We start from the raw sequence: 288,358 nt of genomic DNA, 5'->3' as shown, positions 1-288,358 counted from the left end.
AGATTTCTGAGAATGCCAAGAGTGTGCAAAGCTGTCATCAAGGCAAAGGGCGGCTACTTCGAAGAATCTAAAAAATCTAAAATATGTTTTGATTTTGTTATGAACGATTGAAGATGTTTCACTTCAAACTAAGTATTACAGGACACTACATACAGTGTCAATAAAAAGGTTAGTAACTTTCTGCTGATTTATGAAGATTCTCTCTCCTGATCCACAGGTTACTGGGTTGTGAGAGGTGTTTACATGGGTTGATGGACCTGCGAAGCTTGCATGTCTGTGTGTTTTTGTGTCTGTCTGTGTGTGTGTGGTTGTTTTTGTCTGTGTGTGTGTTTCTGTGTGTGTGTTTGTGTCTGTGCGTGTATGTGTGTGTGTGTGTGTGTCAACATGTTGTGGCTGATCTTTCAGCGGGGGAAGCGGGTGAATGTGCCAAAGACCTAACTGGGCCCAGCACCATGCGGTATGGCTCGTTATATTGTTGTGTGTGTGTGTTTTGTACTGAGAAACATGTATCTTGGTTCCAGAACAAAATGTCCTTGTGTTGGGGGATTTCATCAAGGTAAGTGTTTCTTGGTGTAGCACATATAATACTAGGATATCAACCATTCAAAGTTGGCCTTAGTGGGTGCGACCATGGAATTATATAGGAGTGACCTTATTGAGTAAAGTATTTGTCATCAGGCTATGTGCTTTGCTACCAAAAACATTACACTTTGGTAGTCGCTAGTTAACACATAAGTCATAATTATGGCTAAACCCTGCCAATTTTCCACAATTTAAATTTAACCTTAAACCTAACTTTCACCACACTGATAACCTTATGCCTAACCCCAACCTTAAATTAGGTCAAAAAATATTTTTGTTGTCAGGAATTTTTACAATATGGCCATTTTTTACTTTGTGTCTGTTCTATCTAGTGGAAACCATTTCCCCTGGCCTCAAGGGAGAAAAACAACAACAGATCCTACCTTCCAGCTAGCTAATTAACAACCTAAACCTATAGGGGAGGGTCTGGGTGGGCATCTGTCCGCGGTGGCGGCTCTGGCGCTGGACGTGGACCCCACTCCATCATTTTCTTAGTCCACCTCCTTAGCGTCCTTTGAGTGGCGACCCTCGCCGCCGACCTTGGCCTAGGAACCGTAACAAAGGGCCCCACTGGACTGAGGGGCTGCTCCGGACTGAGGGGCAGCTCGGGACTGACGTAGCTCAGGACTGAGGGGTAGCTTAGGACTGAAGGATAGCTCAGGACTGAAGGACTGAGGGTTAGCTCAGGCTGGTTGACGGCTCTGGCAGCTCCTGGCTGACTAACGGCTCTGGCAGCTCCTGGCTGACTGGCGGCTCTGGCTGCTCATGGCTGACTGGCGGCTCTGGCAGATCCTGGCTGACTGGCGGCTCTGGCAGATCCTGGCTGACTGGCGGCTCCATGCTGACTGGCGGCTCTGGCGGCTCCATGCTGACTGGCGGCTCTGGACAGACGGGAGACTCTAGCAGCTCTGGACAGACAGGAGACTCTAGCAGCTCTGGGCAGACGGGCAGCGCAGGTGGCGCTGGGCAGAAGGGCAGCTCAGGCGGCGCTGGGCAGAAGGGCAGCTCAGGCGGCGCTGGGCAGAAGGGCAGCTCAGGCGGCGCTGGGCAGAAGGGCAGCTCAGGCGGCGCTGGGCAGAAGGGCAGCTCAGACGGCGCTGGGCAGAAGGGCAGCTCAGACGGCGCTGGGCAGACGGGAGACTCCGGCAACGCTGGAGAGGAGGAAGGCTCTGGCAGCGCTGGACAGAGAAGCTCTGGCGCCTCTGGACTGAGGGGCTCTGGCGCCTCTGGACTGAGGGGTGGAAGCTCTGGCAGCGCCGGACAGGCGGGAGACTCCGGCTGCGCTGGAGAGGAGGTATTGATGGGACGGAAAGACAGCCTGGTGCGGGGTGCCGGCACTGTTGGTACCGGGCTGGGGACATGCACCTCAGGGTGAGTGCAAGGAACAGGACACACCGGGTTGTGAAGGTGTACTGGAGACCTGGTGTGTATAGCCGGCATCAAATCCTCCGGAACTCCAACCCAAGTTTCAGGCTGAGTACGAGGAACTGACACAGGTGGCATTGGACAGCTAACACACTCCTCAGGGTGAATGCCGTGCATACTATGCCAAACCAACAGCTCTCTCTCTACTCTGTCCAATACCTCCTCAACATACCCAGACGCACACCTCAACTTCGCCGACTGCTCTGATTCCATCCATGGCTCCTTACGGTAAACAGGGGGAGTTGGCTCAGGTCTGACTCCTGACTCTGCCACACTCTCCCTGTGCCCCCCTCCCCCCAAGACATTTTTGGGGCTGTCTCTCTGCCTTCCTACCGCGCCGCCGTGCTCGTTTCGCCAACCTCATTCTCCTGTAACCTTCCTCGCACTGCTCCATCGAATCCCAGGCGGGCTCCGGCACTCTCCCTGGGTCGACCGCCCACCTGTCTATCTCTTCCCAAGTTGTATAGTCGAGATTCTGCTCCCATGTCCAGAAATCCTGACATTGCTGCCTCTCCTGCTCCTCGAAATGTCGCCTCTCTGCTTTCGCTGCCTCCAGCTCTGCTTTGGGGCGGCGATATTCCCCTGGCTCTGCCCAGGGTCCTTTTCTGTCCAACTCGTCCTCCCATGTCCACGAGTCTTGTGATGCTGGCTGCTTCTCCTGCTGCACCTGATGCTTCTCCTGCTGCTGCTTTTGCTGCTGCTTCTGTTTACCACGCCGCTTGGTCCTTGGTTGGTGGGTGATTCTGTAACGGCTTTCTTCCTGGGAAAGAGAGGACCAAAGCGCAGCGTGGTGAGTGTTCATCTTCTTTAATACTAAATCCCAACTGAACACTTCAAATTACAAAACAACAAATGTGAAAACCGAAAAGAGAGGAAACAATCACCCACAAACCCCAACACAAAACAAGCTACCTAAATATGGTTCCCAATCAGAGACAATGACTAACACCTGCCTATGATTGAGAACCAAATCAGGCCAAACACAGAAACAGACAAACTAGACACACAACATAGCGTTGACCCACCCAGCTCACGTCCTGACCAACACTAAAACAAGGAAAACACACAAGAACTATGGTCAGAACGTGACAAGGAATGGGGGACCTTTTTGCCATCAAGGGCCATTTGGATATTTAAAGATTCATTCGGGGGCCATATTATTAAAATGAGCTATTTTCTGTTTTATTCATGTTTTAATGTGACTTTAATCACTGACGTTGGTTTTATAGTTTAAATATGCCTTTTATTATGTTTCTTGTGTCCTTGAGTATTTAGAAAAGTGCTAGTCCTATTTAAATACATATTAGTATTGTAGATAATGTTGTTGTTATTATTATGATTACTTGTTCAAACTCACCTCTAATGCGATGGCTGAAACTGCTTATCTTTGACGAGGCGTTTGATGTCAGCCAGCAGTGAAGATGACGATACTCGCAGCTGGTTTTCCAGGTTTGTGTCAGTCTTGAGCAGAATCGAGTCTTTACAAGAGTCAGTTTGGAAAATAACTACTCACAGCAGTAGGTCATCCCGAACACAGATGCAAATGTAAGTGCATGTCTCCTCAGAATGAGGAAAATGCTCAGCGCTAACGTATATTTTGTAGAACTCAAGGAGAGGGAGGTTGTTGTTCCTGGCTTTGAGCTCCTCATTGCTTTGCAGCTTAATGACTTCATGTTGTAGGCCATACAGGCACATCCGCTGGTTCAACGTTAAACGGGCTCACCGGCATATTCCCACGTAATCTCAGGCTCTTGTCCTTGCAGAGTAGGAAAATGCACTGTTACCCCTTTCTAGTTGGACTTGCCATAGCTTTAATTTCACTTCGAACAATTTTACATTTGACAGCAGATCGCTAAGTAGATGGTTTGGCTCTTGGAGCTTGACGTTTAAATCAGACAGATGCTTGGTTAAGTCCACCATGAAGGCCAAATAACACATCCACTTGTCATCACTCAGCTCACAGGTTGCCCCTTCACCTCCACCTCCGCGCGAGAGCATGTTTCCACGGCTCAACAGTGGTAAACCAGATCACCATACTCCGATTCAAGATCACTCAATAGCTCCTTAAACTGGCGGTTTGTTCAGCCCTTTGCTTTTGATCAAATTGATGGTCAACACTACAGTTTCCGCTACGTTGTTCGCCTTCAGGGACTGTGCACATAGACTGTCTTGATGTAAGATGCAGTTGCATACAATTAAATCACTTGGATCAAGACTCATTTATTTTTTTCACTAATGCGGTAAATCCCTTTTTCGAGCCAACCATGGCTGTTGTACTTGCAACTCATTCAGTTTAGCATGGTTCGAGCTGTAATGACGCTCCAAATGAGCCTTTTTCATTACTGCAAACTAGGCATACAGGTTTGCCTTTCACTTTAAAATGTTATGTTTGTGGAAAAACGACGTCAAGAGATTTATTTAAAAAATAAATGTATTTATGAATTGGCCCGGGGGCCTGATCAAACGGTCTCACAGGGCGTATACGGCCCGGGGGCCTGATCAAACGGTCTCACAGGGCGTATACGGCCCGGGGGCCTGATCAAACGCTCTCACAGGGCGTATACGGCCCGGGGGCCTGATCAAACGGTCTCACAGGGCGTATACGGCCCGGGGGCCTGATCAAACGGTCTCACAGGGCGTATACGGCCCGGGGGCCTGATCAAACGGTCTCACAGGGCGTATACGGCCCGGGGGCCTGATCAAACGGTCTCGCAGGGCGTATACGGCCCGGGGGCCTGATCAAACGGTCTCACAGGGCGTATACGGCCCGGGGGCCTGATCAAACGCTCTCACAGGGCGTATACGGCCCGGGGGCCGGACGTCCCCCACCCCTCTGCTTTAGAGCATGTGCCATCCTTGAGCACATGTCACCCTTCATAAAGCACATGTTTATATCATATGCGACATGGTGGGGTTATGTCATATTTGATATTGGTGATTATGTCACACAGTTATGCCACATTTATTAACCCTTTAGAAAGGAATTATGAAGGCATTATGAAGGCATTATGAAGGCATTATGAAGGCATTATGAAGACATTATGAAGGATTTATGAAGGCATTATGAAGGCACTATGAAGGATTTATGAAGGCATTATGAAGGCATTATGAAGGATTTATGAAGGCATTATGAAGGCATTATGAAGGCATTATGAAGGATTTATGAAGGCATTATGAAGGATTTATGAAGGCATTATGAAGGCATTATGAAGGCATTATGAAGGATTTATGAAGGATTTATGAAGGCATTATGAAGGATTTATGAAGGATTTATGAAGGCATTATGAAGGATTTATGAAGCCTTTATAAGCTGAACGTCATTTAAAGCAGGACCGAATTTTCAATGCAATTTCAACATATACATAGTGCTGATGATTATCTAGAGATTATATTGATGTAACAACCTGCTAGTCAGCTTAAATCAATGTACTTAAATAGCCATTTTAGCCTAATTTCAATCTTTACAACGCTGGTTGAAATTAGATGAAAACAGTACTGGTTGATTTGTTTTTGTTTGTTTGTTGTTGTTCAAATCCAATGTATTTTACACGTTGATTCCACATTACAATACATTGGTAAATAATGTTGAAACAACGTTGATTCCACATTACAATACATTGGTAAATAATGTTGAAACAACGTTGATTCCACATTACAATACATTGGTAAATAATGTTGAAACAACGTTGATTCCACATTACAATACATTGGTAAATAATGTTGAAACAACGTTGATTCAACATTACAATACATTGGTAAATAATGTTGAAACAACGTTGATTCAACATTACAATACATTGGTAAATAATGTTGAAACAACGTTGATTCAACATTACAATACATTGGTAAATAATGTTGAAACAACGTTGATTCAACATTACAATACATTGGTAAATAATGTTGAAACAACGTTGATTCAACCAGTGTGTGCCCAATGGGTATCCACTCATCCAGTAAGTCTTGAGGGGAAACCAGTGTAGCACTACTCTGCTCTTATTGTTTAAAATGGCAGAACACCACAGCCTCTCGATTCTACCACATCTGTAAGCAGAAGACAGCTAGCAATACGAACCACAAAATCAATGGACAGAGAGAGAATGTAGCCGTTAAAAGCATTAAACGGATACAACTGTCTGGAACACAAGTGGGCAGCGAGAATGTCAGGGGACTAGTTTAGCCTTTCAGGCCTTCTCTAAACTGCTTGTATCATCTCCATGGCTGCACAGTGCAGTGTTGTTTTAGAACACGGGGTCCTCAGTGCTGTTGCCAGGCGCAACGCTAAGGCTTTTAGAGGTGCGCCAATACACTGTGGCTGTCTGTGCACTTCCTATTTCATCTTTCCAGGCAGACCTTAACACCACTATTCAGGTCAGATCAGGGAAGCCACCGTGTGTCTGGAGGTGATTTGATTCTAAATTAAAATGGGTAGTTTAAATTAAATGAACGTTGAATGGCTTGCTTGGACCCTGGACAAACCTATACGCTATAAGCTGATGTTAATGGCAGACAATAACCTGCCATCGCCTGACGCTGACACATAGAGAATCCCCAACGCGCACAAATACACTGCCAGGAGGTTCGCGCCTGGAAAATTGAAAATGGTGCAAAGCAATGAGAAAAAGACAGATTAAAAGAGGAAATTAATGACAAATCATAATCAATATTGTATTGCATATATTACAAGATCCATTTTTGATTGTCTTTTCATTTTCCTCAGTTTTAATTTGATGTGGCACCAATCACCCATAGTTATGTAAACCTGTAACCTCTACAGGATCCGTGGGTCCCCCCGCGCGGGGCGGTTGAGCTAACGTAGGCTAATGCGATTAGCATGAGGTTGTAAGTAACAAGAACATTTCCCAGGACATAGACATATCTGATATTGACAGAAAGCTTACATTCTTGTTAATCTAACTGCACTGTCCAATCTACAGTAGCTATTACAGTGAAATAATAATCCATAGTGATTTAAAAATTTTAAACACGTTAATTATGCACACTTTGTAATTTTCTGTCAACCATTGTTCTATTTTCAATTTAATTGTGGTACAATTCATTCTCCGTAGCTATTGTTTCCAAAAGGGTGAAAGTGAAATCGTATGCTGATAATAATTGGTTTTAATGCAGAACCCACGTGAATTCCCTATTTCAGTGCTGTAATGGTATGTAGTGTTACATATTCCATCTTTGTGTTGTCTTTATATTTCAACCCAGTTAAACATTCCTTAAAGGGACTGATCATGCAATTTTGATTAGCTCACATGAGACCTCATTCAGTATTCTGCATGACTTTTTTTGTTTATCTCCCGCCCCCACTACCAACAGTATTAAGTAAACGCACAAATATGAACACATAAACATGGGCAAATAATTTTACAAAGTCACTCTCTGTCACAAACTTTAGGTCAAAGTCACTTTGTCAAAGTTTGAATTGACCGACAACATGTTTTCTCCCCTCTTGAAATGCCCAAAGTAAAATTAGTGGGATTTACGTGAAGAAAATATCTGATTTTAAAGAGCGACTTCCTTTAAAAAAAAAAAAAAATCCCTATGTGGCATCGATATGTGTCAGAAACAGTTATTCTAGCGTCAAAATTGACTACAAAGTTTAAACTGGATAATTTTTTGTCATAAAGTCAGTCTCGTCTAAAATAGAGTTTTGAATATCTGTGTGTCACAATGGGGAAATTAAGGTTGGGTTTTGATTTGATGATGTTTATTTGCCCACTAAAATGGAGTAAACAGCTGCGGTAATTGCTCTCTATCCAATAGCATAGATCAGGGGTTCCCTAACTTTTTTGGCCCACGACCCTATTTTGATATCTGAAAATTCTTGCGACCCCATGTGAAAAAAAAACTGTAATTAAACATGTCTAAAAACCTGTTTTTGCTTTGTCATTATTGATTATTGTGTGTAGATTGATGAGGGGGGGAATGATTTAATACATTTCAGAGTAAGGCTGTAACATAACAAAATGTGAAAAAGTCAAGGGGTCTGAATACTTTGTAAATGACATCAAAAAAATTGAAAACATCTTATTACATACAGTTGAAGTTGGAAGTTTATATACACTTAGGTTGGAATCATTAAACCTCGTTTTTCAACCACTCCACACATTTCTTGTTAACAAACAATAGTTTTGTTAAGTCAGTTAGGACATCTACAAGTCATTTTTCCAACAATTGTTTACAGACAGATTATTTCACTTATAATTCACTGTATCACAATTCCAGTGGGTCAGAAGTTTACATACATTAAGTTGACTGTGCCTTTAAACTTGGAAAATTCCCCAAAATTATGTCATGGCTTTAGAAGCTTCTGATAGGCTAATTGACATCATTTAAGTCAATTGGAGGTGTACCTTTATATGTGTTTCAAGGCCTACCTTCAAACTCAGTGCCTCTTGTCTTGACATCATGGGAAGATCTAAAGTCTGGTTCGTCCTTGGGAGCAATTTCCAAACACCTGAAGGTCCCACGTTCATCTGTACAAACAATAGTACGCAAGTATAAACACCATGGGACCACGCAGCCGTCATACCGCTCAGAAAGGAGACATGTTCTGTCTACTAGAGATAAACGTACTCTGGTAAAGTGCAAATCAAACCCAGAACAACAGCAAAGGACATTGTGAAGATGCTGGATGAAACAGGTGCAAACGTATCTATATCCACAGTTAAACGAGTCCTATATCGACATAACCTGAAAGTCCGCTCAGCAAGGAAGAAGCCACTGCTCCAAAACCGCCATAAAAAAAGCCAGACTACAGTTTGAAACTGGACATGGGGACAAAGATGGTACTTTTTGGAGAAATGTCCTCTGGTCTGATGAAACAAAAATAGAACTGTTTGGCCATAATGACCATCGTTATGTTTGGAGGAAAAAGGGGGAGGCTTGCAAGCAGAAGAACCCCATCCCAACTGTGAAGCACGGGGGTGATAGAATCATGTTGTTGGGGTGCTTTGCTGCAGGAGGGACTGGTGCACTTCACAAAATAGATGGCATTATGAGGGAGGAAAATTATGTGGATATATTGAAGCAACATCTCAAGACATCATTCAGGAAATTAAAGCTTGGTCGCAAATGGCTCTTCCAAATGGACAATGACCCCAAGCTTTCTTCCAAAGTTGTGTCAAAATGGCTTAAGAACAGCAAAGTCAAGGTATTGTGGCCATCACAAAGCCCTTACTTCAATCCTATAGAACATTTGTGGCAGAACTGAAAAAGCGTGTGCGAGCAAGGAGGCCTACAAACCTAACTCACCAGCTCTGTCAGGAGGAATGAGCCAACAAACACCCAACTTATTGTGGGAAGCTTGTGGAAGGCTACCCGAAACATTTGACCCAAGTTAAACAATTTAAAGGCAATGCTTCCAAATACTAATCGAGTGTATGTAAACTTCTGACCCACTGGGGATGTGATGAAAGAAATAAAAGCTGAAATAAATAATTCTCTCTACTATTATTCTGGCATTTCACATTCTTAAAATAAAGTGATGATCTTAACTGACCTAAGACAGGGAATTTTTACACAGATTGAATGTCAGGAATTGTGAAAAACTGAGTTTAAATGTATTTGGCTAAGGTGTATGTAAACTTCCGACTTCAACTGTACATATTCAGACCCTTTTGCTATGAGACATGAAATTGAGCCCGGTGCATCTTCTTTCCATTGATCATCCTTGAGATGTTTCTACAACTTGATTGGAGTCCACCGGTGGTAAATTCAGTTGATTGGACATGATTTGGAAAGGCACAAACCTGTCTATATAAGGTCCCACAGTTGGCAGTGTATGTCAGAGCAAAAACCAAGCCATGAGGTCGAAGGAAATGTCCGTAGAGCTCAAAGACAGGATTGTGTCGAGGCACAGAACTGGGGAAGGGTACCAACGACTTTCTGCAGCATTGAAGGTCCCCACGAGCACAGTGGCCTCCATCATTCTTAAATGGAAGAAGGTTTATAGCACCAAGACTCCTAGAGCTGGCCGTCCGGCAAAACTGAACAATCGGGGGAGAAGGGCCTTGGTAAGGGAGGTGTCCATGAAACTGATGGTCACTCTGACAGAGCTCCAGAGTTTCTCTTTGGAGATGGGAGAACTTACCAGAAGGACAACCATCTCTGCAGCACTTCACCAATCAGGCTTTTATGGTAGAGTGGCCAGACGGAAGCCATTCCTCAGGAAAAGGCACATGACAGCCCGCTTGGAGTTGGCCAAAAGGCACCTAAAGGACTCTCAGACCATGAGATAGAAGATTCTCTGGTCTGACAAAACCAAGACTGGGGCAACGGGACAACGACCCGAAGCACACAGCTAAGACAACGTAGGAGTGTCTTCGGGACAAGTCTCTGAATGTCCTGGAGTGGCCCAGCCAGAGCCCAGACTTGAACCCGATCGAACATCTCTGGAGAGACCTGAAAATAGCTGTGCATCCCTTCCAACATGACAAAGATTAAGAGGATCTGCAGAGACGAATGGAAGAAATTCCCCAAATACAGGTGTGCCAAGAGTGTAGCGTCATACCCAAGAAGACTCAAGGCTATAAGGTGCTTTAAGAAAGGACTGAGTAAAGGGTCTGAATACTTATCTAAATGTGATATTTCTGCTTTTTATTTGTAATAAATTTGTAATCAAAATCAAAAAAGCCTGTTTTTGGTTTGTCATTATGGGGTGTTGTGTGTAGATGGATGAGGGGGGAGGGAACAATGTAATCCATTTAGAATAAGGCTGTAACGTAACAAAATGTGGACAAAATCAAGGGGTCTGAATAGTTTCCGAATGCACTGTATCTCTAAGTTCTGTGCTCAGCTCTTTTGCCTCCAATTGCTCTCAGTGAATCATACAATGCGTCCACGTGGCAGAGGGAAACACACGTTCATAAGCAGAGGCCTGTGTGCTTTCCCATGATAGATAGCAAAAGCCCACCATTCGATCCCATATCTAATGTGTTTTTCATCAATGTAGCCAGGAAGCACAGTAAACATTCCATATGTTGTTTCATGCTTGGGAATCGTGAGACAGAACAATATGTCCTTGTAAATAGCATCCCCGACATGTATAGCTAACAAAAGCCAATGCATGGGCATCTCGGCCTTCACAGCTAACGCACATTTGGAGAGCATAATCTGGGGAGTTTGAGTCATTCAGTCAGTTTCCTCTTGATTGCTAGCAGTACCATAAATTCTTTGTTTAACTGTGTTATCTGACACAGTTATTGATGTGAGTTTCTGTTCCTTTGCCTCCCCACATATTGTTTTCACCAAATCAAAGTCTCTGCAACAGTGTGATTTCATAGCATAGAGAGCCTAGTCATTCACCATGGGAATGATTCATTAGTGTGTGGTTTCATAGTGGTAGAGGTCCTAGTTATTCACTATGGGAATGATTCAATAGTGTGGGGTTTCATAATGGTAGAGGGCCTAGTTATTCACCATGGGAATGATTCATTAGTGTGTGGTTTCATAGTGGTAGAGGTCCTAGTTATTCACTATGGGAATGATTCAATAGTGTGGGGTTTCATAATGGTAGAGGGCCTAGTTATTCACCATGGGAATGATTCATTAGTGTGTGGTTTCATAGTGGTAGAGGTCCTAGTCGTTCACCATGGGAATGAATCATTAGTGTGTGGTTTCATAGCGTAGAGGACCTAGTCGTTCACCATGGGAATGAATCATTAGTGTGTGGTTTCATAGCGTAGAGGACCTAGTCGTTCACCATGGGAATGAATCATTAGTGTGTGGTTTCATAGCGTAGAGGACCTAGTCGTTCACCATGGGAATGAATCATTAGTGTGTGGTTTCATAGCGTAGAGGACCTAGTCATTCACCATGGGAATGAATCATTAGTGTGTGGTTTCATAGCGTAGAGGACCTAGTCATTCACCATGGGAATTAATCATTAGTGTGTGGTTTCATAGCGTAGAGGACCTAGTCATTCACCATGGGAATGAATCATTAGTGTGTGGTTTCATAGCGTAGAGGACCTAGTCATTCACCATGGGAATGAATCATTAGTGTGTGGTTTCATAGCGTAGAGGACCTAGTCATTCACCAAGGGAATGATTCAGGTGCTGCCTTTTCCCATGATCTAAGGGCACTCTCTGGTTGAATTTGATCTTTTAGATGTGTGTTTTTTATTTGTATTTTATTTAAAAAATAATGTTTACCCTTTTTTAGTGGAATCCAATTGGTAGTTAGTCTTGTCCCATTGCTGCAACTCCCGTACGGACTCGGGAGAGGCGAAGGTTGAGAGCTGTGCATCCTCCGAAACACAACCCAACCAAGTGTTACTGCTTCTTGACACAATGCCCGCTTAACCCAGAAGCCAGCCTCACCAATGTGTCTGAGGAAACACGGTACACCTGGCGACCGTGTCAGCGTCCATTGCGTTCGGCCCGCCGCAGGGGTCACTATAGCCAAACCCTCCCCTAACCCGGACGATGCTGGGCCAATTGTGCGCCGGCTGTGAACCAGGATCTCTAGTGGCACAGCTAGCACTGCGATGCAGTGCCTTAGACCACTGCGCCTCTCGGGAGACCTTTCATTTAGATTTTTAAGGTTAACCACATTACAATGATTTTGAAATACTAATACGATATTATAATGTATGTATTTTTTTTCTCTCAGGATTTTGGAAATTCTCCAGTGACCCCATTCACATTTCAGGCAACCCCATATGGGGTCGCGACCCCTACTTTCGGTACTGCTGACATAGACATTTACATTTAAGTCATTTAGCAGACGCTCTTATCCAGAGCGACTTACAAATTGGTGCATTCACCTTATGACATCCAGTGGAGCAGCCACTTTACAATAGTGCATCTAAATCTTAAGGGGGGTGAGAAGGATTACTTTATCCTATCCTAGGTATTCCTTAAAGAGGTGGGGTTTCAGGTGTCTCCGGAAGGTGGTGATTGACTCCGCTGTCCTGGCGTCGTGAGGGAGTTTGTTCCACCATTGGGGGGCCAGAGCAGCGAACAGTTTTGACTGGGCTGAGCGGGAACTGTACTTCCTCAGTGGTAGGGAGGCGAGCAGGCCAGAGGTGGATGAACGCAGTGCCCTTGTTTGGGTGTAGGGCCTGATCAGAGCCTGGAGGTACTGAGGTGCCGTTCCCCTCACAGCTCCGTAGGCAAGCACCATGGTCTTGTAGCGGATGCGAGCTTCAACTGGAAGCCAGTGGAGAGAGCGGAGGAGCGGGGTGACGTGAGAGAACTTGGGAAGGTTGAACACCAGACGGGCTGCGGCGTTCTGGATGAGTTGTAGGGGTTTAATGGCACAGGCAGGGAGCCCAGCCAACAGCGAGTTGCAGTAATCCAGACGGGAGATGACAAGTGCCTGGATTAGGACCTGCGCCGCTTCCTGTGTGAGGCAGGGTCGTACTCTGCGGATGTTGTAGAGCATGAACCTACAGGAACGGGCCACCGCCTTGATGTTAGTTGAGAACGACAGGGTGTTGTCCAGGATCACGCCAAGGTTCTTAGCGCTCTGGGAGGAGGACACAGTGGAGTTGTCAACCGTGATGGCGAGATCATGGAACGGGCAGTCCTTCCCCGGGAGGAAGAGCAGCTCCGTCTTGCCGAGGTTCAGCTTGAGGTGGTGATCCGTCATCCACACTGATATGTCTGCCAGACATGCAGAGATGCGATTCGCCACCTGGTCATCAGAAGGGGGAAAGGAGAAGATTAATTGTGTATCGTCTGCATAGCAATGATAGGAGAGACCATGTGAGGTTATGACAGAGCCAAGTGACTTGGTGTATAGCGAGAATAGGAGAGGGCCTAGAACAGGTCCGTGTCCGTGTGTCTCATGGTGTCTACAGTGTCTCATGGTCCGTGTCTACAGTGTCTCATGGTCCGTGTCTACAGTGTCTCATGGTCCGTGTCTACAGTGTCTCATGGTCCGTGTCTGTCTCATGGTCAGTGTCTCATGGTCCGTGTCTACAGTGTCTCATGGTCCGTGTCTACAGTGTCTCATGGTCCGTGTCTACAGTGTCTCATGGTCTGTGTCTACAGTGTCTCATGGTGTCTACAGTGTCTCATGGTCCGTCTACAGTGTCTCATGGTCCGTGTCTACAGTGTCTCATGGTCCGTGTCTACAGTGTCTCATGGTCCGTGTCTACAGTGTCTCATGGTCCGTGTCTACAGTGTCTCATGGTCCGTCTACAGTGTCTCATGGTCCGTGTCTACAGTGTCTCATGGTCCGTGTCTACAGTGTCTCATGGTCCTCATGGTCCGTGTCTACAGTGTCTCATGGTCCGTGTCTACAGTGTCTACAGTGTCTCATGGTCCGTGTCTAGTGTTTCATGGTGTCTACAGTGTCTCATGGTCCGTGTCTCATGGTCCGTGTCTACAGTGTCTCATGGTCCGTGTCTACAGTGTCTCATGGTCCGTGTCTACAGTGTCTCATGGTCATGTCTCCAGTGTTTCATGGTCCGTGTCTACAGTGTCTCATGGTGTCTCATGTCCGTGTCTACAGTGTCTCATGGTCCGTGTCTAGTGTTTCACAGTGTCTCATGGTCCGTGTCCAGTGTCTCATGGTCCGTGTCTAGTGTTTCATGGTCCGTGTCTACAGTGTCTCATGGTCCGTCTCATGGTCAGTGTCTCATGTCTCATGGTCCGTGTCTACAGTGTCTCATGGTCCGTGTCTACAGTGTCTCATGGTCCGTGTCTACAGTGTCTGGTCCGTGTCTACAGTGTCTCATGGTCCGTGTCTACAGTGTCTCATGGTCCGTGTCTACAGTGTCTCATGGTGTCCAGTGTCTCATGGTGTCTGTGTCTCATGGTCCGTGTCTACAGTGTCTCATGGTCCGTGTCTACAGTGTCTCATGGTCCGTGTCTACAGTGTCTCATGGTCCGTGTCTACAGTGTCTGGTCTCATGGTCCGTGTCTACAGTGTCTCATCATGGTCCGTGTCTACAGTGTCTCATGGTCCGTGTCTCAGTGTCTCATGGTGTCTACAGTGTCTCATGGTCCGTGTCTACAGTGTCTCATGGTCCGTGTCTACAGTGTCTCATGGTCCGTGTCTACAGTGTCTCATGGTCCGTCATGTCTGTCTCATGTCCGTCTCAGTGTCCATGGTCCGTGTCTACAGTGTCTCATGGTCCTCATGTGTCTACAGTGTCTCATGGTCCGTGTCTACAGTGTCTCATGGTCCGTGTCTACAGTGTCTCATGGTGTGTCTACAGTGTCTCATGGTCCGTGTCTACAGTGTCTCATGGTCCGTGTCTCCAGTGTTTCATGGTCCGTGTCTACAGTGTCTCATGGTCCGTGGTCTGTCTACAGTGTCTCATGTTTCATGGTCCGTGTCTCCAGTGTTTCATGGTCCGTGTCTACAGTGTCTCATGGTCCATGTCTACAGTGTCTCATGGTCCGTGTCTACAGTGTCTACAGTGTTTCATGGTCCGTGTCTACAGTGTCTCATGGTCCGTGTCTACAGTGTCTCATGGTCCGTGTCTACAGTGTCTCATGGTCCGTGTCTACAGTGTCTCATGGTGTCCGTGTCTCATGGTCCGTGTCTACAGTGTCTCATGTCCGTGTCTACAGTGTCTCATGGTCCGTGTCTACAGTGTCTCATGGTCCGTGTCTACAGTGTCTCATGGTCCGTGTCTACAGTGTCTCATGGTCCGTGTCTACAGTGTCTCATGGTCCGTGTCTACAGTGTCTCATGGTCCGTGTCTACAGTGTTTCATGGTCCGTGTCTACAGTGTCTCATGGTCCATGTCTACAGTGTCTCATGGTCCGTGTCTACAGTGTCTCACAGTGTCTCATGTGTCCGTGTCTACAGTGTCTCATGGTCCGTGTCTGGTCAGTGTCTCATGGTCCGTGTCTACAGTGTCTCATGGTGTGTCTGTCTGGTCAGTGTCTCATGGTCCGTGTCTACAGTGTCTCATGGTCCGTGTCTGTCAGTGTCTCATGGTCCGTGTCTACAGTGTCTCATGGTCCGTGTCTACAGTGTCTCATGGTCCGTGTCTACAGTGTCCGTGTCTCAGTGTCTCATGGTCCGTGTCTACAGTGTCTCATGGTGTGTCTCATGGTCCGTGTCTACAGTGTCTCATGGTCCGTGTCTGTCTCATGGTCCGTGTCTACAGTGTCTCATGGTCCGTGTCTATGGTCCGTGTCTACAGTGTCTCATGGTCCGTGTCTACAGTGTCTCATGGTCCGTGTCTACAGTGTCTCATGGTCCGTGTCTACAGTGTCTCATGGTCCGTGTCTACAGTGTCTCATGGTCCGGTGTCCGTGTCTACAGTGTCTCATGGTCCGTGTCTACAGTGTCTCATGGTCCTCATGGTCCGTGTCTACAGTGTCTCATGGTCCGTGTCTGTCTCACAGTGTCTCATGGTCCGTGTCTACAGTGTCTCATGGTCCGTGTCTACAGTGTCTCATGGTCCGTGTCTACAGTGTCTCATGGTCCGTGTCTACAGTGTCTCATGGTCCGTGTCTACAGTGTCTCATGGTCCGTGTCTACAGTGTCTCATGGTCCGTGTCTACAGTGTCTCATGGTCCGTGTCTACAGTGTCTCATGGTCCGTGTCTACAGTGTCTCATGGTCCGTGTCTACAGTGTCTCATGGTCCGTGTCTACAGTGTCTCATGGTCCGTGTCTACAGTGTCTCATGGTCCGGTGTCTACAGTGTCTCATGGTCCGTGTCTACAGTGTCTCATGGTCCGTGTCTACAGTGTCTCATGGTCCGTGTCTACAGTGTCTCATGGTCCGTGTCTGGTCCGTGTCTACAGTGTCTACAGTGTGTCTACAGTGTCTCATGGTCCGTGTCTACAGTGTCTCATGGTCCGTGTCTACAGTGTCTCATGGTCCGTGTCTACAGTGTCTCATGGTCCGTGTCTACAGTGTCTCATGGTCCGTGTCTACAGTGTCTCATGGTCCGTGTCTACAGTGTCTCATGGTCCGTGTCTACAGTGTCTCATGGTCCGTGTCTACAGTGTCTCATGGTCCGTGTCTACAGTGTCTCATGGTCCGTGTCTACAGTGTCTCATGGTCCGTGTCTACAGTGTCTCATGGTCCGTGTCTATAGTGTCTCATGGTCCGTGTCTACAGTGTCTCATGGTCCGTGTCTACAGTGTCTCATGGTCCGTGTCATGGTGTCTCATGGTCCGTGTCTCATGGTCCGTGTCTACAGTGTCTCATGGTCCGTGTCTACAGTGTCTATGGTCCGTGTCTACAGTGTCTCATGGTGGTCTCATGTGTCTACAGTGTCTCATGGTCCGTGTCTACAGTGTCTCATGGTCCGTGTCTCATGGTCCGTGTCTACAGTGTCTCATGGTCCGTGTCTACTCATGGTCCGTCTACAGTGTCTCATGGTCCGTGTCTACAGTGTCTACAGTGTCTCATGGTCCGTGTCTACAGTGTCTCATGGTCCGTGTCTACAGTGTCTCATGGTCCGTGTCTACAGTGTCTCATGGTCGTGTCTACAGTGTCTCATGGTCCGTGTCTACAGTGTCTCATGGTCCGTGTCTACAGTGTCTCATGGTCCGTGTCTACAGTGTCTCATGGTCCGTGTCTACAGTGTCTCATGGTCCGTGTCTACAGTGTCTCATGGTCCGTGTCTACAGTGTCTCATGGTCCGTGTCTACAGTGTCTCATGGTCCGTGTCTACAGTGTCTCATGGTCCGTGTCTACAGTGTCTCATGGTCCGTGTCTACAGTGTCTCATGGTCCGTGTCTACAGTGTCTGTGTCTCATGGTCCGTGTCTACAGTGTCTCATGGTCCGTGTCTACAGTGTCTCATGGTGTGTCTCATGGTCCTCATGGTCCGTGTCTACAGTGTCTCATGGTCCGTGTCTCTGGTCCGTGTCTACAGTGTCTCATGGTCCGTGTCTGTCTCAGTGTCTACAGTGTCTCATGGTCCGTGTCTACAGTGTCTCATGGTCCGTGTCTACAGTGTCTCATGGTCCGTGTCTCATACAGTGTCTCATGGTCCGTGTCTACAGTGTCTCATGGTCTACAGTGTCTCATGTCTACAGTGTCTACAGTGTCTCATGGTCCGTGTCTACAGTGTCTGGTCCGTGTCTACAGTGTCTCATGGTCCGTGTCTACAGTGTCTCATGGTCCGTGTCTACAGTGTCTCATGGTCCGTGTCTACAGTGTCTCTCATGGTCCGTGTCTACAGTGTCTCATGGTCCGTGTCTACAGTGTCTCATGGTCCGTGTCTACAGTGTCTCATGGTCCGTGTCTACAGTGTCTCATGGTCCGTGTCTCCAGTGTTTCATGGTCCGTGTCTACAGTGTCTCATGGTCCGTGTCTACAGTGTCTCATGGTCCGTGTTTCATGGTCCGTGTCTACAGTGTCTCATGGTCCGTGTCTACAGTGTCTCATGGTCCGTGTCTACAGTGTCTCATGGTCCGTGTCTACAGTGTCTCATGGTCCGTGTCTACAGTGTCTCATGGTCCGTGTCTACAGTGTTTCATGGTGTCTCTCATGGTCCGTGTCTACAGTGTCTCATGGTCAGTGTCTCATGGTCCGTGTCTACAGTGTCTCATGGTCCGTGTCTACAGTGTCTCATGGTCCGTGTCTACAGTGTCTCATGGTCCGTGTCTACAGTGTCTCATGGTCCGTGTCTACAGTGTCTCATGGTCCGTGTCTACAGTGTCTCATGGTGTGTCCAGTGTCTCATGGTCCGTGTCTACAGTGTCTCATGGTCCGTGTCTACAGTGTCTCATGGTCCGTGTCTACAGTGTCTCATGGTCCGTGTCTACAGTGTCTCATGGTCCGTGTCTACAGTGTCTCAGTGTCTCATGGTCCGTGTCCGGTCCGTGTCTACAGTGTCTCATGGTCCGTGTCTACAGTGTCTCATGGTCCGTGTCTACAGTGTCTCATGGTCCGTGTCTACAGTGTCTCATGGTCCGTGTCTCAGTGTCTCATGGTCCGTGTCTCACAGTGTCTCATGGTCCGTGTCTACAGTGTCTCATGGTCCGTGTCTACAGTGTCTCATGGTCCGTGTCTACAGTGTCTCATGGTCCGTGTCTACAGTGTCTCATGGTCCGTGTCTACAGTGTCTCATGGTCCGTGTCTACAGTGTCTCATGGTCCGTGTCTACAGTGTCTCATGGTCCGTGTCTACAGTGTCTCATGGTCCGTGTCTACAGTGTCTCATGGTCCGTGTCTACAGTGTCTCATGGTCCGTGTCTACAGTGTCTCATGGTCCGTGTCTACAGTGTCTCATGGTCCGTGTCTACAGTGTCTCATGGTCCGTGTCTACAGTGTCTCATGGTCCGTGTCTACAGTGTCTCATGGTCCGTGTCTATGTGTCTCATGGTCCGTGTCTACAGTGTCTCATGGTCCGTGTCTACAGTGTGTCTCAGTGTCTCATGGTCCGTGTCTACAGTGTCTCATGGTCCGTCCTACAGTGTCTCATGGTCCGTGTCTACAGTGTCTCATGGTCCGTGTCTACAGTGTCTCATGGTCCGTGTCTACAGTGTCTCATGGTCCGTGTCTACAGTGTCTCATGGTCCGTGTCCACAGTGTCTCATGGTCCGTGTCTACAGTGTCTCATGGTCCGTGTCTACAGTGTCTCATGGTCCGTGTCTACAGTGTCTCATGGTCCGTGTCTACAGTGTCTCATGGTCCGTGTCTACAGTGTCTCATGGTCCGTGTCTACAGTGTCTCTGGTCCGTGTCTGGTCTCATGGTGTCTACAGTGTCTCATGGTCCGTGTCTACAGTGTCTCATGGTCCGTGTCTCATGGTCCGTGTCTCAGTGTCCATGGTCCGTCTACAGTGTCTCATGGTCCGTGTCTACAGTGTCTCATGGTCCGTGTCTACAGTGTCTCAGTGTCTCATGGTCCGTGTCTACAGTGTCTCATGGTCCGTGTCTACAGTGTCTCTCATGGTCCGTGTCTACAGTGTCTCATGGTCCGTGTCTACAGTGTCTCATGGTCCATGTCTACAGTGTCTCATCCGGTCCGTGTCTACAGTGTTTCATGGTCCGTGTCTACAGTGTCTCATGGTCCGTGTCTACAGTGTCTCATGGTCCGTGTCTACAGTGTCTCATGGTCCGTGTCTACAGTGTCTCATGGTCCGTGTCTACAGTGTCTCATGGTCCGTGTCTACAGTGTCTCATGGTCCGTGTCTACAGTGTCTCATGGTCCGTGTCTACAGTGTTTCATGGTCCGTGTCTACAGTGTCTCATGGTCCGTGTCTACAGTGTCTCATGGTCCGTGTCTACAGTGTCTCATGGTGTCTACAGTGTCTCATGGTCCGTGTCTACAGTGTCTCATGGTCCGTGTCTACAGTGTCTCATGGTCCGTGTCTACAGTGTCTGATGGTCCGTGTCTACAGTGTCTCATGGTCCGTGTCTACAGTGTCTCATGGTCCGTGTCTACAGTGTCTCATGGTCCGTGTCTACAGTGTCTCATGGTCCGTGTCTCACAGTGTCTCATGGTCCGTGTCTACAGTGTCTCATGGTCCGTGTCTACAGTGTCAGTGTCTCATGGTCCGTGTCTACAGTGTCTCATGGTCCGTGTCTACAGTGTCTCATGGTCCGTGTCTACAGTGTCTCATGGTCTACATGGTCCGTGTCTACAGTGTCTCAGTGGTCCGTGTCTACAGTGTCTCATGGTCCGTGTCTACAGTGTCTCATGGTCCGTGTCTACACAGTGTCTCATGGTCCGTGTCTACAGTGTCTCATGGTCCGTGTCTACAGTGTCTCATGGTCCGTGTCTATAGTGTCTCATGGTCCGTGTCTACAGTGTTTCATGGTCCGTGTCTACAGTGGCTCATGGTCCGTGTCTACAGTGTCTCATGGTGTCTACAGTGTCTCATGGTCCGTGTCTACAGTGTCTCAGTGTCTCATGGTCCGTGTCTACAGTGTCTCATGGTCCGTGGTCCGTGTCTACAGTGTCTCATGGTCCGTGTCCCTCAGTGTCTACAGTGTCTCATGGTCCGTGTCTACAGTGTCTCATGGTCCGTGTCTACAGTGTCTCATGGTCCGTCTACATGTCTCATGGTCCGTGTCTACAGTGTCTCATGGTCCGTGTCTACAGTGTCTCATGGTCCGTGTCTACAGTGTCTCATGGTCCGTGTCTACAGTGTCTCATGGTCCGTGTCTACAGTGTCTCATGGTCCGTGTCTACAGTGTCTCATGGTCCGTGTCTACAGTGTCTCATGGTCCGTGTCTACAGTGTCTCATGGTCCGTGTCTACAGTGTCTCATGGTCCGTGTCTACAGTGTCTCATGGTCCTACAGTGTCTCACAGTGTCTCATGGTGTCTACAGTGTCTCATGGTCCGTGTCTACAGTGTCTCATGGTCCGTGTCTACAGTGTCTCATGGTCCGTGTCTACAGTGTGTCTCATGGTGTGTCTACAGTGTCTCATGGTCCGTGTCTACAGTGTCTCATGGTCCGTGTCTACAGTGTCTCATGGTCCAGTGTCCGTGTCAGTGTGTCTCATGGTCCGTGTCTACAGTGTCTCATGGTCCGTGTCCACAGTGTCTACAGTGTCTCATGGTCCGTGTCTACAGTGTCTCATGGTCCGTGTCTACAGTGTCTCATGGTCCGTGTCTACAGTGTCTCATGGTCCGTGTCTACAGTGTCTCATGGTCCGTGTCTACAGTGTCTCATGGTCCGTGTCTACAGTGTCTCATGGTCCGTGTCTACAGTGTCTCATGGTCCGTGTCTACAGTGTCTCATGGTCCGTGTCTACAGTGTCTCATGGTCCGTGTCTCATGGTCCGTGTCTACAGTGTTTCATGGTCCGTGTCTACAGTGTTTCATGGTCAGTGTCTCATGGTCCGTGTCTACAGTGTCTCATGGTCCGTGTCTACAGTGTCTCATGGTCCGTGTCTCATGGTCCGTCTACAGTGTCTCATGGTCCGTGTCTACAGTGTCTCATGGTCCGTGTCTACAGTGTCTCATGGTCCGTGTCTACAGTGTCTCATGGTCCGTGTCTACAGTGTCTCAGTGTCTCATGGTCCGTGTCTATAGTGTCTCATGGTCCGTGTCTATAGTGTCTCATGGTCCGTGTCTACAGTGTCTCATGGTCCGTGTCTACAGTGTCTCATGGTCCGTGTCTACAGTGTCTCATGGTCCGTGTCTACAGTGTCTCATGGTCCGTGTCTACAGTGTCTCATGGTCCGTGTCTACAGTGTCTCATGGTCCGTGTCTACAGTGTCTCATGGTCCGTGTCTACAGTGTCTCATGGTCCGTGTCTACAGTGTCTCACAGTGTCTCATGGTCCGTGTCTACAGTGTCTACAGTGTCTCATGGTCCGTGTCTACAGTGTCTCAGGTCCGTGTCTCATGTCCGTGTCTACAGTGTCTCATGGTCCGTGTCTACAGTGTCTCATGGTCCGTGTCTACAGTGTTCATGGTCCGTGTCTACAGTGTCTCATGGTCCGTCTACAGTCTACAGTGTCTCATGGTCCGTGTCTACAGTGTCTCATGGTCCGTGTCTCCAGTGTCTCATGGTCCGTGTCTACAGTGTTTCATGGTCCGTGTCTACAGTGTCTCATGGTCCGTGTCTACAGTGTCTCATGGTCCGTGTCTACAGTGTCTCATGGTCGTGTCTACAGTGTCTCATGGTCCGTGTCTACAGTGTCTCATGGTCCGTGTCTATAGTGTCTCATGGTCCGTGTCTACAGTGTCTCATGGTCCGTGTCTACAGTGTCTCATGGTCCGTGTCTATAGTGTCTCATGGTGTCTACAGTGTCTCATGGTCCGTGTCTACAGTGTCTCATGGTCCGTGTCTACAGTGTCTCATGGTCCGTGTCTATAGTGTCTCATGGTCCGTGTCTACAGTGTTTCATGGTCCGTGTCTACAGTGGCTCATGGTGTCTACAGTGTCTCATGGTCCGTGTCTACAGTGTCTCATGGTCCATGTCTCACATTACATTTCATACATTTAAGTCATTTACAGTGTCTCAGACGCTCTTATCCAGAGTGTTTTTCATGCGACTTGTCAAATGGTCCATTCACCTTATGACATCCAGTGGAGCAGCCACCGTGTCTACAGTGTCTCATGGTCCGTGCATCTAAATCTTTTAAGGGGGTGTCTCATGGTGATAAGGTCTCATTACTTTATCCTATCCTAGGTATTCCTGTAAGTGTTTCAGAGGTGGGGTTTACAGTGTCTCCGGAAGGTGGTGATTGACTCCGCTGTCCTGGACATCCAGTGGAGCAGTGAGGGGGGTGAGTTTGTTCCACCAGGTGTCTCCGGATTGGGGGCCAGAGTTTGTTCCACCATTGCGAACAGTTTTGACTGGGCTGAGCGGGAACTGTACTTCCTCAGTGGTAGGGAGGCGAGCAGGCCAGAGGTGGATGAACGCAGTGCCCTTGTTTGGGTGTAGGGCCTGATCAGAGCCTGGAGGTACTGAGGTGCCGTTCCCCTCACAGCTCCATAGGCAAGCACCATGGTCTTGTAGCGGATGCGAGCTTCAACTGGAAGCCAGTGGAGAGAGCGGAGGAGCGGGGTGACGTGAGAGAACTTGGGAAGGTTGAACACCAGACGGGCTGCGGCGTTCTGGATGAGTTGTAGGGGTTTAATGGCACAGGCAGGGAGCCCAGCCAACAGCGAGTTGCAGTAATCCAGACGGGAGATGACAAGTGCCTGGATTAGGACCTGCGCCGCTTCCTGTGTGAGGCAGGGTCGTACTCTGCGGATGTTGTAGAGCATGAACCTACAGGAACGGGCCACCGCCTTGACGTTAGTTGAGAACGACAGGGTGTTGTCCAGGATCACGCCAAGGTTCTTAGCGCTCTGGGAGGAGGACACAGTGGAGTTGTCAACCGTGATGGCGAGATCATGTAACGGGCAGTCCTTCCCCGGGAGGAAGAGCAGCTCCGTCTTGCCGAGGTTCAGCTTGAGGTGGTGATCCGTCATCCACACTGATATGTCTGCCAGACATGCAGAGATGCGATTCGCCACCTGGTCATCAGAAGGAGGAAAGGAGAAGATTAATTGTGTATCGTCTGCATAGCAATGATAGGAGAGACCATGTGAGGTTATGACAGAGCCAAGTGACTTGGTGTATAGCGAGAATAGGAGAGGGCCTAGAACAGGTCCGTGTCCGTGTCTACAGTGTCTCATGGTGTCTACAGTGTCTCATGGTCCGTGTCTACAGTGTCTCATGGTCCGTGTCTACAGTGTCTCATGGTCCGTGTCTAAAGTGTCTCATGGTCCGTGTCTACAGTGTCTACAGTGTCTCATGGTCCGTGTCTACAGTGTCTCATGGTCCGTGTCTACAGTGTTTCATGGTCCGTGTCTACAGTGTTTCATGGCCCGTGTCTACAGTGTCTCATGGTCCGTGTCTACAGTGTCTCATGGTCCGTGTCTACAGTGTCTCATGGTGTCTACAGTGTCTCATGGTCCGTGTCTACAGTGTCTCATGGTCCGTGTCTACAGTGTCTCATGGTCCGTGTCTACAGTGTCTCATGGTCCGTGTCTACATTGTCTCATGGTCCGTGTCTACAGTGTTTCATGGTGTCTACAGTGTCTCATGGTCCGTGTCTCCAGTGTTTCATGGTCCGTGTCTACAGTGTCTCATGGTGTCTACAGTGTCTCATGGTCCGTGTCTACAGTGTCTCATTGTCCGTGTCTCCAGTGTTTCATGGTCCGTGTCTACAGTGTCTCATGGTCCATGTCTACAGTGTCTCATGGTCCGTGTCTACAGTGTCTACAGTGTTTCATGGTCCGTGTCTACAGTGTCTCATGGTCCGTGTCTACAGTGTCTCATGGTCCGTGTCTACAGTGTCTCATGGTCCGTGTCTACAGTGTCTCATGGTCCGTGTCTACAGTGTTTCATGGTGTCTACAGTGTCTCATGGTCCGTGTCTACAGTGTCTCATGGTCCGTGTCTCCAGTGTTTCATGGTCCGTGTCTACAGTGTCTCATGGTGTCTACAGTGTCTCATGGTCCGTGTCTACAGTGTCTCATTGTCCGTGTCTCCAGTGTTTCATGGTCCGTGTCTACAGTGTCTCATGGTCCATGTCTACAGTGTCTCATGGTCCGTGTCTACAGTGTCTCATGGTCCGTGTCTACAGTGTCTCATGGTCCGTGTCTACAGTGTTTCATGGTGTCTACAGTGTCTCATGGTCCGTGTCTACAGTGTCTCATGGTCCGTGTCTCCAGTGTTTCATGGTCCGTGTCTACAGTGTCTCATGGTGTCTACAGTGTCTCATGGTCCGTGTCTACAGTGTCTCATGGTGTCTACAGTGTCTCATGGTCCGTGTCTACAGTGTTTCATGGTCCGTGTCTACAGTGTCTCATGGTCCGTGTCTACAGTGTCTGATGGTCCGTGTCTACAGTGTCTCATGGTCCGTGTCTACAGTGTCTCATGGTCCGTGTCTACAGTGTCTCATGGTCCGTGGCTACAGTGTCTCATGGTCCGTGTCTACAGTGTCTCATGGTCCGTGTCTACAGTGTCTCATGGTCCGTGTCTACAGTGTCTCATGGTCCGTGTCTACAGTGTCTCATGGTCCGTGTCTACAGTGTCTCATGGTCCGTGTCCACTCATGTGTGTCTACAGTGTCTCATGGTCCGTGTCTACAGTGTCTCATGGTCCGTGTCTACAGTGTCTCATGGTCCGTGTCTACAGTGTCTCATGGTCCGTGTCTACAGTGTCTCATGGTCCGTGTCTATAGTGTCTCATGGTCCGTGTCTACAGTGTTTCATGGTCCGTGTCTACAGTGGCTCATGGTCCGTGTCTACAGTGTCTCATGGTGTCTACAGTGTCTCATGGTCCGTGTCTACAGTGTCTCATGGTCCGTGTCTACAGTGTCTCATGGTCCGTGTCTACAGTGTCTCATGGTCCGTGTCTACAGTGTCTACAGTGTCTCATGGTCCGTGTCTACAGTGTCTCATGGTCCGTGTCTACAGTGTCTCATGGTCCGTGTCTACAGTGTCTCATGGTCCGTGTCTACAGTGTCTCATGGTCCGTGTCTACAGTGTCTCATGGTCCGTGTCTACAGTGTCTCATGGTCCGTGTCTACAGTGTCTCATGGTGTCTACAGTGTCTCATGGTCCGTGTCTACAGTGTCTCATGGTCCGTGTCTATAGTGTCTCATGGTCCGTGTCTACAGTGTCTCATGGTCCGTGTCTATAGTGTCTCATGGTCCGTGTCTACAGTGTTTCATGGTCCGTGTCTACAGTGGCTCATGGTCCGTGTCTACAGTGTCTCATGGTGTCTACAGTGTCTCATGGTACGTGTCTACAGTGTCTCATGGTCCGTGTCTACAGTGTCTAATGGTCCGTGTCTACAGTGTCTCATGGTGTCTACAGTGTCTCATGGTCCGTGTCTACAGTGTCTCATGGTCCGTGTCTACAGTGTCTCATGGTCCGTGTCTACAGTGTCTCATGGTCCGTGTCTACAGTGTCTCATGGTCCGTGTCTACAGTGTCTCATGGTCCGTGTCTACAGTGTCTCATGGTCCGTGTCTACATTGTCTCATGGTCCGTGTCTACAGTGTCTCATGGTCCGTGTCTACAGTGTTTCATGGTCCGTGTCTACAGTGTCTCATGGTCCGTGTCTACAGTGTCTGATGGTCCGTGTCTACGGTGTCTCATGGTCCGTGTCTACAGTGTCTCATGGTCCGTGTCTACAGTGTCTCATGGTCCGTGTCTACAGTGTCTACAGTGTCTCATGGTCCGTGTCTACAGTGTTTCATGGTCCGTGTCTACAGTGTCTCATGGTCCGTGTCTACAGTGTCTCATGGTCCGTGTCTACAGTGTCTCATGGTCCGTGTCTACAGTGTCTCATGGTCCGTGTCTACAGTGTCTCATGGTCCGTGTCCGTCTACAGTGTCTCATGGTCCGTGTCTACAGTGTCTCATGGTCCGTGTCTACAGTGTCTCATGGTCCGTGTCTATAGTGTCTCATGGTCCGTGTCTACAGTGTCTCATGGTCCGTGTCTATAGTGTCTCATGGTCCGTGTCTACAGTGTTTCATGGTCCGTGTCTACAGTGGCTCATGGTCCGTGTCTACAGTGTCTCATGGTGTCTACAGTGTCTCATGGTCCGTGTCTACAGTGTCTCATGGTCCGTGTCTACAGTGTCTCATGGTCCGTGTCTACAGTGTCTCATGGTGTCTACAGTGTCTCATGGTCCGTGTCTACAGTGTCTCATGGTCCGTGTCTACAGTGTCTCATGGTCCTTGTCTACAGTGTCTCATGGTCCGTGTCTACAGTGTCTCATGGTCCGTGTCTACAGTGTCTCATGGTCCGTGTCTCATGGTGTCTACAGTGTCTCATGGTGTCTACAGTGTCTCATGGTCCGTGTCTACAGTGTCTCATGGTCCGTGTCTACAGTGTCTCATGGTCCGTGTCTACAGTGTCTCATGGTCCGTGTCTACAGTGTCTCATGGTCCGTGTCTACAGTGTCTCATGGTGTCTACAGTGTCTCATGGTCCGTGTCTACAGTGTCTCATGGTCCGTGTCTACAGTGTCTGATGGTCCGTGTCTACAGTGTCTCATGGTCCGTGTCTACAGTGTCTACAGTGTCTCATGGTCCGTGTCTACAGTGTCTACAGTGTCTCATGGTTCGTGTCTACAGTGTCTCATGGTCCGTGTCTACAGTGTCTCATGGTCCGTGTCTACAGTGTCTCATGGTCCGTGTCTACAGTGTCTCATGGTCCGTGTCTACAGTGTCTCATGGTCCGTGTCTACAGTGTCTACAGTGTCTCATGGTCCGTGTCTACAGTGTCTACAGTGTCTCATGGTCCGTGTCTACAGTGTCTCATGGTCTGTGTCTACAGTGTCTCATGGTCCGTGTCTACAGTGTCTCATGGTCCGTGTCTCCAGTGTTTCATGGTCCGTGTCTACAGTGTCTCATGGTGTCTACAGTGTCTCATGGTCCGTGTCTACAGTGTCTCATGGTCCGTGTCTCCAGTGTTTCATGGTCCGTGTCTACAGTGTCTGATGGTCCGTGTCTACAGTGTCTCATGGTCCGTGTCTACAGTGTCTCATGGTCCGTGTCTACAGTGTTTCATGGTCCGTGTCTACAGTGTTTCATGGCCCGTGTCTACAGTGTCTCATGGTCCGTGTCTACAGTGTCTCATGGTCCGTGTCTACAGTGTCTCATGGTCCGTGTCTACAGTGTCTCATGGTCCGTGTCTACAGTGTCTCATGGTCCGTGTCTACAGTGTCTCATGGTCCGTGTCTACAGTGTCTCATGGTCCGTGTCTACAGTGTTTCATGGTGTCTACAGTGTCTCATGGTCCGTGTCTACAGTGTCTCATGGTCCGTGTCTCCAGTGTTTCATGGTCCGTGTCTACAGTGTCTCATGGTGTCTACAGTGTCTCATGGTCCGTGTCTACAGTGTCTCATTGTCCGTGTCTCCAGTGTTTCATGGTCCGTGTCTACAGTGTCTCATGGTCCATGTCTACAGTGTCTCATGGTCCGTGTCTACAGTGTCTACAGTGTTTCATGGTCCGTGTCTACAGTGTCTCATGGTCCGTGTCTACAGTGTCTCATGGTCCGTGTCTACAGTGTCTCATGGTCCGTGTCTACAGTGTCTCATGGTCCGTGTCTACAGTGTTTCATGGTCCGTGTCTACAGTGGCTCATGGTCCGTGTCTACAGTGTCTCATGGTGTCTACAGTGTCTCATGGTACGTGTCTACAGTGTCTCATGGTCCGTGTCTACAGTGTCTAATGGTCCGTGTCTACAGTGTCTCATGGTGTCTACAGTGTCTCATGGTCCGTGTCTACAGTGTCTCATGGTCCGTGTCTACAGTGTCTCATGGTCCGTGTCTACAGTGTCTCATGGTCCGTGTCTACAGTGTCTCATGGTCCGTGTCCACAGTGTCTACAGTGTCTCATGGTCCGTGTCTACAGTGTCTCATGGTCCGTGTCTACAGTGTCTCATGGTCCGTGTCTACATTGTCTCATGGTCCGTGTCTACAGTGTCTCATGGTCCGTGTCTACAGTGTTTCATGGTCCGTGTCTACAGTGTCTCATGGTCCGTGTCTACAGTGTCTGATGGTCCGTGTCTACGGTGTCTCATGGTCCGTGTCTACAGTGTCTCATGGTCCGTGTCTACAGTGTCTCATGGTCCGTGTCTACAGTGTCTACAGTGTCTCATGGTCCGTGTCTACAGTGTTTCATGGTCCGTGTCTACAGTGTCTCATGGTCCGTGTCTACAGTGTCTCATGGTCCGTGTCTACAGTGTCTCATGGTCCGTGTCTACAGTGTCTCATGGTCCGTGTCTACAGTGTCTCATGGTCCGTGTCTACAGTGTCTCATGGTCCGTGTCTACAGTGTCTCATGGTCCGTGTCTACAGTGTCTCATGGTCCGTGTCTATAGTGTCTCATGGTCCGTGTCTACAGTGTCTCATGGTCCGTGTCTATAGTGTCTCATGGTCCGTGTCTACAGTGTTTCATGGTCCGTGTCTACAGTGGCTCATGGTCCGTGTCTACAGTGTCTCATGGTGTCTACAGTGTCTCATGGTCCGTGTCTACAGTGTCTCATGGTCCGTGTCTACAGTGTCTCATGGTCCGTGTCTACAGTGTCTCATGGTGTCTACAGTGTCTCATGGTCCGTGTCTACAGTGTCTCATGGTCCGTGTCTACAGTGTCTCATGGTCCTTGTCTACAGTGTCTCATGGTCCGTGTCTACAGTGTCTCATGGTCCGTGTCTACAGTGTCTCATGGTCCGTGTCTACATGGTGTCTACAGTGTCTCATGGTGTCTACAGTGTCTCATGGTCCGTGTCTACAGTGTCTCATGGTCCGTGTCTACAGTGTCTCATGGTCCGTGTCTACAGTGTCTCATGGTCCGTGTCTACAGTGTCTCATGGTGTCTACAGTCTCATGGTGTCTCATGGTCCGTGTCTACAGTGTCTCATGGTCCGTGTCTACAGTGTCTGATGGTCCGTGTCTACAGTGTCTCATGGTCCGTGTCTACAGTGTCTACAGTGTCTCATGGTCCGTGTCTACAGTGTCTACAGTGTCTCATGGTCCGTGTCTACAGTGTCTCATGGTCCGTGTCTACAGTGTCTCATGGTCCGTGTCTACAGTGTCTCATGGTCCGTGTCTACAGTGTCTCATGGTCCGTGTCTACAGTGTCTCATGGTCCGTGTCTACAGTGTCTACAGTGTCTCATGGTCCGTGTCTACAGTGTCTACAGTGTCTCATGGTCCGTGTCTACAGTGTCTCATGGTCTGTGTCTACAGTGTCTCATGGTCCGTGTCTACAGTGTCTCATGGTCCGTGTCTCCAGTGTTTCATGGTCCGTGTCTACAGTGTCTCATGGTGTCTACAGTGTCTCATGGTCCGTGTCTACAGTGTCTCATGGTCCGTGTCTCCAGTGTTTCATGGTCCGTGTCTACAGTGTCTGATGGTCCGTGTCTACAGTGTCTCATGGTCCGTGTCTGGTCCCGTGTCTACAGTGTCTCATGGTCCGTGTCTACAGTGTTTCATGGTCCGTGTCTACAGTGTTTCATGGCCCGTGTCTACAGTGTCTCATGGTCCGTGTCTACAGTGTCTCATGGTCCGTGTCTACAGTGTCTCATGGTGTCTACAGTGTCTCATGGTCCGTGTCTACAGTGTCTCATGGTCCGTGTCTACAGTGTCTCATGGTCCGTGTCTACAGTGTCTCATGGTCCGTGTCTACAGTGTCTCATGGTCCGTGTCTACAGTGTTTCATGGTGTCTACAGTGTCTCATGGTCCGTGTCTACAGTGTCTCATGGTCCGTGTCTCCAGTGTTTCATGGTCCGTGTCTACAGTGTCTCATGGTGTCTACAGTGTCTCATGGTCCGTGTCTACAGTGTCTCATTGTCCGTGTCTCCAGTGTTTCATGGTCCGTGTCTACAGTGTCTCATGGTCCATGTCTACAGTGTCTCATGGTCCGTCCGTGTCTACAGTGTCTACAGTGTTTCATGGTCCATGTGTCTACAGTGTCTCATGGTCCGTGTCTACAGTGTCTCATGGTCCGTGTCTACAGTGTCTCATGGTCCGTGTCTACAGTGTCTCATGGTCCGTGTCTACAGTGTTTCATGGTGTCTACAGTGTCTCATGGTCCGTGTCTACAGTGTCTCATGGTCCGTGTCTCCAGTGTTTCATGGTCCGTGTCTACAGTGTCTCATGGTGTCTACAGTGTCTCATGGTCCGTGTCTACAGTGTCTCATTGTCCGTGTCTCCAGTGTTTCATGGTCCGTGTCTACAGTGTCTCATGGTCCATGTCTACAGTGTCTCATGGTCCGTGTCTACAGTGTCTACAGTGTTTCATGGTCCGTGTCTACAGTGTCTCATGGTCCGTGTCTACAGTGTCTCATGGTCCTACAGTGTTTCATGGTGTCTACAGTGTCTCATGGTCCGTGTCTACAGTGTCTCATGGTCCGTGTCTACAGTGTCTCATGGTCCGTGTCTCCAGTGTCTCATGGTCCGTGTCTACAGTGTCTCATGGTGTCTACAGTGTCTCATGGTCCGTGTCTACAGTGTCTCATGGTGTCTACAGTGTCTCATGGTCCGTGTCTACAGTGTCTCATGGTCCGTGTCTACAGTGTCTCATGGTCCGTGTCTACAGTGTTTCATGGTCCGTGTCTACAGTGTCTCATGGTCCGTGTCTACAGTGTCTGATGGTCCGTGTCTACAGTGTCTCATGGTCCGTGTCTACAGTGTCTCATGGTCCGTGGCTACAGTGTCTCATGGTCCGTGTCTACAGTGTCTCATGGTCCGTGTCTACAGTGTCTCATGGTCCGTGTCTACAGTGTCTCATGGTCCGTGTCTACAGTGTCTCATGGTCCGTGTCCACAGTGTCTACAGTGTCTCATGGTCCGTGTCTACAGTGTCTCATGGTCCGTGTCTACAGTGTCTCATGGTCCGTGTCTACAGTGTCTCATGGTCCGTGTCTACAGTGTCTCATGGTCCGTGTCTATAGTGTCTCATGGTCCGTGTCTACAGTGTTTCATGGTCCGTGTCTACAGTGGCTCATGGTCCGTGTCTACAGTGTCTCATGGTGTCTACAGTGTCTCATGGTCCGTGGCTACAGTGTCTCATGGTCCGTGTCTACAGTGTCTCATGGTCCGTGTCTACAGTGTCTCATGGTCCGTGTCTACAGTGTCTACAGTGTCTCATGGTCCGTGTCTACAGTGTTTCATGGTCCGTGTCTACAGTGTCTCATGGTCCGTGTCTACAGTGTCTACAGTGTCTCATGGTCCGTGTCTACAGTGTTTCATGGTCCGTGTCTACAGTGTCTCATGGTCCGTGTCTACAGTGTCTCATGGTCCGTGTCTACAGTGTCTCATGGTCCGTGTCTACAGTGTCTCATGGTCCGTGTCTACAGTGTCTCATGGTCCGTGTCTACAGTGTCTCATGGTCCGTGTCTACAGTGTCTCATGGTCCGTGTCTATAGTGTCTCATGGTCCGTGTCTACAGTGTCTCATGGTCCGTGTCTATAGTGTCTCATGGTCCGTGTCTACAGTGTCTCATGGTGTCTACAGTGTCTCATGGTCCGTGTCTACAGTGTCTCATGGTCCGTGTCTACAGTGTCTGATGGTCCGTGTCTACAGTGTCTCATGGTCCGTGTCTACAGTGTCTCATGGTCCGTGTCTACAGTGTCTACAGTGTCTCATGGTCCGTGTCTACAGTGTCTACAGTGTCTCATGGTCCGTGTCTACAGTGTCTCATGGTCCGTGTCTACAGTGTCTCATGGTCCGTGTCTACAGTGTCTCATGGTCCGTGTCTCCAGTGTTTCATGGTCCGTGTCTACAGTGTCTGATGGTCCGTGTCTACAGTGTCTCATGGTCCGTGTCTACAGTGTCTCAAGGTCCGTGTCTACAGTGTCTCATGGTCCGTGTCTACAGTGTCTCATGGTCCGTGTCTACAGTGTCTCATGGTCCGTGTCTACAGTGTCTCATGGTCCGTGTCTATAGTGTCTCATGGTCCGTGTCTACAGTGTCTCATGGTCCGTGTCTACAGTGTCTCATGGTGTCTACAGTGTCTCATGGTCCGTGTCTACAGTGTCTCATGGTCCGTGTCTACAGTGTCTCATGGTCCGTGTCTATAGTGTCTCATGGTCCGTGTCTACAGTGTTTCATGGTCCATGTCTACAGTGGCTCATGGTGTCTACAGTGTCTCATGGTCCGTGTCTACAGTGTCTCATGGTCCGTGTCTACAGTGTCTCATGGTCCGTGTCTACAGTGTCTCATGGTCCGTGTCTACATTGTCTCATGGTCCGTGTCTACAGTGTTTCATGGTGTCTACAGTGTCTCATGGTCCGTGTCTCCAGTGTTTCATGGTCCGTGTCTACAGTGTCTCATGGTGTCTACAGTGTCTCATGGTCCGTGTCTACAGTGTCTCATTGTCCGTGTCTCCAGTGTTTCATGGTCCGTGTCTACAGTGTCTCATGGTCCATGTCTACAGTGTCTCATGGTCCGTGTCTACAGTGTCTACAGTGTTTCATGGTCCGTGTCTACAGTGTCTCATGGTCCGTGTCTACAGTGTCTCATGGTCCGTGTCTACAGTGTCTCATGGTCCGTGTCTACAGTGTCTCATGGTCCGTGTCTACAGTGTTTCATGGTGTCTACAGTGTCTCATGGTCCGTGTCTACAGTGTCTCATGGTCCGTGTCTCCAGTGTTTCATGGTCCGTGTCTACAGTGTCTCATGGTGTCTACAGTGTCTCATGGTCCGTGTCTACAGTGTCTCATTGTCCGTGTCTCCAGTGTTTCATGGTCCGTGTCTACAGTGTCTCATGGTCCATGTCTACAGTGTCTCATGGTCCGTGTCTACAGTGTCTCATGGTCCGTGTCTACAGTGTCTCATGGTCCGTGTCTACAGTGTTTCATGGTGTCTACAGTGTCTCATGGTCCGTGTCTACAGTGTCTCATGGTCCGTGTCTACAGTGTCTCATGGTCCGTGTCTCCAGTGTTTCATGGTCCGTGTCTACAGTGTCTCATGGTGTCTACAGTGTCTCATGGTCCGTGTCTACAGTGTCTCATGGTGTCTACAGTGTCTCATGGTCCGTGTCTACAGTGTCTCATGGTCCGTGTCTACAGTGTCTCATGGTCCGTGGCTACAGTGTCTCATGGTCCGTGTCTACAGTGTCTCATGGTCCGTGTCTACAGTGTCTCATGGTCCGTGTCTACAGTGTCTCATGGTCCGTGTCTACAGTGTCTCATGGTCCGTGTCTACAGTGTCTCATGGTCCGTGTCCACAGTGTCTACAGTGTCTCATGGTCCGTGTCTACAGTGTCTCATGGTCCGTGTCTACAGTGTCTCATGGTCCGTGTCTACAGTGTCTCATGGTCCGTGTCTACAGTGTCTCATGGTCCGTGTCTATAGTGTCTCATGGTCCGTGTCTACAGTGTTTCATGGTCCGTGTCTACAGTGGCTCATGGTCCGTGTCTACAGTGTCTCATGGTGTCTACAGTGTCTCATGGTCCGTGTCTACAGTGTCTCATGGTCCGTGTCTACAGTGTCTCATGGTCCGTGTCTACAGTGTCTCATGGTCCGTGTCTACAGTGTCTACAGTGTCTCATGGTCCGTGTCTACAGTGTTTCATGGTCCGTGTCTACAGTGTCTCATGGTCCGTGTCTACAGTGTCTCATGGTCCGTGTCTACAGTGTCTCATGGTCCGTGTCTACAGTGTCTCATGGTCCGTGTCTACAGTGTCTCATGGTCCGTGTCTACAGTGTCTCATGGTGTCTACAGTGTCTCATGGTCCGTGTCTACAGTGTCTCATGGTCCGTGTCTATAGTGTCTCATGGTCCGTGTCTACAGTGTCTCATGGTCCGTGTCTATAGTGTCTCATGGTCCGTGTCTACAGTGTTTCATGGTCCGTGTCTACAGTGGCTCATGGTCCGTGTCTACAGTGTCTCATGGTGTCTACAGTGTCTCATGGTACGTGTCTACAGTGTCTCATGGTCCGTGTCTACAGTGTCTAATGGTCCGTGTCTACAGTGTCTCATGGTGTCTACAGTGTCTCATGGTCCGTGTCTACAGTGTCTCATGGTCCGTGTCTACAGTGTCTCATGGTCCGTGTCTACAGTGTCTCATGGTCCGTGTCTACAGTGTCTCATGGTCCGTGTCCACAGTGTCTACAGTGTCTCATGGTCCGTGTCTACAGTGTCTCATGGTCCGTGTCTACAGTGTCTCATGGTCCGTGTCTACATTGTCTCATGGTCCGTGTCTACAGTGTCTCATGGTCCGTGTCTACAGTGTTTCATGGTCCGTGTCTACAGTGTCTCATGGTCCGTGTCTACAGTGTCTGATGGTCCGTGTCTACGGTGTCTCATGGTCCGTGTCTACAGTGTCTCATGGTCCGTGTCTACAGTGTCTCATGGTCCGTGTCTACAGTGTCTACAGTGTCTCATGGTCCGTGTCTACAGTGTTTCATGGTCCGTGTCTACAGTGTCTCATGGTCCGTGTCTACAGTGTCTCATGGTCCGTGTCTACAGTGTCTCATGGTCCGTGTCTACAGTGTCTCATGGTCCGTGTCTACAGTGTCTCATGGTCCGTGTCTACAGTGTCTCATGGTCCGTGTCTACAGTGTCTCATGGTCCGTGCTCCAGTGTCTACAGTGTCTCATGGTCCGTGTCTACAGTGTTTCATGGTCCGTGTCTACAGTGTCTCATGGTCCGTGTCTACAGTGTCTCATGGTCCGTGTCTACAGTGTCTCATGGTCCGTGTCTACAGTGTCTCATGGTCCGTGTCTACAGTGTCTCATGGTCCGTGTCTACAGTGTCTCATGGTCCGTGTCTACAGTGTCTCATGGTCCGTGTCTACAGTGTCTCATGGTCCGTGTCTATAGTGTCTCATGGTCCGTGTCTACAGTGTCTCATGGTCCGTGTCTATAGTGTCTCATGGTCCGTGTCTACAGTGTTTCATGGTCCGTGTCTACAGTGGCTCATGGTCCGTGTCTACAGTGTCTCATGGTGTGTCTACAGTGTCTCATGGTCCGTGTCTACAGTGTCTCATGGTCCGTGTCTACAGTGTCTCATGGTCCGTGTCTACAGTGTCTCATGGTGTCTACAGTGTCTCATGGTCCGTGTCTACAGTGTCTCATGGTCCGTGTCTACAGTGTCTCATGGTCCTTGTCTACAGTGTCTCATGGTCCGTGTCTACAGTGTCTCATGGTCCGTGTCTACAGTGTCTCATGGTCCGTGTCTCATGGTGTCTACAGTGTCTCATGGTGTCTACAGTGTCTCATGGTCCGTGTCTACAGTGTCTCATGGTCCGTGTCTACAGTGTCTCATGGTCCGTGTCTACAGTGTCTCATGGTCCGTGTCTACAGTGTCTCATGGTCCGTGTCTACAGTGTCTCATGGTGTCTACAGTGTCTCATGGTCCGTGTCTACAGTGTCTCATGGTCCGTGTCTACAGTGTCTGATGGTCCGTGTCTACAGTGTCTCATGGTCCGTGTCTACAGTGTCTACAGTGTCTCATGGTCCGTGTCTACAGTGTCTACAGTGTCTCATGGTCCGTGTCTACAGTGTCTCATGGTCCGTGTCTACAGTGTCTCATGGTCCGTGTCTACAGTGTCTCATGGTCCGTGTCTACAGTGTCTCATGGTCCGTGTCTACAGTGTCTCATGGTCCGTGTCTACAGTGTCTACAGTGTCTCATGGTCCGTGTCTACAGTGTCTACAGTGTCTCATGGTCCGTGTCTACAGTGTCTCATGGTCTGTGTCTACAGTGTCTCATGGTCCGTGTCTACAGTGTCTCATGGTCCGTGTCTCCAGTGTCTCATGGTCCGTGTCTACAGTGTCTCATGGTGTCTCCGTGTCTACAGTGTCTCATGGTCCGTGTCTACAGTGTCTCATGGTCCGTGTCTCCAGTGTTTCATGGTCCGTGTCTACAGTGTCTGATGGTCCGTGTCTACAGTGTCTCATGGTCCGTGTCTACAGTGTCTCATGGTCCGTGTCTACAGTGTTTCATGGTCTGTGTCTACAGTGTTTCATGGCCCGTGTCTACAGTGTCTCATGGTCCGTGTCTACAGTGTCTCATGGTCCGTGTCTACAGTGTCTCATGGTGTCTACAGTGTCTCATGGTCCGTGTCTACAGTGTCTCATGGTCCGTGTCTACAGTGTCTCATGGTCCGTGTCTACAGTGTCTCATGGTCCGTGTCTACAGTGTCTCATGGTCCGTGTCTACAGTGTTTCATGGTGTCTACAGTGTCTCATGGTCCGTGTCTACAGTGTCTCATGGTCCGTGTCTCCAGTGTTTCATGGTCCGTGTCTACAGTGTCTCATGGTGTCTACAGTGTCTCATGGTCCGTGTCTACAGTGTCTCATTGTCCGTGTCTCCAGTGTTTCATGGTCCGTGTCTACAGTGTCTCATGGTCCATGTCTACAGTGTCTCATGGTCCGTGTCTACAGTGTCTACAGTGTTTCATGGTCCGTGTCTACAGTGTCTCATGGTCCGTGTCTACAGTGTCTCATGGTCCGTGTCTACAGTGTCTCATGGTCCGTGTCTACAGTGTCTCATGGTCCGTGTCTACAGTGTTTCATGGTGTCTACAGTGTCTCATGGTCCGTGTCTACAGTGTCTCATGGTCCGTGTCTCCAGTGTTTCATGGTCCGTGTCTACAGTGTCTCATGGTGTCTACAGTGTCTCATGGTCCGTGTCTACAGTGTCTCATTGTCCGTGTCTCCAGTGTTTCATGGTCCGTGTCTACAGTGTCTCATGGTCCATGTCTACAGTGTCTCATGGTCCGTGTCTACAGTGTCTACAGTGTTTCATGGTCCGTGTCTACAGTGTCTCATGGTCCGTGTCTACAGTGTCTCATGGTCCGTGTCTACAGTGTTTCATGGTTTCTACAGTGTCTCATGGTCCGTGTCTACAGTGTCTCATGGTCCGTGTCTACAGTGTCTCATGGTCCGTGTCTCCAGTGTTTCATGGTCCGTGTCTACAGTGTCTCATGGTGTCTACAGTGTCTCATGGTCCGTGTCTACAGTGTCTCATGGTGTCTACAGTGTCTCATGGTCCGTGTCTACAGTGTTTCATGGTCCGTGTCTACAGTGTCTCATGGTCCGTGTCTACAGTGTCTGATGGTCCGTGTCTACAGTGTCTCATGGTCCGTGTCTACAGTGTCTCATGGTCCGTGGCTACAGTGTCTCATGGTCCGTGTCTACAGTGTCTCATGGTCCGTGTCTACAGTGTCTCATGGTCCGTGTCTACAGTGTCTCATGGTCCGTGTCTACAGGGTCTCATGGTCCGTGTCTACAGTGTCTCATGGTCCGTGTCTACAGTGTCTCATGGTCCGTGTCCACAGTGTCTACAGTGTCTGATGGTCCGTGTCTACAGTGTCTCATGGTCCGTGTCTACAGTGTGTCATGGTCCGTGTCTACAGTGTCTCATGGTCCGTGTCTACAGTGTCTCATGGTCCGTGTCTATAGTGTCTCATGGTCCGTGTCTACAGTGTTTCATGGTCCGTGTCTACAGTGGCTCATGGTCCGTGTCTACAGTGTCTACAGTGTCTCATGGTCCGTGTCTACAGTGTTTCATGGTCCGTGTCTACAGTGTCTCATGGTCCGTGTCTACAGTGTCTCATGGTCCGTGTCTACAGTGTCTCATGGTCCGTGTCTACAGTGTCTCATGGTCCGTGTCTACAGTGTCTCATGGTCCGTGTCTACAGTGTCTCATGGTCCGTGTCTACAGTGTCTCATGGTCCGTGTCTACAGTGTCTCATGGTGTCTACAGTGTCTCATGGTCCGTGTCTGCAGTGTCTCATGGTCCGTGTCTATAGTGTCTCATGGTCCGTGTCTACAGTGTCTCATGGTCCGTGTCTATAGTGTCTCATGGTCCGTGTCTACAGTGTTTCATGGTCCGTGTCTACAGTGGCTCATGGTCCGTGTCTACAGTGTCTCATGGTGTCTACAGTGTCTCATGGTACGTGTCTACAGTGTCTCATGGTCCGTGTCTACAGTGTCTAATGGTCCGTGTCTACAGTGTCTCATGGTGTCTACAGTGTCTCATGGTCCGTGTCTACAGTGTCTCATGGTCCGTGTCTACAGTGTCTCATGGTCCGTGTCTACAGTGTCTCATGGTCCGTGTCCACAGTGTCTACAGTGTCTCATGGTCCGTGTCTACAGTGTCTCATGGTCCGTGTCTACAGTGTCTCATGGTCCGTGTCTACATTGTCTCATGGTCCGTGTCTACAGTGTCTCATGGTCCGTGTCTACAGTGTTTCATGGTCCGTGTCTACAGTGTCTCATGGTCCGTGTCTACAGTGTCTGATGGTCCGTGTCTACAGTGTCTCATGGTCCGTGTCTACAGTGTCTCATGGTCCGTGTCTACAGTGTCTCATGGTCCGTGTCTACAGTGTCTACAGTGTCTCATGGTCCGTGTCTACAGTGTTTCATGGTCCGTGTCTACAGTGTCTCATGGTCCGTGTCTACAGTGTCTCATGGTCCGTGTCTACAGTGTCTCATGGTCCGTGTCTACAGTGTCTCATGGTCCGTGTCTACAGTGTCTCATGGTCCGTGTCTACAGTGTCTCATGGTCCGTGTCTACAGTGTCTCATGGTCCGTGTCTACAGTGTCTCATGGTCCGTGTCTATAGTGTCTCATGGTCCGTGTCTACAGTGTCTCATGGTCCGTGTCTATAGTGTCTCATGGTCCGTGTCTACAGTGTCTCATGGTGTCTACAGTGTCTCATGGTCCGTGTCTACAGTGTCTCATGGTCCGTGTCTACAGTGTCTGATGGTCCGTGTCTACAGTGTCTCATGGTCCGTGTCTACAGTGTCTCATGGTCCGTGTCTACAGTGTCTACAGTGTCTCATGGTCCGTGTCTACAGTGTCTCATGGTCCGTGTCTACAGTGTCTCATGGTCCGTGTCTACAGTGTCTCATGGTCCGTGTCTACAGTGTCTCATGGTCCGTGTCTCCAGTGTTTCATGGTCCGTGTCTCCAGTGTTTCATGGTCCGTGTCTACAGTGTCTCATGGTGTCTACAGTGTCTCATGGTCCGTGTCTACAGTGTCTCATGGTCCGTGTCTCCAGTGTTTCATGGTCCGTGTCTACAGTGTCTGATGGTCCGTGTCTACAGTGTCTCATGGTCCGTGTCTACAGTGTCTCAAGGTCCGTGTCTACAGTGTCTCATGGTCCGTGTCTACAGTGTCTCATGGTCCGTGTCTACAGTGTCTCATGGTCCGTGTCTACAGTGTCTCATGGTCCGTGTCTATAGTGTCTCATGGTCCGTGTCTACAGTGTCTCATGGTCCGTGTCTACAGTGTCTCATGGTGTCTACAGTGTCTCATGGTCCGTGTCTACAGTGTCTCATGGTCCGTGTCTACAGTGTCTCATGGTCCGTGTCTATAGTGTCTCATGGTCCGTGTCTACAGTGTTTCATGGTCCATGTCTACAGTGGCTCATGGTGTCTACAGTGTCTCATGGTCCGTGTCTACAGTGTCTCATGGTCCGTGTCTACAGTGTCCCATGGTCCATTACATTACATTTACATTTAAGTCATTTAGCAGACGCTCTTATCCAGAGCGACTTTCAAATTGGTGCATTCACCTTATGACATCCAGTGGAGCAGCCACTTACAATAGTGCATCTAAATCTTTTAAGGGGGGGGTGATAAGGATTACTTTATCCTATCCTAGGTATTCCTTAAAGAGGTGGGGTTTCAGGTGTCTCCGGAAGGTGGTGATTGACTCAGCTGTCCTGGCGTCGTGAGGGAGTTTGTTCCACCATTGGGGGGCCAGAGCAGCGAACAGTTTTGACTGGGCTGAGCGGGAACTGTACTTCCTCAGTGGTAGGGAGGCGAGCAGGCCAGAGGTGGATGAACGCAGTGCCCTTGTTTGGGTGTAGGGCCTGATCAGAGCCTGGAGGTACTGAGGTGCCGTTCCCCTCACAGCTCCATAGGCAAGCACCATGGTCTTGTAGCGGATGCGAGCTTCAACTGGAAGCCAGTGGAGAGAGCGGAGGAGCGGGGTGACGTGAGAGAACTTGGGAAGGTTGAACACCAGACGGGCTGCGTTCTGGATGAGTTGTAGGGTTTAATGGCACAGGCAGGGAGCCCAGCCAACAGCGAGTTGCAGTAATCCAGACGGGAGATGACAAGTGCCTGGATTAGGACCTGCGCCGCTTCCTGTGTGAGGCAGGGTCGTACTCTGCGGATGTTGTAGAGCATGAACCTACAGGAACGGGCCACCGCCTTGACGTTAGTTGAGAACGACAGGGTGTTGTCCAGGATCACGCCAAGGTTCTTAGCGCTCTGGGAGGAGGACACAGTGGAGTTGTCAACCGTGATGGCGAGATCATGTAACGGGCAGTCCTTCCCCGGGAGGAAGAGCAGCTCCGTCTTGCCGAGGTTCAGCTTGAGGTGGTGATCCGTCATCCACACTGATATGTCTGCCAGACATGCAGAGATGCGATTCGCCACCTGGTCATCAGAAGGAGGAAAGGAGAAGATTAATTGTGTATCGTCTGCATAGCAATGATAGGAGAGACCATGTGAGGTTATGACAGAGCCAAGTGACTTGGTGTATAGCGAGAATAGGAGAGGGCCTAGAACAGGTCCGTGTCCGTGTCTACAGTGTCTCATGGTGTCTACAGTGTCTCATGGTCCGTGTCTACAGTGTCTCATGGTCCGTGTCTACAGTGTCTCATGGTCCGTGTCTACAGTGTCTCATGGTCCGTGTCTACAGTGTCTCATGGTCCGTGTCTACAGTGTCTCATGGTCTGTGTCTACAGTGTCTCATGGTCTGTGTCTACAGTGTCTCATGGTGTCTACAGTGTCTCATGGTGTCTACAGTGTCTCATGGTCCGTGTCTACAGTGTCTCATGGTCCGTGTCTACAGTGTCTCATGGTCCGTGTCTACAGTGTCTCATGGTCCGTGTCTACAGTGTCTCATGGTGTCTACAGTGTCTCATGGTCCGTGTCTACAGTGTCACATGGTCCGTGTCTACAGTGTCTCATGGTCCGTGTCTACAGTGTCTACAGTGTCTCATGGTCCGTGTCTACAGTGTCTACAGTGTCTCATGGTCCGTGTCTACAGTGTCTCATGGTCCGTGTCTACAGTGTCTCATGGTCCGTGTCTACAGTGTTTCATGGTACGTGTCTCCAGTGTCTCATGGTCCGTGTCTACAGTGTCTCATGGTCCGTGTCTACAGTGTCTCATGGTCCGTGTCTCCAGTGTTTCATGGTCCGTGTCTACAGTGTCTCATGGTGTCTACAGTGTCTCATGGTCCGTGTCTACAGTGTCTCATGGTCCGTGTCTCCAGTGTTTCATGGTCCGTGTCTACAGTGTCTCATGGTCCGTGTCTACAGTGTCTCATGGTCCGTGTCTACAGTGTCTACAGTGTTTCATGGTCCGTGTCTACAGTGTCTCATGGTCCGTGTCTACAGTGTCTCATGGTCCGTGTCTACAGTGTCTCATGGTCCGTGTCTACAGTGTCTCACGGTCCGTGTCTCCAGTGTTTCATGGTCCGTGTCTACAGTGTCTCATGGTGTCTACAGTGTCTCATGGTCCGTGTCTACAGTGTCTCATGGTCCGTGTCTACAGTGTTTCATGGTCCGTGTCTACAGTGTCTCATGGTCCGTGTCTACAGTGTCTGATGGTCCGTGTCTACAGTGTCTCATGGTCCGTGTCTACAGTGTGTCATGGTCCGTGTCTAAAGTGTCTCATGGTCCGTGTCTACAGTGTCTACAGTGTCTCATGGTCCGTGTCTACAGTGTCTCATGGTCCGTGTCTACAGTGTTTCATGGTCCGTGTCTACAGTGTTTCATGGCCCGTGTCTACAGTGTCTCATGGTCCGTGTCTACAGTGTCTCATGGTCCGTGTCTACAGTGTCTCATGGTGTCTACAGTGTCTCATGGTCCGTGTCTACAGTGTCTCATGGTCCGTGTCTTCAGTGTCTCATGGTCCGTGTCTACAGTGTCTCATGGTCCGTGTCTACAGTGTCTCATGGTCCGTGTCTACAGTGTTTCATGGTGTCTACAGTGTCTCATGGTCCGTGTCTACAGTGTCTCATGGTCCGTGTCTCCAGTGTTTCATGGTCCGTGTCTACAGTGTCTCATGGTGTCTACAGTGTCTCATGGTCCGTGTCTACAGTGTCTCATTGTCCGTGTCTCCAGTGTTTCATGGTCCGTGTCTACAGTGTCTCATGGTCCATGTCTACAGTGTCTCATGGTCCGTGTCTACAGTGTCTACAGTGTTTCATGGTCCGTGTCTACAGTGTCTCATGGTCCGTGTCTACAGTGTCTCATGGTCCGTGTCTACAGTGTCTCATGGTCCGTGTCTACAGTGTCTCATGGTCCGTGTCTACAGTGTTTCATGGTGTCTACAGTGTCTCATGGTCCGTGTCTACAGTGTCTCATGGTCCGTGTCTCCAGTGTTTCATGGTCCGTGTCTACAGTGTCTCATGGTGTCTACAGTGTCTCATGGTCCGTGTCTACAGTGTCTCATTGTCCGTGTCTCCAGTGTTTCATGGTCCGTGTCTACAGTGTCTCATGTTCCATGTCTACAGTGTCTCATGGTCCGTGTCTACAGTGTCTACAGTGTTTCATGGTCCGTGTCTACAGTGTCTCATGGTCCGTGTCTACAGTGTCTCATGGTCCGTGTCTACAGTGTTTCATGGTGTCTACAGTGTCTCATGGTCCGTGTCTACAGTGTCTCATGGTCCGTGTCTACAGTGTCTCATGGTCCGTGTCTCCAGTGTTTCATGGTCCGTGTCTACAGTGTCTCATGGTGTCTACAGTGTCTCATGGTCCGTGTCTACAGTGTCTCATGGTGTCTACAGTGTCTCATGGTCCGTGTCTACAGTGTTTCATGGTCCGTGTCTACAGTGTCTCATGGTCCGTGTCTACAGTGTCTGATGGTCCGTGTCTACAGTGTCTCATGGTCCGTGTCTACAGTGTCTCATGGTCCGTGTCTACAGTGTCTCATGGTCCGTGGCTACAGTGTCTCATGGTCCGTGTCTACAGTGTCTCATGGTCCGTGTCTACAGTGTCTCATGGTCCGTGTCTACAGTGTCTCATGGTCCGTGTCTACAGTGTCTCATGGTCCGTGTCTACAGTGTCTCATGGTCCGTGTCTACAGTGTCTCATGGTCCGTGTCCACAGTGTCTACAGTGTCTCATGGTCCGTGTCTACAGTGTCTCATGGTCCGTGTCTACAGTGTCTCATGGTCCGTGTCTACAGTGTCTCATGGTCCGTGTCTACAGTGTCTCATGGTCCGTGTCTATAGTGTCTCATGGTCCGTGTCTACAGTGTTTCATGGTCCGTGTCTACAGTGGCTCATGGTCCGTGTCTACAGTGTCTCATGGTGTCTACAGTGTCTCATGGTCCGTGTCTACAGTGTCTCATGGTCCGTGTCTACAGTGTCTCATGGTCCGTGTCTACAGTGTCTCATGGTCCGTGTCTACAGTGTCTCATGGTCCGTGTCTACAGTGTCTCATGGTCCGTGTCTACAGTGTCTCATGGTCCGTGTCTACAGTGTCTCATGGTCCGTGTCTACAGTGTCTCATGGTCCGTGTCTACAGTGTCTCATGGTCCGTGTCTACAGTGTCTCATGGTCCGTGTCTACAGTGTCTCATGGTCCGTGTCTACAGTGTCTCATGGTGTCTACAGTGTCTCATGGTCCGTGTCTGCAGTGTCTCATGGTCCGTGTCTATAGTGTCTCATGGTCCGTGTCTACAGTGTCTCATGGTCCGTGTCTATAGTGTCTCATGGTCCGTGTCTACAGTGTTTCATGGTCCGTGTCTACAGTGGCTCATGGTCCGTGTCTACAGTGTCTCATGGTGTCTACAGTGTCTCATGGTCCGTGTCTACAGTGTCTCATGGTCCGTGTCTACAGTGTCTCATGGTCCGTGTCTACAGTGTCTCATGGTGTCTACAGTGTCTCATGGTCCGTGTCTACAGTGTCTCATGGTCCGTGTCTACAGTGTCTCATGGTCCGTGTCTACAGTGTCTCATGGTCCGTGTCCACAGTGTCTACAGTGTCTCATGGTCCGTGTCTACAGTGTCTCATGGTCCGTGTCTACAGTGTCTCATGGTCCGTGTCTACATTGTCTCATGGTCCGTGTCTACAGTGTCTCATGGTCCGTGTCTACAGTGTTTCATGGTCCGTGTCTACAGTGTCTCATGGTCCGTGTCTACAGTGTCTGATGGTCCGTGTCTACAGTGTCTCATGGTCCGTGTCTACAGTGTCTCATGGTCCGTGTCTACAGTGTCTCATGGTCCGTGTCTACAGTGTCTACAGTGTCTCATGGTCCGTGTCTACAGTGTTTCATGGTCCGTGTCTACAGTGTCTCATGGTCCGTGTCTACAGTGTCTCATGGTCCGTGTCTACAGTGTCTCATGATCCGTGTCTACAGTGTCTCATGGTCCGTGTCTACAGTGTCTCATGGTCCGTGTCTACAGTGTCTCATGGTCCGTGTCTACAGTGTCTCATGGTCCGTGTCTAAAGTGTCTCATGGTCCGTGTCTCAGTGTCTACAGTGTCTCATGGTCCGTGTCTACAGTGTCTCATGGTCCGTGTCTCATGGTCCGTGTCTACAGTGTTTCATGGTCCGTGTCTACAGTGTTTCATGGCCCGTGTCTACAGTGTCTCATGGTCCGTGTCTACAGTGTCTCATGGTCCGTGTCTACAGTGTCTCATGGTGTCTACAGTGTCTCATGGTCCGTGTCTACAGTGTCTCATGGTCCGTGTCTTCAGTGTCTCATGGTCCGTGTCTACAGTGTCTCATGGTCCGTGTCTACAGTGTCTCATGGTCCGTGTCTACAGTGTTTCATGGTGTCTACAGTGGCTCATGGTCCGTGTCTACAGTGTCTCATGGTGTCTACAGTGTCTCATGGTACGTGTCTACAGTGTCTCATGGTCCGTGTCTACAGTGTCTAATGGTCCGTGTCTACAGTGTCTCATGGTGTCTACAGTGTCTCATGGTCCGTGTCTACAGTGTCTCATGGTCCGTGTCTACAGTGTCTCATGGTCCGTGTCTACAGTGTCTCATGGTCCGTGTCCACAGTGTCTACAGTGTCTCATGGTCCGTGTCTACAGTGTCTCATGGTCCGTGTCTACAGTGTCTCATGGTCCGTGTCTACATTGTCTCATGGTCCGTGTCTACAGTGTCTCATGGTCCGTGTCTACAGTGTTTCATGGTCCGTGTCTACAGTGTCTCATGGTCCGTGTCTACAGTGTCTGATGGTCCGTGTCTACAGTGTCTCATGGTCCGTGTCTACAGTGTCTCATGGTCCGTGTCTACAGTGTCTCATGGTCCGTGTCTACAGTGTCTACAGTGTCTCATGGTCCGTGTCTACAGTGTTTCATGGTCCGTGTCTACAGTGTATCATGGTCCGTGTCTACAGTGTCTCATGGTCCGTGTCTACAGTGTCTCATGATCCGTGTCTACAGTGTCTCATGGTCCGTGTCTACAGTGTCTCATGGTCCGTGTCTACAGTGTCTCATGGTCCGTGTCTACAGTGTCTCATGGTCCGTGTCTAAAGTGTCTCATGGTCCGTGTCTACAGTGTCTACAGTGTCTCATGGTCCGTGTCTACAGTGTCTCATGGTCCGTGTCTACAGTGTTTCATGGTCCGTGTCTACAGTGTTTCATGGCCCGTGTCTACAGTGTCTCATGGTCCGTGTCTACAGTGTCTCATGGTCCGTGTCTACAGTGTCTCATGGTGTCTACAGTGTCTCATGGTCCGTGTCTACAGTGTCTCATGGTCCGTGTCTTCAGTGTCTCATGGTCCGTGTCTACAGTGTCTCATGGTCCGTGTCTACAGTGTCTCATGGTCCGTGTCTACAGTGTTTCATGGTGTCTACAGTGTCTCATGGTCCGTGTCTACAGTGTCTCATGGTCCGTGTCTCCAGTGTTTCATGGTCCGTGTCTACAGTGTCTCATGGTGTCTACAGTGTCTCATGGTCCGTGTCTACAGTGTCTCATTGTTCGTGTCTCCAGTGTTTCATGGTCCGTGTCTACAGTGTCTCATGGTGTGGTCCATGTCTACAGTGTCTCATGGTCCGTGTCTACAGTGTCTACAGTGTTTCATGGTCCGTGTCTACAGTGTCTCATGGTCCGTGTCTACAGTGTCTCATGGTCCGTGTCTACAGTGTCTCATGGTCCGTGTCTACAGTGTCTCATGGTCCGTGTCTACAGTGTTTCATGGTCCGTGTCTACAGTGTCTCATGGTCCGTGTCTACAGTGTCTCATTGTCCGTGTCTCCAGTGTTTCATGGTCCGTGTCTACAGTGTCTCATGGTCCATGTCTACAGTGTCTCATGGTCCGTGTCTACAGTGTCTACAGTGTTTCATGGTCCGTGTCTACAGTGTCTCATGGTCCGTGTCTACAGTGTCTCATGGTCCGTGTCTACAGTGTTTCATGGTGTCTACAGTGTCTCATGGTCCGTGTCTACAGTGTCTCATGGTCCGTGTCTACAGTGTCTCATGGTCCGTGTCTCCAGTGTTTCATGGTCCGTGTCTACAGTGTCTCATGGTGTCTACAGTGTCTCATGGTCCGTGTCTACAGTGTCTCATGGTGTCTACAGTGTCTCATGGTCCGTGTCTACAGTGTTTCATGGTCCGTGTCTACAGTGTCTCATGGTCCGTGTCTACAGTGTCTGATGGTCCGTGTCTACAGTGTCTCATGGTCCGTGTCTACAGTGTCTCATGGTCCGTGTCTACAGTGTCTCATGGTCCGTGGCTACAGTGTCTCATGGTCCGTGTCTACAGTGTCTCATGGTCCGTGTCTACAGTGTCTCATGGTCCGTGTCTACAGTGTCTCATGGTCCGTGTCTACAGTGTCTCATGGTCCGTGTCTACAGTGTCTCATGGTCCGTGTCTACAGTGTCTCATGGTCCGTGTCCACAGTGTCTACAGTGTCTCATGGTCCGTGTCTACAGTGTCTCATGGTCCGTGTCTACAGTGTCTCATGGTCCGTGTCTACAGTGTCTCATGGTCCGTGTCTACAGTGTCTCATGGTCCGTGTCTATAGTGTCTCATGGTCCGTGTCTACAGTGTTTCATGGTCCGTGTCTACAGTGGCTCATGGTCCGTGTCTACAGTGTCTCATGGTGTCTACAGTGTCTCATGGTCCGTGTCTACAGTGTCTCATGGTCCGTGTCTACAGTGTCTCATGGTCCGTGTCTACAGTGTCTCATGGTCCGTGTCTACAGTGTCTCATGGTCCGTGTCTACAGTGTCTCATGGTCCGTGTCTACAGTGTCTCATGGTCCGTGTCTACAGTGTCTCATGGTCCGTGTCTACAGTGTCTCATGGTCCGTGTCTACAGTGTCTCATGGTCCGTGTCTACAGTGTCTCATGGTCCGTGTCTACAGTGTCTCATGGTCCGTGTCTACAGTGTCTCATGGTCCGTGTCTACAGTGTCTCATGGTGTCTACAGTGTCTCATGGTCCGTGTCTGCAGTGTCTCATGGTCCGTGTCTATAGTGTCTCATGGTCCGTGTCTACAGTGTCTCATGGTCCGTGTCTATAGTGTCTCATGGTCCGTGTCTACAGTGTTTCATGGTCCGTGTCTACAGTGGCTCATGGTCCGTGTCTACAGTGTCTCATGGTGTCTACAGTGTCTCATGGTACGTGTCTACAGTGTCTCATGGTCCGTGTCTACAGTGTCTAATGGTCCGTGTCTACAGTGTCTCATGGTGTCTACAGTGTCTCATGGTCCGTGTCTACAGTGTCTCATGGTCCGTGTCTACAGTGTCTCATGGTCCGTGTCTACAGTGTCTCATGGTCCGTGTCCACAGTGTCTACAGTGTCTCATGGTCCGTGTCTACAGTGTCTCATGGTCCGTGTCTACAGTGTCTCATGGTCCGTGTCTACATTGTCTCATGGTCCGTGTCTACAGTGTCTCATGGTCCGTGTCTACAGTGTCTCATGGTCCGTGTCTACAGTGTCTCATGGTCCGTGTCTACAGTGTCTCATGGTCCGTGTCTACAGTGTCTCATGGTCCGTGTCTACAGTGTCTCATGGTCCGTGTCTACAGTGTCTCATGGTCCGTGTCTACAGTGTCTCATGGTCCGTGTCTACAGTGTCTCATGGTCCGTGTCTACAGTGTCTCATGGTCCGTGTCTACAGTGTCTCATGGTGTCTACAGTGTCTCATGGTCCGTGTCTGCAGTGTCTCATGGTCCGTGTCTATAGTGTCTCATGGTCCGTGTCTACAGTGTCTCATGGTCCGTGTCTATAGTGTCTCATGGTCCGTGTCTACAGTGTTTCATGGTCCGTGTCTACAGTGGCTCATGGTCCGTGTCTACAGTGTCTCATGGTGTCTACAGTGTCTCATGGTCCGTGTCTACAGTGTCTCATGGTCCGTGTCTACAGTGTCTCATGGTCCGTGTCTACAGTGTCTCATGGTCCGTGTCCACAGTGTCTACAGTGTCTCATGGTCCGTGTCTACAGTGTCTCATGGTCCGTGTCTACAGTGTCTCATGGTCCGTGTCTACATTGTCTCATGGTCCGTGTCTACAGTGTCTCATGGTCCGTGTCTACAGTGTTTCATGGTCCGTGTCTACAGTGTCTCATGGTCCGTGTCTACAGTGTCTGATGGTCCGTGTCTACAGTGTCTCATGGTCCGTGTCTACAGTGTCTCATGGTCCGTGTCTACAGTGTCTCATGGTCCGTGTCTACAGTGTCTACAGTGTCTCATGGTCCGTGTCTACAGTGTCTCATGGTCCGTGTCTACAGTGTCTCATGGTCCGTGTCTATAGTGTCTCATGGTCCGTGTCTACAGTGTCTCATGGTCCGTGTCTACAGTGTCTCATGGTGTCTACAGTGTCTCATGGTCCGTGTCTACAGTGTCTCATGGTCCGTGTCTACAGTGTCTCATGGTCCGTGTCTACAGTGTCTCATGGTCCGTGTCTACAGTGTCTCATGGTCCGTGTCTACAGTGTCTCATGGTCCGTGTCTACAGTGTCTCATGGTCCGTGTCCACAGTGTCTCATGGTCCGTGTCTACAGTGTCTCATGGTCCGTGTCTACAGTGTCTCATGGTCCGTGTCTACAGTGTTTCATGGTCCGTGTCTACAGTGTCTCATGGTCCGTGTCTACAGTGTCTCATGGTCCGTGTCTACAGTGTCTCATGGTCCGTGTCTACAGTGTCTCATGGTGTCTACAGTGTCTCATGGTCCGTGTCTACAGTGTCTCATGGTCCGTGTCTACAGTGTCTCATGGTCCGTGTCTACAGTGTCTCATGGTCCGTGTCTACAGTGTCTCATGGTCCGTGTCTACAGTGTCTCATGGTGTCTACAGTGTCTCATGGTGTCTACAGTGTCTCATGGTCCGTGTCTACAGTGTCTGATGGTCAGTGTCTACAGTGTCTCATGGTCCGTGTCTACAGTGTCTGATGGTCCGTGTCTACAGTGTCTCATGGTACGTGTCTACAGTGTCTCATGGTCCGTGTCTACAGTGTCTCATGGTCCGTGTCTACAGTGTCTCATGGTCCGTGTCCACAGTGTCTCATGGTCAGTGTCTACAGTGTCTCATGGTCAGTGTCTACAGTGTCTCATGGTCCGTGTCTACAGTGTCTCATGGTCCGTGTCTACAGTGTCTCATGGTGTCTACAGTGTCTCATGGTCCGTGTCTACAGTGTCTCATGGTCCGTGTCTACAGTGTCTCATGGTCCGTGTCTACAGTGTCTCATGGGGGACAAATGCGGTACCGGTCAGGAAAAATATATTCTAGACTAAAATCTTGTTTTTCTAATGAGCAACAGAAAAACACACATACCAATCGGCATTCAGTGGCTCCTTAAGGTTTCTTAACCTAATATTGAAAGCATCAGCAAAGAGAAAGTAGGGTAGTAGAAACAGCAAGGGCACCGAGCGTTGATAGCCAATTGTAGTTCTCCCCTCGCCTCCTTCAAAAATACACGAGAAGTTCTGCTCCCTATCCATTAAACATTAAGCACCAGGCACAAGCCGTTTACATCTTTAGATTTTCTCTTGTTTTCTCTCCACTGTTACGAGAGTAAAACCATGGTCATTACGTCCAGCTGGATATCTACAAAGACAAGACAGTCGACTGCTTAATTAGCTTTGGCTCTGGCAATTGGTTTCCTGTTCCTGAAATCATGGAGCCATCTGCAACTGCTGTCACAACTTCCCCCGAAGTCGGTCCCTCTACTTGTTTGGGAGGCGTTCGGCGGTCGACGTCACGGCTTTCTAGCCATCGCCGATCCACTTTTCATTTTCCATTTGTTTTGTCTTTGTTTTACACACCTGGTTTCAATTCCCCAATTACATGTTCATTATTTAACCCTCTGTTTTCCCCATGGGTTTTGTGCGTTATTGTTTTATGTATGTTCGGTCCGTTATTGTGGGCTCGGTATTACGACATGTTATTGGAATATTTAAGGAAAGTTACTTGTGTTACTCATCTCTGCTGTCCTGTGCCTGACTCCTCTGCACCAGCTACACCCAGACCATTACAACTGCATCCTTTCACATAATGAGTTAAAATTGAAAAGGAAGCAGCTTGTAAGGCTCATCCTCTATTCATCCTCTCTATCCTCTATTTGGCATTTCTGATGATTGAGCATTAGTGAGGGCTCCTGATTGGCACAGCGGGCTGAGGCCCTGCATCTCAGTGCAAGAGGCATCATTACAGTCCCTGGTTCGTATTCAGGCTGTATCACATCTGGCCGTGATTGGGAGTCCCATAGGGTGGCGTGCAATTGTCCCAGGTTTGGCTGAGGTAGGCTGCCATTGTAAATAAGAATTTGTTCTTAACTGACTTGCCTAGTTAAATAAAAAATAAAAAACATAGCTGGGTGATACTCCATTACATACCTGAAAAGTCAACGTCTCTACTAAACTGAATATTCCTACACATTTGGATGTTTTTTCTTGACACTGTACCACATTTATTGAACCTCTATGTTTTTATTTCGATACGTCAAGACAATCCTGCTTTCCTTATACTCATGTGTTTTCCAGTAGAACGTGAACAGCGGAATGACTTATTTGTTTATCGGCAACGGTTACCCCTGCAGTCTTCTGGAAAAGCTAGGATTCTTAAAACATTACAGCAAATGTATATTTTTATTTAGGCAAGATGGCAGCAATTACTTCCATTAGATTGTTATGCGTAAACAAGGTATAAATGCTCCTAAATATACTCAGTAAAATAGAAACCATCTCTGTAATGTCTGTTATCTTTGTAATCGCTATAATGTCTGTAATCTCTATAATGTATGTAATCTCTGTAATGCCTGTATTCTCTGTAATCTGTGTAATCTCTATAATGTCTGTAATCTCTATAATGTATGTAATCTCTATAATGTATGTAATCTCTGTAATCTCTGTAATGCCTGTATTCTCTGTAATCTCTGTAATCTCTGTAATCTCTGTCATGTCTGTAATCTCTATAATGTATGTAATCTCTGTAATCTCTGTAATGTCTGTAATCTCTATAATGTATGTAATCTCTATAATGTCTGTAATCTCTATAATGCCTGTAATCTCTATAATGTATGTAATCTCTGTAATCTCTATCATGTCTGTAATCTCTATAATGTCTGTAATCTCTATAATGTATGTAATCTCTGTAATCTCTGTAATGCCTGTATTCTCTGTAATCTCTGTAATCTCTATAATGTCTGTAATCTCTATAATGTCTGTAATCTGTGTAATCTCTATAATGTATGTAATGTCTGTAATGTATCTCTGTAATCTATGTAATCTCTGTAGTGTATGTAATGTCTGTAATGTCTGTAATCTCTGTAATGTCTGTAATCTCTGTAATGTATGTAATGTCTGTAATGTCTGTAATGTCTGTAATCTCTGTAATGTCTGTAATCACTGTAGTGTATGTAATGTATGTAATGTCTGTAATCTCTATAATGTCTGTAATCTCTATAATGTATGTAATCCCTGTAATGTATCTCTGTAATCTATGTAATCTCTGTAGTGTATGTAATGTATGTAATGTCTGTAATGTCTGTAATCTCTGTAATGTCTGTAATCACTGTAGTGTATGTAATGTCTGTAATCTCTGTAATCTCTGTAATGCCTGTATTCTCTGTAATCTGTGTAATCTCTATAATGTCTGTAATCTCTATAATGTATGTAATCTCTGTAATATCTGTAATGTCTGTTATCTCTATAATGTATGTAATCTCTGTAATGCCTGTATTCTCTGTAATCTCTGCCTAGAAGATGAACTCAGTAAACCCAGGATAGAAGTAGAAATCAATGTCATACAGGACATGGACAAGAACAGCAACTCTTCCAGGACATTGGTCTCTCAAGGGTTATTAAAGTGGATATACAGTATAAAATACAATGTAAAAAATCCAGAAGAAACGGTAACATCAGCCCATATTTAACCCATGAGAGACCCATGTCCTGGGAGAGTCATGTCAAATGAAATGACCTCACATTCACAGGTTCCTGTGTAAAGCACCACCCTGAACAAACGTCTGTGGTTACTGTGGGTGTCTTACTGTGTGTGTGTGTGTGCGTGTGCGTGTGCATGTGTGTGTGTGTAGATCAGTGGAGGTGCTGTCACAGGTGATGTATTGACACCTTCCAGGCTTTGATTATATTTAAACACGTGAGGGCCACAAGTCCTAAATCAGAGTTCTATTCACACTTACAAAAACATACACACACACACACACACACACACACACACACACACACACACACACACCATCTTCACTAATGTGCTAAAACCCGCTCCTCTTGTACATCAGCACTATAGTGTGTCTGAGGTTCCACAATACATGACATGTTATCCACCATAACAATACATGGTATCCACCCTAACAATACAATACATGTTATCCACCCTAACAATACATGTTATCCACCCTAACAATACATGTTATCCACCCTAACAATACATGTTATCCACCCTAACAATACATGTTATCCACCCTAACAATACATGTTATCCACCCTAACAACACATGTTATCCACCATAACAATACATGTTATCCACCCTAACAATACATGTTATCCACCCTAACAATACATGTTATCCACCCTAACAATACATGTTATCCACCCTAACAATACAAGACATGTTATCCACCCTAACAATACATGTTATCCACCCTAACAATACATGTTATCCACCCTAACAATACATGTTATCCACCTAACAATACATGTTATCCACCCTAACAATACATGTTATCCACGCTAACAATACATGTTATCCACAACAATACATGTTATCCACCCTAACAATACATGTTATCCACCCTAACAATACATGTTATCCACCCTAACAATACAATACATGTTATCCACCTAACAATATATGTTATCCACCCTAACGATACAATACATGTTAACCACCCTAACAATACATGTTATCCACCCTAACGATACAATACATGTTATCTACCCTAACAATACATGTTTTCCACCCTAACAATACATGTTATACATCCTAACAATACATGACATGTTATCTACCTAACAATACATGTTATCCACCTAACAAGACATGTTATCCACCCTAACAATACATGACATGTTATCTACCCTAACAATACATGTTATCCACCCTAACAATACATGTTATCCACCCTAACAATACATGTTATCCACCCTAACAATACATGACATGTTATCTACCCTAACAATACATGTTATCCACCCTAACAATACATGACATGTTATCCACCCTAACAATACAATACATGTTATCCACCCTAACAATACAATACATGTTATCCACCCTAACAATACATGTTATCCACCCTAACGATACATGTTATCCACCCTAACAATACATGTTATCCACCCTAACAACACAATACATGTTATCCACCCTAACAATACATGGTATCCACCCTAACAATACATGTTATCTACCCTAACAATACATGTTATCCACCCTAACAATACATGACATGTTATCCACCCTAACAATACAATACATGTTATCCACCCTAACAATACAATACATGTTATCCACCCTAACAATACATGTTATCCACCCTAACAACACAATACATGTTATCCACCCTAACAATACATGTTATCCACCCTAACAATACAATACATGTTATCCACCCTAACGATACAATACATGTTATCCACCCTAACGATACATTACATGTTATCCCCCCTAACGATACAATACATGTTATCTACCCTAACAATACATGTTATCCACCCTAACAATACATGTTATCCACCCTAACGATACAATACATGTTATCCACCCTAACAATACAATACATGTTATCTACCCTAACAATACATGTTATCCACCCTAACAATACATGTTATCCACCCTAACGATACAATACATGTTATCTACCCTAACGATACAATACATGTTATCCACCCTAACGATACATTACATGTTATCCACCCTAACGATACAATACATGTTATCCACCTAACAATACATGTTATCCACCCTAACAATACATGTTATCCACCCTAACAATACATGCCATGTTATCCACCCTAACATACATGTTATCCACCCTAACATACATGTTATCCACCCCTAACAATACATGTTATCCACCCTAACGATACAATACATGTTATCCACCCTAACAATACATGTTATCCACCCTAACGATACAATACATGTTATCTACCCTAACAATACATGTTATCCACCCTAACGATACAATACATGTTATCCACCCTAACGATACAATACATGTTATCTACCCTAACAATACATGTTATCCACCCTAACGATACAATACATGTTATCCACCCTAATGATACAATACATGTTATCTACCCTAACAATACATGTTATCCACCCTAACGATACAATACATGTTATCTACCCTAACAATACATGTTATCCACCCTAACAATACATGTTATCCACCCTAACAATACATGTTATCCACCCTAACAATACATGACATGTTATCCACCCTAACAATACATGCCATGTTATCCACCCTAACAATACAAGACATGTTATCCACCCTAACAATACATGTTATCCACCCTAACAATACAATACATGTTATCCACCCTAACAATACATGTTATCCACCCTAACAATACATGTTATCCACCCTAACAATACATGTTTTCCACCCTAACAATACATGTTATCCACCCTAACGATACAATACATGTTATCCACCCTAACAATACATGTTATCCACCCTAACGATACAATTCTTCTTCACTAATGTGCTAAAACCCGCTCCTCTTGTACATCAGCACTATAGTGTGTCTGAGGTTCCACAATACATGACATGTTATCCACCATAACAATACATGGTATCCACCCTAACAATACATGTTATCCACCCTAACAATACATGTTATCCACCCTAACAATACAATACATGTTATCCACCCTAACAATACATGTTATCCACCCTAACAATACATGTTATCCACCCTAACAATACATGTTATCCACCCTAACAATACATGTTATCCACCCTAACGATACAATACATGTTATCCACCCTAACAATACATGTTATCCACCCTAACGATACAATTCTTCTTCACTAATGTGCTAAAACCCGCTCCTCTTGTACATCAGCACTATAGTGTGTCTGAGGTTCCACAATACATGACATGTTATCCACCATAACAATACATGGTATCCACCCTAACAATACATGTTATCCACCCTAACAATACATGTTATCCACCCTAACGATACAATACATGTTATCTACCCTAACAATACATGTTATCCACCCTAACAATACATGTTATCCACCCTAACAATACAATACATGTTATCCACCCTAACAATACATGTTATCCACCCTAACGATCCAATACATGTTATCCACCCTAACAATACATGTTATCCACCCTAACAATACATGTTATCCACCCTAACAATACAATACATGTTATCCCCCCTAACAATACATGTTATCCACCCTAACAATACATGTTATCCACCCTAACAATACATGTTATCCACCCTAACAATACATGTTATCCACCCTAACAATACATGTTATCCACGCTAACAATACATGTTATCCACCCTAACAATACATGTTATCCACCCTAACAATACATGTTATCCACCCTAACAATACATGTTATCCACCCTAACAATACAATACATGTTATCCACCCTAACAATATATGTTATCCACCCTAACGATACAATACATGTTAACCACCCTAACAATACATGTTATCCACCCTAACGATACAATACATGTTATCTACCCTAACAATACATGTTTTCCACCCTAACAATACATGTTATACATCCTAACAATACATGACATGTTATCTACCCTAACAATACATGTTATCCACCCTAACAAGACATGTTATCCACCCTAACAATACATGACATGTTATCTACCCTAACAATACATGTTATCCACCCTAACAATACATGTTATCCACCCTAACAATACATGTTATCCACCCTAACAATACATGACATGTTATCTACCCTAACAATACATGTTATCCACCCTAACAATACATGACATGTTATCCACCCTAACAATACAATACATGTTATCCACCCTAACAATACAATACATGTTATCCACCCTAACAATACATGTTATCCACCCTAACGATACATGTTATCCACCCTAACAATACATGTTATCCACCCTAACAACACAATACATGTTATCCACCCTAACAATACATGGTATCCACCCTAACAATACATGTTATCTACCCTAACAATACATGTTATCCACCCTAACAATACATGACATGTTATCCACCCTAACAATACAATACATGTTATCCACCCTAACAATACAATACATGTTATCCACCCTAACAATACATGTTATCCACCCTAACAACACAATACATGTTATCCACCCTAACAATACATGTTATCCACCCTAACAATACAATACATGTTATCCACCCTAACGATACAATACATGTTATCCACCCTAACGATACATTACATGTTATCCCCCCTAACGATACAATACATGTTATCTACCCTAACAATACAATACATGTTATCTACCCTAACAATACATGTTATCCACCCTAACAATACATGTTATCCACCCTAACGATACAATACATGTTATCCACCCTAACAATACAATACATGTTATCTACCCTAACAATACATGTTATCCACCCTAACAATACATGTTATCCACCCTAACGATACAATACATGTTATCTACCCTAACGATACAATACATGTTATCCACCCTAACGATACATTACATGTTATCCACCCTAACGATACAATACATGTTATCCACTCCTAACAATACATGTTATCCACCCTAACAATACATGTTATCCACCCTAACAATACATGACATGTTATCCACCCTAACATACATGTTATCCACCCTAACATACATGTTATCCACCCTAACAATACATGTTATCCACCCTAACGATACAATACATGTTATCCACCCTAACAATACATGTTATCCACCCTAACGATACAATACATGTTATCTACCCTAACAATACATGTTATCCACCCTAACGATACAATACATGTTATCCACCCTAACGATACAATACATGTTATCTACCCTAACAATACATGTTATCCACCCTAACGATACAATACATGTTATCCACCCTAATGATACAATACATGTTATCTACCCTAACAATACATGTTATCCACCCTAACGATACAATACATGTTATCTACCCTAACAATACATGTTATCCACCCTAACAATACAATACATGTTATCCACCCTAACAATACATGTTATCCACCCTAACAATACATGTTATCCACCTAACAATAACATGTTATCCAATACATGTTATCCACCCTAACAATACATGTTATCCACCTAACAATACATGTTATCCACCCTAACAACACATGTTATCCACCCTAACGATACAATACATGTTATCCACCCTAACGATACAATACATGTTATCTACCCTAACAATACATGTTATCCACCATAACGATACAATACATGTTATCCACCCTAACAATACATGTTATCCACCCTAACAATACATGTTATCCACCCTAACGAATACATGTTATCTACCTAACAATACATGTTATCCACCCTAACAATACATGTTATCCACCCTAACAATACAATACATGTTATCCACCCTAACAATACATGTTATCCACCCTAACGATCAATACATGTTATCCACCCTAACAATACATGTTATCCACATACATGTTATCCACCCTAACAATACATGACATGTTATCCACCTAACAATACATGCCATGTTAACAATACAAGACATGTTATCCACCCTAACAATACATGTTATCCACCCTAACAATACAATACATGTTATCCACCCTAACAATACATGTTATCCACCCTAACAATACATGTTATCCACCCTAACAATACATGTTATCCACAACAATACATGTTATCCACCCTAACGATACAATACATGTTATCAAACAATACATGTTATCCACCCTAACGATACAATTCTTCTTCACAATGTGCTAAAACCCGCTCCTCTTGTACATCAGCACTAAGTGTGTCAATACATGGTTATCCACAACAATACATGACATGTTATCCACCATAACAATACATGTATCCACCCTAACAATACATGTTATCCACCCTAACAATACATGTTATCCACCCTAACAATACAATACATGTTATCCACCCTAACAATACATGTTATCCACCCTAACAATACATGTTATCCACCCTAACAATACATGTTATCCACCCTAACAATACATGTTATCCACATCCTAACAATACATGTTATCCACCCTAACAATACATGTTATCCACCCTAACGATACAATTCTTCACTAATGTGCTAAAACCCGTTATCACCCTAATACATGACATGTTATAACTAACAATACATGTTATCCACCCAACAATAATGTTATCCACCCTAACGAACAATACAATACATGTTATCACCCTAACAATACATGTTATCCACCCTAACGACCTAACAATACATGTTATCCACCCCTAACAATACATGTTATCCACAATACAATACATGTTATCCAACAATACATAACAATACATGTTATCCACCCTAACAATACATCCCCCTAACAATACATTATCCACCCTAACAATACATGTTATCCACGCTAACAATACATGTTATCCACCCTAACAATACATGTTATCCACCCTAACAATACATGTTATCCACGCTAACAATACATGTTATCCACCCTAACAATACAATACATGTTATCCACCCTAACAATACATGTTATCCACCCTAACGATACAATACATGTTATCCACCCTAACAATACATGTTATCCACCCTAACAATACAATACATGTTATCCACCCTAACAATACATGTTTTCCACCCTAACAATACATGTTATACATCCTAACAATACATGACATGTTATCCACCCTAACAATACATGTTATCCACCCTAACAAGACATGTTATCCACCCTAACAATACATGACATGTTATCCACCCTAACAATACATGTTATCCACCTAACAATACATGTTATCCACCCTAACAATACATGTTATCCACCCTAACAATACATGACATGTTATCTACCCTAACAATACATGTTATCCACTAACAATACATGACATGTTATCCACCCTAACAATACAATACATGTTATCCACCCTAACAATACAATATGTTATCCACCCTAACAATACATGTTATCCACCCTAACGATACATGTTATCCACCCTAACAATACATGTTATCCACCCTAACAACACAATACATGTTATCCACCCTAACAATACATGGTATCCACAAAAACAATACATGTTATCTACCCTAACAATACATGTTATCCACCCTAACAATACATGACATGTTATCCACCCTAACAATACAATACATGTTATCCACCTAACAATACAATACATGTTATCCACCCTAACAATACATGTTATCCACCCTAACAACACAATACATGTTATCTAACAATACATGTTATCCACCTAACAATACAATACATGTTATCCACCCTAACAATACATGTTATCCACCCTAACATACATTACATGTTATCCCCCCCTAACGATACAATACATGTTAACAATACAATACATGTTATCTACCCTAACAATACATGTTATCCACCCTAACAATACATGTTATCCACCCTAACAATACAATACATGTTATCCACCCTAACAATACAATACATGTTATCTACCCTAACAATACATGTTATCCACCCTAACAATACATGTTATCCACCCTAACAATACATGTTATCTACCCTAACGATACATGTTATCCACCCTAACAACATTACATGTTATCCACCTAACGATACAATACATGTTATCCACCCTAACAATACATGTTATCCACCTAACAATACATGTTATCCACCCTAACAATACATGACATGTTATCCACCCTAACAATACAACATACATGTTATCCACCCTAACAATACATGTTATCCACCCTAACGATACAATACATGTTATCCACCCTAACAATACATGTTATCCACCCTAACGATACAATACATGATCTACCCTAACAATACATGTTATCCACCCTAACGATACAATACATGTTATCCACCCTAACAATACAATACATGTTATCTACCCTAACAATACATGTTATCCACCTAACAAATACATGTTATCCACCATGTTATCTAACAATACATGTTATCCACCCTGTTATACATGTTATCTACCCTAACAATACATGTTATCCACCCTAACAATACATGTTATCCACCCTAACAATACATGTTATCCACCTAACAATACATGTTATCCACCCTAACAATACATGACATGTTATCCACCCTAACAATACATGTTATCCACCCTAACAATACATGACATGTTATCCACCCTAACAATACAATACATGTTATCCACCCTAACAATACAATACATGTTATCCACCCTAACAATACATGTTATCCACCCTAACGATACATGTTATCCACAACAATACATGTTATCCACCCTAACAACACAATACATGTTATCCACCCTAACAATACATGGTATCCACCTAACAATACATGTTATCTACCCTAACAATACATGTTATCCACCCTAACAATACATGACATGTTATCCACCCTAACAATACAATACATGTTATCCACCCTAACAATACAATACATGTTATCCACCCTAACAATACATGTTATCCACCCTAACAACACAATACATGTTATCCACCCTAACAATACATGTTATCCACCCTAACAATACAATACATGTTATCCACCCTAACGATACAATACATGTTATCCACCCTAACGATACATTACATGTTATCCCCCCTAACGATACAATACATGTTATCTACCCTAACAATACAATACATGTTATCTACCCTAACAATACATGTTATCCACCCTAACAATACATGTTATCCACCCTAACGATACAATACATGTTATCCACCCTAACAATACAATACATGTTATCTACCCTAACAATACATGTTATCCACCCTAACAATACATGTTATCCACCCTAACGATACAATACATGTTATCTACCCTAACGATACAATACATGTTATCCACCCTAACGATACATTACATGTTATCCACCCTAACGATACAATACATGTTATCCACCCTAACAATACATGTTATCCACCCTAACAATACATGTTATCCACCCTAACAATACATGACATGTTATCCACCCTAACATACATGTTATCCACCCTAACATACATGTTATCCACCCTAACAATACATGTTATCCACCCTAACGATACAATACATGTTATCCACCCTAACAATACATGTTATCCACCCTAACGATACAATACATGTTATCTACCCTAACAATACATGTTATCCACCCTAACGATACAATACATGTTATCCACCCTAACGATACAATACATGTTATCTACCCTAACAATACATGTTATCCACCCTAACGATACAATACATGTTATCCACCCTAATGATACAATACATGTTATCTACCCTAACAATACATGTTATCCACCCTAACGATACAATACATGTTATCTACCCTAACAATACATGTTATCCACCCTAACAATACAATACATGTTATCCACCCTAACAATACATGTTATCCACCCTAACAATACATGTTATCCACCCTAACAATACAATACATGTTATCCACCCTAACAATACATGTTATCCACCCTAACAATACATGTTATCCAACAATACCTAACAATACATGATACAATATGTTATCCACCTATACAATACATGTTATCCACCCTAACAATACATGTTATCCACCCTAACAACAATACATGTTATCCACCCTAATGATACAATACATGTTATCTACAATACATGTTATCCACCCTAACAATACATGTTATCCACCCTAACAATACATGTTATCCACCCTAACAATACATGTTATCCACCCTAACAATACAATACATGTTATCCACCCTAACAAATACATGTTATCCACCCTAACAATACATGTTATCCACCCTTTATCCACCCTAACAATAATGACATGTTATCCACTAACAATACATGCCATGTTATCCACCCTAACAATACAAGACATGTTATCCACCCTAACAATACATGTTATCCACCCTAACAATACATGTTATCCACCCTAACAATACATGTTATCCACCCTAACAATACATGTTATCCACCCTAACAATACATGTTATCCACCCTAACAATACATGTTATCCACCCTAACGATACAATACATGTTATCCACCCTAACAATACATGTTATCCACCCTAACGATAACAATACATCAGCACTATAGTGTGTCTGAGGTTCCACAATACATGACATGTTATCCACCCTAACAATACATGTTATCCACCCTAACAATACATGTTATCCACCCTAACAATACATGTTATCCACCCTAACAATACATGTTATCCACCCTAACAATACATGTTATCCACCTAACAATACATGTTATCATGTTATCCACCCTAACAATACATGTTATCCACCCTAACGATACAATACATGTTATCCACCCTAACAATACATGTTATCCATAACGTTATTCCACACTAATGTGCTAAAACCCGCTCCTCTTGTAATACATGTTATTCCACAATACATGACATGTTATCTAACAATACATGTTATCCACCCTAACAATACATGTTATCCACCCTAACAATACATGTTATCCACCCTAACGATACAATACATGTTATCTACCCTAACAATACATGTTATCCACCCTAACAATACATGTTATCCACCCTAACAATACAATACATGTTATCCACCCTAACAATACATGTTATCCACCTAACATCCAATACATGTTATCCACCCTAACAATACATGTTATCCACCCTAACAATACATGTTATCCACCTAACAATACAATACATGTTATCCCCCTAACAATACATGTTATCCACCCTAACAATACATGTTATCCACCCTAACAATACATGTTATCCACCCTAACAATACATGTTATCCACCCTAACAATACATGTTATCCACGCTAACAATACATGTTATCCACCCTAACAATACATGTTATCCACCCTAACAATACATGTTATCCACCCTAACAATACATGTTATCCACCCTAACAATACAATACATGTTATCCACCCTAACAATATATGTTATCCACCCTAACGATACAATACATGTTAACCACCCTAACAATACATGTTATCCACCCTAACGATACAATACATGTTATCTACCCTAACAATACATGTTTTCCACCCTAACAATACATGTTATACATCCTAACAATACATGACATGTTATCTACCCTAACAATACATGTTATCCACCCTAACAAGACATGTTATCCACCCTAACAATACATGACATGTTATCTACCCTAACAATACATGTTATCCACCCTAACAATACATGTTATCCACCCTAACAATACATGTTATCCACCCTAACAATACATGACATGTTATCTACCCTAACAATACATGTTATCCACCCTAACAATACATGACATGTTATCCACCCTAACAATACAATACATGTTATCCACCCTAACAATACAATACATGTTATCCACCCTAACAATACATGTTATCCACCCTAACGATACATGTTATCCACCCTAACAATACATGTTATCCACCTAACAACACAACATGTTATCCACCCTAACAATACATGGTATCCACCCTAACAATACATGTTATCTACCCTAACAATACATGTTATCCACCTAACAATACATGACATGTTATCCACCCTAACAATACAATACATGTTATCCACCCTAACAATACATGTTATCCACCCTAACAATACATGTTATCCACCCTAACAACACAATACATGTTATCCACCCTAACAATACATGTTATCCACCCTAACAATACAATACATGTTATCCACCTAACGATACAATACATATCCACAATACATTACATGTTATCCCCCCTAAATACAATACATGTTATCTACCCTAACAATACAATGTTATCTACCCTAACAATACATGTTATCCACCCTAACAATACATGTTATCCACCCTAACGATACATACATGTTATCCACCTAACAATACAATACATGTTATCTACCCTAACAATACATGTTATCCACCTAACAATATATGTTATCCACCTAACGATACAATACATGTTATCTACCCTAACGATACAATACATGTTATCCACAACGATACATTACATGTTATCCACCCTAACGATACAATACATGTTATCCACCCTAACAATACATGTTATCCACCCTAACAATACATGTTATCCACCCTAACAATACATGACATGTTATCCACCCTAACATACATGTTATCCACCCTAACATACATGTTATCCACCCTAACAATACATGTTATCCACCCTAACAATACAATACATGTTATCCACCCTAACAATACATGTTATCCACCCTAACGATACAATACATGTTATCTACCCTAACAATACATGTTATCCACCCTAACGATACAATACATGTTATCCACCCTAACGATACAATACATGTTATCTACCCTAACAATACATGTTATCCACCCTAACGATACAATACATGTTATCCACCCTAATGATACAATACATGTTATCTACCCTAACAATACATGTTATCCACCCTAACGATACAATACATGTTATCTACCCTAACAATACATGTTATCCACCCTAACAATACAATACATGTTATCCACCCTAACAATACATGTTATCCACCCTAACAATACATGTTATCCACCCTAACAATACAATACATGTTATCCACCCTAACAATACATGTTATCCACCCTAACAATACATGTTATCCACCCTAACAATACATGTTATCCACCCTAACAATACATGTTATCCACCCTAACAACACATGTTATCCACCCTAACGATACAATACATGTTATCCACCCTAACAATACATGGTATCCACCCTAACAATACATGTTATCCACCCTAACAATACATGTTATCCACCCAATACATGTTAACCCTAACAATACATGTTATCCACCCTAACAATACATGTTATCCAATACATGTTATCCACCTAACAATACATGTTATCCACCCTAACATACAATACATGTTATCCACCCTAACAATACATGTTATCCACCCTAACGATACAATACATGTTATCCACCCTAACAATACATGTTATCCACCCTAACAATACATGTTATCCACCCTAACAATACAATACATGTTATCCACCTAACAATACATGTTATCCACCCTAACAATACATGTTATCCACCCTAACAATACATGACATATTATCCACCCTAACGATACAATACATGTTATCCACCCTAACAATACATGTTATCCACCCTAACAATACAATACATGTTATCCACCCTAACAATACATGTTATCCACCCTAACAATACATGTTATCCACCCTAAAGATACAATACATGTTATCCCACCTAACAATACAATACATGTTATCCACCCTAACAATACATGGTATCCACCCTAACAATACATGACATGTTATCCACCCTAACAATACATGTTATCCATCCTAACAATACATGTTATCCACCATGGTATCTAACAATACATGTTATCCACCCTAACAATACATGGTATCCACCCTAACAAGACATGTTATCCAATTCTAACAATACATGTTATCCACCCTAACAATACAATACATGTTATCCACCCTAACAATACATGTTATCCACCCTAACAATACATACATACATGTTATCCAACAATACATGTTATCCTAACAATACATGTTATCCACCCTAACAAACAATACATGTTATCCACCCTAACAATACATGTTATCCACCCTAACAATACATGTTATCCACAATAACAATACATGTTATCCACCCTAACAATACATGTTATCCACCCTAACAATACATGTTATCCACAATACATGTTATCCTAACAATACATGTTATCCACCCTAACAATACATGTTATCCACCCTAACAATACATGTTATCCACATGTTATCCACCCTAACAATACATGTTATCCACCCTAACGATACAATACATGTTAACCACCCTAACAATACATGTTATCCACCCTAACGATACAATACATGTTATCTACCCTAACAATACATGTTTTCCACCCTAACAATACATGTTATACATCCTAACAATACATGACATGTTATCTACCCTAACAATACATGTTATCCACCCTAACAAGACATGTTATCCACCCTAACAATACATGACATGTTATCTACCCTAACAATACATGTTATCCACCCTAACAATACATGTTATCCACCCTAACAATACATGTTATCCACCCTAACAATACATGACATGTTATCTACCCTAACAATACATGTTATCCACCCTAACAATACATGACATGTTATCCACCCTAACAATACAATACATGTTATCCACCCTAACAATACAATACATGTTATCCACCCTAACAATACATGTTATCCACCCTAACGATACATGTTATCCACCCTAACAATACATGTTATCCACCCTAACAATACATGTTATCCACCTAACAATACATGGTATCCACCCTAACAATACATGTTATCTACCCTAACAATACATGTTATCCACCCTAACAATACATGACATGTTATCCACCCTAACAATACAATACATGTTATCCACCCTAACAATACAATACATGTTATCCACCCTAACAATACATGTTATCCACCCTAACAACACAATACATGTTATCCACACTAACAATACATGTTATCCACCCTAACAATACATACATGTTATCCACCCTAACAATACATGTTATCCACCTAACAACATTACATGTTATCCCCCTAACGAACAATACATGTTATCTACCCTAACAATACAATACATGTTATCTACCCTAACAATACATGTTATCCACCCTAACAATACATGTTATCCACCCTAACAATACAATACATGTTATCCACCCTAACAATACAATACATGTTATCTACCCTAACAATACATGTTATCCACCCTAACAATACATGTTATCCACCCTAACAATACATGTTATCCACCCTAACGATACAATACATGTTATCCACCCTAACGATACATTACATGTTATCCACCCTAACGATACAATACATGTTATCCACCCTAACAATACATGTTATCCACCCTAACAATACATGTTATCCACCCTAACAATACATGACATGTTATCCACCTAACATACATGTTATCCACCCTAACATACATGTTATCCACCCTAACAATACATGTTATCCACCCTAACGATACAATACATGTTATCCACCCTAACAATACATGTTATCCACCCTAACGATACAATACATGTTATCTACCCTAACAATACATGTTATCCACCCTAACGATACAATACATGTTATCCACCTAACGATACAATACATGTTATCTACCCTAACAATACATGTTATCCACCCTAACGATACAATACATGTTATCCACCCTAATGATACAATACATGTTATCTACCCTAACAATACATGTTATCCACCCTAACGATACAATACATGTTATCTACCCTAACAATACATGTTATCCACCCTAACAATACAATACATGTTATCCACCCTAACAATACATGTTATCCACCCTAACAATACATGTTATCCACCCTAACAATACATGTTATCCACCCTAACAATACATGTTATCCACCCTAACAATACATGTTATCCACCCTAACAATACATGTTATCCACCTAACAATACATGTTATCCACAACAACATGTTATCCACAACGATACAATACATGTTATCCACCTAACAATACATGGTATCCACCCTAACAATACATGTTATCCACCCTAACAATACATGGTATCCACCCTAACAATACATGTTATCCACCCTAACAATACATGACATGTTATCCACCCTAACAATACAATACATGTTATCCACCCTAACAATACAATAATGTTATCACCCTAACAATACATGTTATCCACCCTAACAACACAATACATGTTATCCACCCTAACAATACATGTTATCCACCTAACAATACAATACATGTTATCCACCCTAACGATACAATACATGTTATCCACCTAACGATACATTACATGTTATCCCCCTAACGATACAATACATGTTATCTACCCTAACAATACAATACATGTTATCTACCCTAACAATACATGTTATCCACCCTAACAATACATGTTATCCACCCTAACATACAATACATGTTATCCACCTAACAATACAATACATGTTATCTACCCTAACAATACATGTTATCCACCCTAACAATACATGTTATCCACCTAACGATACAATACATGTTATCTACCCTAACATACAATACATGTTATCCACCCTAACAATTACATGTTATCCACCCTAACGATACAATACATGTTATCCACCCTAACAATACATGTTATCCACCCTAACAATACATGTTATCCACCCTAACAATACATGTTATCCACCTAACATACATGTTATCCACCTAACATACATGTTATCCACCCTAACAATACATGTTATCCACCCTAACGATACAATACATGTTATCCACCCTAACAATACATGTTATCCACCCTAACATACAATACATGTTATCCACCTAACAATACATGTTATCCACCTAACAATACATGTTATCCACCCTAACAATACAATACATGTTATCTACCTAACAATACATGTTATCCACCTAATACAATACATGTTATCCACCTAACAATACATGTTATCTACCTAACAATACATGTTATCCACCTAACAATACAATACATGTTATCTACCCTAACAATACATGTTATCCACCCTAACAATACAATACATGTTATCATGTTACCTAACAATACATGTTATCCACCCTAACAATACATGTTATCCACCCTAACAATACATGTTATCCACCCTAACAATACATGTTATCCACCCTAACAATACATGTTATCCACCCTAACAATACATGTTATCCACCCTAACAACACATGTTATCCACCCTAACGATACAATACATGTTATCCACCCTAACAATACATGGTATCCACCCTAACAATACATGTTATCCACCCTAACAATACATGGTATCCACCCTAACAATACATGTTATCCACCCTAACAATACATGTTATCCACCCTAACAATACATGTTATCCACCCTAACAATACATGTTATCCACCCTAACAATACATGTTATCCACCTAACGATACAATACATGTTATCCACCCTAACAATACATGTTATCCACCCTAACGATACAATAACCATAACAATACATGTTATCCACCCTAACAACACATGTTATCCACCTAACAATACAATACATGTTATCCACCCTAACAATACATACATGTTATCCACCCTAACAATACATGTTATCCACCTAACAATACATGACATGTTATCCACCCTAACGAACAATACATGTTATCCACCCTAACAATACATGTTATCCACCCTAACAATACATGTTATCCACCCTAACAATACATGTTATCCACCCTAACAACACATGTTATCCACCCTAAAGATACAATACATGTTATCCACCCTAACAATACAATACATGTTATCCACCCTAACAATACATGGTATCCACCCTAACAATACATGACATGTTATCCACCCTAACAATACATGTTATCCACCCTAACAATACATGACATGTTATCCACCCTAACAACACATGTTATCTACCCTAACAATACATGTTATCCACCCTAACAATACATGGTATCCACCCTAACAATACATGTTATCCACCCTAACAATACATGGTATCCACCCTAACAAGACATGTTATCCACCCTAACAATACATGTTATCCACCCTAACAATACAATACATGTTATCCACCCTAACAATACATGTTATCCACCCTAACAATACATGTTATCTACCCTAACAATACATGTTATCCACCCTAACAATACATGTTATCCACCCTAACAATACATGTTATCCACCCTAACAATACATGTTATCCACCCTAACAATACATGTTATCCACCCTAACAATACATGTTATCCACCCTAACAATACATGTTATCCACCCTAACAATACATGGTATCCACCCTAACAATACATGTTATCCACCCTAACAATATATGTTATCCACCCTAACAACACATGTTATCCACCCTAACAATACATGTTATCCACCCTAACAATACATGACATGTTATCCACCCTAACAATACATGTTATCCACCCTAACCATACATGTTATCCACCCTAACAAAACATGTTATCCACCCTAACAATACATGGTATCCACCCTAACAATACATGTTATCCACCCTAACAATATATGTTATCCACCCTAACAACACATGTTATCCACCCTAACAATACATGTTATCCACCCTAACAATACATGTTATCCACCCTAACAATACATGTTATCCACCCTAACAATACATGACATGTTATCCACCCTAACAATACATGTTATCCACCCTAACAATACATGTTATCCACCCTAACAATACATGCCATGTTATCCACCCTAACAAACATGTTATAACAATACATGTTATCCACCCTAACAATACATGGTATCCACCCTAACAATACATGTTATCCACCCTAACAATACATGCCATGTTATCCACCCTAACAATACATGTTATCCACCCTAACAATACATGTTATCCACCCTAACAATACATGTTATCCACCCTAACAATACATGTTATCCACCCTAACAATACATGACATGTTATCCACCCTAACAATACATGTTATCCACCCTAACAATACATGTTATCCACCCTAACAATACATGACATGTTATCCACCCTAACAATACATGTTATCCACCCTAACAATACATGACATGTTATCCACCCTAACAATACAATACATGTTATACATCCTAACAATACATGCCTTTTATCCACCCTAACAATACATGTTATCCACCCTAACAATACATGCCATGTTATCCACCCTAACAATACATGGTATCCACCCTAACAATACATGCCATGTTATCCACCCTAACAATACATGTTATCCACCCTAACAATACATGTTATCCACCCTAACAATACATGTTATCCACCCTAACAATACATGTTATCCACCCTAACAATACATGTTATCCACCCTAACAATACATGTTATCCACCCTAACAATACATGTTATACATCCTAACAATACATGCCATGTTATCCACCCTAACAATACATGTTATCCACCCTAACAAGACATGTTATACATCCTAACAATACATGACATGTTATCCACCCTAACAATACATGTTATCCACCCTAACAATACATGTTATCCACCTAACAATACATGTTATCCAATACATGTTATCCCTAACAATACATGTTATCCACCCTAACAATACAATACATGTTATCCACCCTAACAATACATGTTATCCACCCTAACAATACATGACATGTTATCCACCCTAACAATACATGTTATCCACCTAACAATACATGACATTTATCCACCCTAACAATGTTACAATACATGTTATCCACCTAACAATACATGGTATCCACCTAACAATACATGTTATCCACCCTAACAATACATGGTATCCACCCTAACAAGACATGTTATCCACCCTAACAATACATGTTATCCACCCTAACAATACAATACATGTTATCCACCCTAACAATACATGTTATCCACCCTAACAATACATGTTATCTACCCTAACAATACATGTTATCCACCCTAACAATACATGTTATCCACCTAACAATACATGTTATCCACCTAACAATACATGTTATCCACCTAACAATACATATCCACCCTAACAATACATGTTATCCACCCTAACAATACATGTTATCCACCCTAACAATACATGGTATCCACCCTAACAATACATGTTATCCACCCTAACAATACATGTTATCCACCCTAACAATACATGTTATCCACCCTAACAATACATGTTATCCACCCTAACAATACATGTTATCCACCCTAACAATACATGTTATCCACCCTAACAATGTTATCCACCCTAACAAAACATGTTATCCACCTAACAATACATGGTATCCACCTAACAATACATGTTATCCACCCTAACAATATATGTTATCCACCCTAACAACACATGTTATCCACCCTAACAATACATGTTATCCACCCTAACAATACATGTTATCCACCCTAACAATACATGTTATCCACCCTAACAATACATGACATGTTATCCACCCTAACAATACATGTTATCCACCCTAACAATACATGTTATCCACCCTAACAATACATGCCATGTTATCCACCCTAACAATACATGTTATCCACCCTAACAATACATGTTATCCACCCTAACAATACATGGTATCCACCCTAACAATACATGTTATCCACCCTAACAATACATGCCATGTTATCCACCCTAACAATACATGTTATCCACCCTAACAATACATGTTATCCACCCTAACAATACATGTTATCCACCCTAACAATACATGTTATCCACCCTAACAATACATGACATGTTATCCACCCTAACAATACATGTTATCCACCCTAACAATACATGTTATCAACCCTAACAATACATGACATGTTATCCACCCTAACAATACATGTTATCCACCCTAACAATACATGACATGTTATCCACCCTAACAATACAATACATGTTATACATCCTAACAATACATGCCTTTTATCCACCCTAACAATACATGTTATCCACCCTAACAATACATGCCATGTTATCCACCCTAACAATACATGGTATCCACCCTAACAATACATGCCATGTTATCCACCCTAACAATACATGTTATCCACCTAACAATACATGTTATCCACCTAACAATACATGTTATCCACCTAACAATACATGTTATCCACCCTAACAATACATGTTATCCACCCTAACAATACATGTTATCCACCCTAACAATACATGTTATACATCCTAACAATACATGCCATGTTATCCACCCTAACAATACATGTTATCCACCCTAACAAGACATGTTATACATCCTAACAATACATGACATGTTATCCACCCTAACAATACATGTTATCCACCCTAACAATACATGTTATCCACCCTAACAATACATGTTATCCACCCTAACAATACATGTTATCCACCCTAACAATACATGTTATCCACCCTAACAATACATGCCATGTTATCCACCCTAACAATACATGTTATCCACCCTAACAATACATGACATGGTATCCACCCTAACAATATATGACATGTTATCCACCCTAACAATACATGTTATCCACCCTAACAATACATGTTATCCACCCTAACAATACATGTTATCCACCCTAACAATACATGACATGTTATCCACCCTAACAATACAATACATGTTATACATCCTAACAATACATGCCTTTTATCCACCCTAACAATACATGTTATCCACCCTAACAATACATGTTATCCACCCTAACAATACATGTTATCCACCCTAACAATACATGTTATCCACCCTAACAATACATGGTATCCACCCTAACAATACATGTTATCCACCCTAACAATACATGACATGTTATCCACCCTAACAATACATGTTATCCACCCTAAAAATACATGTTATCCACCCTAACAATACATGTTATCCACCCTAACAATACATGTTATACATCCTAACAATACATGCCATGTTATCCACCCTAACAATACATGTTATCCACCCTAACAAGACATGTTATACATCCTAACAATACATGACATGTTATCCACCCTAACAATACATGTTATCCACCCTAACAAGACATGTTATACATCCTAACAATACATGTTATAAGATAGGATAAAGTAATCCTTCTCCCCCTCCCCCCCCCCCTTAAAAGACCTAGATGCACTATTGTAAAGTGGCTGTTCCACTGGATGTCATAAGGTGAAAGCACCAATTTGTAAGTCGCTCTGGATAAGAGCGTCTGCTAAATGACTTAAATGTAAATGTAAAATGTTATCCACCCTAACAATACATGTTATCCACCCTAACAATACATGTTATCCACCCTAACAATACAATACATGTTATCCACCCTAACAATACAATACATGTTATCCACCCTAACAATACATGTTATCCACCCTAACAATACATGTTATCCACCCTAACAATATATGTTATCCACCCTAACAACACATGTTATCCACCCTAACAATACATGTTATCCACCCTAACAATACATGTTATCCACCCTAACAATACATGTTATCCACCCTAACAATACATGACATGTTATCCACCCTAACATACATGTTATCCACCCTAACATACATGTTATCCACCCTAACAATATATGTTATCCACCCTAACGATACAATACATGTTATCCACCCTAACAATACATGTTATCCACCCTAACGATACAATACATGTTATCTACCCTAACAATACATGTTATCCACCCTAACAATACATGTTATCCACCCTAACGATACAATACATGTTATCTACCCTAACAATACATGTTATCCACCCTAACAATACATGTTATCCACCCTAACAATACAATACATGTTATCCACCCTAACAATACAATACATGTTATCCACCCTAACAATACATGTTATCCACCCTAACAATACAATACATGTTATCCACCCTAACGATACAATACATGTTATCTACCCTAACAATACATGTTATCCACCCTAACAATACATGTTATCCACCCTAACAATACATGTTATCCACCCTAACAATACAATACATGTTATCCACCCTAACAATACATGTTATCCACCCTAACGATACAATACATGTTATCTACCCTAACAATACATGTTATCCACCCTAACGATACAATACATGTTATCTACCCTAACAATACATGTTATCCACCCTAACAATACATGTTATCCACCCTAACAATACAATACATGTTATCCACCCTAACAATACATGTTATCCACCCTAACGATGCAATACATGTTATCCACCCTAACAATATATGTTATCCACCCTAACAATACATGTTATCCACCCTAACAATACAATACATGTTATCCCCCCTAACAATACATGTTATCCACCCTAACAATACAATACATGTTATCCACCCTAACAATACATGTTATCCACCCTAACAATACATGTTATCCACCCTAACAATACAATACATGTTATCCACCCTAACAATACATGTTATCCACCCTAACAATACATGTTATCCACCCTAACAATACATGTTATCCACCCTAACAATACATGTTATCCACCCTAACAATACATGTTATCCACCCTAACAATACAATACATGTTATCCACCCTAACAATACATGTCATCCACCCTAACAATACAATACATGTTATCCACCCTAACAATACATGTTATCCACCCTAACAATACATGTTATCCACCCTAACAATACATGTTATCCACCCTAACAATACATGTTATCCACCCTAACGATACAATACATGTTATCCACCCTAACAATACATGTTATCCACCCTAACGATACAATACATGTTTTCCACCCTAACAATACATGTTATCCACCCTAACAATACATGTTATCCACCCTAACAACACATGTTATCCACCCTAGCAATACAATACATGTTATCCACCCTAACAATACAATACATGTTATCCACCCTAACGATACATGTTATCCACCCTAACAATACATGACATGTTATCCACCCTAACGATACAATACATGTTATCCACCCTAACAATACATGTTATCCACCCTAACAATACAATACATGTTTTCCACCCTAACAATACATGTTATCCACCCTAACAATACATGTTATCCACCCTAACAACACATGTTATCCACCCTAAAGATACAATACATGTTATCCACCCTAACGATACAATACATGTTATCCACCCTAACAATACATGGTATCCACCCTAACAATACATGACATGTTATCCACCCTAACAATACATGTTATCCACCCTAACAATACATGTTATCCACCCTAACAATACATGACATGTTATCCACCCTAACAATACATGCCATGTTATCCACCCTAACAAGACATGTTATCCACCCTAACAAGACATGTTATCCACCCTAACAAGACATGTTATCCACCCTAACAATACATGTTATCCACCCTAACAATACATGTTATCTACCCTAACAATACATGTTATCCACCCTAACAATACATGTTATCCACCCTAACAATACATGTTATCCACCCTAACAATACATGACATGTTATCCACCCTAACAACACATGTTATCCACCCTAACAATACATGTTATCCACCCTAACAATACATGTTATCCACCCTAACAATACATGTTATCCACCCTAACAATACATGGTATCCACCCTAACAATACATGCCATGTTATCCACCCTAACAATACATGTTATCCACCCTAACAATACATGTTATCCACCCTAACAATACATGTTATCCACCCTAACAATACATGTTATCCACCCTAACAATACATGCCATGTTATCCACCCTAACAATACATGTTATCCACCCTAACAATACATGTTATCCACCCTAACAATACATGTTTTCCACCCTAACAATACATGTTATCCACCCTAACAATACATGCCATGTTATCCACCCTAACAATACATGTTATCCACCCTAACAATACATGGTATCCACCCTAACAATACATGCCATGTTATCCACCCTAACAATACATGTTATCCACCCTAACAATACATGTTATCCACCCTAACAATACATGTTATCCACCCTAACAATACATGTTATCCACCCTAACAATACATGTTATCCACCCTAACAATACATGACATGTTATCCACCCTAACAATACATGTTATCCACCCTAACGATACATGTTATCCACCCTAACAATACATGTTATCCACCCTAACAATACATGTTATCCACCCTAACAATACATGTTATCCACCCTAACAATACATGTTATCCACCCTAACAATACATGTTATCCACCCTAACAATACATGTTATCCACCCTAACAATACATGCCATGTTATCCACCCTAACAATACATGTTATCCACCCTAACAATACATGCCATGTTATCCACCCTAACGATACATGTTATCCACCCTAACAATACATGACATGTTATACATCCTAACAATACATGTTATCCACCCTAACAATACAATACATGACATGTTATCCACCCTAACAATACATGACATGTTATACATCCTAACAATACATGTTATCCACCCTAACAATACAATACATGACATGTTATCCACCCTAACAATACATGACATGTTATACATCCTAACAATACATGTTATAGGATAGGATAAAGTAATCCTTCTCCCCCCCCCCCCCTTAAAAGACCTAGATGCACTATTGTAAAGTCGCTGTTCCACTGGATGTCATAAGGTGAAAGCACCAATTTGTAAGTCGCTCTGGATAAGAGCGTCTGCTAAATTACTTAAATGTAAATGTAAAATGTTATCCACCCTAACAATACATGTTATCCACCCTAACAATACATGTTATCCACCCTAACAATACAATACATGTTATCCACCCTAACAATACATGTTATCCACCCTAACAATACATGTTATCCACCCTAACAATATATGTTATCCACCCTAACAACACATGTTATCCACCCTAACAATACATGTTATCCACCCTAACAATACATGTTATCCACCCTAACAATACATGTTATACATCCTAACAATACATGTTATCCACCCTAACAAGACACCCTTCATGAAAGAGAGGTATCAGCCTTTTGTAACGCTGCAGGCTGTCAGACTGCCCCACCTCTAACTCACCCTGCCCTGGATACTTATCCCGCTACCCTGCTACATGTTGCCATAGCGATGATCAGCTGTAATTAGCAGGGACAGATCTAATTACAAACGGGTCTAAAAGCCTGTGATGTAATTTGGCGCGCTCCCTGACTCCCCAAGAGCAGGCAAAGGGCAGGGCTCCTCTCTAATGAGTTATTTAAAGATGATAAAAGCACATTTAGCCTCTGGAGGAAAGGCCAAGGGAGAAAGACTGCCAAACAGGCAGGATAACAATGGGATTACTCTCGGTCACAGAGTGTTAAAACGGAGTGTTACAACAGAGTGTCACAAGCCAAGGTACCGACAGATCCAGGTAGAGACAGATCCAGGTACAGACAGATCCAGGTAGAGACAGATCCAGGTACAGACAGATCCAGGTAGAGACAGATCCAGGTAGAGACAGATCCAGGTACAGACAGATCCAGGTAGAGACAGATCCAGGTACAGACAGATCCAGGTAGAGACAGATCCAGGTAGAGACAGATCCAGGTAGAGACAGATCCAGGTACAGACAGATCCAGGTAGAGACAGATCCAGGTACAGACAGATCCAGGTAGAGACAGATCCAGGTACAGACAGATCCAGGTAGAGACAGATCCAGGTACAGACAGATCCAGGTAGAGACAGATCCAGGTACAGACAGATCCAGGTACAGACAGATCCAGGTACAGACAGATCCAGGTACAGACAGATCCAGGTACCGATAGATCCAGGTAGAGACAGATCCAGGTAGAGACAGAATGCAGAATTTAAACGAGATCTGTGCAGTAACACATCATACTTACAGTACATTCAGAAAGTTTTCAGACCCCTTGACTTTCCACATTCTGTTACGTTACAGCCTTATTCTAAAATGTCCCGTCATCAATGTTAAATTATTACACGATTAAATTACTCATGTAACAATTAATTAAGTAGCAATCTGGGGCACCACGGAAAAAGTTATTTAACGAGTTACTATCTCCCGACTAAACTCTAAAGATATAAATATCTCTTACATCAGTCACAGTCAATTAATTAATTCTTATTGACCTTCAGTCTCATTCTGAATCTTGCAAAATTCTTGGATAGCTGCACGAACCCTAGTACTAATGATGAATCAGCGATATACAAATAATCACACAGAATTACATAAACACACAAAGAGAATAGCTTACACATTGATTACTACATAATGCAATGAAAAGTCCCTAGTGGACCAAACCCGATATGACGGCTTGGTAGACAATGGAAAGGGGTGGGGACAGATAAAGAGTGGGAAAGACAGAATGGATCCACTACATATATATATATTGTTATATATTGTTATATATATATTGTTAACTATGCTAATGGAAATGCTAATACTTTGCAAATTAAAGGCCGCTCATTTGAGAGAATTGCAATGTATATATTTACGTTGTGTATGTCTTTGTTGTCTCTCTTGAAATCGCCGGTCCGTCTGGGGAGTAATTTGAAAGAAAGACTCTGGTTTGTCCACCAGAGGTCAAAGTAGTTTCGTAACTGTAGTTCTGTTATATTGGTGTCACGTCCTGACCATAGAGAGCCTTTATTTTCTATGGTAGAGTAGGTCAGGGCGTGACTGGGGGGTTAGTCTAGTTTCTTATTTCTATGTGGGGTTCTAGATTTGTTTTTCTATGTTGGTGATTTTGTATGATTCCCAATTAGAGGCAGCTGGTAATCGTTGTCTCTAATTGGGGATCATATTTAAGTAGCATTTTCTCCACCTGTGGTTTATGGGATATTGTTTTGAGTTAGTGCACGTGTCACCTCTGTAGTCACGGTTCGTTGTTAGTTTATTGCTTATTGTTTTGTTAAGTTTCACTTTCTAATAAATTATGTGGAACTCAACATCCGCTGTGCCTTGGATCGATAATTATTCTAGCGAAAGTGACAATTGGATACGTCTGACGTACCTATGGTCATTTGATAGGGAAATGTTCTTTCGAGTGGATCTTTCAGAGTACTTAAACATCTGCAGACTGGATGTTCCTGTGCAGTCGTCATTTTCTTCACTCTAGACATTTTCAGAGTTTCTAACCATTTTTGTACCTTTCAGCTCACGTTGTCCGTGTACAGGGCTCGTGACTTCCGGTTCACAACGTCCGCCTGCTTGGTCTAATGTCGGGGGTGACCTGGATCCTGACCCGAAAGTGCAAGTCACAACAGTCCCCCTCTGGTGGTTTCAATCTGGTGATTATCCTGCAAACCAACTAAAGATGACCATGGGATGTCCTGGTTGTGGATCATCGTTGTGGTCCCCCTCTGGTGGGTAACCCGGGTAGGATTTCTGCAAATGGAACAGGCCGCCACAAGGATGGGCAGCGGATTGGGATCGCCGTTCCGGACCCGTCCGTCTGGTCGTCCAGGCTAGTAGATCTAGGATGGCAGAGAAGACTACAGGGATGACCTATGGACCATAGCAAAGGATCTGAATACATATGTAAATAAGGTATTTCTGTTCTTTTATTTGTTATTCTTTTGCAAACAAATAAAAAAAACAGTTTTTACTTTGTCATTATGGGGTATTGTGTGTAGATTGATTAGGAAATACATTTTAAAATAATGCTGTAACGTAACAAAATGTGGAAGAAGTCAAGGGGTCTGAATACTTTCTGAATGCACTGTGTCACCAATGTTATAACTTCTTGGTGAAAGGGGGGGGGGCAGTATTGAGTAGCTTGGATGAATAAGGTGCCCAGAGTAAACTGCCTACTACTTTGTCCCAGATGCTAATATATGCATATTATTAGTAGTATTGGATAGAAAACACTCTGAAGTTTCTAAAACTGTTTGAATGATGTCTGTGAGTATAACAGAACTCATATGGCAGGTGAAAACCTGAGAAAAATCCAACCAGGAAGTGGGAAATCTGAGGCCTGTAGTTTTTTTAAACTCAGCCCCTATTATAGATACAGTGGGATATTGGTTATGTGGCACTTCCTAAGGCTTCCACTAGATGTCAACAGTGTTTAGAACTTTGTTTGAGGCTTCTACTGTGAAGTGGGAACGAATGAGAGAGAAATTAGTCAGGTGTCTCAGGCTCGTATCGTGCGGTCACGAGAGAGTTAGCTCTCGTTCCATTGCTTTTCTACGGACATAGGAATTCTCCGGTTGGAACATTATTGAAGATTTATGATAAAAACATCCTAAAGATTGATTCTATACTTAGTTTGACAAGTTTCTACGGGCTGTAACGGAACTTTTTGAACTTTTCGTCCGACGTTCGGCTGGACCTGAACGCGCTTTTGGATTTGTTTACCAAACGCCCTAATAAAAGAAGCTATTTGGACATAAATTATGGACTTTATTGAACAAATCAAACATTTATGGTGGAACTGGGATTCCTGGGAGTGCATTCTGATGAAGATCATCAAAGGTAAGTGAATATTTATAATGCTATTTGTTGACTACCCAATATGGCGGATATTTTTGGGGCTGTTTTGTTGTCTGAACGCTGTACTCAGATTATTACATGGTTTGCTTTTTCCGTAAAGTATTTAAAAATTATCTGACACAGCTGTTGCATTAAGGAAAAGTATATGTCTAATTCCATGTATAACACTTGTATTTTCATCAAGATTTATGATGAGTATTTCTGTAAATTGATGTGGCTCTCTGCAAGATCACCGCATGTTTTAGAACTACTGAACGTAACGCGCCAATGTAAAATTAGATTTTTTTGCACATAAATATGTACTTTATCGAACAAAACATACATGTATTGTGTAACATGGAGTCCTATGAGTGTCATCTGATGAAGATCATCAAAGGTTAGTGATTCATTTTATCTCTATTTGTGTTTTTTGTGACTCCTCTCTTTGGCTGGAAAAATGGCTGTGTTTTCTGTGACTTGGTGGTGACCTAACATAATCGTTTGGGGTGCTTTCGCTGTAAAGCCTTTTTGAAATCCGACACTGTGGCTGGATTAATGAGAATTTCATCTGTAAAATGGTGTAAAATACTTGTATGCTTGAGGAATTTTAATTATGAGATTTTTGTTGTTTTGAATTTGGCGCCCTGCACTTTCACTGGCTGTTGGCGAGGTGGGACGCTACCGTCCCACATATCCCAGAGAGGATTTATAGGGCAGTTATTGCCTGTCATGTGGTGAAATGATGGTGATGTCTAATGCCAGTCATACAGTAATACTGTCCAAAGTAGCACAGGTAAAAGGGAATGGGTGTCACGTTCTGACCATAGTTCTTGTGTGTTTTCCTTGTTTTAGTGTTGGTCAGTATGTGAGCTGGGTGGGCATTCTATGTTGTGTGTCTAGTTTGTCTATTTCTATGTTTGGCCTGATATGGTTCTCAATCTGAGGCAGGTGTTAGTCATTGTCTCTGATTGGGAACCGTATTTAGGTAGCCTGTTTTGTGTTGGGATTTATGGGTAATCGTTTCCTGTCTTTGTGTTCTCTGCACCAAATAGGACTGTTTTTGGGGTTTGCCACGTTTATTGTTTTGTAGTGTGTTCATGTTGAGTTTCTGTCATCAAATAACCATGGACACTTACCACGCTGCACTTTGGTCCTCTCCTTCCCAGGACGAAAGCCGTTACAATGGGAGTTGATCATCTTGGCCTGGTTTGAAAGCGTGCCTTAATCAGGATATAAGTTCAATGTATTAAGACTGAGAGCGAAAGTAAAATATTTTATGCCCTCAATTATACACATAATTAGTTCCTAATTAGCCTTTTCATAGTCACAATAAAATGATCAATTATTCTTGGTTGATTAAATGGGATGGATCACCCGCTGTAGTTGTACTGTAGGCAAACTCTTACCGAAAAACCACATGCATTTCATGTGATCACATGGGAAGTGTTCCAAAAACACATCTTTATGTGAAGTTAATTCGATAACATGATCACATGTGAAGTGTTAAAAAATAATATGAAATTATGTGATTTTCCAGATTTGAAATCATGTCTTTTTCCAGACGTGAAATCACGTGGTTTTTCTGTAAGGGAAGAATTTTTCCACCTGTCTGTCAGTTCTACTGTATACCCCCCCCCCCCCACACATCTGTAATTCATGTGCTTTCTGAAAAGCTGTAAACATATTCCTAAGAGAGCCCTGAATGTAACACTGTCTCATGTACACCCCAGCGTTGGGTTTCATATTTGTGTATTAGTTAAGGTCTAGTGCTGGATCCTCTGTCGTCAGTTTGCTGAATATTTTAATTAAGCCATGTGTGTGTGTGTGTGTGTGTATATACGTGTGTGTGTGTGTGTTTGTGTATGCGTGTGTGTGTGTATGCGTGTGTGTGTATGCATGTGTGTATGCGTGTGTATGCGTGTGTATGCGTGTGTGTGTGTATATGCATGTGTGTGTGTGTGTATGCGTGTATGCGTGTGTGTGTGTGTGTGTGTGTGTATGCGTGTGTGTGTGTGTATATGCGCGTGTGTGTATGTATGCGCGTGTGTGTGTGTGCGTGCATGCGTGCGCGTGTGTGTATGTATGCGCGTGTGTGTGTGTGTGCGTGCGTGTGTGTGTATGTGCGTGTGTGTGTGTGTATGCGTGTGTGTATGCGTGTGTGTGTGTGTGTGTGTGTGTGTGTGTGTGTGTGTGTGTGTGTATGCGTGTGTGTGTGTGTGTGTATGCGCGCGCCAATATATCACGGCTAAGGGCTGTTCTTAGGTACAACGCATCGCAGAGTGCCTGGATACAGCCCTTAGCTGTGGTATATTGACCATATACCACAAACCCCCAAGGTGCCTTATTGCTGTTATAAACTGGTTACCAACGTAATTAGAGCAGTAAAAATAACTGTTTTGTGAAACCCGGTGGTATACGGTCTGATACACCACGGCTGTCAGCCAATCAGCATTCAGGACTCTAACCACCCAGTTTATAATACTATTTCCTTCACTCAACATGAGGAAAAGCAAGTGGCGCAAAAAGTCAAACTGTCACGTCTTGTTGTCACGTATAGTCCCTCTCCGGCCTCTAGGTCATCAGGCTGCTGATTATCCCACACACCTGTCACCATCGTCTCGCGCATCTGCTCCTCATGACAATCACCTGGACTCCATCCCCTCCTTGAATATCTTCCCTATATCTGTCACTCCCCTTGGTTCTTTCCTCAGGTGTTATTGACTCTGTTTTCATGTCGTTGTGTTGTTTGTGTTACGTGTTCATTGTTTATTTTATTTAATTAAACACGTTGGGCTCTCATGCCTCAAACAGATCACCAGGCTCCCTTGCCTCAGCCAGCTCGTTGGGCTCTCATGCCTCAAACAGATCACAGGGCTCCCCTGCCTCAGCCAGCTCGTTGGGCTCTCATGCCTCAAACAGATCACCAGGCTCCCCTGCCTCAGCCAGCTCGTTGGGCTCTCATGCCTCAAACAGATCACAGGGCTCCCCTGCCTCAGCCAGCTCGTTGGGCTCTCATGCCTCAAACAGATCACCAGGCTCCCCTGCCTCAGCCAGCTCGTTGGGCTCTCATGCCTCAAACAGATCACAGGGCTCCCCTGCCTCAGCCAGCTCGTTGGGCTCTCATGCCTCAAACAGATTACCAGGCTCCCCTGCCTCAGCCAGCTCGTTGGGCTCTCATGCCTCAAACAGATCACAGGGCTCCCCTGCCTCAGCCAGCTCGTTGGGCTCTCATGCCTCAAACAGATCACCAGGCTCCCCTGCCTCAGCCGGCTCGTTGGGCTCTCATGCCTCAAACAGATAGCCAGGCTCCCCTGCCTCAGCCAGGTCGCCAGGCTCCCCTGCCTCAACCGATCTGTCAGGTTCCCGCTCTCCAGCTGACTTGACAGGTTCCCATGCAGGGGTGACTGGTCCGCTCCTGATCCCCGGGTTTGTCCCCTTTGACAGCGTCCAGCGGCCAGAACCGCGCGTCAGGGAGGGGGTACTGTCACATAGACTCCCTCTACGGCCTCTAGGTCATCAGGCTGCTGAATATCCGACACACCTGTCACCATCATCAAGCGCACCTGAGCCCCATGACAATCACCTGGACTCGATCACCTCCTTGATTATCTTCCCTATATCTGTCTCTCACCTGGACTCCATCACCTCCTTGATTATCTTCCCTATATCTGTCTCTCACCTGGACTCCATCACCTCCTTGATTATCTTCCCTATATCTGTCTCTCACCTGGACTCCATCACCTCCTTGATTATCTTCCCTATATCTGTCTCTCACCTGGACTCCATCACCTCCTTGATTATCTTCCCTATATCTGTCTCTCACCTGGACTCCATCACCTCCTTGATTATCTTCTCTATATCTGTCTCTCACCTGGACTCCATCTTCTCCTTGATTATCTTCCCTATATCTGTCCCTCCCCTTGGCTCTTTCCTCAGGTGTTATTGACTGTTTTCATGTCGTTGTGTTGTTTATGTTTCATGTTTCTTTTACTTATTAAAACACTCAATCCCTGAGCTTGCTTCCCGACTCTCAGCGCACTTCATTACACAAACAGTTAAATTTGACTAGCATTATACATGCGTGTATGCAGATGTGTTTGTGTGTGTGTGTGTGTGTGTGTGTGTGTGTGTGTGTGTGTGTGTGTGTGTGTGTGTGTGTGTGTGTGTGTGTGTGTGTGTGTGTGTGTGTGTGTGTGTGTGTGTGTGTGTGTGTGTGTGTGTGTGTGTGTGTGTGTGTGTGTGTGTGTGTGTGTGTGTGTGTGTGTGTGTGCATGAATGCATGTCTATAGCCAAGTGTTTAGAATCCTTGGCAGCTTGTGACACCATCTCATCATAATTCATAAGAGTCGATCTTTTGGGAAACTGACTGCATTTTCCTAATTGTGCTCTCTGCTTGCCTTTGGCTTGTAACACATAGACACTTTCTCTCTGCTTCCACTGGCTAATTTGGGAGCAATTTGCCCTAATGCTTTCAATTATTGCTGTAAGTTGACCAAGTACGTTCTTTTTTTTTTACAAGCTAATGGACACAGACGTGGCTAGATTCACAGGGGAAAATAAACCTATGCCTTGCGGCAGGTGGAAATTGTATGTAATTGCATGGAAATGAACTGCCATCCACCATATGTGTGAATGTAAAATGAGGTTTGGTGTTTTGGCAGTCATCTATGGCAGTAATTTTCAGTTGATTACCACTATTTACCATGTGGGCTAATTGGGTTGTGTATGAGAAGATTTACCATGTGGGCTAATTTTTTTATTTTACTAGGCAAGTCAGTTAAGAACAAATTCTTATTTTCAATGACGGCCTAGAGGGTTAACTGCCTGTTCAGGGGCAGAATGACAGATTTGTACCTTGTCAGCTCGGGGGTTTGAACTTGCAACCTTCTGGTTACTAGTCCAACGCTCTAACCACTAGGCTACGCTGCCGATAATTGGGTTGTGTATGAGAAGATTTACCATGTGGGCTAATTGGGTTGTGTATGAGAAGATTTACCATGTGGGCTAATTGGGTTGTGTATGAGGAGATTTACCATGTGGGCTAATTGGGTTGTGTATGAGAAGATTTACCATGTGGGCTAATTGGGTTGTGTATGAGAAGATTTACCATGTGGGCTAATTGGGTTGTGTATGAGGAGATTTACCATGTGGGCTAATTGGGTTGTGTATGAGGAGATTTACCATGTGGGCTAATTGGGTTGTGTATGAGGAGATTTACCATGTGGGCTAATTGGGTTGTGTATGAGGAGATTTACCATGTGGGCTAATTGGGTTGTGTATGAGGAGATTTACCATGTGGGCTAATTGGGTTTTATGTGAGGAGGTTTTCTATGAACAGTATTGCGTAATGTTAATACGATTTATGTTGAAATTGTTTTGTTTCCTTTTTCTAATCCCCTGCTTCTTAGGAAATCCCCTCATAGGCCCATATAACACAAGTATTTAGATGAAACCAGAATAAACTAAGTAGATAAATTGAATTGAGAAATATTTTGGGATGCTTGTTTTGTGAAGAACTACATCTAGCTTCCGTTCCTCAACTGACGTAAGCTTTCTTGTGTTAAAAGGAATAGCACCACAAGCTGAAGGCATGCCACAGTTCCTCCTAGAGAGGTGAAATATATCAGGATTTTTTTTGGGGGGGATGAGCACCTCAATTAGTTACAAAGAATACACATTCCAAATTAGTTTCCTTGTTTTAGCAGTGACTTTCTGCAGGTAGGTGCAGTGAGGCACAGTGTCGTGACAGAAGAGGGTTTTTAGGGTTTAATGAAACCTTATCTCTCAGGATGGTATGCATTAAGACCAGTCTCAGCTATAGGCCTCATCTTTGATGGTTGTTGCTATGGTTACCACTTTTTCTGCAGGTTGTGTTGCTGCAGCGCGGATCCACAAAAATATTTACTTGGTCAACATTTCTCCAACTAACAACACTTTTGACAAAACGTACCCATAGATGCACTCACTGTAGTTCCCATTGACATCATGTAACAACAGACAGTGTAAAATAAATCATTAAATAAACAAACATAACTCATTATTACTTTTCATTGAGAAACCTTCCTTCCTTTACTGGCTAAATTGGTGGCATTAGCAGCGTCGCTGTGTGTATGTGTGGGTGTGTGTGTGTGTGTGTGTGTGTGTGTGTGTGTGTGTGTGTGTGTGTGTGTGTGTGTGTGTGTGTGTGTGTGTGTGTGTGTGTGTGTGTGTGTGTGTGTGTGTGTGTGGTACGTGTTGACTTCAGGACTAATTCAGACCACCTCTCTTATTTGCAGTACTTCAGAACTAACGCAGACCACCTCTCTTCTTTGCAGTACTTCAGGACTAATGCAGACCACCTCTCTTATTTGAGGTACTTCAGGACTAATGCAGAGCACCTCTCTTATTTTAGGTACTTCAGAACTAATGCAGACCACCTCTCTTCTTTGAGGTACTTCAGGACTAATGCAGACCACCTCTCTTCTTTGCAGTACTTCAGGACTAATGCAGACCACCTCTCTTCTTTGAGGTACTTCAGGACTAATGCAGACCACCTCTCTTCTTTGCAGTACTTCAGGACTAATGCAGACCACCTCTCTTATTTGCAGTACTTCAGGACTAACGCAGACCACCTCTCTTATTTGCAGTATTAGTATTAATTAAAGCTTCTCCACAGCACCCGATTCTTGTCAGCTTACTGTCTTTGGCAATCTCCATTCCTCTCCCAGCTAGGGAAGTGTTTCACCTTCTGTCAGGCTGCTATATATACAGTTTATACACTGAAACGTGACGCCCATAAGAATTATAAGTCAGTACAGGTGTAGTACATGCATTTATAATTCAGCCATCATTATATCTCATGCAGCCCACTGTGCAGTGGCCTGCCATGAATAAATGGTGTGATTTGCATAGAGGGGGTAGAAGGTATTCCGTCAACTCTTACATTATGTCGTTCTGCTGTGGTCCCTGGAGCATGAACTTCCTGTTAGCTAAGACTCCGCTGAGGATAGGGCTCCACTGAGGATAGGGCTCCACTGAGGATTGGACTCCACTGAGGATAGGGCTCCACTGAGGATAGGGCTCCACTGAGGATAGGGCTCCACTGAGGATAGGGCTCCACTGAGGATTGGACTCCACTGAGGATAGGGCTCCACTGAGGATAGGGCTCCACTGAGGATAGGGCTCCACTGAGGATAGGGCTCCACTGAGGATAGGGCTCCACTGAGGATAGGGCTCCACTGAGGATTGGGCTCCACTGAGGATTGGGACTCCACTGAGGAGGACTGAGGATAGGGCTCCACTGAGGATAGGGCTCCACTGAGGATAGGGCTCCACTGAGGATAGGGCTCCACTGAGGATAGGGCTCCACTGAGGATAGGGCTCCACTGAGGATAGGGCTCCACTGAGGATAGGGCTCCACTGAGGATAGGGCTCCACTGAGGGATAGGGGCTCCACTGGGCTCCAGGGATAGGGCTCCACTGAGGATAGGGCTCCACTGAGGATTGGGCTCCACTGAGGATAGGGCTCCACTGAGGATAGGAGGATAGGGCTCCACTCCCACTGAGGATAGGGCTCCACTGAGGATAGGGCTCCGCTGAGGATAGGCCTCCACAGAGGATTGGGCTCCACTGAGGATAGGGCTCCACTGAGGATAGGACTCCACTGAGGACAGGGCTCCACTGAGGATAGGACTCCACTGAGGATAGGGCTCCACTGAGGATAGGGCTCCACTGAGGATAGGACTCCACTGAGGATAGGGCTCCACTGAGGATTAGACTCCACTGAGGATAGGGCTCCACTGAGGATAGGGCTCCACTGAGGACAGGGCTCCACTGAGGATAGGGCTCCACTGAGGATAGGGCTCCACTGAGGATTGGGCTCCACTGAGGATAGGGCTCCACTGAGGATAGGGCTCCACTGAGGATAGGGCTCCACTGAGGATAGGGCTCCACTGAGGATAGGACTCCACTGAGGATTGGACTCCACTGAGGATAGGACTCCACTGAGGATAGGGCTCCACTGAGGATAGGGCTCCACTGAGGACAGGGCTCCACTGAGGATAGGACTCCACTGAAGATAGGACTCCACTGAGGATAGGACTCCACTGAGGATAGGGCTCCACTGAGGATAGGACTCCACTGAGGATAGGACTCCACTGAGGATTGGACTCCACTGAGGATAGGGCTCCACTGAGGATAGGTCTCCACTGTGGATAGGACTCCACTGAGGATAGGGCTCCACTGAGGATTGGGCTCCACTGAGGATAGGACTCCACTGAGGATAGGGCTCCACTGAGGATAGGGCTCCACTGAGGATAGGGCTCCACTGAGGATAGGGCTCCACTGAGGATTAGACTCCACTGAGGACAGGGCTCCACTGAGGATTAGACACCACTGAAGATTTGTATTGCCTGAGAAAACTTGATGCATGTGCATTATCCCTCCAGGTGGAATGTAAAAGAAATTGGATTTCAGAAACGTTGGCGCAAGCATTTCTCCAAACCAACGGGCGAAGTGCCACACCTGCAGGACTTTACGGTCAATTTAACCAAATAAGCCATGCACCATGCTAGGGGAGGAATGTCATGTTCTCTGAATAGGCAACATGTAGGAAAAGAGGCCATTGGTGGATAAGTTCTGGTCTCCCAGATTACTTTCAACTCCCACTGACAATCAACTTTGTACTTGACATTTCCATGACAAAGAGCATTTTAAAACCCCAAAGTGCTCCTTTAAATGTTTCATCGCCGACCGCCTGACAGCCAGTCAAACACAGTGAATATATAAGAAGAAGGCAAGTGTGTGCTGACAGGATGACACGTTTTCATCAACACCCCTCCCTGAACAGGAGACATAAAGAAGCCTTTATATGAACCTGCCTGGTTTGAGACAGAACCAAAAATCACGAACAGAGCTACAAATCTATATTTAACAAGTGGAATAGACAGAGGCAACTAACAGACATGGCAGACATATCCCATGTTTTTAATAGAGCCGATGACAACATCATTTCAGATGGTGGCGACTTCCTCTCATCCATCTGTCTGTAGATGAAGTAATGACACATCTTGCCTGGGTGAGTAATTATCCAGACACTTGGTTACCCTCCATATAGCTACAAGTTGTGAATCAATCGCCATTATTAGTAGACATTGGGATGTTGTAGCTCCAAGACGTCTTTTGTCTGTAATGTCTTTTTTGTTATGTGTCGGACCCCAGTAAGACTAGCTGTCGTCATTTGCGTCAGCTAACGGGGATCCTAATAAAAAAATATTAAAAAATTGTATCTTCAAGACATTAGGATGTTGTAGCTTCAAGACGTTAGGATGTTGTAGCTTCAAGACATTAGGATGTTGTAGCTTCAAGACATTAGGATGTAGAAAAAAAGGAGAGTCTATATACATTGTGTGCAAAAGGCATGAGGAGGTAGGCGAATAATTACAATTTTGCAGATTAACACTGGAGTGATAAATGATCAGATGGTCATGTACAGGTAGAGATATTGGTGTGCAAAAGAGCAGAAAATAAAATAAATAAAAACAGTATGGGGATGAGGTAGGTAAAAATGGGTGGGCTATTTACCGATAGACTATGTACAGCGGCAGCGATCGGTTAGCTGCAAGACATTAGGATGTTGTATCTTCAAGACATTAGGATGTTGTATCTTCAAGACATTAGGATGTTGTTGCTTCAAGATGTTAGGATGTTGTAGCTTCAAGACATTAGGATGTTGTAGCTTCAAGACGTTAGGATGTTGTAGCTTCAAGACATTAGGATGTTGTATCTTCAAGACATTAGGATGTTTTAGCTTCAAGACATTAGGATGTTGTAGCTTCAAGACATTAGGATGTTGTAGCTTCAAGGCATTAGGATGTTGTAGCTCCAAGACATTAGGATGTTGTAGCTTCAAGACATTAGGATGTTGTAGCTTCAAGACATTAGGATGTTGTAGCTTCAAGGCATTAGGATGTTGTAGCTCCAAGACATTAGGATGTTGTAGCTTCAAGACATTAGGATGTTGTAGCTTCAAGACATTAGGATGTTGTAGCTTCAAGACATTAGGATGTTGTAGCTTCAAGACATTAGGATGTTGTAGCTCCAAGACATTAGGATGTTGTAGCTTCAAGACATTAGGATGTTGTAGCTTCAAGACATTAGGATGTTGTAGCTTCAAGGCGTTAGGATGTTGTAGCTCCAAGCTGCCTTCTGCACAGCATCTCCTGACAATGAAGACTTTATTCATAGTGAGCCATTTGTGAGGCAGAGCACGTCATTGGAGCCCACTGGTGTTAGATCGTTGTGCTAAATGAGGCCCATACTTGTGCTGTATTTGTGACATGTAACACATGATCAGTCTCTGCAGGTAAGCCTATTTATTATAAACACCCACAACAAACACATTGATTCTTGCACCCTTCCTGAACACAATAACAAGCCACAATAAAAAAATCTCTTACAGCTTTTATCGTCCCTAATTTCTAGACAAGCTAAACGGAGACGTCTAAAATTTTAGCGCAGGTGAGCAAGTAAACATGTCCAGAACTAAATCCCAACGACATAAAACCATGAATCATGGTCTATTTCAGGGTCCTTTCTGTAGCCTGACTGCTCCTAAGATCGTACTTGGGTCAATAGAAGGCAGCGTCTGTGGCGGCAGCTTGCGTAAGTGTCACACGCTAGTCAGCTGACATTAAGCCCAGTTGGTTTCTGTGAGAGCCTTAGAGAAGAGAGCAGACAGGTGGGAGGAGCTGCACAGTGGTAGATGTCTCCAGTCAGGCAAAGACCCACCTGTGCTTGGGAAAAACTAGAGCAAGGTATGCAAATATCAAGTCATCCAGAGAGTCAAACGGTCCCAGAGGTTTAATTGCTTACGGCAGGGACAGGTAACTTTGATGGGGGTGGGGGCCACGAAAATGTGAACTCATCATGAGGGGCGACAGTTGCCCATGGGTCTGCGTACCCATTCCCATACCCCCCCCCCCCTCCACTTGAGAGTAGAGAGAACATTTTAAAGTTTCAGAGTTCATTTTGTGCAATTCTACACATTTTGCCATGAGGTTTAGAGAACATTTTGCAGTTTTAAAGCAAGTTTGTTGCAATTCTACACATTTTGTCATGAGGTTTAGAGAACATTTTGCAGTTTTAAAGCAAGTTTGTTGCAATTATACACATTTTGTCATGAGGTTTAGAGAACATTTTGCAGTTTTAAAGCAAGTTTGTTGCAATTATACACATTTTGTCATGAGGTTTAGAGAACATTTTGCAGTTTTAAAGCAAGTTTGTTGCAATTATACACATTTTGTCATGAGGTTTAGAGAACATTTTGCAGTTTTAAAGCAAGTTTGTTGCAATTATACAAATTTTTCCTTGTGGCGGAGAGAAGATTTTGCAATAGCAATAGTGTAACTATTAGTGTAACTAATTAGTGTAACTAATTTCATGCAATTCTACACATTTTGCCATTGGGTGGAGAGAAATTTGTGCAATTGTTTGAATATAATATTTGAGTGAGACTGACTTTCAAAATCATTGGTAATTCGCCCATGATATCAACTTTAGATAGCTTGCCACTAAAGTACTTAGCAATCAAAAACAATTAGCTGACACGGGCAACAATCATTGACTGACAATAACAAGAGAAAAACTGCTGATGCGCAACCAAATTACATACATTTTCACGGATGTTTAGGAAGCTTTCCTATAAAATCTGTCATTAATATTCCCATCAACAACAACAAAAAATCACAGATTCACTGTTTTTTATAAATGTGTCAGATTCACAGATTCACTAATTTCCTGCAAATGAACCTAAAAAGGTGCAACCTAGAACCTAAAAGGGTTCTTTGGCTGTCCCCATTGGAGAACCCTTTTTGGTTCCAGGTAGAACCTTTTTGTTTCCACAGAGAGTTCTACATGGAACCCAAAATAATTCTACCTGGAACAAAAAATGGTTCTTCAAAGCGTTATCCTACAGATGAGGTCAATCGAACTCGAACCAAAACAATGAAATTGCCATGGAAGTGCAATTGGGAGAAAGATCCCAAATCTCCCCATTGCCCCCCAGCAAAATTTGCCTACATTTAGTCAAGTCAAATCAAAAAATATATATATATTTGTCACATACACATGGTTAGCAGATGTTAATGCGAGTGTAGCGAAATGCTTGTGCTTCTAGTTCCGACAATGCAGTAGTAACCAACAAGTAATCTAGCTAACAATTCCAAAACTACTACCTTATACACACAAGTGTAAAGGGATAAAGAATATGTACATAAAGATATATGAATGAGTGATGGTACAGAACGGCATAGGCAAGATGCAGTAGATGGTATCGAGTACAGTATATACATATGCGATGAGTAATGTAGGGTATGTAAACAAAAGTGGCATTGTTTAAAGTGGCTAGTGATACATGTATTACATAAAGATGGAAAGATTCAGATGGTATAGAGTACAGTATATACATATGAGATGAGTAATGTAGGGTATGTAAACATTATATTAGGTGGCATTGTTTAAAGTGGCTAGTGATACATTTTTTACATCAATTTCCATTATTAAAGTGGCTGGAGTTGAGTCAGTATGTTGGCAGCAGTCACTCAATGTTTGTGGTGGCTGTTTAACAGTGTGATGGCCTTGAGATAGAAGCTGTTTTTCAGTCTCTCGGTCCCTGCTTTGATGCACCTGTACTGACCTCACCTTCTGGATGATAGCGGGGTGAACAGGCAGTGGCTCGGGTGGTTGTTGTCCTTGATGATCTTTATGGCCTTCCTGTGACATCGGGTGGTGTAGGTGTCCTGAAGGGCAGGTGATGCGTGGTGCAAACTTCACTACCCTCTGGAGAGCCTTACGGTTGTGGGTGGAGCGGTTGCCGTACCAGGCAGTGATACAGCCCAACAGGATGCTCTCGATTGTGCATCTGTAAAAGTTTGTGAGTGCTTTTGCTGACAAGCCGAATTTCTTCAGCCTCCTGCGCCTTCTTCACAACGCTGTCTGTGTGAATGGACCAATTCAGTTTGTCCGTGATGTGTACGCCGGGGAACTTAAAACTTACTACCTTCTCCACTACTGTCCCGTCGGTGTGGATAGGGGGCTGCTCCCTCTGCTGTTTCCTGAAGTCCACGATCATCTCCTTTGTTTTGTTGGCGTTGAGTGTGAGGTTATTTTCCTGACACAACACTCCGAGGGCCCTCACCTCCTCCCTCTAGGCCGTCTCGTCGTTGTTGGTGATCAAGCCTACCCCTGTAGTGTCGTCTGCAAACTTGATGATTGAGTTGGAGGCGTGCATGGCCACTCAGTCGTGGGTGAACAGGGAGTACAGGAGAGGGCTCAGAACGCACCCTTGTGGAGCCCCAGTGTTGAGGATCAGCGGGGTGGAGATGTTGTTACCTACTCTCACCACCTGGGGGCGGCCTGTCAGGAAGTCCAGTACCCAGTTGCACAGGGCGGGGTCGAGACCCAGGGTCTCGAACTTGATGACGAGTTTGGAGGGTACTATGGTGTTAAATGCTGAGCTGTAGTCGATGAACAGCATTCTCACATAGGTATTCCTCTTGTCCAGATGGGTTAGGGCAGTGTGTAGTGTGGTTGAGATTGCATCGTCTGTGGACCTATTTGGGCGGTAAGCAAATTGGAGTGGGTCTAGGGTGTCAGGTAGGGTGGAGGTGATATGGTCCTTGACTAGTCTCTCAAAGCACTTCATGATGACGGAAGTGAGTGCTTCGGGGCGGTAGTCGTTTAGCTCAGTTACCTTAGCTTTCTTGGGAACAGGAACAATGGTGGCCCTCTTGAAGCACGTGGGGACAGCAGACTGGGATAAGGTTTGATTGAATAGTAACCAAAATTTGAAATGCATTCCAGGTGACTGCCTCATGAAGCTGGTTGAGAGAATGCCAAGAGTGTGCAAAGCTGCCATCAAGGCAAAGGGTGGCCACTTTGAAGAATCTCAAATATAAAATATATTTAGATTTGTTTAACACTTTTTTTGGTTACTACATGATTCCATGTGTGTTATTTCATAGTTTTGATGTCTTCACTAATATTCTACAATGTAGAAAATAGTAAAAAATAAAGAAAACCCCTTGAATGAGTAGGTGTGTATTGTGTATATATAATTATTTAATCAGTTTGATTGCCTCTGTTTTATAGGCTTTTTAACAGCCTGAAACGTAGAAATGTATCTGCCAGACTCCCGGTTGCTGAGGGGAGGTTGGCTCATAATAATGGCTGGAATGGAATCAATGGAATGGTATCAAAGACATGAAAACCATGTGTTTGATTTGTTTGATAACATTCAATTTATTCCATTCCAGCCATTACTACGAGCCCGTTCTCCCCAATTAAGGTCCCACCAGCCACCTGTGGTGTAAATGGAGATGAAACAACTTTAAAACTTTGGAAACTTATGAGATTTAAAGAGTGCTGAGAGAGCAAGAGAGAGAGACAGAGAGAAAGACAGAGAGAGAGCAAGAGAGAGAGACAGAGACAGAGAGAAAGACAGAGAGAGAGACAGAGAGAGAGACAGAGGGAGACAGAGAGACAGAGAAAGAGAGAGAGAGAGAGAGGGGGAGAGAGGCAGAGAGAGAGACAGAGAGAGGCAGAGAGAGAGACAGAGAGAGGCAGAGAGAGAGAGAGAGAGAGAGAGAGAGAGAGAGGGGTAGAGGAGCAGAAAATGGATATCTCTTCCAGCCAAAACAGACCACATCGTTAGCATTTATTTGAACAGATTTATTCACTGCAATGCAGTTTTAATATCCCACTGCTCTGACAGAGATGGCCAAAAGCCAGGGGTTTGTGTCAGGATTTTTCATCCCCACCCTCTGAAGAAGTTTTGAGTTGAAAGAATAATGGCATAATTATGCATGTATTTGATCTGTGTTCACTCATTTTAATTTGTAAAAACCTCTCCGCTGAGTGGAGGAAGGTTGTAGCTGAGAACATGCCGACAGATACTTATCAGAGTTTGTTATTATTTATTTGACATTTATTTCTTATTCCTACTCTTTATTTAATGAATACTGTTATTGTAAACCTGACTGAGTCACATAAAGATATGGCTTGTTGTTGTTATTAGTTCCTGCCAAGGCAGCAGCTACTCTTCCTGGGGTTTATTATGGATCCCCATTAGTTTCTGCCAAGGCAGCAGCTACTCTTCCTGGGGTTTATTATGGATCCCCATTAGTTTCTGCCAAGGCAGCAGCTACTCTTCCTGGGGTTTATTATGGATCCCCATTAGTTTCTGCCAAGGCAGCAGCTACTCTTCCTGGGGTTTATTATGGATCCCCATTAGTTTCTGCCAAGGCAGCAGCTACTCTTCCTGGGGTTTATTATGGATCCCCATTAGTTTCTGCCAAGGCCGCAGCTACTCTTCCTGGGGTTTATTATGGATCCCCATTAGTTCCTGCCAAGGCAGCAGCTACTCTTCCTGGGGTTTATTATGGATCCCCATTAGTTTCTGCCAAGGCAGCAGCTACTCTTCCTGGGGTTTATTATGGATCCCCATTAGTTTCTGCCAAGGCAGCAGCTACTCTTCCTGGGGTTTATTATGGATCCCCATTAGTTTCTGCCAAGGCAGCAGCTACTCTTCCTGGGGTTTATTATGGATCCCCATTAGTTCCTGCCAAGGCAGCAGCTACTCTTCCTGGGGTTTATTATGGATCCCCATTAGTTTCTGCCAAGGCAGCAGCTACTCTTCCTGGGGTTTATTATGGATCCCCATTAGTTTCTGCCAAGGCAGCAGCTACTCTTCCTGGGGTTTATTATGGATCCCCATTAGTTTCTGCCAAGGCAGCAGCTACTCTTCCTGGGGTTTATTATGGATCCCCATTAGTTTCTGCCAAGGCAGCAGCTACTCTTCCTGGTGTTTATTATGGATCCCCATTAGTTCCTGCCAAGGCAGCAGCTACTCTTCCTGGGGTTTATTATAGATCCCCATTAGTTCCTGCCAAGGCAGAAGCTACTCTTCCTGGTGTTTATTATGGATCCCCGTTAGTTTCTGCCAATGCAGCAGCTATTCTTCCTGGGGTTTATTAAGGATCCCCGTTAGTTTCTGCCAAGGCAGCAGCTACTCTTCCTGGGGTTTATTAAGGATCCCCGTTAGTTTCTGCCAAGGCAGAAGCTACTCTTCCTGGTGTTTATTATGGATCCCCATTAGTTTCTGCCAAGGCAGCAGCTACTCTTCCTGGGGTTTATTAAGGATCCCCGTTAGTTTCTGCCAAGGCAGAAGCTACTCTTCCTGGTGTTTATTATGGATCCCCATTCGTTTCTGCCAAGGCAGCAGCTACTCTTCCTGGGGTTTATTAAGGATCCCCGTTAGTTTCTGCCAAGGCAGCAGCTACTCTTCCTGGGGTTTATTAAGGATCCCCGTTAGTTCCTGCCAAGGCAGCAGCTACTCTTCCTGGGGTTTATTAAGGATCCCCGTTAGTTTCTGCCAAGGCAGCAGCTACTCTTCCTGGGGTTTATTAAGGATCCCCGTTAGTTCCTGTCAAGGCAGCAGCTACTCTTCCTGGGGTCCAGCAACATTAAGGCAATTAAATCATTTTTAAAAAAACATTACAATACATTTACAACAGATTTCACGACACCTTAAGTGTTTGCCCTCAGGCCACTAATCTACTACCACATATCTACAACACAAAATCCATGTGTACGTGTGTGTATAGTGCGTATGTTATCGTATGTGTGTATGCGGCTGTGTTTGTGTCTCTTCACAGTCCCCGCAGTTCCATAAGGTTTATTTTTATCCGTTATTCAAATCTGATTCTACTGCTTCCATTAGTTTCCTGATGTGGAATAGAGTTCCATGTAGTCATGGCACCATGTTGTACTGTGGAATAGAGTTCCATGTAGTCATGGCACCATGTTGTACTGTGGAATAGAGTTCCATGTAGTCATGGCACCATGTTGTACTGTGGAATAGAGTTCCATGTAGTCATGGCACCATGTTGTACTGTGGAATAGAGTTCCATGTAGTCATGGCACCATGTTGTACTGTGGAATAGAGTTCCATGTAGTCATGGCACCATGTTGTACTGTGGAATAGAGTTCCATGTAGTCATGGCACCATGTTGTACTGTACGCCTCCCATAGTCTGTTCTGGACTTGGGGACTGTGACATGCCTTTGTGGGGTATGCATGGGTGTCTGAGCTGTGTGCTAGTCGTTTAGACAGACAGCTCAGTGTATTCAACATGTCAATACCTCTGACAAATACAAGTAGTGATGAAGTCAATCCCTCCTCTACTTTGAGCCATGAGAGATTGACATGCATATTATTAATGTTAGCTCTCTGTGTACATTTAAGGGTCAGCCGTGCTGCCCTGTTCTGAGCCAATTGTAATTTTCCTAAGTCCCTCTTTGTGGCACCTGACCACATGACTGAACAGTAGTCCAGGTGTGACAAAACTAGGGCCTGTAGGACCTGCCTTGTTGATAGTGTTGTTGAGAAGGCAGAGCAGTGCTTTATTATAGACAGACTTCTCCCTCAATCTTCTTGACACTAACCAGCCACTCAACCGAGACTGCTCCCTTCTGTGTCTTCGCACTGCCATAGCTAACTCTCTCTCCTCTGTTCTCATCTTCCTAGATCTATCCACTACCTTTGACACTGTGAACCATCAGATCCCATCTCCACAGTCTCAGGACTGAGTGTGTCAGACTCTGCACACTCTTGGGTTGCATCCTACCTGGCAGACTCACGTGGAGAGGATCTGTGTCTGCACCACGTACTCTCACTACTGGTGTCCCCCAGGGCTCGGTTCTAGGCCCTTCTCTCTATACACCAAGTCACTCGACTCCGTCATATCATTCACATGGTCTCTCCTATCATTCACATGGTCTCTCCTATTATTCACATGGTCTCTCCTATCATTCACATGGTATCTCCTATCATTCACATGGTCTCCCCTATCATTCACATGGTCTCTCCTATCATTCACATGGTCTCTCCTATCATTCACATGGTCTCTCCTATCATTCACATGGTCTCTCCTATCATTCACATGGTCTCCCCTATCATTGCTATGACGATGACTCAACTACCTTTCTCTACGCATCTCTGGGTGCCTGGCAGATATCTCAGCTTGGATGTCAAGTCTACGTGCCTGGCAGATATCTCAGCTTGGATGTCAAGTCTACATGCCTGGCAGATATCTCAGCTTGGATGTCAAGTCTACGTGCCTGGCAGATATCTCAGCTTGGATGTCATCTCTGGTGCCTGGCAGATATCTCAGCTTGGATGTCAAGTCTACGTGCCTGGCAGATATCTCAGCTTGGATGTCAAGTCTACATGCCTGGCAGATATCTCAGCTTGGATGTCAAGTCTACGTGCCTGGCAGATATCTCAGCTTGGATGTCATCTCTGGTGCCTGGCAGATATCTCAGCTTGGATGTCAAGTCTACGTGCCTGGCAGATATCTCAGCTTGGATGTCATCTCTGGTGCCTGGCAGATATCTCAGCTTGGATGTCAAGTCTACGTGCCTGGCAGATATCTCAGCTTGGATGTCATCTCTGGTGCCTGGCAGATATCTCAGCTTGGATGTCAAGTCTACGTGCCTGGCAGATATCTCAGCTTGGATGTCATCTCTGGGTGCCTGGCAGATATCTCAGCTTGGATGTCATCTCTGGGTGCCTGGCAGATATCTCAGCTTGGATGTCATGAAGAGGGTACGAAAAAGCCTTTCCCCCCTCAGGAAACTGAAAAGATTTGGCATGGGTCCTCAGATCCTCAAAAGGTTCTACAGCTGCAACATCGAGAGCATCCTGACTTGTTGCATCTCTGCCTGGTACGGCAATTGCTCGGCCTCCGACCGCAAGGCACCTCAGAGGATAGTGCGTATGGCCCAGTACGTCACTGAGGCTAAGCTGCCTGCCATCCAGGACTTCTACACCAGGCGGTGTCAGAGGAAGGCCCTAAACATTGTTAAAGACCGCAGCCACCCCAGTCATAGACTGTTCACTCTAGTACCGCATGGCAAGCAGTACCAGAGCGTCAAGTCTAGGACCAAAATGCTTCTCAACAGATTTTACCCCCAAGCCATAAGACTCCTGAACAGGTAATCAAATGGCTATCCCCCCAACCCCGCTTTTACGCTGCTGCTACTCTCTGTTTATCATAAATGCATAGTCACTTTAACTATACCTACATGTACATACTACCTCAATCAGCCCGACTTACTGTATATAGCCTCGCTACTGTTATTTTTCACTGTATTTTTTACTGTTGTTTTTATTTCTTTACTTATCTATTGTTTACCTAATACTTTTTTTTAACTTAAAAATTGCACTGTTGGTTAGAGCCTGTAAGTACGCATTTCACTGTAAGGTCGTACACCTGTTGTATTCGGTGCACGAGACAAATACACTTTGATTTGATCTCTTGGTGCCTGGCAGATATCTCCGTTTTGGATGTCATCTCTGGGTGCCTGGCAAATATCTCAGCTTGAATGTTGACCCACCACCTCAAGCTCAACCTCGACAAGACAGAGCTGCTCTTCCTCTCAGGGAAGGCCTGCCCATTCCAAGATCTTTCCATCATGGTTGACAACTCCACAGTGTCACCCTCCTGGAATGAAAAGAACCTTGACATTACTCTGGACAACACCCTGCAGGTTCAAACTCTACAACATCTTTAGACTGCAAGCATTTCGCTACACTCGCAATAACATCCGCTAACCATGTGTATGTGACCGATACAATTTGATTTGATTTGAGACTACGACCTTACCTCAGACAGGAAACGATGCAGGTTCTAATCCAAGCGCTTGTCACCTCCCGTCTAGACTACTGCAGCTCTCTGTAGGCTGGGCACCCTGCTTGTGCCATCATACCCCTGCAACTTATACTGAACGCCGCAGCCCGCCTGGTGTTCAACATTCCCAAGTTGTCCCATGTCACCCTGCTCCTCCGCACACTCCACTGGCTTCCAGTCGAAACTCGGATCCACTACAAGACCGTGGTGCTTTCCTTAGGAGCAGCAAGAGGAACTGCCCCTCCCTACCTTCAGGCTATGCTTACACCCCAACCCGTCTACTCTGTTCTGCAACCTTTGGTCTCTTACCCCTCCCACCTCTACGGGAGGGCAGCTCCCCGCCCAGTCTAAGCTCTTCTCTGTCCTGAAACCCCAGTTGTGGAACCAACTTCCCCCTGACGCTAGGACAGAAAATTCCCTGCCCATCTTCTTAAAAAAAACATCTGAAACCCTACCTCTTCCAAGTGTATCTTAAATAATCCCACAGCACCCCCCCCCACCCCACCAGAAGCAGATCTCATCTAAACCCTCCAGTGAGTGAACTCATCCTCAGTTTCAAGCCAAAGACCAGCTGCAGTGTTCATGTTAGTCAGCCTATAGAGGGACTCGATTCTGCTCCTTCTTCACTCGACAACACGATGCAGAATTTACAGTAAATAACATCAAAAAAGAACAAGTGTTCTTTAATCTTGTTTTGGGTCACCATGACAACTAGTCTTCTTGGGCTCCGTTTGATTGGTTGTAATGGTTGATGACGAAGCCACATTGTGTTGTTTGCACCTCACCATTACCACTCTTGTTGAATGGCGGGAACCTGGTTACCTGAGAATGACCGGGATTTAACGCCCAAAACCACTCTCTTTTTTTGCGGGATAAATAACTACGAGAAACTGGTAAATTATAATAAATTATTTATATAAACTGTTACTTTTTTTAATGTGATGTTTAAATCTGGCTTATTTTTCTGTTGTGCGTAATGTGCAGTGGCCTGTTTCATACCTAGTCAGTTGTACAACTGAATGCCTTCTGCATTTAACCCAACCCATACAGTATATGAATAAGGTCACAGTCATTCATTTTACCTGGAAAATATTACACCCTAATTACCACTGAATTACATTTGCCATAAGGGGATAATGAAAATAGCTGTGCAGCGATGCTCCCCATCCAACCTGACAGAGCTTGAAAGGATCTGCAGAGGAGAATGAGAGACGCTCCCCAAATACAGATGTGCCAAGCTTGTAGCGTCATACCCAAGAAGACTACGACCTTACCTCACACAGGAAACGAGGCTATAATACATTTGCAAACATTTAAAAAAAAAAACTGTTTTTGAATTGTCATTAAGGGGTATTGTGTGTAGATTCATGAGGGGGGGAAAAAACAATTGAATCTATTTTAGAATAAGGATGTAACCTAACAAAATGTGGGAAAAAGTCGTCTGAATCATTTCCGAATGTACTGTACCTTTGACATAGGTTTATAATGTTAACAGTTGTTTTTCCCTAGTCTCATTCTCTTAATTAACAAAAAAGATGTTTGTTTTATTTATTCACAAGTTACGGACATTACAGTATATGCATAAACCACTTCTTTGCGTGCTTTGAGGACAATACAGTGCTACCGACAGCCTGCTACCAAAGACTGTGGACTCTCCTTCTCTGTGGCCAACGTGACTAAAACATTTAAACGTGTTAACCCTCGCAAGGCTGCAGGCCCAGACGGCATCCCTAGCCGTGTCCTCAGAGCATGCGCAGACCAGCTGGCTGGTGTGTTTACGAACATATTCAATCAATCCTTATCCTAGTCTGCTGTTCCCACATGCTTCAAGATGGCCACCATTGTTCCTGTTACCATGAAAGCTAAGGTAACTGAACTAAATGACTATGGCCCCGTAGCCCTCACTTCTGTCATCATGAAGTGCTTTGAGAGACTAGTCAAGGATCATATATCCTCCACCCTACCTGACACCCTAGACCCACTCCAAATGAATTACCGCCACAAGAGGTCCACAGACGATGCAATCACCATCACACTGCACACTGCCCTTTCCCATCTGGACAAGAGGAATACCTATGTAAGAATGCTGTTCATTGACTACAGCTCAGCATTCAACACCATTGTTCCCTCCAAACTCATCATTAAGCTTGAGACCCCGGGTCTCGACCCAACTTTGTGCAACTGGGTCCTGGAATTCCTGACGTGTTGCCCTCAGGTGGTGTAGGTAGGAAACAACATCTCCACTCCACTGATCCTCAACACTGGGGCCCCACAAGGGTGCGTTCTCAGCCCTCTCCTGTACGCCTCCAACTCAATCATCAAGTTAGCAGATGACACTACAGTGGTAGGCTTGATTACCAATTACCAACAACGACGAGACAGCCTACAGGGAGGAGATGAGGGCCCTCGGAAAATAGCCTCTCACTTAATGTCAGCATAACAAAAGAGATGATCGTGGACTTCAGGAAACAGCAAAGGGAGCATCCCCTGGAAAGTTCTAAGTTCCTCAGTGTACATATCACCGACAAATTGAAATGGTCCACGCACACAGACAGTGTGGTGATGAAGGAGCAACAGCGCCTCTTCAACCTCAGGAGGATGAAAAATGTGGCCTGTCACCGAAAACCCTCACTAACTTTTACAGGTGTACACTTGAGAGAGTATCCTGTCAGGCTGTATCACCGCCTGGTACGGCAACTGCACCGCCCACAACTGCAGGGCTCTCCAGAGGGTGGTGCGGTCTACACAACGCATCACCGGGGGCTAAACTACCTGCCCTCCAGGACACCTACAACACCCGATGTCACAGGAAGGCAAAAAATATAATCAAGGACAATAATCACCCGAGCCACTGCCTGTCACCCCAGTTCCATCCAGAAGGCAAAGTCAGTACAGGTGCATCAAAACTGGGACAGAGAGATTAAAGAACAGCTTCTATCTCAAGGCCATCACATTGTTAAACAGCCACCACTAGCACAGAGAGGCGGCTGCCTACCTACAGACTTGATAGCATTGACCACTTTAATAAATGGAACACTAGTCACTTCAGTTATGCCACTTCAAGTGTGTTTACATATCTCGCTTTACTCATCTCATATGTATGTACTGTATACTGTATCCTTCACTATCTATTCTTTACTCATCTCATATGTATATACTGTATACTGTATCCTTCACTATCTATTCTTTACTCATCTCATATGTATGTACTGTATACTGTATCCTTCACTATCTATTCTTTACTCATCTCATATGTATGTACTGTATACTGTATCCTTCACTATCTATTCATTACTCATCTCATATGTATATACTGTATACTGTATCCTTCACTATCTATTCATTACTCATCTCATATGTATATACTGTATACTGTATCCTTCACTGTCTATTCTTTACTCATCTCATATGTATGTACTGTATACTGTATCCTTCACTATCTATTCTTTACTCATCTCATATGTATATACTGTATACTGTATCCTTCACTATATATTCTTTACTCATCTCATATGTATGTACTGTATACTGTATCCTTCACTCATCTCATATGTATGTACTGTATACTGTATCCTTCACTATCTATTCTTTACTCATCTCATATGTATATACTGTATACTGTATCCTTCACTATCTATTCATTACTCATCTCATATGTATGTACTGTATACTGTATCCTTCACTATCTATTCATTACTCATCTCATATGTATATACTGTATACTGTATCCTTCACTATCTATTCTTTACTCATCTCATATGTATGTACTGTATACTGTATCCTTCACTATCTATTCTTTACTCATCTCATATGTATGTACTGTATACTGTATCCTTCACTATCTATTCTTTACTCATCTCATATGTATGTACTGTATACTGTATCCTTCACTATCTATTCATTACTCATCTCATATGTATGTACTGTATACTGTATCCTTCACTATCTATTCATTACTCATCTCATATGTATATACTGTATACTGTATCCTTCACTATCTATTCATTACTCATCTCATATGTATATACTGTATACTGTATCCTTCACTATCTATTCATTACTCATCTCATATGTATATACTGTATACTGTATCCATCACTATCTATTCATTACTCATCTCATATGTATGTACTGTATACTGTATCCTTCACTATCTATTCTTTACTCATCTCATATGTATATACTGTATACTGTATCCTTCACTATCTATTCTTTACTCATCTCATATGTATGTACTGTATACTGTATCCTTCACCATCTATTCTTTACTATCTATTGCATCTTAGCCGTTCTGTCACTGCTCATCCATATATTTTATATTTATATATTCTCATATCATTCCTTTACTAGATTGTGTGTATTAGGTTTTGTTGTGGAATTTGTTAGATATTAGGTTTTGTTGTAGAATTTCTTAGATATTACCTGTTAGGGTTAGGGTTAGGGTTAGATCTAGAAGCATAAGCATTTCACTACACTCGCAATAACATCTGCTAACCATGTGTATGTGACCAATAACATCTGCTAACCATGTGTATGTGACCAATAACATCTGCTAACCATGTGTATGTGACCAATACCGTTAGATTTGATTTGATGACCAGCTGGTAGTGTCACCAGTAGGGAGGGCTAACTGACAGCGTGTACTGATGTGAACAATGACATGTTAGAGCTCTTTTTTTTTGCTTTAGTTTTGAAAGAATGGGGGGGTGAAAAGTACTCTCTTCCTAGTCCAGTCAGCATTATCATATGAGACTGGCAGAGTTTCTGGCCCATATCTGATACAGTACTGAACAATACGAGCGAAGGTAGATAGCGATGCTCTGAAAGCTTGGTGGATTTAACATATGCAATGTTCGAAAGTCCTCTAGGTTTGCATATAATTAGTTTGTGTGCAGAACATTCAGAGATGCTAATCTTTCCTAATGAGATGGTGCTAACGAGTTCTTCAAGGTGAAAAAGTGTCCTTCAGTGGGCCTCACTCATGGGTTATGCACTAATTGTAAGCCTCTGGAGTGTCTGCTAAATTACAAAAAATTTAAATGTAACATTAGCATGTGACTTCAACATTGCTATTCGAAAGAGCCTGATGTGGAGTGTCCATGTTTGTGTGTTTAGTTATATGATTTGACGCTCGAAAAACAGCAAAAAAATATATATTTAATAATAATGTTTTTGTCATGTCTGCTCCTGCTCTTCCCTCCCCTGGCGTTTGAGGGCGCCAGGCTACCCTGCATCACGCACTCCTGCCATCAATTACGCACACCTGCCTTTCCCCTGTCACGCGCTTCAGCGATATTGGACTCACCTGGACTCACTTATCATCTGTTTATTACCTCCCCTGTATTTGTCAATTCCCCTGCTCTGTTCCCTGCGGATGCGTTGATTGTTTTTTTGTCGCTGTTTTCTTGTATGCTGATATCAGCTAATGTACGAAGGGCTATATAAATAGATTTGATTTGATATGCTGACGCTGTTCCTGTCTCGTTCCATGTCTTTATTACATGTTTTACTCTGTCACGTTGGTCGTATGGAGGAGACCAAGGCCCAGCGTGGTATGCGTACATTCTCTTTATTAAAAGAATGAACAAACTAACAAAATAACAAACGAAACGTGAAGCTATACAATAGAGTGCTGAAAGGGCAGCTACACATAGTCAGGATCCCACACCAGAAAGTGAGAAAAAGGCCTGCCTAAATATGATCCCCAATCAGAGACAACGATAAATAGCTGTCTCTGATTGGGAACCATATCAGGCCAACATAGACATACAAAACCCCTAGACATACAAAACCCTAGACATACAAAAACCTAGAGTACCCACCTTAGTCACACCCTGATCTAACCAAACTATATAGAAAACAGATATCTAAGGTCAGGGTGTGACATACCTGCTTTGTCTCTCCAGCGTCATTCCATGTTACAGAATGCATCAGCCATCATACGAAGCATTGGGAAGCACTGGCGTTCCGGTTGGTATGGTGGCATCGGCTCTGGGTCGCCACCGATGGAACCAGGGGGTGCCTAGCCAGCTCGTCGGGCTTCCTTGCCCTAGCTCAAGAGGTTTCCTTGCCCTAGCTCGAGAGGTTTCCTTGCCCTAGCTCGAGAGGTTTCCTCGAGACGGTTTCCTTGCCCTAGCTCGAGAGGCTTCCTTGCCCGAGCTCAAGAGGTTTCCTTGCCCTAGCTTGAGAGGTTTCCTTGTCCTAGCTCGAGAGGCTTTCTTGCCCTAGCTCAAGAGGTTTCCTTGCCCTAGCTTGAGAGGTTTCCTTGTCCTAGCTCGAGAGGCTTCCTTGCCCTAGCTCAAGAGGTTTCCTTGCCCTAGCTTGAGAGGCTTCCTTACCCTAGCTCGAGAGGTTTCCTTGCCCCGGTTGGCTCGGATGGCGCACATCCCACGTCGGGCCTCAGCTGGATCATCAGTTTTTGTTCGCCCAGCCGGTCCAGGAGTTTTTTTTTTGGTTTTTGCTTCTTTAGTGATGTCGGGGTGGATTCCGCCGCAGATGGAACCAGGGGTGCTTAAACCAGCCTGTCAGGCTTTCACGCCTTGGCTGGCTCGAGAGGTTTCCTCGGTTGGCTCGGCTACTTCCCATCCCACGTCACTCTCCACTGGATCATCAGGCTCTCTCTCTGCAGTGGGATCGACAGGCGTCTTGCCTCAGTCGGATTGTCTGGCTTCCATGCCTCAGCCTGCTTGCCAGGCTCTCACACTCCTGCCGGTTCGTTGGGCTCCCACGCGCCAACCGGCTTGCCCAGCGCCCATGTCTTGGCCTGTTCGCCCAGGTAGGATGCCGGATGGCGAGGGAGGGGGGGATACTGTCTCGCCCCTTACCTGCTTCGTCTCTCCAGCGTCATTCCATGTGAAAGTTTTACAACATTCTCCTGTTTTTATGTATAGCCTAATCAAATGTGCATGCTCAGCAGTGCAGAAGCGAACAGGGTTCAGACAGCATCTTCACAAAATAGGCTTTCTTGTTCATTCAATTATGTATGCTGTTTGTTCTGCCAGTATTGACGAGATGCTGATGCATCTCTGAACTCTGACAAGGGTGGGAAAAGTTATGACTTCTTCCTATCATCCTAGATAACATCGTTTTTATTGGTTAACTCAGGTTAAAGATCAAACATTTTACTGCAGTGGGCTAAATCAGGGTCACAGAGTGATTCTTGGTAAGTTTTAAATAAATCTACTTTGAAACAAAGGTATACAGCTCACACTCGTGGTTAAGGGCTTAAATAAAAGACACCTGTACCATGTCATATATAGAGTTGAAATGTATTACATTTTGAGTTTGCATCCCAATAGTATACTTTATATACATCATAAAAGACTGAAATATAACAAAACTATCTGACATAGAAACACCGGATTCACCGAAAATATTTATAAAATTCCAACCATGAGGCCAAAGAGTGCACTTCTAGTCATTGACTGCAGGGAGGGGCTACAGACAATTTTGAGACCTCAGCACAGACACAGAATCAGATCAAGACAGACTACTTTAAAAGAGGTGAAGTGAACCACAAATAATTTGGACTGAGGCATATACAATGCATTCAGAAAGTATTCAGACCCCTTTATTCTCAAATTGATTAAAACTTTTTTTCCCCTCATCAATCTGCACACAATACCCCATAATGACAAAGCAAAAACAGGCTTTTAAAAATGTTACATTAACATAAGTATTCAGACCCTTTGTTACTTTGTTGAAAGTACTTTGTTGAAGCACCTTTGGCAGCAATTACAGCCTCAAGTCTTCTTGGGGAGTTTCTCCCATTCTTCTCTGTAGATCCTCTCCAGCTCTGTCAGGTTGGATGGGGAGTGTCGCTGCAAAGCTATTTTCAGGTCTCTTCAGAGATGTTCGTTCGAGTTCAAGTCCGCGCTCTGGCTGGCCCACTCAAGGACATTCAGAGCACTCCTGCATTGTCTTGGCTGTGTGATTAGAATCATTGTCCTGTTGGAAGGTGAACCTTCTCCCCAGTCTGAGGTCCTGAGCACTCTGGAGCAGGTTTTCATCAAGGATCTCTCTGTACTTTCCTCTGTTCATCTTTCTTTCCCTCGATCCTGACTAGTCTCCCAGTCCCTGCCGCTGAAAAACATCCCCACAGCATGATACTGCCACCACCATGCTTCACCGTAGGGATGGTGCCAGGTTTCCTCCAGACGTGACGCTTAGCATTCAGGCCAAAGAGTTCCATCTTGGTTTCATCAGACCAGAGAATCTTATTTCTCATGGCCTTGGAGTCTTGAGGTGCTTTTTGGCTCCAAGCGGGTAAAATGCGGGTGAAATGCTATTAGTCACATGCGCCGAATATAACAGAATACAAGGTTTCACCTTACAGTGAAATTATTTCTTACAAGCCCTTAACCAACAACGCAGTTTTAAGAAAATACCAACAAAAAAAGTAAGAGAGAAGAATAACAAATAATTAAAGAGCAGCATTAAATAACAATAGCAGGGCTATATACAGGGGGGTACCGGTACAGAGTCAATGTGCTCAAAAACCTTTTGAGGATCTGAGGACCCATGCCAAATCTTTTCAGTCTCCTGAGAGGGAATACATTTTGTTGTGCCCTCTTCACGACTGTCTTGATGTGCTTGGACCATGTTAGTTTGTTGGTGATGTGGACGCCAAGGAACTTGAAGCTCTCAACCTGCTCCACCATAGCCCCATCGATGAGAATGGGGGCGTGCTCGGTCCTCCATTTCCTGTAGTCCATTATCATATCCTTTTTCTTGATCACATTAAGGGAGAGGTTTTTGTCCTTGCATCACACGGCCAGGTCTCTGACCTCCTCCCTATAGGTTGTCTCATCGTTGTCAGGCCTACCACTGTTGTGTCAACAGCAAACTTAATGATGGTTTTGGAGTCGTGCCTGGCCATGCAGTCATGAGTAAACAGGGAGTACAGGAGGGGACTGAGCACGCACCCCTGAGGGGCCCCCATGTTGAGGATCAGCGTGGCAGATGTGTTGATGCTTACCCTTACCACCTAGGGGCGGCCCATCAGGAAGTCCAGGATCCAGTTGCAGAGTGAGGTGTTTAGTCCCAGGGTCCATAGCTTATTGATGAGCTTTGAGGGCACTATGGTGTTGAATGCTGAGCTGTAGTCAATGAATAGCATTCTCACATAGGTGTTCCTTTTGTCCAGGTGGGAAAGGGCAGTGTTAAGTGCAATAGAGATTGCATCATCTGTGGATCTGTTGGTGTTGTATGCAAACTGGAGTGGGTCTAGGGTTTCTGGGATAATGGTGTTGATGTGAGCCATGACCAGCCTTTCAAAGCACTCCATGGTTACAGACTGGAGTGCTACGGGTTGGTAGTCATTTAGGCAGGTTACCTTAGTGTTATTGGACACAGGGACTATGGTGGTCTGCTTGATACATGTTGGTATTACAGAGTCAGACAGGGAGATGTTGAAAATGTCAGTGAAGACACGTGCCAGTTGGTCAGCTCATACTCAAAGTACATGTCCTGGTAATCCATCTGGCCCTGCGGCCTTCTGAATGTTGACCTGTTTAAAGGTCTTACTCACATTGGCTGCGGAGAGCGTGATCACACAGTCGTCCAGCTGGTTCTCTCATGCATGTTTCAGTGCTATTTGCCTCAAAGTGAGCATAGAAGTAGTTCAGCTCGTCTAGTAGGCTTGTGTCACTGGGCAGCACTCGGCTGTGCTTCCCTTTGTAGTTTGTAATAGTTTGCAAGCCCTGCCGCATGCGACGAGTGTCAGAGCCAGTGCCTTTTACTGAGGTGTGGCTTCCGTCTGGCCACTCTACCATAAAGGCCTGATTGGTGGAGTGTTGCAAAGATGGTTGTCCTTCTGGAAGGTTCTCACATCTCCACAGAGGAACTCTGGAGCTCTATCAGATTGATCATGTTCTTGGTCACCTCCCTGATCAAGGCTCTTCTCCCACTATTTCTCAGTTTGGCCGGGCAGACAGCTCTAGGAAGAGTCTTGATGGTCCTAAACTTCTTCCATTTAAGAATGATGGAGGCTAATTCCTTCAACCTCATGGCTTGGTTTTTGCTCTGACATGCACTGTCAACTTTGGGACCTTGTATAGACAGATGTGTGCCTTACAAAATCATGTCCAATCAATTGAATTTACCACAGGTGGACTCCAATCAAGTTGTAGAAATATCTCAAGTAGGATCAAGGGAAAAATTAGGCACCGGAGCTAAAATTCGAGCCTCATAGCAAAGGGTGTGAATATTTACTGTATGTAAATAAGGTATTTCTGTTTTTTATTTGTAATCAATTTGACTTTAAAAAAAAACAGTTTTTGCTTTGTCATTATGGGTTATTATGTTTAGATTGATGAGGATTTTTTTATATATTACATCCGTTTTAGAATAAGGCTGTAAAGTAACAAAATGTGCAAATAGGGAAAGGGAACACTTTCCCAATGCACTGTATTCTAAAAAAGATCAGAACGCAGCCATCAAGACACAGGACATGTTAGCGCCAGGTGTAAACAGGGCTATTGACTGGCATTGGCAGCAGGGCGAAAACAGAAGCTGGCACACTTTAGTTAAAATGAGAACGCACTGCTTTTAGATGTCTTCCGGGCTTCATTTGTATAATAAAAACATTTGCCTTGGCTGCAGATGAAATGACACCTCCCTGGAAAACCTAGTTCTCTTCACGTAAAGTTAGGTAACAGTTGTTCTTTGTTGCAAGGTTTGTGCTGTCTAAGCAGCGAGCTTCACAGACGGTCATTAAAAGTGAGAAGATGACATTTGAACTTCATTCTTCACGTTTGGCATAAATCATATTGATTATAAAGAACCTGTCATTTCCCTCCTCATCACACCCAGTGGAGGTGTCTGCATGCACCGTTATTAAAAACCACAACGGGGAGTATGTAAACAAGTATTAGCATATTTTGTATCGTTATTAATTGGATGTGTTTCAACTACCAAGCTGATAATATCATAAATCTATCATATATCATAAGGCAATAAGTCTGTGCGGCAAAGAGGGACATGAGTAAATTCCAGTTGGTCCAGAACAAAGCAGCACATATCGCACTTAGATATACACGGAGGGCAAATGTCAACTGGCTCAAAGTTGAGGAGAGATTGACTCCATCACTATGGTAACATGACAATGGTCCTTGTGCGGGGTTTTGATGTGTTGAAGATGCTGAACTGTCTGTTCAAGCAGTTGGCACACAGTTCAGACACTCATCGGTACAACACAAGACATGGTATGGCGCCGGAGGGGATGGCTGCCATTTTACAGGCTACTAACCATTGTTTGTAACTTATTTTTGTACATAATGTTTCTGCTACCGTCTCTTATGACTGAAAAGAGCTTCTGATATCAGGAAAGGGATTACTAACTGGACGAGTGTTTAGTCTGACGCAAAAGATACACTGTTACTCCCAGGCAAAATCCCTTTTCGCATGAAGAGGAGATGGAGATACAGGGGCAGCAGATCCGGGTGCCTTGTGAGATTTCATTGGCGAGTGGGTAATCCGCCTCTACCATCTGTCCTATTAGCCAACGTGCAATCACTTGAGAATAAACAGCATGAGCTCCGTTTCGAGACTATCCTACCAACAGGACATTCAAATCTGTAAAATCTTATGTTTCACATAGTCCTGGCTGAACGAGGACATGGATTATATACAGCTGGTTGAGTTTTCCGTGCATCGGCAAGACAGAACATCTACCTCTGTTAAGATGAGGGGTGGTGATTTGTGTCTATTTGTCAATAACAGCTGGTGTGCGATCTCTAATATTAAATAAGTCTCTGGGTTTTGCTCAACTGTGGTAGAGTACGTCATAATAAGCAGTAGACCACACTATCTGCCAAGAGAGTTTTCATCTATATTTTTCATAGCTGTCTATTTACCACCACAAACCGATGCTGGCACTAAGACCGCACTCAACGAGCTGTATAGGGCTATGAGCAAACAAGAAAATGCTCATCCAGATGCAGCGCTCCTAGTGGCTGGGGATTTTAATGCAGGACCATTTTTATCTGGTTTACCTCATTTCTACCAGCAACTCTAGACCACACACATTGACGCATACAAAGATCTACCTCGCCCTCCATTCGGCAAATCTGTGTCACACCCTGATCTGTTTCACTTGTCCTTGTCTCCACACCCCTCTAGGTGTCGCCCATCTTCCTCATTTTTATACCTGTGTTCTCTGTTTGTCCGTTGCCAGTTCGTCTTGTTTGTCAAGTCAACCAGCGTTTTTGTTCTCAGCTCCTGCTTTTCCCCAGTCTCCCTTTTTTTTCCGCCCTCCTGGTTTTGACCCTTTCCTGTCCTGACTCTGAGCCCGCCTGCCTGACTACTCTGCCTGCCCCTGAGCCTGAGCCTGCCTGACTACTCTGCCTGCCCCTGACCCTGAGCCTGCCTGACTACTCTGCCTGCCCCTGACCCTGAGCCTGCCTGACTACTCTGCCTGCCCCTGACCCTGAGCCTGCCTGACTACTCTGCCTGCCCCTGACGCTGAGCCTGCCTGACTACTCTGCCTGCCCCTGAGCCTGCCTGCCTGACTACTCTGCCTGCCCCTGACCCTGAGCCTGCCTGACTACTCTGCCTGCCCCTGAGCCTGCCTGACTACTCTGCCTGCCCCTGAGCCTGCCTGACTACTTTGCCTGCCCCTGACCCTGAGCCTGCCTGACTACTCTGCCTGCCCCTGACCCTGACCCTGACCCTGCCTGCCTGACTACTCTGCCTGCCCCTGACCCTGAGCCTGCCTGACTACTCTGCCTGCCCCTGACCCTGAGCCTGCCTGCCTGACTACTCCTGCCTGCCCCTGACCCTGAGCCTGCCTGACTACTCTGCCTGCCCCTGACCCTGAGCCTGCCTGCCTGACTACTCTGCCTGCCCCTGACCCTGAGCCTGCCTGCCTGACTACTCTGCCTGCCCCGGACCCTGAGCCTGCCTGCCTGACTACTCTGCCTGCCCCTGACCCTGACCCTGAGCCTGCCTGACTACTCTGCCTGCCCCTGACCCTGAGCCTGCCTGACTACTCTGCCTGCCCCTGAGCCTGCCTGATTACTCTGCCTGCCCCTGAGCCTGCCTGACTACTCTGCCTGCCCCTGACCCTGAGCCTGCCTGACTACTCTGCCTGCCCCTGACCCTGAGCCTGCCTGCCTGACTACTCTGCCTGCCCCTGACCCTGCCTGCCTGACTACTCTGCCTGCCCCTGACCCTGAGCCTGCCTGCCCGACTACTCTGCCTGCCCCTGACCCTGAGCCTGCCTGACTACTCTGCCTGCCCCTGACCCTGAGCCTGCCTGCCTGACTACTCTGCCTGCCCCGGACCCTGAGCCTGCCTGCCTGACTAATCTGCCTGCCCCTGACCCTGAGCCTGCCTGCCTGACTACTCTGCCTGCCCCGGACCCTGAGCCTGCCTGCCTGACTACTCTGCCTGCCCCTGACCCTGAGCCTGCCTGCCTGACTACTCTGCCTGCCCCTGACCCTGAGCCTGCCTGCCTCACTACTCTGCCTGCCCCGGACCCTGAGCCTGCCTGACTGACTACTCTGCCTGCCCCTGACCCTGAGCCTGCCTGACTACTCTGCCTGCCCCTGACCCTGAGCCTGCCTGACTACTCTGCCTGCCCCTGACCCTGAGCCTGCCTGACTACTCTGCCTGCCCCTGACCCTGAGCCTGCCTGACTACTCTGCCTGCCCCTGACCCTGAACCTGCCTGACTACTCTGCCTGCCCCTGACCCTGAGCCTGCCTGCCTGACTACTCTGCCTGCCCCTGACCCTGAGCCTGCCTGACTACTCTGCCTGCCCCTGAGCCTGCCTGACTACTCTGCCTGCCCCTGAGCCTGCCTGCCTGACTACTCTGCCTGCCCCTGACCCTGAGCCTGCCTGCCTGACTACTCTGCCTGCCCCTGACCCTGAGCCTGCCTGCCTGACTACTCTGCCTGCCCCTGACCCTGAGCCTGCCTGACTACTCTGCCTGCCCCTGACCCTGAGCCTGCCTGCCTGACTACTCTGCCTGCCCCTGACCCTGAGCCTGCCTGACCTGCCTGCTCTGACCCTGAGCCCCTGGACCCCTGAGCCTGCCTGCCTGACTACTCTGCCTGCCCCTGACCCTGAGCCTGCCTGCCTGACTACTCTGCCTGCCCCTGACCCTGAGCCTGCCTGCCTCACTACTCTGCCTGCCCCGGACCCTGAGCCTGCCTGACTGACTACTCTGCCTGCCCCTGACCCTGAGCCTGCCTGCCTGACTACTCTGCCTGCCCCTGACCCTGAGCCTGCCTGCCTGACTACTCTGCCTGCCCCTGACCCTGAGCCTGCCTGACTACTCTGCCTGCCCCTGACCCTGAGCCTGCCTGACTACTCTGCCTGCCCCTGACCCTGAGCCTGCCTGACTACTCTGCCTGCCCCTGACCCTGAGCCTGCCTGCCTGACTACTCTGCCTGCCCCTGACCCTGAGCCTGCCTGCCGACCTGTACCTTTGCCCCATCTCTGGATTGTTGACCTCTGCCTACGCTGGCCCTGAGCCTGTCTGCCATCTGGTACCGTTGCCCCACCTCTGGTTTACTGACCTCTGCCTACGCTGGCCCTGAGCCTGTCTGCCATCTGGTACCGTTGCCCCACCTCTGGTTTACTGACCTCTGCCTACGCTGGCCCTGAGCCTGTCTGTCGTCTGGTACCGTTGCCCCACCTCTGGTTTACTGACCTCTGCCTACGCTGGCCCTGAGCCTGTCTGCCGTCTGGTACCGTTGCCCCACCTCTGGTTTACTGACCTCTGCCTATGCTGGCCCTGAGCCTGTCTGCCGTCTGGTACCGTTGCCCCACCTCTGGTTTACTGACCTCTGCCTACGCTGGCCCTGAGCCTGTCTGCCGTCTGGTACCGTTGCCCCACCTCTGGTTTACTGACCTCTGCCTACGCTGGCCCTGAGCCTGTCTGCCGTCTGGTACCGTTGCCCCACCTCTGGTTTACTGACCTCTGCCTACGCTGGCCCTGAGCCTGTCTGCCGTCTGGTACCGTTGCCCCACCTCTGGTTTACTGACCTCTGCCTACGCTGGCCCTGAGCCTGTCTGCCATCTGGTACCGTTGCCCCACCTCTGGTTTTACTGACCCCTGCCTGCCTTGACCTGTCTATTACCTCTCCCTGTTGGCATATTAAACCATTGGCAATTCGACGTGTCTGCATCTGGGTCTTACCTTGATTCCTGACAATGTGACCATAATTCTATCCTCCTGATTCCTGCATACAAGCAAAAACTAAAGCAGGAGGTACCAGTGACTCACTCAATTACAGATGTGTTCAGATGACACGGATGCTAAGCTACAGGACTGTTTCGCTAGCACACACTGGAATATGTTCCGGGATTCATCTGATGGCATTGAGGAGTTTACCACCTCAGTCACCGGCTTTGTCAATAAGTATATCGATGATGTCGTCCCCACAGTGACGGTACGTATCCCAACCAGAAGCCATGGATTACAGGCAATATCCGCACCAAGCTAAAGGCTAGAGCTGCTGCTTTCAAGGAGGGGACACTAATCCGGACGCTTATAAGAAATCTCGGTATGCCCTCAGACAAACAATCAAACAGGCAAAGTGTCAATACAGGACTATACTATACCGTATTTGACGCTCGTCGGATGTGGCAGGGCTTGCAAACTATTACAAACTACAAAGGGAAGCACAACCGAGAGCTGCCCAGTCACACAAGCCTACCAAATGAGCTAAACTACTTCTATGCTCACTTTGAGGTAAATAACACTGAAACATGCATGAGAGCACCAGCTGTTCCGGACGACTGTGTGATGACGCTCTCCGCAGACGATGTGAGTAAGACCTTCAAACAGTTCAATATTCACAAGGCCGCAGTGCCAGACTGATTCCCAGGACGTGTACTCCGAGCATGCGCTGACCAACTGGCAAGTGTCTTCACTGACATTTTCAACCTCTCCCTGTCTGAGTTGGTAATACCAACATGTTTCAAGCAGTCCACCATACGCGAGTCTACGAGGCGGGCAAAATGCCTTTTATACTCTTCGAGGCAAGCAACACTGAAGCGTGCATGAGAGTACCATATGTTCCGGATGACAGTGTGATCACGCTCTCCATGTGTGTGGATCCTGGACTTCCTGACGGGCCACCCCCAGGTGGTGAGGGAGGCAACAACACAGACAAACATTGGCAGTAGAATGACCTTACTGAAGAGCTCAGTGACTTTCAATATGACACAATCATAGAATGCCACGTTTCTAACAAGCCAGTTTGTCAACTTTCTGGCAGGCGAGAGCTGCCCCGGTCAACTGTATGTGCAGTTATTATGCAGTCTCACTGTGGTCTTCCTAAGTAATCTAGTGATGATAAGGTCTGAATGTGGTCTTCTTCTGAAGTCATCTACTAATAATATCTTCAGGAGACCACAGTGAGACCTTATCTCTAACACCTCCACGTGACTCTCCTTCATCCGCAGAGACCGGTGCACTTTCATCCCACAGATATTGCCGTACCAAGAGATAAACAAATTATTACAACAACACCCTGTTGTATCACAGATCAGAATAATTGGGCTATGCATGTTTTGGTATAATCAAGTCATTAATCCTATAGATCCCTGGGACTCCCCTCCCAATCACATCTCCCTCTGTTATCTCCATCTCCTCTCATCCTCAGCAGTTTTGCACCGATGATTTTGCATCCTGCAGAGGTTCTGATTAACCCTCATTAGCAATCTCTCACTGATATTAATGACTGTTTCAGAGACCGACCAGCAGTGCTGACACATGCGTTGGCTTATGGGCTTATCTTTAAATGGAACGCTGTTGGCTCTGAGTCCATGGGATGAAGAAATCCATTTGTTGCCTTACATAGTTTATATATTTATAGATCATTGAGGTCATTATGTGAAGTAAGACGCTTGGTTACCTGGGGGTTTATCGCTAAGAAACGGCTTGATTGCATTCGTTTCTAAAGATTGTCATTACAGAGTATTTGTAACGGTCCAAATGTAGTTCACGTCAAAATCTTCCCGCTTAACATCGTCATTTTCCTCGAGGTGCATAAAATGTGCACATTACACCCACAACTCTGATACGGGAACTCGCATTATTACACAAAAGAACACAGAGCAATTTCAAAGTATATTTTCGGCGCATTTGACACAAAATAGGTATTTTAATGAATCCATTACTCAATATCCCTGAAACATCCTGTCTAAATGTTGGTCCTTCCTGTTCTATATGGAGCGTATGTTGAGGCACTGCTGACCCCCCCAGGAGAGGCCCAGGGGTGAGCAGAAGCGCCTCCCAGCTGTGAGCCCTCAGGCTGGGCAGCCGAGGGAACGACGAGCCTCCTGTTTATGGAGACGACTCTCTTTTTCATTCCTCTCGCTCTGCTTTGACTCCAAAAAAGAAAAGAAAAAGAAAACACGAGTGGAAGTAGTATTTGTGAACACTGAGCTATCTAGACATGTGCTTGTCCGTGTGTTTGTCTTTGTGGGTGTGCATTAGATGGAGGCGATGAAGCTAGTCTTAACACAGATTGATTGAATGCAGGTTGGATGTTTGCCTTTCTCCCCACTACAGGGGGCGGCGGAGGACTGAGTACACACAGAACCCATGATTAATAAAGGAGAGACGTAGCGTTCCGTGTTCTATTTCATCAGACCTATTTAACTTGAGGACATAGTTTATAGCACCTCGTTGTGATGATTTTATAAGACCCTCTATTTCCAAGGTACTCTTTGCTGCTTGCTGAATTTTGTGTGCAATAGCCCCCCCCCCCCCCCCCTGAAATATTGAGCGATCTTAACAGGGGGTGATCATCAAAGGAAAAGAAGCAGCAGAGGTGCGAATGCTTCACTTCTCTGCGCCTATCTTTTGGGAAGCTATTTTATAAGATCCACGATTACGGCACTCTTGATGTTGGTAGTGGGGAAGTGTTTTTTTTTTGCACGTCTCATTTAAATAAGGCTTCCACTGGAATCCAATGCAGAGAGAGAGAGAGAGAGACTTTATGAGTTGGAGCTGGTGTGTAATGATGCCTTTTGGTGTACAGGCTGATTCCATATAGATCTGCACATGGCAAAAACAAAGGGGATCAGGCATTGGCGGCATCATGCAAATCCCTGCAGTCGGTGTAATCAGTAAAATAGTCATCAAAGACGGGGAAACGGCCTGCTTATATGAATAGGATATTAATGCAGGGTAGAATACCTTCTGTCCACCGTCTTCAACATGTCAAATTGTGGCATAAATCATGTTAATAGGGCCCGTCTGCATTCATATTAGCTGATCATATTTCCTCATGAAAAGGCTTATTTGTTGAACGGAAGTGCAATTTCGTATGCAGACTGTGCTCAAGGAAGACGACTGTGTGTGTGTGTGTGTGTGTGTGTACAAAAATGCCACTTCCATTCAAATTCAGAAAGTTATATTGAGAAAATTGAAATGTACTTTTACCTGGAACCCCCCCCCCCTCCACACACACACACACAGCGACAAGCAGCCGAGCAGCGAGTTAAATTAATAGAATCTTGTTTGTCTCCACATATGAGTGTACCTTCCAGGCAGGGGCTGTGGAAAGCTCTGGGTACAAAGGCATGAGGGGATGAGCTGAGTGGGCCGTAGTCACAGAACAGGGCTGAAATGATTCACACAATCCTGCTACTGAGCCAACGTAGCGCTATCTCTCCTGCACAGCATCGCTCCTGAAGACAATCTCTCCTGAACAGCATCTCTGCTGAACAGCATCTCGTGCTCAGCAGCAAGGATAGACGCATCTGAATAAGCAACAAGGAGACAGACAGACAGACAGACAGACAGACAGACAGACAGACAGACAGACAGACAGACAGACAGACAGACAGACAGACAGACAGACAGACAGACAGACAGACAGACAGACAGACAGACAGACAGACAGCAACACATGACATGAGGTTCTACAGACAGAAAAATATATTTGGGGTAAGTTTCCAATAGTTTACTGGCAAGAGGAGGAACAAGGAATATTGTTTTTTTCCCTCTACCTAACGTTAATCACATTCTATTTCACTTTGAGTAAAAAAAAACTGTAGGAGCAGCTCTTATCAACAAGATTTGGTATTTGTCTCAATGTCAGCTTTCAGTATCCTGTATGTCTGTAACACAAGTGCAAATGCTACTTAATCGGACAAAAATGACACACATAAAAACATCACACACACACACACACACATAAATACACAAGCCGAACACTCCTGGTGAAATTTTGAGGACGAATCCAGCTTTGATCCGCAATTTGGTTCTGTCAGCAGAATAGCAACACACCTTTCCACTCTGCCTGCTAAGTCCTACAGAGGCACAGGCATCCTGCATGGCTGCAACAAGATTATGGCTTTGGGAGAGAGAAATCACGCTTGTGTGAAATTACCCTAAGACATTCAATTCTAGAGGGACTATTCACGTGACGATTCTTCTGAAAAAAGAGTAGTAAAAAAAACATCCTCATTTATACAGTAAGGGAAAGTAATGAGTTTGTGTTCAGTAAGTACTTTAGTATCCTCGCAAAAGATTCCTGTCATGGGAGAGATTTCAGATGTCAAATAAAATCTAATTAAATTTGATTAAATTTGATCACATTTTTTAAATTTGGAAACCTGGGCCCAAAAAGACCTTGAAAAGACCTTGAAAGTACGTTTTACAGATTGCGTAATCACTTGAATGTGATGTGATGAAAACAGCTCAGAGGGGAGGAGCATTGTGGGTAGCAACTGACCTTGGTCTCCTCTAATGGGCTGGAGCACCACTGTGAGCACCCTGGGATCCATGTGTATTTACTGTAGCTAGCGGAGAAAGCACTATTAAAAATATCACAATGCTCTGAAGTGATGACCTACACAGTGTTCCAATGAGCATCGTACCATAACCCATGTATTATGAAGGCAGAAGTGAAACTCATTAGCTGGTGTATACACAGAGCCAACTTTGGATACATACACTATATATAAACAAAAGTGTGTGGACACCCCTTCAAATGAGTGGATTCGGCTATTTCAGCTACACCTGTTCCTGGGGCTGTTTTCCATGGTTAGGGCTAGGTCCCTAAGTTCCAGTGAAGGGAAATCTTAACACTACAGCATACAATAACATTCTAGAACATTATGTGCTTCCAACTTTGTGGCCACAGTTTGGGGGAGACCTTTTCCTGATTCTTGACAACAACAAAAAAGATAGAACCTTTATTTAACCAGGTAGGAAAGTTCTCATTTACAATTGCGACCTGGCCAAGATAAAACAACACAGAGTTACACATGGAGTAAAACAAACATACAATCAATAATACAGTAGAACAATAAGTCTATATACAATGTGAGAAAATGAGGTGAGATAAGGGAGGTAAAGGCAAAAAGGCCATGGTGGCAAAGTAAATACAATATAGCAAGTAAAATACTGGAATGGTAGATTTGCAGTGGAAGAATGTGCAAAGTAGAGATAGAAATAATTGGGTGCAAAGGAGCAAAATAAAAATAAATAAATACAGTAGAGGAAGAGGTAGTTGTTTGGGCTAAATTATAGATGGGCTATGTACAGGTGCAGTAATTTGTGAGCTGCTCTGACAGCTGGTGCTTAAAGCTAGTGAGGGAGATAAGTGTTTCCAGTTTCAGAGATTTTTGTAGTTCGTTCAAGTCATTGACAGCAGAGAACTGGAAGGAGAGGCGGACAAAGAAAGAATTGGTTTTGGGGGTGACCAGAGAGATATACCTGCTGGAGCACGTGCTACAGGTGGGTGATGCTATGGTGACCAGCGAGCTGAGATAAGGGGGACTTTACCTAGCAGGGTCTTGTAAATGACCTGGAGCCACGAGTATGAAACGAGGGCCAGCCAACGAGAGCGTACAGGTCGCAGTGGTGGGTAGTATATGGGGCTTTGGTGACAAAACGGATGGAACTGTGATAGACTGCATCCAATTTATTGAGTAGGGTATTGGAGGTTATTTTGTAAATGACATCGCCAAAGTCGAGGATTGATAGGATGGTCAGTTTTACGAGGGTATGTTTGGCAGCATGAGTGAAGGATGCTTTGTTGTGAAATAGGAAGCCAATTCTAGATTTAACTTTGGATTGGAGATGTTTGATGTGAGTCTGGAAGGAGAGTTTACAGTCTAACCAGACACATAGGTATTTGTACTTGTCCACATATTCTAAGTCAGAACCGTCCAGAGTAGTGATGCTGGATGGGCGGGCAGGTGCAGGTAGCGACCGGTTGAAGAGCATTTATTTAGTTTTACTTGTATTTAAGAGCAGTTGGAGGCCACGGAAGGAGAGTTGTATGGCATTGAAGCTCGTCTGGAGGTTTGTTAACACAGTGTCCAAAGAAGGGCCAGAAGTATACAGAATGGTGTCATCTGCGTAGAGATGGATCAGGGACTCACCAGCAGCAAGAGCGACATCATTGATGTATACAGAGAAGAGAGTCGGCCCAAGAATTGAACCCTATGGCACCCCATAGAGACTGCCAGAGGCCCGGACAACAGGCCCGCCGATTTGACACACTGAACTCTATCAGAGAAGTAGTTGGTAAACCAGGCGAGGCAATCATTTGAGAAACCAAGGCTATCGAGTCTGCCGAGAGTATGTGGTGATTGACAGAGTCGAAAGCCTTGGCCAGGTCAATGAATACGGCTGCACAGTATTGTTTCTTATCGATGGAGGTTAAGATATCGTTTAGGAACTTGAGCGTGGCTGAGGTGCACCCATGACCAGCTCTGAAACCAGATTGCATAGCGGAGATGGTGCAGTGGGATTCGAAATGGTCGGTAATCTGTTTGTTGACTTGGCTTTCGAAGACCTTAGAAAGGCAGGGTAGGATAGATATAGGTCTGTAGCAGTTTGGGTCAAGAGTGTTCCCCCCTTTGAAGAGGGGGGTGACCGCAGCTGCTTTCCAATCTTTGGGTATCTCAGACGACACGAACGAGAGGTTGAACAGGCTGGTATTAGGCGTTGCAACAATTTCGGCAGATAATTTTAGAAAGAAAGGTTCCAGATTGTCTAGCCCGGCTGATTTGTAGGGGTCCAGATTTTTCAGCTCTTTCAAGACATCAGCTGACTGGATTTGGGAGAAGGAGAAATGGGGAAGGCTTGGGCGAGTTGCTGTGGGGGTGCAGTGCTGTTGATAGGGGTAGCCCCCCAATAGGAGTAGCCAGGTGGAAAGCATGGCCAGCAGTAGAAAAATGCTTATTGAAATTCTCAATTATAGTGGATTTATCGGTGGTGACAGATTTTCCTATACTCAGTGCAGTGTGCAGCTGGGAGGAGGTGTTCTTATTCTCCATGGACTTTGCAGTGTCCCAGAACTTTTTTGAGTTTGTGTTGCAGGAAGCAAATTTCTGCTTGAAAAAGCTAGCCTTGGCTTTTCTAACTGCCTGTGTATATTGGTTTCTAACTTCCCTGAAAAGTTGCATATCACGGGGGCTGTTCGATGCTAATGCAGAACGCCATAGGATGTTTTTGTTTTGGTTAAGGGCAGTCAGGTCTGGAGAGAACCAAGGGCTATATCTGTTCCTGGTTCTACATTTCTTGAATGGGGCATGCTTATTTAAGATGGTGAGGATTTTTTAAAAATAACCATGGAATCCTCTACTGACGGGATGAGGTCAATATCCTTCCAGGATACCCGGGCCAGGTCGATTAGAAAGGCCTGCTCACTGATGTGTTTCAGAGAACGTTTGACAGTGATGAGTGGAGGTCGTTTGACCGCTGACCCATTACGGATGCAGGCAATGAGGCAGTGATCGCTGAGATCTTGGTTGAAAACAGCAGAGGTGTATTTAGAGGGCAAGTTGGTTAGGATGATATCTATGAGGGTGCCCGTGTTTACGGCTTTGGGGTGGTACCTGGTACGTTCATTGATCATTTGTGTGAGATTGAGGGCATAAAGCTTAGATTGTATGATGGCTGGGGTGTTAAGCATGTTCCAGTTTAGGTCACCTATCAGCACGAGCTCTGGAGATAGATGGGGGGCAATCAGTTCACATATGGTGTCCAGAGCACAGCTGGGGGCAGAGGGTGGTCTATAGCAGACGGCGGGGCTCCGCGTTGGCAGTAAAACGGGTCCGGATAGGTGATTGTTGCCCAGGAGTGGCTGATGGAACTCTTCAGCTGGCTAGCTCCGGAATAATTTATGTTTGCTCCGGGACCGACGTAAGCCAATAGTCACTCGGATAGCAGCTAGCTAGCTTCAAAATCCAGGTGTAAATGTCCAGAGCTTGCGGTAGAAATCCGGAGATATGGAGAGAAATTAGGTCCGGTATGCTCTGGTCTGAGTCGCGTTGTACAAATCTGGCGATAGCTTGTCGAGCAAAAGGACAGCTGATAACCACCAACTGTGGTTAGCTGAATACTAACGTTAGCCAGTAAACTGGCTAGCTTCTGGCTAGCTTCTATTGTGGATTTCAGATATGAGGTGAATAATATTTATTTTTTAATTGGTGAGGCGGGTTGCAGGAGAGTGTTTTGAAGTTGAGTTTTTAGAAAAGAAAATATAAAAAAATATATGCGAAGAAAAGATGTGGACAAAGGACGTCTGACTGCTATGCCATCTTGGTGAGAATGAAGTGCCCCTGTGCACAAAGTGAGGTCCATACAGAAATGGTTTGTCGAGATTGGTGTGGAAGAACTTGACTGGCCTGCACAGAGCCCTGACCTCAACCCCATGAATGAATTGGAACGCTGACTGAGAGCCAGGCCTAATCGCCCAACATCAGTGCCAGACCTCACTAATGCTCTTGTGGCTGAATGGAAGCAAGTCCCCGCAGCAATGTTCCATCAACTAGTGGAAAGCCTTCCCAGAGGAGTGGAGGCTGTTATAGCAGCAAAGGGGGGACCAACTCGATATTAATGCCTATGATTTTGGAATGAGATGTTCGACGAGCAGGGGTCCATGTACTTTTGATTGTCAAATCAAATCAAATGTTATTTGTCACATAAACGTAACAAATAATTTTAAAAAACGCTTGCCGTGTGGTAGCAGAGAGAACAGTCTATGACTAGACTTGGCGCTCCGGTACGGCTTGCTGTGCGGTAGCAGAGAGAACAGTCTATGACTAGACTTGGCCCTCCGGTACCACTTGCTGTGCTGTAGCAGAGAGAACAGTCTATGACTAGACTTGGCGCTCCGGTACCGCTTGCTGTGCGGTAGCAGAGAGAACAGTCTATGACTAGACTTGGCGCTCCGGTACCGCTTGCTGTGCGGTAGCAGAGAGAACAGTCTATGACTAGACTTGGCCCTCCGGTACCGCTTGCCGTGCGGTAGCAGAGAGAACAGTCTATGACTAGACTTGGCGCTCCGGTACCGCTTGCCGTGCGGTAGCAGAGAGAACAGTCTATGACTAGACTTGGCCCTCCGGTACTGCTTGCTGTGCGGTAGCAGAGAGAACAGTCTATGACTAGACTTGGCGCTCCGGTACCGCTTGCTGTGCGGTAGCAGAGAGAACAGTCTATGACTAGACTTGGTGCTCCGGTACCGCTTGCTGTGCGGTAGCAGAGAGAACAGTCTATGACTAGACTTGGCCCTCCGGTACCGCTTGCCGTGTGGTAGCAGAGAGAACAGTCCATGACTAGACTTGGCGCTCCGGTACCGCTTGCTGTGCGGTAGCAGAGAGAACAGTCTATGACTAGACTTGGTGCTCCGGTACCGCTTGCCGTGCGGTAGCAGAGAGAACAGTCTATGACTAGATGTACGTCTGCTTTTTAGGCATGTTAGAGTATGAGCATGATGTACATTAACCTGGGTATTCATCTGGATGTAGGTTCAAAGGAAAGTAATGACCTGTTCAGGTCTCAGGGGCAGCGACCCAAATGTGGGTGTAATAAGACCTCAATAAGAGACTACTTACCTGGCAAATTCCAGTACTCAGAAAACTGTTTAGTCAGATATTTGAGTGCTGAGCAAGAAGAAACCACCCTGGGGCCCCTTACCACTGGGCAAAGACATCAATTCAACTTCTATTCCACGTTGGTTCAAGTCATTTCGTTGAAATAACATGGAAACAACATTGATTCAACCAGTGTGTGCCCAGTGGGTTAGGACTGGGGGTCAACCATCAACCTAGCTTTAGGTTGTGAAATGATCCAAATTGATCTGAACCCGAGGTAATAGCTAGGAGACTGGGCAGGGTGATCATGGGTGTGTACCCAAACTAATACTGACAGGTTGATTAAAGGAGCCTACGGAGAACAGCAGACGAGGTCCAGCTCCAGGGCTTTTGTCTGTTATACTGGCCGTCCCCTCCAATCTCTTTCTCTCTGAGGTCGTCCCTGGCTGGCCGTCTCCTCCCCTCTCTCTCCCTCTCCTCTCTGAGGTCTTCCCTGGCTGGCTGTCCCCTCCGCTCTCCCCTCTCTCTGAGGTCTTCCCTGGCTGGGAGTCCTCTTTCTCTCTCTCTCTCTCTCTCTCTCTCTCTCTCTCTCTCTCTCTCTTCACTGGCTGGCCGTCCCCTCTCTCTCTCCCCTCTCTTTATCGCTGAGGTCTTCCCTGGCTGGCCGTCCCCTCTCTCTCTCTCTCTCTCTCTCTCTCTCTCTCTCTTCCTGGCTGTCCGACCCCCCCCCTCTCTCTCTCTCTCTCTCTCTCTCTCTCTCTCCCCTGGCTGGCCGTCCCCTCTCTCTCTCTCTCTCTCTCCCCTCTCTTTATCTCTGAGGTCTTCCCTGGCTGGCCGTCCCCTCACCTCTCTCGCTCTCTGAGGTCTTTTGTGTCTGTCCATCTCCTCTCTCTCTCTCTGTGCTCTGCCCTGGCTCCTCCCCACTCTCTGTCTCCTCTCTTTCTCTCTGAGGTCTTCCCTGGCTGGCCGTCCTCCTTTCACTCTTTCTGTGGTCTTCCCCGGCTGGCCGTCCCCTCTCCTCTCCCTCTCTCTTTCTGAGGTCTTCCCTGGCTTGCCATCCCCTCCCTCTCCTCTCTCTCTCGCTCTCCGAGGTCTTTCCTGTCTGTCCGTCCCCACTCTCTCTCTCTCTGAGAGGTCTTTCCTGTCTGTCCGTCCCCTCCCCCTTCTCTCTCTGAGATCTTCTCTGGCTGGCCGTCCCCTCCCTCTCTCTCTGAGATCTTCTCTGACTGGCCGTCCCCTCCCTCTCTCTGAGGTCTTCCCTGGCTTGCCATCCCCTCCCTCTCCTCTCTCTCTCTCTCTCCGAGGTCTTTCCTGTCTGTCCGTCCCCACTCTCTCTCTCTCTGTGGTCTTCCCTGGCTGGCCATCCCCTCCCCCCTTCTCTCTCTCTCTGAGGTCTTCCCTGGCTGGTCATCCCCTCCCCCTTCTCTCTCTGAGGTCTTCCCTGGCTGGCCGTCCCCTCCCCCTTATCTCTCTGAGGTCTTCCCTGGCTGGTCATCCCCTCCCCCTTCTCTCTCTGAGATCTTCTCTGGCTGGCCGTCCCCTCCCTCTCTCTCTGAGATCTTCTCTGGCTGGCCGTCCCCTCCCCCTCGCCTCTCTCTCTCTCTGAGATCTTCCCTGCCTGGCCGTCCCCTCTCTCTCTCTCTCTCTGAGATCTTCCCTGGCTGGCCGTCCCCTCCCTCTCTCTCTCTGAGGTCTTCACTGGCTGGCCGTCACCTCTCCTCTCTCTCTCTCTCTCTGAGATCTTCCCTGGCTGGCCGTCCCCTCCCTCTCTCTCTCTGAGATCTTCCCTGGCTGGCCGTCCCCTCTCCTCTCTCTTTCTCTCTGAGATCTTCCCTGGCTGGCCGTCCCCTCCCTCTCTCTCTCTGAGGTCTTCACTGGCTGGCCCTCTCCTCTCCTCTCCTCTCCTCTCTCTCCTCTCCTCTCCTCTCCTCTCCTCTCCTCTCCTCTCTCTCTCTCTGAGGTGTTCCCTGGCCAGCCGTCCCCTCTCCTCTCTCTCTCTCTCTCTGAGATCTTCCCTGGCTGGCCGTCCCCTCTCCTCTCTCTCTCTCTCTCTGAGATCTTCCCTGGCTGGCCGTCCCCTCTCCTCTCTCTCTCTCTCTGAGATCTTCCCTGGCTGGCCGTCCCCTCCCCTCCCTCTCTCTCTGAGGTCTTCCATGGCCGGCCGTCCCCTCCCTTCCCCCCTCTCTCTCTCTCTGAGGTCTTCCATGGCCGGCCGTCCCTTCCCTTCCCCCCTCTCTCTCTCTCTGAGGTCTTCCCTGGCTGGCCGGCCGTCCCCTCCCCTCTCTCTCTCTCTGAGGTCTTCCCTGGCCGGCCGGCCGGCCGTCCCCTCCCCTCTCTCTCTGAGGTCTTCCCTGGCTGGCCGGCCGTCCCTTCCCCTCTCTCTCTCTCTGAGGTCTTCCCTGGCTGGCCGTCCCCTCCCCTTCCCCCTCTCTCTGAGGTCTTCCATGGCTGGCCGTCCCCTCCCCTCTCTCTCTCTGAGGTCTTCCCTGGCTGGCCGCCCCCTCCCTCCTCTCTCTCTCTCTGAGATCTTCTCTGGCTGGCCGTCCCCTCCCCTCGCCTCTCTCTCTGAGATCTTCCCTGGCTGGCCGTCCCCTCTCTCTCTCTCTCTCTGAGATCTTCCCTGGCTGGCCGTCCCCTCCCTCTCTCTCTCTGAGGTCTTCACTGGCTGGCCGTCACCTCTCCTCTCTCTCTCTCTCTGAGATCTTCCCTGGCTGGCCGTCCCCTCCCTCTCTCTCTCTGAGGTCTTCCCTGGCTGGCCGTCCCCTCCCTTCCCCCCTCTCTCTGAGGTCTTCCATGGCTGGCCGTCCCCTCCCCTCTCTCTCTCTCTGAGGTCTTCCCTGGCTGGCCGCCCCCTCCCTCCCCTCTCTCTCTCTCTCTGAGATCTTCTCTGGCTGGCCGTCCCCTCCCCCTCGCCTCTCTCTCTCTGAGATCTTCCCTGGCTGGCCGTCCCCTCTCTCTCTCTCTCTCTGAGATCTTCCCTGGCTGGCCGTCCCCTCCCTCTCTCTCTCTGAGGTCTTCACTGGCTGGCCGTCACCTCTCCTCTCTCTCTCTCTCTCTCTGAGATCTTCCCTGGCTGGCCGTCCCCTCCCTCTCTCTCTCTGAGATCTTCCCTGGCTGGCCGTCCCCTCTCCTCTCTCTTTCTCTCTGAGATCTTCCCTGGCTGGCCGTCCCCTCCCTCTCTCTCTCTGAGGTCTTCACTGGCTGGCCCTCTCCTCTCCTCTCCTCTCCTCTCCTCTCCTCTCCTCTCCTCTCCTCTCCTCTCCTCTCCTCTCCTCTCCTCTCCTCTCCTCTCCTCTCTCTCTCTCTCTCTGAGATCTTCCCTGGCTGGCCGTCCCCTCCCTCTCTCTCTCTCTGAGGTGTTCCCTGGCCAGCCGTCCCCTCTCCTCTCTCTCTCTCTCTGAGATCTTCCCTGGCTGGCCGTCCCCTCTCCTCTCTCTCTCTCTCTCTGAGATCTTCCCTGGCTGGCCGTCCCCTCTCCTCTCTCTCTCTCTCTGAGATCTTCCCTGGCTGGCCGTCCCTCCCCTCCCCCTCCTCTCTCTGAGGTCTTCCATGGCCGGCCGTCCCTCCCTTCCCCCTCTCTCTCTCTCTGAGGTCTTCCATGGCCGGCCGTCCCCTCCCTTCCCCCTCTCTCTCTCTCTCTGAGGTCTTCCATGGCCGGCCGTCCCTCCCTTCCCCCTCTCTCTCTCTCTGAGGTCTTCCCTGGCTGGCCGTCCGTCCCCTCCCCTCTCTCTCTCTCTGAGGTCTTCCCTGGCCGGCCGGCCGGCCGTCCCCTCCCCTCTCTCTCTCTCTCTGAGGTCTTCCCTGGCTGGCTGTCCCCTCCCTTCCCCCCCTCTCTCTCTGAGGTCTTCCATGGCTGGCCGTCCCCTCCCCTCTCTCTCTCTCTGAGGTCTTCCCTGGCTGGCCGCCCCCTCCCTCCCCTCTCTCTCTCTCTCTGAGGTCTTCACTGGCTGGCCGCCCCTTTGAACAGACTGCACGCCACAACTGAACTCCGTCTGCCGTATGTAGAGGAAAGCGAGCTCAACAGACTGGAAAACTCCAAATGATTTTTGGCAGGGAAATGAAGTGTGAGCTACAGAATGGTGTAAACATTGCTATTAGTTACCTTTTGAGTTCCACTCCATTGAACACGTGACGGAGTCATATTGCACATTTTCAAAGCACATCAAAGCATTTTCAGTCACAGATGTTTACTTCTCATTGTCCATATGAGTTGACACTATGACACAATGTGAAACATCATTACAGTTATAAGTTCAATCTAACAATAAGCATTTCAATCACGCTCATAAAACACAAGTACTGAAAAGTGAGTGGGTATTGAATAGTCGGTATTTAAAAAAAGAGCACAAATAGTTTTAATAACACCTTTATTAAATAGTTGCTTCCCAAGCTATTAACGATGTGCCATCAGCAATTAGAATTAGATTGGATGGCTGACAAAGAGCATTGTTTGAATATTAATTTAAGAATGAATTGTAATGTTTGATGGTGCATAACTGACACAAAGTGTGCACTTCACAGGACAACCCTGCTGACGGGCTTATCCTCACTTATCCTCACTTATCCTCACCACCCTTTGTCTGTCATCAAGACAAAGGGTGGGCTACTTTGAAGAATTTAAAATATATTTTTGATTTGTTTAACACTTTTTTGGTTACCACATGATTCCATATGTGTTATTTCATAGTTTTGATGACTTCACTGTTATTCTACAATGTAGAAAATATTTTTTTTAAATAAAGAAAAGCCCTTGAATGAGTAGGTGTGTCCAAACTTTTTACTGGTACTGTGGAAGTAGCTTAGTGCCCAAAAAATGAGGTTAATTATTTACTTAGTGTTAAATATGTTGTTGTTTTTCACAAAAATCCTGATCTTTCTTATCCCACAGATATCGGACAGATACTTTAAAACAAACGTCCTTTTGATTTATTTTTTCTGTTTTTACAATGTTTGAATCTGTTATTCAATTAGTTTCTATGAGCTAATAGCAGTAAGGCCATATTCAATATTTCATCAATTGATTGGAAGTCAGGGTAGCCTAGTAGTTAGAGTGTTGGACTAGAAACCGGAAGGTTGCGAGTTCAAACCCCCGAGCTGGCAAGGTACAAATCTGTCATTCTGAACATGCAGTTAACCCACTGTTCCTAGGCCGTCATTGAAAATAAGAATTTGTTCTTAATTAACTGACTTGCCATATTTTAAATAAAGGTTAAAAAAATATATTAAAACATTTTTATATCTAAATGGTTCCTAAAATTCTAAACCAAATAACTAAATGATCCTTTGCATGGCCATCTTAAACTCTCAGCAGGAGACCTCCAACACATTATAAATGTCATATTACAAATTATTCATCACATTATTTTATGAATTATTAATACATTTGCAACCACAGCATAAGCCTGGAATGGAGAGCTGTGAGGTTGACTCTAGGTGTGTTTACATATCCACTTCCTATAACATTTTATGGGTCATGGCAAATTTGTCAAATATTTTGAATCTTTTGTTTTGTTTTTGTACACTCCCTTTGCTAAAGAGCTCAGCATGCATTTTTGTATCGAGACCATCAGTTGAATATATCTGGAAATGGGTTATTATTGCTGGTGTGTATAAGGAACTCTGTTACGTCTCTGTGCTGTTGCTCAGAGTGAAGCTTCCTGAAGAAGAGAAGGCCCTGTGCTGTTGCTCAGAGTGAAGCTTCCTGAAGAAGAGAAGGCTCTGTGCTGTTGCTCAGAGTGAAGCTTCCTGAAGAAGAGAAGGCTCTGTGCTGTTGCTCAGAGTGAAGCTTCCTGAAGAAGCTCGGTGGTTTGATGAGTGATTTACTGATGAAGCAGAAGAAAACAAGGATTGTCTGATGAACCCAGGGGAGGATTGGCCATCTGGCAATTCTGGCAAATGCCAAACAGTCTGAACCATTTATTTGTTGAGTGGTCTGAGGCTCTAGAGCTTGAGGTAGTCACCTCATACAAGTTCTTGGGAGTATGGCTAGACGGTACACTGTCCTTCTCTCAGCACATATCAAAGCTGCAGGCTAAACTTAAATCTAGACTTCGTTTCCTCTATCTTAAATCGCTCCTCTTTTAGCCCAGCTGCCAAACTAACCCTGATTCAGATGACCATCCTACCCCATGCTAGATTACGGAGACATAATTTATAGATCGGCAGGTAAGGGTGCTCTCGATCAGCTAGATGTTCTTTACCATTCAGCCATCAGATTTGCCACCAATGCTCCTTATATCCCTGTACTCTATACTCTGTAAACTGGTCATCTCTGTATACCCGTCGCAAGACCCACTGGTTGATTCTTATTTATAAAACCCTCTTAAGCCTCACTTCCCTCTATCTGAGATATCTACTGCAGCCCTCATCTTCCACATACAACACCTGTTCTGCCAGTCACATTCTGTTAAAGGTCCCCAAAGCACACACATCCCTGGGTCGCTCCTCTTTTCAGTTCAGCTAGCGACTGGAACAAGCTGCAACAACACTCAAACTGGACAGTTTTATCTCAATCTCTTCATTCAAAGACTCAATCATGGACACTCTTACTGACTGTTGTGGCTGCTTTGTGTGATGTATTGTTGTCTCTACCTTGCCCGTTGTGCTGTTGTCTGTGCCCAATAATGTTTGTACCATGTTTGGTGCTGCTACCATGTTGTGTTGCTACCATGCTGTGCTGCTACCATGTTGTGTTGCTACCATGCTGTGCTGCTACCATGCTGTGCTGCTACCATGTTGTGTTGCTACCATGCTGTGCTGCTACCATGTTGTGTTGCTATCATGCTGTGCTGTCATGTGTTGCTATGATTTTGTCTTAGGTCTCTCTTTATGTAGTGTTGTGTTGTCTCTCTTGTCGTGATATGTGTTTTGTCCTATATTTATATTTTATTTATTTTTTCCTTTTTAATCCCAGGGCGTCATTGTAAATTATAATTTGTTCTTAACCTACTTGCCTAGTTAAATAAAGATTCAATAAAAAATAAAGACAGACACACATTTGATATATATATATATATATAAAGAGAAACAGGTGACACGGCCCACAGGCATGTTAAGTTTCATTTGATCATTTTTGCCCAACTTCTCATATTAATCTATAATGAGACTTTGGTTGGTCAGTGGGCATTGGTCGGACCCCCTAGCAAGATGGGCAGGCCCTGTTATCTGTTTGGCTTGGTTGAGGTCATGCAAACTCACATTCAAAGTGCAACGTGTCATCAGCAAAGAGACCTGCTCCCACTCGGAAAGGGTGCCTGTTATTAATGCAGAAAAAGTACATTCTATATTGTCACCTCACTCGCAACGTCCTTTTTCTTTGGGCAGCTAAAACTACGATTTGGTCAAACAGTAAAGTGCATTATCCTTATGATTCCTGTAATGAAAGTTTCTACCTAGTCTCCCAGTCCCTGCCGCTGAAACAAATTGCCACAGCATGATGCTGCCATCACCATACTTCACCGTAGGGATGGCGCCAGGTTTCCTCCAGACGTGACGCTTGGCATTCAGGCCAAAGAGTTCAGTCTTTGTTTCATCAGAACAGAGAATCTTGTTTATCATGATCTGAGAGTCTTTAGGTGCCTTTTGGCCAACTCCAAGCAGGTTTTCGTGCCTTTTGCTAAAGAGTGGCTTCCATCTGACCACTCTACCATAAAGGCCTGATTGGTGGAGTGCTGCAGAGATGGTTATACTTCTGGAAGGTTCTCCCATCTCCACAGAGGAACTCTAGAGCTCTGTCAGAGTGACCATCGGGTTCTTGGTCACCTCCCTGACCAAGGCCCTTCTCCCCTGAATGCTCAGTTTGGCCAGGCGGCCACAGCTCTAGGAAGAGTCTTGGTGGTTCCAAACTTTTAATTTAATGATGATGGAGGCCAATGGGTCCTTGGGGACCTTCAATGCTGCAGACATTTTTTGGTACCCTTCCCCAGATCTGTGCCTCGACACAATCCTGTCTCGGAGCTCTACTGGCAATTCCTTCAACCTCATGGCTTGGTTTTTGCTCTTACTTGCACTGTCAACTGTGGGACCTTTATATAGACAGGTCTGTGCCTTTCTAAATCACATCCAATCAATTGAATTTACACACAGGTGGACTCCGATCAAGTTTTAGAAACATCTCAAGGAAGATCAATGGAAATAGGATGCACCTGAGCTCAATTTCAAGTCTCGTAGCAAAGGGTCTGAATACCTATGTAAATAAGGTATTTCTGTTTTTAATATTTAATACCTTGCAAAAGTTTCTAAAACCTGTTTTTGCTTTGTCATTATGCGGTATTGTGTGTAGATTTCGGAATACTTTTTTTTATTTCATTGATTTTTAAGCTGTAAGGTAACAAAATGGGGCGGCAGGGTAGACTAGTGGTTAGAGCATTGGGCTAATAACCGAAAGGTTGCAAGTTCAAATCCCCGTTCTGTCCCTGAACAAGGCTGTTAACCCACTGTTTCTAGGCTGTCATTGAACTTAACTGACTGCCTAGTTAAATAAAGGTAAAAACATTTTTTTTTAGAAAAAGGCAAGGGGTCTGAATTCTTTCCGATGGCACAGTATAACCTAAGTCTTTAGCTTGGCGTTTATAACGTATAAGGCTTAGGCAGACAGACAGAAAACATGAAGAAGCATAGAAGACAGCACAAACAGCGAGGCAAACTAAATGTTTAGAGCAGAAGCGCAGTTATAGTGGTGAGTTGTATCTCCAGACAGAGGCGTTTTACTCATTTAGCAGACATACAGGAGTAATTAGGGTTTAGCGCCTTGCTCAAGGGCACATCGATAGACTTTTCACCTAGTTGGCGATTTAAACCAGCAACCTTTTGGTTTCTGGCCCAATGCTTTTAACCACTAGGCTACCTATTTCCCTAAACAGTGGTGTTTTTACATATTGTATTTGTTTTAAACATGAGCTGGTTAAAAAAAGAGAACGAGGACCATGTCTCACCAGTCACTGGTACAGTGAAGTGGGCTATAGTGTGGATAAAATGCCAGGGCCAAATTCTTGTCCCAGTCCACCCCTATCTGAATCACCCTCCTCTCTACTTTCAAGGTCCCCCTCTTGTGCTGCAGCTAACCATCCCCATATTTCAGCCTCGCTTTATTCTCTGCAAAATGGCTGACATGGGGAGGAACTTCAGAGTCAGCACTACAGCTTTTGGTTATAATAGGCAAAGGAAGCAGTTCAAAAGCTACCACTACAGAGGCTGTCCTAAATATTCCTGTTGTTTGTCTAGTCACACACACACACACACATGCGTGTACACGCGTACACAAAAACACATGCATATTTGTGTACACAAGCACACAAAAACACACGCATATGCGTGTACACGCATACACACTAAAAATGTTTTTCCCACCTGCTCTTGTTTTCTTCTGTGATCCATCACTGAAACTAGCTTCCATTCAATTACAGTCATTTCGTTTTTATATGACTGATATCTTAACTCCAGCATAAAACTGCTGAATCCATTACCGTATTAATTAGGCCACTCCCACTGGACGCAGACAGTCAATTCACGTCTATTCCATGTTGGTTCAACATCATTTCATTGAAATGACGTGGAAACAACGTTGATTCAATCAGTGTGTGACCAGTAGGTCCATGATGGTGCGATGAACTCTGGGGCAAAAACAGTACACTGTGTAAATAGGCAGAAACTGCCTCTCCAATAGAAATACCTCATCACACTTGTAGGTGATGTCATGGAGACGATGGCTAATCAAAAGCTAAAGCAAGGTGGATGGGTGGGTGTACAGTATAACATGAACGTCTAGCAACTGTAAGGTTGTGTGTTTGAATCTCAATCACGGGGACAACTTTAGCATTTTATCAATTTTGCAACTACTTACCACTTTTTAGCCACTTTGCAACTACTTAGCATGTTAGCTAACCCTTCCCCTGACCCTAACCTTAACCCCTTAACCCTAACCCCTAGTCTAGCTAACGTTAGCCGCCATAGCTAATGTTAGCATTAGCGTCCTAGCTAACATTATCAGCAACAAATTGGAATTCTTAACATATCATACATATTGCAAATGTGTAATATATCATATGAAATGGAGGGAGACAGATTTACTTTATTATGCTACTTCTACCCTCTAGCCCTGAATGCTTGCCAAGCATCTCAGAGAAAATACAAAGCTGAGGTTTCCTTACCTGCCGCCTGTTGTGTTTGCAAAACTGCAGGTTCTGATCTGATTGTATGGGCTTCATTAGCAAGTCATCACAGCAGCAGCTGTCTGTCATGATGTCTTTATCTCATTTTGATCCTCCTCCTCCTCCGCCTCCTCTACCTCTACACACGGCAGTTTTTCTGTGTGTCACATAGCCCAGGGTGCACCATGTTTATGCTCCAACGCGGCACAGTCTGTTTGTAGTGCTATAAAGCTGAGAGTCATTACACACCCCCCCCCCCTCGCCCCAGAGAAACTATAAAATAGCTTCAAAGAGTTCCGCAGTTGCCATGACAACCTAAATAAAAGGAATTATATATGATTTAAGGACCCCCCCAAAAAAAGCAGATGAGCTGTAATTTCAAAGTAACCCATGGAGTCCTATCTATGCTAGGAGTTAATGTAATCTTGGTTTAGAATTCAACACAAGTGTTTTTTTTTACCCGCAAATCAGCATGCTTTTACTTAATCAGGTTCCCTCTTATTATGGGGGAGGCCATGAATCATAGCCTTCCTTCTCATGGACATAGAATCAAAATATAGATTAACAAAGAGACCGAGAGTGGTTTTCCTGGCATTTCGTCTTGCGCTTAAATTTTGTCTGTGCATGGCAGCACAACAGCTGTGACATCTATTGGTGGAACTTTCATTACTGAAAGTGTTCACATTACTGCAATATAATGACTGACTCATACTGCCATCACAATCACTTTCATTGTATGAAGGAATAACTCTAAATAGCAGGTTGAATGTTGCATATTTCCTACAGGCAAAAAAATACTAGAAGAAATATCAGAAAGCACGTTGCACCTGAGAACCCAAGGTCTGCCACTCATTGGCTGACTCAGTGATATTGTCTCATGAGGTGACTTGCTGTGCTCATCTACTTCCTCTCTGCCATGACGGTGACAAAGCCATCCCAGTCTTCTTCAATCAGCAGAGTAATTTGACATCTCTACACTTCACCGGTAAGGACACTGTCTTCCCCTCAGGCAGTAACAAGGAGGATGAAGGTCATAATGTTCTGGGGCGTGTACATTAAGTAGTTCAAGGGAAATGTCACTTTAAAAAAAAAAAAAATCTTTATTTAACCTTTTGTTTAACAAGGCAAGTCAGTTAAAGAACAAATTCTTATTTACAATGACGGCCTACATCGGCCAAAACCGGACGACGCTGAGCAAATTGTGTGCCGCCCTATGGGACTCCCAATCACGGCCGGTTGTGTCACAGCCTGGATGAACATGCACAGGAAGAAGTTTTATTGTCTTCAGACCCCTAGACTTTTTCCACATTTTGATACGTTACAGGCTTAATTTAAAATGGATGAAATCGTTTTTTTCCCTCATCCATCTAAACACAATACCCCATAATGACATCACAATGCCCCATAATGACATCACAATACCCCATAATGACATCACAATACCCCATAATGACAAGGCAAAAACAGGTTTTTATGTTAACAAATGTATAAAAATAAAAACACTGAAATATCACATTTACATAAGTATTCAGACTCTTTACTCAGTAATTTGTTGAAGCATCTTTGGCAGCAATTACAGCCTCGAGCCTTCTTGGGTATGACGCTACGAGCTTGACACACCTGTATTTGGGGAGTTTCTCCCATTCTCCTCTGCAGATCCTCTCAAGCTCTGTGCGGTTGTATGGGGAGTATCGTTGCAAAGCTATTTTCAGGTCTCTCTAGAGATGTTCAATCGGGTTCAAGTCCGGGCTCTGGCTGGGCCTCTCAAGGACATTCAGAATCTTGTCCCAAAGCCACTCCTGCGTTGTTTTGGCTGTGTGCTTAGGGTCACGTCCTGTTGGAAGGTGAACCTTCGCCCCAGTCTGAGAGCCTGAGTGCTCTGGAGTAGGTTTTAATCAAGGATCTCTCTGTACTTTGCTCCGTTCATCTTTCCCTTAATCCTGACTAGTCTCCCAGTCCCTGCAGCTGAAAAGCATCCCCACAGCATGATGCTGCCACCACCATACTTCACTGTAGGGATGGTGCCAGGTTTCCTGCAGACGTGACGCTTGGCATTCAGGCCAAAGAGTTCAATCTTGGATTCATCAGACCAGAGAATCATGGTCTGAGAGTCCTTTTGGCAAACTGAGGAATGGCTTCTGTCTGGCCACACTACCATATAGGGCTAATTGGTGGAGTGCTGCAGAGGTGGTTGTCCTTCTGGAAGATTCTCCCATCTTCACAGAGGAACTCTGGAGCTCTGTTAGAGTGACCATCGGGTTCTTGGTCACCTCCCTGATCAAGGTCCTTCTCCCCCGATTGCTCAGTTTGGACAGGTGGCCAGCTTTAGGAAGAGTATTGGTGGTTCCAAACTTCTTCCATTTAAGAATGATGGAGGCCAATGGTTTTTGGGGACCTTCAATGCTGCAGACATGATACATGTGATACTTTTTTATTTGATAAATTTGCAAACAATTCTAAAAACATGTTTTCGCTTTCTCACTATAGGGTATTGTGTGTAGATTGATGATGAAAACATTTAATTTAATACATTTTAGAATAAGGCTGTAACGTAACCAAATGTGGAAAAAGTGAAGGGTTCTGAATACTGTCAGAATGCACTGTATGTACTGGAGTGATAGAGGTAGGTATGTACTGTAGTGATAGAGAGAGGTATGTACTGTAGTGATAGAGATAGGTATGTACTGTAGTGATAGAGATAGGTATGTACTGTAGTGATAGAGAGAGGTATGTACTGTAGTGATAGAGAGAGGTATGTACTGTAGTGATAGAGAGAGGTATGTACTGTAGTGATAGAGATAGGTATGTACTGTAGTGATAGAGAGAGGTATGTACTGTAGTGATAGGTATGTACTGTAGTGATAGAGATATGTATGTACTGTAGTGATAGAGAGAGGTATGTACTGGAGTGATAGAGATAGGTATGTACTGTAGTGATAGGTATGTACTGTAGTGATAGAGATAGGTATGTACTGTAGTGATAGAGAGAGGTATGTACTGTAGTGATAGGTATGTACTGTAGTGATAGAGATATGTATGTACTGTAGTGATAGAGAGAGGTATGTACTGGAGTGATAGAGATAGGTATGTACTGTAGTGATAGGTATGTACTGTAGTGATAGAGATATGTATGTACTGTAGTGATAGAGAGAGGTATGTACTGGAGTGATAGAGATAGGTATGTACTGTAGTGATAGGTATGTACTGTAGTGATAGAGATATGTATGTACTGTAGTGATAGAGAGAGGTATGTACTGGAGTGATAGAGATAGGTATGTATTGTAGTGATAGAGATAGGTATGTACTGTAGTGATAGAGAGAGGTATGTACTGGAGTGATAGGTATGTACTGTAGTGATAGAGATAGGTATGTACTGTAGTGATAGAGAGAGGTATGTACTGTAGTGATAGAGATAGGTATGTACTCTAGTGATAGAGTTAGGTATGTACTGTAGTGATAGTTAAGTATGTACTGGAGTGATAGAGATAGGTATGTACTGTAGTGTTAGCGAGAGGTATGTACTGTGGTGATAGAGAGAGGTATGTACTGTAGTGATAGAGAGAGGTATGTACTGGAGTGATAGAGAGAGGTATGTACTGGAGTGATAGAGATAGGTATGTACTGGAGTGATAGAGATAGGTATGTACTGTAGTGATAGAGAGAGGTATGTACTGTAGTGATAGAGATAGGTATGTTCTGGAGTGATATAGATAGGTATGTACTGTGGTGATAGAGATAGGTATTTACTGTAGTGATAGAGAGAGGTATGTACTGTAGTGATAGAGAGAGGTATGTACTGGAGTGATAGAGAGAGGTATGTACTGGAGTGATAGAGATAGGTATGTACTGGAGTGATAGAGATAGGTATGTACTGGAGTGATAGAGATAGGTATGTACTGGAGTGATAGAGATAGGTATGTACTGTAGTGATAGGTATGTGCTGTAGTGATAGGTATGTGCTGTAGTGATAGAGATAGGTATGTACTGGAGTGATAGAGATAGGTATGTACTGGAGTGATAGAGATAGGTATGTACTGTAGTGATAGAGAGAGGTATGTACTGTAGTGATAGAGATAGGTATGTACTGGAGTGATATAGATAGGTATGTACTGGAGTGATAGAGATAGGTATGTACTGTAGTGATAGAGAGAGGTATGTACTGTAGTGATAGAGATAGGTATGTACTGGAGTGATAGAGATAGGTATGTACTGTAGTGATAGGTATGTGCTGTAGTGATAGGTATGTGCTGTAGTGATAGAGATAGGTATGTACTGGAGTGATAGAGATAGGTATGTACTGTAGTGATAGGTATGTACTGGAGTGATATAGATAGGTATGTACTGTAGTGATAGGTATGTACTGTAGTGATAGAGATAGGTATGTACTGTAGTGATAGAGATAGGTATGTACTGGAGTGATAGAGATAGGTATGTACTGTAGTGATAGAGAGAGGTATGTACTGTAGTGATAGAGATAGGTATGTACTGGAGTGATAGAGATAGGTATGTACTGTAGTGATGGGTATGTGCTGTAGTGATAGGTATGTGCTGTAGTGATAGAGATAGGTATGTACTGTAGTGATAGAGATAGGTATGTACTGGAGTGATAGAGATAGGTATGTACTGTAGTGATAGGTATGTACTGGAGTGATAGAGATAGGTATGTACTGTAGTGATAGGTATGTACTGGAGTGATAGAGATAGGTATGTACTGTAGTGATAGGTATGTACTGGAGTGATAGAGATAGGTATGTACTGTAGTGATAGGTATGTACTGGAGTGATAGAGATAGGTATGTACTGGAGTGATAGAGATAGGTATGTACTGTAGTGATAGAGAGAGGTATGTGTTGTAGTGATAGAGAGAGGTATGTGCTGTAGTGATAGAGATAGGTATGTACTGTAGTGATAGAGATAGGTATGTACTGTAGTGATAGAGATATGTATGTACTGTAGTGATAGAGAGAGGTATGTACTGGAGTGATAGAGATAGGTATGTACTGGAGTGATAGAGATAGGTATGTACTGGAGTGATAGAGGTACGTTTATACTCATGTAAACAGAAAGTGGCTGGTAGCAGGATAAATACTAAAGGTACTAATAATCACTATAATCACTATAGTAGCAGTGTATGTTGTGAGTGGGTGTGTCCACGGAGGTGTGTGTGTGTGTGTGTGTGTGTGTGTGTGTGTGTGTGTGTGTGTGTGTGTGTGTGTGTGTGTGTGTGTGTGTGTGTGTGTGTGTGTGTGTGTGTGTGTGTGTGTGTGTGTGTGTGTGTGTGTGTGCCTTAGTGGGTAGAAACCTGAGGAAGAGCATAAAGTCAGTTCAGGTAGTCAGTTCAGATAGTCAGTTCAGGTAGTCAGTTCGGGTAGTCAGTTCAGCTGGTCAGTTCATAGATTCAGTTCAGGTAGTCAGTTCAGGTAGTCAGTTCAGGTAGTCAGTTCAGATAGTCAGTTCAGATAGTCAGTTCATAGATTCAGTTCGTGTAGTCAGTTCAGGTAGTCAGTTCAGATAGTCAGTTCAGATAGTCAGTTCATAGATTCAGTTCAGGTAGTCAGTTCAGGTAGTCAGTTCAGGTAGTCAGTGGGATAGAGCGTGGGCAGTGGTAGCTATTCAACAATCTTATGGCTTGGGGAAATAAGCTTTCTCGGAGGCTGTTGGTCCAAGACCCAATGCTCCAGTGATGCCGGACGGGAGTAGAGAAAACAGTCCATGGCTTGATTGACTGGAGTCTGAACCTTTTTCAGGCATCAATGTCCTGTATAGCTGGGAGCTCGCCACCATTGATGCGTTGGGCTGTCCGCACCACCCGATGTAGGGCCTTGCGGTCGAGGGCAGTGCAGTTGCCATACCAGGCGGTGATACAACCAGTCGAAATGCTTTCACCACCTGTAAAGTTTCTTGAGGATCTGAGAGGCTGTGACAAATCAAAGGGAGGAGACACTTTGTCGTGCCTTCTTCACAACTATGCCGGTGTGAGAGGACCATGTTATGTCCACAATGATGTGGTTACTAAGGAACTTGAAGCTCTTGACTCTCTCCCCCGCGGCCCCGTCGATGTGGATGAGTGTGTGCAACCCCATGTTTCCTGTAGTCCACGATCAGCTCCTTGGTCTTACTGAAGTTGAGAGGGAGAAACTGTTGTCCTGGCACCACACTGCCAGGTCTCTGACCTACTCCCTGTAGGCCGTCTCATCGCCGTCGGTGATGGATGGATCCCCATTAGTTGTTGCGATAGCAGCAGCTACTCTTCCTGGGGTCCACACAAGCCATGAAACATGACAAAATACAGAATATTAATAGACAAGAACAGTTTAAGGACAGAACTACAATAATTTAAAACAAGACAAATATAACTAAAAGGTTCTGTACTGACTCAATACTGAGATGAAACACAGAGGCCAGCTATTCTAGGCCTACAGTATATTTACATGTTCATATACTAAACTTACATTCAGTAGGATCTATCAGTACATACACTTACAATAGGTCAAATAGGGGAGGGGCGTTGTGCCGTGAGGTGTTTCTGTATCTGTTCAGTCCCAGGATCCACTAGCGTAGCACACACCCCTGCAGCCCCCGCAAGTCAGGGGGTGCCCACAAGCTTTGGTTGGGGTCTCCCTGGAAGTCAGGCCCCCCCGCTAGACAGGGGGTGCCCACAAGCTTTGGTTGGGGTCTCCCTGGAAGTCAGGCCCCTCCGCTAGACAGGGGGTGCCCACAAGCTTTGGTTGGGGTCTCCCTGGAAGTCAGGCCCCCCCGCTAGACAGGGGGTGCCCACAAGCGTCAGTTGGGGTCTCCCTGGAAGTCAGGCCCCTCCGCTAGACAGGGGGTGCCCACAAGCTTTGGTTGGGGTCTCCCTGGAAGTCAGGCCCCCCCGCTAGACAGGGGGTGCCCACAAGCGTCAGTTGGGGTCTCCCTGGAAGTCAGCCCCCCTGCTAGACAGGGGGTGCCCACAAGCTTTGGTTGGGGTCTCCCTGGAAGTCAGGCCCCCCCGCTAGACAGAGGGTGCCCACAAACTTTGGTTGGGGTCTCCCTGGAAGTCAGCCCCCCCCCGCTAGACAGGGGGTGCCCACAAGCTTTGGTTGGGGTCTCCCTGGAAGTCAGGCCCCCCCGCTAGACAGGGGGTGCCCATAAGCTTTGGTTGGGGTCTCCCTGGAAGTCAGCCCCCCGATAACATGTGGACACATTATAAACCATGAAAGACATTTTTTACAATTATAGGAAATTAGCTCTAGAACTGCAATATTTTCTCGCAGCCTCATGGTAAAATGTCTAGAATAGCAGGAAATTTGCTCAGAGATTCTTGAAAGTCGGGAAAATACTTGTCCGACAGGGTAACTTTATTGTCATAGTTAAATGTTTTGTTTGTTGCATTTAGGGAATTTTATAACGAAAAATATTTGTTTTGGGATTTTTCAAAATACTTTTTATGTCGACTCTATGCCTGGATATGCCCTTGTCCAGAGCAAATGACCCAATTTCAAACTCTCCAAAAAGTGTTTACATTTTTTTTTAAAACTGGCAATAATGGATTTTAACTGAAAAGGTATTTTATGTAGTTTCTTGCAATAGCCCTCTGTGACTAAAATAATATTTCCCTCAAAACTGTGATTCCTAAAATATGTCTCCGGAGATTTGGTCAACTCCGTCGAATTTGTCTAAAATCCTAAACGAAACAGGAATGAGCAGGGCCAGCTATACCATAAGGACCCCTTAATTCATGTCCTCTACATGTAGTACAACAAGACCACTCATGGTCTGTCAAGTTTTCTACTTTTGATAGATTTAAACAAACAATAATCGCTATGGTCACGACCGTAAACTGTCAACTCCCTCTGCCTGATAGAATCTGATATACAGTCATTCAACCAAAATTCAAATAGTGTTACATTTAATTATGTTTTAGAGTCATAAAACAACCGAGGAAAAACACAATTGCTACACTCTATACCACTTGAATGACATTGAAAAATTACATTTTTGTCAACTCTGAAAGATCTGATTGAATGGTTTTGTTTTTATTGGAGATTTTATCAAATTAATAATTGTCCATATTTTACAATGTTTTGTATTTAACTTTTATTTTTTTAGAGGAAAAATGGTGTCTGTTTTGAGTATCTGTTGTCAGCTATGTGGTTGGCTTGTCAAGGCCATTACTGATGGAGTCATTTGTTGTTGTTGTTGTTGTTACTATTTGGAAAAAAATATTTGATCACTGATCTGCAACATATATTTGAACAATAGAAGTAGGATATTTGTTTGTGCTAGATCTATAAGACAATGATTTTGCTTTATAAAACTTGTTTAGTGTTCTACAATCTAGAAAAACATGGCAAAATGTTAACGAAATGCCCTGTAGACATGTAATAGTGATGTAAAACAAAACAAAAAGAAGTTTGGAGATTTTGTATTACATATTTAAAGTTATAAATAAACAATCAAATCCTTTAAAAACTTGTTGGACAATAATTGTAAAAATTAAATGGATTTTATGGTGGACGGAGTTGACATGAATCCAGTTAGTTGCATTTTATGAAGACGTGAGATAGTTGATATTTTGGTCTATAAAAAAAATATATAAATCATTAAAAAAAGACAAATATGTGTGGAAAGAAGTTTCCCATCTTTCAAGAATCCCTGAGCTCTAAAACAGCAACATTTTCTCTCAGCCTCATGGCAAAATGTGTAAAATAGCATGAGATTAGCTACATATACATTTATCGCTCTGCCACATAGAATAAAAAAACATACGTATAAATTTGTGGGGCTTGGTCGGACATTGCGGGGCCCCGCGAATCTGCACTATGCCACTGCTAGGGTCCCGAGCATGGTGACAAGTTTGGAGGGCACTATGGTGCTGAACGCTTCTCTGTTTTCGATGAACAGCATTCATCGTAACAGAAATGAGCTCTCAGATCCTCGTTGGGCTCCTAAAGGACTCCGATGCACTTTCTTTCATGGTGTTTCTCTGACCTTTAGTGTTGATCCGCTTTAAAGTCTGACTGATCTGACACAATGTGGATAAGCAACGCCCACGGAGGAGGCTTAGCATTCTCAAGCACTCTGTGAATGCTGGTTACTATTGGGTTGTTGCATATGATCTCAATCACTTTCTGACTACACCCCCTTTCAATTTGAACGAAACCTTCCATACATGTTTGCCCATGGTAAAAGTGGTCAGGAAGTGACGTTTTGGACCTGAATGCAAAAACATTCAGGAGATGGAGGTGCTCCATTTTGACCCACAGTTGACCCATTTTGCATACCTCATACCCTACCATGTCCTCATCATCGAAAAAGATAAACGGCTGAGTTTGATATAATTTTAAAGTTTATGTCAAACTATTTGAAAATGGTTTTAATACAAATGTTTATACAAATCTTACAAAAGAAAGCATCCCGACTCGTTGCATCGCCATCTTTCATATTCATACGACCCTATTGCCACGAGAACCTCTGAGAGTGTGGAGAGTCAGTGGTGAAAGGAAGCATCACAAACAATGCTGTAAGAAAACTCACATCATCACGGTTGTAAAAGTGAAACCAACCTAAAGGTCATTGTTGAACCAACCTAAAGGTCATTGTTGAAACCAACCTAAAGGTCATTGTTGAAACCAACCTAAAGGTCATTGTTGAAACCAACCATTGTTGAAACCAATCTAAAGGTCATTGTTGAAACCAACCTAAAGGTCATTGTTGAAACCAACCATTGTTGAAACCAACCTAAAGGTCATTGTTGAAACCAACCTAAAGTTCATTGTTGAAACCAACCTAAAGGTTATTGTTGAAACCAACCATTGTTGAAACCAACCTAAAGGTCATTGTTGAAACCAACCATTGTTGAAACCAACCTAAAGGTCATTGTTGAAACCAACCTAAAGTTCATTGTTGAAACCAACCATTGTTGAAACCAACCTAAAGGTCATTGTTGAAACCAACCTAAAGGTTATTGTTGAAACCAACCATTGTTGAAACCAACCTAAAGGTCATTGTTGAAACCAACCATTGTTGAAACCAACCTAAAGGTCATTGTTAATGGTTTTGCTGATGTAACCTTTATTTAACTAGCCAAGTCAGTTAAGAACAAATTCTTATTTACAATGACGGCCTACTCTGGGCAAAACCCAGATGATGCTGGGCCAATTGTGCGCCGCCATATGGGACTCCCAATCACAGCCGGTTGTGACACAGCCTGGGAACGAACCAGGGTCTACAGTGAAGCCTCTAGCGATGCAGTGCCTTAGAACTCTGCACCACCCAGGAGGCCTGATAATGTAAGCTTGGAGAAACCTCTGTGACTTAAACTGCAGGGAGCTGCCATAATCAACATCCACAGCACCTGGTAAACAGTGGGTTAACTGTCTTGCTCAGGGGAAGAGCGACAGATTTTTACCTTGTCAGCTCTGGGATTCGATCCAGCAACCTTTCAGTTATTGGACCAACGCTCTAACCACTAGGCTAGCTGTTGCTACACAGAGCTGTAAACCCTGTGTAACTAATGTCTCTTTATGCTAGGTCTTGGAGGACGTCAACAGACAGACCTATCTATCCACTGCTTGTGAGTTAGTATTCTTAGGGAACACAAGACATGATACTTTGAAATTCACCATACTCCCATTGTTGGGTAACACATGTGTACATCAGAGGAGGCTGGTGGGAGATGCTTTAGAAGGACAACTCATTGTATTGGCTAGAATGGAATCAATGGAAAGGAGTCAAGCATGTTGTTTCCATGTGTTTGATGTGTTTGGTACGATTCCATTCAAGCCCTTAAAATGAGTATTTCCTACTATAGCTCATCCCACCAGCCTCCTCTGGTGTACAGGTCTCCAGAGTATACAGAGTTCTCTGGGTAAATAAACATTCTTCAAGCACTGGGAGGAGTGCTGATTTGATAGTTGTGTTTCTTCTGTTTCACAAAGTATTTTTCTGACTAAATCAATCCACTCTCATTGTAGCAATACACTCAGTACAAAAGCCATAGTCAGACATATCCTCAGTTATTCATTATACTGTAGTTTGTGTAAAAATGGCCTGAACTTAAAACTCTAAGATGCACAATCAAAGCTTCTCTCTCTCTCTCCTTCTCACATCAAGGACTGAACAAGAAAAACTGATGAAGCTAGTCCTTCACAGACATATTTGACAGTTTGATTCTTCCACCTCATCATCCCATCTTCGGGAAACAATTCTGTGCGCCTCATTTTGAGACAAACACTTCCTCTTGCCTCCAGCAAGAAAAAGATGTGACAGTTGAGATACCGAAACAAAATGGATATGAAAGGAGGAAGGCATTTTTCTATATTTCTTTTATTTTTGCACCACCCACTACTTTGTGTGATAATGACGGGAATGACCGTTGTGCTTTCTGTACGGCCGTAAATGCACTGAGACCTACCAATGGGCACGGACGCCAGTTCAACGTCTAATTTTGATTTACATTTGTTTGAGTTATCAACAAATGTGAATTCAACGTGAAATCAACAAAAAAAAAACATGTCATTGGATTTTGGTTAAAAGTTGGGTGAAATTTGTATTTTATTTTTAAAAGTCCCTTACATTGATGATTTTTTCAAATCCAATCAGTTTTCTACATTGATTCAACATCATCGCATTGAATTTCTGGGTTGAAATAATGTTGATTCAACCAGGTTTTGCCCAATGGGTTCCTGTCTCACTGTCTGCTTGTCAAAGATTTAAAGCTTTTATAAGTATAATGGTGCTGAAAGTGTGACCTCTGGAGCACCAGTGGATGAATCTGGCTCTTTCACCTTTCTCACAGGCCAGGGGAAACAGCCAGGGGGTCTGAACATGGGAGGGGGATAAAAATGCTTTTAATGTGCTGTGAACAACAACAACAACAACAACAACAAAAAAGCACAATCAATATGACAAAAAAGTTGAAGCATGATGGATGTCAGCTGGTTGGATAGTTTGTTCCATTATTCATCTGTTTAATATTTCATCCATTGTCCTCTTTTCATAAATGGGCACCACATGGAAATTCGTCGCGCCCCGGGACTTGACAAATTACTGCACATGGATGTACAAAATGGGCCTGCCTTGTTTGTGACTATTTGTCGTGGCCGATCGCCAACCTCAGACTCAACCAGTCTTCCCACGAGTGATTGCAGTGGTCAACTGGTACGATTAATGCTTGTACTATTTGAATCTGCAACTCCTCATTGGTAATGCTGGAGACTCACTGCAACGGTTTTCTTGTGGTGAAGGAGAAGCGGACCAAAACGCAGCGTGGTGGTTATTCATGTTCTTTAATAAAGGAACTAGACATGAAATAACTAACAAAACAATAACTGTGCGAAAACCTAAACAGTCATATCTGGTGCAAACACAGAGACAGGAACAATCACCCACAAAACCCAACACAAAACAGGCTACCTAAATATGGTTCCCAATCAGAGACAATGACTAACACCTGCCTCTGATTGAGAACCATATCGGGCCAAACATAGAAATAGACAAACCAGACACACAACATAGAATGCCCACCCAGCTCACGTCCTGACCAACACTAAAACAAGGAAAACACACACGAACGATGGTCAGAACGTGACACTCACATCTCCCTCACTAGCTTTAAGCACCAGCTGTCAGAGCATTTTACAGATCACTGCACCTGTACTTAGCCTATCTGTAAACAGCCCATCTATCTACCTACCTCATCCCCATACTGGTATTTATTTATTTATTTTGCTCCTTTGCACCCCAGTATCTCTACCTTGCACATTCATCTTCTGCCGATCTACCATTCCAGTGTTTAATTGCTATATTGTAATTACTTCGCCACCATGGCCTATTTATTTCCTTAACTTACCTAATTTGCACTCACTGTATATAGACTTTTTGTTTTCTTTTGTTCTACTGTATTATTGACTGTATGTTTTGTTTATTCCATGTGTAATTCTGTGTTGTTGTATGTGTCGAATTGCTACGCTTTATCTTGGCCAGGTCACAGTTACAAATGAGAACTTGTTCTCAACTAGCCTACCTGGTTAAATAAAGGTGAAATAAAAAATAAAATAAAAAGTAAAAATGTAAATCCCCAAAGAAACTTGTGCTTATTTACTTATGACTTACTTTCAGTCTTTCGGATGGTTACGTTAAACGAGTGTCCTAACTCTCTGTGGTCAGTAAAGATCCCTTGGCACATAAAAGTAGGGGTGTTAACCCCGGTGTCCTGGCTAAATGTCCAATATGGCCCTCATACCATCACGGTCACCTAATTATCCCCAGCTTCCAATTGGCTCATTCATCTCCTCTCCTCTGTAACTATTCCCAAGGTCGTTGCTGTAAATGAGAATGTGTTTTTAGTCAACTTACCTGGTAAGTGTTAACTAAGTTCAGACTAAGAGGTCAGCGGGATTTACCCAGGAGACAGTTCAAATCCTGGATAGTTCATTCAGCAGCAAACACGTTATCATATAATGCATTACCATCCCATGATCTTTAGCATAAAAGGTGAAGCGGAAGGTAGCCTAGTGGTTAGAGTGTAGGGGCGGCAGCGTAGCCTAGTGGTTAGAGTGTAGGGGCGGAAGGTAGCCTAGTGGTTAGAGTGTTGGACTAGTAACCGAAAGGTTTCAAGATTGAATCCCCGAGCTGACAAGGTAAGAATCTGTTGTTCTGCCCCTGAACAAGGCACTTAACCCACTGTTCCTAGGCTGTCATTGAAAATAAGAATTTGTTCTTAAACTCACTGGCCTAGTTAAATAACGTTTTTTTTTATGGTGATGCTTACTGTATGTTGTTGCCAGTTTTGAGGGTCTAAACATATGGTCTGATGTTGAATTCTCACACACCAGTCCTATATCCTAGGTTCCTATGCACTATTTTCTTGTTCATTTTGCTTGCTATGGGAGGCTTTTCAGTGCTAACTAAATTATACAAAAAAAAAAGTCAAAACTCAATTATTCAATGTAGAGTATTATTAATGTATTACTTATGAATATCAATGATATAATTGTATTGTTTTTCAACAGACTCTCAACAACTACAATAGCCAACTCACATAAGGCATATTCCTGGCACTTGCTTCAGAAGCCCAATTACCATGAGAGAGGACAAGTGAATTCCCTCTAAAACAGCCACGACATAGAAATGTCCAATTCCTCCCTGGTGTTACTACTACTACGTATAAAGTGAATATTTAATCAGTAAAAGCCTGTAATTGTAAACTAACAAGACACTGTTTAGTAAAAAAAAAATTGCATTCCAAAGCTTTTTTTTTTCTTCTTTCCCTACAGTTTGTAATCTAATGATCTCACAGTGGATAGTGTTCATGCACCATTCTCTCTTAATTACTTAACAACATAGTGTAAAAGCTCAGCATTCCATCTGTTGCATGGATATCAAAGAGGGTGTTCCGCTATCCAGGAACACATCTTATCCAAGTGAATATTACAGATCTCGATGTCACGCCCTGACCATAGAGAGCCCTTGGTTCTCTGTGGTGAAGTAGGTCAGGGCGTGACTAGGGGGTGTTCTAGTTCAATATTTCTATGTTGGTGCTTTGTATGGTTCCCAATTAGAGGCAGCTGGTATTCGTTGCCTCTAATTGGGGATCATATTTAGGTAGCCATTTTTCCCACCTGTGTTTGTGGGATATTTTTTGTGTTTGTGCTTGTAGCACCACTGAGGTTACGTTTCGTTCCTTATTAATGGTTTTTTGAGAAGTTTCACTGCAAATAAAGATGTGGAACTCAACACACCCAGCGCCCTTTCCTTATTACGAACCTGACACTTGAACATTATACTATTGGTTTAAAGGGAGTGTTTATAATATCAAGTGTCTTAAAAAATATATATAAAAATTAAAACATTAAATGGGGATTTAAAATATCCATTATCAACTAAGAAAATACAAAGTGATAGTCACTTGTGCGCGTGTGTTTTCCCGATTCCAGGTATCATACTGTCATCACGTGCTTAACTCAAGATGACAGTATAGCCCGGTGAGGTATAGTCAAGGCATTGGTTCTGCGAGCTAACACAAATCTTCAAGTATGACTTCATTAAGGTTATACACTTCATGCAGGAGTTGTTCACCGAACCATTTTTGCTACACATGAAGTGACAGTGATATCTTGCCTTCCTCCTCCTACTCATCTCATCACTCATTCTATACTGTCCAGTACCATGGTGACATTCCTGTGGAAGTGACATGTACACATATTCTCTCTAAACACATCCACAAGTGAAAACATATTCCTTCTTTACCAAATACTATATTGTTTGTGTTCTAACAAATAAACTGAGATGTTCATCTTGCAGAAATATGTATCTTCTTCTACGCATTTTGAATTTAACAATGGCTGACTCTTCTGGTTGTGAAATTGTGTGATTCATTATTGTGGTGAAAATGCCATCTTAATTCTCTATTACTGTCACCTATTTACTGATGACTCATGATTCACAATATGCATCAAATCTGAATCTAGAATTCAAGGTGAAGAAATGTGTTTGACACTGCATCTTGCATAATGTGTTAGGAATACCACAAAACAACATGCCATGGATGTAAACACAACGAACGGGCTTCTACAGTCATGTCTGAGATCTAGAGAAAATAATTGGCCCACAGCTAGCGAGATTGATTCCAACAGTGTTTAAATTCCTCAGGTTTGTAATGCATTATGTCATTCTGCATTTAATAGATGCAGTGAATGCACAATGCATTCATCCTTTATTCATTGTCTGGTTTTCAACTGTTGAAAATCAGGAAGTTAGGGATTTAACATTAGTCTATTTATGAGCTCGTGCTGTGGGGTTGCTATAGAATTGTGCAGTAGATGCACGTGACAACGTTGTTTTAAAATGTTGTTTTACCGCTAGCATGGTGACAGTATACACTCAGCACTGTGGATAAAAATATGTAAGAGATTAGTGTTAGTATTTGTTATGCAAGTAGGCCTATCACAAAGCCAGTAGCCCAGGAAATGTTTCTCCCATTTGCAAAAACCTATAGCGCCAATAAATATTCTGCTGTCCAAAAAGAGCAGTCTCTAAAAATCACTTCTGTGTCCGTGTCTCTCTCCTGATCCAAAGTCATAAGACTCCAGACACGAGAACAGGGGTAGGGCCAAACGAGGTAGTAATGAGGCTATTATCAGGCCAACACGTCGTCTGTTAGGGCGTTCATTCATTTCCGATGTCCTGGATTAGAGTGCGCGCAAAGAGTTGATCTCGGGTCGGCTGCATATTAAGACAAAGCCGCATTCTTGTTGTCTGATTTCTGATGTATAGGCAGAATTTAAACGCTGTGCCGTATATATGTTATTATGTGACAGAGCAGTTGTGAGGGGCAGGCCTAAATACTGTATCTTTCAAGAGATGTATGACTGTAAAATACCGCATGTTAAAATACTCCGTATTTATTATCTTACTGTGGGTCTACACCTTGATGTCCGTCGCAAAACAGCCTCATTAGGCTATACATTTGTGTTCTGTAACTTAATAATAACATATGTATGTGTCATAAAATAGTTAACTATATGTGTCATTGTTTTCACTATACTTGTGTACATACGATGTAATTAACTAGTTAACTATATGTGTCATTATTTTCATTATACTTGTCTACATAAAATGTAATTAACTGGTCGATTTAGGTTGCCATTTGCGACCAATCATAGACCGGTAATGAGCTGCTTGCACAATCATTATGCCATGAACGTCTTGGCAACTCCACTACTGGTTTATTAACAGTCTGGGCAAGGAATTTGGGCATTCCCAGTTCTGTAACGATTTATCTAAGCTTAATTCTCATACGATACGGTGACAGAATGTTCAGAAAACCATCATGAGCTCGCATTTAATGCTGACATAATCGAAGCTCCGCAGTTTATATCTAAAGTAGGTAGGGCTCCGTCTGCTTGTGTATTGACACCGTCATTATCTTTAGCTCTGCGCGCACCGCAGACAGCGAGAGAGAGTGCGCCAGGCTAGGGAGAGAGCGGTTGTGACTCAAGCTCTGCGAATTCAGTTAGTCTACTACAACTATGAATGCATTGTGAGTGGCTTGTGGGCAACAGAAGCAGACCTTTATTTGGCATTTGTTTCTTTTTTCGTCGCCAATGCAAAAGGAAATATGCAGCGACGACTTACCTTGGTCTTTGTTAGTTTTTGTGTTGGGTTTTGCGCTGGTTCAAGTTTCCCAAGTAATATAAATATAGGTGAGTATTATCAACACGGAATGCTTATTATATCACTACTGCGTCCTGTCGGTTTGACATCTAAACTGCTGCGTAATTCCAAAGTTGCAAGACAGTCCCCATTCGTCTTATTTTGTAATAGGCTACGTTAAAAATATTCGTTGTTTGATGACAGTTGATGTGAACCCTTTTCAATGATGGCCTTTGTCTTGCACACAGGGGGATTGTTCCCAAACGGCTCACACGAATATGAGGTTTTTCGGTTTGCACTCTCTCATCACCAGGATATCCCCAAACTGGTACCACAAGTGGACATGGTCGACACAGCAAGCAGCTTTGCTATGACATATGCATGTGAGTTTAGCCTTTATCTCCCTTAATGAACAGCACATGTACAGATGCCATATCTTAATTTGATCATCCTGTTGTCGCAGGAATTTTCCTGCATTAGCAGGAAACGCAAACGTGTACTGTTTTCGAGGTTAAACAAAGTTAGAAGCCTTTTGCATAATCATTTCCAATTTCAAATTTCAGACTTGATTTGCCCAAACCCCTATGGAAAAATGTCCATTAATTATAATCTACATAACAATTCACATTAACTGTTGCTGCGGGATTGTTTTCCTGTTGTGTGAAACTGGCTCAAATTAAGATATGGCATCTGTCATTTTTTAAACGTGTATTTATTAGGGATCCCTATCAGCTACTCTTCCTGGGGTCCAAACACAAATAAAAGAGTACAGTACATCATATAACATTATTACACCACTACATATCTACAATACAAAATGTATAATACCACCACACAACAATATTACAATGTACGTGTGTGTAGAGTGTGTGTGCTAGCGTGCATATGCGTTTGTGTCTCTTCATAGTCCTTGTTGTTCCATAAGGTGTAGTTTAATACGTTTTTTATTGATTTTTTAAAATCAGATTTTACTGCTTTCATGAGTTAATTGATGTGAAATAGAGTTTGTAGTCATGGCTCTGTGTAGTACTGTGCGTTTTCCAGAGTCTGTTCTGGACTTGGGGATTGTGAAGAGACCCCTTGTGGCATGTGTCGTGGGGGGGGGGGGGGGGTCTGCATGGGTGTCTGAGCTGTGTGCTAGACAGCTCTATGTTTTTCAACATGCCTCTCACAAAGACAAGTAGTGATGCAGTCAATCTCTCCTCTACTTTGAGCCAGGAGATAAAAAACATGCATGTCATCGATGTTAGCTCTCTGTGTACACTTAAGGGCTAGCCGTGCTGCTCTTTTCTGGGACAACTGTAATTTGCCAAAGTCCCTCTGTGGCACTCGACCATATAATTGGTCAGTAGTCCACGTGCAACAGAACTAGGTCTGGTAGGACTTGTTTTGGTGATAGAGATGTCAAGAAAGCAGAACATCACTCTCCCCATCTTAGCTACTGTTGCATCAATACGTTTAGACCATGTCAGTTTACTTAACTAGGCAAGTCAGTTAAAAACAAATTCCTATTTACAATGACGGCCTAGGAACAGTGGGTTAACTGGTCTAGGAACAGTGGGTTAACTGCCTTGTTCAGGGGCAGAACGAGAGACTTTTACCTTGTCAGCTCGGAGGATTCGATCTAGCAACCTTTTGGTTACTCAACCCAACACTCTAACCACTAGGCTACCTGCCGCCCCAATCCAGGGTTACTCCAAGCAGTTTAGTCTCCTCAACTTCCTCAATTTACACAATATTCATGACAAGATTTAGTTGAGATTTAGGGTTTAGTGAATGGTTTGTTCTTTGTAATTGACTAACTGACTGCAGTGCTTTGTAATTGACTAACTGACTACAGTGCTTTGTAATTGACTAACTGACTACAGTGCTTTGTAATTGACTAACTGACTACAGTGCTTTGTTATTGACTGACTGACTACAGTGCTTTGTAATTGACTAACTGACTACAGTGCTTTGTAATTGACTAACTGACTACAGTGCTTTGTAATTGACTGACTGACTACAGTGCTTTGTAATTGACTAACTGACTACAGTGCTTTGTAATTGACTAACTGACTACATTGCTTTGTAATTGACTAACTGACTACAGTGCTTTGTAATTGACTGACTGACTACAGTGCTTTGTAATTGACTAACTGACTACAGTGCTTTGTAATTGACTAACTGACTACAGTGCTTTGTAATTGACTAACTGACTACAGTGCTTTGTAATTGACTGACTGACTACAGTGCTTTGTAATTGACTAACTGACTACAGTGCTTTGTAATTGACTAACTGACTACAGTGCTTTGTATTTGACTAACTGACTGCAGTGCTTTGTAATTGCACTGAATCGTGTTTTCACTTTGATGACAGTTAGTGTTCGAGGTGTTCAAATGCCGTCTCCATTGCATTAACACCTGTTGCTTTACTAAATGTCAACGATAGTGTCAGTAACCTCTTCTCTAACATTCTGTCATAATGATTTTGGAGGTACAGTAGGGAAATGATCCTGTCTAGGCACTCATTTGAAAGGATCCTGTCTAGGCACTCGTTTGAAAGGATCCTGTCTAGGCACTCATTTGAAAGGATCCTGTCTAGGCACTCATTTGAAAGGATTCTGTCTAGGCACTCATTTGAAAGGATCCTGTCTAGGCACTCATTTGAAAGGATCCCGTCTAGGCACTCATTTGAAAGGATCCCGTCTAGGCACTCATTTGAAAGGATCCTGTCTAGGCACTCATTTGAAAGGATCCTGTCTAGGCACTCATTTGAAAGGATCCTGTCTAGGCACTCATTTGAAAGGATCCTGTCTTGGCACTCATTTGAAAGGATCCTGTCTAGGCACTCATTTGAAAGGATCCTGTCTAGGCACTCATTTGAAAGGATCCTGTCTAGGCACTCATTTGAAAGGATCCTGTCTTGGCACTCATTTGAAAGGATCCTGTCTAGGCACTCATTTGAAAGGATCCTGTCTTGGCACTCATTTCCAGGAATCTGCAGTTTTCTAAAAGATAAGAACATTTTAAGGCACCATCTGTTGGCGTCATGCAGTTACTTTTTTGACTTTCATGTCGTCTATAAGTTAGTGCTTTCTGAAACGCATCCCAGTTGGGCAATAATGGGTATTTTAGGCGCCCCCAAAAAAACACGACGGAGAGATATTATTTGATTGATCATAGCAGTCATGAAACGTGTGAATCAACAGGGAGAGTTGAGCTGTATCAGCGTCATTCTGTGGAGATTATGTGAAATAGCACATTTAGGGAACCATAATTATGCCAATATGAAGATTATCTGGAAAAACATGACGTTTCAAATTGACTACATTTCCTATGTGTCTCAATTGAGTAACATAGAATAAACTCATTTCAGGCACTCCCTGTGTTCCCACAAGCTTCCAATAATTGTAACCTTGCAATGAGAAAGTGGAAGATGGAATGAGGGAGGAAACATTAAAATTGCACACAGACAGCAAACCCAACGGTACGGACCGTTTTTCTGTGGACAGGTGAAAGAGGCGGCTTGCAGTTGAAGACTTGGTATTCTGATCATGGGTCCTAATCTCTCATCTCCTGGAGATATTATGTTATGATTGGATGAGTTTTATGACTTGCTTTAGACACAGTGACCAGTCAGTATTGATTTGGTTTTTGAATGTATCCTGATTGGCTGTTCTCTCTCTCTCTTAGGAAATTCACTTTTGTGCAACCTACTTAGAGTTAAGGAAACTTTAAGAGAAAAGATCAGGGGGAAATTAACTTAAGGTATTTTTTGCAACCAGACCACCCTGGGCTCTTATTAAAAGAGATCAGTGATTCAGTGTTGTTCCTGCCAATGCCTCCTCATTCTAGACATGTGTGAGCCGCTTATGACATCAGGATTTGCATTAGGAAGGAATAGCAGCGTTTCATCAGTTGATTTAAAAAAAGACGCAGACAATCTGGAAATTACCTTAGCAATTCAGTGTTTGTTTTATTTTCATTTTCTTCTTCAGACAACTCAATGGATCATAGTCATGAGCAACATCATACTTCCTTGGCTGTATCAGACAGGGGGGAAACCTATTCATGGGTTTCACAGACTCGTCACTCCATTGATATAGACGTTATCAGCACGACTGACTCCCATTGTGACTGTGCTACCACGGACATTGTGACTGTGCTACCACGGACATTGTGACTGTGCTACCACGGACATTGTGACTGTGCTACCACGGACATTGTGACTGTGCTACCACGGACATTGTGACTGTGCTACCACGGACATTGTGACTGTGCTACCACGGACATTGTGACTGTGCTACCACGGACATTGTGACTGTGCTACCACGGACATTGTGACTGTGCTACCACGGACATTGTGACTGTGCTACCACGGACATTGTGACTGTGCTGCCCCAGGTATTGTGACTGTGCTGCCACGGACATTGTGACTGTGCTGCCACGGACATTGTGACTGTGCTACCACGGACATTGTGACTGTGCTACCACGGACATTGTGACTGTGCTGCCACGGACATTGTGACTGTGCTACCACGGACATTGTGACTGTGCTGCCCCAGGCATTGTGACTGTGCTGCCACGGACATTGTGACTGTGCTGCCACGGACATTGTGACTGTGCTGCCACGGACATTGTGACTGTGCTACCACGGACATTGTGACTGTGCTACCACGGACATTGTGACTGTGCTGCCACGGACATTGTGACTGTGCTACCACGGACATTGTGACTGTGCTGCCCCAGGCATTGTGACTGTGCTACCACGGACATTGTGACTGTGCTACCACGGACATTGTGACTGTGCTGCCACGGACATTGTGACTGTGCTGCCACGGGCATTCTGACTGTGCTGCCCCAGGTATTGTGACTGTGCTGCCCCAGGCATTGTGACTGTGCTGCCCAGGTATTGTGACTGTGCTGCCCCAGGCATTGTGACTGTGCTGCCCCAGGCATTGTGACTGTGCTGCCACTGGCATTGTGACTGTGCTGCCCCAGGAATTGTGACTGTGCTGCCCCAGGCATTGTGACTGTGCTGCCCCAGGCATTGTGACTGTGCTGCCCCAGGCATTGTGACTGTGCTGCCCCAGGCATTGTGACTGTGCTGCCCCAGGCATTGTGACTATGCTGCCCCAGGCATTGTGACTGTGCTGCCCCAGGCATTGTGACTGTGCAGCCCCAGGCATTGTGACTGTGCAGCCCCAGGCATTCTCAATGGGGGCCAATGGGGATTTTTTCTTAAGAACACTAAAGTGGCTTGGCAATACAATTATATTTCTAAAGTAAGCAAATCATTCACAAGAACCCCTTTTTTTTGTCATCAGTAAGATATTGTCATATTTACTTTAGACAGATGGCTATGCTACTATAATATAGCAACCATCATCATTTAAAACAACTAATTGAGTTGCCCAGGGTGAGTGGGAGGAATGACAAGCCATATTAACAGTTACAATAATAACCGTATATAGTAGAACAATAACAACATCCAATGAATATATTAGGACCATTAACTAGGCTACCAAGGACTCAGAGACACCATTGGATGTCTACCAAGTTGAAGGATTCATGTATATGAGGTTATTCAGGCTAATGTGTCTGCATGCGTCACACACACACACTCACAGCCGTCTACATCCAGGGTCTCAGAAAATGCAGACACAGCTTCCTGCTTCTCCCAGGCAGCACAGCATCACTCACCTGGTAGAGAGCGCCGAGACACATGGCAAATTCAGTTAGTGGACAATGGACAGTTTCTTGTGCCACAAATGACCTGAGGTGTCCCACATAGCTATAAGTCGGTACCGATAATCCTTAAAGACTGAAACATTTCCATGTACCCTTCATGGTTCCAGTGCAGACTTTCTAGCCACCTCCCATAAGGAGGTTGAAGCAGAGAGGAAGAGGTGACGCGAGAGACGAAGCAAGAGGTTTTACTCCGCCCAAAAATCTGTTCACAAAAAAAAAATAAGCCCACAAAGTGAGTCATTTTTGCATGGAGGTCAATGAGAGACTGTCGAAATGGAATTGCTAATTTTCTATGTGAGGCTTATTTGGTCGAAAAATAAGTTTTGTAATGGTTTGGTTGTTACGAATGCACTGATTTAAGTGGACACACGTAGCATTTCGGCAACTTTGAAATAAAAAAGTTATATTGGCTGTTGTCATAGAGATAGATAGAAGACTCATCATGGATATAATACATTTTAGCATGGACATTGCCAATGAGGGCTTCCACCATTTAAAAGTAGTCAACTGGGTGGGGATTGTTATAAATTGGGAGCAATCAGCCAATGAAGAAGAAGAAAATGTACTACTTTAAAATGGAGATAGTCTCAATGGCACTGGCTATGCTGTCACAGATGCTATAATGGAGCTGTTGTTCACATGTGTATCTGCCCTCTCATTGGCTAGAATGGTCCCACCTGAGCAGCAGTAAAATAACAATAACGAGTCTATATACAGGGGGGTACCGGTACAGAGTCAATATGCGGGGGGCACCAGTTAGTTGAGGTAAGATTTACATGTAGAGAGGAGTAACAACAGAGAGTGGCAGAGGTGGAAAGAGGGGGGGGGGGGGGGGCAATGCAAAAAGTCTGGGTTGCCATTTGATTAGGTGATCAGGAGTCTTATGACTTGGGGGTAAAAGCTGATGACTTGGGGGTAGAAGCTGTTTAGAAGCCTCTTGGACCTAGACTTGGCACTTTGGCGCTTTGGTTGAAGCCATAATGTCATGCTGTGTATCCTGACATCAGGCCTTTAGAGGGCAGTGTTGGGGCTAACACTAAATAACTGCTGATAGTTACAGTGTATTCTAGTCCAGTTAAACCAAGTGCTGCTTGTCTCACTCTCATACAGAGAGAGGGAGAGGGAGAGAAAGGGAGGGAGGGAGAGGGAGAGAGAGAGAGAGGGAGGGAGGGAGGGAGGGAAATGGAGGAAGGGAGAGAGAGAGAAATGGAGGGAGGGAAGGATAGAGAAATGTAGGGAGTGAGGGAGGGAGGGAGGGAGGGAGGGAGGGAGGGAGGGAGGAATTGAGGGCGAGGGAGAGAGGGATGGAGGGAGAGAGAGAGAAATAGAGGGATGGAGGGAGGGAGAGGGAGGGAGAGAGAGAGAGAAATGGAGGGAGAGAGAAATAGAGGGAGGGAGAAAGAGAAATGGCGGGAGGGAGGGAGGGAGGGAGAGAGAGAGAGAGAGAGAGAGAAATGGCGGGAGGGAGGGAGAGAGAGAGAGAAATAGAGGGAGGTTAGGGAGAGAGTGGCACAGCAGTTCAACAGGGACATGATTCTCTTTCTTGACAAACCCAACATTCCCCCAAGCCAATTTAAAGTTAATGTAATGCCATCTTACCCTGCTGCAATCACCCTGTTTGCTCCCTCATTTCTGCTTTTAAGGGTGTCACATTTGACTGTTTATTCAAAAGACTGGTTTCCCTTTTGCCAGAGAAGGTTGAGAAACCCGTTTCAATGATTGAATGCAATACTGTAGTTCAGTAATCAATGGTGTCTAGAATTATCAATCGATTCAAAGGCACAAACAGATAAAGATGGATAATGTAGAATGGAATATGGTTTATCAGTGATGGAGTATTTTTTGTGGAATTACACATTGTACTGGAAGATAATTCTCATTGAATGAAGACGTTTCCTAAGAAACAACTGACTGTGGTTTTAATGAGAATCTGGGCATGCACTCTTAATGTGTGCATCAGCTAGTGTTCTATCACTGGATGAACTGCTAAACAGACATGTCACTGTAGGTGTTCTATCACTGGATGAACTGCTAAACAGACATGTCACTGTAGGTGTTCTATCACTGGATGAACTGCTAAACAGAAATGTCACTGTTGGTGTTCTATCACTGGATGAACTGCTATACAGACATGTCACTGTAGGTGTTCTATCACTGCCCTGGACGAACTGCTAAACAGACATGTCACTGTTGGTGTTTTATCACTGCACTGGATGTTCTGCTATACAGATATGTCACTATCGGTGTTCTATCACTGGATGTTCTGCTTTACAGACATGTCACTGTTGGGGTTCTATCACTGCACTGGATGACCTGCTATACAGACATGTCACTGTAGGTGTTCTATCACTGGATGAACTGATAAACAGACATGTCACTGTAGGTGTTCTACCACTGCACTGGATGTTCTGCTAAACAGACATGTCACTGTAGCTGTTCTATCACTGGATGAACTGCTAAACAGACATGTCACTGTAGGTGTTCTATCACTGCACTGGATGAATTGCTAAACAGACATGTCACTGTTGGTGTTCTTTTACTGGATGAACTTCTATACAGACATGTCACTGTTTGTGTTCTATCACTGCACCGGACGAACTGTTAAACAGACATGTCACTCTAGGTGTTTTATCACTGCACTGGATGTTCTGCTATACAGATATGTCACTGTCGGTGTTCTATCACTGCACTGGATGAACTGCTATACAGACATGTCACTGTTGGTGTTCTATCACTGGATTAGCTGCTATAGAGACATGTCACTGTAGGTGTTTTATCACTGCACTGGATGTTCTGCTATACAGACATGTCACTGTTGGTGTTCTATCACTGCACTGGATGAACTGCTATACAGACATGTCACTGTTGGTGTTCTATCACTGCACTGGATGAACTGCTGTACAGACATGTCACTGTAGGTGTTCTATCACTGGATGAACTGCTATACAGACATGTCACTGTAGGTGTTATATCACTGGATGAACTGCTAAACAGACATGTCACTGTAGGTGTTCTATCACTGCACTGGATGAACTGCTAAACAGACATGTCACTGTAGGTGTTCTATCACTGGATGAACTGCTAAACAAACATGTCACTGTAGGTGTTTTATCACTGCACTGGATGAACTGCTAAACAGACATGTCACTGTAGGTGTTCTATCACTGGATGAACTGCTAAACAGACATGTCACTGTAGGTGTTCTATCACTGGATGAACTGCTAAACAGAAATGTCACTGTTGCTGTTCTATCACTGGATGAACTGCTATACAGACATGTCACTGTAGGTGTCTTATCACTGCACTGGATGTTCTGCTATACAGATATGTCATTATTGGTGTTCTATCACTGGATTAACTGCTATACAGACATGTCACTGTTGGTGTTCTATCACTGCACTGGACGAACTGCTAAACAGACATGTCACTGTTGGTGTTTTATCACTGCACTGGATGTCCTGCTATACAGATATGTCACTATCGGTGTTCTATCACTGGCTGTTCTGCTTTACAGACATGTCACTGTTGGTGTTCTATCACTGCACTGGATGAACTGCTATACAGACATGTCACTGTAGGTGTTCTATCACTAGATTAACTGCTATACAGACATGTCACTGTAGGTGTTTTATCACTGCACTGGATGTTCTGCTATACAGATATGTCACTATCGGTGTTCTATCACTGGCTGTTCTGCTTTACAGACATGTCACTGTTGGTGTTCTATCACTGCACTGGATGAACTGCTATACAGACATGTCACTGTAGGTGTTCTATCACTGCACTGGATGTTCTGCTATACAGACATGTCACTGTTGGTGTTCTATCACTGGATGAACTGCTAAACAGACATGTCACTGTTGGTGTTCTATCACTGCACTGGATGAACTGCTGTACAGACATGTCACTGTAGGTGTTCTATCACTGGATGAACTGCTATACAGACATGTCACTGTTGGTGTTCTATCACTGCACTGGATGAACTGCTGTACAGACATGTCACTGTAGGTGTTCTATCACTGGATGAACTGCTATACAGACATGTCACTGTAGGTGTTCTATCACTGGATGAACTGCTAAACAGACATGTCACTGTAGGTGTTCTATCACTGCACTGGATGAACTGCTAAACAGACATGTCACTGTAGGTGTTCTATCACTGGATGAACTGCTAAACAAACATGTCACTGTAGGTGTTTTATCACTGCACTGGATGAACTGCTAAACAGACATGTCACTGTAGGTGTTCTATCACTGGATGAACTGCTAAACAGACATGTCACTGTAGGTGTTCTATCACTGGATGAACTGCTAAACAGAAATGTCACTGTTGCTGTTCTATCACTGGATGAACTGCTATACAGACATGTCACTGTAGGTGTCTTATCACTGCACTGGATGTTCTGCTATACAGATATGTCATTATTGGTGTTCTATCACTGGATTAACTGCTATACAGACATGTCACTGTTGGTGTTCTATCACTGCACTGGACGAACTGCTAAACAGACATGTCACTGTTGGTGTTTTATCACTGCACTGGATGTCCTGCTATACAGATATGTCACTATCGGTGTTCTATCACTGGCTCTTCTGCTTTACAGACATGTCACTGTTGGTGTTCTATCACTGCACTGGATGAACTGCTATACAGACATGTCACTGTAGGTGTTCTATCACTGCACTGGATGTTCTGCTATACAGACATGTCACTGTAGGTGTTCTATCACTAGATTAACTGCTATACAGACATGTCACTGTTAACTGGACATGTCACTGTGTTTTTATCACTGCACTGGATGTTCTGCTATACAGATATGTCACTATCGGTGTTCTATCACTGGCTGTTCTGCTTTACAGACATGTCACTGTTGGTGTTCTATCACTGCACTGGATGAACTGCTATACAGACATGTCACTGTAGGTGTTCTATCACTGCACTGGATGTTCTGCTATACAGACATGTCACTGTTGGTGTTCTATCACTGGATGAACTGCTAAACAGACATGTCACTGTAGGTGTTCTATCACTGGATGAACTGCTAAACAGACATGTCACTGTAGGTGTTCTATCACTGCACTGGATGAATTGCTAAACAGACATGTCACTGTTGGTGTTCTTTTACTGGATGAACTTCTATACAGACATGTCCTGTTTGTGTTCTATCACTGCACCGGACGAACTGTTAAACAGACATGTCACTCTAGGTGTTTTATCACTGCACTGTATGTTCTGCTATACAGATATGTCACTGTCGGTGTTCTATCACAGCACTGGATGAACTGCTATACAGACATGTCACTGTTGGTGCTCTATCACTGGATTAACTGCTATAGAGACATGTCACTGTAGGTGTTTTATCACTGCACTGGATGTTCTGCTATACAGACATGTCACTGTTGGTGTTCTATCACTGCACTTGATGTTCTGCTATACAGACATGTCACTGTAGGTGTTCTATCACTGGATGAACTGCTATATAGACATGTCACTGTTGGTGTTTTATCACTGCACTGGATGTTCTGCTATACAGACATGTCACTGTTGGTGTTTTATCACTGGATGAACTGCTAAACAGACATGTCACTGTAGGTTTTCTATCACTGGATGAACTGCTAAACAGACATGTCACTGTAGGTTTTCTATCACTGGATCAACTGCTAAACAGACATGTCACTGTTGGTGTTTTATCACTGCACAGGATGTTCTGCTATACAGATATGTCACTGTCGGTGTTCTATCACTGCACTGGATGTTCTGCTTTACAGATATGTCACTATCAGGGTTCTATCACTGGATGAACTGCTATACAGACATGTCACTGTAGGTGTTCTATCACTGCACTGGATAAACTGCTAAACATACATGTCACTGTAGGTGTTTTATCACTGCACTGGATGAACTGCTATACAGACATGTCACTGTAGGTGTTATATCACTGGATGAACTGCTATACAGACATGTCACTGTAGGTGTTCTATCACTGGATGAACTGCTAAACAGACATGTCACTGTTGGTGTTCTATCACTGGATGAACTGCTATACAGACATGTCACTGTAGGTGTTCTATCACTGGATGAACTGCTAAACAGACATGTCACTGTTGGTGTTCTATCACCGGATGAACTGCTAAACAGACATGTCACTATAGGTGTTCTATCACTGGATGAACTGCTAAACAGACATGTCACTGTAGGTGTTCTACCACTGGATGAACTGCTAAACAGACATGTCACTGTTGGTGTTCTATCACTGGATGAACTGCTATACAGACATGTCACTGTTGGTGTTCTATCACTGCACTGGATGAACTGCTATACAGACATGTCACTGTAGGTGTTCTATCACTGCACTGGATGTTCTGCTATACAGACATGTCACTGTTGGTGTTCTATCACTGGATGAACTGCTAAACAGACATGTCACTGTAGGTGTTCTATCACTGGATGAACTGCTAAACAGACATGTCACTGTAGGTGTTCTATCACTGCACTGGATGAATTGCTAAACAGACATGTCACTGTTGGTGTTCTTTTACTGGATGAACTTCTATACAGACATGTCACTGTTTGTGTTCTATCACTGCACCGGACGAACTGTTAAACAGACATGTCACTCTAGGTGTTTTATCACTGCACTGTATGTTCTGCTATACAGATATGTCACTGTCGGTGTTCTATCACAGCACTGGATGAACTGCTATACAGACATGTCACTGTTGGTGCTCTATCACTGGATTAACTGCTATAGAGACATGTCACTGTAGGTGTTTTATCACTGCACTGGATGTTCTGCTATACAGACATGTCACTGTTGGTGTTCTATCACTGCACTTGATGTTCTGCTATACAGACATGTCACTGTAGGTGTTCTATCACTGGATGAACTGCTATATAGACATGTCACTGTTGGTGTTTTATCACTGCACTGGATGTTCTGCTATACAGACATGTCACTGTTGGTGTTTTATCACTGGATGAACTGCTAAACAGACATGTCACTGTAGGTTTTCTATCACTGGATGAACTGCTAAACAGACATGTCACTGTAGGTTTTCTATCACTGGATCAACTGCTAAACAGACATGTCACTGTTGGTGTTTTATCACTGCACAGGATGTTCTGCTATACAGATATGTCACTGTCGGTGTTCTATCACTGCACTGGATGTTCTGCTTTACAGATATGTCACTATCAGGGTTCTATCACTGGATGAACTGCTATACAGACATGTCACTGTAGGTGTTCTATCACTGCACTGGATAAACTGCTAAACAGACATGTCACTGTAGGTGTTTTATCACTGCACTGGATGAACTGCTATACAGACATGTCACTGTAGGTGCTCTATCACTAGATGAACTGCTAAACAGACATGTCACTGTAGGTGTTATATCACTGGATGAACTGCTATACAGACATGTCACTGTAGGTGTTCTATCACTGGATGAACTGCTAAACAGACATGTCACTGTTGGTGTTCTATCACTGGATGAACTGCTATACAGACATGTCACTGTAGGTGTTCTATCACTGGATGAACTGCTAAACAGACATGTCACTGTTGGTGTTCTATCACCGGATGAACTGCTAAACAGACATGTCACTATAGGTGTTCTATCACTGGATGAACTGCTAAACAGACATGTCACTGTAGGTGTTCTACCACTGCACTGGATGAACTGCTAAACAGACATGTCACTGTTGGTGTTCTATCACTGGATGAACTGCTATACAGACATGTCACTGTAGGTGTTCTATCACTGGATGAACTGCTAAACAGACATGTCACTGTAGGTGTTATATCACTGGATGAACTGCTAAACAGACATGCCATTGGATTCTTTATGCAAATTGCGGTATTAGTCACAATGCCCGCCAGTGAAAAAATAAACATGACCATAATCTACCATTGAGGATAATTAAAAATTAAATCAGAAACTCATACATTTCCAATGTGCTGTTGGTAGTGAGGCATGTTTTATTTAGATTCCAACTTTCTATGTTAGCGCCAATATTCTCCTTATCAGCAATTTACAGATAGGTTGAGCGAAGAATGGAAATAATTGTCAGGATACTTTCTAGTCATTTGTTTTGTGTTTGCATAAAAAAAATACATCATGTCACACAATGTTGGGCAATCCCCCAAAACAGATTGAGCCTGTTGTGATTCGTTTGCTTCTTGTGAGATAAGTTGACTTTGATGAGTGACAGTGGAGCGGCTAACTGAGTGTCTCCACCTTGGCAAGAAACCATTCCAGTTGGATTATCCCCAATTAGATATACATGGTGTAGTGCCATCACTGAGTTGAAGCCGAGTCTTTCGGCTATAGGAGAAACTGGTGTGTAGCCTACGGCGTGTGTGTGTGGTGGACGTGTTGAACAGCACGTTTACAGTACACACCGGTTGTCCCTCGTGGGTTAAAAGACACAGGTAGACACACGATCATGTTAAAGGGCAATGTGTATTTGTGTGTGTGAAAAACAGAACTAAGCCTGTGTGATTGCCCTGATATACTGTAGCTGGAGATGGTTGCATATAAGTGATGTTTCTGTCTCTATGGGAGCTTGTGCCTTTTATGTGAACCGTTTAGCGGGGCCTTGCCTCAACAAACCCATTTAATCTATTATTCATTGTATCATAACTAAACAGATTATTTTCTTCAGTTAAGAGTAGTGAATATGTGGAATTAACTCTGGTGTAGAGTGAAAGGGGAGTTCCGTTGTCAAAAATCAATTTAAGTAGGAAGGGGATTGCCAGTGTTTAGCAGAAGCAGTACAAGTGTTCTCCTGTGGTTGTAATCACACAAAGGAATTCTATTTATAGGCCTGTAATGCTTTAGATTACCATATCAAGGAGATTAGCAGGTATCCAGATGATAGCCATCCTCAAAAGGTTGTGGCAAGACATTCCCACTGGGCACACACTGGACCAATGATAGTATACCTAGTTTCACATTGAAAGGATGGTGTCCTCTGGGAAAATCAGAGGTCAATGTAGTTTACATAAACCCAACCTCACTCCGAATGTACTTTCACATACAGCTCGTGTAAGAAAAGTTAGGCGTTACTTAAAACTTTTCAATATTATTAAGGTAGTCCTCGCAAAGGAGTTTGGAAGCTGATCAGTGTTGAACACAGCTGACTGTTCCCCGGGCGCCGAAGACGCGGATGTCGATTAAGGCAGCCCCCCGCACCTCTGATTCAGAGGGGTTGGGTTCTGCCAGTCACGTTCTGTTAAAGGTCCCCAAAGCACACACATCCCTGGGTCGCTCCTCTTTTCAGTTCGCTGCAGCTAGCGACTGGAACGACCTGCAACAAACACTCAAACTGGACAGTTTTATCTCAATCTCTTCATTCAAAGACTCAATCATGGACACTCTTACTGACTGTTGTGGCTGCTTCACGTGATGTCGTCTCTACCTTCTTGCCCTTTGTGCTGTTGTCTGTGCCCAATAATGTTTGTACCATGTTTTGTGCTGCTACCATGTTGTTGTTATGTTGTGATGCTACCATGCTGTGTTGTTTTGTGCTGCTACCATGTTGTTGTTATGTTGTGTTGCTACCATGCTGTGTTGTTATGTGTTGCTTCCTTGCTATGATGTTATCTTAAGTCTTTCTTTATGTAGTGTTGTCTCTCTTGTTGTGATGTGTTTTGTCCTATATTCCTATTGTATTTATTGTATTTAGTTTTTTTAATCCAAGGCCCCCGTCCCCGCAGGAAGCCTTTTGCCTTTTGGTAGGCCGTCATTGTAAATAAGAATTTGATCTTAACTGATTTGCTTAGTTAAATAAAGGTTCAATAAAATAAAAAATGTAATGCAGAAGACACATTTCAGTTGTACAACTGACTAGGTTTCCCCCTTTCCTTTTCCCTTGTTTCCAAAGCTAAGCAGTGTATGTAGAGGTACTGTAGGTATCTGGATGATAGAGGTATTCTCACTGCAGTGCATTACCCCTCTTTTTACCAGTAGGGGCATTACCCCTCTTTATACCAGTAGGGGAATTACCCCTCTTTATACCAGTAGGGGCATTACCCCTCTTTATACCAGTAGGGGAATTACCCCTCTTTATACCAGTAGGGGAATTACCCCTCTTTATACCAGTAGGGGCATTACCCCTCTTTATACCAGTAGGGGCATTACCCCTCTTTATACCAGTAGGGGAATTACCCCTCTTTATACCAGTAGGGGAATTACCCCTCTTTATACCAGTAGGGGCACACCCCCTCTTTATACCAGTAGGGGCACACCCCCTCTTTATACCAGTAGGGGCACACCCCCTCTTTATACCAGTAGGGGCATTACCCCTCTTTATACCAGTAGGGGCATTACCCCTCTTTATACTAGTAGGGGCATTACCCCTCTTTATACCAGTAGGGGCATTACCCCTCTTTATACCAGTAGGGGCATTACCCCTCTTTATACTAGTAGGGGCATTACCCCTCTTTATACCAGTAGGGGAATTACCCCTCTTTATACTAGTAGGGGCATTACCCCTCTTTATACCAGTAGGGGCATTACCCCTCTTTGTACCCGTAGGGGCATTACCCCTCTTTATACTAGTAGGGGCATTACCCCTCTTTATACCAGTAGGGGAATTACCCCTCTTTATACCAGTAGGGAAATTACCCCCTCTTTATACCAGTAGGGGCATTACCCCTCTTTATACCAGTAGGGGCATTACCCCTCTTTATACCAGGCATGGTACGGCCCGTCCCTCAAGGGTAAAGGCATTGAAGGCTACATGTCGTTGCCCTCTACAGTGCACATGTGCTGCACTCCAGGTATAGATATTGTGTGGCCTTAACCTCCTGGCCTGCTCTTATAGTTTGGGTGATTTGTATCCTTGTCAGTCTCAGACTACTGTCTCTCTATTGTGTGCCATACATTCGCGTAGCACACGCTCTGGCGCTCCAGCAGGTATATTTCACTGGTCATCCCCAAAGCCAACACTTCCTTTGGCCACCTTTCCTTCCGGTTCTCTGCTGCCAATGACTGGAACAAATTGCAAAAATCTCTGAAGCTGGAGTCTTATATCTCCCTCTTTAACTTTAAGCATCAGCTGTCAGAGCAGCTTACCGATCACTGTACCTGTACACAGTCAGTCAGGATATAGCCCACCCAACTACCTCATCCCCATATTGTTATTAATCCTCTTGCTCTTTTGCACCCCAGTATCTATACTTGCACATCATCATCTGCACATCCATCACTCCAGTATTATGCTAAATTGTAATTATTTTCGCGTCTAGGGCTTATTTATTGCCTTACCTCCCTACTCTTCTCCATTTGCACACGCCGTACATACATACACGCCGTACTTACAATTTGTAAGTCGCTCTGGATAAGAGCGTCTGCTAAATGACTTAAATGTTAAATGTAAATGTAATGTATTTTATTGTGTTATTGACGGTACGTTTGTTTATGTGTAACTCCATGTTGTTTGTTTCTGTCGCACTGCTTTGCTTTATCTTGGCCAGGTCACAGTTGTAAATGAGAACTTGTTCTCAACTGGCCTACCTGGTTCAATAAAGGTGTTCTCAACTGGCCTACCTGGTTCAATAAAGGTGTTCTCAACTGGCCTACCTGGTTCAATAAAGGTGTTCTCAACTGGCCTACCTGGTTCAATAAAGGTGTTCTCAACTGGCCTACCTGGTTCAATAAAGGTGTTCTCAACTGGCCTACCTGGTTCAATAAAGGTGTTCTCAACTGGCCTACCTGGTTCAATAAAGGTGTTCTCAACTGGCCTACCTGGTTCAATAAAGGTGTTCTCAACTGGCCTACCTGGTTCAATAAAGGTGAAATAAAAAATACAAATCATTGCCTCCTGCCTAAAAGGTGTGGCTAGAGGATTGATGAATGAGTGACTTGTCTGGTGCAGCAGCAGCATCTTTACATTGATTCTAAACAAAGGCGCCTCATTGTTTATGTCTATAAAAGCAATTGATTTTGGTAACTCATGAGGTCCAAGGGAATTCATGCACAATACGTCTGGATAACAAAGTGAGCATGCTGTCAAATTATGAGTGTGTGTGTGTGTGTGTATGTGTGTGTGTGTGTGTGTGTGTGTGTGTGTGTGTGTGTGTGTTTGTGTGTGTATGTGTGTGTGTGTGTGTGTGTGTGTGTGTGTGTGTGTGTGTGTGTGTGTGTGTGTGTGTGTGTGTGTGTGTGTTGTGTGTGTGTGTTTGTGTGTGTGTGTGTGTGTGTGTGTGTGTGTGTGTGTGTGTGTGTGTTGTGTGTGTATGTGTGTGTGTGTGTGTGTGTGTGTGTGTGTGTGTGTGTGTGTGTGTGTGTGTGTGTGTGTGTGTGTGTGTGTGTGTGTGTGTGTGTGTGTGTGTGTGTGTGTGTGTGTGTGTGTGTGTGTGTGTGTGTGTGTGTGTGTGTGTGTGTGTGTGTGTGTGTGTGTGTGTGTGTGTGTGTGTGTGTGTGTGTGTGTGTGTGTGTGTTTGTGTGTGTATGTGTGTGTGTGTGTGTGTGTGTGTGTGTGTGTGTGTATGTGTGTGTGTGTATGATTCACATGAAGAGGACATCTGGTCTAATCCTTCACAAGTGCAATTCCAACTTTCCGGTATACAGTCAGTCTCTCTCAGTTTGAGCATATGGTAACATCTGTTTTTAGGAGCCTTGTATTTTTTTTGGGGGGGGGAGACACAGTGGTTTTTTTCAATACATGAGTAGGACTATGCATTCCAGCAGTACGAGACATGCACAAATAAATTCAGTCTGGCCCCTATTCACTGACCCACACTAGTAGCACGTCATGCTTGTGCCAGGTTGTCCAGTGTGTTTCGTCGGTCAGAGATTGCTTGTGGTCATCCTCCCAACTCATGTCACCTCCTTCACTATGGTGACATGCAGCCAGGCCAGATGTCCCAGTCATGTCACTCAAGCACAGACCCACAAGAGCCTGCGTGATGATAGCAGGGTTTATATTATACACAGGGAGAACAGGAAGCCTCTCTCCATCTCCCCTTCATTCCTTCCCAGGGGCTTTAAAACTAACAGTCATTCCTGACTGTCTTTCTCTACGCACTGCCTTTTAATGAAAGGTGTCCTTGAGTGTCCTGAATGGCATCTGCTATATACAATGTATTATTAGTAGTAGTAGTAGTAGTATTTGTATTATTATTAGTATTAATAGTAGTAGTAGTAGTAGTAGTATTGTTGTTATTATTGTTATTATTATTGTTGTTATCATTATTGCTATTATTGTTATTATTGTTGTTGTTGTTATTATTATTGTTACTATTATTGTTATTTTTACTGTTATTGTTATTATTATTGTTAATATTATTATTGTTATTATTATTATTGTTATTATTGTTGTTGTTATTATTATTGTTATTATTATTATTGTTCTTATTGTTGTTGTTGTTATTATTATTGTTACTATTATTGTTATTTTTACTGTTATTGTTATTATTATTATTATTGTTAATATTGTTATTGTTATTATTATTAATAATTGTTGTTGTTGTTGTTTTTAGAACAATCACGAAAGGTTCTGAATCACATAGCACCTACAGGTTGTGAGGCATCGTGTTTGAAGCTAGGACCAGCTGCAGGCCCTGTAGCAACTATTAGCAGCTCTGGGTTATTTACAAATAAAGTGCTGTCAGACTTTGGGCATTTATCCCTCTGTGTGTGGAATAGGTTGGTTTTAGGGTGTTTCTGTGTTAATTGTATGTGACAGATATCTCATTAGCTTGATAGAATTTGCCGACAGGAACAGGACCAAGGCCAGAGAGGACATGACGAGGACAGCTGGTCTCTGGAGTGCTAGGTTGTTTCAGATATCCTGCCTGTTTCTTCAGTCTGCTCAGCGTAAACTGTTACAGTATATGACCTCTTTAAGTCTTTGGCTATACATAGTATGGCTGGTGGCCATATTCCAGACCTCTGTAGTGATGTGAGCTAGAGGGGGAACGCAGCACATTAACTGACATTAGGTCTGTATCAAGGTTATAATAGATATGTTTTAATATATAAAATTAAATTAAAAATGTTTAAAAAAAAAATTGACTTGAGATGCTAGTTTTTATTTAGTTATAGTAGTGTACAAATATTTCTAATGAGTTTTTATATTTTTTAGTTTCATTTATAGCGGTAGGGACATACTGTAAAGCATACCTGGGAGGCTAGGAGACATTGTGCTGTATAGTGTGTTTGTTTGGGGGGGGGGGGGGGGGGATTTCAGTTCTTGCAACTGGGGGACAGCAATACATAAGGTGATGGGTCAGATCACAGGTTAGGTTAGGTTTCAATTATAAATCAAATCAAATGTATTTATATAGCCCTTCGTACATCAGCTCAATGTGACTTGGATTTAAAAGACTGGTGCAAAAATATGTTTCTCTCTTGCCCATGTTTACATCACTGATGTAATGGGGTTTACACCAGTCCAATGCCTTTTAACGTGTGAGAAGAATCAAGTTAGCTGCCTAGCTGTTTTACCCCTGTTTAGCTATAGCGATAGTGATGCACAAGATAGCCCTATTGGATACATCACCCTCTACTGGCAGCATTTACACACCAGATTCAGTAGTTTGAAAATTCCCCCAAAACTCAATTGAAAACCCCATTAGATTTTTGCCCAAAATTTAGGAAAAAAACAAAAAATTTAACATAATTCATGATGTTTGTTTTTTTCATTCGTTTTGGAGTCAAATATAATAGTCTCAGAATAGTTTTAGTTTTTCAAACAGGTTTGTTTTATTTCAGTTTTTGTATTAGTTTCAATTTGAGTTTACTATAATGACCTTGGTCTGTATCCTTACACTGGGTAAATTACAGATGTAGTATCTTTATTTGATCACCTTGTTGAAGGAGGACTTTTTTCTAAAGTTTAGCAACCTTGCCAGCAGGCATGACAGCTAAGACAGTTGGAGACAAGCTACTCTAACTTGATTGAAAGCCTGAAATAGCTTGGTAGTTAGTTATGAGATTGGGAGATTGGGAATTTATGTAGCTGACTAGCTGAAGCCAACTCCAAGCCAAATTGGTTGCTAGTATTACAGAGAAACAACAAAACACTTTTGTTTTATTTATTTATTTATAGGCTACATACTGTCCATCTCTAAAATCAAATCTAATGCTGTGTCTGTCACTCGAAACTCTCTCCTGACGATACTGTCTGCACTAGAGTATCTAGTGTCCTGCTAACATATTTTTGCTCCTTGATGCACCTAGGAAGCAACCACTTGCTAGGCAGAATAGGGGGTGGGGGTAGCTATAGTCTGGTGTTATTTGGCACTAATGATAATGTAACTATAGTCTGGTGTAATCTGGCTCTAATGATAGTGTGGCTATATTCTGGTGTAATCTGGCTTTAATGATAATGTAACTATAGTCTGGTGTAATCTGGCTCTAATGATAGTGTGGCTATATTCTGGTGTAATCTGGCTCTAATGATAATGTAACTATAGTCTGGTGTAATCTGGCTCTAATGATAGTGTGGCTATATTCTGGTGTAATCTGGCTCTAATGATAGTGTAGCTATAAAATGGTGTAATCTGGCACTAATGATAGTGTAGCTATAAAATGGTGTAATCTGGCTCTAATGATAGTGTGGCTATATTCTGGTGTAATCTGGCTCTAATGATAGTGTGGCTATATTCTGGTGTAATCTGGCTCTAATGATAGTGTGGCTATATTCTGGTGTAATCTGGCTTTAATGATAATGTAACTATAGTCTGGTGTAATCTGGCTGTAATGATAGTGTAGCTATAGTCTGGTGTAATCTGGCTCTAATGATAACGTAGGTATAGTCTGGTGTAATCTGGCTCTAATGATAGTGTGGCTATATTCTGGTGTAATCTGGCACTAATGATAACGTAGGTATAGTCTGGTGTAATCTGGCTCTAATGATAGTGTAGCTATAAAATGGTGTAATCTGGCACTAATGATAACGTAGCTACAGTCTGATGTAATCTGGCACTAATGATAACGTAGGTATAGTCTGGTGTAATCTGGCTCTAATGATAGTGTGGCTATATTCTGGTGTAATCTGGCTGTAATGATAGTGTAGCTATAAAATGGTGTAATCTGGCACTAATGATAACGTAGCTACAGTCTGATGTAATCTGGCACTAATGATAACGTAGGTATAGTCTGGTGTAATCTGGCACTAATGATAACGTAGGTATAGTCTGGTGTAATATGGCTCTAATGATAGTGTGGCTATAGTCTGGTGTAATCTGGCACTAATGATAACGTAGCTATAGTCTGGTGTAATCTGGCACTAATGATAATGTAGCTATAGTCTGGTGTAATCTGGCACTAATGACAGTGTCTTTGGCTGATATGTTGTGAGAATGATAGAGCACCACATCTCACCACAATAAACTCAGAAACATATCAGCTTTTTTTGTGTCAAAGCCTGCAGAACATAAGGGGATTACCATTATTACCATTCACGTAAAGAACCTGAGTTTAGGTCTTTTAAGAAGTGAATTGTATTCAGCTCTGGCTCTGATTCATGATTAGGTCTGGCTCCAGTTCTTGCCTGGAAAAGTGACTTGTCTCGATGCTCTTAAAAGTCAATATGCATTATCACTGTTGTCAACACGGCGTGCTTCCGCAAAGATAAGGTTGCGTAAGACTGTCCCAACTGGACGGACAGTCTTTATTTGATCCTCTCTGTAGCCAAAGCAAATCTCACCAGCTAGAGAGCAGTCTGCCAGACGAGAGAGCCTCAGCTGCCCTCAGCTGGTTTTCACTGGGGAGCCAGAGAATCAGAGAGGATCATTCACTTTCGGAGCATTCTGCATCTCCCAAAAACCCCTCAGGAGTAAAACCTGTTTTTCTCACTGCTGAGTGCAGGCTGTGGTGCAAACAATCTCCATTGAGCACAATCCAAGGTCCGCTATCATGAATAGCCCACTGGGCACAAACTGGTTAAATCAACATTGTTTTCAATGTAAATTTGTCAACATATTCTAATGTGGAATCTACCACGTGGAAAACACATTGGAACTGTTGTATTGTGAAATGTCAACCACGTGATTATGTCATCATGTTAACCAATTTTCAACATAGACAAACCTTGTATAAATGTGTACCTTTGAAACAACATCAAATCATCAACGTAATTGTCCACTAAAATCCCCAAATAACACTAAGCTGAGCAGCACCTCCTGCTGGAGAGTTGATTCATCTACAGCTATCCTTTTAGTCTCCCATCCAGGTTTTTAAACAAGCCCAGCATTGATATTTGTCACTGACTTTGTCAATGTGCTATTGTGAGAATGAGTGTTGAGAAACCTCCACTTAACGGATTCACTGTTCTTGATAAAGTCATTCCAAAGGGTAAGTTGAGCAGAGCAAATTAAATATAATCATACTTTTATCAATTATATATCATCAACGGGGCTATTTAGGCCTATTTGGCATTTGGGAAGTAATCAACATCTATTGTTTAAATTCAGTCCAGGATTAAACTAAAAATAGACCATACACATATTCAGAATATACAAAACATTAAGAACACCTGCTCTTTCCATGACATAGACTGACCACGCGAATCCAGGTGAAAGCTATGATCCCTTATCAATGTCACTTTGTTAAATCCACTTCAATCAGTGTAGATGAAAGGGAGGAGACAGGTTAAAGAATGATTTTTAAGCCTTGAGACGATTGAGACATGGATTGTGTATGTGTGCCATTCAGAGGGTGAATAGGCAAGACAAAATATTTCAGTGCCTTTGAACGGGGTACGGTAGTAGGTGCCAGGCGTACTGAATTATATAGAGAACTGCAAAGTTGCCGGATGTTTCACACTCGACAGTTTCCTGTTTGTATCAAGAATGGTCCACCATCCAAAGGACATCCAGCCAACCTGACCCAACTGTGGGAAGCATTGGAGTAAACATGGACGAGCATTCCTGTGGAATGCTTTGAACTGATGCTGTTCTGAGGGCAAAGGGGGGGGGGGGGTAATATTAGGAAGGTGTCATAATGTTTTGAACACTCAGTGTATTTAAAAAAATGAGTAACACGTCCCTGGCCACATTTTGAGGTTACTGTAACGATAAATGTCTTCTTATGAAATCATAGAAAGCGTGCATGTTCAAGATGGCATGCAAATGTCCTAGGTCTGTGGAGCTCTTCACAAATGTCCTAGGTCTGTGGAGCTCTTCACAAATGCTACAATAGTCTGTGCAGGATCTCAAATTGCAATGACCACATGTGTCACGCCCTGACCTGAGTATTCTTTGTTTTCTTTATATATTTTGGTTAGGTCAGGGTGTGACGAGGGTGGTATGTGTGTTTTTGTCTCATCTAGGGTTTTTTGTATGTCTAGATGTGTGTGTCTAGTCTAGACATTTTTTAGGTCTATGGTGGCCTGGATTGGATCCCAATCAGAGGCAGCTGTTTATCGTTGTCTCTGATTGGGGATCCTATTTAGGTTGCCATTTTCCAGTTTGGGTTAGTGGGTTATTGTCTATGTGATGTTGCATGTTTGCACTCAGTTTTGATAGCGGGTTTGTTTGTTTGTTTTTGTTTGTTTGTTTGTTTAGTGTACTTTGTGTTTTTTTCGTCTTTCATTAAAAAGATGAATTCACATCACGCTGCGCTTTGGTCTCCTCAATACGACGAACGTGCATCAAGTACAGCTGAAGTCGGAAGTTAAACATACACCTTAGCCAAATACATTTAAACTCAGTTTTTCACAATTCCTGACATTTAATCCTAGTAAAAATGCCCTGTATTAGGTCAGTTAGGATCACCACTTTATTTTAAGAATGTGAAATGTCTGAATAATAGTAGAGAGAATGATTTATTTCATTTTTTATTTATTTCATCACATTCCCAGTGGGTCAGAAGTTTACACACACTTAATGAGTATTTGGAAACATTGCCTTTAAATTGTTTAACTTGGGTCAAACGTTTCGGGTAGCCTTGCACAAGCTTTCTACAATAAGTTGGATGAATTTTGTCCCATTCCTTCTGACAGAGCTGGTGTAACTGAATCAGGATTGTAGGCCTCCTTGCTCGCACACGCCTTTTCAGTTCTGCCCACAAATTTTCTATAGGATTGAGGTCAGGGCTTTGTGATGGCCATTCCAATGCCTTGACTTTGTTGTCCTTAAGCCATTTTGCCACGACTTTGGAAGGATGCTTGTGGTCATTGTCCATTTGGAAGACCCATTTACGACCAAGCTTTAACTTCCTGACTGATGTCTTCAGATGTTCCTTCAATATATCCACATAATTTTCCTACCTCATGATGCCATCTATTTTGTGAAGTGCACCAGTCCCTCCTGCAGCAAAGCACGCCCACAACATGATGTTGCCACCCCCGTGCTTCACGGTTGGGATGGTGTTCATCGACTTGCAAGCCTCCCCCTTTTTCCTCCAAACATCACGATGGTCATTACGGCCAAACAGTTCTATTTTTGTTTCATCAGACCAGAGGACATTTCTCCAAAAAGTAAGATCTTTGTCCCCATGTGCAGTTGCAAACCGTAGTCTGGCTTTTTAATGGCGGTTTTGGAGCAGTGGCTTCTTCCTTGCTGAGCGGCATTTCAGGTTATGTCGATATAGGACTCTTTTTACTGTGGTTATAGATACTTTTGTACCTGTTTCCTCCAGCATCTTCACAAGGTCCTTTGCTGTTGTTCTGGGATTGATTTGCACTTTTTGCACCAAAGTACATTCATCTCTAGGAGACAGAATGCGTCTCCTTCCTGAGCGGTATGACAGCTGAGTGGTCCCATGGTGTTTATACTTGCATACTATTGTTTGTACAGATGAACGTGGAACCTTCAGGCGTTTGGAAATTGCTCTCAAGGATGAACCAGACTTATGGAGGTCTACAATAGTTTTTCTGAGGTCTTGGTTGATTTATTTTCATTTTCCCATGATGTCAAGCAAAGAGGCACTGAGTTTGAAGGTAGGCCTTGAAATACATCCACAGGTACACCTCCAATTAACTCAAATGATGTCAATTAACCTATCAGAAGCTTCTAAAGCCATGACATCATTTTCTGGAATTTTCCAAGCTGTTTAAAGGCACAGACACCTTAGTGTATGTAAACTTCTGACCCACTGGAATTGGGATACAGTGATTCATAAGTGAAATAATCTATCTGTAAAGAATTGTTGGACATATGACTTGTGTCATTATCACCCCCTGACCATAGAGAGCTGTTTATTCTCTATGTTGATTGGGGTGTGATTTAGGGTGGGTTATCTAGGGGAATTGTATTTTTCTTTGGTGGCCTGGTATGGTTCCCAATCAGAGGCACCTGTTTATCATTGTCTCTGATTGGGGATCATATTTAGGTAGCCATTTCCCATAGTGCTTTGTGGGATCTTGTCTAGTAGCTTCACGTTTCGGTTGTTCTTTTGTTCTTTCAAGTTTTCTATTCCATAATAAAGGATTTATTTGATTTATTTATCCATTATTTTACCAGGTAAGTTGACTGAGAAGACATTCTCATTTGCAGCAACAACCTGGGGAATAGTTACAGGGGAGAGGAGGGGGATGAATGAGCCAATTGTAAACTGGGGATTATTAGGTGACCATGATGGTATGAGGGCCAGATTGGGAATTTAGCCAGGACACCGGGGTTAACACCCCTACTCTTGCGATAAGTGCCATGGGATCTTTAATGACCTCAGAGAGTCAGGACATCTGTTTTAACGTCCCATCCGAAAGACAGCACCCTATACAGGGCAGTGTCCCCAATTTTTTTTTAGACCAGAGGAAAGAGTGCCTCCTACTGGCCCTCCAACAGCACTTCCAGCAGCATCTGGTCTCCCATCCAGGAACTGACCAGAACCAACCCTGCTTAGCGTCAGAAGCAAGTCAGCAGTGGTATACAGGGTGGTATGCTGCTGGCGTGGAATGGAAACAGACCACGCTGCATCTTGGTCCACTCCTTATGACGATCGTGACAATCATGCACAAAATAGATGTCCTAACCGACTTGCCAAAACTATAGTTTGTTCACAATAGTTTGAAAAAACGGTTTTAATGACTCCAACCTAAGTGTAAGTAAACTTCCGACTTCAACTGTATTTAAATCATCTAAATTGCAATCCAGGGTTATTTAGTTTTGCTATTAGATGAAGCACAGTCATAACACTTTAAATTGTTGTATAAATTGACAAAATATCTGACATTGTATTCTCAACTTTGCTGTGCTTTTTAAATGTTTGAATGTGCAGTGATAACACATTTAGTTGACAACTAAACTGAAAATCAGATATTGATTTTCCATTGGAATTTGGTTCTACTTTTACGTGGTTGAAGCATTGTGGTAACAGATTGGGAATTCAACAAACGTTTGACTGTCTTTTTGAGTGGGTGAAAATAGATTGTAATCTCATTGATCAACGTATCAAACCAAATGTTACCCAATTCTCCACATTAAAATTACGTGGTGTGCCCAGTGGGACGAATTTGTTATAGCTAGAGTACTCTACTTAAATACACTGGAGGGTAATGATAAAGAGATTAAAGGTACATGGGACAAGGATATAAAAGAACTGTCGAGTCTTGTATTGCCTTTGTATCTCCTAGCGAGAAAGATGTGTATCTTGAAAACAATAATAAAAGAGTCTTCTGGTATCTTTTGCATTGGAGGAAAAATGGACCTGGCAGTTACAAGGATAAATGTGGTTGAGATTTAGATAGGAACAACATAACACAGTAAAGACTAATAAAATCTTCACAAAATACAGATGTGGAATCTTAATTTGATCACCAGAAAAATGTGGTTTGCGGTTTAAAAAGGCGTCTGAAGTATGTAAATTCCACTTTGAAATTTCAGACTTGATTTCGCCCTTAAAAAATGTACAATCCATGCAAAAAATATCAATAAATGATAATCCACATAATTCCCATTTCCTATTGCTGCAGGAAAGAATTTCCGCTGGCTCAAATTAAGATCCTACATCTGTATAATCAGAAAGCAACTAAATTCAAATCCGCTTAATACGAGTAATTCCAATTAGGTTTATTTTTGAAGTTGAAACCATAACAAAGCGTTGTCCCTGCGAACAACAGAGAAACTTTTACAGGCTCTCCAGATCAAGTCTTCCTCTTGTAGACTTGAATCACTGTTTTGGTTTTCTTTCTTCACTGAACAGCAATGTCTAGATGAATAAAGTCGGCTGACTCGCTAGCAGGTATACATCAAAGCGTTCTATATAGATATAGACAGTGTGTATACGACACCTGTGCTGCAGTTCTTTATCATATAATATTATGGCAGCAGCTCCTGTCTTTTCAGATCGCTACAAGCGACTTCTATTGGATAACAAGCAAACCACTTGCAGAGAGAAGCCACAATGAGTGACAGTGCAGAAATGATTGAGCCGCACTATGGAATGAAAGAAAATATATACACAGACAAATAGAGACTTGAAGAAGATTTTTTTTAAAAGAACACCTTATTAAGAGCATCAATGAATGGTTGCAAAGATAGCTGTCACCAACATGGCACTACGTTGCATTCCTCGTACAAATAGCAGTGCATTTCTTTTTATAACCTGTTTTATATTTGCTGTGAAAAAAGTATTTGCCCCTTTCTGATTTTCTTGATTTTTGCATATTTTTTATACTGAATGTAATCAGATCTTCAACCAATACTAGTATTAGATCAAGGGAACCTGCATTTACAAATAACAAAAATATATACTTATTTTATTTATTTAATTAACTAAATTATATAACGCCCAATTCCCCTGTGTGAAAAAATAATTGCCCCCTTACACTCCAAGAAGTTGACTCAAGATTGTCAAAAAGCACATGGAAGCACCTGGATGATCATCAAGACACTTGGAAGAATGTTCTATGGGCAGATGAGTCAAAAGTATAACTTTAATGACGACATGGCAATCAATTCAAATTACATGTTCAACCTCTCCTCCTCTTGCCTTTTCCTCTCCACCTAACCCTACCCTAACCCTAACCCTACCCTAACCCTAACCTAACCCTAACCCCACCTGAACACTACCCTAACCCTACCCTAACCCTAACCTAACCCTACCCTAACCCTAACCCCACCCGAACACTACCCTAACCCTACCCTAACCCTACCCTAACCTAACACTACCCTAACCCTAACCCCACCCGAACACTACCCTAACCCTAACCTAACACTACCCCTACCCTAACCTAACCCTAACCTAACACTACCCTAACCTAACCTACCCAACCCTAACACTACCCTAACCCCCCTAACCTTACTAACCCTATAACCCTACCCTAACACTACCCTAACCCCAACTCTTACCCTAACCCTAACCTAACACCCCTAACCCCAACTCTTAACCCTCACCCTACCCTAACACTACCCTAACCCTAACTCTTACCCTAACCCTACCCTAACACTACCCTAACCCCAACTCTTACCCTAACCCTACCCTAACCCTACCCTAACCCCAACTCTTACCCTAACCCTACCCTAACACTACCCTAACCCCAACTCTTAACCCTAACCCCCTAACCCTCACCCTAACCATAACACTACCCTAACCCCAACTCTTACCCTTACCCTAACCCTACCCTAACACTACCCTAACCCCAACACTTACCCTTACCCTAACCCTACCCTAACACTACCCTAACCCCAACTCTTACCCTAACCCTACCCTAACACTACCCTAACCCCAACTCTTACCCTAACCCTACCCTAACACTTACCCTAACCCCAACTCTTACCCTTACCCTAACCCTACCCTAACACTACCCTAACCCCAACTCTTACCCTAACCCTACCCTAACACTACCCTAACCCCAACTCTTACCCTAAACCCTACCCTAACACTACCCTAACCCCAACTCTTAACCCTAACCCCAACTCTTACCCTAAACCCTACCCTAACACTACCCTAACCCCAACTCTTACCCTAACCCTACCCTAACCCTAACCCCAACTAACCCTACCCTAACCCCAACTCTTACCCTTACCCTAACCCTACCCTAACACTACCCTAACCCCAACTCTTACCCTAACCCTACCCTAACCCTAACCCCAACTCTTAACACCCTACCCTAACCCCAACTCTTACCCTTACCCTAACCCTACCCTAACACTACCCTAACCCCAACTCTTACCCTTACCCTAACCCTACCCTAACACTACCCTAACCCCAACTCTTACCCTAACCCTACCCTAACCCCAACTCTTACCCTTACCCTAACCCTACCCTAACACTACCCTAACCCCAACTCTTACCCTAACCCTACCCTAACACTACCCCCAACTCTTACCCCCTAACCCTAACCCCTTACCCTTAACTCTAACCCTAACCCCCTAACCCCAACTACCCTAACCCTACCCTAACACTACCCTAACCCCAACTCTTACCCTTACCCTAACCCTACCCTAACACTACCCTAACCCCAACTCTTACCCTTACCCTAACCCTACCCTAACACTACCCTAACCCCAACTCTTACCCTTACCCTAACCCTACCCTAACACTACCCTAACCCCAACTCTTACCCTTACCCTAACCCCAACTCTTGCCCTAACACTAACACTACCCTAACCCCAACTCTTACCCTTACCCTAACCCTACCCTAACACTACCCTAACCCCAACTCTTACCCTTACCCTAACCCTACCCTAACACTACCCTAACACTACCCTAACCCCAACTCTTACCCTAACCCTACCCTAACACTACCCTAACCTTACCCTAACCCTACTCTACCCTAACTCGAACCCTACCCTAACCCTACCCTAACACTACCCTAACCTTACCCTAACCCTACTCTACCCTAACCCAGATGGATAGCCACATTTAAGACCCTGGCTCCACTTGTAATGAATGGTAAAGAGGAGGATAAAGCATCGACAGTGGGAGTTAGTGAGGGCCTAATTAAGAGAGCCGGAGGGGCCACCGACAGGAAGAGGAAGTTCAATAAAAAACTATGTATTTATTTGCTCAATCTGGTTTAGTCTTTTTCATATTTAATTGTAATATATCAAGCACTTTAACATAGCACTTATCTTAGTACCACTTAATCTCTTCATCCCTTGGTGTGATTTCCAATTATGTACTTATTAAATTATTTATCTATTAATTTATTGATCCAGTTTGCATGTTTTATTATACAAAATGTGTTTTCAAATTAAACTTGTTTACACCCTGCACATTATCAACAATTGTCTTCCCCCTGTTGTTGAACTGTGACCCCTAGGAGCTCTCGTCTTTTCATGTTCTCCCGCCCTCTCCAGACCGGTCTGACGTACTTTACAGAAACAGGGCAGAATGTTGCAATAGGCCCTTGCAACCCAAGGTTTGATACCGGTATAAACAGGAACTCTCATAAAACTAACATGTTCATCTTTCCTCTTACTTTTCCTCTCCACAGTTTGTTCACAGTTTTCCAAAGGAGTCTATGCCATCATTGGATTGTATGACAGGAAGACCATGAACATGCTCATGTCGTTCTGCGGGGCTCTCCACGTCTGCTTTGTGACACCCAGTTTCCCAATTGAAACCAACAACCAGTTTGTGATCCAGCTGAGACCGGAGCTTCAGGAGCCCCTTATTGCCCTGATTCATCACTACAAATGGACCAAGTTTGTCTACATGTATAGCTCTCATTCAGGTACTGGTCATCATTATCTCACGTTTCTTTGTGTTTTTACAAGTGGAACCTCTTGAGCATGTTAAACTATACAGTAGGCTTGACGTCACAATCTCTCACAATACACTGGTAGAGCACAGTTGGACTGATGTCAAGCATCTATGCAAGTGTTATTGTAGATATTTTTCAAGTAGCCTAGCTGTTATTTAGTCTTTGTGGATATGTTGTGGATACTTGTTAGATGTATCCTCGGTTCAGGGTGACATTAATGGAAATGGTGTATAGTCAGACTAGTCCATATTAAAGTTTTCTTTACTATTTAGTCTCTAACTATGTTGCCGTACTGTTTATGGTATGATATATTGTCCTACAACATCTGTGGATGTGTTCGAGTTTGGTTTTCTTAGCTGTTAAATCTACAGTATTATTTGGTATTCTTAGCTTAGCTGTTAAATCTACAGTATTATTTGGTATTCTTAGCTGTTAAATCTACAGTATTATTTGGTTTTCTTAGCTGTTAAATCTACAGTATTATTTGGTATTCTTAGCTTAGCTGTTAAATCTACAGTATTATTTGGTATTCTTAGCTTAGCTGTTAAATCTACAGTATTATTTGGTATTCTTAGCTGTTAAATCTACAGTATTATTTGGTATTCTTAGCTTAGCTGTTAAATCTACAGTATTATTTGGTATTCTTAGCTTAGCTGTTAAATCTACAGTATTATTTGGTATTCTTAGCTTAGCTGTTAAATCTACAGTATTATTTGGTATTCTTAGCTGTTAAATCTACAGTATTATTTGGTATTCTTAGCTGTTAAATCTACAGTATTATTTGGTATTCTTAGCTGTTAAATCTACAGTATTATTTGGTATTCTTAGCTGTTAAATCTACAGTATTATTTGGTATTCTTAGCTGTTAAATCTACAGTATTATTTGGTATTCTTAGCTGTTAAATCTACAGTATTATTTGGTATTCTTAGCTGTTAAATCTACAGTATTATTTGGTATTCTTAGCTGTTAAATCTACAGTATTATTTGGTATTCTTAGCTGTTAAATCTACAGTATTATTTGGTATTCTTAGCTGTTAAATCTACAGTATTATTTGGTATTCTTAGCTTAGCTGTTAAATCTACAGTATTATTTGGTTTTCTTAGCTGTTTAATATATTGCTTGTTATTCTGCCAGAAGCTCCTCTAGATGTGTAAGCTGAATTCTGTGAACTGTATGTCCTCAATGCACATTTTGTGCTTGGATGGGCATATATGACTGCAATGGTCTCCTATGGGAAATGAGCCCCTGGTGCGTGTACCTCTTCAATTTGCAGCCACTCAACTGTGACCTTCACTCATCTTCAGTACCATCAGAAACAGATGCAGCTAGAAGGATATGTTAACTGTTTAATGATGCAGAGTCTGGTAGTGGATGTGCTCAGGACAAAGGTTGCAGACTGAAGGGCATGAACCGAAGATGAGCAAATATAATTACATAATGTGTAACTTGCTTGCTTATCTTCATTGCACCATAGATAGTTTCATTGAGTAAAATGTTTACGGTAACGGGACAAATGCTCCATGGATTTATTTAGCTAGTCTTAGCGCTTCAGTCTTGGACAAGGAACTCAAGGTTGCTGACTTCTTCATGACGGATCTGAGAGACCCACCTGTTGCCTGGATATAGCATTGCACAGTCGGTGGTTATTTAAGCCTTTTAGGAAACTTCACTCCAATCTTAATGCCTCTGTGTCTGTGTTATGTGTGTGTACGTGGGGTTACATTACATGTGTACTCCTCAGGACATGACCAGAGATGAATCACTGGCTGCTTTTCTGCTTAACGCTGAAGCCAGACCTCAGGGTGTTTCCCTTAAGGTATAATTTCCTTAACCTATTAAAATGGTTTAAGGGCGTTGCATAGAGCCAGTCAAACATTTCCTTAGGTAAGGGCATCATTTCAGGGTTTTATGGTAGTTTGAAGGTATCTAATGCAGAAAAAGTCTCTGTTTACCATGGAGACGACCTGATTTGTTGAATGAGTGTCTCATCAAAGAGATCTCTTTTATTTTATCGCCAAATAAAACTTCTACATTCAAGACAGGAGAAACAAATTGATTAAGAAGATAATAAAACATTTATTTTAGTTACTTTTCTCTCTATTCTTTTTCTATTACATTCTAGCACGTCAAGCTAACTTTCAGCGTAGGTAGCTAGCTAGCCAGCTAGCTTTGTAGCTATGTTTAGATACCTAGCTAGCTTGCTGGTTGATGTTTTCCTTTGGGAACCAGGGCAGAAGAAAGCGACATTCTCCTCCACAAATGCTGTTTACATTGATATCCATACTGAATGAAGCACTTAAGGGACCTCATACAGAACCCTTAAACTTTTCACTTAATTTAAGGGGGAAATTTACCATAAAATGTTTTGTGCAACTGTCTTAAAGTTAAGTAAACCTTAAGTGAAAAGACAAGGGGGGAATTAACTTAAAATGCTTTATGGAACCGGGCCCTGGGCTAGAGAAGCCATATAGCCCTGCTCAGGATTGTGACACCTCAAGACTAGACTCCAGAGCATAGTTTGGTAACTATACGACAAGACATGGTTCCCCTTAAGTGCTAAGTAGTACAGTGTGATTGCTCTCACAGACTACAAGATGCCTGTTAAAGGTTTTACTTGTACTTTTGACTTTTTGATGTATGTAGCTATGTGATGTGTTTTATCCTTTGTTCTCCCCGTGTAAGTCGCTCTGGATAAGAGCGTCTGCTAAATGACTTAAATGTAAATGTAAATGTAGAACTGGAATTGAGTTCCCTGGCTCCTCTTCTGACTGACTGCATCCCACAGTGCAGTCCCATGGGGGGGAGTGGGTGGTGGGTTGTTCCTCTTCCTACTCAATCCATCCCACAGTGCAGTCCTGGGGGGTGATTAGATTAACCCTTGTCTTCCTCTGCCTTGCCATCTCACACATATGTTTGCTATAGTAAAAAAAGAAGACAAATCTATCTTTTCAAATCTTTCACAACAAAAGCTCATCATCTTAACCTAGACAGGGTCCGTATAAGAACCAAGATCCACTTGAACAACGACTGCATACAGGTGTTCAAAAATGTACACTGTACACAATTAGAGACTGCGGGAATGTAATTTGCGTTTGTGCGACATTTGAGAGAAGCTGTGATAGGCAGATCTGTGAGACCAGCAGAAAAAGGGGCTGTCCAGGCTGCTTTCCCTGCCAATCCCAACGTTTCACTTGCTTATCTGCACTGCTGCAGTGGCTAACACTACACAGATAGAGCACAGCGTTTGTCTCTCTCTCTCTCTAGTTTATCTGCAGGTTAGTCCCAGCTAACAACAAAGCATTCCCATAACTTTGGAGAACGTTCCCTTAAGAGTCTCATTAGGCCATTAGCTAATGTTTTCATAGGAATGTTCCCATGATGTGCAAGGAATATTTCCAATAGACCGTTCTCTTATTTGTCAAATATAACTTATCCAGAACGTGGTTACCATGTTCTCAGAACTTAAGATATTAATGACCTAGACATGTTTCATTGGAACGTTGCATGTGTCCGGGTTTTCGGTGGGTTAGTTAGGTTAATATTTCATTACACATAATATCTTGTTACTGTTGCCGAGCGTATCAAGGTCCTGATTGGTGAACCGCTGATCGATCCATTCATAGGTCTTTGTCTGTTGGCAAGGATAGGGATACTCACACCAACAGTGTTTTTAACATTGTGTTTTCAACTTAAATATTTAACACACTTTGACATACATGATTACATTGTGCATGTTCATTTATACTTTATATAATTATTATTCAAGATGTTCTCACCTGGAATTTGAATTCACAACCTCTTGGTTCACCGTACTCTGGGGTTAGGGTTTCTATCTGCTACGCAACCATGTCTGTGTCAGATGTCAGTCAATCTGACTAGTCTTTCATCGTTGATTTGAATGACATATTTCAGCAATTTAAGAGCTTTCTGTATAGTTGTAGAATGTTAGTGGGGTATGTTAACCTGTTTTTAAATGATACACCTGAATTATTATGATCAATAATAGTTTTCCTTGAGTGTATTTTTTAACAGAGCTGAGATTTACTTCAAAGTGAAATTACCCTGGTGCTTACACCTATCAGGCTGTTTCAGATCTAGTGCCTAGGTAGGAGGGGTTAGGGTTTCTTCTGGACCTATCAGGTTGTTTCAGATCTAGTGCCTAGGTAGGAGGGGTTAGGGTTTCTTCTGGACCTATCAGGTTGTTTCATATCTACTGCCTAGGGAGGAGGGGTTAGGGTTTCTTCTGGACCTATCAGGTTGTTTCAGATCTAGTGTCTAGGGAGGAGGGGTTAGGGTTTCTTCTGGACCTATCAGGCTGTTTCAAATCTATTGCCTAGGGTGGAGGGTTTAGGGTTTCTTCTGGACCTATCAGGCTGTTTCAGATCTAGTGCTTAGGGAGGAGGGGTTAGGTTTTCTTCTGGACCTATCAGGCTGTTTCAGATCTAGTGCCTAGGGAGGAGGTGTTAGGGTTTCTTCTGGACCTATCAGGTTGTTTCAGATCCAGTGCCTAGGGAGGAGGGGTTTAGGGTTTCTTCTGGACCTATCAGGCTGTTTCAGATCTAGTACTTAGGGAGGAGGGGTTAGGGTTTCTTCTGGACCTATCAGGCTGTTTCAGATCTAGTGCCTAGGGAGGAGGGGTTAGGGTTTCTTCTGGACCTATCAGGCTGTTTCAGATCTAGTGCTTAGGGAGGAGGGGTACATCACTGGGGCTAAGCTTCCTGCCATCCAGGACCTCTACACCAGGCGGTGTCAGAGGAAGGCCCTAGAAATTGTCAAAGACCACAGCCACCCCAGTCATAGACTGTTCTCTCTACTTCCACATAGCAAGCGGTGCCAAGTCTAGGACAAAAACGTTTCTCAACAGTTTTTACCCCCAAGCCATAAGACTCCTGAGCAGGTAATCAAATGGTTAACCAGACTATTTGCATTGTGTGCCCCCCAACCCCTCTTTTATGCTGCTGCTACTCTCTGTTTATCATATATGCATTGTCACTTTAAATTATACATTCATGTACATACTACCTCAATTGGCCCGACCAACCAGTGCTCCCGCACATTAGCTAACCGTGCTATCTGCATTGTGTCCCGCCATCCACCACCCACCAACCCCTCTTTTACGCTACTGCTACTCTCTGTTCATCATATATGCATAGTCACTTTAACCATATCTACATGTACATACTACCTCAATCAGCCTGACTAACAGGTGCCTGCATGTAGCCTCGCTACTTTTATTGCCTCACTACTGTATATAGCCTCACTACTGTATATGCCTCACTACTGTATATAGCCTCGCTACTGTATATAGCCTCAGTACTGTATATAGCCTCGCTACTGTATATAGCCTCACTACTGTATATAGCCTCACTACTGTATATAGCCTCGCTACTGTATATAGCCTCACTACTGTATATAGCCTCGCTACTGTATATAGCCTCACTACTGTATATAGCCTCACTACTGTATATAGCCTCGCTACTGTATATAGCCTCCCTACTTTTATAGCCTCGCTACTGTGTATAGCCTCCCTACTTTTATTGCCTCACTACTGTATATAGCCTCTCTACTGTATATAGCCTCTCTACTGTATATAGCCTGTCTACTGTTATAGCCTCGCTACTGTATATAGCCCGTCTACTGTTATAGCCTCGCTACTGTATATAGCCTCACTACTGTTATAGCCTCTCTACTGTATATAGCCTCGCTACTTTTATAGCCTCTCTACTTTTATAGCTTCCCTACTTTTATTGCCTCACTACTGTATATAGCCTCGGTACTGTATATAGCCTCGCTACTTTTATAGCTTCCCTACTTTTATAGCTTCCCTACTTTTATAGCCTCTCTACTGTATATAGCCTCTCTACTGTATATAGCCTCGCTACTGTATATAGCCTCGCTACTTTTATAGCTTCCCTACTTTTATAGCTTCCCTACTTTTATAGCCTCTCTACTGTATATAGCCTCTCTACTGTATATAGCCTCTCTACTTTTATAGCTTCCCTACTTTTATAGCTTCCCTACTTTTATAGCCTCTCTACTGTATATAGCCTCTCTACTGTATATAGCCTCGCTACTTTTATAGCCTCTCTACTTTTATTGCCTCCCTACTTTTATAGCCTCTCTACTTTTATAGCCTCTCTACTTTTATAGCCTCTCTACTGTATATAGCCTCTCTACTGTATATAGCCTCACTACTGTATATAGCCTCTCTACTGTATATAGCCTTGCTATTTTATAGCCTCCCTTCTTTTATTGCCTCCCTACTTTTATAGCCTCTCTACTTTTATAGCCTCCCTACTTTTATTGCCTCACTACTGTATATAGCCTCACTTCTGTATATAGCCTCGCTACTTTTATTGCCTCACTACTGTATATAGCCTCACTTCTGTATATAGCCTCTCTACTGTATATAGCCTCTCTACTGTATATAGCCTCGCTACTTTTATAGCCTCTCTACTTTTATAGCCTCCCTACTTTTATAGCCTCTTTTATAGCCTCTCTACTGTATATAGCCTCGCTACTTTTATTGCCTCACTACTGTATATAGCCTCTCTACTGTATGTAGCCTCGCTAATTTTATAGCCTCTCTACTTTTATAGCCTCCCTACTTTTATAGCCTCTCTACTGTATATAGCCTCACTACTGTATATAGCCTCTCTACTGTATATAGCCTCTCTACTGTATGTAGCCTCTCTACTGTATGTAGCCTCGCTACTTTTATAGCCTCTCTACTGTATATAGTCTCACTACTGTATGTAGCCTCGCTACTTTTATAGCCTCCCTACTTTTATAGCCTCTCTACTGTATATAGCCTCTCTACTGTATATAGCCTCTCTACTGTATGTAGCCTCGCTACTTTTATAGCCTCTCTACTGTATATAGCCTCTCTACTGTATGTAGCCTCGCTACTTTTATAGCCTCTCTACTGTATATAGCCTCTCTACTGTATATAGCCTCTCTACTGTATGTAGCCTCGCTACTTTTATAGCCTCTCTACTGTATATAGCCTCTCTACTGTATGTAGCCTCCCTACTTTTATAGCCTCTCTACTGTATATAGCCTCTCTACTGTATATAGCCTCTCTACTGTATGTAGCCTCGCTACTTTTATAGCCTCTCTACTTTTATAGCCTCCCTACTTTTATAGCCTCACTACTGTATATAGCCTCACTACTGTATATAGCCTCACTACTGTATATAGCCTCTCTACTGTATATAGCCTCTCTACTGTATATAGCCTCGCTACTGTTATTTTCACTGTCTTTTTACTGTTGTTTTTATTTCTTTACTTACCTATTGTTCACCTAACACCTTTTTTGCACTATTGGTTAGAGCCTGTAAGTAAGCATTTCACTGTAAGTTCTACACCTGTTGTATTCGGCCTAGGGATGAGGGGTTAGGGTTTCTTATGGACCTCACTATACTGGCCCAATAAGCACATGCCCTCAAGATATCCCTTATCGTGACAGTGGTTAGGGTGTTAGTCATGGATGCTGGTGGCCTGGAGATATCCCTTATTGTGACAGTGGTTAGGGTGTTAGTCATGGATGCTGGTGGCCTGGAGATATCCCTTATTGGGACAGTGGTTAGGGTGTTAGTCATGGAAGCTGGTGGCCTGGAGATATCCCTTATTGGGACAGTGGTTAGGGTGTTAGTCATGGAAGCTGGTGGCCTGGAGATATCCCTTATTGGGACAGTGGTTAGGGTGTTAGTCATGGATGCTGGTGGCCTGGAGATATCCCTTATTGGGACAGTGGTTAGTGGTTAGGGTGTTAGTCATGGATGCTGGTGGCCTGGAGATATCCCTTATTGGGACAGTGGTTAGTGGTTAGGGTGCTAGTCATGGATGCTGGTGGCCTGGAGATATCCCTTATTGGGACAGTGGTTAGTGGTTAGGGTGCTAGTCATGGATGCTGGTGGCCTGGAGATATCCCTTATTGGGACAGTGGTTAGTGGTTAGGGTGCTAGTCATGGATGCTGGTGGCCTGGAGATATCCCTTATTGGGACAGTGGTTAGTGGTTAGGGTGCTAGTCATGGATGCTGGTGGCCTGGAGATATCCCTTATTGGGACAGTGGTTAGTGGTTAGGGTGCTAGTCATGGATGCTGGTGGCCTGGGTTCAAGACCTGCTTGTGGAGTCACCCTACTCTCACTATATGTTAATATTACCGTTTTTAATGTTGTTAGAATACTTATTATCATATTGTGTGTAGATTTCTCCTCTTTCATGCATTTCTGGGACTTTGGTTTCCAACATTGTGCTCAACCTCCAGATGATTTTTGGGGTTTGATGTGATGTTTCTGGCAAAGAGAACAATGCTGCCTTTGTAGAGTTTGCATTTGACAAAAATGTTGTTCTCTTTCTCCTTGATTAACTCAAAATAATGAGAGCATTTCATGTTAAAAAACATAGTGTGTGTGAGAGTTTCCCTAACCTCACCAACATACAAAAGGAGCTGTGAATAGATGTGTGGTTCACCAATCAGGGTCTTGATGGGCTTGGCAACAGCAGCAAGGTGTGGTGTGTAATTCATTTTCTTTTTTTGTTAGGAGGAAAAACTTTTATTTTGGACCATCAGGCGACCTCTTGACAACTGATACACAGAAATGTTCTTGCTGCGTTCCCATGAAACGTGTCTAGAACATTAATATCTTATATTCTGAGAACATGGCAACCATGTTTTGTGTATGTTTGATGTGACGTTGATGGAATATTTTCCTAACCCTCAGAAAACTAGATACGAATGTTCTTGCAATGTCCAAGAAAATGCTTCTAGAACATTCATTTTGTACATTCTGAAAACATTGCAACCACATTCTAGAGAAGTTCTGCTTGATATTAAGGAGATGTTTCTAGAACATTCATTTTGTACATTCTGAAAACATTGCAACCACATTCTAGAGAAGTTCTGCTTGACATTAAGGTAAGTGTATCTATATTTCCATGTCTAACAATTGTATTTTCATCGACATTTATAATGGGTATTTCTGTAAAATGATGGGGCTCTCTGCAATATCACTGGATGTTTTTGGAACTAGTGAACGTAACGCCCCAATGTATACCGAGATTTCTTTATATAAATATGCACTTTATCAAACAAAACATATGTATTGTGTAACATGAAGTCCTATGAGTGTCATCTGATGAAGATCATCAAAGGTTAGTGATTTTATCTCTATTTGTGCTTTTTGTGACTCCTCTCTTTGGCTGGAAAAATGGCTGGGTTTTTCTGTGGCTTGGTGGTGATGTAACATAATCGTTTGTAGTGCTTTCGCTGTAAAGCCTATTTGAAATTGGACACTTTGGTGGGATTAACAATATTACCTTTAAAACGGTATAAGATACATGTATGTTTGAGGAATTTTAATTATAGGATTTCTGTTGTTTGAATTTAGCGCTCTGCACTTTCACTGGCTGTTGTCCGTTAACAGGATTGCAGCCCTAAGATGTTTAAGGGTTCTAACTTTAACACCAACACATTTTGTTAACATGGATATAATGTTCCCCCAACTAATGGAAAACTGGACACTCAAACATTAGGGGAAAACTACGGTAACATTAGAAAAACGTTGTCTCTCCTTAATATTGTTAGCTGGGATGCTGCTCAGTGGGCGATAAAGCTGGTTTGCTCTCTGGTGTGAGACGATTCCACAGCTGCTGAGACAAGCTCTATGTGCCTATACAGAGATGGCAGGAAGTGTATTGCAAGGCAAGCAGTGGCAGTTTCAAAATTGGATCCGACACACTGTTTTAATTAACATGAAATGCCCTTTGCAGGATCACTGTTACTTCTTACAAAACTACTTTTGTCATCTGTTGCGTAATCCATGTCGCCACTAAAATTTGAAAAAACGTAACTTTATCTGTTTCTATATATTACTGTAAAAATTGCAAGGACTTTGTAAGCCATTCAGTCTCTCTTAGAACATAACATATTTTTGTTCCCTCTGCTAATGAATGCAAATGCAGAAATATTATACATAGCACACACCACTAGGAGTCTCTCCTTGTCAGGTCAGATGGTCAGCCTTGTGCATCAGTAATGCATAATGTAATTGATGTGTCATTTGCATACGAACTCAAAGCTGTGGGCTCCAGTGAAGTATCGTCCAAACAAATGGCATGAGGAAGCAGCTTGTTGTGACTCCAATTGGGTTTATTTTAGTATTGTTTTGTAAATTAAATGCATTTTGTTAATGTTTATGCAAATCCAATTCAGGGCATAAAGATTAGTGTCTATATTTATAATTTTCATCTCTGTTGACCGAAATGTAATTTTATCCAATTCCTTCAGAACAAAGCTCTTGTTCTTTAAGAGATACTTGTAAGGAGGGCTTTGGTACTGAGTTCACCAACTGGTTGATTCAGATGACATATTCTACTATAAACAACAGAAACCAGACAAATCAACAACAATATATCTAATGCACATCGGAACTAAAACAATTATCTCTCACTTGGTTATCACCAAGGAGTCTCAAATGACAAACATTTTATTGCAATAGTAGACTTCATGAACATACATCATGATAATTCCAACATCACCACCAGGCCACCTACATCACCACCTAGCCACCTACATCACCACCTAGCCACCTACATCACCAGCTAGCCACCTATATCACCACCTAGCCACCTACATCACCACCTAGCCACCTACATCACCACCTAGCCACCTACATCACCACCTAGCCACCTACATCACCAGCTAGCCACCTACATCACCACCTAGCCACCTACATCACCACCTAGCCACCTACATCACCACCTCACCACACCACCTACATCACCACCTAGCCACCTACATCACCACCTAGCCACCTACATCACCACCCAGCCACCTACATCACCACCTAGCCACCTAGCCACCTACATCACCACCTAGCCACCTACATCACCACCTACATCACCACCTAGCCACCTCACCAGCTCACCACATCACCACCCAGCCACCTACATCACCAGCCACCTACATCACCACCCACCTACATCACCACCTACATCACCACCCAGCCACCTACATCACCACCTAGCCACCTACATCACCACCTAGCCACCTACATCACCACCTAGCCACCTACATCACCACCCAGCCACCACATCTAGCCACCTACATCACCACCCAGCCACCTACATCACCACCTAGCCACCTACATCACCACCTAGCCACCTACATCACCACCTAGCCACCTACATCACCACCTAGCCACCTACATCACCACCTAGCCACCTACATCACCACCTAGCCACCTACATCACCACCTAGCCACCTACATCACCACCTAGCCACCTACATCACCAGCTAGCCACCTACATCACCACCTAGCCACCTACATCACCACCTAGCCACCTACATCACCACCCAGCCACCTACATCACCACCTAGCCACCTACATCACCACCTAGCCACCTACATCACCACCTAGCCACCTACATCACCACCTCCACCTACATCACCTAGCCACCTACATCACCACCTAGCCACCTACATCACCACCAGCCACCTACATCACCACCCAGCCACCTACATCACCACCCAGCCACCTACATCACCACCTAGCCACCTACATCACCACCTAGCCACCTACATCACCACCTAGCCACCTACATCACCACCCAGCCACCTACATCACCACCTAGCCACCTACATCACCACCCAGCCACCTACATCACCACCACAGCCACCTACATCACCACCCAGCCACCTACATCACCACCCAGCCACCTACATCACCACCTAGCCACCTCATCACCACCTAGCCACCTACATCACCACCTAGCCACCTACATCACCACCCAGCCACCTACATCACCACCCAGCCACCTACATCACCACCCAGCCACCTACATCACCACCTCCACCTACATCACCACCTAGCCACCTACATCACCACCTAGCCACCTACATCACCACCCAGCCACCTACATCACCACCTAGCCACCTACATCACCACCTAGCCACCTACATCACCACCTAGCCACCTACATCACCACCTAGCCACCTACATCACCACCTAGCCACCTACATCACCACCTAGCCACCTACATCACCACCTAGCCACCTACATCACCACCTCCTACATCACCACCCAGCCACCTACATCACCACCTAGCCACCTCACATCACCACCCAGCCACCTACATCACCACCTAGCCACCTCACCACCCAGCACATCACCACCTAGCCACCTACATCACCACCTAGCCACCTACATCACCAGCTAGCCACCTACATCACCACCTAGCCACCTACATCACCACCTAGCCACCTACATCACCACCTAGCCATCACATCACCTAGCCACCTACATCACCAGCTCCACCACATCACCACCTAGCCACCTACATCACCAGCTAGCCACCTACATCACCACCTAGCCACCTACATCACCACCACCTACATCACCACCCACCTACATCACCACCCAGCCACCTACATCACCACCTAGCCACCTACATCACCACCTAGCCACCTACATCACCATCACCTACATCACCAGCTAGCCACCTACATCACCACCTAGCCACCTACATCACCACTAGCCACCTACATCACCACCTAGCCACCTACATCACCACCTAGCCACCTACATCACCACCCAGCCACCTACATCACCACCTAGCCACCTACATCACCACCCAGCCACCTACATCACCACCTAGCCACCTACATCACCACCCAGCCACCTACATCACCACCTAGCCACCTACATCACCAGCTAGCCACCTACATCACCACCTAGCCACCTACATCACCAGCTAGCCACCTACATCACCACCTAGCCACCTACATCACCACCACCTAGCACCACCTAGCCACCTACATCACCACCTAGCCACCTACATCACCACCTAGCACACCTACATCACCACCAGCTACCACCTACATCACCACCTAGCCACCTACATCACCACCTAGCCCTACATCACCAGCTAGCCACCTACATCACCACCTAGCCACCTACATCACCACCTAGCCACCTACATCACCACCTAGCCACCTACATCACCAGCTAGCCACCTACATCACCACCTAGCCACCTACATCACCAGCTAGCCACCTACATCACCACCTAGCCACCTACATCACCAGCTAGCCACCTACATCACCACCTAGCCACCTACATCACCACCTAGCCACCTACATCACCACCCAGCCACCTACATCACCACCTAGCCACCTACATCACCACCCAGCCACCTACATCACCACCTAGCCACCTACATCACCACCCAGCCACCTACATCACCACCTAGCCACCTACATCACCACCTAGCCACCTACATCACCACCTAGCCACCTACATCACCAGCTAGCCACCTACATCACCAGCTAGCCACCTACATCACCACCTAGCCACCTACATCACCACCTAGCCACCTACATCACCACCTAGCACAATGGATAGATGTGAGCTTTAATAAACAAAATGTCGTTTGAATGTGGGGTTCACATTCTGCTGACCTTTTTTTCCTTCCCAGTTCACTATTTTCTAAAACTGTATATCCGTGGTATTATGTAGGATGCTGAAGACAAAAGATTACCATATGTTTGACTAAATAAAACAAATTATTCGAACAACAATGTCCAGCTAGTGTCGTTTCAAATAAAATCATTTTCCAAATCTTTAGCCAGGATTTCATTCTATGCCTATGGTGTCTGGAGGATTCCTAATCCTCAACCCTGTCTCCTGGGCTACCGTTCAGGAACCACAGCGGATGGTACTCCACAGGAGGAGAATCTCACTCACCAGTGCTTAACAGGCTTAGCCACCTGTCAAGTGACAGTAAGTGAAGAATATCTGAATATCTAGAGTAAGTTTGGAAGTGGTGCCCAGCGCAGGTTGATGTTTTGAAAGACTATCCAGAGTAAGTTTGGAAGTGGTGCCCAGCGCAGGTTGATATTTTGAAAGACTATCCAGAGTAAGTTTGGAAGTGGTGCCCAGCGCAGGTTGATGTTTTGAAAGACTATCCAGAGTAAGTTTGGAAGTGGTGCCCAGCGCAGGTTGATGTTTTGAAAGAATATCCAGAGTAAGTTTGGAAGTGGTGCCCAGCGCAGGTTGATGTTTTGAAAGAATATCCAGAGTAAGTTTGGAAGTGGTGCCCAGCGCAGGTTGATGTTTTGAAAGACTATCTAGAGTAAGTTTGGAAGTGGTGCCCAGCGCAGGTTGATGTTTTGAAAGACTATCTAGAGTAAGTTTGGAAGTGGTGCCCAGCGCAGGTTGTTATTTTGAAAGACTATCTAGAGTAAGTTTGGAAGTGGTGCCCAGCGCAGGTTGATGTTTTGAAAGACTATCTAGAGTAAGTTTGGAAGTGGTGCCCAGCGCAGGTTGATATTTTGAAAGACTATCCAGAGTAAGTTTGAAAGTGGTGCCCAGCGCAGGTTGATGTTTTGAAAGACTATCTAGAGTAAGTTTGGAAGTGGTGCCCAGCGCAGGTTGATGTTTTGAAAGATTATCCAGAGTACGTTTGGAAGTGGTACCCAGCGCAGGTCGATGTTTTGAAAGACTATCCAGAGTAAGTTTGGAAGTGGTGCCCAGCGCAGGTTGATGTTTTGAAAGACTATCTAGAGTAAGTTTGGAAGTGGTGCCAGCGCAGGTTGATGTTTTGAAAGACTATCCAGAGTAAGTTTGGAAGTGGTGCCCAGCGCAGGTCGATGTTTTGAAAGACTATCTAGAGTAAGTTTGGAAGTGGTGCCAAGCGCAGGTTGATGTTTTGAAAGACTATCCAGAGTAAGTTTGGAAGTGGTGCCCAGCGCAGGTCGATGTTTTGAAAGACTATCTAGAGTAAGTTTGGAAGTGGTGCCAAGCGCAGGTTGATGTTTTGAAAGACTATCCAGAGTAAGTTTGGAAGTGGTGCCCAGCGCAGGTCGATGTTTTGAAAGACTATCTAGAGTAAGTTTGGAAGTGGTGCCATGCGCAGGTTGATGTTTTGAAAGACTATCCAGAGTAAGTTTGGAAGTGGTGCCCAGCACAGGTTGATGTTTTGAAAGACTATCCAGAGTAAGTTTGGAAGTGGTGCCCAGCGCAGGTTGATGTTTTGAAAGACTATCCAGAGTAAGTTTGGAAGTGGTGCCCAGCGCAGGTTGATGTTTTGAAAGACTTTCCAGAGTAAGTTTGGAAGTGGTGCCCAGCGCAGGTTGATGTTTTGAAAGACTATCCAGAGTAAGTTTGGAAGTGGTGCCCAGCGCAGGTTGATGTTTTGAAAGACTATCTAGAGTAAGTTTGGAAGTGGTGCCCAGCGCAGGTTGATGTTTTGAAAGACTATCCAGAGTAAGTTTGGAAGTGGTGCCCAGAGCAGGTTGATGTTTTGAAAGACTATCTAGAGTAAGTTTGGAAGTGGTGCCCAGCGCAGGTTGATGTTTTGAAAGACTATCCAGAGTAAGTTTGGAAGTGGTGCCCAGCGCAGGTTGATGTTTTGAAAGACTTTCCAGAGTAAGTTTGGAAGTGGTGCCCAGCGCAGGTTGATGTTTTGAAAGACTATCCAGAGTAAGTTTGGAAGTGGTGCCCAGCGCAGGTTGATGTTTTGAAAGACTATCCAGAGTAAGTTTGGAAGTGGTGCCCAGCGCAGGTTGATGTTTTGAAAGACACAGTGGGATCCAACAAAGCTTTTATCAACTGCCTGTCACCTTTTGAATTGAATTAAACATCAATTAAACTTTTTAAACTCACTTTGACATATTAACAAATAACTTTGGATCCATAATTTGATCATTACCTATAACAACTAGAGCTGTTTAAATTAACTTCACTTTGGCTCTACGCCCAGAGCCAACTTTCCCCCTGTTTAGCAGCAGGTCGGCGCTCTTTGTCCAGCAGTTCCTACAGCTGTCAGAAGGTAGTGTCTGAAGAAGCAAAACGTCCTCAATCACGTGTTATTGTTACTTTGATACTAAGCATTGGTACTTTTTATTTTATCAGATCAGAGTGCCTTGAAATATGTGAGACAAGCTTCCCATCACTAATCTATTACATCAAAGACATGGTCTCCGGGTGTTTGATGCCATTCCATTTGCTCCGTTCCTGCCATTATCATGAGCCGTCCTCCCCTCAGCAGCCTCCTGTGACTAAGGTATGGTGTGTAGCAACACTACTCTATAACGTATGTTGAGTATCCTACTTACTCTACTGACGTTATTGTCCCCGTTTGAACGGGTTGTTGCAGTGTCATGTACACGTTTAAGTAGATTTTGTTTTTGACAATACAACTTTCATAACAGTTACATACAAAATAAAAAGAGACTAGCCTGCTGGTCTTACTGGGTCTATAGGACCATTATCCTGCTGTCCTTACTGGGTCTATAGGAACATTATCCTGCTGGTCTTACTGGGTCTATAGGAACATTATCCTGCTGGTCTTACTGGGTCTATAGGAACATTAGCCTGCTGTCCTTACTGGGTCTATAGGACCATTATCCTGCTGTCCTTACTGGGTCGATAGGAACATTATCCTGCTGGTCTTACTGTGTCTATAGGACCATTAGCCTGCTGTCCTTACTGGGTCTATAGGACCATTATCCTGCTGTCCTTACTGTGTCTATAGGACCATTAGCCTGCTGTCCTTACTGAGTCTATAGGACCATTAGCCTGCTGTCCTTACTGGGTCTATAGGACCATTAGCCTGCTGTCCTTACTGAGTCTATAGGACCATTAGCCTGCTGTCCTTACTGGGTGGATAGGACCATTATCCTGCTGTCCTTACTGAGTCTATAGGACCATTAGCCTGCTGTCCTTACTGTGTCTATAGGAACATTATCCTGCTGTCCTTACTGGGTCTATAGGAACATTAGCCTGCTGTCCTTACTGGGTCTATAGGAACATTAGCCTGCTGTCCTTACTGTGTCTATAGGAACATTAGCCTGCTGTCCTTACTGGGTCTATAGGAACATTAGCCTGCTGTCCTTACTGTGTCTATAGGAACATTAGCCTGCTGTCCTTACTGGGTCTATAGGAACATTATCCTGCTGTCCTTACTGGGTCTATAGGAACATTAGCCTGCTGTCCTTACTGGGTCTATAGGAACATTAGCCTGCTGTCCTTACTGTGTCTATAGGAACATTAGCCTGCTGTCCTTACTGGGTCTATAGGAACATTAGCCTGCTGTCCTTACTGGGTCTATAGGAACATTAGCCTGCTGTCCTTACTGGGTCTATAGGAACATTAGCCTGCTGTCCTTACTGGGTCTATAGGAACATTAGCCTGCTGTCCTTACTGGGTCTATAGGAACATTATCCTGCTGGTCTTACTGGGTCTATAGGACCATTATCCTGCTGTCCTTACTGGGTCTATAGGACCATTATCCTGCTGTCCTTACTGGGTCTATAGGACCATTATCCTGCTGTCCTTACTGGGTCGATAGGACCATTAGCCTGCTGTCCTTACTGGGTCTATAGGACCATTAGCCTGCTGTCCTTACTGGGTCTATAGGACCATTAGCCTGCTGTCCTTACTGGGTCTATAGGACCATTAGCCTGCTGTCCTTACTGGGTCTATAGGACCATTAGCCTGCTGTCCTTACTGGGTCTATAGGAACATTAGCCTGCTGTCCTTACTGGGTCTATAGGAACATTAGCCTGCTGTCCTTACTGGGTCTATAGGAACATTAGCCTGCTGTCCTTACTGGGTCTATAGGAACATTATCCTGCTGTCCTTACTGTGTCTATAGGAACATTAGCCTGCTGTCCTTACTGGGTCGATAGGAACATTAGCCTGCTGGTCTTACTGGGTCGATAGGAACATTAGCCTGCTGGTCTTACTGGGTCGATAGGAACATTAGCCTGCTGTCCTTACTGGGTCTATAGGAACATTAGCCTGCTGGTCTTACTGGGTCGATAGGAACATTAGCCTGCTGTCCTTACTGGGTCGATAGGAACATTAGCCTGCTGTCCTTACTGGGTCTATAGGAACATTAGCCTGCTGTCCTTACTGGGTCTATAGGAACATTATCCTGCTGTCCTTACTGTGTCTATAGGACCATTAGCCTGCTGTCCTTACTGGGTCTATAGGAACATTAGCCTGCTGTCCTTACTGGGTCTATAGGAACATTAGCCTGCTGTCCTTATTGGGTCTATAGGAACATTAGCCTGCTGTCCTTATTGGGTCTATAGGAACATTAGCCTGCTGTCCTTACTGGGTCTATAGGAACATTAGCCTGCTGTCCTTATTGGGTCTATAGGAACATTAGCCTGCTGTCCTTACTGGGTCTATAGGAACATTAGCCTGCTGTCCTTACTGGGTCGATAGGAACATTAGCCTGCTGGTCTTACTGGGTCGATAGGAACATTAGCCTGCTGGTCTTACTGGGTCGATAGGAACATTAGCCTGCTGTCCTTACTGGGTCTATAGGAACATTAGCCTGCTGGTCTTACTGGGTCGATAGGAACATTAGCCTGCTGTCCTTACTGGGTCGATAGGAACATTAGCCTGCTGTCCTTACTGGGTCTATAGGAACATTAGCCTGCTGTCCTTACTGGGTCTATAGGAACATTATCCTGCTGTCCTTACTGTGTCTATAGGACCATTAGCCTGCTGTCCTTACTGGGTCTATAGGAACATTAGCCTGCTGTCCTTACTGGGTCTATAGGAACATTAGCCTGCTGTCCTTATTGGGTCTATAGGAACATTAGCCTGCTGTCCTTATTGGGTCTATAGGAACATTAGCCTGCTGTCCTTACTGGGTCTATAGGAACATTAGCCTGCTGTCCTTATTGGGTCTATAGGAACATTAGCCTGCTGTCCTTACTGGGTCTATAGGAACATTAGCCTGCTGTCCTTATTGGGTCGATAGGAACATTATCCTGCTGTCCTTATTGGGTCTATAGGAACATTAGCCTGCTGTCCTTACTGGGTCTATAGGAACATTAGCCTGCTGTCCTTACTGGGTCTATAGGAACATTATCCTGCTGTCCTTACTGGGTCGATAGGACCATTAGCCTGCTGTCCTTACTGGGTCTATAGGACCATTATCCTGCTGTCCTTACTGGGTCGATAGGACCATTAGCCTGCTGTCCTTACTGGGTCTATAGGACCATTATCCTGCTGTCCTTACTGGGTCGATAGGAACATTAGCCTGCTGTCCTTACTGGGTGGATAGGAACATTAGCCTGCTGTCCTTACTGTGTCTATAGGACCATTATCCTGCTGTCCTTACTGGGTCGATAGGAACATTAGCCTGCTGTCCTTACTGGGTGGATAGGAACATTAGCCTGCTGTCCTTACTGGGTCGATAGGAACATTAGCCTGCTGTCCTTACTGGGTCTATAGGAACATTAGCCTGCTGTCCTTACTGGGTCGATAGGAACATTAGCCTGCTGTCCTTACTGGGTCTATAGGAACATTAGCCTGCTGTCCTTACTGGGTCTATAGGACCATTATCCTGCTGTCCTTACTGGGTCTATAGGACCATTATCCTGCTGTCTTTACTGGGTCTATAGGAACATTAGCCTGCTGTCCTTACTGGGTCTATAGGACCATTAGCCTGCTGTCCTTACTGGGTCTATAGGACCATTAGCCTGCTGTCCTTACTGGGTCTATAGGACCATTAGCCTGCTGGTCTTACTGGGTCGATAGGAACATTAGCCTGCTGTCCTTACTGGGTCTATAGGAACATTAGCCTGCTGTCCTTACTGGGTCTATAGGACCATTATCCTGCTGTCCTTACTGGGTCTATAGGACCATTATCCTGCTGTCCTTTTTGGGTCTATAGGAACATTAGCCTGCTGTCCTTACTGGGTCTATAGGACCATTAGCCTGCTGTCCTTACTGGGTCTATAGGACCATTATCCTGCTGTCCTTACTGGGTGGATAGGAACATTAGCCTGCTGTCCTTACTGGGTCGATAGGAACATTATCCTGCTGTCCTTACTGGGTCGATAGGAACATTATCCTGCTGTCCTTACTGGGTCTATAGGACCATTATCCTGCTGTCCTTACTGGGTCTATAGGACCATTATCCTGCTGTCCTTACTGGGTCGATAGGAACATTAGCCTGCTGTCCTTACTGGGTCTATAGGACCATTATCCTGCTGTCCTTACTGGGTCTATAGGACCATTAGCCTGCTGTCCTTACTGGGTCTATAGGACCATTAGCCTGCTGTCCTTACTGGGTCTATAGGACCATTAGCCTGCTGTCCTTACTGGGTCGATAGGAACATTAGCCTGCTGTCCTTACTGGGTCTATAGGACCATTAGCCTGCTGTCCTTACTGGGTCGATAGGAACATTAGCCTGCTGTCCTTACTGGGTCTATAGGACCATTAGCCTGCTGGTCTTACTGGGTCTATAGGAACATTAGCCTGCTGTCCTTACTGGGTCGATAGGAACATTAGCCTGCTGTCCTTACTGGGTCTATAGGAACATTAGCCTGCTGGTCTTACTGGGTCTATAGGAACATTAGCCTGCTGGTCTTACTGGGTCTATAGGAACATTAGCCTGCTGTCCTTACTGGGTCGATAGGAACATTAGCCTGCTGTCCTTACTGGGTCTATAGGACCATTAGCCTGCTGGTCTTACTGGGTCGATAGGAACATTAGCCTGCTGGTCTTACTGGGTCGATAGGAACATTAGCCTGCTGTCCTTACTGGGTCTATAGGACCATTAGCCTGCTGGTCTTACTGGGTCTATAGGAACATTAGCCTGCTGTCCTTACTGGGTCGATAGGAACATTAGCCTGCTGTCCTTACTGGGTCTATAGGACCATTAGCCTGCTGGTCTTACTGGGTCTATAGGAACATTAGCCTGCTGTCCTTACTGGGTCGATAGGAACATTAGCCTGCTGTCCTTACTGGGTCGATAGGAACATTATCCTGCTGTCCTTACTGGGTCGATAGGAACATTATCCTGCTGTCCTTACTGGGTCAATAGGAACATTATCCTGCTGTCCTTACTGGGTCGATAGGAACATTAGCCTGCTGTCCTTACTGGGTCTATAGGACCATTAGCCTGCTGTCCTTATTGGGTCGATAGGAACATTATCCTGCTGTCCTTACTGAGTCGATAGGAACATTATCCTGCTGTCCTTACTGGGTCGATAGGAACATTAGCCTGCTGTCCTTACTGGGTCTATAGGACCATTAGCCTGCTGTCCTTATTGGGTCGATAGGAACATTATCCTGCTGTCCTTACTGGGTCGATAGGAACATTATCCTGCTGTCCTTACTGGGTCGATAGGAACATTATCCTGCTGTCCTTACTGGGTCGATAGGAACATTAGCCTGCTGTCCTTACTGGGTCGATAGGAACATTAGCCTGCTGTCCTTACTGGGTCGATAGGAACATTAGCCTGCTGTCCTTACTGGGTCGATAGGAACATTATCCTGCTGTCCTTATTGGGTCGATAGGAACATTAGCCTGCTGTCCTTACTGGGTCGATAGGAACATTAGCCTGCTGTCCTTACTGGGTCGATAGGAACATTATCCTGCTGTCCTTACTGGGTCGATAGGAACATTATCCTGCTGTCCTTACTGGGTGGATAGGAACATTATCCTGCTGTCCTTACTGGGTCGATAGGAACATTATCCTGCTGTCCTTATTGGGTCGATAGGAACATTATCCTGCTGTCCTTACTGGGTCGATAGGAACATTAGCCTGCTGGTCTTACTGGGTCGATAGGAACATTAGCCTGCTGGTCTTACTGGGTCGATAGGAAAATTAGCCTGCTGGTCTTACTGGGTCGATAGGAACATTATCCTGCTGGTCTTACTGGGTCTATAGGACCATTAGCCTGCTGGTCTTACTGGGTCGATAGGAACATTATCCTGCTGGTCTTACTGGGTCGATAGGAACATTATCCTGCTGGTCTTACTGGGTCGATAGGAACATTAGCCTGCTGGCCTTACTGGGTCGATAGGAACATTAGCCTGCTGGCCTTACTGGGTGGATAGGAACATTAGCCTGCTGGTCTTACTGGGTCGATAGGAACATTATCCTGCTGGTCTTACTGGGTCGATAGGAACATTAGCCTGCTGGTCTTACTGGGTCTATAGGACCATTAGCCTGCTGGTCTTACTGGGTCGATAGGAACATTAGCCTGCTGGTCTTACTGGGTCGATAGGAACATTAGCCTGCTGGTCTTACTGGGTCTATAGGACCATTAGCCTGCTGGCCTTACTGGGTCGATAGGAACATTAGCCTGCTGGTCTTACTGGGTCGATAGGAACATTATCCTGCTGTCCTTACTGGGTCGATAAGAACATTAGCCTGCTGGTCTTACTGGGTCTATAGGAACATTAGCCTGCTGGTCTTACTGGGTCTATAGGAACATTAGCCTGCTGGTCTTACTGGGTCTATAGGAACATTAGCCTGCTGTCCTTACTGGGTCGATAGGAACATTAGCCTGCTGTCCTTACTGGGTCTATAGGACCATTAGCCTGCTGGTCTTACTGGGTCGATAGGAACATTAGCCTGCTGGTCTTACTGGGTCGATAGGAACATTAGCCTGCTGTCCTTACTGGGTCTATAGGACCATTAGCCTGCTGGTCTTACTGGGTCTATAGGAACATTAGCCTGCTGTCCTTACTGGGTCGATAGGAACATTAGCCTGCTGTCCTTACTGGGTCTATAGGACCATTAGCCTGCTGGTCTTACTGGGTCTATAGGAACATTAGCCTGCTGTCCTTACTGGGTCGATAGGAACATTAGCCTGCTGTCCTTACTGGGTCGATAGGAACATTAGCCTGCTGTCCTTACTGGGTCGATAGGAACATTAGCCTGCTGTCCTTACTGGGTCGATAGGAACATTAGCCTGCTGTCCTTACTGGGTCTATAGGACCATTAGCCTGCTGTCCTTATTGGGTCGATAGGAACATTATCCTGCTGTCCATTATCCTGGTCCTTACTCGATAGGAACATTAGCCTGCTGTCCTTACTGGGTCTATAGGACCATTAGCCTGCTGTCCTTATTGGGTCGATAGGAACATTATCCTGCTGTCCTTACTGGGTCGATAGGAACATTATCCTGCTGTCCTTACTGGGTCGATAGGAACATTATCCTGCTGTCCTTACTGGGTCGATAGGAACATTAGCCTGCTGTCCTTACTGGGTCGATAGGAACATTAGCCTGCTGTCCTTACTGGGTCGATAGGAACATTATCCTGCTGTCCTTATTGGGTCGATAGGAACATTAGCCTGCTGTCCTTACTGGGTCGATAGGAACATTAGCCTGCTGTCCTTACTGGGTCGATAGGAACATTATCCTGCTGTCCTTACTGGGTCGATAGGAACATTATCCTGCTGTCCTTACTGGGTGGATAGGAACATTATCCTGCTGTCCTTACTGGGTCGATAGGAACATTATCCTGCTGTCCTTATTGGGTCGATAGGAACATTATCCTGCTGTCCTTACTGGGTCGATAGGAACATTAGCCTGCTGGTCTTACTGGGTCGATAGGAACATTAGCCTGCTGGTCTTACTGGGTCGATAGGAAAATTAGCCTGCTGGTCTTACTGGGTCGATAGGAACATTATCCTGCTGGTCTTACTGGGTCTATAGGACCATTAGCCTGCTGGTCTTACTGGGTCGATAGGAACATTATCCTGCTGGTCTTACTGGGTCGATAGGAACATTATCCTGCTGGTCTTACTGGGTCGATAGGAACATTAGCCTGCTGGCCTTACTGGGTCGATAGGAACATTAGCCTGCTGGCCTTACTGGGTGGATAGGAACATTAGCCTGCTGGTCTTACTGGGTCGATAGGAACATTAGCCTGCTGGTCTTACTGGGTCGATAGGAACATTAGCCTGCTGGTCTTACTGGGTCTATAGGACCATTAGCCTGCTGGTCTTACTGGGTCGATAGGAACATTAGCCTGCTGGTCTTACTGGGTCGATAGGAACATTAGCCTGCTGGTCTTACTGGGTCTATAGGACCATTAGCCTGCTGGCCTTACTGGGTCGATAGGAACATTAGCCTGCTGGTCTTACTGGGTCGATAGGAACATTATCCTGCTGTCCTTACTGGGTCGATAAGAACATTAGCCTGCTGGTCTTACTGGGTTGATAGGACCATTAGCCTGCTGGTCTTACTGGGTCGATAGGAACATTAGCCTTCTGGTCTTACTGGGTCGATAGGAACATTAGCCTGCTGGTCTTACTGGGTCTATAGGACCATTAGCCTGCTGGTCTTACTGGGTCGATAGGAACATTAGCCTGCTGGTCTTACTGGGTCGATAGGAACATTAGCCTGCTGGTCTTACTGGGTCTATAGGACCATTAGCCTGCTGGTCTTACTGGGTCGATAGGAACATTAGCCTGCTGGTCTTACTGGGTCGATAGGAACATTAGCCTGCTGTCCTTATTGGGTCGATAGGAACATTAGCCTGCTGGTCTTACTGGGTCGATAGGAACATTAGCCTGCTGGTCTTACTGGGTCGATAGGAACATTAGCCTGCTGGTCTTACTGGGTCTATAGGACCATTAGCCTGCTGTCCTTACTGGGTCAATAGGAACATTAGCCTGCTGGTCTTACTGGGTCGATAGGAACATTAGCCTGCTGGTCTTACTGGGTCGATAGGAACATTAGCCTGCTGGTCTTACTGGGTCGATAGGAACATTAGCCTGCTGTCCTTACTGGGTCTATAGGAACATTAGCCTGCTGGTCTTACTGGGTTGATAGGAAAATTAGCCTGCTGGTCTTACTGGGTCGATAGGAACATTATCCTGCTGTCCTTATTGGGTCGATAGGAACATTATCCTGCTGTCCTTACTGGGTCGATAGGAACATTAGCCTGCTGGTCTTACTGGGTCGATAGGAACATTAGCCTGCTGGTCTTACTGGGTCGATAGGAAAATTAGCCTGCTGGTCTTACTGGGTCGATAGGAACATTATCCTGCTGGTCTTACTGGGTCTATAGGACCATTAGCCTGCTGGTCTTACTGGGTCGATAGGAACATTATCCTGCTGGTCTTACTGGGTCGATAGGAACATTATCCTGCTGGTCTTACTGGGTCGATAGGAACATTAGCCTGCTGGCCTTACTGGGTCGATAGGAACATTAGCCTGCTGGCCTTACTGGGTGGATAGGAACATTAGCCTGCTGGTCTTACTGGGTCGATAGGAACATTAGCCTGCTGGTCTTACTGGGTCGATAGGAACATTAGCCTGCTGGTCTTACTGGGTCTATAGGACCATTAGCCTGCTGGTCTTACTGGGTCGATAGGAACATTAGCCTGCTGGTCTTACTGGGTCGATAGGAACATTAGCCTGCTGGTCTTACTGGGTCTATAGGACCATTAGCCTGCTGGCCTTACTGGGTCGATAGGAACATTAGCCTGCTGGTCTTACTGGGTCGATAGGAACATTATCCTGCTGTCCTTACTGGGTCGATAAGAACATTAGCCTGCTGGTCTTACTGGGTTGATAGGACCATTAGCCTGCTGGTCTTACTGCTGGTCTTACTGGGTCGTAGGAACATTAGCCTTCTGGTCTTACTGGGTCGATAGGAACATTAGCCTGCTGGTCTTACTGGGTCTATAGGACCATTAGCCTGCTGGTCTTACTGGGTCGATAGGAACATTAGCCTGCTGGTCTTACTGGGTCGATAGGAACATTAGCCTGCTGGTCTTACTGGGTCTATAGGACCATTAGCCTGCTGGTCTTACTGGGTCGATAGGAACATTAGCCTGCTGGTCTTACTGGGTCGATAGGAACATTAGCCTGCTGGTCCTTATTGGGGTCTTACTGATAGGAACATTAGCCTGCTGGTCTTACTGGGTCGATAGGAACATTAGCCTGCTGGTCTTACTGGGTCGATAGGAACATTAGCCTGCTGGTCTTACTGGGTCTATAGGACCATTAGCCTGCTGTCCTTACTGGGTCAATAGGAACATTAGCCTGCTGGTCTTACTGGGTCGATAGGAACATTAGCCTGCTGGTCTTACTGGGTCGATAGGAACATTAGCCTGCTGGTCTTACTGGGTCGATAGGAACATTAGCCTGCTGGTCTTACTGGGTCTATAGGACCATTAGCCTGCTGGTCTTACTGGGTCGATAGGAACATTAGCCTGCTGGTCTTACTGGGTCGATAGGAACATTAGCCTGCTGGTCTTACTGGGTCTATAGGACCATTAGCCTGCTGGCCTTACTGGGTCGATAGGAACATTAGCCTGCTGGTCTTACTGGGTCGATAGGAACATTAGCCTGCTGGTCTTACTGGGTCTATAGGACCATTAGCCTGCTGTCCTTACTGGGTCAATAGGAACATTAGCCTGCTGGTCTTACTGGGTCGATAGGAACATTAGCCTGCTGGTCTTACTGGGTCGATAGGAACATTAGCCTGCTGGTCTTACTGGGTCGATAGGAACATTAGCCTGCTGTCCTTACTGGGTCTATAGGAACATTAGCCTGCTGGTCTTACTGGGTTGATAGGAAAATTAGCCTGCTGGTCTTACTGGGTCGATAGGAACATTAGCCTGCTGTCCTTACTGGGTCTATAGGAACATTAGCCTGCTGTCCTTACTGGGTCGATAGGAACATTAGCCTGCTGTCCTTACTGAGTCGATAGGAACATTAGCCTGCTGTCCTTACTGGGTCTATAGGAACATTAGCCTGCTGGTCTTACTGGGTCGATAGGAACATTAGCCTGCTGTCCTTACTGGGTGAATAGGAACATTAGCCTGCTGTCCTTACTGGGTCTATAGGAACATTAGCCTGCTGTCCTTACTGGGTCGATAGGAACATTAGCCTGCTGTCCTTACTGGGTCGATAGGAACATTATCCTGCTGTCCTTACTGGGTCGATAGGAACATTAGCCCAAGCTATTTAAGAGGGATATCACACCTGGCACAAATGATTGTCTAGTTCTGTTTTTCCTGCCGAGGGGTCCCCTATACCTGCACCCAGGGGGGAGTAGTTCAAAGTCTGGGTACAGGGGGTGTCTTGGGTCAACAATTATTTTGTGATAGGACAGTTAACATTAAAAGATCCCAGCTTTTTGAGGAAAGTACAGTCTTTGTTGACTCTTTTTGTCGATCAGGTCTGAACATTTACTCCACTGAAGCTTATTGTCCAAGAGGACACCCAGATATTTGTATTCCTCTATAATTTCTATGATAGATGTTGCAGAGGAAGTCTATGCACACACTTCCTGAAGTCTATGCACATCTCTTTGGTCTTGTTGGTATTGAGGAAGTGTGATTCGTCACACCACTCTACAAAGTCATCTAGGACCGGGCCATGATGTTCCTCGTCATCATGCAACAGTGTCATCAGGGAACTTAACGAGGTGTCTGTCAGGATGGAAACTAGTACAACTATTAGTGTACAATATGTACAGGAGTGGGGACAAAACACATCCCTGAGGAGAACCTGTGTTGGTGTTGCGTATGTCCGACACATGGGGACCTACTTTGACCCACTGTGACCGCTGGCTCAGGAAGTCCAACTGCCACAAAAACCAGCCCACCATCTAAGGAGAAGTCCCTTATGAGTCTCTGTGCCAGAATGTAATGTTGGAGGCAGAAGAAAAGTCAACAAACAGAACCCTGAAATAGGATTTGGCACCGTCTACATGTCTACAGACCATGTTGAGGAGAGTAAGAACGGCATCATCAACTCCTGTGCTGGGCTGATAGGCAAACTGAAACGGGTCGAGGAGCTTCTGGATGGCGCTGAGAATATAACTTTACAATATGATAAATATGACCTTATTTATCAGGTGGATCGTTTGCATTGGAAATTGCATTGAATACTTTTGTTTTTTAGATGTTTTGTTGTGGCTGCTCAGCAGTGGCACTTTGTTGGAGGCTTTCTGTGTTGGTCAGAAATGTGCTTTGAAAATAGCCACACTCTGGCCCTGAGGTAAAGACACAATGGGAGCCTCTTTAAAGGCCGTCTTTTGTTGACCTTTGCTACTACTGCACATTTTACACACACGTGAAGTGCTTATGACATAGAAGATCATGGCACTGTGATGTCTTCATTTATTTATTTCAAATCAAAGTGCTTGTTCCAAAGACATCTTGTTCTAAAGACATCTTGTTCTAAAGACATCTTGTTCTAAAGACATCTTGCTCTAAAGACATCTTGTTCCAAAGACATCTTGTTCTAAAGACATCTTGTTCTAAAGACATCTTGTTCTAAAGACATCTTGTTCTATAGACATCTTGTTCTATAGACATCTTGTTCTAAAGACATCTTGTTCTAAAGACATCTTGTTCTATATACATCTTGTTCTAAAGATATCTTGTTCTATAGACATCTTGTTCTAAAGACATTTTGTTCTATAGACATCTTGTTCTAAAGACATCTTGTTCTAAAGACATCTTGTTCTAAAGACATCTTGTTCTAAAGACATCTTGTTCTATAGACATCTTGTTCTAAATACATCTTGTTTCTAAAGACATCTTGTTCTATAGACATCTTGTTCTATAGACATCTTGTTCTATAGACATCTTGTTCTAAAGACATCTTGTTCTAAAGACATCTTGTTCTATATACATCTTGTTCTAAAGATATCTTGTTCTATAGACATCTTGTTCTAAAGACATTTTGTTCTATAGACATCTTGTTCTAAAGACATCTTGTTCTATAGACATCTTGTTCTAAAGACATCTTGTTCTAAAGACATCTTGTTTCTAAAGACATCTTGTTCTAAAGACATCTTGTTCTATAGATATCTTGTTCTAAAGACATCTTGTTCTATAGACATCTTGTTCTAAAGACATCTTGTTCTAAAGACATCTTGTTCTAAAGACATCTTGTTCTATAGACATCTTGTTCTAAAGACATCTTGTTTCTAAAGTGATAGAGGAATTCTAAATTCCTTTATGTTTTATTGCCAAAACCAATTTCGCACTCGTTTCTAATTCATTAATGAGGTGTAAGTTCATTAATTATGCATGAAGTAGATCCAGACCAGTCTTAAAAGCCAGGTAAGAGCGTTTTATTCCAGAGAGTACTAAACGCATACACAATTTTCCACAGGTTATAAACTGAACATGACATCATCAGTTTCCCACCCTCTCTCCGATTCTCACAAGAGCCCATTGTTTATTAGGTCTGGTACTATCTTCCTGCTCCTCCCATAAAACTACATTCCAACCACTAGCATCTCTCCACTAATGGAATCCAACCAAAACATTCTTATCTGTCTGAAAAGCTATCTCAACCCTCTCCCTTAAACAACCCAAGAGGCACAGACAATTAATTCGTTCTGCTTACATTTTCAGTAACTAATAACCAAAAACTCATACTTTTCATATCATAACATAATAGTATTAGAATAAATGGTTCTAATCAATAATGTATACATAATTAATCATTTCAACTATAATTTCCTCTAACATAAAGACATCTTGTTCTATAGACATCTTGTTCTAAAGACATCTTGTTCTAAAGACATCTTGTTCTATAGACATCTTGTTCTAAAGACATCTTGTTCTATAGACATCTTGTTCTATAGACATCTTGTTCTAAAGACATCTTGTTCTAAAGACATCTTGTTCTATAGACATCTTGTTCTAAAGACATCTTGTTCTAAAGACATCTTGTTCTAAAGACATCTTGTTTTAAATACATCTTGTTCTAAAGACATCTTGTTCTATAGACATCTTGTTCTATAGACATCTTGTTCTATAGACATCTTGTTCTATAGACATGTCCTAAGAGTACAGTACACCCACAGTACCGGCATGTACACTATCGCAACTGTAGAGTGCTGCTGTCTGAAGAGTTGTTGTCTGTTGTGAAGAAATGTCTGTCTTGCACACTGCATCTACAGTAGGAGTTCGTCGAGGCAATATATTTAGATCATAGATAGTACACACTTAGCTGAACACTTTTATCATGTCAAAACTATCCAATTTACAATTTGATCATGAATTAAGATCTTTCCCCAGTATGTTTCAAGTTGAACTGAGCCCTGCATGCACGCTTGTATGGAGGATACATGTGTTGTTTAAAAACACGTTTTTTAAACATCTGACAGATAAGTGGGTTTCTCACTTCTAAGGCCTTTAGTTAGGATCATTGTTAGAGAATGCTCAGAGGAATCACTGTCATTTATCAATGCAGACATATTACTGTACTGTACATTCACAGTAAGGATGAATATGTTGCTACTCTGTGTCATGAATTACATCTAACCTTCTGTGTGTTTCTATCGTGCTGCAATGCGCCTCTGCCCATAAAAACAACGTCCTCTCTGGGCAGCTTTAAAAAATAAAGTAGAAAACTGTTTGATGTCTTCTGGGCCCATATGAATGATCCCTAAGATGTAACTGGAATGATGAGAGAGATGTTCTTCTTCTCTGTTTTTATGTTTTATTATCTCTCTGTCATACTGTGTTCAACCGTGTCGGATCGGGACTAGACATCTTGTCTCAAGAGGACCACAATGGAAATCAGTCCCAGACTGTATTGCGTGTTATCCTCTATGATTTAACAATGGAAATAAGTCCCAGACTGTATTGTGTGTTATCCTTCATGATTTAACAATGGAAATAAGTCCCAGACTGTATTGTGTGTTGTCCTTCATGATTTAACAATGGAAATAAGTCCCAGACTGTATTGTGTGTTATCCTTCATGATTTAACAATGGAAATAAGTACCAGACTGTATTGTGTGTTGTCCTTCATGATTTAACAATGGAAATAAGTCCCAGACTGTATTGTGTGTTATCCTTCATGATTTAACAATGGAAATAAGTCCCAGACTGTATTGTGTGTTATCCTTCATGATTTAACAATGGAAATAAGTCCCAGACTGTATTGTGTGTTATCCTTCATGATTTAACAATGGAAATAAGTCCCAGACTGTATTGTGTGTTATCCTTCATGATTTAACAATGGAAATAAGTCCCAGACTGTATTGTGTGTTATCCTTCATGATTTAACAATGGAAATAAGTCCCAGACTGTATTGTGTGTTATCCTTCATGATTTAACAATGGAAATAAGTCCCAGACTGTATTGTGTGTTATCCTTCATGATTTAACAATGGAAATAAGTCCCAGACTGTATTGTGTGTTATCCTTCATGATTTAACAATGGAAATAAGTCCCAGACTGTATTGTGTGTTATCCTTCATGATTTAACAATGGAAATAAGTCCCAGACTGTATAGTGTGTTATCCTCCATGATTTAACAATGGAAATAAGTCCCAGACTGTATAGTGTGTTATCCTTCATGATTTAACAATGGAAATAAGTCCCAGACTGTATTATGTGCTATCCTTCATGATTTAACTCATGTATGGCTTTTTTAAGTTTTATGTGTGCTTGTTTTTTTTTAAATGGTCAAACAAAAACTAAAGGTGCTGTAATACATTACCAGTGTTGGGATTAGGTACTTGGAAAAGTAATATATTACATATTGGTTAACAAAAGTACCTTTACAATATTACTTTTTGAGGAAAGTACCACCTTATATTTAAGCAATAAGGAAACAAGTGGGTGTGGTATATGGCCAATATACCACAAACTCCTGAGGTGCCTTACTGCTATTATAAACTGGTTACAGACGGAATTAGAACAGTAAATAGTATTTTTTTTTGTCATACCCGTGGTATACGGTCTGATATACCACAGCTTTCAGCCAATCAGCATTCAGGGCTCGAACCATCCAGTTTATAATACTCGTTATATTACTTTCATGAAAAAAATATAAATCTCACAGTTTGTTTGACTGTATGAGGAAGCGAGGCGAGCCGCGCACGCTCTACCAAAGATAGTCTACTTACTAACTCAGGTTTTATCACTAGTTTCTCCTTTCATCTGTGGCGCTGCTTTCCTGTGCTAGTCTACAAGTGCTCTGCCATATATGGGCTGCTTAATTAGTCATATACACCCAGCTAGTGATGAGGAAACGGCCCAGAAGCGGCCCTCAAAATGAATGACTGCCCAGAATGGGCCCAAGTACATTGGGCTGTTTTCTGTCTACCGGATTTCAGACGACTTTGCCTGCATCTACCAGAATCCCTCCAGAAGTGTCCCGATGCAAATTTAAATAAATGAATACAAAATTACCCTATTTAATAATTATAAATATTACTATTATACATTTTATACCTACAAATGATACCCATCCACAAAAAATCACTGTGTCGGAGGAAACACTGTACACCTGGTGACTGTGTGAGCGTGCATGCGCCTGGCCCGCCACAGGAGTCGCTACAGCGTGATGGGACAAGGACGTCCCGGCCAGGCAAACCCTCCCCTAACTCGGATGTTAATTATATAAAGCAGCTGGTGTAATCATTGCCAGAGACGGGGAATCCCTCTATGGGCATTGCTATCACAGAAGTGATCAATGGCAAAGATCAGAGGTGCTCCCTTTATATATTTCTATGGACTGCAGCTGTCACAACATTTCTCCAAACAGCCTTTCTCCGCTCGCTCCAGAACTAAATGAGGAAACAAGTTGAGATGGGATTCATGGAAACACGCGCCCCGGTAGAGATATGACTCTGAAAGTAACGCACGCATTGTTTGACAAAGTAACTGTAGTAATATTACCCAATTCAGGAAAAAGTTAGTAATCTGATTACAAACCGCGTTACTTTTGTAACACGTTAACCAAAACACTGTACATTACTGTGTTCAGAAAGTAGTCATACCCCTTGACTTGTTCCACATTTTGTTAAAAGATTTTCTCACAATAATGACCCCGTAATGACAACGTTTTAAATAGGTTTTTAGGTTATTCTTTTTTGCTCATTTTTTGAAAATGAAATACATAAATATCTAACTGACATAAGTATTCACAACCCTTTGCTATGAAACTCCAGATTGAGCTCATGTGTATCCACTTTCCTTGGGATGTCACTACAACTTTATTGGAGTTCACCTGTGGGCCAATTCAATTGTTTGGACATGACAGGAAAAAAAACACACCTGTCTACAAGGTCCCACAGTTGACGGTGTATGTTAGACCAGAATCTATACCATGAAGACTATCTCTGAGATATAACTGTGATGAGGCATTTATCTGGGGAAGGGTATAAAACTATTGAAAGTTTCCAAGAGCACAAACTGAGCAACCAGGCAACAATGACCTTGGTCAGAGAGGTGACCTAGACCCCAATGACCACTCGGACAGAACTACAGAGTTCCTTGGCTGAGATGGGAGAACCTACCAGATGTCTCTACAGCTCTTAACCAATCTGGTCTTTATGGGAGAGTGGCCAGACGGAAGCCACTCCTGAGAAAAAGGCACATGACACATAGAGTTTGCAAAAATGCTTGTGAAAGACTGAGACCGTAAGGCAAAAGATCCTGTGGTCTAATGAAACAAAATGTTAACTCTTTAGCCTGAATGCAAAGCGCTATGTCTGGAGAAAACCAAGCACAGCTCATCACCTGTCTAACACCATCCCTACCCTGAAGCATGGGGGTGGCAGCATCATGCTATGGGGATGCTTTTCAGAGGCAGGGACTGACTGGTAAGACTGGTAAGACTGGTAAGGATATAAGGAACAATAAATGGAGCCAAATACAAGCCAACCCTTGATGAGGACCTGCTTCAGAGTGCAAACAAGGACAGGACAATAACCCAAAGCATACAGCCAAAGCAACGCTGAAATGCTTCAGAACAAAAATGTGAAAGTCATTGAGTGGCCCAGCCAAAGTCCAGACTTTAGTCTCATTGAAGATCTGTGGAAGACTTGAAGATTGTTGTTCATGGTCGCTCCCCATATAATTTAACAGAGCTTGAAAAAATCAGCAAGGAAGAACGGAAGAAAATCCACAAATCTAGATGTGCAAAGCTGAAACAGACATACCCAAGACTATGTAAAGCTGATACAGACATACCCAAGACGACATAAAGCTGATACAGACATACCCAAGACTACGTAAAGCTGATACAGACATACCCAAGACGACATAAAGCTGATACAGACATACCCAAGACGACGTAAAGCTGATACAGACATACCCAAGACGACATAAAGCTGATACAGACATACCCAAGACTACGTAAAGCTGATACAGACATACCCAAGACAACATACTGTAAAGCTGATACAGACATACCCAAGATGACGTAAAGCTGATACAGACATACCCAAGACAACATACTGTAAAGCTGATACAGACATACCCAAGATGACATAAAGCTGAAACAGACATACCCAAGACTACGTAAAGCTGATACAGACATACCCAAGACTATGTAAAGCTGATACAGACATACCCAAGATGGCATAAAGCTGTAATCACCGCCAAAGGTGCTTCTACAAAGTATTGACTCAGGGGTGGGAATAAACATTTCTAAAAACATGTTTTCACTTTGTCATTATGGGGTATTGTGTGTACATGAGTGAGACAAACATATTTTTAATCCATTTTTGAAATTCAGTCTGTAACACTACAAAATGTGGAATAAATCAAGGGGTTCTAAATACTTTCTGAAGGCTCTGAATATGGGGGAATACTGATGAGCCAGGGTTATAGATAAGGGGAAGGAATGGCATTAATCCAAGTGGTTCAGCTGCATTCACACGTCATCTGTCTACGTTCTAAGTCATGTTCCTCAAAGAGAGAAGAAGAGAGAAGAAGAGAGGTGAGGAAGGAAGCAGGGGGGGGAGAAGTTCTCTCCACTTCATAGATCTTTCTCACTGTCATCACCCCAGACTCCAGATTAACCCAGTGCAAAAAATACTCAGCATTTCCATTTCCAGTATTGAAAGGGGGGGGAACCAAATGCTACATTTGGTCGTTTTCAAACTCAGGGCCCTTGGGAAAGCAGATATGAAGCAGCACATTTACTTTGGCTGAGGAGAATACACAGGCATTCAGGCAGCAGCACCTCAGCCTGGCTGTCACAGTTTTAGGTGCGGTGACAGTGATTTCAGGTGACTGCCGTGAAAACAACCGGAGCAACTCTGCCTCGTACACAGTCTTCTGTGTAGCTCTTGAAATCCTCTTTTCTCTATATGCAGCAGTGCTGTGCTAAACAAACCACTCCTGATCACAAAAGCATTACACCTTTATAATACCAGTTTATTTACTAATCTACTATTAAAGAAAAGAGTACACGTGTTCAATAGAAGATGAGAGTAGAGGAAATCAACTGAGGCTTCACTGGATACGTTCAGTCAACTCAAGTGCTTCTGTAAGTCACAACGGCATTGGAGCTTGCCCCATACAGCAGGTGAAGCCAAGAAAAGAGATGTAAAGAAAAGAGATGTAAATAAAGAATGTAAAGAAAAGAGATGTAAAGAAATAATGTGTAAAGAAAAGAGATGTAAAGAAAGAATGTTTAGAAAAGATATGTAAAGAAAAGAGATGTAAAGAAAGAATGTGTAAAGAAAAGAGATGTAAAGAAAGAATGTGTAAAGAAAAGAGATGTAAAGAAATAATGTGTAAAGAAAAGAGATGTAAAGAAAGAATGTGTAAAGAAAAGAGATGTAAAGAAAGAATGTAAAGAAAGAATGTAAAGAAAAGAGATGTAAAGAAAGAATGTGTAAAGAAAAGAGATGTAAAGAAATAATGTGTAAAGAAAAGAGATGTAAAGAAAGAATGTTTAGAAAAGAGATGTAAAGAAAAGAGATGTAAAGAAAGAATGTGTAAAGAAAAGAGATGTAAAGAAAGAATGTAAAGAAAAGAGATGTAAATAAAGAATGTGTAAAGAAAAGAGGTGTAAAGAAAGAATGTTTAGAAAAGAGATGTAAAGAAAAGAGATGTAAAGAAAGAATGTGTAAAGAAAAGAGATGTAAAGAAAAGAGATGTAAAGAAAAAATGTAAAGAAAGAATGTAAAGAAAAGAGATGTAAAGAAAGAATGTGTAAAGAAAAGAGATGTAAAGAAAGAATGTTTAGAAAAGAGATGTAAAGAAAGAATGTGTAAAGAAAAGAGATGTAAAGAAAGAATGTAAAGAAAAGAGATGTAAATAAAGAATGTGTAAAGAAAAGAGGTGTAAAGAAAGAATGTTTAGAAAAGAGATGTAAAGAAAAGAGATGTAAAGAAAGAATGTGTAAAGAAAAGAGATGTAAAGAAAAGAGATGTAAAGAAAGAATGTGTAAAGAAAAGAGATGTAAAGAAAAGAGATGTAAAGAAAGAATGTAAAGAAAAGAGATGTAAAGAAAGAATGTAAAGAAAAGAGATGTAAAGAAAGAATGTGTAAAGAAAAGAGATGTAAAGAAAGAATGTAAAGAAAAGAGATGTAAAGAAAGAATGTGTAAAGAAAAGAGATGTAAAGAAAGAATGTAAAGAAAAGAGATGTAAAGAAAGAATGTAAAGAAAAGAGATGTAAAGAAAGAATGTAAAGAAAAGAGATGTAAAGAAAGAATGTAAAGAAAGAATGTGTAAAGAAAATAGATGTAAAGAAAGAATGTGTAAAGAAAAGAGATGTAAAGAAAGAATGTGTAAAGAAAAGAGATGTAAAGAAAATAGATGTAAAGAAAGAATGTGTAAAGAAAATAGATGTAAAGAAAGAATGTGTAAAGAAAATAGATGTAATGAAAGAATGTAAAGAAAGAATGTGTAAAGAAAAGAGATGTAAAGAAAGAATGTGTAAAGAAAATAGATGTAAAGAAAGAATGTTTAGAAAAGAGGTGTAAATAAAAGAGATGTAAAGAAAATAGAGCTAAAGAAAATAGATGTAAAGAATATAGATGTAAAGAAAAGAGATGTAAAGAAAGAATGTGTAAAGAAAAGAGATGTAAAGATTATAGATGTAAAGAAAGACTGTGTAAAGAAAAGAGATGTAAAGAAAATATATGTAAAGAAAGAATGTGTAAAGAAAATAGGTGTAAATGACATTTTAGTGAATACAAAGGATCAAAAGGAAAGTTCATAATAAGATCATTTTACTCGTCAATTGTTACCCCAGGTCCAACTGAATTACTGACTACTGCTTTATCCCAACCTTTGAAAGACACTCGTACAGTACATATACAGGCTGGAGAGGTTGGATCAGGGGACTGTTACAGACATATGGAGACTGGATCAGGGGACTGTTACAGACATATAGAGGCTGGAGCAGGGGATTGTTACAGACATATAGAGACTGGAGCAGGGGACTGTTACATACAGTACATATAGAGACTGGAGCAGGGGACTGTTACATACATATAGAGGCTGGATCAGGGGACTGTTACATACAGTACATATAGAGACTGGAGCAGGGGACTGTTACATACATATAGAGGCTGGATCAGGGGACTGTTACAGACATATAGAGGCTGGATCAGGGGACTGTTACAGACATATAGAGACTGGATCAGGGGACTGTTACAGACATATAGAGGCTGGATCAGGGGACTGTTACATACATATAGAGGCTGGATCAGGGGACTGTTACATACATATAGAGGCTGGATCAGGGGACTGTTACATACACTACATATAGAGACTGGATCAGGGGACTGTTACATACATATAGAGGCTGGATCAGGGGTCTGTTACAGACATATAGAGACTGGATCAGGGGACTGTTACATACATATAGAGGCTGGATCAGGGGACTGTTACATACATATAGAGGCTGGATCAGGGGAATGTTACAGACATATAGAGGCTGGATCAGGGGTCTGTTACATACATATAGAGGCTGGATCAGGGGTCTGTTACATACATATAGAGGCTGGATCAGGGGAATGTTACATACATATAGAGGCTGGATCAGGGGTCTGTTACATACATATAGAGGCTGGAGCAGGGGACTGTTACATACATATAGAGGCTGGATCAGGGGACTGTTACAGACATATAGAGACTGGATCAGGGAACTGTTACATACATATAGAGGCTGGATCAGGGGACTGTTACATACATATAGAGTTTGTAAGTCGCTCTGGATAAGAGCGTCTGCTAAATGACTTAAATGTAAATGTAAATGTAGAGACTGGATCAGGGGACTGTTACAGACATATAGAGGCTGGATCAGGGGACTGTTACATACATATAGAGGCTGGATCAGGGGACTGTTACATACATATAGAGGCTGGATCAGGGGACTGTTACAGACATATAGAGGATGGATCAGGGGACTGTTACAGACATATAGAGACTGGATCAGGGGACTGTTACATACATATAGAGGCTGGATCAGGGGACTGTTACATACATATAGAGTTTGTAAGTCGGACTGTTACAGACATATAGATGCTGGATCAGGGGACTGTTACACTGGGCGCCCGTGGAGCAGTTGTTGTGGGAGGTTAAGTGACTTGCTAAAGGGGAACAACAGCAGGCAATGGCATCTAGGATTAGATACCAGCAACCCTCTGATTGTTCGCTCACTTCCTGAAAGATTCTGTTCTCTGTCAGACCCAGGATTCAAACTGGCAACCCTCCTACTGCGAGTTCGCCTTTCCCGAGTGGTGCAGCGGTCTACGGCACTGCATCTCAATGCTAGAGGCATCACTACAGACCCTGGTTCGATTCCAGGCTGTATCGCAACCGGCCATGATTGGGAGTCCCATAGGGCGGCTCACAATTGGCCCGGCGTCGTCCAGATTAGGGTTTGGCCGGGGTAGGCCTTCAATATAAATAACAATTTGTTCTTAGCTGACTTGCCTAGTTAAATACAGGTTAAATAAATAATACAAATAAGCGCTAGGCTACCTGCACCCCGTCACCTAAGTGTGGTTTACTTCACCTAAGTAAAGTACCTAAGTGTGGTTTACTTCACCTAAGTAAAGTACCTAAGTGTGGTTTACTTCACCTAAGTAAAGTACCTAAGTGTGGTTTACTTCACCTAAGTAAAGTACCTAAGTGTGGTTTACCATCCAATATGCCCAGACTAATTAGTGTGTACCTTCGGTGTTTGTCTTGTAGGCCTGACAGTGCTGCAGAAGATTCTGGATACAGCAGCAGAGAGGACATGGCAGGTGACATCAGTAAACCTGGACAGTGGTATGGATCAGGTGGCCTTCCTGAAGGTGGTTCAGGACCTAGAGAAGAAGAAGGAGTACAACATCATCCTGGACTGTGAGCTGGAGAGACTCAACTTGATCCTCAACCTGGTAAATAACATCACATTGATAGACAGTCCAGTAATGAAACAAGGGGGAGGTGACTATTGAGAGCTTAATGCATGAAGAGATGGTCTGTAAACTAGACAGATTCGTTCAGTAATTGGATTGGATGGGTTCACACCAACAAGAAGACCATGCAGCTAGAGTAACAAAATAACCCTTCCTCCTCTTACTGAGTATTACAACTCAAGCTATTGACAAAGGTTCAGTTACAAGGGTTCAGTTTGAACACTGCTTGGTACTGTTATAGTGTCTCTGTTCTATACTGGGCCAGTCTCAGGGGGACAGTGGGGGGAAGTTTGTCATGAAGACAAAGATAGATGTGTATGACTTGGATTCCATGCTGCTGCTGGAAGATCATATCATCAGCCAGTTCTCCAGGGACTATATTGTTCCCTGGTACCATTTATATATTGTACTATAAATAGAATCTCCACAGTGAGTAGAGCTGGACTAAAACTATTCAAAAACCTAGCTTAAGAAACATCCATAGCAGACCTTTTTATAAATGTAGTCTATCTTGTTTGGGAGGGATAACAGTTCCTTTGAGCTATTTTGAATATGTAAAATCTCTTTTGTCCCGTTGGGCCAGTAGCCGAGAGGTCACTGGTTCAAATCCTTAAGCCGACTCGGTGAAAAATCTTGTCGATTTGCCCTTGAGCAAGGCACTTAACACTAATTGCTCTCGTACGTCGCTTTAGATAAGAGCTTCTGCTAAATGACTCAAATGTAAAAATGTCATGGTTTCTGAATAGCAGAGAGCTAGTGAAATTAGCATATTCAAAAATATGTAGTTTACAGCTAAGCGTTTAGAAATATGGTCAATTATCTCTGACGGCTGCTTCATTCTGTCTCCCAGAGGCCATCCCGGGCCTATCCATCACAGGTGTACTAGTGATTTTGATACAGATTGTGAACATGTAGTCATTAACGCTCTAATTGGGCTTCCCACAGTGACAGATGCCAAATCCTTCCCAGCCCTCCGCTGTGAGTTGTTCCAGCTGCCCCCTTTCTGCTGAGCACTGATATTTTACTCAGACATGCAGGCAGAGACAGGAGATGAGTAATTCATTTCCTCAAAGACAGGAACAATTAGCTTCTATTTGGGAGGACTGCGATACATTTCTTTTTAATTGAACAATTATTCAACTAGGCATGTCAGTTAAGAACAAATTCTTATTTACAATGACGGCCTACCCCGGCCAAACCCTAGGGATGGAAGGTAGCCTAGTGGTTAGAGCTTTGGACTTGTAACCGAAAGGTTTCTAGATCAAATCCCTGAGCTGACAAGGTTAAACTCTGTCGTTCTGCCTCCTGAACAAGGCAGTTAACCCACTGTTCCCCAGTAGGCTGTCATTGTAAATAAGAATTTGTTCTTAACTGACTTGCCTACTTAAATAAAGATATATTTAAAAAAATGTAAACCTAACCCGGATGACACTGGGCCAATTGTGCACCACCCTATGGGATTCCCAATCACAGCCAGATGTGATACAGCCTGGAGTCAAACCATGGACTGTAGTGACGCCTCTTGCACTGAGATGCAGTGCCCTTAAACAGCTGTGCCACTCAGGATTAATGGGACACCTCAAGCCACATCTGGAATGCAATAGCTTTTAAAATGCTTTCATTGACGTGTTGCCAAATGGACATCATTTCCCCATTTTGTTATGTTTTCCAGATCGCTGCTCAGAAGAAGAACCTAAAAAATTACCACTACATATTGGCAAACCTGGTAAGTCTAGCCCTCTCTGAAACAATAGAAGCTTTGATGCAACATGCAGGCTCCAGTGTAATTTCATTGTAATTTTATTTTCAATCCATCTGAAATGTCTTCTTTGTAGATATTGCTGGAGCTCCCAGTCAAGAGAACTCTGTGAAATTGTGAAATTGATAGGATTGTTGTTGTTGTTGTTGTTGTTCTGATCACAACGCTACTGACGCCCCCATTGAGAAGTAAAATAACACTGTACCTTCATCCCCACTGAACGATTACAAACACGTAAGCACAACTGTAGTTTCATCTTCTGCCGAATTGATGGAAACCGATTGTTTAGACTAATCTATGGTGGCGTTGTTCCATGATTTGGTGCCTGTTCATCTTCTCTGTATCTGACAGACCAGTAGAGCTTCTGCTTGTCTGTGCAGAACACAATGTAGACAGATTGCTGATTACCAGCTGAGCAAGTATATGATCATTTCTACTCCTTTAAGACAATTGTAGGGCTCTGAGCTTCTTTGTGTGTGTGTGTGTGTGTGTGTGTGTGTGTGTGTGTGTGTGTGTGTGTGTGTGTGTGTGCATGGGCGTGTGTGTGTGTGTGCATGGGCGTGCTTGTACATGCTTACACTATACTTGCGCATATATATGGTTGGTTTTATATATTTGGTATATGAATGTGTGTGTGCTTTTGTTCTTTGCGTAACTAAACAGAAGTTTGTTTTCCATTATTATTAATGGGCTCAATTCATTGCTTCATGTTAATATTCATTGGCCACCAGACCCAATGAGTTCCTAAATAGCAGCAATAGTAGGTAGGAACTCTGTTCGAATGATTCTGCAATCCACACATATCCAATTGTAGTGAAGCATAGTTGCCTCGTAAGTCATTCCATGTCTAGGTTTGCCTGTCACGTTAGCATAGCTTCATATAGAGATCAGAGGTCAACTGTCACCCATGAAGCGACAAGCTAGCCTCTATTTTAAATCAAATCCAATTGTATTTGTCACATGCGCCGAATACGACAGATGTAAACCTTACAGTTAAATGCTTACTTACAAGTCCTTAACCAACAATGCAGTTTTAAGAAAAATACCTAAAAATATATATATATATAAATAAATGTAGCAAATAATTAGAGAGCAGCAGTAAAATAACCATAACGAGGCTATATACAGGGGGTAAGAAAAATTATTTGTCCAGTTCAAAGTGAGTAATCGCTGTTCTGATGTCCAGAAGCTCTTTTCGGTCATAAGAGACGGTAGCAGCAACATTATGTACAAAATAAGTTACAAACAATGTGGGGAAAAATAAATAAATAGCATAGTTGGTTAAGAGCCCATAAAACAGCGGCCATCTTTCTATGTTTGCCAGTGAGTGAGAACGTTAGCATAGCTTCATATAGAGATCAACCACCCGAGCCACTGCCTGTTCACCCCGCAATCATCCAGAAGGCGAGGTCAGTACAGGTGCATCAAAGCTGGGACTGAGAGACTGAAAAACAGCTTCTATCTCAATGCCATCAGACTGTTAAACAGCCATCACTAGCACATTAGAGGCTGCTGCCTATAGACATAGACTAGGAATCACTGGCCACTTTAAGGAATGGAACACTAGTCACTTTAATAATGTCTACATATCTATCATTACTCATCTCATATACTGTATTCTATACTATTCTACTGTATCTTAGTCACTTAATAATGTTAACATATATATCATTACTCATCTCATATGTATATACTGTATTCCATACTATTCTACTGTATCTTAGTCTATGTATTACTCATATGTATATACTGTATTCCATACTATTCTACTGTATCTTAGTCTATGCATTACTCATCTCATATGTATATACTGTATTCTATACTATTCTACTGTATCTCATTCACTTAATAATGCTTACATATCTATCATTACTCATCTCATATGTATATACTGTATTCTATACTATTCTACTGTATCTCATTCACTTAATAATGCTTACATATCTATCATTACTCATCTCATATGTATATACTGTATTCCATACTATTCTACTGTATCTTAGTCTATGCATTACTCTCATTCATTCTATACTATTCTAATGTCTATATTACATATGTATATACTGTATTCTATACTATTCTACTGTATCTCATTCACTTAATAATGCTTACATATCTATCATTACTCATCTCATATGTATATACTGTATTCCATACTCTTCTACTGTATCTTAGTCTATGTATTACTCATCTCATATGTATATACTGTATTCCATACTATTCTACTGTATCTTAGTCTATGCATTACTCATCTCATATGTATATACTGTATTCTATACTATTCTACTGTATCTCATTCACTTAATAATGCTTACATATCTATCATTACTCATCTCATATACTGTATTCTATAATATTCTACTGTATCTTAGTCCGCAATAACATCTGCTAATCAACATGTATGTGACCAATAAAATGTGATTTGATTTGATTTGAGATCTGAGGTCAGCTGTCGCCCATGAAGCAACAAGCTAGCCGCTTGCTCTAGTGGTATGTCGTCTTGTGTTATACACAGTACTTCACCAGGAGAGGATGCTGTATGTTTGGCTTAAGAGTTGCATGTCAGGTCTAAACATCCACTCCAGAGGGCTCAACTCAAGAGGTCTAGAAACATTTGTTGTGGTAGAACACGTAAAGTGGACTGTGAAATATAGGGGGGGGGACGGTGACTTCACCGTCAGGATTGTTAAATTCCTAACTGGATTGAGCCGTAGGAAACATAGATAATAATGATTATAAAGGTGGCAAGATGCAACACTCCGTGGTTCCTTACCATTTGAACCATTTGCCAGATGGGGCACACGTACACACTCACACACACACACACACACATGCTCGCACACACACACACACACAAACACACATGCTCGCACACACACACACACACAAACACACTCATACTCCCTCTGTTTATTGATTAAGTATGGTCTATGTAACGAAACGTGATCTTAGTTATCAGCCTGTGAAGACTCCCTAAACTTCCAACACTCATGCTTATTATTTATAGCCTCGGGGGGGAGAATGGAATATGTGATCTGGGACTTTTTATCATTCAAATAAAGCATTCAAAGAGCATTTGCTGAAGCCTGTTTCCGAGGCTAGCTGCAGCGTGACTCCAGCTGGGTAAGTTTAATGTAGTTAGACGTTCTTACTCTGGAGACACAGGTAATTAAATGCAAACAAGGTGAGGGGAGCCGCTCCCACTTGGTTGTCCACCATATCCCTAAGTCAATCAAAGATAGCACTAGGAACAATTCAATTTGAAGATCCGGAATAACCTCCGACAAGCAGATTTGTAATTACATGTCCTTGTTCCACTTGTGTAATAACCTATACAGCTAAAACCCTTATTACAGTATAATTACACAGTATTTACATAGTAACTACATGTAACTACTATGTTATAAATATCATGTATTGCTATTTAGTTACATATTCATTAGTGTACATTTAAGGTGAAGTTCCATTTTGAAGTCATCATGCAGGTGTCTGATGTGTGTTTTAATGGACTGTACACATTTCCTTGAATGCTCAGAGACTGTGGGAGTGCTGTCCCGCGTTTGACTTGATTCTATCTTATATATTAAAATAGTAAAAGAGGGCAGATGCAGTTGAAAAGACATCTGCTTGTCAAACTGTAGAATAGTGGTTTATCCTTTCCTGCTTCATAGATTTGTAGTGACTGCCTGGATCTGCCTGGATCTGCCCACTGGGCACAGACATCAGTTCAACATCTAGTTTTGATTTACATTTGGTTGAGTTGTCAACTAACGTGAATTCAATGTGAAATCAACAAAAACAGTCACAATGTCGTGGATATGGGTACAAATGTGGCTGAAAATATTCAAAATTCCCAGACGTTGATGACTTCATTTAAATCCAATCAGTTTTCCATGTTGATTCCACGTCAGCTCATTGACTTTTAGGTGTTGAAATGACGTGGAAACAACGTTGATTCAACGTCAGCACATTGACTTTTAGGTGTTGAAATGACGTGGAAACAACGTTGATTCAACAAGTTTTTGCCCAGTGGGTGACTTCTCCAGTGGGGTTGAACAGCTGAATAGCAGCTCTAAGACATCGAAGCTTTCAGTACCGGCACTCTGAAAACACACTGTCATCCAAGGATCTGCTCCATCCTTACGGCTAAGCCATGTTTGGTTCTGTTTTGTTTACTTAGCTTAAGTTTGCTTCTGTTCTATGGTAAGAATTTGATTCCTTCTTTCTCAGGGATTTTTGGACATGAACTTCACTGAGTTCCAGAAGAGTGGTGCCAACATCACCGGGTTCCAACTAATGAACTACTCAGACGAAAATGTCAGCAAGGTCATAGAGGAATGGGTGGACTTTGACAGCAAAGACCTTAAGCTACCCAAGAGAAGACTGAAGGTATGATCAAACTGTCTCAGAGATCTTTCCATTCATTTTCTCAAGATTCCAATAATGTTGCCTCCTTGGAATTGTCCTCTTAGTACACGGGAGCCCTCACATACGACGGAGTGAGCGTCATGGCAACCGCCTTTCAGAACCTTCGGAAGCAGCGTATTGACATCTCCCGGCGAGGCAACGCTGGCGAGTGTCTGGCCAACCCACCAGCTCCCTGGGGCCAGGGTATCGACATCCAGAGAGCCCTACAGCAGGTAGGCAGATAGCACCACTCACTCCACAGCCACAGAGAATAGAAGGACTAGGCTTCAAACTCAACGCTAGCTGCACAGGCAATTAATCATGTATGACTATGAGAAATACTGTACAATAGAAAACAATACTAGCTTAATTAAGTACTATTGTGTTAAACCCTCAGTTAAATGCAAACTTGTGAGCTATATGTACAGTAATCCTTAAATAGTTATCTTGTGACCTGTAGAATTGTAGGATTTCAAATATTATGTTTGATATCATGCAATGTCAAAACAACCAGCTGGTAATATTGGAATCCTGAAATAGCAATCTTGTGTTCTTGAGATAAGAAAATGACATTTTTGCAGTTTTTGTTCCTAGCTATAATATAATCATACAGTATTGTGTAAAAAATATATTATATCGGTGGTAGGCAACAGGTGGCCCGCAGGCCAAAACTGGCCCATCAAGTGATTCTTTTTGGGGCTCATCAAAGTTTTTAGTAAAAAAAAGAATAATCATTATAGGATTTGAGCTTTTGGTTTAAAAAAAGGACTGATAAATCACCAGGAAATCACTCAAATTGAGTTTAATTTAGTAAATCTGTTCCCAAATATTCCCACCAATATAAAAAGGAGACGTTATAACGTGATCAAAGAAATCTCTTTTCCCCCAACCATCCGCTCAGACAAACATCTTCCCGCAGCTGAATCTAGTTGCCTACCCTTGTATTAGGTGTTGATTTCTTTGCGTACTGTAGCGAGTTGAGCGTTATTCGTTTCTCAGATTCCAGGTTGCACAGATACAGGTCTCAGAGAGTTAACAGTTCTTCATACCAATCCTGGTCCATATCTGGTTTGTCCTACAGGTTCGAATTGAGGGCTTGACTGGACATGTCCAGTTTAACGAGAAAGGCCATCGGACCAACTACACAGTCAGCGTCATGGAGCTGAGCCCGAGTGGACCGCTGAAGGTGAACTGGGACTTGTCCGTAACCTCTAGAATTATCAATCAACCTCTTTTTATCCTCCTCAGGGGAAATATGTTGTGTTAGATAGTTAGGTCGGATACTGTATGACACTTGACCTTACCAGTAGGAGTAATTCATCAGAAAACATCACCCTCAATGGACTCATCATCTCAACTGTAATTGTCTGGACACATTGTTTTCATCTTAACTAGCCAAATTGTACCACTGGAGCCAAATTGAACCACTGGAGCCAAATTGAACCACTGGAGCCAAATTGAACCCCTGGAGCCAAATTGAACCACTGGAGCCAAATTGAACCACTGGAGCCAAATTGAACCACTGGAGCCAAATTGAACCCCTGGAGCCAAATTGTACCACTGGAGCCAAATTGAACCACTGGAGCCAAATTGAACCCCTGGAGCCAAATTGAACCACTGGAGCCAAATTGAACCCCTGGAGCCAAATTGTACCCCTGGAGCCAAATTGAACCCCTGGAGCCAAATTGAACCACTAGAGCCAAATTGAACCCCTGGAGCCAAATTGAACCCCTGGAGCCAAATTGTACCCCTGGAGCCAAATTGAACCACTGGAGCCAAATTGAACCCCTGGAGCCAAATTGAACCCCTGGAGCCAAATTGAACCCCTGGAGCCAAATTGAACCACTAGAGCCAAATTGAACCGCTGGAGCAAAATTGGCTTTGCAAAAAATGAATGTCCAATGTTCACATCATACCAGTATGTGACATATTTGTTTTCATAGCTCAGTTGTAGGATTTTCATATTATTTATTCATATCCGAAGAATTTGTTTGTCAATCAGAAAATGAATTTCCCTAGCTCTTCGAGTTTCTAATATATCAATATATATTTCATTTGGGAAAATGCACAGCATATCAGAGTAAATGAGCTCAGCAAAAAAAGAATCGTCCCTTTTTCAGGACTCTGTCTTTCAAAGATAATTAGTAAAAATCCAAATAACTTCACAGATTTTCATTGTAAAGGGTTTAACACTGTTTCCCATGCTTGTTCAATGAACCATGAACAGTTAATGAACATGCACCTGTGGAACGGTCGTTAAGACACTAACAGCTTACAGACGGTAGGCAATTAAGGTCAGAGTTATGAAAACTTAGGACACTAAAGAGGCCTTTCTACTGACTCTGAAAAACACCAAAAGAAAGATACCCAGGGTCCCTGCTCATCTGTGTGAACGTGCCTTAGGCATGCTGCAAGGAGGCATGAGGACTGCAGATGTGGCCAGGGCAATAAAATTGCAATGTCTGAACTGTGAGATGCCTAAGACAGCGCTACAGGTAGACAGGACGGACAGCTGATCGTCCTCGCAGTGGCAGACCACGTGTAACAACACCTGCACAGGATTGGTACATCCGAATATCACACCTGGGGGACAGGTACAAGATGACAACAACAACTGCCCGAATTACACCAGGAACACACAATCCCTCCATCAGTGCTCAGACTGTCCGCAATAGGCTGAGAGAAGCTGGACTGAGGGCTTGTAGGCCTGTTGTAAGGCAGGTCCTCACCAGACATCACCAGCAACAACGTCGCCTATGGGTACAAACCCACCATTACTGGACCAGACAGGACCGAAGGAATGAGCGTTACACCGAAGCCTGTACTCTGGAACGGGATCGATGGAGGGTGGAGGTGGAGGGTCCATCATGGTCTGGGGCGGTGTGTCCCAGCATCATCGGACTGAGCTTGCTGTCATTGCAGGGAATCTCAAAGCTGTGCGTTACAGGGAAGACATAATCCTCCCTCATGTGGTCCCCTTCCTGCAGGCTCATCCTGACATGACCTTCCAGCATGACAATGCCACCAGCCATACTGCACGTTCTGTGTATGATTTTCTGCAAGACAGGAATGTCACTGTTCTGCCATGGCCAGCGACTAGCCCAGATCTCAATCCCATTGAGCACGTCTGGGACCTGTTGGATCGGAGGGTGAGGGCTAGGCCCATTCCCCCCAGAAATGTCCGGGAACTTGCAGTTGTCTTGATGGAAGAGTGGGGTAACATCTCACAGCAAGAACTGGCAAATCTGGTGCAGTCCATGAGGAGGAGATGCACTGCAGTACTTAATGCAGCTGGTGGCCACACCAGATACTGACTGTTACTTTTGATTTTGACCCCTCCCCCCTTTGACACTTTATTCAATTTCTGTTAGTCACACGTCTGTGGAACATGTTCAGTTTATGTCTCAGTTGTTGAGTCTTGTTATGTTCATACAAATATTTACACATGTTAAGTTTGCTGAAAATAAATGCAGTTGACAGTGAGAGGATGTTTCTTTTTTTGCTGAGTTTACATGAATGCAACCATTGGCTATAGTACTCAGTGAAAAAGCAGCTCATTGGCTATAGTACTCAGTGAACCAGCAGCTCATTGGCTATAGTACTCAGTGAACCAGCAGCTCATTGGCTATAGTACTCAGTGATCTTGCATACTGTATTTGGAGCAAATTCCTCGTATCATTTGGCATGCAAGGTATTTGTACATAAAGATGACTCTCTTTAATGTTATCACCGACACAGTCTTACAACCTGAGAGTAAGATAAGCTGGCCCTGACGTACGATAGGAGTACGATAGGAGGTCTTGGTTATCACTGACTAGCGGATTAGCTATATGAGTTAATGGATGTTCTTATACCCAAAAAAAGAGGTGTAATGGGTTTGCACTCAAAAAATATATTGCATAAAGCTTACTTCATCATTCAATTTTTTTCTCTCACTGCGTCAGGGATAGTTTCGTCTTTACAGCCTTCTTTAGTGTTTAGGTACAACTTTCTGTAATTCAAAACAGCATTTGTAGGGAACAGCAGATGGGTAGCAGGTGGTTGTAATCAGGGTTGCCACTCATCTGCCAATCAGGGATGTGGCTTTTCTGGTCTACCTGTATACAGACTAGTCATAAAAAAAGATACACTTATAGGGTAATTATAGGGTATGGAAGCGGACACAAAGCACAACTCACAAAATCAATCGCCCCAGGTGTCCACTAGCCTAAATACATCACATCATTTGATGAGATAGCCCACCACAAAGAACATCAGGCAGAGCTGTTCATAAATATTCAGGGCCCTCATAAACGATATGCTGAATCTGATATGGACAGTGTTCTTATGCCCACGCTACGTGTGTGGAGGCTAATTGTGCTTCATAAAGCCAGTGATATTAATATGTCTTACACTATAAATAGAAGTGTATGATTTCCTCGTCTGTGTGTGTTGATAGACTGTACTCTTTCTGACTGTAGGTGGGCTACTGGAACGAGAACGAGAACTATGTGAACACAGCGGTATACACGCCGGTGGTTGAAGAGTTCTTCGGACTGCAAAACAGGACCTACATAGTGACCAGTATCCTTGTGAGTCTCACTAGAATGAATGAATTACATTTTATTTTCGTGTCAAATCGGCAGTTGCCTTATGGGATTAATTGATACATAAACAAACATTACAATAATTCACTGTGATAATTTAAGTAATACTTCTTCTTCTAGCTTAACTGATAGGCTCAATGTTTGGATTTTGATAATGGGTTTCACTGACGAAAAAAGGACAATTGTTTGAGGCTGTGTTTGATATGACTATACTGGAAAATAGGGATTTTTAGGTTGGATTCACACAGGGATAGAAATTAGTGGCAACTATCCCAGAAAAAATTGGACAGTGAATTTATTTTTACTTTTCATATCCAAACGGCAGGGTTTATATTTTATACAGCACATTCATCCATCTAAGCAATCCCTAAAATGGGCTATCATTACCAGTGGGTCAAGTCATCTACATGAGGGAGGGAAGGGGAGAGAGAGAAAGAGAGAGAGAGAGGGAGAGCGCAAGAGAGGGAGAGGGAGAGAGTAAGGGATGGGGAGGGAGAGAGTAATGGATGGGGAGAGAGAGAGAGGGAGAGAGAGAGAGGGAGAGCGCAAGAGAGGGAGAGAGTAAGGGATGGGGAGGGAGAGAGTAATGGATGGGGAGAGAGAGAGAGAGGGAGAGTAAGGGATGGGGAGGGAGAGAGAGAGAGGGAGAGTAAGGGATGGGGAGGGAGAGAGTAATGGATGGGGAGAGAGAGAGAGAGAGAGAGGGGGGAGAGTAAGGGATGGGGAGGGAGAGAGTAATGGATGGGGAGAGAGAGAGGGAGAGTAAGGGATGGGGAGGGAGAGAGTAAGGGTTGGGGAGAGAGAGAGAGAGAAGAAAGGGAGAGTAAGGGATGGGGAGGGAGAGAGAGAGAGAGGGAGAGTAAGGGATGGGGAGGGAGAGAGTAATGGATGGGGAGAGAGAGAGAGAGAGAGAGAGGGAGAGTAAGGGATGGGGAGGGAGAGAGAGAGGGAGAGTAAGGGATGGGGAGGGAGAGAGTAAGGGATGGGGAGAGAGAGAGAGGGGGAGAGCGCAAGAGAGAGTGGGAGAGGGAGAGAGTAAGGGATGGGGAGAGAGAGAGAGAGGGGGGAGAGTAAAGGATGGGGAGGGAGAGAGAGCCCTTGTGTGTCTCAAAATGCTTCTGGCTAAATCTGAACTCTGAAATACTGTCCTTGTGAAATTATCTCAGCCCCACTATTTCCCGATTGTACTCTATGTTGTGTTCACCTGTGGCCTGGCCATGAGGGCTGCTTTCACAGCAGCTCTGTTCTGCTTTACCTGGAGGGTAGACCCAGAGCTCCACACAGCCCCTTTACAGTCATCCTGGCCTGGCCAGTCAGAAATAGCAGGAGTGCTGCTTGCCCATCAGATCTGAGTCACTCGACACTGAGGAGAAGGTGTGAGATTGTGTCCAGATCCCCGGGGGTAGCCACTTCCTCGCTATGAATAATGTCATTTGAAGGCCCCTTCGTATACACAAAGCAATTGACAGAAATTGATGTGAAGCCCCATGGTTGTAAACAAGTTAATGTATTATACCGTACCATGTACACGTTTTTTATCCAGGGCCCCCTTTATAACGTTTGAAAAATGTCACAAATGCCTTCCCAAATGTTATTCCGCGACCAAATATGTTTTATTATGGTCATTTATATGAACCCTCAATTTAATTATATTACTCTCTTTTACAGAAAGTGATTAGATCAATTGATAGCGACGGAGTATCAGTATACTTTCCAAGCAAAGTCAGACTCCTCAACTTTAGAAATGCGTAGCTCAGCTTCCGAATATCATAAAGACAAACCAAAGTTATTTCCATATGCATCCGAGGGACTCAGAGACCCAAAGCATCACAGATTTATGCGTCGTTTTAGATTTAGTATAAACAATTGCGACATACCTATGGTATGTACTCTTTTTACCCCTCAAATTAATGCAAGTCCCTGGGAACCCCTAGAGGACATTGTCCCAGAGAAAGCTGGACATGGAAAGTCCCTGGGAACCCCTAGAGGACATTGTCCCAGAGAAAGCTGGACATGGAAAGTCCCTGGGAACCCCTAGAGGACATTGTCCCAGAGAAAGCTGGACATGGAAAGTCCCTGGGAACCCCTAAGTCCCAGAGAAGCTGGGAAAGTCCCCCCCTAGAGGAATTGTCCCAGAGAAAGCTGGACATGGAAAGTCCCTGTCCCAGAGAAAGCTGGACATGGAAAGTCCCTGGGAACCCCTAGAGTACATTGTCCCAGAGGAAGCATGTCCCAGACATGGAAAGTCCATGGAAAGTCCCTGGGAACCCCTAGAGGACATTGTCCCAGAGGAAGCTGGACATGGAAAGTCCCTGGGAACCCCTAGAGTACATTGTCCCAGAGAAAGCTGGACATGGAAAGTCCCTGGGAACCCCTAGAGGACATTGTCCCAGAGGAAGCTGGACATGGAAAGTCCCTGGGAACCCCTAGAGTACATTGTCCCAGAGAAAGCTGGACAATGCAAGTCCCTGGGAACCCCTAGAGTACATTGTCCCAGAGAAAGCTGGACATGGAAAGTCCCTGGGAACCCCTAGAGTACATTGTCCCAGAGAAAGCTGGACATGGAAAGTCCCTGGGAACCCCTAGAGGACATTGTCCCAGGGAAAGCTGGACATGGACAGTCCCTGGGAACCCCTAGAGTACATTGTCCCAGAGAAAGCTGGACAATGCAAGTCCCTGGGAACCCCTAGAGTACATTGTCCCAGAGAAAGCTGGACATGGAAAGTCCCTGGGAACCCCTAGAGGACATTGTCCCAGGGCTGGAAAAAGTCCCTGGGAACCCCTAGAGGACATTGTCCCAGAAAGTCCCTGGGAACCCCTAGAGGACATTGTCCCAGAGAAAGCTGGAAAAAGTCCCTGGAACATGGAAAGCTGGACCCTGGGAACCCCTAGAGGACATTGTCCCAGAGAAAGCTGGACATGGAAAGTCCCTGGGAACCCCTAGAGGACATTGTCCCAGGGAAAGCTGGACCCTGGGAACCCCTGGAAAGTCCCCCTGGGAACCCCTAGAGTACATTGTCCCAGAGAAAGCTGGACATGGAAAGTCCCTGGGAACCCCTAGAGTACTAGAGTACATTATCCCAGAAAGAAAGCTGGACATGGAAAGTCCCCCTGGGAACCCCTAGAGTACATTGTCCCAGAGAAAGCTGGACATGGAAAGTCCCTGGGAACCCCTAGAGGACATTGTCCCAGAGAAAGCTGGACATGGAAAGTCCCTGGGAACCCCTAGAGGATATTGTCCCAGAGAAAGCTGGACATGGAAAGTCCCTGGGAACCCCTAGAGGACATTGTCCCAGAGAAAGCTGGACATGGAAAGTCCCTGGGAACCCCTAGAGGACATTGTCCCAGAGAAAGCTGGACATGGAAAGTCCCTGGGAACCCCTAGAGTACATTGTCCCAGAGAAAGCTGGACATGGAAAGTCCCCCCTAGGGAACCCCTGGAGAGTACATTGTCCCAGAGAAAGCTGGACATGGAAAGTCCCTGGGAACCCCTAGAGGACATTGTCCCAGAGAAAGCTGGACATGGAAAGTCCCTGGGAACCCCCTAGAGGACATTGTCCCAGAGAAAGCTGGACATGGAAAGTCCCTGGAAAGCTGGACATGGAAAGTCCCTGGGAACCCCTAGAGTACATTGTCCCAGAGAAAGCTGGACACGGAAAGTCCCTGGGAACCCCTAGAGTACATTGTCCCAGAGAAAGCTGGACAATGCAGATCCCTGGGAACCCCTAGAGGACATTGTCCCAGAGAAAGCTGGACATGGAAAGTCCCTGGGAACCCCTAGAGTACATTGTCCCAGAGAAAGCTGGACATGGAAAGTCCCTGGGAACCCCTAGAGGACATTGTCCCAGAGAAAGCTGGACATGGAAAGTCCCTGGGAACCCCTAGAGGACATTGTCCCAGAGAAAGCTGGACATGGAAAGTCCCTGGGAACCCCTAGAGGACATTGTCCCAGAGAAAGCTGGACATGGAAAGTCCCTGGGAACCCCTAGTGTACATTGTCCCAGAGAAAGCTGGACATGGAAAGTCCCTGGGAACCCCTAGAGTACATTCTCCCAGAGAAAGCTGGACAATGCAGGTCCCTGGGAACCCCTAGAGTACATTGTCCCAGAGAAAGCTGGACATGGAAAGTCCCTGGGAACCCCTAGAGTACAGGTTGGGAACCCCTAGTCCCAGAGAAAGCTTGTCCCAGAGAAAGCTGGACATGGAAAGTCCCTGGGAACCCCTAGAGTACATTGTCCCAGAGAAAACTGGACAATGCAAGTCCCTGGGAACCCCTAGAGTACATTGTCCCAGAGAAAGCTGGACATGGAAAGTCCCTGGGAACCTCTAGAGTACATTGTCCCAGAGAAAGCTGGACATGGAAAGCTTTATAAATGTCCCTTTTAAAAATGTGTGAAAAATTAATGGTGAATGCGTGCAGAGTGAAGGAAACCATGAAAAACAAACATCAATGTTGTCCTTCATGTTCCCTAGGAATCTCCATATGTGATGCTGAAGAAAAATCATGAGCAGCTGGTGGGGAACGATAAGTATGAGGGCTATTGTGTGGAGCTGGCCGCCGAGATCGCCAAGCATGTGGGCTATACTTATAAACTGGAGATCGTAGGGGATGGAAAGTACGGAGCCAGAGACGCTGAGTCCAAGATGTGGAACGGGATGGTGGGCGAGCTCGTTTATGGGGTTAGTAACCATCTCATGAACACACTGGGCAACTCACTAGGCTCTGAGAGAGGAGAAATGTGTTAATTGTACAGTCTCAGTCAACACAGCTGTCCATGGAATTCGGCCAATAGCAAGGACACATTTTGAATGAAACCACTTTCGGTTTATATACTCTAGTAGCAGTAACCAAAATGTTGCAGATGTGGTACAGTATCTGTCGTTTATACAACGGGTGGGTCTAATCCTGAATGCTGATTGGTTAGAACCGCATTCCAGCCGGTGTCTATTCCACAAGTTACTACCAGCTAAATCTATGAGGTTAAAATGCCTATTTACTGTGTTCCATCTGACTGTGCAATCCACTGTCTCATCAGCCCAGCCAGGCAATTTATAGACTTCATCTTCACTATAAAAAGCATCTTGACATTATTTCACATTTCTTTTAGACTAACATGTAGTTTTCCAAGTACACACCATCTTTTATCTCAACCTTCACTCTAGCCTTTTCCCCCAGTCAATATTCAAGATTCAATATTCAAGATTCAATATTCAAGATTCAATATTCAAGATTCAATATTCAAGATTCAATATTCATACAGACACGACGTTAAGCCTTAAATCCAAACATAACAAATGCACGCAAAAGACGTGTGCAATGATACATACTAAATACGTGAAAACAAATTCAATGTGGCCTTTAGTATAAATAATGTTTCCGTTGTGTTATTTTACAAGTCTGGAGCATATACTTATCTACATTGTACATTTGTACATACATTTGTACATACATTTGTACATTTGTACATACATTTGTACATACGTTTGTACATTTGTACATACATTTATACATACATTTGTACATACATTTGTACATTTACAACTGTAGCCAAAGGACATACTGCAGGGCATGCTTATTTCATTCCAATATTATGTGTTTTTTTTATGTTTTACATACATTCTTTGTGATAACATCAATAACATCGTGTTGGAGAAGTATTTCACAGCTTTACTTCAGAAAGGATGCCGCGTGTCCTTACAAGTTCTGAGATATATTCGGACAAAGGTCTATACCTCTCACTTGACATATCCAGCAGCTTCCTCAATGTCAAAACACAATTCAGATGGGCCTTGATAGGCTGCCAATGTTGAAGTGATAGTGTGACAAGAAGTCAAAAGCTGTTGTCTGGTAACCAAAGAATTGGGCAACAGGCAACAGATTGAGAGCAGTACAGTATCTGGATTTGTATTCCAGGAAAGCTGTTATTGAAACGTCCAGAACTGTCACTTCTCATATCTTCCATTGTTCATGTGAGTCATGTCAAAGCACTATTTCTCTGCCCTCAGGAAGTTCAGATGAAAGATACGCTCCTAGTTTGGTCTAGGGTACAGTAGAATATTTGTTCTGTCCTTACAATGACAGAGGTGCTGTGTGGACACCACCAAATCAAGTCTCGCTTGGAGGGGTTTTTATTTTTTTCTCTCAGTGTTGTAAGCCTAATATTTCTTGAAAGGGATTCATTATTATTCAGCTTGAAAAAACTCAGTGTTTATGTTAGCTGGAGAGTGATTTTAGAAACTTGTCTTATGGGAACAGAGTTTACTATTACTGAGCCGTATGCTAATCCTTGTGATTTACATTCCTTCACATCACCTTAAAGGGGCAATCTGCAGTTGTTACATCCATTTTTATTTATTTTTAACTTACGGACCCATTGATTCTTGAATAAAATTGCTTATTGATGCCTCATGAGCTTAGTTCAACTTTTGTACCCCATCAGAACCCAAAATATAAGCTTGTTTTACTCCATTATTATAAACAAAGTAAATGTAAACAGACACCAATAGCCTCAAGATATGGTTAAAAATATAATTCGGTGTCGTGGATGGTAAGTCCTTGAATCGATAGCTCTGTCTATGAATTGAAAATGGTTACATTTATTTTTTTCTTTATTTAACTAGGCAAGTCAGTTAAGAACAATTTCTTATTTACAGTGACTGCCTACACCAGCCAAACCTGGACGACGCTGGGCCAATTGTGCGCCTACCTATGGGACTCCTATGGGACTCCCAATCACAGCTGGTTGTGATACAGCCTTCGAGCACTGAGATGCAGTGCCTTAGACCGCTACGCCACTCAGGAGCCCTGGTTTCTTTAGCCACATTCCTCAGCTTTTTACCAAAGCAGGGGAAATTATTTGTTATTGTTGCAATTGCTGATTGCCCCTTTAAGGAAATGCTTTTGTCATATCCACTTGAAGTCTTTATGGCTGGAAGGACGAATACAGACATGGATTTCTGAGTGTAGGGATAATGTTTGAAGGACAAATACAGACGTGGATTTCTGAGTGTAGGGATAATGTTTGAAGGACAAATACAGTCGTGGATTTCTGAGTGTAGGGATAATGTTTGAAGCACAAATACAGACGTGGATTTCTGAGTGTAGGGATAATGTTTGAAGGACAACTACAGACGTGGATTTCTGAGTGTAGGGATAATGTTTGAAGGACAAATACAGACGTGGATTTCTGAGTGTAGGGATAATGTTTGAAGGACAACTACAGACGTGGATTTCTGAGTGTAGGGATAATGTTTGAAGGACAAATACAGACGTGGATTTCTGAGTGTAGGGATAATGTTTGAAGGACAAATACAGACGTGGATTTCTGAGTGTAGGGATAATGTTGGTGAATGATACATTGAGGGAGAGCTACATAGATGAACACGTAATTCTCTCCTTGACTCCTAGAAAGCAGATGTAGCAGTAGCCCCGTTGACCATCACCCTGGTGAGAGAGGAGGTGATCGACTTCTCCAAGCCCTTCATGTCCCTGGGCATCTCCATCATGATCAAGAAGCCCACCAAGTCAAAACCTGGAGTCTTCTCCTTCCTCGACCCACTGGCCTACGAGATCTGGATGTGCATCGTGTTTGCCTACATCGGTGTGAGCGTGGTTCTCTTCCTGGTCAGCCGCTTCAGCCCATACGAGTGGCAGGGGGACGACTCAGAGGGAGAGGAGGGCCAAGAGCAGCAGCAGAGACATCAGTCGTTCAGTCCCAGGAGAGAGCCAGGACAGTCCCAGTCCCAACCGGGACAAAACCAGGGCCAAGGACAGGGCCAGTCCCAGTCCCAACCGGGCCAAAACCAGGGCCAAGGACAGGGCCAGGGCCAAGGACAGGGCCAGAGCCCGAGTGAGGGGCACACCAATGAGTTTGGGATATTCAACAGCTTGTGGTTCTCGCTGGGCGCCTTCATGCAGCAGGGCTGTGACATCTCGCCAAGGTAGGCAAACCTTTTTTCGACCCCCCACTGTTACCTGTAGTGTTTCCACTAACAACATCCTTTCACACTATAAAAGTCTCCCCACGGTGAAGACATGGAAGATGAGTCATCAGCAGAAAGGATACAGAGGCATCCTGCCGAACAGAACAGATCAGATCGGAAGACATCAGAACATATCAGAAAATAACCGATCAGAACAGCAGAAAATAACAGAACAGAATAGAACAGATCAGAACAGATCAGATTAGAACAGACCAGAACAGATCAGAACAAAACAAGAACAGACTGACTGACAGTATGACTGGACTGGGCCTTCAGGAGCCTGTGTTCTTATCACAACCCAAGACAGCAGTCATGGGGTGCAGGCCAGACCCTTGTGTGGCGTTCCCTAGGTCCAAGCCCAGCCCCAGGGTCCAGTCCAGGCTGCTGTTGGAGGTGCGTGTAGTTGTGCTCTTATCAGGGCAGACGTGGACATCAGAAGAAGCTTCTCAAAGAAGAGAGACAAAGATACTCCCTAAGATAAGGGTATTTTTGGCACACGAAAGAGGGTTTATTTTTCATGTTGATTCTTGGTGAATTGGAATTGGAGAAATTAGATGGATTCAGATTCAGTTACGGTTCTTACAGGATTCCTTCCTTCCTGTGAGTTAACGTGAAAAGAACCCTTTCGGATGGATAACTTTACATTGTGCCTCCTGGATCTCGTTGAAAGAAAATATATTTTCAGATATATTGGATTGCAACTGCGTTGGTTGTATGTACTGCAGATCTATGTGTGGCCTTATTCATTGCTCCCTTGCCACATGGCAGGAGTACCATAATCATTATCACAATGCCCAGCTAACCATAACCTATGTCCTGCGCCCCTCCCTGCCTGCCTGCCTAGCCTGACCCAAGCCTGCCCCTTTGTTTCCAGCTAACCATAACCTATGTCCTGCGCCCCTCCCTGCCTGCCTGCCTAGCCTGACCCAAGCCTGCCCCTTTGTTTCCAGCTAACCATAACCTATGTCCTGCGCCCCTCCCTGCCTGCCTGCCTAGCCTGACCCAAGCCTGCCCCTTTGTTTCCAGCTAACCATAACCTATGTCCTGCCTGCCTGCCTCCCTGCCTTTGCCTGCCTAGCCTGCCTGCCTAGCCCAAGCCTGCCCCTTTGTTTCCAGCTAACCATACCCTATGTCCTGCGCCCCTCCCTGCCTGCCTGCCTAGCCTGACCCAAGCCTGCCCCTTTGTTTCCAGCTAACCATAACCTATGTCCTGCGCCCCTCCCTGCCTGCCTGCCTAGCCTGACCCAAGCCTGCCCCTTTGTTTCCAGCTAACCATAACCTATGTCCTGCGCCCCTCCCTGCCTGCCTGCCTAGCCTGACCCAAGCCTGACCCTTTGTTTCCAGCTAACCATACTGTACGGTGTATATTATATATTATTATTATTATTATTGTATATTATTATATTATCAATTTATTCCTTCATAAAGTCATGTGTGATTTATTACCAGATCATTAGTTCAGGTCAATCTGAAGACATTCCTCCATTTCCACTGCCTCCTCCTCCTCCTCCTCCTCCTCCTCATTATAAAGTAAGGCCCCTGGGCGCTTGGCTTGCTCTAATTGCTGGCTCCTCAGTCACTGCCTGACATTTAGGTGGACATGTGTATCCTTCTGCTTTGAGGGAACTAATGAGTTCAAATTACATTACATTTGCAGAAAGCTGCCTAATGGGCCCAAATTAGATTACATTTGCAGAAAGCTGCCTGTGACAGATGTTGTTTTCTCGGTCGTAGATGCATCCAATTTAACCCAGACAGAATTTCTAAGCTTCAGGAGAAGAAACCTTTAACGCTGGCCATTCCAAGGACAATCCAAGTCTTACTTTGTCTTAGTTTGTACTGTAAAAGCTTATTTTCCTCCCCCATTTCTCTGTCCCCCTATACTGACCAACGAGGCACAGTCGTGAACTGCAGATGGTTGATTCCTCTAAATGAAATCATTACGAAGACATTGATCTTCTATCTTCCCTTCGCTGGTCTTCTCTTCAGTTTTCTTCTTTAAAACATCAGTTTCCCCTCTCCTCAGTTGACTTGGGAGCAGTCTCTCTCTCTCTCTCTCTCTCCCTCTCTCTCTCTCTCTCTCTCTCTCTCTCTCTTTCTTTCTTTTTCTCTGTCTCTGTCTCTCTCTCTCTCTCTCTCTCTCTCTCTCTCTCTCTCTCTCTCTCTCTCTCTCCTGTGTGAATCATTTGGGTTTCATGGTCTAAGCCTCTTGGCGGACTGGTGATTTGACTTCGTCTCCCGGGCTGTCAGAGGAGGGGAGACCTGACAAATAGAGGAGGGGAGACCTGACAAATAGTGGTGATTCACTTCCCTGCTACCTCATGGGGTTATACAGTAATGGAGAAACTCAGTGGGATAAGGACCTCTTTACCCATGAGGCCAGAGCACAGATGAGTTACATTCATGTCTCAAACACATAGTGACTCTCTTTCAGTTTTTCTCAATTGCTAAAACACAATTTCTGAAACCTTGCTCCATTTCCTGAAAACATTCAACACAAAACCTCATCTTCAAGCACTATTTACATAACCTCTGACTCCTCTTGCAAAATGAAACATTCGCCTCAAAACAGTTTTACCTGTGTTCAAAATTAAACACTGCTCTCAAATCATAAACAAAGTGATCAAAATGATATACACTCTCAAGCAGTCAGTAAACAATACACCGAAAAATAGAAAACACATTGTTAAAAACATACAATTCTCAGGGAGAAGAACATTTTTAAATCTAAAGAAATATTCATATTTTTCCGTCATTGTCTTTTGATGAACGAAAACATGTTCTATCATAGTAGCTCAAAATTGATCAGAAATTACTACTCTGCTTTGCTCTTTGCAATTTAGTTTTTGGTTCTTCCTCCTCCTTGTACCCCTATTTTTACAGTACTGTACCCTGCATCTCACAAACGTGTCCTTTGTCTCTGTGACACTGTCATTCTTGTTCTTTGTTGATATGAACCTCTATTGAGCAGTCAGTACTGTTAATAAATGGAAAGCACAATGTTCAGGGCCATACAATTCATTAATTGTACAGTATACAGTCTACAATGCACTGTACTACAGTCTCCATTCTCAGACTTTCTCCTTCCCACCTTCAACAACCTGTTTGCTCTCTGAACTGGCTTATATTGGTTGTGTCGCATCATTTGAAACAGGTTTAATCAATTTTGATTGGTTGTGTTCAATCGATGACATATGTTCTCTATTTGTATTTGATTGTTGCTACTTGTGTTTACCAGTATGGATGACATGTGCATTAGGGTGCAGAATATGTTTTGAGAATGAGAATGTGTTTAGAGTTTTGCTGAAAAGTCTAAGTGAGATCTGCAAATTGTGTTTTATCATGTGAAATGGTTTAAGGTATTGACAACAGACTGTATAATTAGCTAAATGAGTCCAGGCAACTGGGAACTTTGTTCAGCCAATGGGTTTTAGTGTTTTAGCAATTGAGAAAAACTGTATAATCAGTCATGCATCACACTAGGTAATACTTGCAGCCTACACCTAGCCTCCTAGCCACTGTGCTTCTACACCTGTATTGCTTGCTGTTTGGGGGTTAAGGCTGGGTTTCTGTACAGCACTTTGAGATATCAGCTGATGTAAGAAGGGCTATATAAATACATTTGATTTGATTTGATACACCGGATGGCTTTTATAAGAACACCTCTCTACTCTATTTTGAGGAGTCTTGTGAGAATCTACATTCACTTTATTAAATACTGGGTCAGACCTCCCCTTTGCCTCCAGAACAGCCTGCGTTTTTCAGGGCATGGAAACGTTGCTCAATTGTCATCAAGGGACCTAGCCAGGAAAACATTCCCCACACCATTACACCACCTCCACCAATCTGTACCATTGACATACTGGAACCGCCTGACACCGACAATCATAACACCTTCAAAGTCGATTAGGCTACTCGTTTTGCCCATTCTAACATTCAATCGAACAGTAACTGAATGCCTCGATGCCTGTCTGCCCCGATTTATATGGCAAGCCACAGCTACGTGACTCACTGTCTGTAGGAGCAAACTATTTTCGTGAATGGAGTGGTGTACCTAATAAACTGAGTGTTTAGTTATGTGCCTTCTTCAGTATTGCGAGAATCTACAGTATATTCGGGTAGCTTCTTCAGCATTGTGAAAGTGTGTGCGGTGAGGGTACTGCATCTCTGAGGGAGTCTAATTTGGAGCAGAAAGGTGGCACTATGTCACGGCCGTCGAATGAAGTAGACCAAAGCGCAGCGTGGTGAGCGTACATATTCCTTTTTATTTAGAAATGACGCTGACAAAAACAATAAACAATACAAAACAACCGTGAAGCTTACGGGCTACGTGCCACAAATAAAGTTAACTTCCCACAAAGAAAGGAGGGAAAAAGGGCTACCTAAGTATGGTTCCCAATCAGAGACAACGATAGACAGCTGTACCTGATTGAGAACCATACCCGGCCAAAACATAGAAATACAAAATCATAGAAAAACAAAACATAGAATGCCCACCCCACATCACATCCTGACCAAACCAAATAGAGAAATAAAACGGCTCTCTAAGATCAGGGCGTGACACACTAGGTGGATAGGTGGCACTATGAAAGGTCACCTAAAGGTCAATATGAATAGAAAGGTCAACTTGCTTCTCACACTGGTGTGTTCAGTGAGCTGACCTGCAGTAAAACAGCTCAAATGTCATATATCGATAGCAGCTCTGAGGAAAGAACAGTTTAAAGAACCTGCCGGCCAGCTGCGTTTGGCAGGATGCTATTTGTCAAATAATTCAGTAACTGGGAGGCCTGCCATGTTGATGATAATCTCCAAACAACCAGATCGAAACATAACTTTGAAGAACAAGAGCCATGGGAGATGGAAGGAGCAGCTTTGTGGGCAGACCCCAGCTATTTTTTAATGATAGCATGCGTCTGATCTCTGTAAATGTCACCTCTGCCACTCAGAGAAGGGCTCGTCATGTCGCAACTCACAGAAGCCACTAGACGCCTAACTTCTGAGGTAAATGTCCGTGTGCCATCTTAAGTGCACACTTATTACAGATTATATGTCATTATCTTATTGTTATTAGAAATGATTAGCCTCACAGACTGGCAGTTAGCAACGTTCTTCAAACGGCACCCAGAAACATAAACATGGTGTCCACGAGATCATCTAACTCTGGGGAGGTAGATAAAGAGCCTCGTTGCCAAAATACCAAAGTATCTCTTTAACCTTTCTGTTCTCCACGGTGCAAAGCCGATGAGATTCCCTCCCATTCACAGAGACAATGAAATACGAAATAGGGTTTTACTGACGGCTGGCGTGATCAAGGCAGTGAGAAAGTGTCAATATCGCCTCCCTCCTTCCCTCCAGTAGCTCCATACCTCCCTCCATGTCTCCCTCCTTCCCTCCAGTAGCTCCATACCTCCCTCCATGCCTCCCTCCTTACCTCCAGTAGCTCCATACCTCCCTCCATGCCTCCCTCCATACCTCCATCCCTCCCTCCCTCCATACCTCCCTCCATAACTCCCTCCCTCCATGCCTCCCTCCATGCCTCCCTCCATAACTCCCTCCCTCCATGCCCTCCTCCATACCTCCCTCCATGCCTCCCTCCATATCTCCTTCCATGCCTTCTTCCATATCTCCATCCCTCCCTCCCTCCATGCCTCCCTCCATCCTTCCCTCCATACCTCCAGTAGCTCCATACCTCCCTCCCTCCATGCCTCCATCCATACCTCCCTCCATCCTTCCCTCCATACCTCCCTCCATCCTTCCCTCCATACCTCTCTCCATACCTCCCTCCATACCTCTCTCCATCCTTCCCTCCATGCCTCCCTCCATGCCTTTCTCCCTCCATACCACTCCTGCTGTACAGCAGACTGATGCCTCCCTGGTACTGCTAGACTCTCTGCTCAACGAAGATAGACGCTCCTGTCTGCTTGGATGTGTGTCTGCTACTGCGTTTTTGCCCTGAGGGGGGATCTCACTCTCAGCCTCATACGCTCCACTTTCACCACTGGAGGAATGTGTGCTGCATCTCTAATGTTATTGTAACTTTTCACAGCTCATTAAAGTCATTTACTGGACACAATATCTCATACTTACGTATGTCATACAGAGGTTTATGAAGATCGATGAGAAAGGGTTAAGATTAGTTTTAAATAATTTGCCAGGGAGACACTACACGACCAATAGGTATGTGGACCCCTGCTTGTCGAACATCTCGTTCCAAAATCACAGACATTAATATGGAGTTGGTCCCCCCTTTGCTGCTGTAACAGCCTCCACTCTTCTGGGAAGGCTTTCCACTAGATGTTGGAACGTTGCTGCGGGAACTTGCTTCCATTCAACCACAAGAGCATTAGTGAGGTCAGGCACTGATGTTGGGCGATTAGGCCTGGCTCGCTGTCAGCATTCCAATTCATCCCCAAGGTGTTTGGTGGGGAAGAGGTCAGGGCTCTGTGCAGGCCAGTCAAGTTCTTCCACACCGATCTCGACAAACCATTTCTGTATGAACCTCGTTTTGTGCACGGGGGGCATTGTCCTGCTGAAACAGGAAAGGGCCTTCCCCAAACTGTTGCCGCAAAGTTGGAAGCACAGAATCGTCTGGAATGTCATTGTATGCTGTAGCGTTAAGATTTCACTGGAACTAAGGGAACTAGCCCAAACCATGAAAAACAGCCCCGTACCATTATTCCTCCTCCACCAAACTTTACAGCGGGCACAATGCATTCGGGAAGGTATCGTTTTCCTGGCAATCCGCCAAACTCCGATTCATCCATCGGACCGGCAGATGGTGAATGTGTTTCCACTGCTCCAGAATCCAAATGGTGACGAGCTTTACACCACTCCAGCCGACCCTTGTTATTGCACATGGTGATCTTGGGCTTGTGTGCGGCAGCTCGGCCATGGAAATACATTTCATAAAGCTCCCGGCGAATAGTTATTGTGCTGAAATTGCTTCCAGAGGCAGTTTGGAACTCGTTAGTGAGTGTTGCAACTGAGGACAGACAGGTTTTTTTTTTAACGCGCTACGTGATTTAAAGCTCGGCGGTCCTGTTCTGTGATCTTGTGTGTCCTACCACTTCGCAGCTGAGCCTTTGTTGCTCCTGGACGTTTCCACTTCACAATAATAGCACTTACAGTTGACCCGGGCACCTCTAGCAGGGCATATATTTGATGGAATTACTTGGAAAGGTGGCATCCTATGACAGTGCCACTTTGAAAGTAATTCTACTGCCAATGTTTGTTTATGGAAGTTGAATGGCTGTGTGCTCAATTTTATGCACCTGTCAGCAATGGATGTGGCTGAAACAGCTGAATCCACTAATTTGAAGGGGTGTCCATATAACTTTGTTTATATATTGTATCAATTTAAGGAAAGAAAGGTATACGTGTGTTGAAATGTACAGTACACAGTGGGGAAGGGTTAGTGTATAACCTGGAACAGTCCCCTTTGCCTGTGTGTCTGCAGTGAGACGTGGTGGTGTACGGGTCAGACCTCTCTCTTAGTGTGACCAGACGCTCCGAACGCTCCTCTTCCTGCCCCAGGCACAGCCTGTCACTTCAATTCTATTGTTAAACACACACACACACTCCCCAAACACACCGCCCAGCCATCCCATAGCTAAAACATTTACACACTCTCACACATTCTACTCCTTTAACAGTACATACAGTACACACACAAACAGCCAATCACACAAACCCAACCCTGCGGGCCTCACAGCCCTTTCCCTGTACAGAGGTGACCCAGAAACCCTCAGTGTTATGACATGCTTAACAGTGTTTAACAACGGTTCTGTCAAAAATAGAGATCAGCGTCACATCTGAACTGTGTTGCTGCCGTTGCAGTGTTCTGTTCAAACAATACAGACTGACAGAATGCAAGTTTTGGACTTCAGCAGCGTCTCTGGAGACTCGTTACCCGCCCCAGACATGGCTGACAGACCTACGGACAGAACCTCCCTCTGATGAGCTCAAATATTTGGAGAGGACAGTTCACCATGACGGAGTATTGTGTGCGCGCGTGTGTGTGTGTGTTTTTATGTGTTTTCTCTAGCACACACTTGGGAAATGATTTGTCATTTTAAAATGTATCGTTACCTCATTACGTCTTATTTGTCATTATAAGTAGTGTTATAATTATTATCCACATTAGTATCAACCCTGTTTACCAGTTAGTTTGCGTTGAAAGAGATGAATGGCCGTTTTAGAGTCATTTCCTGCTGCCAACGTGCTGGAGGTGTAACTGTACGACCATCGGGTGTTTTTATCCCATCTCGTTGTGGTGGGCTAGACCTAGAGAATCCCCTGTCCAGTTCTTGGTGGCTTAAACTATTGGCAGGCTGTTTCTCTGGAGATCAGCTTGTTGGCTGGCTAGTGCGGAGGCTTCAAAAGATCTCTGTGCCTGCAAGCTGTCAATGCATTGAAGTTTGAAGGGCTTATTGTTTTTCTGCTTTCCTTTTGCAGTAGCATTCTCACATGCTACCCTCCAACCCCTAGTCTTAGGCTCACTCTGTTCTCACTGCTTTTAACTTCTCTTTTAGTGTGTGAGCTGCATTGTGTACAAGGGATTCAGGGCAATAAAAGGAGGTTTTGTTCAGCAAATCTTCCAAAGAGGAACGGTTTCTGAATTTGGAAACAGGTCTGTGGGTGAGGACGTTCTTCTCCCTGAATTTGCTGGGCAAATCCAAATACTGGAGCCAGCTTATCCTCTGTTTTGCATAAAACAACACAGAACAACAATTTGCTATTTTTAAAGCAATTCTTTTTTTTCCACACAATTCCTCTGCTTTAGTTAGTGCTTTGCTGCTTCCAAAAGAGGAGTGTCGTCATTGAGAAATCTGCACTGGCGCTCAGAGATCCTACAACGCTGAACGCCATTTTCTACAGATCAATCTGTCTTTCCCCGTCAGCCCACACAACTTTCATGTTTGTTTACGCTCAGACTGAAATGGAGAGGATTGTTTCATACTAATTGGGTGGGATGCAGCCTACAAAGGACAATCCAACCATGTGTGTTTCTGTTTTCAGAAATGTGATCTCTGTTTTGTAGCGCCGCTGTGATCTTCGGAGCAGACGTGTTGCAGCAACTGTCTCTGCTGTAGTTCGGGATACATTTGTAGCAGAGCATTTAGGCCAGGAATGGGGTCAGGTCTTTTGAAGGTACAATTATCGCAATGATTTGATCGCAAATATTTTTGTGGGGGCTTATTTTTTCACATAGTATAGTGTATGTTTGTGTGAACAGATATAGCTTATTTTGTTTCATTTTTTTGTTGTTGTACAACACTCACAATCAATCAAACAAGGAAAAGCAATTAATACACATGTCTCTATACCTGTGGCATTGTGAGAAACGGAGTGATTATCCAAGTGATTGAGTGATTAACTGTATGGTGTCAACAGAAAGCAATGTATCATTGTGTGCCTAGAAACGATTAGTGTTACTCTTGAACCATTGATTTATCACTTCCCTCACTCAACACGTCCACTTTCCTTTGTTTCTATCTGAGATGGCAATGTTTGGATTGTTAGAGACTCCTCTCTCTCTTCTTTCTCTCTAGGTCCCTCTCTGGTCGCATTGTAGGGGGAGTGTGGTGGTTCTTCACCCTCATCATCATCTCGTCCTACACGGCCAACCTGGCTGCTTTCCTCACCGTGGAGAGGATGGTGTCGCCCATAGAGAGCGCTGAGGACCTGGCCAAGCAGACGGAGATCGCCTATGGTACTCTAGACGGAGGCTCCACCAAAGAGTTCTTCAGGGTAACGCTCTAGATGTCGTCAACTGTCATGAAAAAGCATCAACTGTCATGAAAAAGCATCAAATGAAAAAGCATCAACTGTCATGAAAAAGCATCAACTGCCATGAAGTGGCTCCAAGTAGTTTTTGACGAGGCGGTTACATTTCTCATAGAGCATCTACATACAGTATTTTACCCATTATTGTTTTTGCACCTTAGAGATCGAAAATAGCCGTATTTGAGAAGATGTGGTCCTACATGAAGTCTGCCGACCCGTCAGTGTTCGTGAAGACCACAGACGAGGGCGTGGTGCGGGTCAGGAAGTCCAAAGGGAGGTACGCCTACCTGCTGGAGTCCACCATGAACGAATACATCGAGCAGAGAAAACCCTGTGACACCATGAAGGTGGGAGGGAACCTGGACTCCAAGGGTTACGGAGTGGCCACGCCCAAGGGATCGGCACTAAGGTATTACAGTGTGTAGGCTGGTCACGTCACCATGACGATCGACCACACCTGTTATGTTTTACACGTGAATGCCAAATGCACCCTTGAGGTGAGAGAGGTTACAGTTGCAAATTATCCCACTTTTGTAAAGTAAATAATAATTAGTGAAGAGACTATTTATTTAATAAATGTAGCATGATGTTATATATCAATTTACAATCTTTGGCCAAATTATGCACATTTTAGTCTGTTTCGGTGATAACGCTAGTTAAGAGATAAAGAGATAACGTCTCATTACGAGACAAAGAGATAAAGTCTCATTACAAGATAAATAGATAAAGTCTCATTAAGAGATAAATAGATAAAGTCTCATTGAGAGATAAAGAGATACATTCTCATTACGAGATAAATAGATAAAGTCTCATTACGAGATAAAGAGATAAAGTCTCATTACAAGATAAAGAGATAAAGTCTCATTAAGAGATAAAGAGATAGTCTCATTCAACTATTCTCTACTCCTGATTTGTAACCACTCTCACCAGATGTCTAGAACATGTGTCCCCCCCTCCACTGTCTCAACTCAGTCCATAAAGTATCATCAACATCATATTGGAATCATGACTGTTCAGGCCTTTACTTTCTTCAGACAGACACTGGTTATAATACCATTTTGTAATGTCTTGCTCCTTGGAATAACTAAGAAAACTGGGGGTAATAACTGTTACGAAAATGTAAATTCAGTCTTGATAGATAATAAATGAAAGCTATTTAATTAAATTTACTTTAAATTGCACCCTGATGTTATTACCTGCATATTTTTTTTATCTCAGAACTTCTAGAGTTGTGCACTTTGGCAGTAAATCTCAAAACGGCATTTTCCCAAGAAATAGCACTTGAATTAGAATCCTAGGTGTTAGTTATGACCTTTTCTGTACATCTCCTGTGATTTAATTGCAATTTTATTTTAGTACCAAAAAACAATTATGAACCAATATTTTACAAGTTATTTCAGGGTAAAGGCACCCAGTAAAAACATTTTTTTTTGCAAGATTCACGTTTAGGAACTCATCTGTTTCATCACTTTTAATGCACCTGTGTTCAATCAGATGTTATTGTCCTCATATTAATGGGCTGTAGGCCCCATTCACAAAGCACATAGGCTTTATCAATCACACCTAGCAGCCTTTTTGATCGATCACTCACGTTGTTTACCTAGTTTATTAGTCTACCAATATCTTTATCAAGGTGACAGAAAGAGTGGTGTTTCACAAAGGCTTTCTAAGTTACACTCAATATCAAGTGTGATGGCTGGTTCAGCCTGGGCTTTGACGGACTCGTACATACTCTGAGACTAATTGTAGTTTCACACTGTGGCTGTGGGTTCAAATTACACACATTCCAAAGATATTGAGCTAATTCTGTGAATTGGTGTTTTTACAGATGTATGTGTATACGATTGATATTTTCCTATTCTACGGTTCATTCTCTAAAGTTGTATAAAATCAGCTCTTAAAAAATAACCGTCTAAAACGTCTTTAAACCAAACAGTGATCCCCCATGCCACAGTACACTAGCCTATATTTGCACTTTAATGATAGTTTGTGTATGTTGAAAGTAGAAAATGATGTTGAAATGACTGCTGTGTGAGCTGTAACAACTGTGCCACATCAGATACATACTATTCTATATGAGCTTAAGGTTTTGATGATTTGGAGAGAAAAAATTCTTAACCATCTGTTCTAAATATGTTGCTAGGTGATTTTCGGCCAACAGACTTTTCTTAAATCATAAAGTTGTAAACTGTGATCGGTTCTCCATAATGTTTATGAAACAGAAATGGACTTAAGAGTCCTTCATTGCTGTGTATCTGATGTGACATAACATTACATCCCACCCTTGTCTTGCCTTCTATACCTGTTGAAAAAGAATAATAATAATCTTCTTCCTTCCTGTTTTTATTCCTGACGTGTTTTCCCCGCATCATCGTCACATCACTTTATTTTGTCAGTCGCATCACAAGAAAACTGCCGCTCTCAAAGACAAATGCTACTAAAATCCTAATAGAGGATGTGGATTTATTTAACTCATCCATTAGGCACTCCATTAGACGGAACTCTTTCGTTCTCTCTGAATAGAGAAAGAATTCCGGGGTTTTACTGAGAAAGACTGTAGCTTGCTGAGGTTCATGCTGACATAATGTTTCCATCGGACCACTGTACAGCAGAACCTTTCCACCATGTTAGTTATGAGAGGGTTGTCCATAATGGACCAGCAACAGCAAAGGGTGAAGAGAATGGAGCACAATGCCCAATATCAGTAATGCCTTGGATAGTGTTCACCTGACCACAAAAATATCCCAATGAATATCTGACGAAAACTGAGTATTGCAAAGTGAATCGACAAGTTGTTATGGCTGTTTATGCCTTGTCCTTATCCAGGGAGCTACTTATTTGAGTTTTTAACTGAAATACAACCAATCCAAGACATGTTCTGATATTTATATAGTTCTCCTACTAATCCTTGGTCTTGCTTGGTAAAATCTGTCATGGTTTAGCCATGAACTATTATTTTTATATACAGAACTAGAAACAAATGTTTGTTTTTTAAAAATTTTACAGTGGCAGGCACATTATTAGTAGCCTTATTTTTGTATTAATTTTTCATTATTCTGATAACAGTACCTCCTTTTTGCTATTTAGACTTCTGCCACACCGTATCACATCTCCATAAATGCTGACCAGTATTATTCTATTATCATTTCAAGAAACCCAGTAAACTTGGCAGTGTTAAAACTGAACGAGCAGGGCCTGTTGGACAAATTGAAAAACAAATGGTGGTACGACAAGGGAGAGTGCGGCAGCGGAGGAGGTGACTCCAAGGTCAGCCCCAGTATGAGAAACCTAGCGGGTAACCACGACGATGGGGGGTAACCGGCAACAAACCTTAAAAAAAAAAAAAACACATCGGCTGCAATACCACAAATCCCCCTTCGTCCTTGTTGACGTTAGTTTGTGTAAGATTACAACTATATCGTATGAGGAATTCTTCAAAAAAGTGCTGTTTACGTTCAAATTAGTAGCATTAGCAATCTCTCTCCCCCCCCCCCCCTCTCAAGTACTGTCTTGTTAAAGCAACAATAATTGACAGGTTTGCATATCCGAGTGTTTACATTTTGCCGGTTACCCAAAGTGATATAGTAATACACATCTTGCAGTAGGGAAAAAGGACACAAAGCTAGATGGAGTATTAATGCATATCACTTTGGCAGTGACAGTTTCAAGTTGTGATTTGTGTTGGTTTTTTTTTATCTTTATTTTTTTTTTTATCTGTCTAGACATGTACGTAGAACATATCTAGACATAATGATGGGTGTCTGTTTACTATGTACTGAATAACATAAGATAACATGGGTGATGTTATTTATGTCATTTCCTGGTTGAAGAATCCCCGTTAACCTAGCGGTGTTGAAACTCAATGAGCAAGCCATCTTAGACAAACTGAAAAACAAATGGTGGTACGATAAGGGAGAGTGTGGAAGCAAGGACTCCGGAAGAAAGGTCAGTCCATGTGTTGGTCCTATACTTAACACCAAGATTGAGTATTAGCAGTTCTGTACTGTCCCTCGTCCCCCACTCCCTAGCACTCAGCACTCTTTCTCTCCAATCTGCCATTTACACAAACTGGTGTCCTTATAACTGTGATTCATGTCAGCCCTGGAACTCAGACACCTTTAGTGATTAGTGATAATTGCTGTGTCCTCACATGCTATGGATGAGTCAGTGGCCCCTAATTAGATATTGTCTAAACCAAAAAAGTAGACATAGGGTTGTATTCTATTCTCCAAAATGTGTGTAGCTAATGATGATGAACCAATTACAAGGATAACAATTGAAACTGTATAGTGTAGGAATAACACAGTTACTGTCAGTGATAATACCCTTTTGTTCCCTGTGTCTGGGATATTCTACAGACATCTACAGGCAAAGTATTCACAGTTTTCTGAATGAATAGAATTTAGATGTATTTGTGATTTTAACTTTCAAAGCCAAATGAAGAGACACGGGTAAATGACAGCGTGGAGAGAAAGGCCCTTTATACAAGACCTCCTCCAGAACTGGGATCTCCTCTCCTTTAGTGCTGTTTTCCTTGTCTCTGTCTTTAGACAGTGTGCATGCTATTGGTTGAGACCCAAGACACAGATGTGATGTCACGGCAACCACGGCTTGTCGAATCAATTGCCCTTCCCTTATCTGGTGCATTTGCTTAAAAATCTAATTATATTTTATAAAGATACCCCTACCCTATGACGTAAACCTAAAATAAAAGTTGACCTTTCCCTCTTGCATGGTTCAACTCTATAAAAATGCAGTCTTGGGAATGTTTTAGAATGCACAACACCAACTACATAGCATTCTGATAGTGTGAAACGCTCTCCCTTGAAAAAGAGATTCTCATCTCAAGGGACTTCATGGTTTAGTAAATGATCAACAACACAAAAAAAACAGCGAGACGATATAGAATGGAATTAATGTAAGTCTTTTAATGCATATTTGATTTTGAATGACTGGACATTATGTCTGGTATAAAAGACACGTGTTAGCTGTAAATGCACATTAGTCAGCTACTTTCTAAAGATATGTTCACCCAAAGCCTGTTACATGTGCATGACTCTGCATGTTTCTGTCAGGCTTAGATATGTACTGTATCAAGTATGTTGTTGATAGTAGTCAGTTAAATTAGAAAGATATGTCAGGACCTCTCTAGGAGATATACAATGACCTGTTGATTTATCATGAAGGTACACTTACCAGTATGTGTCATGTAAGTTCACTAGGACAGTAGTTGACAGATAATTACACTATCTTTATCCTATAGAGACCAGTAGTTGAATGGTTAATTACACTATCTTTATCCTAGTGTGGTGTGTCTCTTGGACATGGTCCAGTGCGTCTCACCCTGTGTCTTTGTGTCTGTAGGACAAGACCAGCGCTCTGAGCCTCAGCAATGTGGCTGGGGTGTTCTACATCCTGATTGGAGGGCTGGGGCTGGCCATGCTCGTGGCCTTGGTCGAGTTCTGTTACAAGTCCAGGATCGAGTCGAGGAGGATGAAGGTTAGTTAAGTGGAGGACGGCAGGCCACGACCCCGACTCTCCAAATGCGTCTCAGGGGGAGTTGTGGGAAAAAAATATGTTCTTATTAATTAATTAACACACTTGTACAGATGTAGGTTCTTAATTTGATCTCTCTTTTGTTGATGAGAGTTTTCCTGCACGGCAGGAAATGCAAGCTAGTGTAATCAAGATTTGAAAAGGCTTCTAAAAGTTTGTAAGTTACACATTAAAAAATCAGATTTGTTTGTCCTAACGTAAAATATATCAACCCTTACAAGAAAAGTCCATTCATTATAATCTGTAGCAAATTGGCTCAAATTAAGATCCTACATCTGTACATGTGTGAACTAAAACAAATATAAGCACCCTCTTAATTATTATTTTTATATTATTTTAACTTTGAAGCAATGACGAAGACTCTATAATATATAGTGGGGCAAAAAAGTATTTAGTCAGCCACCAATTGTGCAAGTTCTCCCACTTAAAAAGATGAGAGAGGCCTGTAATTTTCATCATAGGTACACGTCAACTATGACAGACAAAATGAGAAAAAACATCCAGAAAATCACATTGTAGGATTTTTAATGAATTGATTTGCAAATAATGGTGGTCTCCATTTTGGTTTGGTCAGGGTGTGATTTGGGTGGGCATTCTATGTTCTATTTTCTATATTTGGGTATTTCTATGTTTTGGCCGGGTAGGGTTCTCAATCAGGGACAGCTGTCTATCCTTGTCTCTGATTGGGAACCACACTTAGGTAGCCCTTTTTCCCCACCTGTCTTTGTGGGAAGTTCACTTTGTTTGTGGCACGTAGCCCGTAAGCTTCACGGTTGTTTTGTATTGTTTATTGTTTTTGTCTGCATCATTTCTCAATAAAAGGAACATGTACGCCTACCACGCTGCGCTTTGGTCTAGTTCATTCGACGGGTGTGACAGAACTTCCCACCACCAAAGGACCAAGCAGCGTGGTAAGGAGGAATGGACGTGGGAGGACATTTTGAATGGCAAGGGATCCTGGACGTGGGAGGACATCAATGACGGAAAGGATCACCTGCCGTAGGAGCAGGTAGAAGCAGAGAAGAAGGCGAAGGCAGCTGGTAAAGGGGCCCAGCGTTATGAGGGAACACGGCTAGCAACATGTTGGGGGTTGGCACACGGAGAGTTTGACTGAGTCAGGTTGGAGACCTGAGCCAGCTTACCGTGGCGAGCATCGTACTGATCAGGCATTATGCGGTGGAGCACGGTGTCTCCAGTGCGCATTCACAGCCCGGTGCGCTACATCCCAACTCCCCGCATCTGCCGGGCTAGGGTGAGCATCCAGCCAGGACGGATGGTGCCGGCTCGGCGTGCCTGGTCTCCAGTGCGTCTCTTCGCCCCAGGATATCCTGTGCCAGCTCTGCACACTGTGTCTCCGGTACGTCTGCACAGCCCAGTGCGTCCTCTGCCAGCGCCCCACATTTGCAGGGCGACGATAACCACCCAGCCAGGACGGGTTGTGCAGGCTCTAAGCTCGAGAACTCCAGTGCGCCTCCACGGCCCAGTGTATCCGGTGCCTCTGCCAAGGACAAAGCCTCCTGTATGTCTCTCCAGCCTGGTGAGTCCTCTGCCTGCGCCCAGAACTAAGCCTCCAGTGATGATCCATGGCAAGAAGCCTCCAGTGATGATCCATGGCAAGAATCCTCCAGTGATGATCCATGGCACGAAGCCTCCAGTGATGATCCATGGCACGAACCCTCCAGTGATGATCCATGGCACGAGGCCTCCAGTGATGATCCATGGCACGAAGCCTCCAGTGATGATCCATGGCACGAAGCCTCCAGTGATGATCCATAGCAAGAAGCCTCCAGTGATGATCCATGGCAAGAAGCCTCCAGTGATGATCCATGGCAAGAATCCTCCAGTGATGTTCCATGGCACGAAGCCTCCAGTGATGATCCATGGCACGAAGCCTCCAGTGATGATCCATAGCAAGAAGCCTCCAGTGATGATCCATGGCACGAAGCCTCCAGTGAGGAGTCATGGCACGAAGCTTCCAACGACGGCCTCCAGTCCGGAGCCTCCAGCGACGGCCTCCAGTCCAGAGCTTCTAGCGGTGGACTCCAGTCCCGAGCCTCCAGCGAGGGTGCCCAGTCCGTGGCCCGCAACGAGGGTGCTCAGTCCGTGCCCCGCAGCGAGGGTCCCCAGTCCGTGCCCCGCAGCGAGGGTCCCCAGTCCGGGGCCCACAGCGAGGGTCCCCAGTCCGGGGCCCACAGCGAGGGTCCCCAGTCCGGGGCCCACAGCGAGGGTCCCCAGTCCGGGGCCCACAGCAAGGGGCCCCAGTCCGGGGCCAGCAACGAGGATCCCCAGCTCCACCGGAGATAGATGCCCACCCAGACCCTCCCCTATAGGTTCAGGTTTTGCGGCCGGAGTCCTCATCCTTTGGGGGGGGGGGGGTACTGTCATGCCCTGACCTTAGAGAGCTATTTATGTATCTATTTTGGTTTGGTCAGGTGATTTGGGTGGGCATTCTATGTTCTATTTTCTATGTTTTGGTATTTCTTTGTTTTGGCTGGGTATGGTTCTCAATCAGGACAGCTGTCTATCGTTGTCTCTGATTGGGAATCATACTTAGGTAGCCCTTTTTCCCTCCTTTCAGTGTGGGTAGTTGTCTTTGTTAGGGGCACTATATCCTTTGTAAGCTTCACGGTCGTTTTTGTTATTTCTTGTTTTTGTTGGCGACATTACAAAGAAAAGAAAATGTACGCCTACCACGCTGCACCTTGGTCTCATTCCGATGACGACCGTGACAAAACCCCTGAACTACAGAGCTACTGTTAAATCCCCTGAACTACAGAGCTACTGTTAAATCCCCTGAACGACAGAGATACTGTTAAATCCCCTGAACTACAGAGCTACTGTTAAATCCCCTGAACTACAGAGATACCGTTAAATCCCCTGAACTACAGAGATACTGTTAAATCCCCTGAACTACAGAAATACTGGTCATCCCCCTGAACCATCGGACAGAAGACTAAAGCACTTTGTCAGGCACAGAGCTCTTTCAATGAAGCGTCCATTTATTCAGCTATTGACCCTACAGCTACTAGATGAGTTATGTGTGTGAGAAGAATATGTCGCACTACTTCTTAGTTATACAGTATTTATTATTCTGTTGAGTACTGTATCGTCTGAGGTGTAGAGACACCTGGCTTTTGTTTGTCATCTCCATCTTTGATGACGTAGGTTTGATTGAAAACAATGGCATAATAGCTGCCAGATGCATGTGATCATGCGTCACTATACAATAAGTTCCTATTTAGATCAAAGTTGTGTGTATCTTTTCATCTTATCAGATAATTAGTTACGATTTGTGTATGACTTTCATTTGCAACTTCTCATTAACCTCATGAACTTAATGCTTAATATTTTTTTTCTCAATGTATCTATTTATTTATGATACATTTTCAAAAAATGAATGTCCAAATATCAGTCGTTTGCAATTAGACATGAAACCAGGGACTTTCTTTGCATATGTGCAACAGAAGTGATTTAATGTCATGATGATATCTTAATGTGTTTAGCATACATCCCAGCTGTACAGTACACGTTTAGCTCCATCATAAACAGCCATTTTGTTGAAAATGTTTACATGTCATGTTCGACAGCGGAAGCACGTAAGTCCTGTGTTTAAAGTATCTCACATATCGCTGCTGTGAGTAGACCAATTAGTCTGCATCAGCCGAAGAGCATAATCCTCGGGATCTATTGAAGTGTACTTGATTTAAATCATTTATACACTGAGGATGTACAAGCCAACATCCAGATCATTAGCTCCAGTTTCAAGCCTACGGGTGTTTCATTATGTTAAGCTAATGCAAAAGAGAGTAGGCTGGGAGCTAGCGCCGCACGGTTCTGCTTGCGTTATTGTTACGGGGGTTCGGTCTCATATTTTGCATGGTACACTTATTGGCTCTCCACTGTGAGATAACGAGAGAGAAATGAGCAGAGAGAACAAGTGTCATCTTTCACAAGAGTTTACCAAGGAAGAAAATACATTGCGTGACTCATAGCACAGAAGTCAGGATTGTCTGTTTGCAAATTCCAGTTTTATACCAAGTAACTGAACCAATAATGACTTAATGGCTGTTTCAAGTACATTTTTGTTTATTATCTCAGGAGAGTTCAGTAGATTAACTCAGTAAAATTCAGTAGATTAACTCAGTAGAGTTCAGTAGATTAACTCAGTAGAGTTCAGTAGATTCACTCGGTAGATTAACTCGATATTGTTCAGTAGATTAACTCGATAGTGTTCAGTAGATTAACTCGGTAGATTAACTCGATAGAGTTCAGTAGATTAACTCGGTAGATTAACTTGATATTGTTCAGTAGATTAACTCGATAGTGTTCAGTAGATTAACTCGATAGATTAACTCGATAGTGTTCAGTAGATTAACTCAATAGTGTTCAATAGATTAACTCGATAGTGTTCAGTAGATTAACTTGATAGTGTTCAGTAGATTAACTCGATAGTGTTCAGTAGATTAACTCGATAGATTAACTCGATAGTGTTCAGTAGATTAACTCAATAGTGTTCAATAGATTAACTCGATAGTGTTCAGTAGATTAACTTGATAGTGTTCAGTAGATTAACTCAGTAGACTTCAGTAGATTAACTCAGTAGAGTTCAGTGGATTAACTCAGTAGACTTCAGTAGATTAACTCGATAGTGTTCAGTAGATTAACTCGATAGTGTTCAGTAGATTAACTCAGTAGAGTTCAGTGGATTAAGTCAGTGGAGTTCAGTAAAGTTAATGGGTGACTATCATGTATTGTTGTTGTGTAACTCCCTGTGTTATCCCATGCAGCAAATCATCGATGCAGCCATGCTGAGTTCCACCCTGAACCGCATGACCAGGACAGGGAGCGGGGGCGAGAATGGACGAGTGGTCGCCCATGACTTCCCCAAAGCGTCACAGACTCTCCCCTGCATGAGCCAGGCCGCGGGCATGTGATGGGGCAGTCCTTCCTCTGCACAGACCCCACCAAAAAGAGAAATGGAAAAGAGGAGGGGGGGGGGACTACAGCCAATAGGATTCACTGACTACTGCCAATAGGATTCACTGACTACTGCCAATAGGATTCACTGACTACAGCCAATGGGATTCACTGACTACAGCCAATAGGATTCACTGACTACAGCCAATAGGATTCACTGACTACAGCCAATAGGATCCACTGACTACAGCCAATAGGATTCACTGACTACAGCCAATGGGATTCACTGACTACAGCCAATAGGATTCACTGACTACAGCCAATAGGATTCACTGACTACAGCCAATAGGATTCACTGACTACAGCCAATAGGATTCACTGACTACAGCCAATAGGATCCACTGACTACAGCCAATAGGATTCACTGACTACAGCCAATGGGATTCACTGACTACAGCCAATAGGATTCACTGACTACAGCCAATAGGATTCACTGACTACAGCCAATAGGATTCACTGACTACAGCCAATAGGATTCACTGACTGCAGCCAATAGGATCCACTGACTACAGCCAATAGGATTCACTGACTACAGCCAATAGGATTCACTGACTGCAGCCAATAGGATTCACTGACTACAGCCAATAGGATTCACTGACTACAGCCAATAGGATTCACTGACTACAGCCAATAGGATTCACAGACTACAGCCAATAGGATTCACTGACTGCAGCCAATAGGATTCACTGACTACAGCCAATAGGATTCACAGACTACAGCCAATAGGATTCACTGACTGCAGCCAATAGGATTCACAGACTACAGCCAATAGGATTCACAGACTACAGCCAATAGGATTCACTGACTGCTCACTCTGAAGATAGAAACAACAAACAAAATCACTTTTGTAAAGAGACGGTTTATTTGGATCTTTTCTGCTGCAATAAAGATGGCCGTCTTGGACTTTAATAGATGGCATACTTTTGTGTATCAAAAAGAAAAGAAAAAGAGAAGTTCTTCCCCAACCCAATTAATAGTGACACTTTTTGCACTATGTCAGTTTTTCTGGTCGACAATTCAGTTTTTCTTGTCTACTACTATCATTAACAGTCATGAACAGCTACAGTGGAGCCTGAAATAATTGAACCCCTTGATAAAGATGAGCAATAATGTATCAAATAAAGAATTCAAATACTAAGCTATATTGTATGCAACAAAAATAATGAGGAAATTATATTATTTTATACTAATATCTTGGAGAAAGAGATTCTGTTTGATAAATTAACTACTTTTTTCCTCAGAAAAGGGAAAAGGGTCAAACCGATTGACACCCCGAAAGATTCTTATAAATAAATTAGTCAAAAGTTTAGTATTTAGTCCCATATTCCTAGCACGCAATGATTACATCAAGCTTGTGACTCTACAAACTTGTTGGATGCATTTGCAGTTTGTTTTGGTTGTGTTTTAAATTATTTTTGGCCCAATATAAATGAATGGTAAATAATGTATTGTGTCATTTTGGTGTCATTTTTTATTAGAAATAAGTATAGAATATATTTCTAAACACTTTTACATTAATGTGGGATGTTACCATGATTACAGATAATCCTGAATGAATCGTGAATAATGATTTGTGAGAAAGGTCAAAGGTCATTCCCCAAAGCCATGAGGTTAGCATGTTTTAGGGGTATGACCTTTTGAGTAAACAATATAGCTCAGCATTTCAATGATTTATATTTTACACTCATTAATGCTTAGCTGTATCAAGGGTGTCAATCATTTTGCCTTGTGACACAAAAATGTCCAATCCCAAACATTTGACTACCTATCTATAGGTGCATACAGTATGTTGAATAAAACTACTGCTGAATGTTTTCACACATCACATAGGAATGGATGATTTCTGTATTGTTTCTCACATGAGCCACTTTGTCAACGTCACTGCATTGAAATTTCATTCCGATTTCCTCTCTAATTATATATATATATATACATATAATATTTCCTGCCCAACACCTGACATGGAGAATTCATTTACATTTTGAAATTACTATAAAACTACAATATGACATATTTCAAAACCATTTTCCCTATTGTGTTCCCTTGTCGTGTAAATATGTTATAAACCACCAGTTTGTAGGTCATTACCATTTAGAGGAGTGAGTCATTTAACAGACTCTCTGATCCAGAGCCAGTACAGTAGTGAGTAATTTAACAGACTCTCTTATCCAGAGCCACGACAGTAGTGAGTCATTTAACAGACTCTCTGATCCAGAGCCACTACAGTAGTGAGTCATTTAACAGACTCTCTGATCCAGAGCCACTACAGTAGTGAGTAATTTAACAGACTCTCTTATCCAGAGCCACTACAGTAGTGAGTCATTTAGCAGACTCTCTGATCCAGAGCCACTACAGTAGTGAGTCATTTAACATACTCTCTGATCCAGAGCCACTACAGTAGTGAGTCATTTAACAGACTCTCTGATCCAGAGCCACTACAGTAGTGAGTCATTTAACAGACTCTCTGATCCAGAGCCAGTACAGTAGTGAGTCATTTAACAGACTCTTATCCAGAGCCACTACAGTAGTGAGTCATTTAACATTGTCTCTTATCCAGAGCCACTACAGTAGTGAGTCATTTAACATTGTCTCTTATCCAGAGCCACTACAGTAGTGAGTCATTTAACATTGTCTCTTATCCAGAGCCACTACAGTAGTGAGTCATTTAGCAGACTCTCTGATCCAGAGCCACTACAGTAGTGAGTCATTTAGCAGACTCTCTGATCCAGAGCCACTACAGTAGTGAGTCATTTAACAGACTCTCTGATCCAGAGCCACTACAGTAGTGAGTCATTTAGCAGACACTCTGATCCAGAGCCACTACAGTAGTGAGTCATTTAACAGACTCTCTGATCCAGAGCCACTACAGTAGTGAGTCATTTAACAGACTCTCTGATCCAGAGCCACTACAGTAGTGAGTCATTTAACAGACTCTCTGATCCAGAGCCACTACAGTAGTGAGTCATTTAACAGACTCTCTTATCCAGAGCCACTACAGTAGTGAGTCATTTAGCAGACTCTCTGATCCAGAGCCACTACAGTAGTGAGTCATTTAACAGACTCTCTGATCCAGAGCCACTACAGTAGTGAGTCATTTAACAGACTCTCTGATCCAGAGCCACTACAGTAGTGAGTCATTTAACAGACTCTCTGATCCAGAGCCACTACAGTAGTGAGTCATTTAACAGACTCTTATCCAGAGCCACTACAGTAGTGAGTCATTTAACAGACTCTTATCCAGAGCCACTACAGTAGTGAGTCATTTAACAGACTCTTATCCAGAGCCACTACAGTAGTGAGTCATTTAACAGACTCTCTGATCCAGAGCCACTACAGTAGTGAGTCATTTAACATACTCTCTTATCCAGAGCCACGACAGTAGTGAGTCATTTAACAGACTCTCTGATCCAGAGCCACTACAGTAGTGAGTAATTTAACAGACTCTCTGATCCAGAGCCACTACAGTAGTGAGTCATTTAACAGACTCTCTTATCCAGAGCCACTACAGTAGTGAGTCATTTAGCAGACTCTCTGATCCAGAGACACTACAGTAGTGAGTCATTTAACATACTCTCTGATCCAGAGCCACTACAGTAGTGAGTCATTTAACAGACTCTCTGATCCAGAGCCAGTACAGTAGTGAGTCATTTAACAGACTCTTATCCAGAGCCACTACAGTAGTGAGTCATTTAACAGACTCTTATCCAGAGCCACTACAGTATTGAGTCATTTAACAGACTCTTATCCAGAGCCACTACAGTAGTGAGTCATTTAACATTGTCTCTTATCCAGAGCCACTACAGTAGTGAGTCATTTAGCAGACTCTCTGATCCAGAGCCACTACAGTAGTGAGCCATTTAACAGACTCTTATCCAGAGCCACTACAGTGGTGAGTCATTTAACAGACTCTCTGATCCAGAGCCACTACAGTAGTGAGTCATTTAACAGACTCTTATCCAGAGCCACTACAGTAGTGAGTCATTTAACAGACTCTTATCCAGAGCCACTACAGTAGTGAGTCATTTAACAGACTCTCTGATCCAGAGCCACTACAGTAGTGAGTCATTTAACATACTCTCTTATCCAGAGCCACGACAGTAGTGAGTCATTTAACAGACTCTCTGATCCAGAGCCACTACAGTAGTGAGTCATTTAACAGACTCTCTGATCCAGAGCCACTACAGTAGTGAGTCATTTAACAGACTCTCTGATCCAGAGCCACTACAGTAGTGAGTCATTTAACAGACTCTCTGATCCAGAGCCACTACAGTAGTGAGTCATTTAACAGACTCTTATCCAGAGCCACTACAGTAGTGAGTCATTTAACAGACTCTTATCCAGAGCCACTACAGTAGTGAGTCATTTAACAGACTCTTATCCAGAGCCACTACAGTAGTGAGTCATTTAACAGATTCTCTGATCCAGAGCCACTACAGTAGTGAGTAATTTAACATACTCTCTTATCCAGAGCCACGACAGTAGTGAGTCATTTAACAGACTCTTATCCAGAGCCACTACAGTAGTGAGTCATTTAACAGACTCTCTGATCCAGAGCCACTACAGTAGTGAGTCATTTAACAGACTCTCTTATCCAGAGCCACTACAGTAGTGAGTCATTTAGCAGACTCTCTGATCCAGAGCCACTACAGTAGTGAGTCATTTAACAGACTCTTATCCAGAGCCACTACAGTAGTGAGTCATTTAGCAGACACTCTGATCCAGAGCAACTACAGTAGTGAGTAATTTAACAGACACTCTGATCCAGAGCCACTACAGTAGTGAGTCATTTAACAGACTCTCTGATCCAGAGCCACTACAGTAGTGAGTCATTTAACAGACTCTCTTATCCAGAGCCACTACAGTAGTGAGTCATTTAACAGACTCTCTTATCCAGAGCCACTACAGTAGTGAGTCATTTAACAGACACTCTGATCCAGAGCCACTACAGTAGTGAGTCATTTAACAGACTCTCTTATCCAGAGCCACTACAGGAGTGAGTCATTTAACAGACTCTCTGATCCAGAGCCACTACAGGAGTGAGTCATTTAACAGACTCTCTGATCCTGAGCCACTACAGTAGTGAGTCGTTTAACAGACTCTCTTATCCAGAGCCACTACAGGAGTGAGTCATTTAACAGACTCTGTGATCCAGAGCCACTACAGTAGTGAGTCATTTAACAGACTCTCTTATCCAGAGCCACTACAGTAGTGAGTCATTTAACAGACTCTCTTATCCAGAGCCACTACAGTAGTGAGTCATTTAACAGACTCTCCTATCCAAAGCCACTACAGTAGTGAGTCATTTAACAGACACTCTGATCCAGAGCCACTACAGTAGTGAGTCATTTAACAGACTCTCTTATCCAGAGCCACTACAGTAGTGAGTCATTTAACAGACTCTCTGATCCAGAGCCACTACAGTAGTGAGTCATTTAACAGACTCTCTGATCCAGAGCCACTACAGTAGTGAGTCATTTAGTAGATGCTCTTATCCAGAGCCACTACAGTAGTGAGTCATTTAGCAGACGTTCTTATTCAGAGATACTACAGTAGTGAGTCATTTAGCAGATACTCTTATCCTTACAGTAGTGAGTGCATTTTTGTACTGTTTTTCATACTGGTCCGCAGTGGGAATCGAACCCACAACCCTGGCGTTGCAAGCGCCATGCTCTACCAACTGAGGATTTAAAGGATTTAACAGAGTACAGATAGAACAGACAATATCATTTCTACCTGCTGTTTCATTCCGCATGTTTCCATTAATATCTCAGAGATGGCGTATGAGCCATTGATAAAGATAGGAACATGTTCCAATGGCAGTAGAACATCTAATGGTATAAAATCTTTGATTTTTATTTTATTTTATTTTTTTTACCTTTATTTAACTAGGCAAGTTAAGAACAAATTCTTATTTACAGTGATGGCCTACCAAAAGGCAAAAAGGCCTCCTGCAGGGGAAGGGGGCTGGGATTGAGAAATACATTCAAATATAGGACATGAATGAGATGACTAATCGAGTGGCTTTAGCGTTGGAAATGAGATGGTATGTGAGGATGACACAATTAGCCCACAAATTAGGGTGTGCCATTTTCATTTTACTCTACAAATCCACTGATGATTCAGGCTTGTTAACCTACATTGACGTTTCAGGTTCAGGCTTGTTAACCTACCAATGACCTATCCTACATCACCTAACCTCAGCTACCTATCTTCATGTGGATGGTGTTTTTGAAAACAAACAAAAAAAAGGCATATGATTTAAGACAACTGTACAATTTCACAACTTTTTTTTTGATCTACAGTACAAAGACAGTACAAGCACAAGAACACTCTTAAAACGTACACTGTACGGTGGTATTTGTACTGTAACGTGTTAGACAGCATCTCATGGTCTGTTGAGCAGCCATCCATTGTATGTCACTATCCCATCACCCAATATGTTACTGTACGACTCAGAGGGTCATTCGTCTTCTATTCATTTTCTCCCTATTTGTTATCCTCTTTGGCATAGCACAGTGTCACACAACTAAAACTTATTTTGGTTTTGTACTGTACTTTAATCAATTTGTTAAAAAAATATATTATAATAATAATAATATCCACATTTGTATGGTGAGAAATGTAATGTAAGAGACCTGGTGTTGAAATGATGTTCCATTCTGTTGAACAGGTGCAGACAGTTTTGTTCCAAGCTTTTCTCAGTCCAATATATTTTGTGCGTTTATAGTGAGATGACATTTATATTGTACTTTTAAATAATATTTTGATCTGGCACTACTTTGTTTAATTTACTTCTCGAGGTGCAAGAGAAAATCTACCTTATGTCTTTGTGTGTTCACATCTGTCTCAAGCGATATCTTTCGGGAAAAGACTAATGCACAATTTGGATTTCAATGGGCGGGGAGAGAACTTTGTTGAGTAACAGTGCTCTCAATAAATTCCAAACTTTTGTAACCACGTGCCCTGGTTCTCTTTTTTTCTTATTCAGCTCTCTGCTTGGTCTGGAGAGAATAGGATGGTGAGACTAAGGAGTGAGAATAGTCCCAGGGAGATGGAGAGACAGAGAGAAAGAGAGGCTCCCCTTGTGTTTATTTCTACAGTGTCATTAAATCCGTGAACTGAAGAAGGGTAATTGTTTGAAGATTGCCTTTTAGAATGTTCACAAATCATGCCTTGATGCAGTCTCTTGTATTGGGAGTTATCAAGTGGATCCATTACTTCGTAGAGTAAAACTTTGTCGTGACTCTTTTCTCCTCATTTCCCTCCTTTGATTTCCGCCTGTATGAGCCACTTTACAATTCCCACCGGGTGGGTTAACCCTATTGGCGTGATGCGTAGAGTGTTTGCCTTGGTATTCATCCCTGCCCCACAACCACCTTTCACTGCAATAGATACAGTATCCTCATGGTCTTCTTTTCACATGCTGCGAGTCTTGCTGTTGAACCAGAGTGTGGTTAGGGGACAAAGGGGTTAGTTGAACCAACCCTCGTTTCTAGGAAACCATTAACAAAAATAATCATGTGACCAAATATTTAGCAAGAGGTCATCATTTTATGGAGTCTCTGTGAAGGAAGAAACTACATGGAAAAAGTAGTAAGTCAGGTCCAAAAAGCTGATTTTCACCAGATTAAATGAATTGATTGTGTTAGAGGTGTCATGATGCTTCTATCTAAACCAAAGTAGATCATTTTAAGATTGTTTTATACAGCAGTTGGGGCCTTTATAAGCGGAAACATGATGTCCTAAACCTAGCCTTGGGGTAAGTTGAGCCAATGACCATGAGGTAAGTTGAGTCACCATACCCCATACAAATTATGATTACATTTCTTCAGTTTCATGCATAGTATGCGTAGTATTTTTTGCAATGTGTCATACATATGAAATCAATATAGTGCATTTTTATTGTTACCGAGCAGACATCGCCCCGCGTATACAAACATAAAAGATGCAGGGGGCTTGAGGTTCTTCAGAGCAGCCAAGGAAGTGAGAGAAGGGATGAAGTCCATTTGAACAGCAGCAAGGGAAGAACAAATAGACGGAATATAAGCACCCCACAAATGTTTTTATTTATTTTAAGAGGTACATTGACAAAAAAAGAAAACGGACATGTGAAAGAGAGTCTATGGCAGAGTAGCAGAGACACACCAGGTCCTATCTGATGACATGGAGTCTCAGCTTAATAAAGAGAGGCTATGGTAGAGTAGCAGAGACACACCAGGTCCTATCTGATGACATGGAGTCTCAGCTTAATAAAGAGAGGCTATGGCAGAGTAGCAGAGACACACCAGGTCCTATCTGATGACATGGAGTCTCAGCTTGATAAAGAGAGGCTATGACAGAGTAGCAGAGACACACCAGGTCCTATCTGATGACATGGAGTCTGAGCTTGATTAAGAGAGGCTTTGACAGAGTAGCAGAGACACACCAGGTCCTATCTGATGACATGGAGTCTCAGCTTGATAAAGAGAGGCTTTGACAGAGTAGCAGAGACACACCAGGTCCTATCTGATGACATGGAGTCTCAGCTTGATAAAGAGAGGCTATGACAGAGTAGCAGAGACACACCAGGTCTTATCTGATGACATGGAGTCTCAGCTTGATAAAGAGAGGCTATGACAGAGTAGCAGAGACACACCAGGTCTTATCTGATGACATGGAGTCTCAGCTTGATAAAGAGAGGCTTTGACAGAGTAGCAGAGACACACCAGATCCTATCTGATGACATGGAGTCTCAGCTTGATAAAGAGGGGCTATGACAGAGTAGCAGAGACACACCAGGTCTTATCTGATGACATGGAGTCTCAGCTTGATAAAGAGAGGCTATCACAGAGTAGCAGAGACACACCAGGTCCAATCTGATGACATGGAGTCTCAGCTTGATAAAGAGAGGCTATGACAGAGTAGCAGAGACACACCAGGTCTTATATGATGACATGGAGTCTCAGCTTGATAAAGAGAGGCTATGACAGAGTAGCAGAGACACACCAGGTCTTATCTGATGACATGGAGTCTCAGCTTGATAAAGAGAGGCTATGACAGAGTAGCAGAGACACACCAGGTCTTATCTGATGACATGGAGTCTCAGCTTGATAAAGAGAGGCTATGACAGAGTAGCAGAGACACACCAGGTCCTATCTGATGACATGGAGTCTCAGCTTAATAAAGAGAGGCTATGACAGAGTAGCAGACACACCAGGTCCTATCTGATGACATGGAGTCTCAGCTTGATAAACATATTTTGCAGACCAGTTTCATGGGATTAGTAGCCTCAAATCCAAAGATCTTACCTAGGAATTGGCACATCGAAACATCAACCCTGTCCCAGAAAACTGGTAAAGAAATGGAACGGTAAGTGATATTTAACAGAGATATCTACACTGAGTGTACAAAACATTAAGGACACCTTCCTAATATTGAGTTTGCATCCCTCTAAGGAGGCTTCCAAGAGACTACTTTTTCTTTAGACAAGCTATGTTTTAAAAAATGTTATGTTGTTATGAATTCTGATTATTTCCAGGGATACACAACATCCTGAAATGTATTTATATATCATTGTTTGAAAGAATACTAGATTTCCCTTGACGTAGGGACGCTGAACGTTTAAAAAAGAAAGGTACCCCATTCTTCCCCATTGTTCACAATAAATACCAAACACAGGAAATATCCTGAGGGATTCGTATGGTTTTAAAATGATAGAAAAGGGTTCAGAGTCACAATGCAATCTTAGGGCTACCTAGAATCTAGACGGGTTCTTCAGTTGGCCCCATAGGAGAACCCTTTGAGGAACCTGTTTTGGTTCCAGCCCTTTTGGGCTCCCCTTTTGGGAACCCTTTCCACAGAGGGTTCTACATTGGACCCAAACGGGTTCTCCCTGGAACCAAAAGGGATTCTGCTATGGGGATAGCCAAAGAGCCCCTTTGTCAGTGTCACGCTGGTATGAATGATTCAGGAGACAGGCGCAGGAATGCGTAATAAGGTTTTATATTCAGGCCAAATTACGGCGTGCCGTGTAAAGGCACGGGGACGAAGACCAAACAGACACGTGTACAAAAACACAGGGTTGAAACCCAAACAGAAGAGTGAGGAGTACCTCAAATAAATACACACGCACAATGATACCACACAGGTCGAGACCCGTAATCATCTGCACAATGATACCACACGGGTCGAGACCCGTAATCATCTGCACAATGATACCACACGGGTCGAGACCCGTAATCATCTGCACAATGATACCACACGGGTCGAGACCCGTAATCATCTGCACAATGATACCACACGGGTCGAGACCCGTAATCATCTGCACAATGATACCACACGGATCGAGACCAGTAATCATCAACACAATGATACCACACGGGTCGAGACCCGTAATCATCTGCACAATGATACCACACGGGTCGAGACCCGTAATCATCTGCACAATGATACCACACGGGACGAGACCCGTAATCATCTGCACAATGATACCACATGGGTCGAGACCAGTAATCATCTGCACAATGATACCACACGGGACGAGACCAGTAATGATCTGCACAATGATACCACACGGAACCAGACCCGTAATCATCTGCACAATGATACCACACGGGACGAGACCCGTAATCATCTGCACAATGATACCACACGGGTCGAGACCCGTAATCACAATCCACAAGGGCATGAAAGCCCAAAACACACAGCACAGGTACTCACACGCACCAACAGACAATTGTAACAATAATAGACAAGACCACGGAAATCAAAGGGCACATATATACAGTAAACATACTAATCCGTGGGAATGGAGGACAGGTGTGCGTGATGAAAGTTCCCGGAAAAATCCGTGACAGGCAGACTGTTTTAGAATTTCTCTCTTGGTGTTTGGTTCTTTCTGTTCTGTTTTCTGTGTGAGAGTTTTTACTCTTGAAACAAAATAAATAAACAAAATTGCCATATGCCTCAAAAAAAATTGCTGACCTTTGTTCTTTGTTTTGTGAACTGTGGGCATCATAGAGCGTAACACATCATTAATCCCTGCACTAGCATCAGGAGAAGAGACACTAAAAAGGAGCTGGCAATTAGTTGAGAAGCCCCTAATTATGAATTATCGGCTCATTACATTACATAGTTACCTCATTAAAAGTCTTGTAGTGTCACAGGGCTAAGTCACTGGTTCAATCTGCTCTTGGCACTTAAATATTTTAATTAGATTGTCTGCTGATTTAGATTGTATTATTATCACAAGTTCTCTATTGAGTGAGGATGTTGCTTCATTCCTTGGTTCATTAGTGAAATCATCACCATTTATAGTATCTAAAAAGTAGTCTCTCTGGGGCGGCAGGTAGCCTAGTGGTTAGAGTGTAGGGGCTGCAGGTAGCCTAGTGGTTAGAGTGTAGAGGCGGCAGGTAGCCTAGTGGTTAGAGTGTAGGGGCTGCAGGTAGCCTAGTGGTTAGAGTGTAGGGGCGGCAGGTAGCCTAGTGGTTAGAGTGTAGGGGAGGCAGGTAGCCTAGTGGTTAGAGTGTAGGGGCAGCAGGTAGCTTAGTGGTTAGAGTGTAGGGGTGGCAGGTAGCCTAGTGGTTAGAGTGTAGGGGCGGCAGGTAGCCTAGTGGTTAGAGTGTAGGGGAGGCAGGTAGCCTAGTGGTTAGAGTGTAGGGGCTGCAGGTAGCCTAGTGGTTAGAGTGTAGGGGCTGCAGGTAGCCTAGTGGTTAGAGTGTAGAGGAGGCAGGTAGCCTAGTGGTTAGAGTGTAGGGGCTGCAGGTATACCTAGTGGTTAGAGTGTAGGGGCGGCAGGGTAGCCTAGTGGTTAGAGTGTAGGGGAGGCAGGTAGCCTAGTGGTTAGAGTGTAGGGGCTGCAGGTAGCCTAGTGGTTAGAGTGTAGGGGCGGCAGGTAGCCTAGTGGTTAGAGTGTAGGGGTGGCAGGTAGCCTAGTGGTTAGAGTGTAGGGGAGGCAGGTAGCCTAGTGGTTAGAGTGTAGGGGCGGCAGGTAGCCTAGTGGTTAGAGTGTAGGGGCTGCAGGTAGCCTAGTGGTTAGAGTGTAGGGGCGGCAGGTAGCCTAGTGGCTAGAGTGTAGGGGTGGCAGGTAGCCTAGTGATTAGAGTGTAGGGGAGGCAGGTAGCCTAGTGGTTAGAGTGTAGGGGCAGGTAGCCTAGTGGTTAGAGTGTAGGGGCTGCAGGTAGCCTAGTGGTTAGAGTGTAGGGGCTGCAGGTAGCCTAGTGGTTAGAGTGTAGAGGCGGCAGGTAGCCTAGTGGTTAGAGTGTAGGGGCTGCAGGTAGCCTAGTGGTTAGAGTGTAGGGGCGGCAGGGTAGCCTAGTGGTTAGAGTGTAGGGGAGGCAGGTAGCCTAGTGGTTAGAGTGTAGGGGCTGCAGGTAGCCTAGTGGTTAGAGTGTAGGGGCGGCAGGTAGCCTAGTGGTTAGAGTGTAGGGGTGGCAGGTAGCCTAGTGGTTAGAGTGTAGGGGAGGCAGGTAGCCTAGTGGTTAGAGTGTAGGGCGGCAGGTAGCCTAGTGGTTAGAGTGTAGGGGCTGCAGGTAGCCTAGTGGTTAGAGTGTAGAGGAGGCAGGTAGCCTAGTGGTTAGAGTGTAGGGGCTGCAGGTAGCCTAGTGGTTAGAGTGTAGGGGCGGCAGGGTAGCCTAGTGGTTAGAGTGTAGGGGAGGCAGGTAGCCTAGTGGTTAGAGTGTAGGGGCTGCAGGTAGCCTAGTGGTTAGAGTGTAGGGCGGCAGGTAGCCTAGTGGTTAGAGTGTAGGGGTGGCAGGTAGCCTAGTGGTTAGAGTGTAGGGGAGGCAGGTAGCCTAGTGGTTAGAGTGTAGGGGCGGCAGGTAGCCTAGTGGTTAGAGTGTAGGGGCTGCAGGTAGCCTAGTGGTTAGAGTGTAGGGGCGGCAGGTAGCCTAGTGGCTAGAGTGTAGGGGTGGCAGGTAGCCTAGTGATTAGAGTGTAGGGGAGGCAGGTAGCCTAGTGGTTAGAGTGTAGGGGCTGCAGGTAGCCTAGTGGTTAGAGTGTAGGGGCTGCAGGTAGCCTAGTGGTTAGAGTGTAGAGGAGGCAGGTAGCCTAGTTGTTAGAGTGTAGGGGCTGCAGGTAGCCTAGTGGTTAGAGTGTAGGGGCTGCAGGTAGCCTAGTGGTTAGAGTGTAGAGGCGGCAGGTAGCCTAGTGGTTAGAGTGTAGGGGCTGCAGGTAGCCTAGTGGTTAGAGTGTAGGGGCGGCAGGTAGCCTAGTGGTTAGAGTGTAGGGGAGGCAGGTAGCCTAGTGGTTAGAGTGTAGGGGCAGCAGGTAGCTTAGTGGTTAGAGTGTAGGGGTGGCAGGTAGCCTAGTGGTTAGAGTGTAGGGGCTGGCAGGTAGCCTAGTGGTTAGAGTGTAGGGGCTGCAGGTAGCCTAGTGGTTAGAGTGTAGGGGCTGCAGGTAGCCTAGTGGTTAGAGTGTAGGGGCTGCAGGTAGCCTAGTGGTTAGAGTGTAGAGGAGGCAGGTAGCCTAGTGGTTAGAGTGTAGGGGCTGCAGGTAGCCTAGTGGTTAGAGTGTAGGGGCTGCAGGTAGCATAGTGGTTAGAGTGTAGAGGCGGCAGGTAGCCTAGTGGTTAGAGTGTAGGGGCTGCAGGTAGCCTAGTGGTTAGAGTGTAGGGGCGGCAGGTAGCCTAGTGGTTAGAGTGTAGGGGAGGCAGGTAGCCTAGTGGTTAGAGTGTAGGGGCAGCAGGTAGCTTAGTGGTTAGAGTGTAGGGGTGGCAGGTAGCCTAGTGGTTAGAGTGTAGGGGTGGCAGGTAGCCTAGTGGTTAGAGTGTAGGGGAGTCAGGTAGCCTAGTGGTTAGAGTGTAGGGGCTGCAGGTAGCCTAGTGGTTAGAGTGTAGGGGCTGCAGGTAGCCTAGTGGTTAGAGTGTAGAGGAGGCAGGTAGCCTAGTGGTTAGAGTGTAGGGGCTGCAGGTAGCCTAGTGGTTAGAGTGTAGGGGCGGCAGGGTAGCCTAGTGGTTAGAGTGTAGAGGCGGCAGGTAGCCTAGTGGTTAGAGTGTAGGGGCTGCAGGTAGCCTAGTGGTTAGAGTGTAGGGGCGGCAGGTAGCCTAGTGGTTAGAGTGTAGGGGTGGCAGGTAGCCTAGTGGTTAGAGTGTAGGGGCTGCAGGTAGCCTAGTGGTTAGAGTGTAGGGGCGGCAGGTAGCCTAGTGGCTAGAGTGTAAGGGTGGCAGGTAGCCTAGTGATTAGAGTGTAGGGGAGGCAGGTAGCCTAGTGGTTAGAGTGTAGGGGCTGCAGGTAGCCTAGTGGTTAGAGTGTAGGGGCTGCAGGTAGCATAGTGGTTAGAGTGTAGAGGCGGCAGGTAGCCTAGTGGTTAGAGTGTAGGGGCTACAGGTAGCCTAGTGGTTAGAGTGTAGGGGCGGCAGGTAGCCTAGTGGTTAGAGTGTAGGGGAGGCAGGTAGCCTAGTGGTTAGAGTGTAGGGGCAGCAGGTAGCTTAGTGGTTAGAGTGTATGGGTGGCAGGTAGCCTAGTGGTTAGAGTGTAGGGGTGGCAGGTAGCCTAGTGGTTAGAGTGTAGGGGAGGCAGGTAGCCTAGTGGTTAGAGTGTAGGGGCTGCAGGTAGCCTAGTGGTTAGAGTGTAGGGGCTGCAGGTAGCCTAGTGGTTAGAGTGTAGAGGAGGCAGGTAGCCTAGTGGTTAGAGTGTAGGGGCTGCAGGTAGCCTAGTGGTTAGAGTGTAGGGGGCAGGTAGCCTAGGTTAGTAGCCTAGTGGTTAGAGTGTAGGGGAGGCAGGTAGCCTAGTGGTTAGAGTGTAGGGGCTGCAGGTAGCCTAGTGGTTAGAGTGTAGGGGCGGCAGGTAGCCTAGTGGTTAGAGTGTAGGGGTGGCAGGTAGCCTAGTGGTTAGAGTGTAGGGAGGCAGGTAGCCTAGTGGTTAGAGTGTAGGGGCGGCAGGTAGCCTAGTGGTTAGAGTGTAGGGGCTGCAGGTAGCCTAGTGGTTAGAGTGTAGGGGCTGCAGGTAGCCTAGTGGTAGCCTAGGGGCGGCAGGTAGCCTAGTGGTTAGAGTGTAGGGGTGGCAGGTAGCCTAGTGGTTAGAGTGTAGGGGCTGCAGGTAGCCTAGTGGTTAGAGTGTAGGGGCTGCAGGTAGCCTAGTGGTTAGAGTGTAGGGGCTGCAGGTAGCCTAGTGGTTAGAGGTAGCCTAGTGGTTAGAGTGTAGGGAGGCAGGTAGCCTAGTGGTTAGAGTGTAGGGGCTGCAGGTAGCCTAGTGGTTAGAGTGTAGGGGCTGCAGGTAGCCTAGTGGTTAGAGTGTAGGGGAGGCAGGTAGCCTAGTGGTTAGAGTGTAGGGGCTGCAGGTAGCCTAGTGGTTAGAGTGTAGGGGCTGCAGGTAGCCTAGTGGTTAGAGTGTAGGGGCTGCAGGTAGCCTAGTGGTTAGAGTGTAGAGGAGGCAGGTAGCCTAGTGGTTAGAGTGTAGGGGCTGCAGGTAGCCTAGTGGTTAGAGTGTAGGGGCTGGCAGGTAGCCTAGTGGTTAGAGTGTAGGGCTGCAGGTAGCCTAGTGGTTAGAGTGTAGGGGCAGGTAGCCTAGTGGTTAGAGCCTAGTGGTTAGGTGGGGGCTGCAGGTAGCCTAGTGGTTAGAGTGTAGGGGCTGCAGGTAGCCTAGTGGTTAGAGTGTAGGGGCTGGCAGGTAGCCTAGTGGTTAGAGTGTAGGGGCTGGCAGGTAGCCTAGTGGTTAGAGTGTAGGGCGGCAGGTAGCCTAGTGGTTAGAGTGTAGGGGCTGGGGTAGCCTAGTGGTTAGAGTGTAGGGGCTGCAGGTAGCCTAGTGGTTAGAGTGTAGGGGTGGCAGGTAGCCTAGTGGTTAGAGTGTAGGGGGCTGGCAGGTAGCCTAGTGGTTAGAGTGTAGTGGTTAGGTGTAGGGGCTGCAGGTAGCCTAGTGGTTAGAGTGTAGGGGCTGCAGGTAGCCTAGTGGTTAGAGTGTAGGGGCTGGCAGGTAGCCTAGTGGTTAGAGTGTAGGGGCTGCAGGTAGCCTAGTGGTTAGAGTGTAGGGGCTGCAGGTAGCCTAGTGGTTAGAGTGTAGGGGCTGCAGGTAGCCTAGTGGTTAGAGTGTAGAGGAGGCAGGTAGCCTAGTGGTTAGAGTGTAGGGGCTGCAGGTAGCCTAGTGGTTAGAGTGTAGGGGTGGCAGGTAGCCTAGTGGTTAGAGTGTAGGGGAGGCAGGTAGCCTAGTGGTTAGAGTGTAGGGGCGGCAGGTAGCCTAGTGGTTAGAGTGTAGGGGCGGCAGGTAGCCTAGTGGTTAGAGTGTAGGGGTGGCAGGTAGCCTAGTGGTTAGAGTGTAGGGGCTGCAGGTAGCCTAGTGGTTAGAGTGTAGGGGTGGCAGAGTAGCCTAGTGGTTAGAGTGTAGGGGCTGCAGGTAGCCTAGTGGTTAGAGTGTAGGGTGGCTGGTAGCCTAGTGGTTAGAGTGTAGGGGCTGCAGGTAGCCTAGTGGTTAGAGTGTAGGGGCTGCAGGTAGCCTAGTGGTTAGAGTGTAGGGGCTGCAGGTAGCCTAGTGGTTAGAGTGTAGGGGCTGCAGGTAGCCTAGTGGTTAGAGTGTAGGGGCGGCAGGTAGCCTAGTGGTTAGAGTGTAGGGGCTGCAGGTAGCCTAGTGGTTAGAGTGTAGGGGCTGCAGGTAGCCTAGTGGTTAGAGTGTAGGGGCTGCAGGTAGCCTAGTGGTTAGAGTGTAGAGGCGGCAGGTAGCCTAGTGGTTAGAGTGTAGGGGTGGCAGGTAGCCTAGTGGTTAGAGTGTAGGGTGGCAGGTAGCCTAGTGGTTAGAGTGTAGGGCTGCAGGTAGCCTAGTGGTTAGAGTGTAGGGGCTGGCAGGTAGCCTAGTGGTTAGAGTGTAGAGGAGGCAGGTAGCCTAGTGGTTAGAGTGTAGGGGGCTGCAGGTAGCCTAGTGGTTAGTGGTTAGAGTGTAGGGGCTGCAGGTAGCCTAGTGGTTAGAGTGTAGGGGTGGCAGGTAGCCTAGTGGTTAGAGTGTAGGGTGGCAGGTAGCCTAGTGGTTAGAGTGTAGGGGCTGCAGGTAGCCTAGTGGTTAGAGTGTAGGGGCTGCAGGTAGCCTAGTGGTTAGAGTGTAGGGTGGCAGGTAGCCTAGTGGTTAGAGTGTAGGGGCTGCAGGTAGCCTAGTGGTTAGAGTGTAGGGGCGGCAGGTAGCCTAGTGGTTAGAGTGTGGAGGTGGCAGGTAGCCTAGTGGTTAGAGTGTAGGGGCTGCAGGTAGCCTAGTGGTTAGAGTGTAGGGGCTGCAGGTAGCCTAGTGGTTAGAGTGTAGGGTGGCAGGTAGCCTAGTGGTTAGAGTGTAGAGGTGGCAGGTAGCCTAGTGGTTAGAGTGTGGGGCTGGCAGGTAGCCTAGTGGTTAGAGTGTAGGGTGGCAGGTAGCCTAGTGGTTAGAGTGTAGGGTGGCAGGTAGCCTAGTGGTTAGAGTGTAGGGGCTGCAGGTAGCCTAGTGGTTAGAGTGTAGGGTGCAGGTAGCCTAGTGGTTAGAGTGTAGAGGTGGCAGGTAGCCTAGTGGTTAGAGTGTAGGGTGGCAGGTAGCCTAGTGGTTAGAGTGTAGGGGCGGCAGGTAGCCTAGTGGTTAGAGTGTAGAGGCGGCAGGTAGCCTAGTGGTTAGAGTGTAGGGGCTGCAGGTAGCCTAGTGGTTAGAGTGTAGAGGTGGCAGGTAGCCTAGTGGTTAGAGTGTAGGGGAGGCAGGTAGCCTAGTGGTTAGAGTGTAGGGTGGTAGGTAGCCTAGTGGTTATGGTGTAGAAGTGGTAGGTAGCCTAGTGGTTAGAGTGTAGGGGCTGCAGGTAGCCTAGTGGTTAGAGTGTAGAGGTGGCAGGTAGCCTAGTGGTTAGAGTGTAGAGCTGGCAGGTAGCCTAGTGGTTAGAGTGTAGGGAGGCAGGTAGCCTAGTGGTTAGAGTGTAGGGGTGGTAGGTAGCCTAGTGGTTAGAGTGTAGGGGGCAGGTAGCCTAGTGGTTAGAGTGTAGAGGTGGTAGGTAGCCTAGTGGTTAGAGTGTAGGGTGGCAGGTAGCCTAGTGGTTAGAGTGTAGGGGCGGCAGGTAGCCTAGTGGTTAGAGTGTAGGGGCGGCAGGTAGCCTAGTGGTTAGAGTGTAGAGGTGGCAGGTAGCCTAGTGGTTAGAGTGTAGTGTAGGCGGCAGGTAGCCTAGTGGTTAGAGTGTAGGGCTGGCAGGGTAGCCTAGTGGTTAGAGTGTGGAGGTGGCAGGTAGCCTAGTGGTTAGAGTGTGGAGGCGGTAGCCTAGTGGTTAGAGTGTAGAGGCGGTAGCCTAGTGGTTAGAGTGTAGAGGTGGCAGGTAGCCTAGTGGTTAGAGTGTGGAGGTGGCAGGTAGCCTAGTGGTTAGAGTGTGGGGCGGTAGCCTAGTGGTTAGAGTGTAGAGGTGGCAGGTAGCCTAGTGGTTAGAGTGTAGAGGTGGTAGGTAGCCTAGTGGTTAGAGTGTAGAGGTGGCAGGTAGCCTAGTGGTTAGAGTGTAGAGGTGGTAGGTAGCCTAGTGGTTAGAGTGTAGAGGTGGTAGGTAGCCTAGTGGTTAGAGTGTAGGGTGGCAGGTAGCCTAGTGGTTAGAGTGTAGGGGCGGCAGGTAGCCTAGTGGTTAGAGTGTAGGGCGGCAGGTAGCCTAGTGGTTAGAGTGTAGAGGTGGCAGGTAGCCTAGTGGTTAGAGTGTAGGGGCGGCAGGTAGCCTAGTGGTTAGAGTGTAGGGGGCTGGCAGGTAGCCTAGTGGTTAGAGTGTGGAGGTGGCAGGTAGCCTAGTGGTTAGAGTGTGGGGCTGGCGGTAGCCTGGTGGTTAGAGTGTAGAGGCGGTAGCCTAGTGGTTAGAGTGTAGAGGTGGCAGGTAGCCTAGTGGTTAGAGTGTGGGGTGGCAGGTAGCCTAGTGGTTAGAGTGTGGAGCAGGTAGCCTAGTGGTTAGAGTGTAGAGGGCTGGCAGGTAGCCTAGTGGTTAGAGTGTAGAGGTGGCAGGTAGCCTAGTGGTTAGAGTGTAGGTAGCCTAGTGGTTAGGTGTAGGTAGCCTAGTGGTTAGAGTGTAGGGTGGCAGGTAGCCTAGTGGTTAGAGTGTAGGGGCGGCAGGGTAGCCTAGTGGTTAGAGTGTAGGGTGGCAGGGTAGCCTAGTGGTTAGAGTGTGGGGTGGGTAGCCTAGTGGTTAGAGTGTAGGGGCTGCAGGTAGCCTAGTGGTTAGAGTGTGGAGGTGGCAGGTAGCCTAGTGGTTAGAGTGTAGAGGTGGCAGGTAGCCTAGTGGTTGAGAGTGTGGAGGTGGCAGGTAGCCTAGTGGTTAGAGTGTGGAGGTGGCAGGTAGCCTAGTGGTTAGAGTGTAGGGGGTGGCAGGTAGCCTAGTGGTTAGAGTGTGGAGGTGGCAGGTAGCCTAGTGGTTAGAGTGTAGAGGTGGTAGGGTAGTCTAGTGGTTAGAGTGTAGGGAGGCAGGGTAGCCTAGTGGTTAGAGTGTAGAGGCGGCAGGGTAGCCTAGTGGTTAGAGTGTAGAGGGCGGCAGGTAGCCTAGTGGTTAGAGTGTGGGAGGCAGGTAGCCTAGTGGTTAGAGTGTGGAGGGGCGGGTAGCCTAGTGGTTAGAGTGTGGGGGCGGTAGCCTAGTGGTTAGAGTGTGGAGGCGGCAGGTAGCCTAGTGGTTAGAGCGTGTAGGTGGTAGCGGTAGTCCTAGTGGTTAGAGTGTAGGGGCGGCAGGGTAGCCTAGTGGTTAGAGTGTAGAGGTGGTAGCCTAGTGGTTAGAGTGTAGGGGCGGCAGGTAGCCTAGTGGTTAGAGTGTGGAGGCGGTAGCCTAGTGGTTAGAGTGTGGAGGCGGCAGGTAGCCTAGTGGTTAGAGTGTGGAGGAGGCAGGTAGCCTAGTGGTTAGAGTGTAGAGGCTGCAGCCTAGTGGTTAGAGTGTAGAGGCGGTAGCGGTAGTCTAGTGGTTAGAGTGGTAGAGGTGGGGCTAGCGGTAGTCTAGTGGTTAGAGTGTAGAGGCGGTAGCCTAGCCTAGTGGTTAGAGTGTAGAGGCGGCAGGGTAGCCTAGTGGTTAGAGTGTAGAGGTGGTAGCGGTAGCCTAGTGGTTAGAGTGTAGGGGCGGCAGGGTAGCCTAGTGGTTAGAGTGTAGAGGTGGTAGCCTAGTGGTTAGAGTGTAGAGGCGGCAGGTAGCCTAGTGGTTAGAGCGTAGAGGCGGCAGGTAGCCTAGTGGTTAGAGTGTAGGGGGTGGCGGTAGCCTAGTGGTTAGAGTGTAGAGGCGGTAGCAGGTAGCCTAGTGGTTAGAGTGTAGGGGCGGCAGGGTAGCCTAGTGGTTAGAGTGTAGGGGCGGTAGCCTAGTGGTTAGAGTGTAGGGGCGGTGGCGGTAGCCTAGTGGTTAGAGTGTAGAGGAGGCAGGTAGCCTAGTGGTTAGAGTGTAGAGGCGGCAGGTAGCCTAGTGGTTAGAGTGTAGGGCGGCAGGTAGCCTAGTGGTTAGTGTGTAGAGGCGGCAGGTAGCCTAGTGGTTAGAGTGTGGGGCGGGTAGCGTAGTGGTTAGAGTGTGGGGCGGTAGCCTAGTGGTTAGAGTGTGGAGAGGGCAGGGTAGCCTAGTGGTTAGAGCGTAGGGTGGCAGCGGTAGTCTAGTGGTTAGAGTGTAGAGGCGGCAGGGTAGCCTAGTGGTTAGAGTGTAGAGGTGGTAGCCTAGTGGTTAGAGTGTAGAGGCGGTAGCCTAGCCTAGTGGTTAGAGTGTGGAGGCGGTAGCGTAGTGGTTAGAGTGTGGAGGCGGTAGCGTAGCCTAGTGGTTAGAGTGTGGAGGCGGCAGGGTAGCCTAGTGGTTAGAGTGTAGAGGCTGCAGCCTAGTGGTTAGAGTGTAGAGGCGGTAGCGGTAGTCTAGTGGTTAGAGTGTAGAGGTGGTAGCGGTAGTCTAGTGGTTAGAGTGTAGAGGCGGTAGCCTAGCCTAGTGGTTAGAGTGTAGAGGCGGCAGGGTAGCCTAGTGGTTAGAGTGTAGAGGTGGTAGCGGTAGTCTAGTGGTTAGAGTGTAGAGGCGGCAGGGTAGCCTAGTGGTTAGAGTGTAGAGGTGGTAGCCTAGTGGTTAGAGTGTAGAGGCGGTAGCCTAGCCTAGTGGTTAGAGCGTAGAGGCGGCAGGGTAGCCCCGTGGTTAGAGTGTAGAGGCGGTAGCCTAGTGGTTAGAGTGTAGAGGCGGTAGCGTAGCCTAGTGGTTAGAGCGTAGAGGCGGCAGGGTAGCCTAGTGGTTAGAGTGTAGAGGCGGTAGCCTAGTGGTTAGAGTGTAGAGGCGGTAGCGTAGCCTAGTGGTTAGAGTGTAGAGGAGGTAGGTATCCTAGTGGTTAGAGTGTAGAGGCGGCAGGGTAGCCTAGTGGTTAGAGTGTAGAGGCGGCAGGGTAGCCTAGTGGTTAGTGTGTAGAGGCGGCAGCGTAGCCTAGTGGTTAGAGCGTTGGACTAGTAACCGGAAGGTTGCGAGTTCAAACCACCGAGCTGACAAGGTCGTTCTGCCCCTGAACAGGCAGTTAACCCACTGTTCCTAGGCCGTCATTGAAAATAAGAATATGTTCTTAACTGACTTGCCTAGTTAAATAAAGGTTAAAAAAAAAAAAAAATGTCACGTCTATGAGGCTATGTTTTCAGTGCCTTTTGTCGATGACGACGTTAGAAGAGCAATGAACCAACAACGACTGACTCTTATATTTAGTGTGTCCCACTTGAAGGCGATTCCAAGATGGCGTAGCAGTCGGACGTGTGTTTTTGTCTTTGTAAACATAGTTTTTCCTTGTGTTTTTTCCCGTATATATATTTAATATTTGAATCACTTTCTATATACGGACTGAATATACTCTCTTGCAACCCGCCGCCTCACCCAATGTGGTACGGATCTTCTATTTTTACACTTCAGAAATCATCAACTCATCAAAAGCTAACTGGCTACTAGTTAGCCACGGCCCGCTAGCTGTCTAAAGTACATCGGACTGTTGTTAAGAGGCCCATCGGATTCTATTACCCATCAGCCCTGCTGATCCGTCGTCTGAACCGTCGCCTGACCCGGAACCCCAACAGCTGCTAGCCAGCTAACTAGCTACTAGCTAGTAGTCAGCTAGCCACTGCTAGCAGTCATCAGCCACCTCTAGCACGCACAACTCTTGCCAGTCTGCACAACGTGACTCAAACCAGAGAAAATCGGACTTATTTTTCTCCATATCTCCGGATTCCTACCGCAAGCTCTGAACCTTTTATTTATTTTTCACCTGGATTACCGCAGCTAAGCTAGCTGTTATTCAAACGTCACTGTCCCGAAGCAATAACCAATTATCCTGGAGCTAACCTAGCTAGGCTTATCTCCCAGCTAGCCAAAGAGGTCCATCAGCCACTACTTGGGCTACAATACCTCTATTTGCCAACTGGCTTGGACCCCCCGACTCATCAGGACAACTGACGTGATTCGCCCGATGGGGTTCTTCTCTTTCCTTATTTCACTGTAGAGCCTCTAGCCCTGCTCAACATGCCTTATTTCACTGCAGAGCCTCTAGCCCTGCTCAACATGCCTTATTTCACTGCAGAGCCTCTAGCCCTGCTCAACATGCCTTATTTCACTGTAGAGCCTCTAGCCCTGCTCAACATGCCTTATTTCACTGTAGAGCCTCTAGCCCTGCTCAACATGCCTTATTTCACCGTAGAGCCTCTAGCTGCTCAACACGCCTTATTTCACTGTAGAGCCTCTAGCTGCTCAACACGCCTTATTTCACTGTAGAGCCTCTAGCCCTGCTCAACATGCCTTATTTCACTGCAGAGCCTCTAGCCCTGCTCAATACGCCTTATTTCACTGCAGAGCCTCTAGCCCTGCTCAATACGCCTTATTTCACTGTAGAGCCTCTAGCCCTGCTCAACATGCCTTATTTCACTGTAGAACCTCTAGCCCTGCTCAATACGCCTTATTTCACTGTAGAGCCTCTAGCCCTGCTCAATACGCCTTATTTCACTGTAGAGCCTCTAGCCCTGCTCAACATGCCTTATTTCACTGTAGAGCCTCTAGCCCTGCTCAACATGCCTTATTTCACTGTAGAGCCTCTAGCCCTGCTCAACATGCCTTATTTCACTGTAGAGGCTCTAGCCCTGCTCAACATGCCTTATTTCACTGTAGAGCCTCTAGCCCTGCTCAACATGCCTTATTTCACTGTAGAGCCTCTAGCCCTGCTCAACATGCCTTATTTCACCGTAGAGCCTCTAGCTGCTCAACACGCCTTATTTCACTGTAGAGCCTCTAGCTGCTCAACACGCCTTATTTCACTGTAGAGCCTCTAGCCCTGCTCAACATGCCTTATTTCACTGCAGAGCCTCTAGCCCTGCTCAATACGCCTTATTTCACTGCAGAGCCTCTAGCCCTGCTCAACATGCCTTATTTCACTGTAGAGCCTCTAGCCCTGCTCAACATGCCTTATTTCACTGTAGAGCCTCTAGCCCTGCTCAACATGCCTTATTTCACTGTACAGGCTCTAGCCCTGCTCAACATGCCTTATTTCACCGTAGAGCCTCTAGCCCTGCTCAACATGCCTTATTTCACTGTAGAGCCTCTAGCCCTGCTCAACATGCCTTATTTCACTGTAGAGGCTCTAGCCCTGCTCAACATGCCTTATTTCACTGTAGAGCCTCTAGCCCTGCTCAACATGCCTTATTTAACTGTAGAGCCTCTAGCCCTGCTCAACATGCCTTATTTCACTGTAGAGCCTCTAGCCCTGCTCAACATGCCTTATTTCACTGTAGAGCCTCTAGCCCTGCTCAACATGCCTTATTTCACTGTAGAGGCTCTAGCCCTGCTCAACATGCCTTATTTCACTGTAGAGGCTCTAGCCCTGCTCAACATGCCTTATTTCACTGCAGAGCCTCTAGCCCTGCTCAATACGCCTTATTTCACTGTAGAGTCTAGCCCTGCTCAACATGCCTTATTTCACTGTAGAGCCTCTAGCCCTGCTCAATACGCCTTATTTCACTGTAGAGTCTAGCCCTGCTCAACATGCCTTATTTCACTGTAGAGCCTCTAGCCCTGCTCAACATGCCTTATTTCACTGTAGAGCCTCTAGCCCTGCTCAACATGCCTTATTTCACTGTAGAGGCTCTAGCCCTGCTCAACATGCCTTATTTCACTGCAGAGCCTCTAGCCCTGCTCAATACGCCTTGTTTCACTGTAAAGTCTAGCCCTGCTCAACATGCCTTATTTCACTGTAGAGCCTCTAGCCCTGCTCAACATGCCTTATTTCACTGTAGAGGCTCTAGCTGCTGAACATGCCTTATTTCACTGTAGAGCCTCTAGCCCTGCTCAACATGCCTTATTTCACTGTAGAGGCTCTAGCCCTGCTCAACATGCCTTATTTCACTGTAGAGGCTCTAGCCCTGCTCAACATGCCTTATTTAACACTTTAGTTTCACCTCCCACACATGCGGTGACATCACCTGGTTTAAAGGATATTTCTCGAGACAATATCTCTTTCATCATCACTCGATGCACAGGTTTACCCCCACTGTATTCACATCCTACCATACCTTTGTCTGTACATTACGCCTTGAATCTACTCTACCGTGCCCAGAAATCTGCTCCTTTTACTATCTGTTCCGAAAGTAATAGGCGACCAGTTCTTTTAGCCGTACCCTTATCCTACTCCTCCTCTGTTCCTCTGGTGATGTGGAGGTTAATGCAGTTCCTCTCCCATTCCCCAGCCGCTATCATTTGTTGACTTCTGTAACCGTAAAAGCCTTGGTTTCATGCATGTTAACATTCGAAGCCTCCTCCCTAAGTTTGTTTTATTCACTGCACTGGCATACTCTGCCAACCCAGATGTCCTAGCCGTGTCTGAATCCTGGCTCAGGAAGACCCCCAAAAACCCTGAAATGTCCATCCCTAGCTATAAAACTTTTCCGACAAGATAGAACTACCAAAGGGGGCGGTGTTGCAATCTACTGCAGAGATAGCCTGCAGAGTTCCGTCTTACTATCCAGGTCTGTTCCCAAACAATTAGAGCTTCTACTTTTAAAACTCCACCTTTCTAGAAATAAGTCTCTCACCGTTGCCGCTTGCTATAGACCACCCTCTGTCCCCAGCTGTGCCC

The 288,358-nt window shown here is 44.4% G+C and overlaps 1 protein-coding gene across 1 annotated transcript; it reads left to right on the top strand.

The window, feature by feature from the left end:
• Nucleotides 1-153,927: 153,927 nt before the first annotated feature.
• LOC115123638 (glutamate receptor 1-like) lies at nucleotides 153,928-270,368 on the top strand. Its single transcript, XM_065023943.1, has 16 exons — nucleotides 153,928-154,141; nucleotides 154,340-154,474; nucleotides 185,164-185,403; nucleotides 224,147-224,334; nucleotides 226,028-226,081; nucleotides 230,345-230,503; nucleotides 230,587-230,754; nucleotides 231,603-231,707; nucleotides 234,982-235,092; nucleotides 239,581-239,787; nucleotides 242,516-243,048; nucleotides 252,642-252,840; nucleotides 253,038-253,285; nucleotides 256,029-256,143; nucleotides 258,241-258,375; nucleotides 263,220-270,368. Exons 1-16 carry the CDS (start codon nucleotides 154,057-154,059, stop codon nucleotides 263,364-263,366), a joined length of 2,829 nt encoding a protein of 942 aa, XP_064880015.1. The 5' UTR covers nucleotides 153,928-154,056; the 3' UTR covers nucleotides 263,367-270,368.
• Nucleotides 270,369-288,358: the final 17,990 nt, after the last annotated feature.

This window comes from Oncorhynchus nerka, linkage group LG10, assembly GCF_034236695.1.
Source record: "Oncorhynchus nerka isolate Pitt River linkage group LG10, Oner_Uvic_2.0, whole genome shotgun sequence".
NCBI classification, from domain to species: domain Eukaryota; kingdom Metazoa; phylum Chordata; class Actinopteri; order Salmoniformes; family Salmonidae; genus Oncorhynchus; species Oncorhynchus nerka.
This window is presented reverse-complemented; position numbering and strand designations above follow the sequence as displayed.

Bases quoted from the DNA above. Each gene is read 5' to 3' on its own strand.
- LOC115123638 (XM_065023943.1), top strand. From the start codon at position 154,057: ATGCAGCGACGACTTACCTTGGTCTTTGTTAGTTTTTGTGTTGGGTTT. The intron at 235,093-239,580 runs GTGAGTCTCACT...CATGTTCCCTAG, and splicing joins ACATAGTGACCAGTATCCTT to GAATCTCCATATGTGATGCT. The intron at 243,049-252,641 runs GTAGGCAAACCT...CTTTCTCTCTAG, and splicing joins GGCTGTGACATCTCGCCAAG to GTCCCTCTCTGGTCGCATTG.